This window comes from Pleurodeles waltl, chromosome 11, assembly GCF_031143425.1.
Source record: "Pleurodeles waltl isolate 20211129_DDA chromosome 11, aPleWal1.hap1.20221129, whole genome shotgun sequence".
NCBI classification, from domain to species: domain Eukaryota; kingdom Metazoa; phylum Chordata; class Amphibia; order Caudata; family Salamandridae; genus Pleurodeles; species Pleurodeles waltl.
The window spans coordinates 240,272,048-240,560,405 of NC_090450.1; the positions used below are offsets into that span (position 1 = coordinate 240,272,048).

General features: G+C 45.4%; 1 protein-coding gene across 1 annotated transcript; it reads left to right on the forward strand.

Annotated features, from left to right (window-relative positions):
• Positions 1-22,223: 22,223 nt before the first annotated feature.
• On the forward strand, positions 22,224-212,600 carry LOC138265615 (dehydrogenase/reductase SDR family member 12-like). The gene is made up of 10 exons (XM_069213482.1): positions 22,224-22,380; positions 35,432-35,565; positions 44,883-44,965; positions 52,562-52,657; positions 86,860-86,941; positions 129,219-129,280; positions 131,933-132,037; positions 141,874-141,964; positions 171,079-171,216; positions 212,289-212,600. Exons 1-10 carry the CDS (start codon positions 22,325-22,327, stop codon positions 212,402-212,404), a joined length of 963 nt encoding a protein of 320 aa, XP_069069583.1. The 5' UTR covers positions 22,224-22,324; the 3' UTR covers positions 212,405-212,600.
• The last annotated feature ends 75,758 nt before the right edge of the window (positions 212,601-288,358 follow it).

The window sequence follows — 288,358 nt, forward strand, 5'->3', positions numbered from 1 at the left end:
CCCGCATGTCTGGATCTTCGCCCAGCAGCAAGGGGACAGCCAGCCCACCCCCTGGGAAGAGGAGCAGAAGGCGGAAGGGGCGCCGCAGGAGCCCGCCTTCTACATCCCCCCGGACACCACCCAGAGACAGTCACCAGCCACAGCTCCAAAGGGAGGAAAGGGCCACAGGCCCACGACTAAGGAGGGCAAGGGCAGCAAGTCGGAGAGGTCAGGCAGCAGGCCTGCTGCCCAGGAGGAGCCCACAACCCCCATAGCCGCTGCCCCGGGAGGAACCGGCACAGCTGCCCCGGGAGAGCCCACCACCCCCATAGCCGCTGCCCAGGGAGGACCCAGCCCAGCTGGCCAGGAGGGCCCCACCACCCACAGCCCAGGTGGGCATTGAAGGAGCACCATCCCCGCTGCCCAGGAGGGCACCACCAGGCAATGAGCAGTTGGCCATAGACCGGCCGCCGTCTCCAGAACCGCTGAACTGGGCCCCGCCGTCTCAAGCACCGCTCCGCTGGGCCCCGCCGTCTCAAGAACCGCTCCGCTGGGCCCCGCCGTCTCAAGAACCGCTGAACTGGGCCCCGCCGTCTCAAGCACCGCTCCGCTGGGCCCCGCCGTCTCAAGAACCGCTCCGCTGGGCCCCGCAGTCTCAAGAACCGCTCCGCTGGGCCCCGCCGTCTCAAGAACCGCTCCGCTGGGCCCCGCCGTCTCAAGAACCGCTACGCTGGGCCCCGCCGTCTCAAGAACCGCTGAACTGGGCCCCGCCGTCTCAAGAACCGCTGAACTGGGCCCTTCAAGGCAAGGAGCGCTGAACTGGGCCCCGCCGTCTCAAGAACCGCTGAACTGGGCCCTTCAAGGCAAGGAGCGCTGAACTGGGCCCCGCCGTCTCAAGAACCGCTGAACTGGGCCCCGCCGTCTCAAGCACCGCTCCGCTGGGCCCCGCCGTCTCAAGAACCGCTCCGCTGGGCCCCGCCGTCTCAAGAACCGCTCCGCTGGGCCCCGCCGTCTCAAGAACCGCTCCGCTGGGCCCCGCCGTCTCAAGAACCGCTCCGCTGGGCCCCGCCGTCTCAAGAACCGCTCCGCTGGGCCCCGCCGTCTCAAGAACCGCTCCGCTGGGCCCCGCCGTCTCAAGAACCGCTCCGCTGGGCCCCGCAGTCTCAAGAACCGCTCCGCTGGGCCCCGCCGTCTCAAGAACCGCTACGCTGGGCCCCGCCGTCTCTAGAACCGCTACGCTGGGCCCCGCCGTCTCAAGAACCGCTGAACTGGGCCCTTCAAGGCAAGGAGCGCTGAACTGGGCCCCGCCGTCTCAAGAACCGCTGAACTGGGCCCCGCAGTCTCAAGAACCGCTCCGCTGGGCCCCGCCGTCTCAAGAACCGCTACGCTGGGCCCCGCCGTCTCTAGAACCGCTACGCTGGGCCCCGCCGTCTCAAGAACCGCTGAACTGGGCCCTTCAAGGCAAGGAGCGCTGAACTGGGCCCCGCCGTCTCAAGAACCGCTGAACTGGGCCCTTCAAGGCAAGGAGCGCTGAACTGGGCCCCGCCGTCTCAAGAACCGCTCCGCTGGGCCCCGCCGTCTCAAGCACCGCTCCGCTGGGCCCCGCCGTCTCAAGAACCGCTGAACTGGGCCCTTCAAGGCAAGAACCGCTGGCCCTTTGGCAGACGTGGCAGGGCAGGATCTATCTCGGGCAGGGCTGCAGGATGTCCTCTGGCCAACTTGCCTCCTCCAGTGGCAGTGGGGTCTGTTATGGACTGTATGGACCGTGGCTTTGCACTCCCCAGGATGGCCCAGTGGGCAGGCCACCCACTGTATGGACTGTATGGACAGTGGCTTTGCACTCCCCAGGATGGCCCAGTGGGCAGGCCACCCACTGTATGGACTGTATGGACTGTGGCTTTGCTCTCCCCAGGATGGCCCAGTGGGCAGGCCACCCACTGTATGGACTGTATGGACTGTGGCTTTGCTCTCCCCAGGATGGCCCAGTGGGCAGGCCTCCCACTGTATGGACTGTTTGGACTGTGGCTTTGCTCTCCCCAGGATGGCCCAGTGGGCAGGCCACCCACTGTATGGACTGTTTGGACTGTGGCTTTGCTCTCCCCAGGATGGCCCAGTGGGCAGGCCACCCACTGTATGGACTGTATGGACAGTGGCTTTGCACTCCCCAGGATGGCCCAGTGGGCAGGCCACCCACTGTATGGACTGTTTGGACTGTGGCTTTGCTCTCCCCAGGATGGCCCAGTGGGCAGGCCACCCACTGTATGGACTGTGGCTTTGCACTCCCCAGAATGGCCCAGTGGGCAGGCCACCCACTGTATGGACTGTTTGGACTGTGGCTTAGCACTCCCCAGGATGGCCCAGTGGTCATGGAGTCCCCTCGTGGATCTGGCGTCGTGTACTCAAGTGGCTGAGGTGCCCCCCCTTCCCTTCCCCCTGAGGTGCCTGTCCTATTTTCTTTCTGATGCCCCTGCAGTGTTCTCTCCGTGGAGTTCTTGTCGTGGGACTGGGCCTTGCCCATTTGCACAGGACCCCTGTGATCCACGGACAGTGGTTGGACTACATTTAGTAGCTGTGTATATTTTGTACATAGTTTATTTATTTATTGGGATTACTGGTGTACATATTTCAATATATCTGCCCGTTTATGATCTCTTATTTTGGTCTTTGCATTATTTCGGAGGGGGGTGGTTTGTGGGTTGTGACAGTGATCTGTGGGAATGCATTGATGTGTGTGTTGTAGTGGGTGTGGGTGGGTGGGTGTGTGCCGGTAATCTTTTCCCTCCCCTGTGTCGTAGGTGCAGTACTCACCGATGTCTTCCGCGCCGCCGGGCGTGCTCCTGGTATATGAGCAGGTATAGGAGTGCGGGGATGACCTGCAACTCTGGTTCCATACTGCCGGAATCTCGCGTGGAGTGCGTAGAGGTGAGCGTTTTCCCGTTCGTAGTCTGTTTCCGCCGTGTTCTTATCGGCGGTGCTCCCACCCCGGAAAAGGTGGCGGATTGGTGGGTCGTGATAGGGTGGGCGGTACATTGTCTGCCGCCTGGCTGTTGGCGGGGACCGCCGCGCTGTTTGTTTGTACCGCCGTGGCGGGCGGAGTGTTAATACGGCGGGCTGTGTTGGCGGTTCCCGCCAGGGTCAGAATTGCATATTTTAGACCGCCGGCCTGTTGGCGGCTTGGCCGCCGCTTTATCACCGACCGCCAGGGTCAGAATGAGGGCCATAGTTTGGTAGTAATTCTTTTGCATCTAATATTACTTCTATGTTCATTGATGCGCAGTTTGACAGGTCTAGTAGTCATCCCAATATAGCGTAAATTGCAGGGGCATGTGATCATATAGATTCAGTTTTTGGTATTGCAATTCGTGTGTTTCTTGAGATACCAGGTCCCTATGGGGTTCAGATGTGTCATTTTTAGGCGTCTGGTGAAAGGGCAAACATTACACATACCACAAGGATGATGTCCCTGTACTGGTGGAAGGTCCCATAGCGTTCTTTGGCTGGGTACAGTGTGCAATGGTCGTGGTCTGTTGTGTACTACAATGTTCTTAATGTTAGCTGTACGTTTAAATGCGAAGAGTGGTCTTGGTAATTCACTACCTCCGCATGTAAGTATTGACCAACGTTTATTTATCAATCTTTTGATTGAGTTAGACAGTGGTGTAAAGGTGGAAACGCATGTTAGTCGGGTCTGTGGCGTCTTCCCAATGGTTGTTAGTAAGGCGTCCCTGTTATTATTCCTAGCTCTCTTACGTGCCTAGTACACCATTTTTGGAGGGTAGTGGTGTCTAAAAAGTTTGTTTTCCAGCATAGCCGCCTGATGATCAAATTCTTGGGGCGAACTACAATTCCGTCTTAATCTTAGGAACTGGCCTACTGGTAGATTATCTCGTAAGGATTTAGGATGGTGACTGTCGTATAATAATAGGGAATTCCGGTCTGTAGGTTTATGGTAAATACTGGTAGATAATTTACCATTGTGGATGGTGATCATCAAATCCAAAAAAGGTAAATGAGTGGCCGACACTGTGGCAGTAAATTTCAAAAAGGGGTCAAGGGTGTTGACCCAAGCTATAAATTGATCTGCAATTCCTAGTGGTCCCTGCCATATAATCAAAATGTCGTCAATATAGCGTTGCCACAATTTTATAGAGTTTTGAAAAGGGTTGTTCAACGGTAATATGTACTTTTTTTCAAAATCATACATGTATAAACATGCTAGACTTGGTGCAAAAGTGCTTCCCATCGATGTTCCTCGAATTTGGTGGTAAAATTGGTCCTCAAAGAGGAAGAAGTTCTCAGTGAGTGCAAGTTTAGCACAATGGATAATGAAGGAAACGGGAGCAGATAATGATGATGACACTTCCTGTAGGGCTGGCTCAATAACTTGTAGAGTCGCTGTCTGGGAAATGTTAGTGTAAAATGCCTCAACATCCAAAGTAATGATCCCTTGTACAGTCCCTGAGTCGTTAATGGTTTCTATTAGATTCAAAACATCCTTGGTGTCTTTCAAATAAGTTGAAGAGCGATGTACCAAGGGTTGTAGGAAATGATCGCAGAAGATTGATAGGGTTTCTAAAATAGAACCCAAACCAGATACTATGGGGCGTCCAGGAGGGGGTGTAATACCCTTATGAATTTTCGGTAAGCAGTAGAAGTATGGTGTTCTAGGGTGACTAGTGTCCAGAAATTCGGCCTTTTTAGGTGAAATCCACTGGTTACTTTTGGCCTCTTCAATGAGACTTCTGATTTGAATCTGTAGTCTTCCTGTGGGGTCGCTCATTATTTTGGCATAGTAAGTGGTGTCGCTTAGAAGACGTAGACATTCCTGTCTGTATTTGATAGAGTCCATGATCACAATAGCACCTCCTTTGTCTGCCTGCTTGATGGTGATATCAGGGTCTGAAGCTAAAGATCGTAAGGCCTCCTTTTCTTTAGAGGGTAAATTGATGTAAGAATGCTTCGGAGTTAATTTCCCAATATCTGCTAGGACTGCTTTTTCAAAGGTCAAAATCTCACTAGGCATAGTTGCCAGTGGAGGGACAAAACTAGAAGGTTTTTTAAGACCAGAGTCAGTCGTTTGCGGTGTCATGGATTTGTCTTTAAAGAAAAAGTGTAAACGAATCTTGCGAAAAAATTGGGCAATTTCAATGTGTAGTCGGAATAAATCTTCACCCGGGGTGGGAACAAAACCAAAGCCTTTGTTTAATACATTAGTTTCGTCCTCCGTGAGGTGACGGTCAGATAAATTAACGACTAGGTTCTCACAGGTTTTTTTTTTACTTGGCTTCTGGTAACCATCTGAGGTTGTTCTTCGGACCATTGAATGTGTCTGCCTCTTCCTCTCCTTCTGCCTCTGCCTCTGCCCCGGCCTTGGCCTAAAAAAGGTACGTAGGGCACAAAGGGGCGGGGTTGGAAATAGGGGTAGGGAGGGTGCCATGGTATAGGTTGTTGTACCGGATAAGGAGGATAATTATAGAAGGTCTGGGGCTGATTGTCATCTGTACTCCACCCGTCGGATGAAGATCCACTGTTCTGATTACGTGGCTTTTTAAAGGATGACGCGGATTCGTCTGATGACCGAGACTGATTATCCACATCATAATCGTCCTTGATATAAGGGTATATCTTCTCTTTGCTGAATTTGACGATGTCCTTCTGAAATTTAGTGATCTTTTGTTGAGTCAAAAACTCCTTAGTTTCATTTAACTCAGCAGTGATTTCTGAAAGACGGCTTTTGAAAGCTGTCAAGGTGACAGTGGTCTTTAAAGAATTTTCTATGGCACTAATTTCGATTGTGATGGAATCGGCTATACGTTTGGAAGTGTTGATGATTAAGACAAGCCAATCTCTGGTGCACTTCCAAGCTATCTGTGCCCAATCTTTTCTGAAAGCCAAGTCCTGAAGGAATATCCGCGGGATATTAGATACAAGGAGGCCATTGGGTGCAATATTTGCACGCAGGTATTCCGTCATGATGGTTCCATGCATGACTGTTTTAATCAATTCTCTTTTAAGGGTTGATAACTTGTCCCAATCTGCCTTAAGGCTGCCCGTGGGGGCTGACCCATCACTACTCAAAATGGAGGGTGTCTGCAAAATTGCTAACACCATTTCATCGTCATAACTGAGGCCCTGGAAATCATCCATCTCAGAGGTCAGAAATATTGCTACTAAAGATTGCGAAAGAAGGTCCCACAGCTAGCTGCTGTACATCAATATAGGCAACAAAAAGGGGGGGGGGGGGTAGGAGGGACCTGGAGATTATGTGGTCCAGTGTACAGTCTCCCAACTATAATACGATAAATAAAGGTACACTGTTCCAAAACTGTACTGGCTTCATAGGGGACCTGAACTATCAGGAGCAAGAGCCCTCATGCATCACAATGGATGACAAGCATCATCATCGGGATATGCTCCTCACCAGGCCGGCTCTGCAATGCCTGGTGGGCTCCCCGAAGGGGGCTCTTGTGCCGTACTGCTCTACTAGAGTAAGCGTAATAGTTTACACTAGGAGTAAATTCAAAAATGGAGAGAGCAAAAAGACTGTTAAAAGTGGTTATTCATCATACCAAAACATCAAAAACTTTAATCAGTATAGGGTAGATGAAGACCAAGGTTAAAAAAAGGAGGGTGAGGGTCACATACGAGTGCAATGCTCAAGTGACTCTCAAAACAAAAGTCGAGGGGAACTATAGATTATATAGTGCCTCTACATCTCAAGGCCAACATGTTTCGCGTCCTCAAGGTCCAACCGGATCCATCAACGCTTCATCAGGACCAAAGAAAAAATGTCTTCTCCAAAAAGCAAAATCAGATATAGTTATCAAATATATCTAAGTATCCTAACTTAAAGGTGAAACAGTCACTTACATTGAGGTCACCTAGTCAAGTCAGGTCGCCCTAAAAGACAAAAATGCAAAAACAGCACTATACATCAATGCAAAGTAAACGGTGTACTTAAAAATGTGAAGGGTCACACAACACACATGAAAAGTGAAAAAAGTGAAAAACCAACGGGCAGAAAAAAGGCTTACCATCCCCTGCTTTGAGAATAGGATCCTTAGGACGCACGTACTATGGACTCAAATTAATCTCTGTTCATGGTCACAAAATACAATGAAATAGATCCACAAGATACATGTGATATATTAATCAATAATATTGAGTAAAAAATGCAGTCACTGTCTTAGCCCCAAAAAGTCATCAAAATATAATGCATTAGTATAGTAGTTAGAAGTTCTCATCTATCTACCGCTTTACGTAGTCAAAATCTCATCAAATGTTGTGATAAGCGTATTGTTAAAGATATTAGATCAACATCACAGTTAATAAAAAGCCAAAAAACTGTCATGTCGCAGTTGTAGTTAACTGATAAGTAAAACCTAACCCAAGTAAAAAAGGCAGGGAAAACCAGGCTTACATTGCGATCATTGGTCCTGCATTATGGACCTACCCTCGGTACGGCGTCCCGCATGCTTGTGTGCGAGTGCTGTCCGAGACGTTAAGAAGGTGGCGCGGCGGGCGGGGAGGGAATTCCTTCCGGCTCGCGCGCATCACAAAAAGGTAAAAACAGAAAACGGACATGCGGTTGTCGAAAATTGGTAAAAATAGACAAAGGACTTCATGTATATGCCCGCGAAGCCGAGTGTTACTCGGGATCAGTAACAAAGTGAAGAAACATGAAGAAACAGCAGGTCAAAAGAGCGTCTGGCCCTTAGTCATGGTCAGATGTCTAAAAGTGGTTTATGGGCAAGACGTTTTATTATTTATCTATAGAAAGGTTGATCAAAACGGAATGGTTTCTTGCTAAGACATGAAGTTATTTATCTGGCACAATCTTCCATAGGTCATTAAAAAATGGTAATCTTGACTAATATTCTATGTTTCATGGTCTGGATCAATATTAATGATGGAGGGATGGCAGACATTTTAGAATAATTTGACTTCAGCAGTGAAATTTCACACTGATGCGTAGATGATCAAGAGGAATAAACAATAAGATGTTACTCAATACTATTAGGACAAGGAGGTCCACGGAATGTCGTCGTTCAATCCATTAATATTAGTCCCTAATTTAAAAATCCATCTCTGTTCAATTTTGAAAAGGCCTCCTGGATCATCGAGGCGGATGTGCGGAACGTCTAGTAGTACCCACCACATCTCGTCAGGTGTGTGAGGAGCTTCAAGGAAATGGGCACATAGTTTGGTAGTAATTCTTTTGCATCTAATATTACTTCTATGTTCATTGATGCGCAGTTTGACAGGTCTAGTAGTCATCCCGATATAGCGTAAATTGCAGGGGCATGTGATCATATAGATGCAATTTTTGGTATTGCAATTCGTGTGTTTCTTGAGATACCAGGTCCCTATGGGGTTCAGATGTGTCATTTTTAGGTGTCTGGTGAAAGGGCAAACATTACACATGCCACAAGGATGATGTCCCTGTACTGGTGGAAGGTCCCATAGCGTTCTTTGGCTGGGTACAGTGTGTAATGGTCGTGGTCTGGTGTGTACTACAATGTCCTTAATGTTAGCTGTACGTTTAAATGCGAAGACTGGTCTTGGTAATTCACTACCTCCGCATGTAAGTATTGACCAACGTTTATTTATCAATCTTTTGATTGAGTTAGACAGTGGTGTAAAGGTGGAAACGCATGTTAGTCTGGTCTGTGGCGTCTTCTCAATGGTTGTTAGTAAGGCATCCCTGTCATTATTCCTAGCTCTCTTACGTGCCTGGTACACCATTTTTGGAGGGTAGTGGTGTCTAAAAAGTTTGTCTTCCAGCATAGCCGCCTGATGATCAAATTCTTGGGGCGAACTACAATTCTGTCTTAATCGTAGGAACTGGCCTACTGGTAGATTATCTCGTAAGGATTTAGGATGGTGACTGTCGTATAATAATAGGGAATTCCAGTCTGTAGGTTTATGGTAAATACTGGTAGATAATTTACCATTGTGGGTGGTGATCATCAAATCCAAAAAAGGTAAATGAGTGGCCGACACTGTGGCAGTAAATTTCAAAAAGGGGTCAGGGGTGTTGACCCAAGCTATAAATTGATCTGCAATTCCTAGTGGTCCCTGCCATATAATCAAAATGTCGTCAATATAGCGTCGCCACAATTTTATAGAGTTTTGAAAAGGGTTGTTCGACGGTAATATGTACTTTTTTTCAAAATCATACATGTATAAACATGCTAGACTTGGTGCAAAAGTGCTTCCCATCGATGTTCCTCGAATTTGGTGGTAAAATTGGTCCTCAAAGAGGAAGAAGTTCTCAGTGAGTGCAAGTTTAGCACAATGGATAATGAAGGAAACGGGAGTAGATAATGATGATGACACTTCCTGTAGCGCTGACTCAATAACTTGTAGAGTCGCTGTCTGGGGAATGTTAGTGTAAAGTGCCTCAACATCCAAAGTAATGATCCCTTGTACAGTCCCTGAGTCGTTAATGGTTTCTATTAGATTCAAAACATCCTTGGGGTCTTTCAAATAAGTTGAAGAGCGATGTACCAAGGGTTGTAGGAAATGATCACAGAAGATTGATAGGTTCTAAAATAGAACCCAACCCAGATACTATGGGGTGTCCAGGAGGGGGTGTAATAACCTTATGAATTTTCGGTAAGCAGTAGAAGTATGGTGTTCTAGGGTGACTAGTGTCCAGAAAGTCGGCCTCTTTAGGAGAAATCCACTGGTTACTTTTGGCCTCTTCAATGAGACTTCTGATTTGAATCTGTAGTCTTCCTGTGGGGTCGCTCATTATTTTGGCATAGTAAGTGGTGTTGCTTAGAAGTCGTAGACATTCCTGTCTGTATTTGATAGAGTCCATGATCACAATAGCACCTCCTTTGTCTGCCTGCTTGATGGTGATATCAGGGTCTGAAGCTAAAGATCGTAAGGCCTCCTTTTCTTTAGAGGTTAAATTGATGTAAGAATGCTTCGGAGTTAATTTCCTAATATCTGCTAGGACTGCTTATTCAAAGGTCAAAATCTCACTTGGCATAGTTGCCAGTTGAGGGACAAAACTAGAAGGTTTTTTAAGACCAGAGTCAGTTGTTTGCGGTGTCATGGATTTGTCTTTAAAGAAAAAGTGTAAACTAATCTTTCGAAAAAATTAGGCAATTTCAATGTGTAGTCGGAAAAAATCTTCATCCGGGGTGGGAACAAAACCAAAGCCTTTGTTTAATACATTAGTTTTGTCCTCCGTGAGGTGACGGTCAGATAAATTAACGACTAGGTTCTCACAGGGGGGGGGTTTACTTGGCTTCTGGTAACCATCTGAGGTTGTTCTTCGGACCATTGGATGTGTCTGCCTCTTCCTCTCCTTCTGCCTCTGCCCCGGCCTAAAAAAGGTACATAGGGCACAAAGGGGCGGGGTTGGAAATAGGGGTAGGGAGGGTGCCATGGTATAGGTTGTTGTACCGGGTAAGGAGGATAATTATAGAAGGTCAATTTATAGCTTGGGTCAACACCCTTGACCCCTTTTTGAAATTTACTGCCACAGTGTCGGCCACTCATTTACCTTTTTTGGATTTGATGATCACCATACACAATGGTAAATTATCTACCAGTATTTACCATAAATCTACAGACCGGAATTCCCTATTATTATACGACAGTCACCATCCTAAATCCTTACGAGATAATCTACCAGTAGGCCAGTTCCTACGGTTAAGACGGAATTGTAGTTCGCCCCAAGAATTTGATCATCAGGCGGCTATGCTGGAAGACAAACTTTTTAGACACCACTACCCTCCAAAAATGGTGTACCAGGCACGTAAGAGAGCTAGGAATAATAACAGGGATGCCTTACTAACAACCATTGAGAAGACGCCACAGACCAGACTAACATGCGTTTCCACCTTTACACCACTGTCTAACTCAATCAAAAGATTGATAAATAAACGTTGGTCAATACTTACATGCAGAGGTAGTGAATTACCTAGACCACTCTTCGCATTTAAACGTACAGCTAACATTAAGGACATTGTAGTACACACCAGACCACAACCATTGCACACTGTACCCAGCCAAAGAACGCTATGGGACCTTCCACCAGTACAGGGACATCATCATTGTGGCATGTGTAATGTTTGCCCTTTCACCAGACACCTAAAAATGACACATCTGAACCCCATAGGGACCTGGTATCTCAAGAAACACACGAATTGCAATACAAAAAATTGCATCTATATGATCACATGCCCCTGCAGTTTACGCTATATCGGGATGACTACTAGACCTGTCAAACTGCGCATCAATGAACATAGAAGTAATATTAGATGCAAAAGAATTACTACCAAACTATGTGCCCATTTCCTTGAAGCTCCTCACACACCTGACAAGATGTGGTGGGTAATACTAGACGTTCCGCACATCCGCCTCGATGACCCGGGAGGCCTTTTCAAAACTGAACAGAGATGGATTTTTAAATTAGGGACTAATATTAATGGATTGAACGACGACATTCAGTGGACCTCCTTTTCCTAATAGTATTGAGTAACATCTTATTGTTTATTCCTCTTGATCATCTACGCATCAGTGTGAAATTTCACTGCTGAAGTCAAATTATTCTAACCTGTCTGCCATCCCTCCATCATTAATATTGATCTAGACCATGAAACATAGAATATTAGTCAAGATTACCATTTTTTAATGACCTATGGAATAGTGTGCCTGATAAATAACTTTGTGTCTTAGCAAGAAACCATTCCGTTTTGATCAACCTTTCTATAGATAAATAATAAAACTTCTTGCCCATAAACCACTTTTGGACATCTGACCATGACTAAGGGGCAGACGCTCTTTTGACCTGCTTTTTCTTCTTGTTTCTTCACTTTGTTACCGATCCCGAGTAACACTCTGCTTCGCAGGCATATACATGAAGTCCTTTGTCTATTTTTACCAATTTTCGACAACCGCGTGTCCGTTTTCTGTTTTTACCTTTTTGTGATGCGCGCGAGCCGGAAGGAATTCCCTCCCCGCCCGCCGCGCCACCTTCTTAACGTCTCGGACAGCGCTCGCACACAAGCATGCAGGACGCCGTACCGAGGGTAGGTCCATAATGCAGGACCAATGATCGCAATGTAAGTCTGATTTTCCCTGCCTTTTTTACTTGGGTTAGTTTTTACTTATCAGTTAACTACAACTGCGACATGACAGTTTTTTGGCTTTTTATTAACTGTGATGTTGATCTAATATCTTTAACAATACACTTATCACAACATTTAATGAGATTTTGACTACGTAAAGCGGTAGATAGATGAGAACTTCTAACTACTATACTAATGCATTATATTTTGATGACTTATCGGGGCTAAAACAGTGACTGCATTTTTTACTCAATATTATTGATTAATATATCACATGTATCTTGTGGATCTATTTCATTGTATTTTGTGTCCATGAACAGAGATTAATTTGAGTCCATAGTACGTGCGTCCTAAGGAGCCTATTCTCAAAGCAGGGGATGGTAAGCCTTTTTTCTGCCCGTTGGTTTTTCACTTTTTTCACTTTTCACGTGTGTTGTGTGACCCTTCACATTTTTAAGTACACCGTTTACTTTGCATCGATGTATAGTGCTGTTTTTGCATTTTTGTCTTTTAGGGCGACCTGACTTGACTAGGTGACCTCAATGTAAGTGACTGTTTCACCTTTAAGTTAGGATACTTAGATATATTTGATAACTATATCTGATTTTGCTTTTTGGAGAAGACATTTTTTCTTTGGTCCTGATGAAGCGTCGATGGATCCGGTTGGACCGTGAGGACGCGAAACATGTTGGCCTTGAGATGTAGAGGCACTATATAATATATAGTTCCCCTCGACTTTTGTTTTGAGAGTCACTTGAGCATTGCACTCGTATATGACCCTCACCCTCCTTTTTTAACCTTGGTCTTCATCTACCCTATACTTATTAAAGTTTTTGATGTTTTGGTATGAAGAATAACCAATTTTAACAGTCTTTTTGCTCTCTCCATTTTTTTATTTACTCCTAGTGTAAACTATTACGCTTACTCTAGTAGAGCAGTACGGCACAAGAGCCCCCTTCGGGGAGCCCACCAGGCATTGCAGAGCCGGGCGGGTGAGGAGCATATCCCGATGATGATGCTTGTCATCCATTGTGATGCATGAGGGCTCTTGCTCCTGATAGTTCAGGTCCCCTATGAAGCCAGTACAGTTTTGGAACAGTGTACCTTTATTTATCGTATTATAGTTGGGAGACTGTACACTGGACCACATAATCTCCAGGTCCCTCCAACACCCCCCTTTTTGTTGCCTATACAAATATTGCTAGGACAAGAGAGATTGGTTGTTAGTTTAAGGTGGATTTCTTTGGGTCTATCATCTTTAGGGTTTGTTGCAAATAGATTTGATTACCTCCCATATCAATCCATACTGCTGTGGTTGTTCGATTGTAGATTGGGCCCAGAGGCACAGGTAGTTGGTGCCTTCCTTCAACAATGAGGACCTCTTGGGAGGTATGCTTTTCCCTCTTTCTGAATGATACTCAGAACATTAATTCACACCATGAAGGAAGAAATCACTCTAGTTCTAGACTCACTGATTTGTCTCGCCCAAGTTTGTTATCGATAATCCTTGGAGCTCTTAATAGGTAATACCTTACTACTTCCAATTTTTCCTTCTCTTCTTACGAGCCCTTAGGGTTGTCAGCATGACCAAGGATTGCAGGTCCATCTTTAGTTAAAGGACCAGGAATGATTCCAGGGAATCCTGGAATGCCCCAGTTCTTATGAAATAAGCGATCTCATTCATCAGGGATTCATGGGCACGTTGCACTCAAGCAAATTATGCTTGATAACTCAGGACTGGCTCCTGTGCAAAACAATATGTTGATCCCATGTTTGCACATCCATTGTAGATAGAAAACTTTCTGGTAATTCTTTTTTTAAATGAAAAGCTTACAGGACAGTTAATTGTTATTGACTGGATATCCTGGTGTTGCATTTCTGTTCGAAAGAGAAATGGAAGACATTTTTTCTAGTTCATAGAGCTCTGAAACCCACTTGTATTAAACTTCCACCTCGACTGAGATATTTGGTGTTGTGGGATTTTCAAATTGTTTTAAATGTTATTTTACAGTAGCCAAATAATACAAGTTTCTCTTTAAAACATCTATCTGCTAATTTGACTATCGTGTTATGCTTATTCATTTTTTAGGAGAGAGTCTCAGGTGAGTGATTCTAATGTTCATAATAGATATTTTATTCCTGAAGGGTTACTTTTGATACTACCAGAACGACTAGATGTTTTTCTACTTCTATATTTGATCCTGCTTTCAGTGATTGCTTTACATTATATGTGGTTAGCTGTCTGCATTCTTATGAGACCCAAACTGTAGTAGTCAGACTTTCTACAAAATGTCAACCGTTGGTTTCTTTTTGGCAGCTTTTTAACCCAGTTTCTCCTACATCCTTACTTAGATAGGTTAGGTGGTTAATGTCTGAAGCTAGTATTGATCTGTTTGTTGTGGTGCACATTCCACATGAGGATCCATGGGGAATTTGATTTCAACCGCCTTTGGGCATCTGGAGAATATCACAAAAAACTGCAGATTTGTCTGATAAACCTACACTTAATGCATTTCATTATAAACCCATGGTCCTTGTCACATGTAATCCTATTGACAAGGTTTAAAGTCTCATAATTGAGCCTCTGTCTCTTTTAATAGAATGTAGAATCTCCCTCACTATGTGGCAGAAAACTTAGATTATATTAAATATATGGATCCAATCTTATTGACAAGCTTGAAACTCTCATAATTGAGCCTCTGACTCTTGTAATCGAATGTGGAATCTCCCTCAATTGCGTGACAGGAGGCTTGGATGCTATTAAAGACATGGATGTGAGAGAGAGTCTTTATATGACTAAAAACATTATATTATTAACCTGTGTGAAAGGATTTTGTAGCCTCTAACTAAATACTGCATTTAAACTTGAGTTTTGCATTTGAAGCTTGCACGAGGACATGTACTTAGCCAAGTTACTGACAAGGGCAAATTTCTATTTCTTTTTACCTCATTATTTTCCTCTTTGTTAGTTTTGGCTGTGTCATGGTCATAAGTGTAACATTTTATGAACAATGTTCCACAGTAACAATTTAATGAGTAGAGATAAGGTTAGTGCTTAATTTCATAACCTTGTAACCTATAACAAGAAATGCTGCAATTTTAAAGTTAAAACTGTTTCTTTATGAATAGGCTTTGTGAGAAAGACGTGTTAGAATAGAAATGAAATCATTTTAAAATGTATCTTGCTCACCTATCTATTTTTTCGCCTATAGACATTGACCTATGGAAAAAAAAACTTGAGTGTTTCATTGCTCTTTAGAAAATAGATAAACAAATTGTGTATTTAGAAAGTTCTTTATTAAAACTTGCCATAAGATAGAAGCTACCCTGTTCACATGAAGACTCCAAGAGATAATTGGCTAAAGCCCCAGATTATCAGTGCTCAAATTGTAAATTGTTGTAATGTATATTGTTATTAGAGTTTGTTCCATGGCTAAGCTATTGACAGACTCACCATTTTCACTAAACTGGCATGACTCGCTCTACTGTCTGGGAGCACTCTGACTCGGACACTTTTTGGTCCTATTCTCCTTGCTAATGTGTCTTGGATTCATTCTAAGACAGAGTTTTTCTTGCCTGAATCTATTACTGAGGGATTCTACTGAAAATTCTCAGTGAGGCGCTGTATTGGAAATTATATGCTTTCACATCTGAGACAATAACTCTTTATGGTTTCTATTGAACTTTTGATTTCCTGAATTTAAAGTAGATCAGGGATTAGATTTTATGGGGGACGCTACATGCTCTTTTTTGTTACTTTTATTGAGAATTAAATGATTTGCTGCAGTAAACATCTCTGCTGCAGCATACACGCTCTGTTCTACTTTCTAAAGCCAGTGGGCAAAGTGGCATCTCCTAAACTGCTCCACCAGATGTAATGTTTCTTTTAATAATGATAAAGGCATCCCAGTGCCTGTTTTACACAACGAAAGCACTATGGCTGCCATAGCACTGCCAACCTTTTTCTTCCATAATTGCTGAACATGTATATACCTATCATGCATCATAAAAGCACACCACAAAGAACTTGGCTGGGAAACACTGTTGCTGTGGCCGCAGGAAAGAAGACGATGTGCTTTCTGCGTGCCCTCCTCAACACCTCCAATGGCATGGATGTAACTTTAGCAAGGGGCTTTGGGCAGATCCCTCACGGGTCCTGGCTTACTAGGGTGGTGATATGTTCCCCTGAAGAACTGTGGTGCTCTCCCAAGCCAGTGGGAAACATTGCTTTTTAATTATATTATGGCTTGTACTGTGTTGTATAGTGACCTTTTTAATTTTTTTATCGGTTTCCATGGTAACTTTTTTTCCAGATTATTTCATGTGCCTAACGAGGCAATTCTCCTGCCCTGGGTTTAATTTAACAACCGATTTATAGTTTTAGTCCAGATGCCCACCCTCATAAGCCTTTGGACTAGCTAGTACATTACATTGGTTGTAAAGGAAAATCCAAAAACCTTATTGTGGTGCCCTTGGTGACATCTAGTTTCCTAAACGGCGACTGGCTGTGGGGAGACTCATAGGTAGACCTGGGGCAGGGGTGATCTTGCATAAACTGCCTGCTTCAGCCAGTGCGCCAGCAACAGTACATTCCCATTCTACTCTGCCTCTCATTATTTTTACCACCTTCCCCTAACTGTACCAATTCTGACTCATCTACCCCAGTTGTCCTCTCTTTGTCTGGTCATTACTCTATTTGTCTCTATCTCAGCCTCCTCAGCTTCTCTAAGTGCTTATACCTGCTGTCTTCTCAGTATGTTGGATCATCTCACGCTTATTCTACTGACACAGAAGGAAATAATTTCTGAAGTTAATTTTGTTATGTGATCTTAAGTGCTTTGTTCTACCCATGATAAAGTGTCACACTTAAGGTAATGAAATGTCCTCTTTTGATGCTATAGGTTTTCAGTGAAGCAGAATTCATCATAATATTCGAATCAATGCCTTTAACAGAATCTAAACTTCTAGTTATGGTAGCGATGGAGATTCTACATTAGGCATCATCTATAAGAAAATGACTTCGAGTTCATTGATTAGAGGTTGAATTACAGCTGATGTCCATGGCATAGCTGCCAAGTTTCCAGATTGTGTATGTGTGACATTTTAAAGTTTCAGTGTGCTTATGAGTGACATTCGGACATCTGTGTGACATTTCTCATCAGGAAAAGCAACCAATAAAGTCCATATAAAGCGCTAAAATTCGTAAATGACCACCGTTTGGCCAATGAGAAGTACTGGACTGACTACATGGTCCATTCTAAGCTGGTTAACATCCATCAGAAGTAGCCTGAACCAACCCAGTCCATTCTAACTGGATTAACAGTATCAGAAACAGCTACCCCTACCTAGTGTGTTCGAACCTATACACATCCAGCAGAACTGCCCCTGCCCTTGCCCAACGCACTCTAACCCCCTTTAGATCCATCAGAGCCAGCCCAGCCAGTTCAAAGCCATTCAAGCCCCTCTCACATCCACCAGAACCAGTGTGGCCCTGGCCATTTCATTCTAGCCCCATCAATAACCATCAGAAAGAGCCTGGTCATCCTCAGTCCCATCATGTAGCCCTATTCCAATATTAACTAGCCATCTTGCCCAGTGTATTCAAACACCATAAACATCCATCCAACCCAGCCAGTTCAACTCGTTCTAGCCCTATGTACATCGATCGACCAGAATCAAGCCAATGGTTTTGACACCTGGACGTTTTATACCAGCCTGACCTGTGTTTTAATTTCTGGACAGCACAAAAATGAAAGAAATCACCTAAAACCTGTATTCTTCTTCCTATCAGTGCATTTCTCAAATAGCACACATAAGACGAAATGTCCTTAAAATCAGTTGCAGCCCGCGGAGGTTACTAGGGGCGGGGCGCGGAGGGGCGTGGAGGGGAATATTAATAATAAAAATATAATTTTAAAAATACTTACCTCCGCGTTGCCGCTCCGCCATCCTCTTAAGCAGGCTCCCAGCCTGCTGCTGGGGTGGGTGTGGGAGGAGCCGCCGATGTTTAAAATGTGTTCAAGAGCTGCCTTAATAATCAACTGATATTTAAAGTAAGCGAAGGCAGAAAAGCGGTGATCGGGATGAAATAAAAATCCTGTGTAGGATGTCTGGGCCATTGCTGAATCTTAAAACATAACCAAATGGCCGGTATTATTGTCTGGGAAATGTGGTGACCCTACTACTGGGACATTCCAGTCCATCTTAACCCTATTCACATCCGGGTTCAGCTCACCAGTGCCAAGAGTCACGAGTGGGATGCTCTGCGAGTTTCAAATTGAGTAGCTGGGACTCGGGGCTGACAGCTGGCGTTGTTTACTTTTGGTTAAATAAACATGTTTTGTTTTCTTACGAATTCTCCGATCCTTCCTGGAACGTAATACGTACGTTAAGGTGACCAGAGCAGGTGAATAACATCCCGCCAAATCACATCTGGTGGGCTGGGAAAGTAGCAAGTCACGTAATTCAATTAATTGGCCTGCAGCCCAGTAAGTTATCAGCTTTGGGCCAGAAAGCACGCAGACCCATGTAGCCTGTTTGTTTATGATGCACAGTGCCAATGGAATCCACGTGGTTTTGGACTGGAGTGGCAGGCTCTCAGGGAGGCTGCAGCAAATCATTTTTTGACTGTGAAAATGAAATAATAGCAACACCAAGTTAGCCAGGGCGTCACCATGACAACTATCACCTTTCATGGACGTAATTTAGAGGTCGCAGCTACGACCCATGGCTTGCCCCCATGCGACCCTTGCCACTGCTTTTGCGACCCCTGGCTTCAGAGGTGGCAAAATCAGTGCCCGGGGGACAAAGGCAGTGCCTCCTTACAGATATAGAGAGAGGCTCCTTTCTCGTTGTTTTCTCTCATTTTTTGATTACACTAATAGTAAATAATGTTCAATTATTCTCTATTAGTGTAATAAAAATAGAATTAGCTGGACTGTGGCCCTCCCTGGCAGCTGAAGTAAGTAAAAATGCTTTTAAATACGTGTTGTGTGTGCTTGAGGGTGAGTGTGTGTGAGAGAGTGTGTGAGTGTGAATGTGTGTATGTGTAAGCATGTGTGTGTGAATGAAATTGAAGGTCAAAAAGGGTGTGATGTCACTTTTGCTACCCCTAGCAGTTTGGTGAATTGAGGTTCAGGTCAGCTCTTCATGAACTGAGCCCAGCTATTTTTGCCTGAGACAACAGTGCAGCGAAGCACTACCAGAATAAGGTATGATTACACCAGCACTAAAATGCGTTATTCTGACCCCTGATGCGTGGTACTTGGCAAGACTCTTATGGAGTTTCTGCTTGTTTTTTTGGAGTTAGAGAACAACCTCACTAAAAGGAAGTGGTGTTAGGACCAGACCAGCTGCCTTTGTAACTAGGGAACCAGGTTTAAGTCTCGAGGTTAGCGCGATTATCCTGTAATTCTAGGCAAATCAATTAATCAACCTCTGCCTAAAAAACTATGTCCATGTATCCCCCCTCAAACCCCCCCCCAAAAAAATTGCTCCGCACTTTTATGCTGGGAAGGCAATGAGTTGAAGTAATTCCCTCGTCTCACATGTTGTGTTTTAGTGAAGTTGGCAGATCCGTACTTTGGCCCAGATTTATGGTCACCTAGCGCCATTCCAATGTCACATTAGCGTAATTTTTTTTAATGCTAATGCGGCTTTGGAAGGGCACAAATGCTGCGCCATATTTACAAAGTGGCACAATGCTTGCATTGAGCCACACTGTAAACCCTTGCACCACATTATGCCTGCGCCAGACATAATGTATGCAAGGGGGGGCATTCCGGCGCTAGGGGGGCCGTAAAAATGCCGCAAACTAATCTGAGATTCCTTTGCACCATTTTAATCAGCATTTTCTAACGCCTGCTAAGTGTAGACGTTATAAAGAGGCTCCCATTGTGTTCAATGAGCCTCTGGGTGCTTTGCAGGTTTAGCTTCTAACTTTTTGACTCTAGTCCTGCAAAGCACCAGACTAGCGTAAAAAATTATGATGCTAGTCCCCCTGATTACGGACTTAGTGTGCCGTATTTTAAATACGGCGCACACATGGTGGCGTTAGGGGGGCACTAACAGGTGAGAGAAAAGTGGCACTGCACTAGGTGCAGACCACTTTTCATAAATCTGGGCCTTTATGTCTTTAATTTTTGTCTTTAATAATAACTTTATTTGGTTGTTTCCAACCCCCCCCAAAAAAAATTGCTCCGCACTTTTATGCTGGGAAGGCAATGAGTTTAAGTAATTCCCTCGTCTCACATGTTGTGTTTTAGTGAAGTTGGCAGATTCGTACTTTGGCCCAGATTTATGGTCACCTAGCGCCATTCCAATGTCACATTAGCGTCATTTTTTTTAATGCTAATGCGGCTTTGGAAGGGCACAAATGCTGCGCCATATTTACAAAGTGGCACAATGCTTGCATTGAGCCACACTGTAAACCCTTGCACCACATTATGCCTGCGCCAGACATAATGTATGCAAGGGGGGGCATTCCGGCGCTAGGGGGGCCGTAAAAATGCCGCAAACTAATCTGAGATTCCTTTGCACCATTTTAATCAGCATTTTCTAACGCCTGCTAAGTGTAGACGTTATAAAGAGGCTCCCATTGTGTTCAATGAGCCTCTGGGTGCTTTGCAGGTTTAGCTTCTAACTTTTTGACTCTAGTCCTGCAAAGCACCAGACTAGCGTAAAAAATTATGATGCTAGTCCCCCTGATTACGGACTTGGTGTGCCGTATTTTAAATATGGCGCACACATGGTGGCGTTAGGGGGGCACTAACAGGTGAGAGAAAAGTGGCGCTGCACTAGGTGCAGACCACTTTTCATAAATCTGGGCCTTTATGTCTTTAATTTTTGTCTTTAATAATAACTTTATTTGGTTGTTTCCAACCATAAAGTGATCATTACATAGAAACAAAGACCCGTTTTACCCACCAAACCCTGAAATATTTAATCATAAACAGCTTAAAAATCACAACTATTTCGAAAGCGGTCGCCTTCAACCCTAAAGTGCATTACTTAAACCTAAATAAGATCACAAACACTTTTTGTAGCCCTCTAGAAAGTGCATACACAGAAAACTTAAACAAACTTAAGGTTGCTAATTAAAAACCTTTCAATAAAATCATGGAACTGTCTTAAAATACGTTTATTCAAAATTAACTATTAACTGGGATCATCGAGGGATATATTATGTATGGGTGTGATGAATCGCCAGTCCCAGCTTTTAGTTGCTTGACTTCCTTCTAATTTTGTATTATTAGTAGCTTTGCACATGCTTGTGTAGTATATTGTCCTAGGTGTACTTAAGGTACTTTTTGAAGAAGTGTTTTTATAGTAGTAGCAAATTTTGCTCCTCACCATACCAAAGGGATTGACGTACTTGACAGCCAAGTAATAGTGGCTTGCCTATAAGTACATATATTCAACTCCTGGATGATTGGTTTTTAAAAATGCTTCCTGTAGGCAATAACTCTTGGACATGTGCACATTAAATGACAGAGTGACTATAGCTTATAACCGCATAACCGACAATGTGCTTCTGTCTTCTTGCCCTTCCATGCTGGAGTGAGGTCTTTGAAATCAAATATGCCAAATCGAAAAAGCATGAAACGCTGTTTAGAGACATGATGGAAGTGCATGGCAATTTATGCTTGAGGTTTCCAGCTAGTACAGAAATCCAGCACAGTCCAGGCGTGCAGTCGTTTTACTAGGATATTTTTATCTAAAATTATTGAATTTTTGTGAAGAAAGGTTGCTGCTCCTTGGCAACTGCTGCACTCCGCCTGTTACTCGCCCGTATGTCCTGTAGACGTAGTTCTCTCAGAGCTTCCTCAAGCTAAGCACCCAAAGAGTTGGCTTGCCTTCCCTTCATCAGGGACTTTATCTCCAGAGACCATTCAAAGATCCGCACTTTAATACCAGTCACATGTCACGTGGCCTAACCCTTGGTACTGTTGCCAGTTGCTTGTAACCTTTTTTTTTTTTTTGCATCCGTGAGCAAAAACACGAGTCACGATGCCTTTCCAGTAATGGAAATAAATTAATTTCACACAAATGTATTCGAGTTTCTGGAAACAAACAACTGGTAGCTGCGCTGCAGGGTGTAACGATGCGGAAATGCCAGCAGATGGCGATACAATTTTAATGTTGATGATGTAGCTGCACACTTTTATTAGGCATGCTTGAGAACTAAGCAGCGCTAGAAAAACTAGGAAAAGCTGTTGCTCTGCTTGTCCCAGGCCGCCATAGTTGTACGGGGAATTATGTCGTTGTACAGAAACGCTCTTTTCTTCCTGAAAGGTATCCACGAGTTCACCAGGTAAAACCCGACAGACGTCGCTGCTGGATTCGTTATCGGGTGGGGCGCCCCCAGGGTGGGTGTGCCCGAGTGATGTCAACGTTGCTGCACAGTTATTTTGGGGCGTTTCTGCCACTCCGCTGCTTCTTCTTTGCTGACACCCATGGCTGAGCTTTAGATAATTCTTCGACGTTTCCCATCTAGCGCTACATTTGTTAGACAGGCGCTCTAATTTTTCACCCCAATTTTTTCACGTTTCCCCCGATACTCTGCAGTCCGCTTTATAAGTGGAACAGCCAAACTGCCACTTCTCTGCTTTAGTTTAAACTCTCACAGTGGCCGCAAACATACGTTTACCAGGGGAGTCCCGTCCCATCCCATCAGGAATACCGTGTTCCACTTCTGGGTTTTCATTTTGCTAAAAAAATGACTTCGGGGACATTATTCCTCTTGTTTCATTGAAGTGAATCAAGACTACAGCTCCCGGAATGCATTCGTTGTCAGTGCTTTAAATGGGCCGGTACTGTCCGGTACTGAGTACCGGCACTTTTTTATTTTGAGAGAGAGAGAGTACTGGCACATCTCAAGAAAAACGTAATACTTTGAATTGGAGAGTACCGGCACTTCTCAGAAACAAGCAGGTACTCTGGCACAGAGTACCTGCACTTTATTTTTTCCATTTCAAGCACTGTTCGTTGTAAAAGAAAGTGGCAAGAGTGGAAAACGAATTCCCTGATGACCTGGGACAACTGTCAATTGCACACAAACATATTGAGTGCGTTTAGCTTTTAAAATCTAGTTTTTGTAAGTAGTAAAATAAGCGAGGTTTAGGTACATAGAAATTGGAATTACCTTGGCATGGAACTTCATACCACACAGAGACGCACCAAAGTGTTTTATTGGACGGGCAGCACGTTAGGTAGGATATTCTAGTACTTGGAAAGAAGGGTGTTTTTTGTTTGGGCCTGTGTTGGAAGGTGGTGGGTGTGTGTGTGAGTCACCTACTCGTTCCCTTATCGTGTTGGGTCGCAGCTCTTAGCACTGTGATGGAGGTGAATGCTTTAAATGACTCTCCATGTCCCATGGTGAGTTTCTGGTGCTTACCGACGATTCTTAGCTATATCAATTAGGTCATGGGCCACAGGGGCCAAAAACAGGTTGATCTGTGGTGTGACCGAGACACGCGTTGATGCCAGCATGGGAGGGGTAGGGGTTGTAAGGTGGGTGTAGAGTACGCCAACTATGTATATTGTGAAACCAGAACACCTGGGATCAATCCCGACTTCCAGATTGTGTGATACAGTATGCTTTGATTTATTTCACTTTGTCTCCTTTTTCTCCATTATCACATATAAGAGTACATTGGAATACAAGACTTAAGGATGTGCACTGCTCAAAACCTTCTCTTGTGATTGATGTCCTAAACTATAAGCAAGCCTAATGGAGTTATGTGGTTGTGCGGACATTGCGTTTTTCGAATAATTAGGGATTTGCAACTATCTGCTGCACAGTTTGCAGATTTTAACACAAAAAGTCTCTAGCTGAAAAGGTTCAAAAGTTAGTAAAAATGCAGCAAAATGTGTTGCCGCACAGTGGAATGCCCTTTGCAGACAATGATTGTCCACCTTTCTGTTGCTTATTGCTATATTTGGGTGTTAAACTGGTTCTAAAGAGGTGTAACCTATGCCCAGACTGTGTTAGAAAGTGTAAAAATGACAGAATAGCGAAGTAATACTGTCACACAATGTGCCACTTTATGCTGCATAATTTGCCTTTTCTTGGCATATAATTTAGTCAGCCCTGTCCCATATGTTGGCCCGTCCCTGCTGCATAATTCCAGTGTCCCACTGTGTAAAATTTAAAAGTATATGTCCAACTTTTTATGTACGCTGCCCCTGCCTTATGGACTGTTTATTGCCTACTTTAGGGATGATGTATTAAAAATAAAGGTTTAGGCCTGGCAAAAGTTGTATTTTACTAGATCGAAAAGACAGTTTAAAACTGCACACAGGCCACAGTAGCAGGTCTGAGATTTGTTTTAAAACTCTATTTACATGGGTGAACAATTGGTTCTACATGCCCCCTAGTAGCAGTTCATTTACATAGCTTGGTTATATGTGGTACAATTTACTAGGAACTTATAAGTAAATTCAATGTGCCAATTGGGTGTAAGACAATTTTATCATGTTTGAAGGAGTGAACACAAGCACTCTAGCACTGTTTAGCAGTGGTAAAGTGCACAAGTCTTAAAGTCAACAAACACAAATTTCAGCAAACTGAAGAGGAGAATGCAAAAAGCTTGAAAGAAGAGCAGGGGCATAGCTTGGTCATTAAGATTGGAGGGGTGTGAGCTTCAGATTTTCAGACAATCAGGCTAGCATATAATATTGAAGTACATTATGTGACAAGCCGGGTGCATTAAAGTGGTCTTTGGGGCAGCAGAAAGAAAAAGGAATGTAGTTTGATAGTAGTACTAAGAGAGAACACACAATAGTCTGTAAAATAACCAATATTTTTGAGAACTTTCAAACTGTGTGCGTGTGTGCATGTGCGCCTTTTTGATCTGTGTGTGTGTGTGTTTAAAAATACCAGCTGAAATCCAACTGCATGTCACAATACCTGACTCAAAGCACCTGTACCTAACTATCTATAAGAAGATACATTTATTAGGGGGTGTATCACCCCAAACACCCCCATTAAACTACAACCAAGGTTGTTAGGTCTAACAATAGGGATGGGACATTGTGTGTGTGATTAGGGTTAACTATTTGTACTTCTACAGATAGGCATTGAAACGTAGATAGTTGCTCTTGCAATACATTCCTGCATTTTGTAGAGTTCTTGTGAATATTGACGACCCCATCTAGCCAGATGCAGTATCTGTAAGGTACTAGAGAATCAAGAGCTGGGTGGAGGTTTCAGTGAGCAATGTTTCAGTGAGGCATATCAAGTCCAGGTTGTGCTTATATATTGCTTCTGTTCTCTCACTGCTGTTTCTTGTGGGAGACCTGCACTTGTGCAGTATGCATCTTATTTAGAAGTGGTATGAAATATGCTTGGATTAAGTACTCGCTCTTATTATGGTCAGGTTACATTTTTTAGTGGGGTGAGATGGTGATTTTCTCAATCAGTAGATATGGAAGCACTTTATTGTTATAGGTTGTTGTCAAGTCCTCACTTTATTCTTAAAGACTCTCATTAAGTCCTCACTGTCTCACCTGGCGACAGGGGATGAGGTCCTTCTGACACCAGTATACAGTGTATTTTGCGGTCCCATCTTTATGGTGGATACTACAACTGCTTGTTTGAGCTTCTGAATGGTGACGTTTAATTATGTCATCTAGTTTGGCAAGTTTAGAATGTTTTTTTGTTAGGCTCGACATCAATATATTCATTACCTTAGTAAATGCATCTATCTTAGTGTCAGCAGTGTTAGTGGCATTGAGAGTAGTTATTTAAAAAAACAAATGTGAATTGGAAGTCGTTGAGGGTATTTTGTTAGAATGGGTAGTGCAGGGCTTGACAACAGGAATTCCGGAAGCTGTATCTTTACTGAAGACCACTTGAGGTGGTGTGTTGAAGATAGGTCAGTACAATGGGAGTTAAGAGACGAGGGCCCTGAGTCCAAATTTATCTGAATTAAGGTGCCATTAAATAACAATATCCTCTGGTTTGCTATTTATTGGGTTCAGTGTAAAGTACATATTAATAGTTTGTGGAGAATACCATATGGATCTTGGTGCTTCCCATACATGTGGTGCCTCCCATATGCTTCCCCATTGTTAAATTCCAACAGGTTTGACCTGCCAAAGTTGAAGGAAGAGTAGATATTTAATGCAACCATTAACTACTAGATGCTCTAAGGACGAAGAGTCCTGCGAGAAGGGGAGGTGTACATATGCCTGGGTTTAGGAACTTGGTGGGCAATGTCTGGAAGTGCCTTTACTACTTGTAGACATTTAGAAATTAGGCTGGTGCCTGAGGGGGGTCTATTTATCTGTCTGTGAGGGTATAATGAGATGATTAGGATGCTGAAAGTGGGTGTCCAGGTGGGTGGCCAAAGTTGGGGACTCGCTGGGCATTCTTGTGGAATGTCTGTACCTCTCAAGGGGGGGCTGAGGAGAGAGAACTGAAGTTTCCTACACCTCAGTTTGAGGGGGGATTTGGGGAGCCCTCCTAAATAATTATTTTTAATGTGCCAGAGGCTTTGGAAGTGTGAGTCGGAGGCCATTTAGTATGACTTTGCTGCTCTAATGTATTGAGATTGTAATTTCTGTTCACTTGAAGTTTTAGTCTGTGATGGTTAATTTTCTAGTGCCTGGGATTCGAGACATAAAGTGCTCACAGGAAAAACCTTACTCCATAAGAAAGGAATAAAAGGTCTAGTTTGAATGTTCTGAGTGGCACACAGAGGTACTAGCCTGCAAATTGTGTCCCATTTGTTTTATTATTTTGTATTTGAAGTTTGTATGCCATTCTGAAAAAAGGTTAGGAGGGTATCTGCATGCTCTCCCTGAATTTATCTGTCATAGAGCAGGGATTGAGTTGATTGATAAAGTGCATAGTTAATTACAATTATTACCCGTAAAGAAAACACATTAAAATGACAAAGGTATTTCATTAAAAAATGTGGCCTATCACTACAAAAGTGCTAAATCATAAAGTGCAAGTTTGGTTCTCCCTAAATGCCAGTCAGTTAATCGCTTACTCTATAAAACAAATACATTACATGGATTCTATATTCATAAAAATAATATTCCACTGAGTCATATTCTGATGAAGATGGAAAACACACTATTATAGGCCTTTATTTTTGCCTCAAATAACTGTACAAATTTAACAACCCTGGTGTTAAGTCAGGTGAAAACTGGATTTAGGCCTTGAGTGAGCGCTTGTCTACAAGTTCTTTTGCCGGCTTAAATAAAAAGGCATCTCAGTAGTTTTTTTCTTTCAAAAAGTAACATCAGATACACACACAGAATATGCACCATTGTCTCCTTTCCGTTTTCACAAGGAAGAGACTGGTGCAAAGGTGCTTGGGCCACAAGGCATAATTGCAAAAATGCCAGGATTAAATTAAATGGATACCGTGGTCAAAGTAAGGCTGTGGCTTTAAGAGTTTATAAATGCAAGCAGGAGGCTTTTTTCACCAGGCTTATCTTGTAGAGAGATCTCCATCACCAGGGTATGCCAAGACATAGGTCCCTTGCTCACTGTGCCACTGGATTCAAGTTAGCCTGGCTGATGAGGGGTGATATTCCGAAACTGGTCCCAGTATGCTTATTTCTGGTCCAGGGAGGACCTGGCCTGGCAGTTCCGGCTGGACTGTTCCCATGGGGAATCAGGGTCAAGACTGATTTGCATATAGTTGGGTCCAAACTGGGGTGGCGTGGTAAGCAAAAGAACAATGGATTAAACCCAGATCTGTGAGTGGTTGAAAAGTTTCAGCACTCCGTCTGTCATCCTTTTGTGGTGTACTGTATATTTCCACATGAGTTTAACCACTAAATGTAGTCCCACATATGAATACCGCTAGGGATTTAGTGCTACAGACTACCTTATAAAATACAATCATACACTCACCTGAAAACATTAGATTTGAAGTTCATACACGTGCACATCTGTTAATTAAGCACAATCCAGGCTGCACAACTACCTCTTCATCTGGTAGTCATGAGTGACAGAATTGCAAGGTTTTTTTTTCAACATAAATCTAGAAATTGAAAACAATTAATTCTGTTCGTATTTATGAATGCACATGTAATTCATACCTTAAAGACAATAATTAAATCACTTGAAAATCCTGAAGACTATAAAACTTTGGCTTAAAAAAAACTTTCAACCTTTATTTGCATTCTTTTAGTACTTAACACAGAGATATTTTGAAAAATGGAAATAATAGCCCTTTGTTTTCTCTAAATGGCTGTGAACACACAATATGTAGAGTTTGGTGCTTAATTTGTATAAGTGTCAGAGTGCAAATGTTTGCTCAGAAGCCAAGAGCGAGCACTATTGAAGGTCTGTGTGCTGGATACTAATGCTGCATAGTCTTGATTTCTGCCCATGTTTACTTAATCCACCACCAGACAACCTATGCCTCTTTAACCCACTCTCGAGATTCATCTTTGCGTTCCCCCTTTTGCCACTGCTTTCCCATCATTTTCCTCCTTTCCCCATTAGTGTTTTTTTTCTCTCTCTTTCTTCTCGATCAAAGTCTGTTGAGGAAAAATATGTGACAATCCCCAAAAATGAGTGCAGGTGTGCCCCACCTGCAACCACTGGCTCATATTAAGCACTGCTGCAGTTATTTGAAAACTACATTTGATTCATTGGTTGTGTGTACGTCAATGCAATGGTCATTTTACTATAGCTTAAATCCATTTTCTGAGTGCCTATTTTTCTATGGTCATTCATTCTTTTCTTGTAAAAAGGATTTCACAGTGATGCAATATATTTTGTATTATCTGGTAGCAGTCATGGTGATTTCAATGTCTATTACGCCTCCTGCTCATAGAGGAAACACCAATGTGTTGACAGTTCCAAGCGGGTGTTTTCCATCACTGACATATTGGAGAATAGAGAAGAGATCCTTTTCACTGAACAGGAAGAATCGGTCTTGCTTGCAGGACCACTGGAATTATGAGATCAGGCTGCTGTAAGTTTCTACGTAATTGTAAAATATCCGCAGCTGCCACATAATAGTTTATCTGCTGCATAACCTACAGTTTTTTTAAAACAAAAACGGATCAAAAGGTAATAAAAAAAGTGTTGCTCTGCAGTGGAAGACCTATTGCAAAGGTTGATTGGTCGCCTTTCTGTTGCTGGGTGCTGTAGTTGAATGTCAGACTGGTACTAATGAGGTGATACCTTTGCCCAGAAAGTGTTGAAATGTATACATGACATACTAATGAGATAATACTATCACAAAATTTGGCACATTACTCCACATAATTTGCATTTTCTAGCTGCTTAGTTTAGTAAATCTTGCCTCATAATTTGGTCGTCCCCTACTGCATAATTCCAGTTGCCCTGTTTATTTGTAAATACCCAAGTGAGTGTCAAAAGTAACTGAAATAAAGATTATATTAGGATCCCTAATCGGACATGGTTCTGAATAAAGTCTATTTCCTTGACTACAACAGTTGTGAGAAAGTCAAAGTTTACTAGAAATAAGGTGGTAAACATCCCAACAGTAACATTGTAAATCTAGCAACTCTGAAACCAGTTCACCAGCTGCCCGACAGTGAAAGGGTTGCTGATAAGGAAGATAAGTCAGTTGTTTGTAAGAAAATTAGGTCTTTCAACTGAACTGTAAAGGGGAAAGCGGCTGCAGAAAAAGAAGGGCTGCACCTGAGGGTTAGCAAGTTGAGTTACTTTCCAACAGTATTTGTAGAAGCTGTTGTGAAGCAGACTAAGCTGGACGTGTACAAGGAATCCATGCATTCAGGGGAAATGATTACGTGCTTCGTGGGAATGTTTACACCAGGTATTCCTACCTCATATATGCCGCCTGAGATCATATGGCCTGTGGCATCCTTAAGATTGTTGGTCCTGAGCAATCTAAATGGTGCAGAGGTTTTTTTATGTTGGTTTTGGCTAGCTTTGGTCTCAGACAGGCTGTAGGTATTGATTACTTTTCTTTTCACACCCTGCAACCTTGCTCAGTCTTTAACATTCAGTATTCACACTCACCATTTGGAAAACAAGGTGTCCGTAGATGAGATCAGGCCGAATCTGGGAGCTGGTTATGGCATCTGCTTGTGCCTATGGTGAGGGTTGACTGCTTTTGTTCAAGTGTTTTTTAATCAAAAATGAGGGTAGGATCTTCCAAGATAGTGTCTGATGTCACTTTTCAAGCTTCAGCTTGAGTGTGCACAAGCCTAATTAAAAAAAAAAAATAAGGACCACAAAAGGGCTATTTTAACGTAACATACTGAGACCAATAAAAAAAAGAGAAAAAATAGTATGGCATAGTATAATTTTCCAAATATGAAGCAAATAATGTCCAGGTGCTGTTGGAAGTGAAATGAGCAGCGTCGGTAAACGGTACCTCAGTGTTCGTTTTCATAAGATTCCTTAAATTCGTGCCACCAATCTTAAGTTCTTCCAGTTTTTTAATATTAGGAATAGAGTAATCAAGAAAGTATGTAAAGCCAAGTCCCTTACATTATAACATAAAGTATTATAGCAGAACCTGGTTTAATTGGTATTGTCACACTTTCACTTAATGTTTCGAAGATGGCGATGCAAAATGTTCTTAGTTTAGAACAGGCAGTAAACATATTAATGGTGTCAGCTTGTGGATAGTTGCAGTGTGTGCAATGACTTAATACATTGTACTTTTTACAGCCTTTAAGAAGAGTAATTTAAAAATCATACAATGTATGATAAACCTGGTTTCTGAGAAGTGTGGTGATGATAATTCAACAAAACATTTGAAGTAGGGTCGGTATCCCCTCAAAAGATATTAGTGGTTTCAGCCATTTAGACCACGTGTACTTCCTCATAGTCCTATCATTCAATTTGTTTAGTAATAACTAATTATTGAGGTGCTGTTCTATCCACGCTGCTTGCCTACTCTAGAGGGACAGGGAAGGGACTTGAGCTGCATTCTGTGACGGTTAATTTCCATGGGTTAAGGTGTCGTTATGAATCCAACTATAAGCACAATTTGGTCAAAGCATGTCCTAGACCTGCATAAAGTTGCTGTTGTGCTTTGCTTGGAACAGCAGTAGAAATTATGTTTTTTTTGGAACTTACAGTGTATAAAGAAAAATCTGACATTTGTTTGTGGGAAAAGTTTGTTTTTCTGTGGTACTGGTTGTCAAAATAATGTAATGTATAAACAGACTTATACTTTTGCTTGTTGACGTGAGCATCACGTCAGCGAGCATCTGTTGATGATTATTCTAAGTGTTTATGGTCCAAAGTTCTTTCATCATTGAAAAGGATTCCATTTATTGTTTGGTACCTTGGGCCACTGAGCTGTCTGAGAATAGCAAGCATTCAGCATATTACATTTTGATTTAGAATGTATGATTGAACCACGCATGCTGAAACCACGCATACCTTAACAACGCAGTCAGACCAACAACCCCGTTGTTACCACGCATGCCTTTACTACGCATGCCTTTACAACAATTTTTCGTTGTAAAAGCATGCCTAGTAAAGGCATGTGTGGGAACAACATGCTTGGTTTTATCATAATACCCGCCCGAGGCCCAAAAATACCCCACCTCTTAAAAAAAAAAAAAATAATAATAATAATAATAATTTCGACCCTATCCTAAAATACCACCCCTAAAAAAAAAAAACACCAAAAATTAGCCCAATCCCTTACCCACCCCGAGCCCTTAATTTACCCCCACCCATAAAACCTAAAAAATAAACAGCATGTCCCCCTTACCCTAAAGTGCCCAGCTCCCCACCCACCTCAAACCCTTAATCCACACCACCCGAAAATCTAAAAAAAAAAAGCGCCACCTCCTACCCTAAAATACCCAATCCCCGCCCCTTAAAAAAATAAATTTGCCCAACGCCCCTCCAACCCCAAGCCCTTAATCCACTTCCTACCCATAAAACCTAAAAAAATAATAGCGCAACCCTCCTACCCTAAAATAACCAATGCCCCACCCCTTAAAAAAAAAAAATTGCCCAACGCCCCTCCAACCCCAAGCCTTTAATCCACCTCGTACCCTTAAAACCTAAAAAAATAATAGCGCAACCCTCCTACCCTAAAATACCCAATGCCCCACCCCTTAAAAAAAAGAATTTGCCCAACGCCCCTCCAACCCCAAGCCTTTAATCCACCTCCTATCCATAAAACCTAAAAATAAATAATAGCGCAACCCACACCTTAAAATACCCAACCCCACACCCCTGTCCCCCCAAAAAATGTGCCCAACCCCCCACCCACCTCAAGCCCTTAATCCACCCCACCCCTAAAACCTAAAAAAAAAATAGCACAACCCCACCCTAAAATGCCCAATCCCCCGCTCACCCCTAGCCCTTAATCCACCCCACCCCTAAAAAAATAGTGCGACCCCCCACCCTAAATTACCCAACCCCCAGCTACCCCTAAAAAATAAATTAGCCCAACCTTCACCCAAGCCCTTAATCCACCCCACCCCTTAAACCTAAAATAATAATAGCGTGACCCTCCTATCATAAAATGCCCAACCCCCAACCACCCCAAGCCCTTATTCCACCCCACCCCAAAACCTAAAAGAAAATAGCACGACCCCTACCCTAAAATGCCCAACCCCCTGCCCCTACCAAAGCCCTTAATCCACCCCACCCCTAAAACCTAAAAACAAAATAGCGCAACCCCCTACCCTAATATACCCAAACCCCACACCTAAAAAAATGAATTGGCCCAAGACCTTAATCCACCCCCCATCGATAAAACCTAAAAAAATTATAGCGCGACCTTCCTACCCTAAAATGCCCAGCACCCCACCCAACCCAACCCCTTAATCCATCCTTACCCCTAAAACCTAAAAGAAAATAGCATGAACCCCTCCCCTAAAATACAACCCCCTACACCCGCCACTAAAAAAAATTAGCCGCACCCACCCCAAGCCCTTAATCCACCTCTAAAAATTTTAAAACAAAAATAGCTCAACCCCCCCCCCCCCCCCCACTCTAAACTCTACCCTAAAAAAATATTCCCAAACACCCCCTCCCGGACCATAAAAAAAAAAATACCCCAAATTTCTCCCGCCCACCCGAAACCTACCGCCAACTCTGCCTCCGGCCCACTTACCTCATGGCTTCCTCTCCCGATCCACTCTGCCTTTTTCTGTGCCATAACTAGGCATATGCGTAGTTCAGCACATTTGTGGTTAAGGCACAGAAAAAGGTAGTCGTTCCAGCAAGCGTGGTAATGCTTGCATGGGAAATGTCTGCGTTGTTCCCAACGCGTTGCTTAGGATGTTTCCCTTTGAATTAGGATTAGCATGGGTTACTAGATGTCTGTCATTATGGGAAGCTAGTTAATCTGTTGAAATTGTAATGTGTTTCTCAGATGACCAAGCATAATGAATTGAAGGTGCTCATTAGTTCATATTTTATGTGTTTAGAGGCTCAACGATTGCTTGGAAAAGGTGCAGTAGTAAAGGTTCTGAAGTAAGCACTAGTGTAGAAAAACGATGTTGAAATGTATCCTGTGATGCAGCAAGACATTTGAACGTTTGAGTTGTCAACTACTATTTGCTGGTGGATGACTTTTGCATCTTCAGATATGTGTTGAGGAAAAGAGCTTGGTTAACGTAATTTTAAGCATACAAATCATCTGCAGCTTTAGTAGTGGGTAGAAAACGTGAAGGACTAGAATGGGTTTTGGAATACTTAGGGAGATCCCACCTATGGCAATAGCGTCTACTGTCAGGCTATAAGAGTATGGAACAAGGTGTGGAACTGCAACGATGACTGGGATGTCATCAAAGACAGTCAATGGTTTGCACATAAAATCTTTGGAGTTACTGCTGGGTTCATTTGCATTGAAGGGTTTGGCCAACGATGATATGCTGTGGTGTGTTGAAAATTGAGAATAAACCAGCAGTAAGGGTTGTCAGTTGATTGGTGGTCCCATTTTTGAAGAGCTTAATTAGCTATATTGAGAGACATTCTGTACTTTTCTTTGGGACAGTCGTAACTCTTAAAATGCAGTACACTAGGAATGAGAAATACGTTTACAGGTTGCAGTTCCTAAAATGTTATGGAATTTAGGGATTGGACTTTGATACTTTAGTGTTATGAAGACTCCGGGGACAGAAAGTTACTTAGAAGTACAGGTATTTGCCATCTGACATCATAACTCAGCTTTTATGTTTTTTCCCTTGGCTTTTGAATGCAAAGTCAATGGGTGTGTATAAGTTTGTTCCGGACTGGAAAGGTGTGAATCGTTACGCTTTTCCCTGTTTTGCTTGATTTTATAGGTGTGTTGTTATGGGCTCAAGAGATTATTAACTGCTGCTTAACCGATATTAGAACATTGGAAGTTGGCAGCTCCATTGAAAACAATGGAGTGCTGTGGGCTTTTACTGGCCGGTAAAAGCCCGCAGCTGCAACATTCCAATGTTCGCTTTGTTCACAGCAGCAGCTGTGAACAAAGCCTCACGGAGCCCGAGGGGATTTTAATCCCCTCGGGCTCCGTGAGCAATTTGTTTTTTTAAATAGAACATTTTGCCCTGAGTGGCAGAATGTTCTAATAGCCTTAGAACCCGCCGTAGCGGGCTCTACCGGCTATTAAAGGCCCTTTCCCCTTGTTAAATGCCCTTGCCTTCGGCTTGGGCATTTAACGCGGGAGCGGGCCTTTAATAGCCGGTAGAGCCCGCTACGGCGGGTTTTAAGGCTATATTATTAACTGCTATTGTTACTCACCTTTACGGGACTGTTGGAGTGTGCCCATATAAAGGCTATTGGTCTGATTAAGGGATACTAGCCTCTAAGTGTCTGTGTGTGTGTGTAAAACTGGGTGCTCATTCTTTTCAAAGTTTGGTGGCCATTCAGTTCAAGAAACAATTGCTTCCAATGTGCTTCTGATTCTGATTATGCTGAATTTGGCTGATTGGCCAAATGACTTGTCTTTCAAGAAATTCTACTTACAATCGGTTGAAAGTGCAATGGCGGATTAAAATGTAAGACTTTGAGCATACTTAAAGTTTAACATCCATGCTTTTTTTTTTTTTAGAAAATTGAGATTTTCCGAGGTATGGTGGGTAAAAAAAATTAAAACGTATTAAGGACATGAAGATAGTATAGGCCGTCCTTGGGTGTACATTCAATAGTTGAAGAATATTGTAGAAAAAAATGGGATGGGTGAGTGGTTCTAATGTTTCATAGGTAATCCCGAAATTATCCTTTTGAGAAATCTTCCTTTACTCCACTGCTGCTGTCAAAGAGCAATAAAGCAAGTCCGGCCTAGTGTTAGGCTCCACGCTTTACATAAAATCTCCTTTTTCTACCAACCTCTTGTAGGACATTTACTTTCTCTGTCTTAATAAAAGTTAATGAATGCCACACAGTGCAAGAACAAAAGTAAAGTTTTGTTTTTCAATTGCCTTCTTAGGGAAGGATATGATGTAGCTTCAGCCTCTTTCATGAGCAAGGACCTTGAAGTAAATGTGTCTGGAAAATCTTTTATGATCACAGGAGCCAACAGTGGAATCGGGAAAGCTGCTGCAATAGAGATAGCCAAAAAAGGTAATTAAGAATCTTTCTTTTACAATACATGTATAAACAAATCCATATTTTGGTTTGCAATTTATGACTTTCTTTTAAAACCAAAACCTTTAGGCTACATGGCTTTGTCTACTTTTGCTCTTTATGTTGTTATAAAGAGGATTTAGTGGAATCCCCCAGTAAACAAAATAAGTATTGATGTTCTAAAGTGATCCTGTGTTTATAGGGCAACTGAAACCTGTTTAACCAAGTGGCCCTTATTTATTGTGAAATTGGAGAGTTTGTGTTCAAACAGCTCGAACTACTTTTTGGTAAAATTAGAGGTTTAATCAAGAGCTAGACAGTATTTACTGAACATTATTTGAACCGACCTGTGGCAATGCATCAGAATGGTAATATCATTTTGCATTTTAATTCCTTCATGTATCCCTACTATATTTGCAATCTATACATTGTGCACAGGGTTACATAATGAATCTATGTCACCGGGACACATCTTTTTGGTTGTTCCTTTTGCAAATCGTTATTTTCATATTAGTTAGTTAAGCCAGCTCAGTTGAAATGATCGAAGGCTATATGGTGCAGAATGCACTATTTTGTGAAGTGAAGATCAACACTGTAAAAAAGATGTCCCCGTCTTATTGAATCATCTGTTAAAAAAAATATATATATATTGTTAGCAATGGGGTTTCTGGCTGGCTGTCAGTTTGCACTCTGTCCAAGCAGGGACCCTCATTCTAGTTAGTCAGGGTAAGGGAGGTACACTCCTAAGATAAGCCCTGCTCACCCACTTGGTAGCTTGGTACAAGCAGTCAGGCTTATCCGAAAGGCAATGTGTAAAGTATTTGTACCAACACACACAATAATACAGTGAAAACACTACAAAATGGACACCACACCAGTTTAGAAAAATAGGTATTATTTATCTAAATTAAGCAAGACCAAAATGACAAAAATCTAACATACACAAGTCAAGATATGAATTTTCAAAACAATAAGAGTCTTACTCCATAAGAAACAATGGAAACGTTAATTTTACACAAAGTAACTGGTTTGCATCAAAAATAAAGCCGCACGGGCGAGCATGTGTCTGAAAAGTCAGCGATGCGTCGATTCCTTTTCTGCAAGTGAGGCCGTGCATCGTTTTCTTCTCTGGTCGGGTTGGCGATGCGTCCTTTTTCTCTCCCACAAGAGAGCGATGCGTTGATTTCCGGACGGGCACCTCGGGTCGGCGCAGGCTTGCATTGATTTTTACCGCCCGACTATAATGCGTGAGAAATCCAGTCGCACGGTGTCAGAAAACCTCACTGCGAGAGGTTAGCATCGTTATCAGCAGCCACAAGCGGGTGTTGCGTCGTTTCTTCAGCTGCGATACATCGATCTCCCAGCTGCGATGCAGGTGGAGCGTCGATTTTAGCCGCAAAGCGGCTGGAGTGTCATTTTTCAGCCACGTTGCAGGTGGTGCGTTGAAAATTTCCCCACAGGGCGGTCTGTGTGTGCATTTCTGTCCTTTTCTACCAGCTTCACCTTTCAAGGGCCTAGGGGCTGGATGGGGCACCACTTGGCAGGGCAGGAGTCTCACCAGAGAGTCCTGGTGCTGACACAGGAAGTCTTTGATGGCCCTGAGACTTCAAAACAGGAGGCAAGCTCAGTCCAAGCCCTTGGAGATTCTTCACAAGCATAAATATACCACAAAGTCCAGTCTTTTTCCTCTCTCTCAGGCAGAAGCAGCAACTGCAGGCCAACCCAGCAAAGGACAGTCATGGCAAAGGGGCAGTTCTCCTATCCAGCTCTTCAGGTCTTCTCTTTGGCAGAGGTTCCTCTTGATCCAGAAGCAATCTTAAAATGTGGGGTTTTGGGTCGACTACTTATACCCCTTTCTCACTTTAAAGTTGACAAACTTCAAACGAAAGTCTCTGTTGTTCACAAGATCCTGCCTTGCCCAGGCCTGGCTCCATACTTACACCAGGGGGTTGAAGACTCCATTGCGTGAGGGCAGGCACAGCCTATTCACGTGTAAGTGACCACTCCTTCCTCCACTCTAGCTTAGATGGCGCATCAGTATATGCAGGCTACTTCCCAGCTCCCTTTGTGTCCCTGTCTAGAGGGGATTCACAAACAGCCCAACTCCAAATCCCATAATGCACAGTTCCATGTTAATAACATCCTGAACTGGAGCGCTTAATCTACATATATCTGCAATAGCGTCACAGGCGCTACAGTTCCATTGGATATATGGCTGTTGAAGTCACATGACTGTGTATATAAAAAGCACTGGCTTACTCACACCTGCTCCTACTTATTTGTGAACAAGGCATGTTGTTGCCGAAACGCGTCAGGATTTTCTGTCTTGCTGAACAGAAGTGCTGTTAAATGTTTGGATTTCAACGTGGACTGGTGCAAAGGTATTGGGAGATATTTTTTGTGGGATGCTTTGCCCCAGTAACCCAGGCCGCCCTGCAGGGTCTGTGGCCCCCATACAGAGCAGGAGGTGACAATGAGTGGTATGTGGAAGGGGCCCGACCCGCTCACCTTCATGTAAACAAGGCATTTATCTGGTAATATGATGTAATAGAGGTGAGCAAGGGATAGGAGGGAGGCAGTCTGCCTTTCCTCTTACTTTTCACGTATTCCTTGTAATTGTTGTTATCTTGCTGGGCAGCAATAGTGAAAGCAAGTGGACATTCAAGTAATGGATACCAAATGCACAAAAGAACATTTCCATTGGATCTGTAGCGCCTGTGACGCTATTGCAGATATATGTAGATTAAGCGCTACAGTGAGGATGTTATTAACATGGAACTGTGCGTTATGGTTATTGGAGTTTGGATATTGAAGTCACATGAATGTGTATTTAAAAAGCACTGACATACTCACACCTGCTCCTACTTACATGTGAACAAGGCATGTTGTTCCCGAAAAGCATCAGGATTTTCTATCTTGCTGCCCAGAAGTGCTATTAAATGCTTGGATTTCAATGTGGACTGGTGCCTGGGTATTTCGTGTTTGGGAGATATTTTCTGTGGGATGCCTCGCCCCAGTAACCCTGGCCGCCCTGCAGGGTCTATGGCCCCCGAACAGAGCAGGAGCTGACAATGTGTGTATGTGTGTATATGTATATGTGTATATATATATATATTGGCCTTACCGTGACCAAGACTCCTTGGTGAGTTGAAACACGTTGGTGGTTGTTACTGCAATAAAATACATTCTACTTATACCTCGTGGAGTGCGGTGAAATCCTTTGGTATTATATATATTTTCGAGATTGGTCCTCTCTATCACCGGCAACGGCAGTGTAGTGCGCCGCCCAGCAACTTTTTGACCACTTTGTTCTACAACATATATATATCCACACATACATACATACAAAAACCTGGTGGGGGTTGTCGCTAGGTAGTTATAGTTAGGACCTAGTTTCTATAAAGTGTTTTTTTACTTGCTTATAACTTAGGCACCGCTTGACGAATGTTCATGAAACGTTCCAACAAAAATTTGCCAGTCATGTCAGATGCTGTATGGAAAGATTTGGGGTGATCCATGAGGGGGATGGAGGGGAGAAAAGGGGGTGGGGGGTCCCAAAAACTTTTTCTTGATTCATTTTTCCAATTTTGATCAGCGATACCGCAGACACTACTGGACGGAATTACACCAAATTTGGTAGAAAGCTATAGGCCCTGGTCCAGAAGGAAATCCTTGTTCGTTTTGGTGTCAATCTGTTTAATAGTTTTAGAGAAATTAAGGGGGAAAAAAATTGTATATTTAGGATCGCAAAGGATTCACAACTCCGCCCTGTCTCGTGTTGAGATCTGATTGGCTGTCAACACTTCAACCAGGAAGTGTTGGTAGCCATCTTGTGACTCGGCAGCCGAATCTCAGAAAAAAATGTAAAATAAAATGGGCCAAGGTAGAGTCACCCTTTAGCTTTTGGGGTGGAGTACCAGGGGGACTCTCCCAGGGCTAAAAAGCATTTCTTTTTTCTCGCTGCGATTCCCATTGAATCCAGCGAACATTTAAGAGGAAAAGCCCCTGGGTGGGCCAAGTCCCGGAAGCATTCTTTATATGAGTTTGGGTGGTCTGCCTGGCCCCCCGCAGCTCCAGGAACCACCACCTCCCCGGGGCAATTGCTAAATTGGGTGCGGAGGTGCGCAGCCCCCCGTTTCTCCGGGTATCACCTCCCCTCCCCTGGGCATTTGTCTTCTTCTGTATGGGAGGGATGTGTAGTCCCCCCCCCCCCGAGCCCCAGGATCACCACTTCCCAGGGGCTATAATAAATAAAAAGGGGGGTCCATTTTGGACCCACTTTAGCCCCAGGGATCACCACCACCCTGGGGCTATGGTTGTTGGAGGAGGGCTGTGTGGCCCCCCTCAGGAATCCACCGATGGCACTGGGGACCTCCACCCTACAGAGACGGCTCTTACTGTGTCCCGGGGTGCCACACCCAGGACATAGCTGTTTGTTGAGGCTTGGCTGCAGCACAGGTCCCACTGTCTGAAAGCAGACCTTTAATCTCTGTTCCCTGCATGCATCCATGGAACAGAGATGAAACATTTTCCTCAGCAACCATGGCACTGCTACTAAAATCACCTTCTTGGTTGCAAAAGCAATGGGACTGCGGGAGAGGCTTTGAAGCTTCTCTCGCTGTCCCAGACAGCTCGTAAAGGGCATTTTGTTAAAAATATTAAATAAATAATAATAAACATGTAGGGAGCCCATAAAGGGCTACCAAAAGGATTTTTAAAAAACGAATAGCTCAGTGTGAAGGTCACAGACCTTCACACTGAGCATTGAGAGTTCAAATCCAGCCGGACACGTGTACCTCCTTTATTATTTTTTTTATTTTTTTTTTTACGAAAAATGTTTATGGGTCACATGAAAGGGGATTTAACTTTTAAAAACGACAAGTAAATTTTTCTTTTTATATTGTGCAGAAATATCTCATTCTAACTATATCGTACATCAAAGCCTAAAAAGCTATCTATCTCTCTCCCTCTCACTTTCTTTCTCTTTTTCTCTCTCTCTCTCTCTTTCAATCTCTTTCTCCTACTCAGACACCAACTTAGACACTTACTTACACACTCACAGACCCACTCAGATACTCACGCACCCACTCACAAACCAACTCAGACCCTCGTTTTTGATGTAGGCACTCAGACCCTCATCGCTGATTCACGCACTCACACCCCAGGTCAGACACTCTGACACTCTCACCTCCACATACACCCTTTCACACGAGAGGCCACAGCCAACTCCCGCCACGCACGGCCAAAGGGCCGTGCACATGCAAAAACAACAGATGATGGACGGGATACAGAACAAATCAAACATTCACCCAGAGTCACAGATCTGGGTTTAATCCATCGTTTTTTTTGCTTGCCATGCCACTCCAGTTGGGATCCAGCCATATGCAAATCAATCTTGACCCTGCTCCCCCTGGGAACTTTCCAGCCCAAACAGCCAGGCCAGGACCTTAATGGACCAGAAACAAGCATCGTGGGACTGTTTCGGGGTATCACCCCCTCCTCAGCCAGGCTAGCTTGAATCTGGTGGCAAAGCGAGCACCGGACCAAATCTGTGCATACCCTTCCCACTTAGGGTGACAAATGTAAAAACAGATGTTCGACGGAATGCAAAACAAATCAAACATTCACCCTCAGTCAGTTTTTTTGCTTGCCATGCTATTCCAGTTTGGACCCAGCCATAAGCAAATCGGTCTCGACCCTGCACCTTATGGGAGCAGTCCAGCCAGTACTGCCAGGCCAGGTCCTACCTGGACCAGAAACAAGCATCCTGGGACCTTTTCAGGGTATCACCCCTCATCAGCCAGGCTAGCTTGAATCTGGTGGGATAGCGAGCATGGGACCCCTGTCTGGGAATACCCTTCCCACTTAGCGTGACAAATGCAAAAACTACAGATGTTGGACGGAATGCAGAATAAATCAAACATTCACCCCCAGTCACAGGTCTGGGTTTAATCCACCAGTGTTTTTTGCTTGCCATGCCACTCCAGTTTGGACCCGCCATATGCAAATCAGTCTTGACCCTGCTCCCTATTGAACAGTCCAGCCCGAACTGCCAAGCCAGGGCTTCCCTGGACCAGAAACCAGCATCCTGGGGCTGGTTTCATGGTATCACCCCTCATCAGCCAGGCTAGCTTGAATCTGGGGGGCCGTGCACAGTTTAGGGTTGGGTGGTTATTGGGGTTGAATGTAGGCCAGGTCTTTCAGGCAACCTCCTCTGTTTATGGGTGAAGGTCGTGCACGGTGCAAGGTTGGATGGTTATAGGGAGTTGGCCACAGGGAATGGCGTAGGTAACTATAACTCACGCCCTCTCCATGGACTGCTAATTACCCCACAAATTATGGCACTCATGACATGTTTGATAACATCCTTGATAATTTCAATGTGATATTTGCAGTAAAATTTTGAAGAAAAAATGTGCATGGCGGGGGCAGGAGTTATAGTTACGTTAGCACACGAGTTTTAGTTACTTGAGATAACTATAACTGGTGAATTTCTGTAGTTTGGTATTTTTAAAATGAGAGGCTCATTATAAAGGTCTTGCAACCTTTGTTTTTTATAAGTGAAGTTCTATGTTTTTTTTTAAATTCTGTTTCCTAGCTATAATGTCCCTGTAGCCTTTGGTTTTTAAGTGAATATATCTATATATATATCCATCTAGATAGATAGGTTAAGGAGCAAGTATGAGGACCAGATTTTACCCTTACTGTTGACTAAAGCATCTCTTGTAAATCTGGACCGCTTCATAGTAGTGCATTCTGTCTACAGATACAGGATTCACATATTTCCCATTCAGTGTTATGAATCGTTTTATGTAAAGCATTGATCTTTATGATTCACTGGAATATTTCATGCATGCGGTCTAGATCATCGTTGATCAATAACAACGTTCTGTCTGCATAAGCTTATTGGCTCTTAGTACCTAGCGGTTGTTCTTCTTGCGAGAAATTATACATATAACTACTTTTGACAACCCCCGGGTGAACCACACCATAACATTGTAATAAAGAAGTGCTGGTGATTCTACAAAGAAAGGTACATCCAGCCTAAGTCAGGTGATTCAGTTAAAAGTACTAGCAGTACTGCCTGCTGTTCAGTTAGAAGTACCATCACTGCTGAGTATAGGGAGAATGAATAAACAAGTCTGTTGGTTGAACTGGCCCTAAACTATAGAAAATGGAATGGGATGAGCCATTATTCCCACTGTGCCTGCTTTAGAGCATAAGTAAGAAAAATATATATGGTTGTCAGTGATAACCTTTAAATGTAAATTTACACTAGTAAGTGTATTGAGAAATAAAATAATCTCCTATCTGTATGATTAGCTCAAAACAGTCATATAGCCAACGGCTATAAATCAAAAATCAAAATTCTGACCACGTGGATGTCAGTCTATGGGCCTCGTTTCACCATGCATCCATCTATTGAATGCTTGTTTCATCAAGAGCAGTAAATTGGTAAAAACAATAAAAAGGCAGCCGCTACTTTCCCCTGCTCTTCTTCTTTCCTACTTCATTGTAACCATATGGCCATGGCATCTTCCATCCACTAGTTTATATACAACACTTCTCCACGTAAGCATCTCCCAACCACTACCACTACACAAAGTGGCACCTTAGACCCATTCATATTTGCACCAGACCTGCACCCAGTGGCAGATGCCACCAACTCGCTTGCATCAGTAGGTATCTTAACTTACACCTCCACCTGCACCCCAACATTGACACTTGAGATTAGGAAACATTGACAATTGAGCCCGCTATAAACTAACAAAAGGGACTGGGAAGAGCTAACAATAAGGAATGGGTGGGGGATCGGACGGTGGTTGATGGGGACAAATTAATATTGAACCAGGAAAACACTAACAGCGTGGCTGAAAAGAAACGTACAGTGGAGAAGTGGAGACATTGATACGGAGACAGGGAACAAAATTATACATAGGTAAACATAGAGACTAGAAGCAAGAAGACACTGGCTGCAAGGAATGACTATCTCATGTGAGAGTGCAACATTGACACTGTGGACCCTGGTGATGGGGAGACGGTGGCACTGGCGAACATTACTGAAGCTGGAACGAGATCCCAGCACTGGAGAATGCAGGACAGTGCCATTATGAAATGGGAACCTTTCTGACTTGGAGACACAGTGACATTTAGGACATATCAAACACTGGCACAGGAAGAGCTCACATTGGGAACCACGAGGCACTGGAGGCATGACTGAACCATGCAGGTACATATAGCAGGAATAATTTGGCACACATACTGGGGAGAGGGTGGTCTAGACATCTGGGTGAAATTGAAATGATTCTGGCATAGGGACATTCGGATACCAGGAATTGCGTCTCTTCATTTAAAACAAGCTACTAGGCACTCCCGTTGTGCAAGGTGAAACACCAAAACTGGGCACTGTGAGAACATTCTTAAGGAGCAGACAAAGAGTGTTTGGGCTTAGAGACACCTCACTGACACAATAAAATGCACACCCCGGAAGTGGGACACACTAATACTGAATGACAGAAGCAGACCTCAACACTGGAGATTAGCATACATGGACACCTGAACTAGTAGAAGCAGACTGTAACATTGGCACTCATGACTGGGAAACGCCAGGGCAGGGGACAGCGGTACATCAACAGTAGGGAACAGTCAGACCAAAATACTGCAACAGAAATGCACTAATACTGTTCTGGGTACGGATTTCAACTTATTCCACTGCAAGTGGGAAATGGTCACTAAACACAGACTCCGTTTTAAGGCCATTTTAGCAGGTCCATTTCTCTGACCACCTTCTTGCTGTCAAGTGGTTCGTGTTTCATCAGAACATAATGACTTCTGATCATTGCCAGTGCATTGCAACTCTTCCAGCTTGCTCCTACTGTTGCATTCTTCTCGTGAGCTCCAGCTCCGCTTCAGTCCTGGTCTTACCCAGATCCAAAACATCTTCCTTGCAATAACTGTACTACAGTTGAAACCAGCGACCCTCCAGAATTTTGGTACCCTTAGTATTTTCTTCCTGTAATGTAAGTCACTACTTTCTAAAGCATAAGTACGACTTCCTAAAGGAGTTGCCTTTTCCTCACAGTCCCTTAGGAAAGGGTGAAGGGACAACCCCTATATGCTCAGCTCTTGAAAGTATAAAACTAGTTGTATTGTAATTCAATCTCCCTAATTCTTGGTAAAATTGATTTTCTTATTTTAAGGCATTTGACACAAAACTCTTAGTAGTCCTACACTTCTAATTAAAATATTCGTGGTCTTTCCATTGAAATATCAAATTCTTTAGTCTGAAAATATTTCTATTTTCTGTCATGTAGGAGGTACAATCCATATGGTTTGCAGACATCGGGATCGAGCATTAGAGGCAAAAGATGAGATTGTGAAGCTGAGTGGAAATGAAGTAAGTGAATATTCATCAGGTGTTAAGTGTACAGTCACCCAGTAATCTATCCTCTTGCACATTGCTAGAAACCATTATGTGGAAACATTTCCAAGATGTTCCCACTTACCCATAATATGGAAGTATATCAGTCTACAACTTCATTTGATCCAACCCCCTTAGTAGAGGGCTGTTCAATATGCACTTAATACATACTTGTCTTTAATGGCTTATTAAACTATTTGCGTCATCATCATTTTTGTTTGTGTGGCACAACACACCACAGCAGAACTCAGCACCACAGCACATCAAACCCGCAAAACAATAACCAAATATAAAATAATGATGCAGCAAAAAATGCTCTTATAGAATAATGAACATGTATTCCGTTATTGAGTTATGTCCACGTTGTTGTGTGCGCTTTAAGGTAGTTTGTTGTGTTGGTGTTGCATTGCAGTGTTGTGTTGTGGTGCCACAGTTTTGTAATTTTTTTGCTTAATTGTTTGTTGTTGTTTTGCTTTGTTGCACTTTTTGTTTTTGTGTTTAGTTGCGCTGTTTTATGTTCATATGTTGTGATTTGTTCAGTTTTTATCATGTTAACTATTTCTTCAGGAAGCCATTCAGCATGACTCTAGTGGGTGTATAGGGATATGGTCAGACTGCAGAATTGGGAATTTACAGTCCCCTACACTGGGCTCATTCGTCCACCTGGCCAGCAGTGCCTCATATTTAACTAGTATCTTATTTTTTCAGGGCTCGTGCTTTACTGTTTGCATATGAATTTCAGGCACATCGGAGGAGCTCCCAACCCTTGACTTATTTGGAGAACATGGAGCCTATCCCCATGATCAGCATCCCTAACGCAATGGCTGTATGCAATGAGGCAGACGCCTTTCAGTGTCTTTTCACCATTTGACTTGATCTGCCCAGCTCATGTTCTTTCCCTAGATTTTTCCAACCCTGCTGTATTAATGCATTAATATATACTGTGATTTCTGAGTCCTGAGGAATGGACAAGATGCACCTTTCAGCAAGGTCTTTTGTGTAACCTTATGTTTATGGCCCCATGGTTATTTTAGCTTTTATGATATGTTTTTCACGTGCATGTATGTGTGTATTTATGCATCTCAGGTCATTATCTTGTTGGCTGAATATGTGCTCTTCTCATTGAATAGGAGCGGTGTTGTCAAGTGCAGGGAGTCTGTCTACCTCATGACCTTTCCAAATCTGCTAACTTGTTCCAGTTGCAAGTATTGCTCCTAGTTGCTCTGCTCCCTCCATGTTCATCTGCTTAAATGTAGTGATACTAATGCTGCTTAAATATGTGAGTGGGCACATTACTTTGTTTCTGTCCTTACATTCCCCATGGGTTTAAAAAAAAAGCAAACAAAAAAGACACTGAGGTCTTCTGCTTCTCAAACATGTCTCTGCCTCCCCCCATTTCTAGCCTCAGTGATGTGAAGTGGGTTGTGGCGTACAGATCCTCCCTACCCTGTTGTCACTCTGCTTTCAACAGCCCAGCTGTGGATGTAAGCCTTTTGCCGCTGGGTCATGACTCTTCAATGTTATGTAAGCTTTTCTGTCTCATGCTGCCACCCGTTTTTACAATTCATATTTTCACCAGGGGAAAATGTGGAACAGTGGTCTCTGTCGTCAACAGATGGATGCATAATATGTAACCACCTTACCTCACACTGACCACACGGATAAAACGGCTCTGAATAAAATAGTCCTATAATATTTGATGCTCCTTAACTAATTTGTCTTCAAATGGGTTAAAAGTAAAACAGATTGTCCCAAAGTAACAATAAAGGGCTCTTCACTATAAAACAAATCCTAAGTTACTTTGCAGCTGACTAGGAGGGAAATTAAAATTCAACCCCAAAAATAAATATTTCATCGGCAGAGGGCAAAAACACACCTAAATTACTCACTAGGGGGCTTAATGCATGAAAAGTGTTCATGGAGACCGGAGGGACAGGACCGAATGTAGTTGCATGCCCTGTGTCTATGATAGTGGTTGTAAACAATGGGGGTATTAGTTGAGGGATGTAGGTACCTGCCTTAGGTAATAACCACAATCATTGGCAGGTTAATTCCTTCAAGTCACTAAATTGACTGAACTCAACCACCTAGTGGCATTGCCACAGAGCAGACGGGCGTAATTTAGAAGTAATGTATAAAGTCATCTTGTAGTGCTAAAACAGTAATAAAGTTAAAATGAAAAAATATAAAAATCCCAAAATTAATTTGAAAAATGTAGTAAAATGTAATAATGAAAATATCAAAAAAATTCTATAAGCGGAACCATAGACATGAATTTTAAAGTTTCAACTCAAAATAGCACCAAGAAGCACAAAGTGTCGATGATAGTCAATGGCAGCGGTAGAACAGGACCTACGCAGAATTTGAAGGTTACAACAGTAGAGGGCTGGTTGGATACACTAATCAGATCTGTCCTGGTCAAAGAGTTTACCTTCTGACTTTAGTACTTCAAGTCCCAGTCCATCACAGGAGTACAATTCTAAAGCCCTCCAGGACCTCAGGGGAGGCACGTAGAGACCCACAAGGTGTCAGGCAGAGGCCAACTGAAGAGTCCAGTCCAGGTCCAGTTGCTACTGTCGAGGTGGGCAGTTGTAGGAAAAGGCCTCTTGCAGCTTGTGTGTCCCAGGAGAGAAGACTTATGACCTTGTGTCCCTTGAAGTGCCCTTCTTCGTTCTCGGTACAGGACTGAGGAGGCCCAACCTCCAGGGCTCTTTACCGATTGCAGACAGCAGGTTCAGTCCTCTTATGATCTTCCTCAGGTCCAGTATTGTTTTTACTGAGTCCCTGGAGGTGCCAACTGTATGCCTGGTAGGAGCTAATGGGTGGGAATGGGAACATCCTAACCCAGTGGTTCCCAACCTTTTGACTTCTGTTGACGCCCACTTTATCATTACTGGAACTACGGAAGCCCCTCGGAATCATTATTGCAATCCAGCCCCCCCGAGTCATTACTGAAAGCTGGGGACCTAATCTGTTAATATCATTTTATTTTCTAAGGTTGGGAATCACTGCCCTAAGCAATAGGTTAAAGTTTCCCTGGACTTAACCTACCCACTTTGAGTATTTTCAAGATGGCCAAAGTCTTCAGCCACACTAAGTTTGGGCTTTGGGGGCTGGAAGTGTGCATGGGGAGTGTACTATAGTTATCCCAATCTCCTCCTACATTCAGTTAGGCAGTCCCTGTACCCACAGCAACCTCAGACACAAAAGTCTAGTAAAATCAAAGCTGAACTTGCAGCAATCAGATACACACAAAGTGCTTTGGCATTTAGCTTCCCTGCTTTGAAGTGTGCCCCAAGTGTTATATTTAGATGCAGCAGACCTGTCAAACAGGCAATGACATTGTAATGCCAGAGAGAGTCCCACTGTTATTGACTGGCAGGACAAAAGAAAATGTACAACCAGGTGTGAGCTACAATTTCCTGTGTGAAGGGAGGCCATTTTGAAGGGCAGAATGGGGATGGGCAACAGTCCCCAGGCTATCCTGTTAAGCAAAGGACAATTCCTTCCAAGGCCCATTTTCCCTGTCCTGGGAGCAGTTCACACCCAGTGTCAACCCTCACGAAGTCTTACAATGAAGTGTCTCCCGCTTGCTATTTGCAGACTCCTCTTAGTATTGGATTGTACTGTAGTATTTACAAAGCTCATCCATACCATTGTAGGGCACAAAATTGCTTCTTCCGATGAGTAGCATGCTAAACTATAAGGGAGCACGTGTTGAATTTGTTGAACTCCTGTGAGAGAAGCGTTTTGGTTTGAGTGTGAATGCCGAAGAGATGCTCCTCTCTTGTCTTATGGCATAGTGCTCAGAAGTGTGGTGGAGGTGAGATATAGGCAAAATACATAAATGTAATTTGTTAGCGTTATAATTTACTTGTGCTATGTTTCTAGTTCCTGTTATGCTTGAGGCAGGGGTATCTCTGAGTGGCCTTTGTACATTGATGGTCTACTTGAGGGGCAGAGGGACTAAAATATATAGGCAGTTGTGTGGTACCAACCTGACAAGAGGGTAAGTGGGGAGCTGTATGTGTTTGAGCTATGCATGTGTGTGTCTACACGAAAAAGGGATGGGGCATCAGAAAAGGCCCAATAATTCATGTGACATCATGGCAGAAATTCTGTCAAATTAATAAAATTATGGAAATAAGGAAAACATGGAAGTTGGTGATATGAGGTGTAGTCATGCACCTTACTTGAAAGCAGGGAGTCCGCCTGCTACTGTGCTAATAAACCTCATGAGTGAGGAAAGAACTGGAGGCGCAATCAAGGCTGGTAAGATGGCAGAAATTACACTATCTTTAAAAGGCACAGAATCCACCTACTCCTACTAAGGCAGACGAGGTGAAAATGCTCAGCAGGGGTTCCCTCCCTAAGCTCTTTTCATGTGCTCGACGGGTCCCAAAGAACAAATGTTTGAGCCTTACTCTAGGCAAGGCTCATACTTCAGCCAGACGTGTACCCTAAACATGCAAAGGTGAGAGATGAAGCACTTGGTACGTTGCTGAAAGTACAAAATTGATCCAGTTGGAATTGCCCATTTCTCATCACGCCTCTGCATGAACTCAGCGCTTTCGTTTTTTACATCTGAGAGCCCTTTGCTATTTTTAGTTTACATGAAGAGGCACCCTGAAGTCATTCTAGAATTTCCTCCCAGACATAAGGGATTCACTATTACTGTAAGTGTAAGTCACATCTAAATCTTTGAGGATTGACCCTTTGTCTTGCAGTCCACAAATGTAACTGTTTAATAGAAAGTTGATTTTTGGAGAGACTTACATGTGTGTCTGTCAGTGCTTAATTTGTAAATAAAAACGTGCAGGTGCCTAAAGCCCTCCTCTTAAACACGTGGCTGCTGCATTTAAATGTGCGGACCCGGAATACTGAGACAGCGTAATCCTGAAGCCATCTCTGGCCTCTTTAATCTATTTACAGCCACTCCCTGCCCCTACAGCTCACTCTTGCAGCTTTCTGCTTTCTACCTTTGTGACGCTTTTCGTTTTTATCTTCCTTCGTCTTTCCCATCTGTGTCTTTTGCTCGCAGCAAATGCTTGAGGCAGAAGAATAAGCGCCTGCCCTGAAAAATAAGTGCCGGTGCTCCGCACCGGAAACAACAAGCACAAATTTAAGCACTGGGGTCTGTAAACCTTAAAACTGTGTTTTGCATGGTTTTGAAAATTAACGCAATACAGCCTTAAGCTATGAGGAGAAACGGTACTGCTTCTAAAACATCAGACTTCACCAAACAACTAAGAATAATTTGAGATATACTGGAAAATTACATCACGCTGTTATCTAATTCCTATGGCATTGATTGAATTATTTGTAACATGTTGTTTAGTCAACGGATAGCGATCATTGTTTTTTTACAGCACTTTAGTCTTATCCTCTAACATGCTGTTTTAACTGACCTCCCGGCACTTTATTCACCAACTTTGAATTGTGTTTTAACAATTGATATATTTTCCTTCTTTTACATTTCATGGTTTTTATTAACTATATACAGTAAAATTTGATTTGATTGCATTGGATTAAAAGAAACTGTACACACCTCACCAGACATGGATGGCCCGTTACTAAAACATTCACATTTAGTGTGCATTGGTTATTAATAATTCAGACCTTTCAATGTTGAACTAGTGCTATCTCAGTTGTCAAGCATGCCACATGTTAAAAGGGGCTACCTTGGGAGGGGAAGATATATATATATATATATATATATATATATATATATATATATATATATATATATATATATATATATCAGAGGTATCCACCGGTAGCATGGGAGCTACTGGTAACGCATCAGTATCCTGGAAGTAGCTTCTTGAAGTGCAGCCTACCACAGTACTTATTCATTGGGTCTACTCTAGCCATGGTGAAGGTAACTTTGCATAAAAAAACAAGATTTTCTTTGAGTGTGTCAACCAAAAATGTAAAGGGCATATTTGATGGAAGCCCATATACTTTAAGAAAGTAATATGCTGATGTCTGGAAACAAAATGATTGAAAATCCAAAATATATTTAAACTTCTATTTGCATGATAGTTCATAAAAGAGGTTTGGAGATTTATAGCTTTTAATACTTCATTTTTGCCAGTGTACGCTTACTGCTGTGACTATCATGTCATTATTCATGTGGAGGTATATTCTCCTGACATTGTTGTAAGTAACCCTTTTTATGTGTCAGAGTAATTGGTGTGTTCCTGCAATATAAATATTTAAATATTCTCCAGCAAAATATAGTATCAAGAATATAGACTACCAGAGTATCATCAGGGTGAGTATATAGAATAATTTAGGAGGCCATGGGCTTGTTCAGCAGGACCTAGCAGTTGGCAAAATCCAAAGATTCAAAAAGCACAAATCTAGTGGACTGCCAGGAGGAGATCACATTTCTTAATACACATCTAACGCAAATGGCCATTACCTATGACCTATATGCAGATGTGAAAAACATTGTATATGTTTTTAGTCACGACTGCCTTTCCTCTTTGCCCTCTTCTTTCCCTGCCTGGGTTCACGACTTTACAATCTGTATGGTCAAAATGGGAAGTGCTATTTCTTTTGCTTGACTACGTCGTAGTACATACCAGTGATAAATGCAATAATTAATTCCGTCATTCATATTGTTGTGGATCTGCGTAATCTTTTTTGCAGGTCAAATGTTTAAGAGATTATCAATTGGAGACTAAGAAATTTCACATTACTTTAAAAAATATTTCCTTTTTTAGTTTTATTATGCAAAGAATGACCACACCACGTGTTCATGCAAGAATGCCCTTGACTTAATGCAAATATCAAAAATGAGTCCCCAACTCCCTAGGATGGCTATAAAAGACATTATCATCTGTAGTCAAGCCAGCAGAGAGAGGCATCAATGCTAGACACCTTAAGCTGAGAACACAGTGAACTCGCTACCTCACAACGAAGCCACGAAGGGAAAGACACTAAAACAAAAACAAGCATTTGCAATGCAACGGGTCTCGAGTTTGCTCATGTTAGAGCTGATCGCGTTGTAAACTCCTAACCCGACTTCACCTATCAGGCAAAAGTGCATTTATTTACATAACCCGAAAAAGTGAAATTAACTATGTAAAGCGCTCGACTTCTGCCAAGCGAGATCGCGCTCGTAAATTAGAGAAAAAGAAGTCCACGAGCCCGATCGAAAACAGCGAGTCTCGCATGTTTTCTGTACTTGGTCGATGCGCTTGAGGAGGGCAAACCACCGGAAAAGGCATGACGTATGCATGCCTTCGACTAATGAAAGCAAGCAGATTGTATTAGGCAAGCCCACGAACCAATAAAAAACACTGACGTGAGGTTGACAGGGCTCCGAGCCCTTTTCTAAACACTAAAGCGTCTCGCTGCGATACGCATGTGCGAGCGCATGCAACGCAGGCTCGACCCTAATAAAAATGTAAATTAAATTGCAGTGTAAGACAATGTTAAAATACCAACAGAAGGTTGGATAAGGACGTTTATAAGATGTTAAAAAGTACAGTAAGTCTGCTTCAATACAAGGCATGTTCTTCTGTAACCCACCTGGGTGAATAATGTTTAACTTTTTTCCAGAATATTTTTGTCCACGTGCTTGACATGTCTGAAACCAGCAAAGTTTGGCAATTTGCTGAAAACTTCAAGAAGGACCACACCACGCTAGATGTGCTGGTATGTATTGGCAAGTTTCATATATGCCCCCCTTATGGTATAATACAGCAACTGAAGTTACTTACTAGTTGCATGTGATATATTATGACCGTTAACTAGGGTTAGTTAATATTGTGTTGCAAACACTGTCTTGGAGATGGTATTGTAGAGGTGGAGATTGGAACTTAAAAAAGTGGCTGCTGGTGCTCTGCAGGTTGCAAAACTATAGCTACTGTGGTTTACTTCTCAGCAGGGTGCATGCAATCTCTAAATTGTGAGAAGCTGACATTGGAGAACAGACTTCAGATGAGAAGGGTTGCAATTCTTCTAGAGAAACTGTCATTAGGACTGTCATTATGTAAGCAGAGTTGATAGAAAATGTAATCCGGGATTTAGCTACCAATAGTGCAGCTGGTGTAGTGAAACTAGGGTGGGGGGTTGGGCCTCTGTGCCTCAACTTTAGTTGTCTTTTACTACTCAGCATAGGAGTTGGGTGCCATTTTCCATGCTTGTATTACAACCTATGATATGAAAGCAACAGGAGAAAACCGATAGACCCAGATGAGACCTGGGTCGACAATGATAACACACAAAGTCTCAATAAGTATTACTATAATTATTCAAAAAGAAAAACAAATTGAAATAAGACGAGAGGCTCCAAACTACTAATGATGGAGATTATACTTCATTTTTCTACCTAAGCAAAAAACAGCATCACAGTCTTAATAAATTGTGCAAAATTTCAAAAGGTCACCAAACAGTGCTCATGCAGGGGGGAACGTGAACGGCACATGTGAAGCACTTGAGAAAAAGATAAACAAAACGGAGAAACAGAAAAATAATTTAAGAGGTATTAGGCACGAAAATAAGATGAATGATGTCAAATAATCATTTCCTCAGCCACTGGCCGTACAATCCGCTGAGTTAATGGCATGGGCGTTTCGACCCTAGTAGTTTCAGGTCATCATCATGACAAGGCTGCACAAAAGTAGATGATTGCTGTCGAAAAACAAAGCAGAAGGGGCAATACTTGCAGATTTTCACATATACAATGTGAGATGCCATGTGCCAGGCCCAGAACAACTTTTAAACCCTGTGGCAGGGAGAATGCGGGCAATGCCCAGAAGAACAATCCAGAATGTGTGCCAGTCAGATATAAAGGGAGGGGAGAAAGCTGAAAATCAATTTAGGAAGAAGGAATTAATGTCCAAGTAAATAAATTATATGAAAAGGATTGAAAAGGGGGTGCCCGAGCTTCCATATGGGGGTCCGGGGTGGTTATATAGATCCACACACAGGAGTAAAAAGGAAATTTCACCTAAATAGTCAATTTCATTTGCTTGTCTTATCAGGAGTAAACATAATCATATCTGATTAGTAGAATGCCTGTGTATAATAACTTGCCAAGGTACGCCAATAGTTCGCACTGAGAGCGACCACCGTAAACCTAGAAATTAAGACAAACATAGTTTCTGTTTTAACCAATTTTTACTAATTACATGTAAGATGCTAATCTTTATGCATTCTATGATTGAGTGAACTTCATAGTTCACATTTTTTTCATCACTGTATCCCAATGTGTTGCGGACTCTGTCTCGTCATTAGGGGAAAGTGTTGGTTGTATTTCAGAACAACGCAGGCATTTATCACGCCTGCCTTAACAACGCGTCCTAAACCATGAATGCGTTTCTACAATGCATTCCTTCACCATGCAAGTCATTAAGCCCGACTTGCCTCATGGAAAGCGATGGACTTTGGAATACTATAATTTACTATTCCAGCTCCAGTCCGCGACACAGTAGGGAAAGTGTTGGACTTAAAGTCCAACATCTGTCCAACAACGCTTTCCCTAAGGCATGTCATTGTAATGACTTGCGTGGTTAAGGAATGCATTGTAAAGACGCATTTGTGGTTCAGGCCACGTTGTAAATGCACAGCGTGGTTCGAGCCGCGTTGTTAAGGTTTGCAGAAAGTGTCACTTATCATATACACACTAGAAACAAAAACAAAACATAACCATAAGAAGAGTATCAAGATCTAAGACCCTCGATCTCCCAATAATCAAAAATTTTATAACATTTGTGACCAAGAATTTTCAATTGTACTTAGAACACAGAGGCAAAGATTATGGATTCTTCTCTTTGCTTCATTTTAATAGCAGACATGTAAACAAAAACAGTAACAATAGAGTTGTAGAAGAAAAAAGCACTACAAATCCCAAAGTTCCAACATGAACAAGACATCGCATAACAGAATGTCCGATAGCCAATCAACCCTCATGAAGACCTATAGACAGAATTGACCTCTGTACTATGACATGGGTGGAGTAAAATATCCTCAGTATTTATATACATGACCGCATTAAAGAAATACATCACCAGTACTAAAACATGACAGAAATTGATTCAGTCCAACAATTAGTGGGTGGGATAATCTACACCTCCATGTCCTTAATGGAAATGAAAATTCTTGGTCACAAATGTTTTAAATTTAATGATAAGGTTGGATGCTTCAGATTATGCGTGTTTAAAGCTCAGCAACAATCACTGAGAAGGTACAACTTACAGGCTTATAATAGAATGCATTGAGCATAGAATCCGATGACCAATTTGTTCCCACTGCAAACGGTTTTGAGGCTGTGGGACCTATAACCAAAAGAGCTCCAAAGATGGAGATATCCACCCCAGCTTTTGCTAGAAGTCACTTCACCCACCTTGCTAAGGTAGGACAAGATACAGAGACATGATGTTGGAGCAATAAAATGAACTGTTGACCATTAGGTGTATCTCCTGAGAGGAGCCATGACTTTCTCATACTCCCTAAGACATTGGGCTATTCACAGTGCACAGTTTCAGGGAACACTACTTGTTTGGTTGCTGATTTGGACCTTTTGGTAATAAGAAAAGCCACCCCATCTGAGATAAACAACCTACCTGCCAGGTCAGGGACTCTCACATCTGAAACACTTTTACAGGAAAAAAGAAGTGTTAGCTTAGCAGACAGTTGTTTCCATGATAGAAGGAATTCTCCAGCCAAGATTGCAGAAATGTAAGGACCAAGGAATCTTCCCAAAGGCTGGATTATCTAGGCTGAGGGGGAGCAGAAAATGTAATTCCCCTCAAGGGTTTGGACACCAATAGATGCTCTTTTACAGGTCTGTTCGCTACAGGGGGATGAGCAGCAGACATCACAGATCTATAGAAATTAACCATTCTGTATGAGAGGCCCTCTGTTACAAAAGAAGGTTCAAAATTGGTACTGTAAACATTAGCAGCTGCCACAGAATCCAAACCCTGTTCAAGCATCATCACCATCTGTTCTAAGCTGTTTGATATCTCTTAATAGTGGAGTCTGCCCATGTCTAGTCAATGAGGTTGAGAGCCTGCTCCAAAAGGCCTGGCACTTGCCAACGTCTCTAGAAAGTCTCCAACCTATGTGTCTCAACTGATGAAGCATGACATGACAATGTTCTTGCCCAAGATGTCCCAGGAGGAGATTTGGCAACCATGGGAGCAGGAGTGGACAATCGCAAGACAGCTCCAGGAGAAGTGAGAAGCAAGTCTGGGTTCTCCTTAGGGGAGTAACCAGAAACCAGCTCCCACAACTGTCCCCAGAGTTGAAGGGCTAGTCGCAGGATCATCAAGCTGTTGGGAAAGTGCAATTTGTCGTTTAGTGCAATTTTTTCAGTAAAGAGGCATCTTTTGCTTGTGCTAAAGGATCCAGTCATCAACTGAAGAAGGGTAGTAACTGGTAGGTCATTCGAGGTGCAAAGAGATTCATTTGACATGGACCCTGCACTCGAATGATCTTGAAAAAAATATACGGATCCAGTTTCTACTCGCTGAAGTTCTTGAGATAACAGGAATTCCAGTCGGCAATGGTACTCTGGTTGCCGGAAAGGTGAACTGCTATCACTGAGATCTGATGGTCGAGGCAGTTGTTCTAGAAGTCTATGGCAAGATCCCACGTGATTTATGTACTGTACTGCTGAAAAACTGTCCATCTTGAGTGGTATACAACATTGCTATTAGGGGCAAAAGAAGCGAATCACATTTGAACCCGTGAGAAGCTAAATAATTGAGGTGTAAGGACAGTTCTGATTGAAACATCTGCTGCTAATGGTCAAGTTTTCACAATGAGGCCCTCCACGCATGACGACTGGCATAAAAATCAATCATCATGTCTGGAACGTGGCCAAAAATAGCCTTCCAGTTCCAAGCATCTATAAACCACCATTGAAGTTCCTGACAAACTTTGGATGTCAATTGAATTTGGTCTGAGTAAGAAAGGCCCTTTTGCAAATGAGACATTTTAAGACGTTGGAACACCCGATAATGAAGAGGGCCAGGAAAGATTACTTGAATGGAAGACACCCGTAGTCCACACATCTAACCAGTCTCTCTAGCTAGCATAGGGTCAAAGTCTGTTTCGACAATGTTTTGTGTATTTCCTTCTGGGTTGCTTTGATCTTCTGGACAGGAAGAGTGAGGGCAACTGAGACTGAATATGTGGCACTGCCCAGAAAAAAATCTGTTGGGATGGAATTAAATCTGATTTCCTGTAATTGATGACAAGTCCTAAGCCTTCAAAAGGAAAATTTGTTAGAGCTAAATATTAATTGAGGGTGTCTGGGTTATGTGACACTAACCCCTTGCTTTCCCCCTCAGGTGGCAAGTCTTTTTTTGGCTGTTTAAGGCAGTTCACACTTAGGCCCTCATAACTTTTTGTTCACTTATGCTACCCACGCCAAATTTGCGTCCTTTTTCCCCCAACATCCTAGGGGTTCTAGAGGTACCCAGACTTTGTAGGTTCCCCTGAAGGAGACCAAGAAATAAGCCAAAATACAGCAATTTTATTTTTTTAATGGGAAAAAAGGGCTGCAGAAGAAGGCTTGTGGTTTTTCCCCTGAAAATGGCATCAACAAAGAGTTTGCGGTGCTAAAATCACCAGCTTCCCAGCTTTCAGGAAGAGGCAGACTTGAATCAGAAAACCCAATTTTTCAACATAAATTTGGCATTTTACTGGGACATACCCCATTTTTACTATTGTTTGTGCTTTCAGCCTCCATCCAGTTAGTGACAGAAATGGGTGTGAAACCAATGCTGGATCCCAGAAAGCTAAACATTTCTGAAAAGTAGACAACATTTTGAATTCAGCAAGGGGTAATTTGTGTAGATCCAACAAGGGTTTTCTACAGAAAATAACAGCTGAAATAAAAATAATATTGAAATTGAGGTGAAAAAACCAGCCATTTTTTCCACATTTTACTCTGTAACTTTTTCCTGCGACGTCACATTCTTGAAAGCAATATACCGTTACGTCTGATGGACTCTTCTGGTTGTGGGGATATATAGGGCTTGTAGGTTCATCAAGAACCCTAGGTACACAGAGCCAATAAATGAGATGCACCTTGCAATGGGTTTCCATTCTATACCTGGTATACAGCAATTAATTTGCTGAAATATAAAGAGTGAAAACAGGTATCAAGAAAACCTTTGTATTTCCAAAATGGGCTCAAGATAAGGTGTTGACAAGCATCGCTTATTTGCACATCTCTGAATTCCAGGGTGCCGATACTAGCATGTGAATTACAGGGCATTTCTCAAATAGATGGCTTTTTTACACACTGTCTTACGTTTGGAAGTAAAAAATGTATAAAAAGACAAGAGGCAATAACACTTGTTTTGCTATTATGTGTTCCCCCAAGTCTCCCGATAAAAATGGTACCTCACTTGCATGGGTAGGCCTAATGCTCGTGACAGGACACGCAACATGGACACATCACATTTTTACATTGAAGTCTGACGTGTTTTTTGCAAAGTGCCTAGCTGTAGATTTTGGCCTCTAGCTCAGCCAGCACCTATGGAAACCTAACAAACCTGCACATTTTTTAAAACTAGACACCTAGGGGAATCAAAGATGGGATGACTTGTGAGGCTCTCACCAAGTTCTGTTACCCAGATTCCATTGCAAACCTCAAAATTTTGCCAAAAAAACAGTTTTGTCTCACATTTCGGTGACAGAAAGTTATGGAATCTGAGATGACCCACAAATTTCCTTTTACCCAGCGTTTCCCCAATTCTCCTGATAAAAATGGTACCTCACTTGTGTGGGTAGGCCTAGCGTCCGCGACAGGAAATACCCCAAAACACAACATGGACACATCACATTTTCCCACATAAAACAGAGCTGTTTTTTGCAAAGTGCCTAGCTGTGGATTTTGGCCTCTAGCTAAGCCGGCACCTAGGGAAACCTGCGCATTTTTGAAAACTAGACACCTAGGGAAATCCAAGATGGAGTGTCTTTGTGGGGGTCTCACCAGGTTCTGTTACCCAGAATCCTTTGCAAACCTCAAAATCTGGCCAGAAAAACACTTTTTCCTCACATTTCGGTGACAGAAAGTTCTGGAATCTGAGAGGAGCCACAATTTTCTTCCACCCAGCCTTCCCCCCAAGTCTCCCGATAAAAATGGTACCTCACTTGTGTGGGTAGGCCTAGTACCCGTGAAAGGAAAGGCCCCAAAACATTATCTGGACACATCAAAATTATCAAATACAAAACTACAGTTTTTGCGGGGTGAGCACCTGCGTTTTTGGTCCTGGGCTTCAGCAGCCATCTAGGGAAACCTATCAAACCCAGACGTTTCTGAAAGCTAGACACCCTAAGGAGTCCAGGGAGGTGTGACTTGCGTGGATCTCCCAATGTTTTCTTACCCAGAATCCTCAGCAAACCTCAAATTTAGCTACAAAAAAATCAAATTTTTCCCACATTTCTGTGTGGGATCACTGGCACCGGGACAAATTTCCTACCACCCAACGTTTCCCTCAGTCTCCCGGTAAAAATGATACCTCACTTGAGTAGGTGAGCCAAGTGCTTGTGACAGGGAAGATCCAAAAACATGTCGAAATTGAGGGGGAACCAAAGCGGGCCCAAAAGGGCAGTTTGAAAAAAAACATTTTTAGGTTGACAAGTGCAGCAGAATTTTTATCGGTATAAATGAGACAATGATGGGTGATAGGAATTTTGTGGATTCCTGCACATTCCGAATGGTTCCAACTAAAAAATGTGGGAAAATGGGTGATTTCCAGCAAAGTTGGAGGTTTGCAGGGCATTGTTGGTAGGAAAATGGTGTGGGGTGCATGTGAATCACACCACTCTGGAATCACCCAGATGTTTAGTTTTCAGATTTCTAGGTCTTGTGGATTTTTATGCATGGCAGCGTCCTGAAGTCCAAAAAGTGCAGCCCTCACAATTCCAAGTGGGATGATTTTGAGAGTTAGCCAAGCCCTCATGGCCCAAATGTAAAACCAAAACCTAAAATAATCAAATGTCCTCTTGCTTGCCATGGGAAGATGTTTTAGTGTGCGGGGAGAGCTGAAAGACTGTTACTCCCTTCAGTTGGGGTGGGGACATAGCCAGGCCCATACTAGTTGGTAGCCACCACCCCATTTTGTTTTAATTCCCTAGCATCTAATAGACTTTCTGCCCAAACCCCCCCCTCCCCACCGTATCGATCGGGGGTAATTTTCCCATCTGCCCACTACTGGGAAGAACAACTTTGGCCCCATTTATGTGGGGTGGGGTATGGCCATACCCCCACCCTCTTATTTTGAAAAATAATCTTCCCTGGTCTCTGGTAGGCTTTCTGCCCCCCCCCCCCCTTGGGGTCAGATGGACTTTCCAAAAATAGGCCAATCTGATGATTTGGCCAACAGTAATATGCTCCCATAGGGAGCGACCCTTGCCCAAGGGGCTGCCCCCCCAAACAAAACACACAAACACACACACACCAATCCCTGGTGCCTACGTGGTTTCTTGGGCGCAGATTGACCTAACAAAAATAGGAAAGTAGGTACACTTGCTTTAAGTTTTTAAGGACGTCCACTCTAGAATGCTTGGTTGGCTGTTTAGGACAAGCCACAGCCAGTGCCGAATAGCTTAAAGGTACCTATTAATTGGGGAGCAGGAACCCGGTGAAAAAGGGTTGACATTGGTCAGCCAAAGGCTCAGCAAGGCTGTGTACCTCCTTTGGATATAGTTTTGAAGGGACTGACAAATGGCAGGTCTATTTGAGCCCAACACAAAATCAACCCTGCTTTCAGATGTCAGATTGAGAGGCACATCAGCTGCACTGCAGTTAGACATCTGTGGATAGGCTCAGAATTCAGCAGAATTAATTGAAGTCCCCAGAAATATCACCATAATGTTATTGAAGGGTAGTGCCTGCTTCTGCCATAAATGTAAAATTACGTGGGTTAACCACAGCAAGGCCCAAATAGAGCTGGTTCAGGCAAGTGTATTTAAAATGGAAATAGCATACAGTCAAATGTAATCAGTTTTTGTTGCAGCCCAGCCAATAGGTGTTCAAGAGTTTAAAATAATTACAGACAAGAAAGAAATCACCAGGTGGGGAGACTTAAAGACAAGAAGATAGAAACGCCTCTGAGCGCAGTATGAACGTGCTAAAGGCAGTCTCTCATGGAGAGAGCAACGAGGGCTGCTGCCTGAAATGCCCACCTCGCTTGGCGAGGGGCAGGGACGTTTCTCAGGGAGAGAGTGAGGTGGGCTGATGCATGACAGGAACTCCTCACTGAGCGGAGGGCAGTGTGAAAGGTCAGAGACAGAAGAGAGGAGGCCGCTTCAAGGTGAACAAGGAGGGAAAGTGGATTGGAGATGGGAGCTTTGATCACCATGACCTCCGCTGGAGAACAGTCAATCCTAAAATGTCAGAGGCATAGGAAGCCTGAGAGAAGCCTGAGCAGCAGGAACAAATCAAGTAAGGCTGAAAAACACTGCCAACCAAGTCCGTGCGGCCAAATGACTGTGACATAAACAAAAGGCGATTTGTTTGGCAAAAAAATAATATTATGGAATATCTATGACAAACAATAATATGAAGAAATAGAAGATAAGGTACTTAAAATGGCTGCCTAGCAACAAAGAGGCAGTGCCTATATTGTTCACCCTGTTCATAGGTCTTCATTAGCGATGATTGGCTATCAGACATTCTGGAATGGGATATCGAGTTCATGTTGGAACTCTGGGATTCTTCTACAACTCTATGGTTACTGTGTTTGTTTACATGGCTGCCGTTAACATAAAGCAAAGAGGAGAAAGCATAATCTGAAGCCTCCGGTTCCTCGTAGAATTCATAACTTAAAAATACTATTTACATCCTTCAGGCATTTGTTAAATTTTCGGAGCATGGGTAAGGTAATGGCATCTCCGACTGTTCTCTGGGATCAATATTGCACCCGCATCTAATGTTGCTTATGATGCGACCCGGTCATATGACCGTCATTTCCTTATTTCTCAGAAATCATTGAAAATTAAATATCAAAACCCAATCTGTACAGAAATATATTGAATATTTATTAAAATGGTGTCTGTATTGATCCCCATAGATTAGTCAGAAGTGCTGTCAGCGAGCACCTGTGCTCCAAAAAAGTAACAAATACCTGAAGGTATATAAGTAGTATTTCTAAATTTCTAAATTACCGTTTATTGAGAGAGATCTTGATACTCCTGGTTTTTAAGGTTATATTTTGTTTCTGTTTCTAGTTGTATGTTTTATAAGTCGCACATTCTCCTGATGTCGGGACAGTGAGTCCTGCCTACATTAGGCATGGGTAAAATTGACTGAGATCCCATAAGCAGGCTTCCCCAGGAGAGTCACAGAATAGTGTCCATGGATGGATTCTGCAACGTCAAATATGATAGCACTCATTGATACAATATTTAATTTACAGGACAGCTTTAGAAGCAAATTAATGACATATAGGCCCTCTTTACAACATTGGCGGTAAATCCCGCTTACCGCCGTGCAGAAGACCGCCAACACACCGATGCGGCGGCGGAATTCCGCTACAGCTATTACGACCCACAACTTGGAATCCGCCAAAATTCAGACACCCACACAAGTCCGCCACACCAAAGGTCAGTGATAAACTGGCGATGACAAAACCTCCACCGTCACGCCTACAGGAATACGCCCACAGTATCACGACCCACGAATCCATGCGGCGGACACCACCAGAAACAACACCAGCATCCACAGACACACAACATCATCACTCACACAACATCATCACTCACACAACATCCACGCACCTCAGACAACACACACAAACACATCCCCTCACACATCACAACAGACACCACCCCACACATCACCCACACCACATCATGGCACCTCAACAACACCCCAGGTTCTCTGAGGAGGAGCTCAGTGTCATGGTGGAGGAAATCGTCTGTGTAGAACCACAGCTATTCGGATCACAGGTGCAGCACACCTCCATTGCTAGGAAGATGGAGCTATGGCGCAGAATCGTCAACAGGGTCAACGCAGTGGGACAGCATCCAAGAACACGGGATGACATCAGGAAGAGGTAGAACGACCTACGGGGGAAGATGCATTCCGTGGTCTCAAGACACCAGATTGCAGTACAGAGGCCTGGCGGTTGACCCCCACCTCCTCCCCCAGAACTAACAACATGGGAGGAGCAAGTCTTGGCAATACTGCATCCTGAGGGCCTCGCAGGAGTAGCAGGAAGAATGGACTCTCGTAAGTCAACTCTTAACTATTATATCCCCCCACCTTACCTGCATGCCATCATATACCCCCACCCTCACCCTCACCCCATCACTCCAACACCTCACATATGTCCCAAGATCACAAACCACCCATCCCAACACCAAGCCCTGCGTGCAACACCAAAGCATGGACACCCATCACCAAAGCATGTCCACTACAGATATCCATACAGACCCCAAACCAAATATCACACAAGGACCTAGACAAGAATGCAAGCACTGGAGTACAGGGTCATTCACCCATTGCACACAATGGCACACACAGATGCAATAATCATGCCTTTACACCCCTATAGGATCCCTACCCAACTTCACCGGACAGGAGGTTCCAGACATGTCCACTCCCCCCCCCACAGAAGAGTCCCACAGTGATGACATCAGCTCTGTACAACTGGATCAAGATGACCAGCCCGGCCCATCTGGGACCTCGGGACAGTCGGTTCCACTGGCACAAGCCACCACAGAGCCTCCCCCCTCAGGAAACAGCAGCACAGCACCCACCCAGCGGGTCCATCCCTCTGTCCCCAGGACACGTCAAGCAGCAGTGTGTCCACCACTACAGGGAACCCAGGCAAACTCACCACCCTAAGAAAATCAGGGACCTGTGGGCAGTGGCAGTGGGCACACGGTTCAGGAGACAGAGGCACAGGAAAACAGGGGAATTGAGAGGGCCTCGTGGAGAGTGGGTTCCCTGGGCCTGTCCTCCCTTTGCGACAGGGGGAGGACAGGCCCAGGGAACCCACTCTCCACGAGGCCCTCTTCAACATCATGGGAGCGTATCATCATTCCCAGGAGACAATGGCAGCGGTACTGGCCAACTTTCAGGAGACCCAGCGGCTGCAGGAGGAACACTATCTGGGGATCAGGGAGGAACTGAAGTCCATCAACACCACCCTGGTCACCATTTTAGTGGTGCTGCAGGACCTAGTCAACACCAGGAGGGACACTGTGGCACAACAAGGGGCCCCTGACCCTAGCCTGGATGATGAACAGCCCACCACCTCCGCCGGCGCTAGTGGACAGGAGGCACCGCCACAGGCCCATGACACCAGCACCCCACCCCCTGCAATGGAGAGCCACCCCGCAAACGGTCCCTGAGATCCAGGAACAAGACAGAGAACATTGCCAAGACCCCGCCAGGAAATGAGACCCCCCTGAATGTCATCCTTCTGTCCCACTTCATCACCCTGTCCATCCTTAAATTGCCGTAGCTCCACTTCCTATGCCCTTTTGGACAATGCACCTGTGAAACAAATAGACTGGACTCTGCCATGGACATTCCTCCACCATCACCCCTGACCATTTTACAACCCCCTTCACTTATTTGCACAAAAATAAACACACATCAATCACAAAACAATCTGGAGTCAGTCTGTGCTTTCACAAATGTGTATTTACAATAACTATGGCATATAGCAATGTCAATTTTATTGTCAACCTACCGATGTAACAAAGCTCTAGTCCATGAGGAAATAGCAGAGGTCACACAGTGGTACCCACATCTGTTAAACGGAAAGGCAAAGTGACAAGTCAGGGTCCATTCACGGGGTGAAAGTGACAGACTTATGATAGTTCAAACAATAGTATGAGATGTGTGAGGCAGTGATATCTTCTTACCTGTGTCTCACTGGAAGTATTGCTAGCTAACGTTGTTTCTGTTGTAGATATCCTCTTCTTCTGCCTCCTCTTCTTCACTGTCCACAGGCTCCACAGCTGCCACAAGACCTCCAGCTGGACCATCCTCCTGCAGAAAAGGCACCTGTTGTCGCAAAGCCAGGTTGTGCAGCATACAGCAGGCCACGATGATCTGTCACACTTTCATTGGTGAATAGTAGAGAGAACCACCTGTCATATGGAGGCACCGGAACCTGGCCTTCAGGAGGCCGAAGGTTCTTTCTATAATCCTCCTAGTTCGCCCATGTGCCTCATTGTAGCGTTCCTCTGCCCTTGTCCTGGGATTTCTCACTGGGGTCAGTAGCCATGACAGGTTGGGGTACCCAGAGTCACCTGCAAATGTCGAGGGACAACTGTTAGACACACACTAACCCGTAGGGACAATCCCAGACCCAGACAACTATTCACAAGGTATAGGGTCCTTGTCTTCACCTATTAGCCACACACGGTGCCTCTGGAGTTGCCCCATCACATAAGGGATGCTGCTATTCGTCAGAATGTAAGCGTCATGCACTTAGCCAGGAAACTTGGCATTCACATGGGAGATGTACTGGTCGGCCAAACACACCATCCCATCTGCACATTCATTGAATGGTAGCTCTTACTGTTTCTGTACACCTGTTCACTCTTACGGGGGGTACCAAGGCCACATGTGTCCCATCAATGGCACCTGTGATGTTGGGGATATGTCCCAGGGCTTAGAAGTCACCTTTCACTGTAGGCAAATCCTCCACCTGAGGGAAAACGATGTAGCTGCGCATGTGTTTCAGCAGGGCAGATAACACTCTGGACAATATGTTGGAGAACATTGGCTGGGACATCCCTGATGCAATGGCCACTGTTGTTTGAAAAGACCCACTTGCCAGGAAATGGAGTACTGACAGGACCTGCACTAGAGGGGGGATCCCTGTGGGATGGCAGATAGCTGACATCAGGTCTGGCTCCAACTGGGCACACAGTTCATGGATTGTTGCACGATCAAGTCTGTAGGTGACTATTACATGCCTCTCTTCCATTGTCGACAGGTCCACCTGCGGTCTGTACACCAGAGGATGCCGCCATCTCATCACCTGCCCCAGTGGACGTGCCTTATGGACAAGAACAGCGAGCAGAGAGTCAGCCAACACTGAGGTATCACATGTCTTTAGCACACATTTATTAATCCACAATGTGCCTGTTACTGTGTGTATGCAAGGCCTACATAGGTGTGACGCAGTTACTATTATTGCCATGTGGCCCTCTGAAATGGCGGCTGCCTGACCTGTAAGGTGGGACAAGGGGATATGAGGTAACTGCACTGGCGTTCTACACTGTCGCGGTAGGCGGTCGAAGACCGCGGCGCAATCCTGCATTGGTTAACATTGAACCCTATGGGTCCGAGGAGCCAATGATGGTGTATGCCAGCGGTGCCGGTACGCACCACCGCGTACGTGACTGCCATTTTCTCTCTGTTCACTCACTTGATACCTGACCTTCAACAGGAGAGGACCTACACTGCAAGTGCTGCTGTGACCTCAGTCTGGAAGCGACGATGGCTCATGTGTCTGGGGAAAGGGCCCCTGCCTTCACTTCGGAGGAGTTGAAGAAGTTAGTGGATGGGTTCCTCCCCCAGTACACGCTACTCTATGGTCCTCCAGACAAACAGGTGAGTACACTGTGAGCATGCTGCATGGGCAATGCCTGCTTGGAGTGGTGTGGATGGAAGATACATGGGGGGTTACTGAGCCCTGCATGAGCGGACGGTGAGTGTCTGTGCGTCAGGGCAAGGGTGGGAACGTGGGCCAATGTCTATGACGGTCTGGACGGTGAAAGATTTACCTTTTCCCCTGTACTATTCCTCTAGGTCAGCGCCCACCAAAAGAAGGATATTTGGCGTGCCATCGCCAAGGAAGTCTGTACCCTGGGGGTCCACCACAGACAGAGCACCCACTGCCGGAAAAGATGGGAGGACATTCGCCGCTGGAGCAAGAAGACGGCGGAGGCCCAGCTGGAGATGGCCTCCCAACGTGGGAGGAGTGCCCGTCGCACCAAGACCCCCCCTGATGTTCCGGATCCTGGCGGTGGCATGTCTGGAGTTGGATGGGCACTTAAGGGCATCACAGCAGCCACAAGGGGGTGAGTACAGTCACATTCATCTGACTCTGCGCGCATTTCGAGGTGTCTGGGTGGGGGAGGTGGGCAGTGGGTTCCCCTAGGCCAGGGCGAAGTTGGTAGGCAAGGTCTCTTGTGAGGCAGGCTATGTGGCACCCCACCAGTGGTAAGAGCCATCTACACCTAGTCAGGCTCCTGTGACTTCCATGTTTGCAGCAATCAGGCATAGGCGTTGTACCCCATGGCCCTGTGAAAAATCTAGGAACTGTTAGTGCATGGCGTAGTGCAGAGGGCTGCTGTGCCTGTAGTGTCCGCCAACAGTAGTGGTATTGCATGCACTGAACATGTCTTTCTTCTGTCTCCCACCTCCCCCTTTTTATGGTCTCCCTGTTCTTGTGTGCAATAGCATCATCAGGCGGCGGAGCAGTGGCACCGGAGCAAGAAGGAGCTGCATCCCACTTGGCCCTGGAGGGCCAAACAACGGAGTCTGAAGCCACCAGTGGGACGGAGGGCGAGGGGAGCTCCACGGCGGGGACAGGAGGTGACACCAGCGAATACTCCTCTGATGGGAGCCCCCTTGTGGTGGTGGGCCCCTCTATGACCCCTGCATCCACAGGTACAGCCGCCACCCCCCCTACCAGCACTGCCCTCCCAGCAGCCCCTCAGCGTGTGTCCCGTGCCCGCTCACCTAGGAGGGTGGGCATCTCCTTCGCCCCAGGCACCTCAGGCCCTGCTCCAGTCAGCCCTGGTTCCCTCAGTGAGGAGACTATTGACCTCCTGAGATCCCTCACTGTTGGGCAGTCTACCATTCTGAATGCCAACCAGGTTGTTGAGAGGGATTTGCAACAAACAAATGCATACCTGGAGGGCATTCATTCTGGCCAGGCAGCCCAACAGAGAGCATTTCAGGCTCTGGCCTCAGCACTGATGGCAGCCATTGCCCCTGTGTCCAGCCTCCCCCCTCCAACTTCCTCCACCCAGACCCAATCCCCTGTACCTCAGCCTATCCCAAGCACACCATCAGACCAGCATGCACACACCTCAACACACAAAAGTGGCTCAGGCAAACATAAGAACCACACATCCCACAGGCACTCACACAAGCATCATTCCCATGCAGACATACCAACATCCACTCCCTCCACTTTGTCCCCCTCCTCCACGTCTCCCTCCTCCCTCCCATTCTCGTCTCCAATCACACCTGCATGCACTACATCTTCACCCACCACCCGATCACCAGCACGCCCATCGCCACACACCGCTCATGTGCACTCACCACCCCCACTACCATTCAAACATCCCCTGTGTCCTCTGCCAGTGTGTCTGTGAGCCCTCCTCCCAAAGTACACAAACGCAGGCACACACCCACCCAACAGCCATCCACCTCACAACAGCCTCCAGCCCATGCACCTTCACCCAAATTCAGCAGGCGTACACCTCCTACAACTACTACCTCTTCCTCCACTCCCAAACCCCCTCCATCTACCCGTCCCAGTGTGTCTAAAAAAACTTTCCTGGCTAATATTGAACTCTTCCCTCCACCTACCACCCCCCCGCCTGTCCCATAGGGCCAGGTTTTCCAGGTCCCAACCCAGCTCCTCAGCCACCTCATCACCAGGCACAGTGGTGCCAGCAACTGCGGGCTATTGGAGTGCGCCAACCATCAGGGCTGCCAGTGTGCCTCGGAGCGAGGGCAAGGACATTCCGCCACCTGCAAAACTTAAAAAGTTGCCCACATCCCGGAGGGAGAAGCAGAAAACACCTGCCACCAAGTGCTCAGGGAAAACGAAAGGGGATAGTGGCAAGACAGCTGCACCACCATCCAAGGTGGGGAAGGGCCAGAAACTGAAGGGCAGGTCAGGAGAGGGCATGGTGGCACCGACTGAGGGACCAGTGTCACACCTTCGTTCCACGTCGATGCCAACCTGTACGACGGAGAAGACCGTCACCTGCACCGCCATCTGCACCGCCACAGAGCCCGCCACCAGCACCGCTGTCACTGAGCCCGCCACCAGCACCGCTGTCACTGAGCCCGCCGCCAGCACCGCCGCAACAGAGCCCGCCGCCAGCACCGCTCCCACAGAGCCTGCCACCAGCACCGCTGCCACAGAGCCCGCCACAAGCACCGCCGCGACTGACAGCGCTGCAAGCACCGCCAGCGGCCCCGTGACATCCTGAGCCAGTGGCACCACCACTGACATGGCTGCCATCCCCAGTGGTCAGTCATCCGAGGATGGTGGTGAGTTCCAGGAGCCTGGGCAGCTTCAATGATGCATCACTTTCAGTTGTAGAGATACATCCACTACCTCTGTCCTTGGCAGAATGAAGCACTCTGGGCACCAAGCCCCCTCCGGAACCAGTGGAGAGATACATCCACTACCTCTGTCCTTGGCAGGATGAAGCACTCTGGGCACAAAGCCCCCTCGAGAACCAGTGGAGAGATACATCCACTACCTCCGTCCTTGGCAGGATGACGCACTCTGGGCACCAAGCCCCCTCCAGAACCAGTGGAGAAAGACATCCACTACCTCAGTCCTTGGCATGATGAAGCACTCTGGGCACCAAGCCCCCTCCAGAACCAATGGGGAAAGACATCCACTACCTCAGTCCTTGGCAGGATGAAGCAGTCTGGGCACCAAGCCCCCTCCAGAACCAGAGGAGAAAGACATCCACTACCTTAGTCCTTGGCTGGATAAAGCACTCTGGGCACCAGGCCCCCTCCAAAACCAGTGGAGATTCACATCCACTTGAGAGGCTGTGGCTTTGCACTCCCCAGGATAAAGCAGTGGGCATGGAGACCTCTCGTGGAGCAGTGGCGTTGTGCGTTCATCAGGCTGAGGTGCCCCCCCATCCCCCTGAGGTCCCTGTTTAGTTTACATCTGATGCCCCTCCAGTGTTTTCTCCGTTTGGAGTCGGGTATCGAGTGTGGGCCTCGTCCATGCATTTTTGGCCCAGTGGTCCAGGGACAATGATTGGTGCACTATCCGGACTTGTGTAGTTGGTGTACATAATTGTATATGCTGTATTTAGAGTTTTGACTACTGGAATTTTATTGATTACAATCGTTCAAATCAATTCCTTTTGTCCTTGCGTTATTGAAGGGAGTGGGGGGCTGTATATGTAATGTTGCACCATGTATTTGTGTGTATGGTTTTGTGGGTGAGGGTGGGGGTGGGGTTGTTACGTGTTGCGTTTGTGTGTCACTCTCTTTTCCCTCCCCCCTCCCCTGCGTTGTAGGTGCAGTACTCACCGCGGTCGTCGTCGCCGCCGTCTCTGGAGCTCCTGATAGAAGAGCAGGAAGACGATCGCCAGCAGGATCTGCAGTTCTGGCTCCATGGCGTCCTGGTTCCTCGTGGGGTGTGGAGAAGTGAGTGATTTCCCCTTCTGTGTACTGTTTCTGCCGTGTTTTTGATCACGTTGGTTCCGCCCCGGAAAAGGTGGCGGATTGGCATCTTGTGATAGGGTGGGCGGTACATTGTCTTCCGCTTGTCTGTTGGCGGTTACCGCCACGCTGTTTGTTTGTACCGCCGTGGTGGTCAGAGTGGTAAAGTGGCTGTCTATGTTGGTGGTTTCTGCCGTGGTCGTAATCCCATTTTTTTTTTCCGCCGGCCTGTTGGCGGTATTACCGCCGCTTTAACACCGACCGCCAGGGTTGTAATGAGATCCATAATGCCTTATTACGACCTTGATGGGGGTGAGAGCGGGGGAGGGGTTTCTTCCATCACAAATGTGGTGGATATCCTGTCCGCCATTTTATGATTCCATTATATTCAATGCAGATCATAATACAGCGGATGGGAGATCTGTCAAATTTGTGATGGAGGAAACCCCTCCGTCAAGTTCGTCATAAGGCCTATAATCTTCCTAAACTCAAGTATGCATACAATGAGGATTGCATGTGTAATATGCAGAATTAGAAATACAGGTGTAAATCAGTAATGTGTGTGAGTAAGTGAGTAGCTTGATGTGAATGTGCTGCTTTACATAATCTTAATGTATGCATCTGAAGTGAATGTACATGAATACCGTACTGTTATAAGCTATACACCTGTAGTTGGATATTATGCAAGAAAATGTTCACTTTATCTTGGTGAATTATTCATATGTATTATGTAAATACAAGGGACCCACCCAAACATGCAGGGCTCATCTGCTCAAGAGTGAGCATTGGTTCCACTGTAACACCATGTCTCCTGACTCAAACTGAACACACACACACATTCTCTCACTCACATTCACACACTCCTCCTACACACACACACACACACACACACACCTCACCCTTATTCGACTCTGAAAGGATCAATTTTGGATTCGCTGGGCTATAGAAACCTTACACATAAAAACAAGCTTCCCTAGATTAGTCTCTCTTACATTATGAAAATCAGGCAGCCACCAACACCTGCACACCTTTACCAGAAGTTGTGGGGCTGATGGTACTTGGTATTGCTAGGCCCAGAATGCTTGATAGTCTACAGTTCTGGTGCTGTGCCCCGGGTTTGCAGGGAGGGAGTCCTGAGATGACACTGGCCTATCTGTGAACCTTTAAAGGTTTGACATATTCACTGGCCCATTGCCTTGGGACATGGCAAGAGCCCACGCCAACTCCAAAAGGTTACAACTCATTCTTCGAGCATCTAGGCATTCTGATAAGCTCACCACAGTGCATCACAACCAATCTAATCCTGTGCGACATTGGAGACTGCCTTGGTAAATCTAGTTAGGCTGTCCCAGCAACATCCAGTAGGCGTCCTAATTTATTCATTTATATGTCGAGGGTTGGGGAAGGGTCTGTGGGTAGGAAGAGACTTGAGAAGCTAGGGCTGTAAATCCTGAGTTCCTGGTCCACCACTCCTCTTTCAGCCCATGTCAGTGGGTAAGGGGTTGGCATAGGAAGGTAAATGAAGCTCCAAGAGTCAGCATGGTTTGACAAAAGGAAGGCATTCCTTGGTGGCAGGGGTCTGATTGAGATGTCTATTTTGTACTTTGCCAATAACTTTGGTGTGGTTTGATGATTCGGGAGCTGGGAAAAAGGGGGGTGGATCCCAAAGCGCTTTTTCCCCGTACTATTTCCCAGGAAGAATTTGAACACAGCTACAGCCTGTACCACTGGACGGAATTACACCAAATTTGGCAGAAAGTTTACTCTTGGTCCAGAAAGAGTCCTATTTGTTATTTAGTGTAAATCCGATCAGTAGGTTTCGAGCGATTAAAGTAAAAAGAAACATAGATATCCGGACGGAGCCTAAGCACAGATCTCATGGTGAGATATGATTGGCTGCCAGCACTTCAACTAGGAAGTGCTGGCATCAATCTTGGGGCCAATACACATAATAGCACCTTCTAACTGACCTACAGAGCTGAAAAAGCTTAAATGTAGGTAAAAATGCACTTTAACGATATCATGCTGTGGCAGCTGTTACAGGAATCTGAGACATGAACCCCATTGAAATGCACTGTAATGAATGGCAGGTTTTGAGAGTCCCAAAGGAGAATGTATAAAGGGTGATAACAGGTGGTAACGGATAACTAACTGCATAGAGATCTGCAAACAACTAGTGGGTCTGATTAGATGAATTCATTGAAAATGTGAGAGGCTAGGATTCGTTTTTTAGTGAGTGTGTAATTTGTGAGGAAATAGATTAGTAACAATTGCATTATGAAATGAAACATCTTTTCTCTTCAATTCCACATCAACCATGTGCTGCAGTGAAAAAGGTTTTTGCAGAATGCATTGAGCTTCATTGCAAGCTTTTTGATTACAGTTATTTGTTTTTTTGTTTTTTTAATCTTGCACTAATTTCATATCGAGTGACCTACATTTATTATCGGTAAATGCTAGTGACTCTTCCATGTTAGTTGTAGTGTTTTATCACATGGTGTATATGTTTTGGATATACGTGTGGACAAGATGGCCCGGCTCGTTCAAAGAACTCCCAGTCTTTGACCAAAATGTACAAGAAATAAGAGTGCAAAGATTGGATCCTGTCCTGTGTCAGAGCCAATGCATTACTGGTAAAGCAGATGGTTGGTCTGCTGAGATATATATATATATATATATATATATATGAGAAAAAATTAAGTAAATAAAAATGAAAAGTGAGGTAGGACTCGCATACCATGCTCAATACTCTATTGCGTCAAAACCCGTTGGTGTGGAGCTGTGGCATGGTTAACAAAAATGGAATTGGCTTATAATTGAACCTCCTGGAGTGTGGCACCTTTTTGGAATTTTAAGTACACAGAATGAGGTCGGGCTCCGACATCAGCATGGGCAACAAGGGCGCTGTTTGATCTGATCACATTGGAATGGTGATATATATCACCTACTGGCGGTCACCAGTAGGTAATTATAGTTAGTACTGAGTTTCCATAGGTAAAGCGTTTTTTGTTTTGCCAATAAGTTTAGTGCCGTTGGAGGAATCTTCACAAAATTTTCAAAACTAATATGACAGTCAGTTTAGCTGTTGAATTGAAAGATTCAGAGTGATCCATCAAGCGGGGGCAGAGAAAAAGGGGGGGGTCTCAAAACGTGTTCCCCCCCCCCATGTATTTTTCCATATAGTTTTAGACACCCCTACAGCCCGAACCGCTGGACGGAATTATACCAAATTGTGCTGGAGGCTAGATCCTTGTGTGCAGATCACGCTTTCTGTTATTTGGTGTAAATCTGTTCAGTAGTTTTGGAGCCATTAAATGTTAAAAAATATAGATATGTTGGGACGCGAAGGCTCTGCGGATCCCAGAGATCTCATGCTGAGATCTGATTGGCTGCCAACATTTCAACCAGGGAGCCAACACTTCAACCAGGGAGTGTTGGCAACTATTTTGGGCTGCTGAGTCCAAAAAAAAAAAGCACCAAAAAAGAGAAAAGAAGGAAGGGTACAAATACTCTAACCCCATTGCCTAGTCCTCCCCCAGAACCACCAGGGTAAAAAAAAAAGTATTGGTTTTCTTTTTACTTTTCAGTAAAATCCATGGTAGTTCAGTTTATGCTGAAAATAGTAAAACAAAAAACAAGCTCTACCCTTGCTGTTATATTAGCCCCTGGGTGGGATAGGTCCCAGGGGCATTGTGGCTTATATAAAAAAAAAAAATGGAGGGGATACACAGGGCCCCCCCTTCAAGGGGTTACTAAAGCCCCTGGGAGCACCACCTACTTGGGGCTAAACTTAACATTATGCGGGGGCCGTGCGGACAACCCGGGGCTCAGGGAACCACCACCTCCCAGATATAAACAAAGCCTGTGCTCAAGTTCAAGCTCCACTTCTGTAAATTACTAATCACCCTAATTACTTGTGCAAGGTCAAGGCAAAGAAGGTATTTTTTCTCTCCATTTTCATTTTGAAGAGTTATCTGTAAACACTGATGGAGCTGTTTGCATCCTTGGTTTTTTTTTAGCGCAATATCTCACGTAGTTACTATGAAGAGTGTGTTCTTTCTTATCATTTGCTGCTGAGACCAGAGATCTTGTTTTCCGTTTTAGAACTACATGTATGAATCTTGGCATAGAAGCACCACCCTATCGACCGCACCCCATATATATTAGTGGTATGCAAGATGTTTCTGCCATTTTCCCAGGATGATGGACAAAAGGACCTCCTAAGTGCATTTCCCTCCGATTTTGGAGACATCCTCTTGATGCACAGGAATATGATAACATCTCCACCAAACAAAGAAGCACTTAATGAGTGGAATAGGCTTCAGTGGGTATAGGGGGTAGGTTTCAGGCCCTGTGGCCAACCCCTGCTGCGTACGGCCAATAGCCGTGCATGGTGCAGGGTTGGGTGGTTACAGGGGGTAGGCTGCAGAGCCTGCTGAGGCGATGGTTGGATTAATGCAAAGTTATTAAAATGACTTTGAATAAAAAAAAAACATTGAGATTCACTGAAAGAAACAAAGGTTACAGGGACGTTATAGTTAGGAAATAGAATTAAAAAACCTTAGAAATTCACTTAAAAAAACAAAGTTTACAGAGACATTGTTGCATCCTGAGTCAGGTATAATGGATTCTCTCTCCCTAGTTTTCCTAGTATCTGCTGCTCGCCAGTGTGTGTGATGTCATAGAATGTTTATGTATGCCTTGAGAGATCAGTTGGAGAGAGTGGCTGAGCTCCAGGATGCTTCTCCTAGTGGGACATTGATATAGCATTGATAAATCTCCTTTAACCTGTAATTAAGACTTTAATCTTCAAATAAACTTCATCTTAAAACCTGTGTTGCCTGCCTATTGAGGGTCAGTCTTTGGTTGCAACAATGGCAATGAATTAGAACTAACCTACGTGTGAGAGGAGATTAAAGAGAAAGATGAAGCCTACAGGAAACTAAGAGAAAAGAGAGATGGAAGCCTCTAGAGAAGAGCAGTGCCATGGAAGCCCCACAAGTGTATTTTTCACCAGACAGCCTGCAGTCATCTGTAATCTGAAGTGCTTGACCTGTTGGAGTTTAAAAGTATATCCTGATTTAGTGCAATTGGTACCAACAAGATCTATGTGGCTTATACAGAAGATCATCGCAATGGCAGTACATTTTAATGAGGAGTGAAATGGCAGCGCTGATGAACAAGGTTTTGCAGCGTGTCTGAAATGGGCAGAAGCCTCCTTAACGGTACACAGAAGGAGACCATCCCTGACTAAATGGACCATGGATACGGCACAGTGAAGAAATGGGCTGTACCATATGCAGATTTAATTGTATTTAATTCCTTCAATGAATACGAATGTTGAGTTTAGTGGGCAGTGACAGTTGGGAGCGCATTACTTGAATCTCCTGCACTGTGAGACGGTGACGTTAGCATGACGTGTATGTATACCAAGAAGCTTGAGTGCCATAACCTGAGCATTTTATTCAGACTTATCATGCCCATTTAGTGTGGTGAATATTGTCTCAAGCAGCATTTTGCCAAGTGTACAAATTCTTTAAATGACTTTTTGCACGAGTGGAGAAGCCGGAGGTGCAGATATATGAATGTTAGACTTGGCATCCTTGGCGTGGTCTCCCCTAACTTTTTGCCTCTGTTTCCCAGGTTGTTGATGTATGCTGGACTCTGTTTTTGCTGTTTTTGTCACTCTGGGCACTTTACCACTGCTATCCAGTGCTAAAGTGCAAGTGCTCCTATGTAAAATGTATGTGTAATTGGCTTTCCCTGATTGGCATATTTGATTTACTAGTAAGTCCCTAGTATAGTGCACTAGAGGTGCCCAGGGCCTGTAAATCAAATGCTACTAGTGGGCCTGCAGCACTGGTTGTGCGACCCACAATAGTAGCCCTGTAAACATGGCTCAGACCTGCCACTGAAGTGCTGTGAGTGCAGTTTTAAACTGCCAATTCGACTTGGCAAGTGTACCCACTGGCCAGGCCTAAACCTTCCCTTTTGTTTACATGTAAGGCACCCCTAAGGTAGGCCCTAGGTAGCCCCATGGGCAGGGTGCAGTGTATGTAAAAGGTAGGACATGTACGTATGTGTTTTACGTGTCCTAACAGTGAAATACTGCCAAATTTGGTTTTCATTGTTGCAAGGCTTATCTCTCTCATAGGTTAACATGGGGGCTGCCTTTCAATATTATTAAAGTGCAGATTCCCTTAGGGAGCAGATCGAAATATGGAGTTTAGGGTCTCTGAACTCACAATCGAAATATACATCTTTTAGTGCAGTTGGTTTTTAGATTGTGTTTTTCAAAATGCCACTTTTAGAAAGTAGGCATTGGTTTTGCTTCACTAATGACCAAGCTGAAACACTCATGCACTGACAAAAATCTCTGGAATGCGCTTCTTAGTCCAAAGAAGACATTTATTATTTCACTACGCAAGGTTCCTAAAAGGAGATTAGCATGCTGAAAGCACATGTTCAAAAATGGTCACAGCAATGAAATGAGAGTGTACAAATGATTCTCCACTCAATATAAACAGCAAATATATGTATCTACATTATATTGCAAAGCAAATAATGAATTAAAAAATATGCATCACCATGAGAAAAGGGCATCACTGCTTAATCTCCCTCCTATTCAGCATCAGATCACCAGATCCCAGAATCGATCAAGGAGAGAGAGATCAATTATCCTCACCGGAAGGATGGCACACTCCAGCGTCCTGGATGTGCCTGAGATCTGCAAACGCTCTCTGTCCCTGGTCCATCTGGTCTCGGCCTCTTATACTTTGAACAAACAAGAGGGGAAAAGTCTAGAACCTGCCTCTCCATGCAGAAGTTTATTTATTCAAAAAATGCTGATTGCTTTAGGCCTACGTTGAAAATAACACTTCAAGACTTGGCCACAGTCCCAAGATGCCAATTCAGAACAAGCCGGTTCCCTGCCGTCTGAGTACATTCTGATCAACCTAAGTCCTTGGTGGGAAAGAATACACGAAAACAAGACAGAGTGAAAACATGAGCACATTGTACAATGTGGAAAATCACTTGCAGCTTTTAACATGGCAGTGTCAAATGCTAAAATAAAGTCAATAGGCAAAATGAATTTGGTGGTCACTAATGTGACGGTATGCTGCTAAGCTATGTGCAACATGGAGTCAGTGGTCAAAACTCACATATCATTACATTCCACCCTTTAAACCAATGACTCATACCCCATTGTCCTAAAATCAACTTCTCTTTTTTTCCTAAAAAAAACCATTACAGGCAAATTAGGTATCCATTGTACACAGCAACATAATGAATTGACAAGAACAATCACTATAAAGCAATGGAAGTGGGATTGATATATATTATCAGTTAAACCAGGCACTCCTACAATAAAAAGACTAAAGCTTATATGTTCTGATTGGGATAATAACTGAATGAATAGTGTCTCTAGGATAACGAGCTGGTATAAAGTTAGATGTAAACATCATGAGTCCTAATCATGTAAAGGTACGCGGTCCACTTGTAAGGTTTGCTGTAATGTAAGTAAAAGTGAGGTTCCCATACGAGAATAGTCAGCCAACTGGCAAGTTAAACATGCTTAATGTGACGGGCAGCAGTCATCAGGTGATAACAAACCATGTTGTTTGTTCCATTAGAATTACAATCAAACAGGTTGATAGAATATTCATGGTACTCTGCATTATTCCCATGCAGAACTTTGATCTGTGAAGCACCATTAGCACCAAATTCATCAGTCAGGTTCACGTTGGGGATGCTGGTCCACCCGACCGCACACGCCTGAAGGGAGACCACACAGCATACTCAGGGTCAGAGGCAAGTCCTAGTATGATCTGTAAAAGAAGCAAGTATGATCTTTCTTGTAAATAACATTTGTCAGCTGAAATGTGCTCCCCTTTTCCTTTCCTTGTTTTATAAGCAGCAGAACATTATTAGTGTCCTTGGGTATAATTTCTCCAGGTTCTGGAGGGCCATTTGGGGATTTCATCCACACCTTAGCATCACGGTTTTTGTCAGTTGAACTAAAACCTCCTTTTCCTTGTACTGTCAGAAGGGCTAGGGCAGTCCCCTTCCTCACCAATCCTCCATACACTGGACTTATGACAAGTTGGGCAATTTTGTAGGCATTTAGGTCAAGATCTGCAGATGCTGGTGTGGCTCTGTAAGGAGCTGAAGCTCTAGGTTTTGTTTCCCAGTACACAATGGTGTTAGTGGCCACATGTGGTTGTATCAGGGTTAACATTTGCATCAGGACAGTTACAGCATCTTGTAATGGTCTGTTATTCAGAATCTGGGGGCTTCAGTTAAATGCTCACTCCAGTTTTTCAAAGTCCCATCATATATTATTGTAGTCCAAAACCCCAGGGACACTCCTGTTCTCCTCTGCTTTAGCCACCTGCTCCAGTTTGCATATTGTCCCGGAACAGTTACATGCAACCACGTCTCCTTCCTGCACTGTCCACAAGTCTAAAGCCTGTTGAATTATTTCTTTTGCCAAATCAAAAGCACACTGCTGCACTTCACCCCATTCAAACTCAAGTTTTTTCCTTGACACTTTGTACCGAAGGGTTAAAATTTTACTCAGATGAGGGTCATGCTGTCTCCAAAAATCAAACAATCCCATGAATCGCAGTGTCTTTTGCTTGTTGCAAGAAGTAGCAAATTCCAAAATCTTTTGTTTTACTGGTAACAACATCTTTCTACGTCCTGGCCACATTTTACTCTGCAAAAACTCTGTGAATATATCGTTAACATCCTTAATTTCTTGCTGTGTGTAATCTTTTAAAGAATGCATTTCAACTCCAGCCAAAAACCATGGGCTACTCTGTATTTTTCGTCTAAATATTGGCTGTGCACGAACTACGTTCAGCTCATGTAGCTCACAATGGGCCCCACCTTTTTGAACCTCCTCATTACTGGAATGTGAAAAATCAGCAAGTTGTTCCCTCAGTTCCTGATTTTCATATTCTAACTGTTTACATCTCTCATGCATTTTTCTGTAAGCAGACAAAAGTATCCAAACCCTTCTGTCAATAACAAAAGGGACATCATTCCATTCAAAAAGCACATTTTTCAAACATATACTACAGTTATTAATTCTGTTTTATCCAAGCACCCATTCCAAAGCTTAGTCCTGATTAACAGGAAAACACATTTTCCAAGTCATCTTAAGGCATTTTAATTCCCCATGCATTTTCAGAAACGGTTTGCAGTGCTTCCTTCAACTCTCCGATTAAAAACATATTTTCACTTTTAAATCGTACACTTTCAACTTCCAACCTCCTTTTAGAATGTAGACTGCGCCAAAATGTTTTGCTTCACTAATGACCGAGCTAAAACACTCATGCACTGACAAAAATCTCTGGAATGCGCTTCTTAGTCCAAAGAAGACATTTATTATTTCACTACGCAAGGTTCCTAAAAGGAGATTAGCATGCTGAAAGCACATGTTCAAAAATGGTCACAGCAATGAAATGAAAGAATGTACAAATGATTCTCCACTGAAATCTAAACAGCAAATATATGTATCTATATTATAATGCATAGCAAATAATGAATTAAAAAATATGCATCACCATGAGAAAAGGGCATCACTGCTTCACCCCCCCATCCCCCTATTCAGCATCAGATCACCAGATCCCAGAATCGATCAAAGCGAGAGAGATCAATTATCCTCAGGGGAAGGACGGCACACCTAAGCGTCCTGAATTGCCTGAGACCTGCAAGCACACTCTGTCCCAGGTCCATCTGGCCTCGGCCTCTTATACTTTGAACAAACAAGAGAGGAAGAATCTAGAACCTGCCTCTCCCTGCAGAAGTTTTTTTATTCAAAAACGATGATTGCTTTATGCCTAAATTGGAAATAACACATCAGGATTTGGCTAGAGTCCCAAGCTGCCAATTCAAAACAAGTCTGTTCCCTGTCGTCTGAGTACATTCTTATCAACCTAAGCCCTTGGTGGGAAAGAATACATGATAACAAGACAGAAGGAAAACATGAGCACATTGTACAACGTGGAAAATCACTTGCAACTTTTAACGTGACAGTGTCTAACGCTAAAATAAAGTCAATAGGCAAAAAAGAAGTTGGTGTGGTTAAAACTCACATATCATTACAGCATTTTCTTGCTTAAACCTTTCTGTGACTCTGCCTGTTTATTGATTCCCTGTCTGGGTATGACGGTTGGGCTGTTTGCACCTCTCTCGAGACAGTGACAAAATGGAGCTGGGGTGTAGCCTGCATATCCTGATGAGCCATCAGTGCTAGGAGGGAGGGGAGGAGTGATCACTTACACCTGAAAGGGCTATGCCTGCCCTCACACAATGCAGTATCGGACCCCCTGGTGTCTGTCTGGGGCCTGGACTGGGCAAGGCAGGATCATACAAACAAGAGAGACTTTTCTTTGAAGTAGGCCTACTTCAAAGGCAGAAAGGGGTATAAGAAGAGCCCCCACAACCCCTGAAAATTAGATCACTTTTGGAATCAAGAGGAACCTCTGCCAAAGAGAAGAGCTGAGGAGAAGTGCTGCCCTGCCTGTGACTGTGCATTGTGGAGGTATCCTTCAGTAGCTGCTTCTGCCTGTGAAAGGGGACAAAGAATGGACTTTGTGGTATATTTCTGCCTGAGAAGAATCTCCAAGGGCGTGGACTGAGCTTGCCCCCTGTTCTGAAGTCTCAGGGCCATCAAAGACTTCCACTACCAGCACCTGGACACTCTGCTGAGACTCCTGCCCTGACAAGCGGTGCCCTATCCAGTCCTTGAGCTCTTGAAAGGAGAAGCTGGTGAACATCCAAGAAAACAGACTTCGGACGACTCCGGACCGACGCCGCTGCCGAATCCCGTGACCACACCTGCAACCGACTCCGTGGTCCTCACTGGACTGTGATGACGATCGCAGGCCCGACATTGCTGCAGCCCCGCCGAAGTCAGCGACTCCGTGGAAATCACCACACCCCGTTGTGACCATCGCCATCCGAAGTGCGCGGATTCAAAGCTTTGAACAGACGCCACCCCACCTCCACTGCTTTACAGAAAGGACCCGATGCCTCTTTGTGATTCCTTCGCCCCACAGCACCGGAAATGACGCCACATCAGATCCATTGATGCCGTTATTCTCACAGTTTACTAAGGTACTGTACCTGGGGGTCTGCGTGACTCTGTACCCGGCGCCACTGGTGTTGGGTTGTTGGGAACAACTCTGTCACGACGCCGTGTTAACATCTCATCGAAGCATTTTGTGTCTCTAAGCGCTATTTGTGAGTTTAATCTTTAAAAATTCATAACTTGTCTTGTGTATGCCGGATTTTTGTTGTTTTAGTCTTGTTTTGTTTAGATACATATTGGCAATGTTTCTAAACCTGTGTTGTTATTTTGTAGTGTCTTTACTGAGTTACTGTGTGTGTTGCTACAAATACTTTACACCTGGTGTCTGAAGTTAAGCCTACCTGCACGTGCCAAGTTACCAAAGGGGTGAGCAGGGGTTAACTGAGTGTGATTCTCCTTTACCCTGACTAGAGTAATGGTCCTTGCTTGGATAGGGGGCAACCTGACTGCCAACCAAAGACCCAATTTCTAACAATGATGATGTGTGAGGTCACTCAAAGAATAGCCCTCAAAGACCAGTTCATAAAATGACACCGGGAACTTGAAACACTGCACACCAAAGAAATCGTCAGGAAACATTATCCTGAGTGTGCGCCAACCACTTAATAATGAGCATGCCTGGGAATATGCATGCTTTGTGTTGGTGGCGGGGATCACATTTCGATGAAGGACTTCAAAGCGTAGATATGGGAATTTAACAACCTTGATTAACAGGAGCAGTGGCACTAGAGTAAGATAAGAGCACCCCATCTTGAAATAAAGTAGTGAGCTGAAGGAGTGGATTATCTGTATGACGTGGCACTCACCAGACAGGATAAATTAATGACATCCACTTTAAATCTGAGGAAATGTACTGTGGTATTGTGGTCAGGTGAGAAATCACTCACCAGAGTAGATAGGGTTTGCAAGGTGTTTGGGTGAGGAATTGCTCACTGTGGTTTGGAGGACTTGACTCGCTTTGCAAAAAATTTTGTTATAGTTGTGACTGTCAAGTGATTTGTTATTGGGATATTGAATATTTATCTACTATGTCATGTTATACAAATTCTGGTGCAGGGTTATGGAATGTGTGTTGCCAGAATATTTTTTCATAAGCAGGCAGGTATGTGCTGTTGTGTGTGTGTATAGTACAGGGGTGAGTAGATGCACATTTTTGCAGAAAATAATTGTTAATGTTGTTACTGCCATGCTGTGTTGAATTTTTTTATTAATGCTATGTTGAAATTGCCTATGCAAGAGAGTATGTGTGAGCATGTAGTGTCCCTGGTCCTACGTGGTACATAGTGGAGAGTAAGACGGTACTTTATTTTGGGATGAGGGGTTCTAAGTGCATTTAATATCCTGTGGTACAAGGATGAGCGAAGAATGCCTACTGTTTGAGTGACGGTGAGTGTAAGACACCTGTCAAGTTCAACTTTATGTAGCATCCTGTTATTTGGGATGAGCAAGGTTTGAAGTTAACCTTTGCTTACTTTTGTAGTTTCCTGTGGTGCAATTTTTCCCATAGACAAAGCATTTTGTGTGTTGCTAACTTTGGCGCCGTTTGACGAATCTTCAGGAACTGATCAAAACTAGTACATAAGTTAGTTTAGCTGTTGTCTGGAATGTTTCAGGGTGATTAGTAAAGGGGAGTGTCCCAAAACGCTTTTCCCCCCTGCAATGTCAATGGGGATTTTACAGTTTTTTGATAAGGCTACAGCTCGAAAAAACTGTGCGGAATTGCAACAAATTTGGCAAAAAGCTAGATCTTTGTCTGGAAAGAGCCCTTTTTGTAATTTGGTGTAAATCTGTTCAGTAGTTTCATAGTTATTTAAGGCCAAAATATAGATATCTATGGACCAGGATCCTTTGAGGATTGTACTTGTGGATTTGAGCGAAAAGCAAGTCCTTGATTGACTGGACGCAGCCTGAAAGGGAAGTTGCGGCTGCCATTTTTTTCTTACCTGGGGCCCTGGGGAGAAAACATAAATAAAAAAATACACATAAGGAGTCTGGATAGAGGTATCCTGACCCCATAGGACACATATGGGGGGTCTCTGAGGGAGCCCTCATGGTCAAAAAATTGCCCAATTATTTTTTCTGATCGATCTGCTGATCCACTGTGCTCCTAGAGACTAATGCATATGAGAACAGAATCTTAAAAGTGTACCTGAGCTGCAAATTGGAAAAGCGCAACATTTGCATAAAATGAAAGAAGAACATAGCAGTTACATGAGATTTGTTGTGGCAGCCTAGTTGCTGCCATATTTAGGGAGTTGAACCCCCATGCAACCTCCACCACCAGGGACCAGAATTTTGAAATTGAGGCAGAAGGAAAGTCAATGGATCATTCCAACTGAATTGATCAAAAGATGCATAAACCAAGATGCCTAAATGCATTTCTCGCTCCTATTGAATTCGTGTGATCTGTAGTCAACAGTTGAAAGCGTATATGTTATGTTAAATTGATAAGTGCCATTCTTCAGGCAATGCTTATTCAACAATAATTCTGCATTTGAATTATCAATCAACATGTCCTTTTCTCTTGTTCAAATTCCACTACATAATCTGAATAGATAGAATTACTCTTACGATGGCATTACTAAAGCACGCAAAAAAGTTTGAAAACAATTGTGTATATCACTGTGCATATATGAAGAGGTCTCATGTTTGTTCTCGAAAGAATACATACCTTACTTATTTTGTATTCAGCCTAAAAATATGCTTGGATTAGAAAGTTTATATCGTGATAGATTTCCTATAATTTGTTATCATAGGCATGAAGAATTGTCACCATGATATGAAATACATTTTTCGGCGCACTAATAATCATATATTGTAAAAAGTGTTTATTAACATGCTAGCACAAGTATGGAACCATGGGCATGAACCATATGTTGTGTCAACTTGTATAATATTCCGGTATCACTATTATTAGAAACTATGAGCATGTAATTGTGTGAATCTCCCTGTGTGATTAAGCACAGAGTTTCATGTCGTAAAACCAATGTTCTGAAGAAGCACACTATAATGAAATACATTATCCTTGCTGGCGATCCTTTTTCCCCCTCCAGCCAGTAATATATTATGTCCTCTTAACAATGTGTACTCAGGACTTCAGTTAGTACTCACACTTCACTTAGAGTCCAGGATGCACTCCAGCAGAGGCTTCCGGCACAGTCCAGTCTGGAACCACTTGACACTCCAAAAATAGGCTACTTGCAGTTTTTTTGTGTCCCTGTAACACCATTGATGTCAACCAACCGTAAAGTCAATTTCACAGTCTTGAGTTCAAATTGGAGGAGGTTCAGCCTTTAAGGTCTCCACGCAAGTCACTGAGAGCAGGTCCAGTTCTCTCTTTTTTTTATTTTTTTATTCCACAGGTGTTTTCTGAGGGGTGGGGCTGAACTGTGAGTGGTAGGCGGGGTTGTTGACTCCAGGAAACTCACTGACCAATGGGTAAAATGTTCAAAAGAGCAAACCTTCCCCTTTTTTCAGTACATACTATATTCCTTGCTGCAAACTATCACAAAATGCAGTATTCTTAGTGAAATCCAACATGGCAAACCCTTCTGCCCAAAGTGAGCTTGTGACACCGCCTGGGTGTGGCTAAGCTTATGGCCAGCCCTGTCTCAAATTGGGTCTGGGGTTAGCTCCCCTTCGACTGAAAATGAAGCCTTTGGGAGGGGGTAAAATGTATTCTGGGATCAAAAGAAGCTTCTTCTCCAGCCATCATTTATCACTAAACTATGAAAAAACACACTGGGCTCCCTTGGCCTCTTTTAATTAGGTGAAGTTCCTGGACCCTCCACAACTGCTCTGCTTGGTATATAAGCTTGGTCAAATTCCAAACCCAGGTCATCCTGCATGTCCAAATCACAGCCTTTGCTCTGAGCGCACTTTTTCACAACTCATCAAATGCAGTACTGTCAGATCAGCTGCAGTCAGACTAATGATAATTAGCCTCTTGAAGCTTGCAGCCAGGCAAAGTATGACTTTACACAAGGCAATTTTAATATATATTTATCAATAATCCAACCTTATAATTGAATGAGATTTTTAATATTAAAATGAGTGGTTGAATGGACTTTGTGACTTATTCTAAATCAGAGTTACATAATTAGCATTTAAATTGTACTTTATCTTGTTTTACAGAAATGCCACAGTACATTTGAAGTGAGAGTAGCTTTTAGGGGAAGTCACTGTAAGAGCATGACGATCTTTAATTATTTACATGTTCCATTTTCAAAACTCCCCACCTTGGGGGCTGCCAAGCCTTCTGCTGGGTACTTAGCACTTATAAATAAGTTTCCTTCCTCTCAAAAGGGTTTAGTTGACTGTCTGCAGGATTAAAGATGCAGCGGTCAGGCTCCACATGTAGGTATTAAGCCACTGTTTCCTTATCAGGCTGGTAGATGATACAATATATGCTGCAGTCCATAGGTGGCATTTAACTTCCACGCTCTTGGTATATTTTCTGCACAATATACTAGGAATCTGCTGTAAAGTTAAATGTGCCAATTGGGGATTAGTCAATGTTATTATGTTTTAGGTATCAGAGTACCTGCAGTGGTCCTGAACCGCAGTGTCCCAGTGCACTGTTCATATATTGTTGACATCTGATTGTTCAGGGGCCAATGACATGAATTACAGTCAGACAGGATTAGGCCAGTCTTTTGCTGTATAACCCCTATAGAGTATATCCAGGTATCACTGTAATTTCCCAGTGACATGCCAAACTTTAGAAGGATTCCTACTGGACCACAGGTACTCCATAGATAGCCCAAAAAGCTCCCTCTTTATGGAAGGGCTGTGGTGTCCCTCCCGTGGCTAATACATGCATTTCCCCCGCAACCTGTGGCTGACAGCAGGTAAAAATGCTTACATGGCTCTCCTTTCGCACCCAAGTGCGATTACTTTATGTAATACTTACCCATCCTGGTATTACTGGCAGCTGATAAATTTACTGCTCTAGTAGCTGAGCGGTACATATTGAGAATTGAGGGCTTTTATCTTTAAAGGTGTATGTACTTATTTCACATATTGCTTCTTTGTGGATGATAGCTCGTCATTATCTGCGAATGGAGGAGAGAAAATACTTCTTGCAGCACATAATTGTTTCCTAATTGGGTGTATGTGAATGACCTTGATGGTATATGGAAGACTGATCTGAAATACGTAGAATTCATATGAATCACTGATCACCAACGAATGCAACATACTTTTTTTAATATGAAGGCTTTTCATATGTATACAGCATTACATGAATGAATCTAAAGGCCTTTGTGTAGGACTCTACATATAACAAGATTATGGTCGCCTCAGAGAGTACCTGATGCACAATAACACTGAGAGAATGCTGTCAGGGATGTTGCAATTAACTCTCTGATTATTTTTTTTCAGATAAACAATGCTGGATGCATGGTCCATCCCCGCCAAGTCACGAAAGAGGGATTGGAATTAAACTTTGCAACAAACACTCTAGGTAAGAATATTGGGTTCATTAAGGTTTGGCAAGCCACCCGCCAGAAACCATTCAGTAAGAAAGTGTCAGATCTCATCATGTTATATTTTTTTTAAATTGTATGTTTTTAAACAATCTTTTCATTTGTTCTAATGCATTGGGGTCCTTTTACAGAAATTGTATGTTGCAATGTTACCAGGGAGTAAGTCTCATGGGAGAGATGGAGTAAACAGTTCTGGATGGGGATGCGTGCCTAAGTAGGTAAACCCCCAGAAATTCACTAACAGTGTTAGCACATCAGACCTTAATAAGTCAACTTACAAGGGGAAGCAAATAGGTCGATGAACCTTTTCACTCGCATTTAAGATGTTCCCACCATAGATTTAGCACATGGAGATCAATAATCATTAATTAATCAATAACATCAATAATCAATAGGAGTCAGTAATTATCACACACCATGACCTTTCAGTCATGAATAACCACACCTTTTAATAAAGGTTAGAATATTTATTTCCCTATATTAAGAATGCTAATGTCAAGTAAGATAATCTCAAAATCAAATGATAAACATACAGAGACACCACTGGCCGTCCAAATCTGCGAAAGAAACGTAATCTAATCAAAGCTTGAAAGATTACACACTCTAAGGTTATGGTGCAAAGTAATAACAAGAAAATTGCGCAAACGATATCACATACGTTTAGATTCAGCAAAGGAAAAACATCAACTATTGCACCCTATAGCAGACTTTCATTAGTGAGGATCCTTATCTAACACCAGATTAGCATTAGTATGTTGGGCTTCATGCAAAACAATTTAGTCAACACAAATTTAGTAAACATTTAACTATGGCGCTATCAAAATACTGCGGTTGGTACCTAGAAAGAAAAAGCAAATAGGCAAAACAAAACACATGCGTAGCAGTATACCTCTTCTCATTTGGATTGGCAAGCTAAGATAGCCTTCGTCATCAGGACATCAGTTTGGTCAGCAAGGCATCAGGATTCAGCACCAAAGTTCAGGAAAGCGCATAGTCTCTAAGCATTAAAGTAAAGCACGTCTCCTGTCAAGACGCTTAGTAAAGTAATGGCCTTTTGGAAAGAAATAAAATGGGCAAATGCACTGTCTTCTATCAGTGAAGTCCGGCTAGGTTAGATTTCCTAAAATTACTTCCCAAGTCCCTATTGGTCAAGGGATCACATGTTCGCACTTTGTCAAAAAAAACGAAAATATAAAATCTATAATTTCTACTAGTACTTGGTTCACATGTCGCTGATTGGCTTCTCTTGTAATGTCCTCGTCACCTGGCTCGTCAGGTAAAAATATTTTTGCAGCTTGTACTCCAGTCAGTGTGGTTATTGTTCACCTCCTGAGAAAGTCAGTCTTACACATATCACACTTATAATGTTACATTTTACAAGAACAGCATCTTCTAGCAAGCGATTCTCATGAGAAATACTTGTAGCTACAAGCACATTTGGTCAGCACAGTGGGATATCACAATTTAATTCTCTAAGCAAACATTTTATTAATCGCCTAAAAAATACAGCATGACATGAGGCAGTGCAACTAGGCCAAGATCTCTGCTAAGTTAAGGCCTACAATTAATAAAGCTAAGACATAGTGTAGGAAAGTACCATCTTGCCTGGCATGTTACCCCCATATTTCACTGTATATATGTTGTTTTAGTGTATGTGTCACTGGGACCCTGCCAGCCAGGGCCCCAGTGCTCATAAGTGTGCCCTTTATGTGTTCCCTGTGTGATGACTAACTGTCTCACTGAGGCTCTGCTAACCAGAACCTCAGTGGTTATGCTCTCTCTGCTTTCCAAATTGTCACTAACAGGCTAGTGACCAATTTCACCAATTCACATTGGCATACTGGAACACCCTTATAATTCTCTAGTATATGGTACTGAGGTACCCTGGGTATTGGGGTTCCAGGAGATCCCTGTGGGCTGCAGCATTTCTTTTGCCACCCATAGGGAGCTCTGACAATTCTTAAACAGGCCTGCCACTGCAGCCTGAGTGAAATAACGCACACGTTATTTCACAGCCATTTACCACTGCACTTAAGTAACTTATAAGTCACCTATATGTCTAACCTTTACCTCGTAAAGGTTGGGTGCTAAGTTACTTAGTGTGTGGGCACCCTGGCACTAGCCAAGGTGCCCCCACATCGTTCAGGGCAAATTCCCCGGACTTTGTGAGTGCGGGGACACCATTACACGCGTGCACTGGACATAGGTCACTACCTATGTACAGCGTCACAATGGTAACTCCGAACATGGCCATGTAACATGTCTAAGATCATGGAATTGTCACCCCAATGCCATTCTGGCATTGGGGAGACAATTCCATGATCCCCGAGTCTCTAGCACAGACCCGGGTACTGCCAAACTACCTTTCCTGGGGTTTCACTGCAGCTGCTGCTGCTGCCAACCCCTCAGACAGGTTTCTGCCCTCCTGGGGTCCAGCCAGGCTTGGCCCAGGAAGGCAGAACAAAGGACTTCCTCAGAGAGAGGGTTTTACACTCTCTCCCTTTGGAAAAAGGTGTCAGGGCTGGGGAGGAGTAGCCTCCCCCAGCCTCTGGAAATGCTTTGATGGGCACAGATGGTGCCCATCTCTGCATAAGCCAGTCTACACTGGTTCAGGGATCCCCCAGTCCTGCTCTGGTGCGAAACTGGACAAAGGAAAGGGGAGTGACCACTCCCCTGACCTGTACCTCCCAGGGGAGGTGCCCAGAGCTCCTCCAGTGTGCTCCAGACCTCTGCCATCTTGGAAACAGAGGTGCTGCTGGCACACTGGACTGCTCTGAGTGGCAAGTGCCAGCAGGTGACGTCAGAGACTCCTCTTGATAGGCTCTTACCTGTGTTGCTAGCCTATCCTCCTTCCTAGGTAGCCAAACCTCCTTTTCTGGCTATTTAGGGTCTCTGCTTTGGGGAATTCTTTAGATAACGAATGCAAGAGCTCATCAGAGTTTCTCTGCATCTCTCTCTTCACCTTCTGCCAAAGGATCGACCGCTGACTGCTCAGGACGCCTGCAAAACCGCAACAAAGTAGCAAAGACGACTAATGCAACCTTGTATCGCTGATCCTGCCGCCTTCTCGACTGTTTTCCTGGTGGTGCATGCTCTGGGGGTAGCCTGCCTCCTCTCTGCACTAGGAGCTCTGAAGAAATCTCCGGTGGGTCGACGGAATCTTCCCCTTGCAACCGCAGGCAACAAAAGACTGCATCACCAGTCCTCTGGGTCCCCTCTCAGCACGACGAGCGTGGTCCCTGGAACTCAGCAACTCTGTCCAAGTGACTCCCACAGTCCAGTGACTCTTCAGTCCAAGTTTGGTGGAGGTAAGTCCTTGCCTCCCCACGCTAGACTGCATTGCTGGGTACTGCGTGATTTGCAGCTGCTCCGGCTCCTGTGCACTCTTCCAGGATTTCCTTCATGCACATTCCAGCCTGGGTCCCCGACACTCTAACCTGCAGTGCACAACCTCCTGAGTTGTCCTCCGGCGTCGTGGGACTCCCTTTTGTGTCTTCGGGTGAGTTCCAGTTCACTCCTCTTCTAAGTGCCTGTTCCGGTACTTCTGCGGGTGCTGCCTGCTTCTGTGAGGGCTCCCTGACTTGCTGGGCGCCCCCTCTGTCTCCTCATCCAAGTGGCGACATCCTGGTCCCTCCTGGGCCACAGCAGCACCCAAAAACCCTAACCGCGACCCTTGCAGCTAGCAAGGCTTGTTTGCGGTCTTTCTGCATGGGAACACCCCTGCAAGCTTCTTCACGACGTGGGACATCCACCCTCCAAAGGGGAAGTTTCTAGCCCTCTTCGTTCTTGCAGAATCCACAGCTTCTACCATCCGGTGGCAGCTTCTTTGCACCCTCACCTGGCATTTCCTGGGCATCTGCCCAATCTCGACTTTGTCGCGACTCTTGGACTTGGTCCCCTTGTTCCACAGGTACTCTCGTCTGGAAATCCACTTTGGTTGCATTGCTGGTGTTTGTCTTCCTTGCAGAATTCCCCTATCACGACTTCTGTGCTCTCTGGGGAACATAGGTGCACTTTACACCTACTTTTCAGGGTCTTGGGGTGGGCTATTTTTTCTAACCCTCACTGTTTTCTTACAGTCCCAGCGACCCTCTACAAGCTCACATAGGTTTGGGGTCCATTCGTGGTTCGCATTCCACTTTTGGAGTATATGGTATGTGTTGCCCCTATACCTATGTGCTCCTATTGCAATCTACTGTAACTTTACATTGCTTGCATTACTTCCTTTTGCTATTACTGCATATTTTTGGTATTGTGTACATATATCTTGTGTATATTTGGCATCCTCAAACTGAGGGTACTCACTGAGATACTTTTGGCATATTGTCATAAAAATAAAGTACATTTATTTTTAGTATATCTGTGTATTGTGTTTTCTTATGATATTGTGCATATGACACCAGTGGTATAGTAGGAGCTTTGCATGTCTCCTAGTTCAGCCTAAGCTGCTCTGCTATAGCTACCTTCTATCAGCCTAAGCTGCTAGAAACACCTCTTCTACACTAATAAGGGATAACTGGACCTGGTACAGAGTGTAAGTACCCCTTGGTACCCACTACAAGCCAGGCCAGCCTCCTACACATAATGCATAACCCTTAATATGATGTACTACTACCTTAATCAAACATAAGCTCCATATTTCATATTAATAAGCCATTAATAGGTACACTTTGTGAACATTGGCGGCCCCTCACGTGGACACTTTTTCAAATGCGTGCATTATTTTTCTCTATCATTACATTTTCTACGTGCATCCATTACTCAGAATACATGAATATTCGTTGATATTTTTTATTGAAACACCTGTTCTAGCAAGAGCCGGCATTTTACACTTTGTCATGTTGTCCAGAAGCACCCGTACTATTGGGTCCATTTATGAGTATATACTCCTTAATTTACAATCAGCATGGGCAACGAAGAGTACCAGGAGTTTCCCAAATATGCATTCTGTTGGAGAGTGCCTTGAAGCATGTGTTGAGCTCCTCTTTTATATGCAGCCGAAGGGGTGGAGAAGGACGCGGCTGATAAAATGTGAGTGGTCTCACACTTTGATGGTTGTTGATTACATTAGATGAGTCCACAGCTGTGCTAGCCATTGTACTATCAAGTGCAGGCATAGAAGCATCATTTCATAGCTGCCAATGTATCAGATTGCTTATGTGTGACATTTTCATAATTTCAGTGTGAAAATGAGAGACATTCAATGACTACGAGTGCACTTTTGCGCAAGCAAAATCAAGCAATGAAGATGATGGAAACATATAAATATCAGAAACTACACCCATTTGAGTAGCCAGAAACTCTAAGAAAATCTTTAAACTGATGCAATGCACTCAAAAAGGAAGGGCACTAACCTAGTGCCCTTGTAACCTGATCGTAGTAATAAACAAATGTGTAACCACGATATTAAAAATTTTCAGAGACAGTGCTTTATTAAAGTTCTGTGCACATACGCAGATGCATAGTTACATACCAAAGATAATACTTACTGAATGCAACAGACGTGCACATCATGTGCAGGGACCTCTGCATGTCCACAGTCCCCCCAAAAAACCCTCCCGATATCCATGAACAGGCAGCAGTAGAGCAAGCACAGGAAACATAAAACGTTTTAATCTTTTGGGAAACAGAGGGCACCGAACATAAGCTTCAGTATCAGAAGGGGCGGGTTCTTTTAACCAGACTACTTTCTGTATTCTTTGGTGTTCTCCTGCAGGTTGTGTTCCCACAGAAGCACAGACTTCTGAGCACCAGGCATCGATTCAGGGCAAGCCTCAGTAGTCTGAGGCTGAGGCACGCATAGGTCAGATCCAGGCCTGGATGGCTGTATTATTTCAAAAACACCAAGACTGTTTTTTAGCTCAACCTTATTAACCCTAAAAATCAATAAAGAGATGGCTGAGAGCCAAGAGGTCTTCCTTGGTCAGCGCACCACTACCTGCCCAGCCCTGGCCACAGCAGATGACACAAGCCGCACGGCGCAGGCATCCTGTTACAGAATAGTACAGGGTGGCGCTGCGCTGTAAAGTTGGACCAGCAGTTGGCACCCCAGTGGTGGCGGCTCACCCAACCCAAAACGAGTTAGGGATGACGTCCGACTGTTCCTAATACCCTGAAAACTGTTGGGAAGGCAGCCGTGGCAGCAGATGAAGACTGATCATGACAGTATGCTAAAAAAACAAATTGAATTAAGTATTGGCAGCATGAGCAACTAGGATAGTAACCTTCCTCCAGGCACTTACTTTTTTACAGCGAGCAAGGCAAGCAGCCATTCTGTAAGGTGCCTGGTAGCCGCAAGGACTCGGATTCTCCCAGCCCCGAGGGCATGATTAAACCTGAGGGCTGGTGTGCTCTGGGCTCTAGCTGCACCACGCGAGCTGCACTGCCGTGATTGCCACGAGCAGTCAAAACTCATTATCCTCATGAACAACCGACCTCCCTTTTAAAGTGTGTATCTGACAACTCATGTCCTAACCATGCTGTTTCAGGAGTAGCCATTGGGCACAGTGACTCCTGAAGTAAGTTGTAACAGTAATCCTCACCGCACAATGTCGGATGAATCCAATTATCATTGTTACGTTGTAGCAACAGCTAGAGCTGCGAGCAGCTGATCCAGCCCCAAGCCTTCCAGGAGCAGCTCACACCATGACCGCGCTGCCACTCAGTAATAGTGCATTAGTAGCCCTCCTGCTTTGACAGCTCATGAGGCGCTGTAATGCGTGACTTTGCATTTCATTGCGATGATGCGGACCACCACACTGAAATAGGTTAGTCTAATGGTTGATGCGCGGTACTTGGCAGGACTGTTGTTTATATTTTGAAAAGCTCAGGTCAGTTGGGAGGCTTTCAAACTTCACAAAGTATGCTGGGAACAGGTTACTTAATCTGCATTTAATAAAATGCATTTATAGCAGCTAAATATTCAAATTTCAAACTGCAGCCTATAAAACAACTATAAAACACCATGCCTCTGCTATGTGCAATCGAGAGATCCTCGGACACAGCTGTTGCTTGTATTTTATTATCTGTTATATTGCGCAATCTATTTTCGCATATTTAGTGGTGTGGAAACCTTAGCGCAGTGGAAGAAAGAGACATTCGGATTGTTTTGCATCCACAGGCACTACTTTTGACTCAGACGCCACCATTGTGGGATTTTCTGACTCTTCCACAACAGATTTCTCTGCATTCCCACATGGTTTTATTCTGAGCTAAAATTTCCTTATCCTTGTTTTAAAATTCTACTCATACAGGCATTGACGGAAGAGTGGACTCAATAGGGAGGTTGATTGATCGGAAGCTATCTTTGTCTTTCAGAAAAGAAAAACAATGTGTGCAGTTTGGGAACTAATGTGCTGTTCTTAAGGTTCCATATCTGGAAATATCCAGTCTGAAATGTAATAGTGTCTATAAGTATATATACCCATAGAAATGTACTTGAAACACCCTACTACCCAGGAAATAGCAACACATGGGTATAGATTCCATCATGAACTCATCACAGGCTTCAGGGTCACAAGTGCCTTACGAGCAATCCCTAATTTGTGTGGTTTTATTGGTTAAACTTTCCAAACCAAACTTTTTCCATCAACTATTTTTTAGCACGAAAAAAGCTTTGTGCTATTAGTTAACCTCAGGAACCACTAACTGACATGCATCAAGCGGGACCCACGGGCAGCTCTACCAGGTTGATGTTCAGATGCTTAGAAATGCACCTGCATAAATATTGTGTGCTAGTCAATCAAGTACATAATACTTAAATATAATCCACTGGTCCATTCACCCTGAAAGAACTATCTGGAATAAGATTTAAAAAAATTAATTTTTATTTTAATTGGTATATACCGCAGTGGAATCAAAATCACCATTTTGCATTCAGCACAGGCTGGCTAAGATAGAATATTAAGGTTGTTAATCAATTTATGAAAAGTACAACAAGAGTATTATGAAGTTGACCTGGGGGTCCTTCAAAACTTCATGCTTACACAGGTACAAGGACCTCCTATAGCTCTGGCACCTCCTCTCCGGTTGTAGGTTAATGTTGTACAGAGGCCAATGTCATTTCAAAATTCTGTTTATAAAACATTCCAGTCTCATGACATCACGGATTAAACACAGCACATATTAAACCAATGAATGAGAAACTGGGAGTTAAACGTAACCTCCCAGATCGTAATCTGGCCCTTAATTTCAGTGCTGTACTTGAATATTCTGAATCTCCGAACATTCATTGGCTACATTTAATAGATTCATTTTATGGCTAATATGGCAAATGTAAACCACTCAAATAATCCATCTTGAGTACATGAGATGCAACCAGTGCATCACAATTAACATGAAAGGTTAGTAGAATAAGGAGATACCTTTCCACATCAAACTGGAAAGTGACAGTTGTCTCGCCCCCAGAAATGTCATCACATCTGTTACCGGGACTTCCGGTGCCCATAAGGGCCCGCCCCGGTACTGACATAGGTGTAGGTGGGTCGCGTGTGCTATGACATCATGTGATCACGTGTTAAACACATGCCAGGATCTTAGCTAAGTGGTCGTGGTTATGCGTAACCCTCAGCAAATCAGAGCCCCCAAGGAGAGCAGGTGGCCATGATGTGTTGTAGAGGAGTACGCCCTTTTGAACCATAGAATACCTATAAGGAGCATCCTAAGTGACCTACGCCAAACCCCGCACCCCAGCTGAAATAGATTGCCAGGTCATTATGAAGAGATACAACCCCCTCTCCAAGAAGGCTACCTCCTAAGGGGGCCTGAACCCTATCAATAGATATTATCGTACCCTATCACTGGCTGCAATAGATGAGAATGCACAGCAGGATGCCCCTAAAGATGAGGGTTTCAGCGTTACAGGGTTTCAAGAGGACCTGTACAGGATTTCAAGAGGACCTGTGCCACCGGCTTGAAAAGCTCAGCCTCAGGGATTTACCTCAGCTGATATCCCTGAATAGGGCTGACGGCAGCAGTAGCGAGGCCTCGAACCGTGAAAGAAATGTTGGAATCAACATCATCGACACAGAAGATGATGAAAAATCTATAGCACCTCCAAACTCAGCGGTCTATGAAGATATGGGCTTTCAGGAGGAACCTGCTCCTGAGGCAGTCGTCGTACAGCCTCTGAGTGTAAACTCCAACGCCACTTATCCACTGATGGACCTATGCAACTCTCGAGATTTCAGAACAGCTGCTAAGTGCAGTGAAAAGTACGAGATTAATAAAAACTCTATAGACACAACGCATATAAAAAGATATTTGACTTTTAATGAACAGTTTGTTTTTCTCTTTGTTTGAACCGTAGAGTAGAACCATAGAAAGCACCCGCAAAAAGAAATGCAGAAGAGTGTCTGGCATCAAAGGTCAACAACATAAATGTTTACTGCTTATGCTGTTCCAAACTGTCTGAAAGTATTACAAGCCTGAACAAAAAGCTGTGTAAGAAAGGTTTGGTAAAAAGAGCAAGCTTCACCGCATGGTAGTACAGTTTGACCTCCTAGGCCGTATAAATTCGGACCTTTTCCACCAAGATAAATTACTTGTCAGTTGTGTCCTCTATACCTCAAACCTTTCCATTTCAAGCACTACAACATCAACTACGCAGCATTGGTACACACAGGGGTGGTGATTCCTGCAAAGCCGTACACACCGAATTTTGGAACAGGTAATTTTATCAGGGACATCGTGGGCTGGTGTTGATAACAGGGAAACCTCTGAGGGAGTGGCTACACACTGTTCACTTTCGATCTGATGCCCAACATGGAAGACAGTGATCACTATAATCTGATCACAAACGGAAATCTAAAAGCTGAAATACGCTTTAGTCAACCCCTGGCTACCAATGTGAACATGATTGTATTCTTGGTGTTCTACAGTGTCATCCAGATCAACAATGCCTGCCAGATTATGTTTGACTATCTTTAAAATATTGTAAAATGGACACTGTACAGATACGTGAGTTCTTAAGCCGGCATAAATACCCGAAGAAACACTTATTTAGATGTTTTCCAAAGCGATGGGCTACCTGCAGAAATAGGTGTAGAAAGACCGCCCTCGCTAGTCTTTAACACAGATCCACATTACAAGGGTGGAACACACTGGGTGAGGATGTTTTTGGATATCAACAAGATTACAGTGTTTGACAGTTCAGCGGTGTTCCCAGAGCATAGCATCTGTAAAAAACCTGTATTAAAGTATATAAAAAAGCTGCTGCTAGGGTACAGTATAACAAGATGCGAGTGCAGGAGTCTCTAACAATCACATCTGGGGAGCACTATATATATTTTATTAGTAAAATGTCTGAAGGTATGATGTTTAGAAATGTTCTAAATCTATATACGAATGATCTAGTAAACAACAACCGTATTGTTGTGAAGTATGTAAAGAAAACACCAAGTCTACAGCGAACTGTGTTAAAACAGAATACAGTGTTTGTCAGAAGTGTCAGGCTGTGTAATGCATATATGCGTGTAACCATAAAAGTGTACAATAAAAGAATTTCAACTTGAAATCAGACTATACATTTTCATTCTACCAACTTGACACACATTTTTTTTAAAAGGTTTAAAAAGTGACCGAAACATGTTGAAACAGTTAGTGTTTATTACAAATAGTTTTAGTACAAGCATTAAGCATCCAAGCATACTAAAGAAAATAAATAATGAAAAATCAATCACTCAATACAGTATCCATTGTAATACAATACACACAAATAGTATAATACATAAACATAGGATCAAAAGGCTGAAGAAGAATTACACATTGAACCACGTGTTCCTTTTGGACAATGTCTTTTTAGGTTCCAAAGGCAGAGGCAATGTGTTCTAGGAAGGGGATATCCGGGAGATAAATGGGGGCGTTGGCATCCCAGGGACGGATTTAAAAAAACAGGTGTTGAAGTACTTTGGGGGTTTTAAGTCGGGTTTTTCAAACTTTCAAGCAACCACCTGTGTTCGGCATTACCGACGATCGTAGAAGGAACGTTGAGTTCTGCAGCGGCTTGTAGAGACTGGTCCCAAACTCTAGGCACTTTCTGGAGTGATAGTGTTTTGGGTGTGTGAAACCTTTGAAGAGGTCGTACATATGAGACCCAACAACCGGCGGCCCCTTGTAGAGGAATTCACCCCAATTGTTCCACGAGGTTGGATCATTAAAAACTGCCATTTTACTTAGTAACATTTGCGCTGCCCCTTTGTATATTTTTTTAAAGTTCTTCAACAAAGACGTCTGAGGATGGGGGTGTTGTGGTCAGCGGTTGTGGGGGCTGTTGATCCTGATGCGCTGCATGGGCTGGTGGTGGCGGTTCAGAGTCAGGGGTATATACAGCCAACTTGTTTTTTTCAGAGTACCATTGGTTGTAATATTGTAAAAAGTTTTGATGAGCTCTGGAGTAAAGATCAGCTTTGTTGTAAGGTTTTAAATCAGTTCGGTTCAAAATGTTTTTAATCTCGGCATCTAGACGTAGCATTTCATTTTTTCGTATATCCCAGGCATCGCCCGTAGACGGGACCAAATGTTCTAGCTGTTAGCGCAGCACCAAGTACATCTTTTGGATGTAATCCATCAGTTCCCAGTTAGGAGGTTTGTAATTAAAGGTACCCCTATGTCCAGGAAGGTCCCTATAAAGCCACCTGACTGTTTTGCAAGTTTCTTCAAAGAAATGAGGGGCACCCTTTTATTTCTAAGCTTTTTGATAAGGTCACGCTTCTTCTTCAGCACGTGGAACTGGCTCTCTGATATAGGGACATTGCCTTTTAGCGTATTGAGGGCAATTTCTGAAATGGCAGAAACTAAAGGCGCGCGCACAGGATGGACTTTCTTTGTTGGTGGCTAGCGGTTACTAGCATTTAAGAGAGCTAAATTACATCGTACACACACAGACATGGTCAGTACCCTATATTATAAGGTTTAGAATGTAACTGTTACAAAAGTCTTTTTAACTATTCGTTTTATAGGCCCTGAGTCTGGTTTTAGGTGTGTAAGCTATGGGGAGTTCTGGTGGGAAAATATCGGCCCATAGTCTGTAGTTTTCTAGAGTCTTGGGATTTAAGTCTACCAGCAGGTACCCGTGAGGTTTAGTGGTAGTGTTGTTAAAGCTTCTAAAAAAAACTGAGTGTTTCTGGGGTACATCTGCTTAGCAATTATATATATTTGATGTTTGCCCCAAGGCTTTTTAAGTAAAACAAGGTATGAGGCATTCAGAACGGCTGCTCTTACCCTTGTAAAACAAGTTCTGCACAATGTAGCATATGGTTAGATTACGGTGGTGCGAATATTGGGTAAAAGCTTTTTCTATCTTGGGGTGATCCCCGCCCTTATGCATAAAATCATCTACAGTCACCATGTTTGTACTAGGTGGGTAGGTAACAGTGCATCGTCGTTGAGATTACTAGGTATGCCTTATGTACATTTGATGTAGGGGAAGCTTAGGGGTACTTCCGAATAAAGATCTTGCCAGCATGAATAAAGCTATACAATTCTGTTAGGGGTTTGGGATAAAACATTGGGAGCATTTTCTAACAACTTCTTTATAAAATAACTTGTACTGCAATTTGAGGGACCTGCTAAAAAGCAGGAGGATGCTGCAAACGGGTGTCCTTGTTGTGGGGATTCGGGAGTCTAATGCACCTGTAATAACCATATGGCAGTGTTTTTGTAGTCCTCAGTCAGAACCCTTTTTATCAAGCACTACATGTAAGGTTTTATGTAAAGGTTGGTTTGTGATTTCCCACTGCTTTTTGGACCGCACTATGCTAGGCTGCTGTACAACAATTGTTTTATTATTTTCATGGGCGTTTAACATAGCGTATTTGTTCACCAAATCCTATAGACTGTCAAAATTGATTGTGATTGTATTGCTGATATTTAAGGTGATGCTTTTGACTTTCATACACACAGTATTTTTTGATGTTTTATACAAATACGTTTGAGGCCTGATGAGGTGAACTCCACTATACACTCATCCTTTTGTAGTTCTCTGGTCAAATCTCCTAGATAATCATGTAATGGAGGGTCTTCATCCCCTACTTTACTCATGATACAGACACCTGCCCTGCAGTCTATCCAGCACTCTGTAAAGCTCTAAACTGGTGTGAGCGGTTGTGAAACATGCTATAAAGATGTTTATATTATTACACGTTGTGGGGTAATCTTTTGTGTACTTCCAACACAAAGCTGCGGTCTCATAATTGATAAACTCACAACTGGACACCTCATAACACGGGGCAAAAAGGTACTTAAACAACTTGTCAGGGTCGTGTTTGACAAGTTTGTACCCTGTGTGAATTTCCCCCATAAGGAGTTTAGGCAGAGTTTGGCTAACTGTCGCCGGGCAGGGTTGACCTTGATGAACTTGGGTCTCAATCGTATACCCTTGTGAGCGTAGTAGTCATCGATGTACTATTGCTTAGAGGTCTCATTAACACACCATTCTGGATACCCTGAAGCTTCCTGCTTGTCTCTTAGAAATAGCTTGAGATAGCTAGAAAAGAGTTGCGTTGTTGTCCTTTCAAAGTGCCATATTTGCACTGTTTTACCAAGTCTGTATCCTTTCTTTAGGGCCTTTTATACCTCAATGCTACACCATGTACCGGTCAGCAATCTTTGCTCTTCACTTTGTCTGCACTTGCTAGTCGCTTTACTTTCAGCGCATGTACGACACAGTGGGAACATTAGCTTACCGTCAACTCTGTATGGTAGCACAGGGAAGTAAAGGCAGCGCGGCGGGTGGATTTGGCACTGAATGAGCCCAAAGTATTCGCAGGTGGGTTTAAAGTCCCTGTATATGATGGTGGGGAGGTCTACAAGGTATAACTTCTGCTTGTTCACAAACGGATATAGACTTGTGAAATCGTAACAGTGTATTTTCTCACCCTCGCCCACAGCCCTGTACAACTGTATAACGTTTGTACGACCCCCAAATAATGCGTTGCGGGGGTCCAAAGGCTCGGACATCGAATGTTAGCATATCTAACCATTCATGCTCCCACATGGTTCTCATGACAAAGCCGCAGTTTTCAACATATTGAGCCTTCATCAAAGTATGATGGTGTAAGTGCTCAATCTTGATGCCCAGTAGCCTGTTAACAACAAGGACAACCGTGATAAAAACACCCGTATTCAAAGAGCATTGGCACACCGTTAATTACGGCATAACTTTCAATATAAAAAGGCCCCAAGCATTATTCACCACCCTGTAAGGCATGTTGAATGGAGATGTTTTCCTTGTCAGATATGTACATGAGTCATTGGAAAGAGGGGATTGAAAAATGCTTCTGTTTACCTTTATAGAGGTCGGGCGGTACTAGAGCAATGCTGTATGGTTTCAAAAACATGTTTTTGGAGATAGACATACAAATGGAAGTCAGCGTGATATTTTGGAAAGGGTCATGTATTCTACGGTCTTTGTCTCTGGGGGGTGTTAGACTTTAAAACCTTTACCTGTTTGGTCATCTCCACCACTACGTCTCTGAAAAGGTTGCTGGCTTTTCGTAAGATTATTACATCAGCCTAACAGTCCGCTTTCAAGTCGGTTTGAAAACGAAAGTTATTTTCACGATTTTCACTGTCCCTGTGTAGAAAGCTCTCTTTCTCCGCTGGCATCATATACTCAACACCATAGCTGTCGGACGGAGGCATGAGTCCCTCATAATTCTGATTGGCTCAGGTGTTGAAAAAGTAGGGGAAATAACCTTTACACCCTAGAAATCAAAGGTTTCTGGTAATTTGCTAATGCTCTGTGTGGTCTGGAGGGGCCGTGGTCCCCTAGCGCGAGGCTTGGGACCCCAAGATCCGAGCCTCCCACCCTGGGACCGCAGGCCATAATCCCCGGCATGGTCTGGAGTGTTGAGGGGGGGCTGCGAGCCTTGTGCTTGACAGCCCCCTGCTTGAGAACTGTGACCCAGAGGGCCGGGGGCCACTGAGCGTGAGGCCCATGACCCCACCCCGAAGAGCTGCAATGTCCAGGGCTGCAAGGCCCAGCGGACCTGAGCACGAGGCTCTGGTCCCTGGGCCCACTGAAGTACTTTTTTTAATTAAAAAAGCACTTCAGTGGGCCCGAGGACCCAAGCCTCATGTTCAGGCCCTCTGACCCTAACCATGTAGGGCCAGAGGGCCAGGTCGATCCTCGCGCCGCCGCCCCATGCTGCCTCCACTTCTCCGGTGCATCCTTTTCTTTTCCTTTTAAAAAAAACCCTGCCGCTGCGTCCCAGTGGCCCCTCCTGCCCCCCTTCCCCACCTCCACACACCCCACAACAACACCCTCATGCACCACACCAACACCACCCACCACAACCACCTCAACTGCCTGCTTCTCAACACCCTCTCCCTTCACAAACATGCCATAGAACTCTGGGACCTCGTCACATCACACTCACCTGACATCGCCTTCCTCACGGAAACCTGGACCAACCCCTCCTCGGAACCCGACATAGCCATCGCCACCCCCAAGGGATACAAACTCCAACGCAAGGACCGCCTCAAAGGCCAGGTGGTGGCATCGCCATCCTACGCAGGTACACCATCAAAGTCACCACCAGCTCCCAAGACACTATCGACAACACAGAACACATGCACTTCCTGATCCACATTAACAACAACTCCACCCTCAGAGGTACACTAATCTACAGACCACCAGGACCACGCCCCCCCTTCTGTGACACCATCGCCGACACCATCAGATCACTACAAGACACGCCTTGACAACAACTCCCAAAACAGCAAAGAACTCTTCTCCATCATTAAAGAGCTAGCCAAACCCAAAGCCAGCAACATAGACCCCCCACACACACAGCCCCTATGTGACGCCCTCTCCAACCACTTCCACCACAAAATCCTGGACATCCACAACAGCTTCATACCACACACACCCACCACACACACCCCTCACTCACCCAACTCAACCCCCACTCATGACCCCCCACCACACTCACCGCCTGGGCCCCCACCACACACGAAGAAACCGAAAAAAACATGAACTCCATCCCCTCCGGATCCCCCTCCGACCCCTGTCCTCGTCGCATCTGCAACAAAGCCAGCCCAACCATCGCCCCCTTACTCCGCGACATAATCAACTCTTCTTTCGACTCTGCCACCTACCCAGACCCCTGGAAGCAAGCAGAAATCACTGCTCTCTTCTTAAAAAAAATAAAAAACAAAGCCGACCCGGAGGTCCTCTCCAACTATCGCCCCATCTCCATCCTCCCTTTCCCCGCCAAGGTTGCCGAGAAACTAGTCAACGCCCGCCTATCCCACTTTCTCGAAGAAAACAACACTCTTGACCCCTCACAATCCGGGTTCCGCAAGAACCACAGCACGGAAACCGCCCTCATCGCATGCACTGACGACATCAGGACCAAAGTCGACAAAGGCAAAACCGTCGCACTCATCCTCCTAGACCTCTCCCCAGCCTTTGACACTGTCTGCCACCACACACGCCACACACGCCTCCACAGCACAGGAATTTGCCACAAAGCCTTAGACTGGTTCACCTCCTTCCTCGCCAACCGGACCCAAAGAGTCCGCCTTCCACCTTTCCACTCCACCGCTACCAAGATCATCTGCGGTGTCCCCCAAGGGTCCTCTCTCAGCCCCACGCTCTTCAACATTTACATGATCCCCCTAGCCAACATCCTCCGACCACACGGAATCACTATCCTCTCCTACGCAGACGACACCCAACTCATCCTCTCCCTCACCAGCAACCCCACCACCGCCAAAACCAACCTACAGGCTGCTCTCCTCTACACCGCCAACTGGATGACCACTAACCACCTCAAGCTTAACTCCAACAAAACCGAGATCATCATCTTCGGCCCCAAATAAACCACATTGGACGACTCCTGGTGGCCCACCACCCTAGGCCCCGCACCCACCCCCGCAAACCACGCACGCAACCTCAGCATCATCCTGGACCCCTCCCTCTCCATGACACAGCAAATCAATGCACTAACCTCCTCCTGCTTCCACACACTCCGCACTCTAAAAAAAAAATCCTTCAAATGGATTCCCCCAGAGACCAGGAAGACAGTCACCCATGCACTCATCAGTAGCAGACTAGACTACAGTAACGCCCTCTACGCCGGCACCACACTCAAACTCAAACGCAAACTCCAGAGAATACAGAACTCAGCCGCACGCCTCGTCCTTGGCCTCCCCCGCCACAAACGAATCTCACCACACCTCAAATCCCTTCACTGGCTCCCCATAGACAAGAGAATCACTTTTTCAAGATCCTCATCCACGCACAATCCCTCCACAACACCGGCCCGACCTACCTCAACGAAAGAGTGAACTTCCACACTCCCACCCGCAACCTCCGATCAGCCGACCTCGCACTAGCCACAGTCCCCCACATCCAACGAACCACCACAGGAGGCAGGGCCTTCTCTTACCTCGCCCCCACAACCTGGAACTCCCTCCCCACCAACCTCCGCAAAACCAAAGGCCTCCTACTCTTCAGAAAAACCTCAACACATTGTGTTCGAACAGTAATCCCCCCCCCCCACAAGCACCTTGAGACCCTCACAGGTGAGTAGCGCGCTCTATAATTTTTTTTGATTGATTGATTGTACGCTGTCTGTGGTGGCAGAGGCAGGGGCCACGAGACTCGTGCTCAGCACCCCCAACCGTAGGGACAGAAACCCTTGGGCCTGGGGGTCACAGTGCACGAGGCCCTCAACCCCTGCCCCCGAAGAACTGGCCCCTGTAAAGTACCAGTCATCTGGGGAGGGTGCGCTTGGCTCGTCGCTCCCTCCCAGAGACTTGTAGGTCATCGGGTTTTGGGACATGGCACCCCTATTTTATCAAAAATGTAACACATATTTTACACTGAAGACACTATGGTACACATTACTCTCTGGGTACATAGGTCAAAGGCTGAGGGGGATAACTCTAGGTTGAAACTACAATACACTACATACAAACAGGTCATAGTTACTTATCTTAAGCAGTAGTTGGCTTGCATCACCCGTCTGTGCTCTGCCCTTCATATTTTCCTCCTTGATGGTCCTGTTGTCCTCTACTCACTGCAGGTTTCAAAGATGTACTTCAGAAAAAAAGAGGCCTGTGAATGTGGGGGGCTTTTATACTTGCTACATCATGCTAATTGTGCATAGGCTTTGTGGAGGGGTTGAGCCCAGAAATAGACATCTGTTTTAAGTTTTTTTTCATTTTATGTCCTCTGTTTGTTTCAAACGTTTAATTGCTTGGTCACTTCATAATATGATATATGTTGATCACCTTTGAACCCTGCCCTGGGAGGTCTTGGGGGCAGACATCTGATTTAGGTTTTCATTTCATGTCATCAGTCTGTTTCAGATCTTTTTAATTGTATGACCACTTTATACTTTGGCATCTGCTAATCACCTTTAAGCACCCTTCCTGGGAATTTTGGAGCACACATCTGTTTTAAGTTGCCATTTCATGACCAATGTCTGTTTTACCATTGATTCGGTAGTGCCTTTATACTCTGGCATCTGGTAACCAGCTTTTAACATACTCCTGGGAAGTCCAGAGGGTTTGCATACGTGCTTTAGGTTTTTTCATTTCACAGTCTCTGTTTCAACCATTAATTGTATGGCTCCTTTATACTTTGACCTTTGCTAATCGCCTTTAAGCCCCCTGCCTGGGAATTTCAGAGCAAGCACCTGTTTAATGTTTTAATTTTTAAATTGGCTGGCTGGCTCTAACAAAAGCCACATTTGACCAGCCCCCTTTTTGAATTAGCCAGCAGTGTGGAGGTTTGGCTGTACATTTCCACTGTTCCTCCCTGTGAGGAGACACCCAGCAGCCATCGGGTCCTGACTGTCTGAACATGTCCTCTTAGGTGCAGAAACATGGGGCACACCAGTAGGGCCTCCATTTTATACAACCCACAGGACCCTGACATGTGACTAATACGTGATCACCTGATATCACAACACTTGTGACTCACCTATACCAACTTCAGTTCTGGGGAAGGCTGTTAGGGGCACCGGTAGTCGCAGTAACGGATGTGACGTCATTTCCGGGGGCAGGAGAACTGTCACTTTCCAGTTTGATGAGGAAAGGTATCCCTTTATTGTACTAAGGTTATTTGGGCTGAAGGGTTCTTTAAGGGATTACCTATTGTGAAGATGGTGCCACTGTGTCTAAATTCTTATAAAAAAAACTACAACAGACCTTCACATACCAGCCAATGTGTCATGCTTCATCATAGGGTCGTAGGTTTGGTAGATGGGCTCATTCATATACAGAGAGCACTTTGGTGGTTGTAATGAATTCACCTACTTGCGCGGTGATTGATCCATAGAACTTGTTAAATCCCTTACAGTAAGCGTATCTCATATGATTTATTTCAGGAGTATTACTGTTGGATATTAAAAACAAAATTCAGGGATTCCAGGGGTATTAACAGCTCCCAAATCCCCTAGATCAACATATTTCAGCCTGTGCTGTGGCCCACTAAGTGGTCCGTGGCTTTCTTCAGGATCGAGATTTCTGATTCAGCAACTCGCATACCGGCTTATGCACTTGCATTCATTTATCCCTTTGGCATGTGGTGCTCCCTTGTGGATGTGTCACTTTCAGTTGTAGTTCTTACTCAGAGTCTGGATGGGTTAGGTGCTTCTTGCTGCATTTGCCGTGATAAACTACTGAACAACTGCTTGCTCTTAGATAATCAGTGACAAAGACAGCCTTATTTCAGATCCTCAACAATCAATGGTTGTTTGCTTGTATCCTGAGGAGAACTTGTTGCGCACTGTTGTTGAAGTACGTAAAAAATCTTTGCCATTCTCAGGTGCTCTCACTGCCATTCTAGCTTAAATCAGCATCTCAATAGAGAGAACGTAAAATGGATCACAGCATTTTTGATATGATGAAACCCATCACGAAGTGGGCACACACCTAAGTGCTGGTATATATATTGGATTTGAGGAAAAACAAGCCAGGAAACCTCAAATATACTTAGTACCTCTACCTTGGTATCATGTTAGAGAAACCATGTGTTCCAAAAAACAATCTTGTTCAGCTCTCTGGGTACCTTAATCTGAAGCTTATTTGCACATCTTCACCAGTAAGGATCATGGGGTAAGTAAACAAAACTATGATCAGAGTCCCATCTGTCTGGAATAGCTGGGTCAACGCAGACCTGCACTAACTCATGGAACACATAAGTCACCAGTAACTCTCGTAACAGCACATCAGGCACACACTCATACATCAGACATAGGGGGTGATTCTAACCCTGGCGGTCGGTGTTAAAGCGGCGGCCAACCCGCCAACAGGCTGGCGGTAAAAAAAATGGGATTACAGCCACCTTAACACTCCGACCGCCACGGCGGTACAAACAAACAGCGCGGCGGTCACCGGCAACAGACAGGCGGCAGACAATGTACCGCCCACACTATTCCAACTCACCAATACGCCACCTTTTCCAGGGCGGGAGCACCGCCGATAAAAACACGGCGGAAACAGACTACGGACGGGAAAACGCTCACCACTACGCACTCCAGGAGGAAGGAGGACAGCATGGAACCCGAATTAAACATCCTACCTGCTCTCGTCTACCTTCTCATCTACCACGAGTACGAAGTCCGGCGCAGACGACAACGGTGAGTACTGCACCTACGACACACGGGAGGGGGAGGACGAAAGGTTACGGGCACACACATATGCGACCCCCCCCCCCCCAACTATGTACTCACCAATGCAGAGCACCAAGTCACAGTGACACCACCCAAACACCCCTGAAAAATGCTAGGACATAATCAAATTTTGAATAAATATTTATGTACCAAAAAGCTCCATAAAATTATCGTACAACCATGAAAGATATTCACAACAAAACTAATGACATACACATAAGTGTATAACTGAAGTACCAAGTCCTGCACATCCTACGAATTCAGCATGTCCGTGGGCCAAAGTCTTGAGAAATAAGGGCAAAGCCCACACAGGAGACCTGAGTCCTTTGGAGAGAACACTGCAGGGGCATCAGATGTAAAAACTACAGGCACCTCAGGGGGAAGGGAAGGGGGGGGCACCACAGCCACATGAGTCCACGACGCCAGATCCACGAGGAGCCACCATGCCCACTGGACCATCCTGGGGAGTGCAAAGCCACAGTCTCTCAATGTCTCTACATTGGGTGGGCTGCCCACTGGACCATCCTGGGGAGTGCAAAGCCACAGTCTCTCAATGTCTCTACAGTGGGTGGGCTGCCCACTGGACCATCCTGGGGAGTGCAAAGCCACAGTCCATCAGGTGGATGACAGTCTCCACTGGTCAAGGAGGAGGCATGGTGGGCACAGTGAACCATAAACGGTGCTTGAGACGGCGGTGCCCAGCGGAGCGGGGCTTGAGATGGCGGTGCCCAGCGGAGCGGTGCTTGAGAGGAAGTGCCCAGCGGAGCGGTGCTTGAGACGGCGGTGCCCAGCGGAGCGGTGCTTGAGAGGAAGGGCCCAGCGGAGCGGTGCTTGAGATGGCGGTGCCCAGCGGAGCGGTGCTTGAGAGGAAGGGCCCAGCGGAGCGGTGCCTGAGAGGAAGGGCCCAGCGGAGCGGTGCTTGAGACGGCGGTGCCCAGCGTAGCGGTGCTTGAGAGGAATGGCCCAGCGGAGCGGTGCTTGAGACGGCGGTGCCCAGCGGAGCGGTGCTTGAGAGGAAGGGCCCAGCGGAGCGGTGCTTGAGAGGAAGGGCCCAGCGGAGCAGTGCTTGAGATGAAGGGCCCAGCGGAGCGGTGCTTGAGACGGCGGTGCCCAGCGTAGCGGTGCTTGAGAGGAAGGGCCCAGCGGAGCGGTGCTTGAGATGGCGGGGCCCAGCGGAGCGGTGCTTGAGAGGAAGGGCCCAGCGGAGCGGTGCTTGAGAGGAAGGGCCCAGCGGAGCGGTGCTTGAGATGAAGGGCCCAGCGGAGCGGTGCTTGAGATGGCGGTGCCCAGCGTAGCGGTGCTTGAGAGGAATGGCCCAGCGGAGCGGTGCTTGAGATGGCGGTGCCCAGCGTAGCGGTGCTTGAGAGGAATGGCCCAGCGGAGCGGTGCTTGAGACGGCGGTGCCCAGCGGAGCGGTGCTTGAGAGGAAGGGCCCAGCGGAGCGGTGCTTGAGAGGAAGGGCCCAGCGGAGCAGTGCTTGAGATGAAGGGCCCAGCGGAGCGGTGCTTGAGACGGCGGTGCCCAGCGTAGCGGTGCTTGAGAGGAAGGGCCCAGCGGAGCGGTGCTTGAGATGGCGGGGCCCAGCGGAGCGGTGCTTGAGAGGAAGGGCCCAGCGGAGCGGTGCTTGAGAGGAAGGGCCCAGCGGAGCGGTGCTTGAGATGAAGGGCCCAGCGGAGCGGTGCTTGAGATGGCGGTGCCCAGCGTAGCGGTGCTTGAGAAGAATGGCCCAGCGGAGCGGTGCTTGAGACGGCGGTGCCCAGCGGAGCGGTGCTTGAGAGGAAGGGCCCAGCGGAGCGGTGCTTGAGATGGCGGTGCCCAGCGGAGCGGTGCTTGAGAGGAAGGGCCCAGCGGAGCGGTGCCTGAGAGGAAGGGCCCAGCGGAGCGGTGCTTGAGACGGCGGTGCCCAGCGTAGCGGTGCTTGAGAGGAATGGCCCAGCGGAGCGGTGCTTGAGACGGCGGTGCCCAGCGGAGCGGTGCTTGAGAGGAAGGGCCCAGCGGAGCGGTGCTTGAGACGGCGGTGCCCAGCGGAGCGGTGCTTGAGAGGAAGGGCCCAGCGGAGCGGTGCTTGAGAGGAAGGGCCCAGCGGAGCGGTGCTTGAGATGAAGGGCCCAGCGGAGCGGTGCTTGAGACGGCGGTGCCCAGCGTAGCGGTGCTTGAGAGGAATGGCCCAGCGGAGCGGTGCTTGAGACGGCGGTGCCCAGCGGAGCGGTGCTTGAGAGGAAGGGCCCAGCGGAGCGGTGCTTGAGAGGAATGGCCCAGCGGAGCGGTGCTTGAGAGGAATGGCCCAGCGGAGCGGTGCTTGAGACGGCGGTGCCCAGCGGAGCGGTGCTTGAGAGGAAGGGCCCAGCGGAGCGGTGCTTGAGAGGAAGGGCCCAGCGGAGCAGTGCTTGAGATGAAGGGCCCAGCGGAGCGGTGCTTGAGACGGCGGTGCCCAGCGTAGCGGTGCTTGAGAGGAAGGGCCCAGCGGAGCGGTGCTTGAGATGGCGGGGCCCAGCGGAGCGGTGCTTGAGAGGAAGGGCCCAGCGGAGCGGTGCTTGAGATGGCGGTGCCCAGCGGAGCGGTGCTTGAGATGAAGGGCCCAGCGGAGCGGTGTTTGAGACGGCGGTGCCCTGTTCGGCGGTGCTTGACAGGAAGGGCCCAGCGGAGCGGTGCTTGAGATGGCGGGCCCTGTTCAGCGGTGCTCTTCTCCACGGCGGGGCCCTGTTCAGCGGTGCTCTTCTCCACGGCGGGGCCCTGTTCAGCGGTGCTCTTCTCCACGGCGGGGCCCTATTCAGCGGTGCTCTTCTCCACAGCGGGCCCTGTTCAGCGGTGCTCTTCTGCACCGCGGGCCCTGTTCAGCGGTGCTCTTCTCCACCGCGGGCCCTGTTCAGCGGTGCTCTTCTGCACCGCGGGCCCTGTTCAGCGGTGCTCTTCTTCACCGCGGGCCCTGTTCAGCGGTGCTCTTCTTCACCGCGGGCCCTGTTCAGCGGTGCCTATCTCCACGGCGGGGCCCTGTTCAGCGGTGCTCTTCTGCACCGCGGGCCCTGTTCAGCGGTGCCTATCTCCACGGCGGGCCCTGTTCAGCGGTGCTCTTCTGCACCCCGGGCCCTGTTCAGCGGTGCCTATCTCCACGGCGGGCCCTGTTCAGCGGTGCTCTTCTGCACCGCGGGCCCTGTTCAGCGGTGCTCTACTCCACGGCGGGCCCTGTTCAGCGGTGCTCTTCTGCACCGCGGGCCCTGTTCAGCGGTGCCTATCTCCACGGCGGGCCCTGTTCAGCGGTGCTCTTCTGCACCGCGGGCCCTGTTCAGCAGTGCTCTACTCCACGGCGGGCCCTGTTCAGCGGTGCTCTTCTGCACCGCGGGCCCTGTTCAGCGGTGCTCATCCAGCAGGTCAAGGGAGCCAGACCTGGCCTGGACTCCCTGCTCAGTCGCCCTCAGACCGTGACGTTTCTGGACCCTTCGGGGACGGACTCCTGGCCTCCTTAGTGTCCTCCTTCCCAGCTGGGATGTGGCATGTGGGGTCCACCTTCTCCGCGCTCCTGCTGCCCTTCCGCTCCTTTGATGGGGCTCTCGGGCCCTTGCCTCCCCTAGATGGTGTGGGTGGTGAAGTGGCCGCACATTGCTCCTTGGGGGCAGCCCTGTCGGTCCTCGCACGGCGGCCCTTGTTTTTGCGGGTCCTCTTGCCGGGGGGGGGGGCTGGACGTGTCCTTGCTGCTGATCGATGTGTCACTGCTGGCAAAGGGTGGGCTCCAGAACCCAGGCACAACAGTGACACCCGAAGCTGGGCTGGTGGTGGCTGCGGTGCTCTTGGGACTCTTTGAAGATGGATGGGGGAGCTCATCGGGGGGAAAGAGGTTAAGGTTAGCCAGGAAAAGTTTTTTAGGGCCAAGGTAAAGGGTAGGAGAAGTGGAGATGGAAGTGGAGGTAGAGGAGGTGGTTGTAGGAGAGTCAGGTGTGCTGTCATTGGGTGAAGGTGCTGGTGCTGTAGGCTGTCGTGAGGTGGATGGCTGTTGGGTGGGTGTCTGCCTGCGTTTGTGTGTCTTGGAAGAGGGGGTGACAGACACAGTGGGAGAGGACACAGGGGACGTGTAAATGGCAGTGGGGGTGGTGACTGCACGAGTGTGGACTGTACTGGAGGGTGAGGTGGTGATGGAAGCACTGGCTGATGTTGGGGTGCATGCAGGTGTGAGTGTAGACGTCACAGGGAGGGAGGAGGGAGACGAGGAGGAGGGGGACACAGGGGTGGCAGTGGCTGTTGGCATGTCTGCATCTGGGTGTTGCTTGGGTGAGTGTTTGTGGGATCTGTGGTGCTTGTGTTTGGATGAGCTGCTCTTGGGTGTTGAGGTGTGTGCAGGCTGGTCTGATGGTGTGGATGGGATAGGCTGAGGAACAGGAGACAGAGAAAGGCTGGAGGCAGTAAGAAGAGGGAGGCTGGAAACAGGGACAATGGCTGCCGTCAGTGCTGAGGCCAGAGCAGTGAACGCTCGTTGATGGGCAGCCTGACCCGAATGAATGCCCTCCAGGTACGCATTGCTCTGTTGCACCTCCCTTTGCACACCCTGGATGGCATTCAAAAGGGTCGTCTGCCCAACAATGAGCGTCCTTACCAGGTCAATGAGCTCCGCACTGAGGGCAGCAGGGGCAACAGGGGCAGGGGCTGAGGTGCCTGGGGCGAAGGAGACGCGCGCCTTCCTGGGCGAACCGGCACGGAGCGAAGACTGAGGGGCTGCTGGGAGGGCGGGGCTGGTGCGCTGGGTGGCGGTTGTACCTGTAGAGGCGGGGGGCACGGATGTTGCCGCCACCCCTAGGGAGCTCCCATCCGAGGACGTGTCGCTTTCGCTGCTCTCACCAGCGGTCCCCGTCGTGGTGCTCCCCTCGCCCTCCGGATCACTGGTGCCCTCGGTGTCTGTTCCTGGGCCCACCGGGGCCTTGTGTCCTGCAGCTCCCTCGTGCTCCGATGCCAAATCTCCTCCGCCTGATGATGCTAATGCACACATGCACAAGAAGATGAAGAGAAAGGGTGGGGGGAGAAAAAAGAAGACCAGGTTGAGTGCATGCAATGTCAACACCGTTGGCGGAGAGGACAGACACAGGTGCCTAATGCACTAAGCCGCGCATTCGGGGTACACTACTCAGTACTACTGACTAAGACAACAGGCCAAGAGACGTCAAACGCGCACATGGGAGATGCTGGACCTTCAATGGCTGTACTTGTCACCCTACCGAGGTGGGGGCCGGGGGCACAGGGCCATGCCTAAGGGAGAGGACTACACTACAGAAAGCGCCCTGGCCTAATGTCACCCACAGCCCTCCTCCCCCACCCAACGCCTCCACTGCGCAGAAAGATAGGAGAATGTGCTGATACTCACCCCCTTGTGTCTGCTGTGATGTCTTAAAGCGCCCATCCAATTCAGGGTAGGCCACCGCCAGGATCCGGGACATCAGGGGGGTCATGGTGCGACTGGCACCCCTCCTAGGTTGGGAGGCCATCCCCAGCAGTGTTTCTGCGGTCTTCCTTGTTCCGCGGCGGATGTCCTCCCACCTCTTGCAGCAGTGGGTGCCCCGTCTGTTGTGGACCCCCAAGTTCCGGACTTCCTTGGCGATGGCACGCCAAATCTCGATCTTCTGATGGGCGCTGACCTATTTGACATGTACAGGGTGGAAAGGAGGAAATCATGAATGACCTGCATGTTAGATGTGATTGGCCCCCCCCACCAACTTTGCCATATGGCACATGCTCTCATCTGTCGGGCGTTGCACTCCTCATTCGCCCCCCACCCCACCAACTTACATCCACCCCAATCTACACAGGCATAGCCCATTCCATGTGCACCCGGTGTACTCACTTGTTGGTCTGGAGGACCGTAGAGTAGCGCATATTGGGGGAGGACCCCATCCACGAGCTTCTCCAACTCTTCAGACGTGAAGGCAGGGGCCCTTTCCCCAGTCGCAGCAGCCATTGTATCTTCCAGACCGAGGTCACAGCAGCACTTGCAGTATAGGTCCTCTCCTGTGGATGATCAGGTCTCGAGTGATTAAGCAGATAGAAAATGGCGGTCACGCCCGCGGCGGTGCGTACCGCGGCGGTGCGTACCGCGACCGCCGGCGCACTTCGTCATTGGCTCCTGAAACCCATAGGCTTCAATGTTAACCAATGCGGCTTTGCGCCGCGGTCTTCGACCGCCTACCGCCATGGTGTGCCCCGCCAGCGCATTGACCTCACATCCCATTGTCCCACTGCACAGGTCAGGCAGCCGCCATTTCAAGGGCCTACATGGCTTAATTTTGACTGCGACACACAGGCCTAGGCCTTGCATTGCCACACATACACGCCTTTCAACCCATTGCCATTCTTTAACTGTGCAAGCTGTCTGTACGTACCTGTGGTTTGGCTGACTCTGTGCTCCATGTTGTCCTTCCTAGGCACCGTCCGCTGGGACTTGCGATGAGAAGGAGGAATCCTCGCGTGTACCGACCGATGGTGGACCTGTCGACAATGGAAGAGCGCCATATATTACTTCGATACAGACTTGACCGTGCCACTATCCATGAACTGTGTGCCCAGCTGGAGCCAGCCCTGATGTCCCCCATCCGCCAACCCACAGGGATTCCCCCTCTGGTGCAGGTTTTGTCAGTCCTCCATTTTTTGGCCAGTGGGTCATTCCAGACCACAGTGGCCATGTCATCTGGAATGTCTCAGCCTATGTTTTCTAAGATTTTGAGCAGAGTGTTGTCTGCCCTGATGAAACTCATGCGGAGCTACATCATTTTCCCAGAGGAGGGTGACTTGCCTACAGTGAAGGGTGATTTCTATGCCCTTGGACATATCCCCAACATCATTGGTGCCATTGATGGGACCCATGTGGCTTTGGTACCCCCAAAAGACGATGAGCAGGTGTACCGAAACAGAAAAAGTTATCATTCGATGAATGTCCAGGTGGTCTGTTTGGCTGACCAGTACATCTCCCATGTAAATGCCAAGTTCCCAGGGTCAGTGCATGACGCGTATGTGATGCGAAATAGCAGCATCCCCTATGTGATGGAGCAGCTACAGAGACAACGTGTGTGGCTAATAGGTGACTCTGGTTACCCCAACCTGCCGTGGCTATTGACCCCAGTGAGGAATCCCCGGACAAGGGCAGAGGAACGGTACAATGAGGCCAATGGGCGTACTAGGAGGGTGATTGAGCGAACCTTTGGCCTCCTGAAGGCCAGGTTTAGGTGCCTGCATATGACAGGTGGATCCCTAATGTACTCACCAAAGAAGGTGTGCCATATCATCGTGGCATGCTGTATGCTTCACAACCTGGCTTTGCGACGCCAGGTGCCTTTCCTGCAGGAGGATGGTCCAGATGGTGGTGTTGTAGAAGCCGTGGAGCATGTGGAGAGTGAAGAGGAGGAAGACTCAGAGGACGACACAGACAATAGGGACAGAGTGATACAACAGTATTTCCAGTAACACCCAGGTAAGAATCACCTACGCCATTTCACAATTGGTTCTAGCCTCCTGCATCTGTACTTTCTGTAGTTCCCACCAGATCTTTTTGGGTAATTTTTGTTTTTCCCTTCCCTTCTCAGTGCTGTATGACTCAGTGCCTGACTTCTGCTTGGTTTGCCCATGAACTACAGCGTATTGACATTGGTATGTTGTCATCACTAATTGACAGAACAGATATTGAACAGTAATATGTAATACATTTGCTAATAATACAGCATGACTCCAAACTGATTTGTGTGCAATATGTGATTTATTTACAGGGCTAGATATTGGTACATGTGATTATAAGGGTGATGGGTGGGGGTGGAGTAATGTCCATGGCAGAGTCCAGTTCTCAGTCTCACAGGTGCATTGTCCTTTTGCCTGTGGAAGGATGGAGCAGAGGCAGTTCATGGTTGGGCAGGGTGGCAATGTGGGACAGTGGGAAGAGTTCAGGGGGTATGTCCTGCTGGCGGGGGTCTTGACATCCTACTCTTTTTTTTTTTGGATCTCAGGCTCCTCTTACGGGGTGGTTGTTCTTCAGCAGGAGGTGGGGTTCTGGTGGCCTGCCGTGGTGTTGGGGCCTCCTGTCCACTAGCGCCGGCGGAGGTGGTAGGCTGTTCCTGGTCCGGGCTAGTGACAGGGGCCCTGTGTGGTGCCACATGGTCCCGCAACGCGTCTTCTATCCTGTTGAGGGCCAGGACGATGGTCCCCATTGCGGTCCCGATGATTCTCAGCTCCTCCCTGAACCCCATGTAGCGTTCCTCCTGCTGTGCCTGGATCTCCGTGAACCTGACCAGTACCGTCGCCATCGTCTCTTGGGAGTGGTGGTAGGCCCCCATGATGGTGGTGAGGGCCTCTTGGAGAGTGGGTTCCCTGGGCCTCTCCTCCCCCCCTGTCGCACAGCAGCCCTCCGAGCTGCCCGGTTTCCCCCGGCCTCTGTCTCCTGGACGGTGTGCCCGCTCCCACTGCCCCCAGGTCCCTGTTGTTGTTGGGGTATTGGGTTAGCCTGGGTGCCCTGTAGTGGCAGACACACCACTGATTGACGTGTCCTAGAGACAGAGGCATGGGCCCGCTGGGTGGGAGCTGTACTGGTGTTAGCAGAGGAGGTCGCGTCTGGTGTGGCCTGTGTCTGGGTGAGGGGAACCGACTGCTCAGAGGTCCCCGATGGTCCGGGCTGGTCATCAGGTTCAGTGTCGACAGAGCTGCTGTCCTCACTGTGGGCCTGTTCCGGGGGTGGGATGGACATTTCTGGACCCTCCTGGCTGGTGTTTTGGCGTTCGGGTCCTGCATGGGGTAAGAGAGTTTGGTTATTGTTTCTGTGTGTGCAATAGCGTGCGTGTTATGGGTGCCCTCGTCCCCCAGTGCAGGCATTCCCTTGAGGGAGGTGTTGTGAGGGTAGTTAGTGGGGGGGGGGGGGTAAGTGCAGTGGTCATGCTTGGGTGATGGGTGTCCATGGATTGTGTTGGCATGCATGAGTTGGTGTTGGGATGGGTGGGTTGTGCTGGTGAGACATTGTCAGGGAGGATGTGTGCTGGGGGGTTGGGGGTGAGGGTGGGGGTGTGGGTTGGCATGCTGGTGGGGTGGGGGGGATCTAGTAGTTGAGATTGGACTTACCAGAGTCCATTCCTCCGGCTACTCCTGCGAGGCCCTGAGGATGCAGGATGTTGAAGACCTCTTGCTCCCATGATGTAAATTCGGGAGGGGTGGGTGGGGGTCCGCCGCCAGTCTTCTGGACCGCGATGTTGTGCCTGGAGACCATCGATCGGACCTTCCCCCGTAGGTCGTTCCATCGTTTGCGGATGTCCTCCCTATTCCTGGGATGCTGTCCCACCGCGTTGACCCTGTCCACGATCCGCTGCCATAGCTCTGCCTTCCTAGCTATACTGGTGTGCTGCACCTGTGAGCCGAAGAGCTGGGGTTCCACTCTTAGGATTTCCTCCACCATGACCCGGAGTTCTTGGTCCGAAAAGCGTGGGTGCCTTTGGGGTGCCATGGGGTGGTGTGGGTGAGGTGTGGGGTGGTGTATGTGATGATGAGTATGTTGGTGTGTGGTGCTTTGTGCTACTATGTGGTGTGTGTGATGGTGTAGTGTGCCTCAGTGTGTATTGCTATTGATTGTCTGCTGTGTCTCTCTCTCCTTCTCTCAGTAATTGTGGTCGTAGGGGTTTGTGGGTGATGTGGGGGTGTGTTTTATAGTTGATTGATTGTGTGGGAGTGGGTTGTGTATGTGTATCAGGTGTGTGTATTTGTAATTGTCCAATGTGCCTGTGTTTTGGTGCTGTGTGTGTATTTTGACCGCGGCGGTGTGTACCGCCAATGGAATACCGCGTTGGAAAGCCCGCCGTGTTGATTCGTGGGTCGTAATGGCATGGGCGTTTTTCTGTTGGCGTGACGGTGGAGGTTTGGTCATCTCCAGTTTATCGCTGCCCGCTGATGTGGCGGCCTGCAGTGGAGGTCGGATTTTTGGAGGTTTGGCCGTTGTGGGTCAGAATGACCGTGGCGGCTTTCCGCGGCCGCAGCGGTGTTATGGCGGTCTTCTGACCGGCGGTAAGCGCCTTTTACCGCCGAGGTCAGAATGACCCCCATAGTGCCTGAATTAAGACTTGGCAGATGGAGTACTCTGACACAAACATGACGGATATCCCATATGCCGTATTACAATCACATGGTATCCTATGGGGATTGTAATACGGCGAACAGTATATTCGTCACGTTTGTGATAGAATATTCCATCCACTTGGTCTAAATCAGGCCCCTAGTTACAACCTTCCCTATCTCAGATTGGGCAGTTGCAACTGATTCCTGTCTGTCAGTAAACACCTGTAAGTGCCCTGTACTTACTCTGGTGACATAGACTGTCAGACGTTAGGCAGGAAGCGATCACTTAAGCAGATGTGAGACAATGTAAGTGTACATCTAAACAGGAGGATTACATAGAGTGCTTAATTGTGTAATGTTGAAGTATACAAGAAATGATAGATGGGATGCTTGAATTAATCTCAGCCACTGGTAAATACTGAGACTACATTCCGGTCCATAGTGATTTTGTACACCATGCCACACCAGCTTGGACCCAGTCAGGTAAAAATCAGACAGGTCAGGTCCTATGTGAACTGGAACACAGAAACCCTAGGACTGGTTTCGCTCTGGTTAGAGCTCATCAACAAGGTATAGCTTGGTTCCTGCCACACAGTGTGCACCAAGCATTAGTCATATATTCAGAAGCACACCTAGAAGAATTAAAGCTAATGACAGATTGTGACTATGTGACTCCCTGATCTGACAATGGTAGCAGAAACTAGAGTAGTAACATTGTTTAGTGCAGACCATTCTGATCCACTCTCACCAGTGACCGAGGTCAAGATCAATGTTTTTATGCTGCAGCATTCACCTCCAATGTGTTGCTTTTGAGTTCTGGTCCCCCAGATAAAGGCAAAAATAGCTGGAGAAGCAATTGAGTGGAACTGCAAATAGCAATGAGTTGTTAGCATTCTTTCAACATCCCAGGAAGAATGAATACCCACAGAGAACAGATGTCACACAGCAGTAGTCTGAGTGCATGTCGAAATCCACTGCAGTCTCATGTGGCCAGGCATGCCAGGTAGGTTCTCCCCATGAGAAAGCAATTGCAGTTCATCAGCTTGGGTTATTATAAATATTGCAGTGTATTCATGGTATTATAGGACACAAAGTCAGGTGGAAATCCTCTGGTGAAATATTGCAAGTGGAGCCTCCTGGTAGGATAAGGCAAGAGAACCTTGCCTCCTCCAGATCAGGCAAGGTGGCCATGTTCATCAGATTTCCATCCCTCCATATGATTCTAATTTGGGTATCTCTCTTTATGTTTTATCGAGTCATGCATCATTTAAGGTATTGTCATACATTAAAGTGATGTTTTGTGATTTTTTTAAAGCGATGGAGACCACTTGTTAGTGTTACCTGTATGACAGAATGACGCCTTAGATGATTAACGTTAGATTGGGAATAATGGGTCATTCATCAGTGTATTTCAAGCAGATGTTTAGCGTTTAATTTACATTTTGTCAAGCATTGGAATCTGATCCATTGCCTCATCTAGTGAGTAAACCAGGATGCCATCCATGTTATGTACCTGAGGTAGACTCAGAAAATTGCACGACACATTTACAAATATGAGAGAGCAACTCTAATCAATAAAGACATTATCTCCTCATCCTCTTCCATACTTCAGTCATTACTGTATGGGGCGTGGATGATCCTCTCTAAAGGCACTCCGCTCCATGATTTGCCTTTTAAAAAAAACACAAACTCTTGCTTCACTGTCAACCTTGGGAAGATGCATTGAAGGACCACCTACTAGACATTGAAATGTATCTGTCTTTTAGGTGGGCACCCAGTGGTCTTATGGTAGGAGAGCTTCAGTGTTGGAGGGCTTGTGTATAACCCTTCCTCTACAGCTATCTATGCAGCTTTCCCATTTAGAAGAAGAGATTCTCATCGTAAGAAATGTATCTGATCTCTACTGTACCCTAACTATCTTACACTTATACGCACATTTTTAAATCTTAGATGGAAGTTTAGTCCTGTTTTTTTCCCGAGATTGTCATGGGTATCATTAGGTCATGACAATTCCCGCCCTATTTATTTATGTAGTATATTTAGAACGGACAGCATGTTGTCAGTCAGGTACTTTAGAGTTGCAGGGTACAGTTAGGTTTTAAAGCAAGTGTCACACGCATAAGTCTTGGTAAACTTGTAGCCAACTTATGTGTAAAAGTGCCTTATTTTGGTGTCATGAGGCAAAAGATAGATCCAGTTCTGCTTAGCCCATGCCTTTGTGCTGGGCAAACAGAATATTGTTCTGTTCTGAGGTCTCCAGGCTGTGGACCTTATAAACCATACCAACCATTTCATTTTTGTAGCAACTCTGTTAAGCTAATACTCCCAAAACTCAGTAAAGGCATGTATTTATTAATGTTTTATACATATGGTTTGATGGATATAATATGATGTACCCTTCACTGCCATTAGCTAAATTATATGAATTTGATATGCCATAATGCTGTAAGCCAAGAGCAGGGTTCCCTCTTGTAGATCTTCCCATGATCAGCCATTGGTTCTCACAAATGAGTGTTAGTTATTCCAGCCAGGCCGGTGAACTTTGCAAGTGGTGGGCATCAAGCGTAAAGGCTTGCATCGTTAACCAACCTTACGGCATAACCTAGAGACAGAAGGAAAGAGATTCAAGATAGTCATTCTCCAGCAGTCTGTTGCCTAAAAAGAGAAGTACTACATTGTTAGCTATCCAGCAGCCAATCATCAGTGATATAGAGTAAAGTAAGAAGAATTACAATTGTCAGCCCCTAGAAGTCAGCATTGGCTAGTCAGGGTGATGACATTTTAGTCCTTTCAAAAGGACCATGCGATACTAGTAGACTGACTCAATAGCATGACGTGCACCGAAAAACAGAGGCAAATCAACATGAACTGTGTGTGTTTAAGGCACAAAAGGCCCTCCTATATATTACTGTGATAGCCCTCTGTATGGCTCTTGTCTTCTGTGTGGATTATACTTTTCCTTCTGCTTTGTACAAGATACAGAATCCTCCCATATGACAGAGGGTGTGATGATAACAGAGCAATCAGATAATGCCGGGTATGTCTGACTCGTCTTTAGAATAGATTGAGGAAGCAGGTTTGTAGAGAAACATACCTGTTTTCCCATCCACAGGAGGAGACCGTGATTTTCTACCAAGAGAGAAAATCATCTATAGGTAAGGAATTGTTGAAAATAATTTTCAGGCCTAACAACATAATACTTCCTGGTGCTACAATTTATGACCAAGCAGGAATCCCTCCACGGAGAAAAAAGGACATTTGTTTTGGTGACTGGTCTAAATGGAAGCAGTGCATAGCGGTGTAGGCCTTAATCTGTAGTACCAAATTGGTATATAAATCTGGCATTGTGGGACCTACTTTTCAATGGGGCACCACCAAGCACCTTTGCAAGATACCCAAACACCCAGCATCCTAGGTTTCCTTTGAATGAGAGCCCCATCTATCACAACTGCCCATTCAATAATGAACAGAAACTCCTCTCTGAGATAACCTATCGTAGTTAGTCTATTTTGTGTAATGCGATACTGCACTACATTTTGTTATTTCTTTGTGTTTCATGATTTGCATCACTGGTAGGTTTTGTCTGGGCATGACCAACTTGCTGAAGCAAAATCCTAGGGAACCTTAAGAGGTCTTGCCTTCATCTCTGATTGTAAATAGCCGAACCTATGGTGGTTAATGCTCAGAAAGACAAAATGTTCACTTTTTCACCACTCTACCTTTACCATGCCAGTAACTTTCTCAAGTTTGGTTACTTGAAATCAAGGCTGCACTGCCTTGAGATGAAGGCATAGAATTTGATTTGGATTCATTTTTAAAATCCCCTGGGGGTTACGTGGAGTTCCCATCATGCTCGGTGACTGAGTTTGTGTCCGGGTCAGAGGCAAGATGGCCAATCGGTGAGCTGAAGCGCAGCACTGCCAGGTCCATATGGCGATTCTACGCTGCGAACCGCGCCCGACGGAGGAGGTGATGAAAGCCACGGAGGAGGAAGCGGTCGGCTAAGAGAGCACCAAAATAGTGCGGAGCAGAGCAAGAAATCACAGCACGGCGGTGGTAACGGGTGAGGAGGCAATGGTAGAGGCGGTCGACTAATCTGGGGGTGGGGCCAGAACAGTGCAGAACACACCCACAGCACGAAGCTAGGAACTGGCCCGACTTTCCTTCCACCTTCATGATGCTGGAGTTGCATAGCGGCACAGCTGCAAGTCGGATTTAAGCAGCAGGTAATGGGCAGATGGAGGGTACACCAAGGAGATGGAGGGTGAAGAGGAGGTACCTTTACCACATGCGAGGGGGGGGAGAAAAAATTATCTCAAGAGAGGCACAACTAATTCTGGGTTACAAACCTACAACCCTGGCATATTGGTGCTAAAGGATCGAATTTTTTAGAGCATTGAAGGGCCTCGAAGACCATGTAAAAAATAACTGCAGGATCGTCAGTAAATCAGCAACGGGCAGCAGCAAGCAAAGTAAAAAAAAAAGAAACAATAAAAAAAAGCGACACTGCTCTTTGGTTTTATACTAGTGTCACACATTAGTATATATTAGTTGAAAAATTGATAGGCTACTAGAGGCTTGCGAACTTTCAAACTAACTGCCCCATCGCCTGCCTCCAAGGGCTAAGAGAGGAAAGACAATCTCTAGAGAGGCGCATTCAGCGTCAGATTGCAAATGTATGACTTTGGTATATTGGCACTAAGGATCACACCGCTCAAAGGGAATCAGAGAGCACGCAAGACACTTTAGTCCCTTCAGTAAATCAGTGAGAAATCTCTAGAGAGACACATTTAATGCCCAGCTCCGCCCCCCCTCCAGTGGCAGATCGCACTTTATGACTCCAGCATAGTGGCAGTGAAACAGTAAGTCAGCATGTCAACGATGATATCAGAAGCTTGAAAACTTCTTAACTAGCTGCACTATTGCCTCCCTCCAAGGGCCAAGGGCTAAGGATCAAGGACCATATAGGGGTGTAGCAGCCTCCGGTCCTGCTGTAGGCAGTTCCTGAGGTGGAGTAAGAACCCAGGGCAGGAGCAGAAGCGGTCTGTGTAGCACAGATGCGGCCTGTTACACCTTGGCTTCCTTTCGGCTCCCCCTTTAACACTTATTCTGGGCAGTATGAAACGCGTTACCCGAAATGCTTCAGCTAAAACCCATGCAACCGGCAAATCTCTGAAAGCCAAACGAGTGAAAAGTATGACTCTTTTATTGTCAAGAAATCAGAAACCGGGTTTATAAAAGGACCATACGGACCGTATGGGAAATCCCCAGAATAAGACATACGCCTCTAGGACACTTATGCCACTGCCTCTAGCAAAGTATCCTGCGCAACTCAACAAGAGATAGGGATGACCTGGCTACTGTCAAGTCTGGGTCCACCATCACCCTTTTCAGCTCTAATGAGGGGCAGGAGTCTCCCTTTCTTTCTGTCGACAATGGGATGAAACTTTTCATTACAAATATGGAGAACTCTGCACCTCCTGCTCCATCTCTTGTGGAGGTGCAGCCTATAGGAAAGCCCTCCTATCCCTTGTTTTCAGTATCTAGTAACAAAGGGGACGAAAAAGAGAAGAGTTCCACCGTTGCTGAGAAAGGACTAAATAATCAAACTACCAACAGCTTAGCAGCACCAATCGCATCAGTCTCTTACGATCCTTCTCCCCTGGCATCAGACCTATCATCTGATAGGGATAACAGGAATGACAACAGGGATGACAACTCCGTTCTGATCTCGAATTCTCTACACCTGGCAATATCGGCCACTCCGTCTAGTCCAGCAGTTGAGACCATGCTGAATCATATTTTATGGGAGTTACTTGACCTAAAAGTATCTCATAAAGAGGCCCATAAGAAAAACAATGCTCAGCTAGCCCAACTCAATTCCGATCTATCGCATTTGACGTCAGACATCTCCCTTGTGGAACAGAGGGTCTCTGACCATGAAGATGCTCACCTTGAACGTGCAAAGGTGGCAAGTCAGACCCAGGCTGATCTTGAGGAACTCCAAATTAAACTGGATGATATCAAAAATCGATCTAGACGTTCTAATTTGAGATTCATTGGAATCCCTGAATAGCTAGAAGCTGCATCCTCAGTTGCAAAAGTGATAACAGACTTGATCAATAAGTACATTCTTCCTGACAAGACCACATCCTTTCCAGACCTTACCATTATGCTGGCTCTTAGAGTTCCGTCCATCAGCACGGTCCCAGAATTCCAAATATCCACGTACTATCTTGGTCAATTTTGGTGATTGCAGGATAAAGGAACAGATTATGGGGGTCATTCTGACCCTGGCGGCCGGTGGCCGCCAGGGCCACCGACCACGGGAGCACCGCCAACAGGCTGGCGGTGCTCCCACGAGCATTCTGACCGCGGCGGTTCAGCCGCGGTCAGAAGCGGCAAGTCGGCGGGCTCCCGCCGACTTACCGCTGCTCGGGGGAATCCTTCATGGCGGCGGAGCGCGCTCCGCCGCCATGAGGATTCTGACAGCCCCTACCGCCATCCTGTTCATGGCGGGAAACCCGCCATGAACAGGATGGCGGTAGGGGGTGCCGCGGGGCCCCTGGGGGCCCCTGCCGTGCCCATGCCAATGGTATGGGCACAGCAGGGGCCCCCTTAAGAGGGCCCCGCAAAGTATTTCAGTGTCTGCCTTGCAGACACTGAAATACGCGACGGGTGCAACTGCACCCGTCGCACCCCTGCAACTACGCCGGCTCAATTCTGAGCCGGCGTCCTCGTTGCAGGGGCATTTCCTCTGGGCCGGCGGGCGCTCTTTCGGAGAGCGCCCGCCGGCCCAGAGGAAATGTTTAAATGGCCGCCGCGGTCTTTTGACCGCGGTGCGGTCATTTCACGGCGGTACCTTGGCGGACGGCCTCCGCCGTCCGCCAAGGTTAGAATCACCCCCTATATCTCAAGCTATTAAAACAAAATGTTCAAAGTAGAAAGCGACTTCACCTTACAGGTCTTCTCTGACATGTCTGTATCTACAGCGTGTCAATGCTGTGAAGTACTGCAACTTGCAAAATTGAATGTTTTTCTTAAGGGCAAGGCTCATATTTTTCTTAAGTGTTCTACGGGCAAAAGACTTCCTTGTTTCCCTCTAGAAGTAATATAGGTCCGAGGGAAATTTTAAGAGCAAGGCAAGAAGTTACTAGGTGCTAGGCAAGGGAAGGCTTGTTCTGTGGCTTTAATAGCTCAATTTCCTTCTTTTTCTCTTTTGTTTGTATCTTCATTGTAGTGTCTATTTTGTATATATTCTCACCGGCATACACTTGCTATCTTCTCCAGACACAGACCCAATTGGTGCCATGTCAGTACACTCCTATCAGGGGTTTAGGGGGTATGATACTGGGGGGATTTGGGGACACTGGGAGGACGAGGCTATGATGGGTAGGCCCTGTTTTCGTGGGTGGGTGTGGGAGCACTTGGCGACTGGGTCCCTGCACTAGGGTGGGTGAAAAGAGCAGGTCACAAATACAAGGAAATTGGAAATTCATGGTCTAGAATGATTGTGCTGAGGAAACATGGTATGTTAAGGATAAAAGTTATTAAGGATATGCTTTGTACTGTCATTAATAGGCTGTAAGGTCAGGCCCAGTGCCAACAGGCTCTTAAAAATGCTCATCTTCCTACCAAACGATTGATAGTCAAACCAGTACGTACTCCTCTAGGTTTTTCAAAATTGTTTAATGTAATGTCAATGGGCTGAATAATTCACATAAATTTAGAGCAATATTTCAGTGGTTAAGATCCTCTCAGGCCCAGGTGATTCTACTGCAGGAAACTTATTATAAACAACAGGCAAACTGTCCTATCATATCTAACTTCTTTTCTCATTCCTTTTTTGCCTCTGCTAGCGCAGCCTTTTGTGGGGTGGCAGTTCTGTTCATTCAGTACTTCCAAGGAGAAGTTCTCGAGGTCCATTGTGATCCTCAAGAAAGATAGTAGTTAGCTCAAGATAGGAAGGCAGCTAATGCATATTACAAACTTCTATGGTCCCATAGAAAACAAAATTACCTCTCTGCAAAGCCTCTACGAGCTTTTGATTACACTTTCTGGCCTCTTGGTAGTCAGAGGCGACGTTAATATAATCCAAGACATGAATCCCGATGCCTCCAGCAAAAATCATTCACAAAACATGCCGCAAGCCTAACGATTTTTGACAAAATTTATCCGCGATTTGGCTCTGCAGGATCCCTGGCGGCTGGACCATCCACAAGATCAATGTTATACCTGTTTTTCAAAAAGGTTTAATTTGGCATCATTTTTTTTGTTTGTTTTTTTCTTAGTATCTCATTCTTGGGGCAGATCGGCTCAGACATAATATCTAACCCCTTTTCAGATCACTCCGTTCCACTGGTTCCACTATCTTCCTCTGATCAACATCCAGAAAGGCCCAGGTGGTCTTTAGACAAATTCTTATTTACCAATCAAGGCTGGATCTCTGCTCTGAAAGTATCAGTTGCTGAGTTTCTAACTAGAAATGAAGCAACTACTTCTATCTCTGCTATCTGGGAGTCATGCAAGGCACATATTAGAGAGGAAGCCATAGCTTCAAAAAAAAAAAGTAAACAGCCTCCAACAGGAACTCAATCACTCCATGCGCCTGCATAAGTCACTTAGCGATCACAAGTCATGGATTCGCCTCTATGATGCAAAAATCCAGTTGAATAATTTTTTCTTAGAACAAGAGATTGTTAATCATAATACATGTTTTCATCAATACTACGAAGAGAGTGAGCATGTAGGTACATTTCTGGTGCTCTACATTAAAAAAAATCAGAATGCTTCTTTAATCAAATCCTTTTTTGACGAGTCCCAGGGGCACATGCTGGATCAGGCCAAGGAGATAGGAAATGTGTTTGTAGCTCACTACACAAATCTTTATACTCCAGAGACAGCTACATGCGACAAGCTCATTAACAAATACCTTGAATCAGTTTGGAAGATGGTCCTCCAGTGGAATTGTACAAAATTCTGTCTGAGCAGATTAGAGCGATCCTAGTCGCACTCTTTCATGCAATACTTAATAGATAAAAAGTACCTAGTTCATTTAACCAGGCAGTCATAGTCAGCTTCCTTAAGAAAGACAAGCCTAGTGAAAAAAGGATTCTTATTGCACTATTACCCTTCTTAATAATGACTATAAGATCCTTATGAAAATTTGGACAGCCCGCATTACACCCGTAGCTCAGGGTCTTATCCACCATGGTCAGTGTGGGTTTCTCATGGGAAGATTTATCTCCGCTATCACAAACTTCCTGCTCCAGGCAATTGACTAATAGTCTACGAATAAAATCAAAGCAGCTGTAATAATGCTTGATGCGGAAAACGCTAATAACCCTAATAAAATAGTACATTTTTTCTCAAACCTTTACCAATGGGCGGAGGCCAAAATCTTAGTCAATTCACGAGTAGTCCGTAAGGTTTCGATATGGCGTGGGACCCGGCAGGGATGCCCTTTGTCCCCGGTCCTCTTCACTCTCTTTATTGAACTATTGGCTTCTGATTTGAGGCAGGATAACTCTATAAAACCTCCGATGCCAGGTGCGCCCAAGCTAAAACTTTTTGCGGATGATGCAATTTTGTACCTTGTGGCCGAATCACAGAATATTGAGAAGGCCTTCAGCAAAATCCAAGCGTTTTCCAATTTGGGAGGCTATCAGATTAATAAATCAAAATCTGAGGCATTTCTTTTTAATACTCAAGATACAATCTTGCCAGTCGAGATGCAAATGAATTACTGGACTCCCCACCTTATCAGATATGTTGTCATCTATGTTACTCAAAATATGTCTTTATTCAATGAATTATCTCCCCACTCCTAAGAAACACAGGCTCTTAAGCTCAAATGGCAGAATTCACCTTTAACAATAATTGGCCGCATTACCTTGATCAAAATGATGATACTACCCTTATTTTCATTTATATTTTCTAACGTTATGATCAAGGCTTCCCAAAAGTTTTTTTCAAGGATCTTAATGTAATGCTACGTGAATTTATTTGGTCAAATAAAAAACCTCGTGCTCAGCTGGAGACAGTCCCAGCTGACTATAGAGGACGTAGGCCTAGCTTTACCCCATTAAAAAAAATATTATGGGGCAACCTACATAGGTTCGATTGTAAGAGCTGCTTCTACATACCATGTTGATTCGAACTTCTCTTTGAAACAGATGCTTCTTGAAAATATCATTCAGCTATCTAATTTTCTTAAAAAGCCATGGCTCCTGAAACGTACTAGATATCATATCCCACACCTTCTCTGGTCCAGAGGTGCTGAACTCCAACAAATCTATCACTTTACTCATTACCATCTAACTATCTCCCTAAGAAAAGCTGTTTCATTTGGGCTTCCTCTCGCTACCAAAGCTCTAAACGATTGGGAAAATCTGGGGCTTGGAAAGCTCCAGGATTTTCTAGTAGGGGGTAGTGTCATATCATGGGCGCAACTCCAAATTACCAATCCAGCTATTCCAGCACGCATAAGCTTTTCTTATTTTCAGATACTTCATTTCATACAATCAGTGGGTTCTGTAGGCAAGTATTCAGCCAAATCACTATCTTTCAGAATTACACAAGCCATGTGGGTTCAGAAATGGACAGGAGTCGGTAACTGGGATAGTATTCTTCTAGAAGAATTGCCAGCTAAAGTTCTCCTTCCTGCGCTAAGCAGGATACCAGCTGCAACAGCTTGTGTGATTGATCCCCAGACCTGAACACATTCTAATAATTATTCCTTCAAAGCTTTAAGAGGTGCAAATTTTAAAAGAATGTCATTTTTCGTAAAGTGGTTGCTCTGCTATACTCCTGTGCTACTTAATAAGATGGCTCCATCAATTTCAAGCAACTGCTTCCGATGCCATTGTGATGTTGGGAATTGCCATCATGTCTGTTATCTTTGCCCTGTTATCAATAATTTTTGGGTCCAAATTTTCCAATCAATCAGTATAAGACTTCGGGTATCCTTAACACCAGAACCGATAGGGGCACTTTTTGGCATATCTAACCATCATGGGCTTTCCAAACACTTAAAGCAATACTTCTTTATTGCAATATTGATTGCAAAATCCCTGATGTTACAACAAAGGGAGACACCCCTCCCCACCCCCCCAAACTCCATCATATATGATCTCTGGGAAAAGAAAATGAGAATAGACCAATCTAAAAAACTTGTGTATGCACAAAGAATCGGGGATACTCAGAAGTATCATTCTGTATGGGAAAAGACTTCTCCTTCCTCAGCTTGATCCAAAATTGAATCCAAATCCAAAGTACAATGAATTACCATGACTTCACGAAATATTAGATTATTATTACTATGTAAAAGAAGTGTAACAAAACTCAGCAAAAATTGTTGCACTGTATTGATCTTTATGAATATTTCGTAATCATAATTTGTAATTTCGATACCTTAATTTCATACCTGCTCACATATGCTTAATAAAAATAATTAAAAAAAAAAAAAATCCCTGTTTTTCTCTCATTTAGAGCAGGTCATTTCATGTCTCAGCTCATTTTTCTCATTTTCCTGTGTGCTTAATTTTTCACATGTAATTATTATTTTCTTTAGGTACATATGTTCTCACTACATGCCTGATTACAGTCCTGGAAAAGTCTGAGGAGCCAAGAGTGGTATGTTTGTGTACTGTGCCCTCCTGATATGTACATCATTGGCTAACTTCCTACCCAGTGACGTAAAAAAATACGGCGTGTCATAGTAATGTCACAAAGGATAAGACAAACCAAAGTGTTTGTTAACCTTTTCTGTTCACTTAATTTCTTTAGTTCCCAAAGCTATACATGAGTTAACATTTATCTAAAGGCCGACATGACGTTTTCTATTGGGGTGGATAGGGGTCATTTTGACTGCCTTTCTCCTTTCGGGCCTCTATAATTGGAGGTTATGCGTAAAAATGTTTTCTTCCTCTGGCAAGTAGTAGAGAACTATTATGGTTGATAAATCTCAAAATATCACTGATTCATGGTTATCTATCTGCTGCACTTGTGTGAGCCAACTGAGCATCACAGTCCTCTCAGACGAAAGTGGTCTAAAAAACAAACCGGAACATTATTGAGCTGTAAACCAGCAGAGGCAAAAGCCAACATGCCTGGCAATTTGGTTCCCGAGTTTGCATGCAATGGCACATTACAGTAGAAAATAGTGGCTTTTCCAGTACCTCTTTCTGGTTTGCCACCACTGTCTGCCAAAACATTTCACCATACTGTCCCCTCCTCTTTGTTCCCCTGCCATTGGTCGCGGGGCACTCTTTCCATGATTGGGAGAAATTATTTTCTTTAGAAAGACAGTGATGTAGAGCCTCTATGGGCATACATAGCAAAGCCTGCAAAACAGCCTCTCCCGTACAGTTGACAGTTTGTTATAAAGTGGGATGACGCGGAGGAAAGGGGCCCAAAGATTCGTCCCATGAATGAGACATTCCAAGGCAATCATAAATTTCGACATTAAGGGGGTCATTCTGACCCTGGCGGTCGGTGACCGCCAGGGTCACCGACCACGGGAGCACCGCCAACAGGCTGGCGGTGCTCCTAATGGCATTCTGACCGCGGCGGTTCTGCCGCGGTCAGATGCGGGAAACCGGCGGTCTCCCGCCGGTTTCCCGCTGCCCTGCAGAATCCTCCATGGCGGCGGAGCGCGCTCCGCCGCCATGGGGATTCTGACACCCCCTACCGCCATCCTGTTCCTGGCGGGTCTCCCGCCAGGAACAGGATGGCGGTAGGGGGTGCCGCGGGGCCCCTGGGGGCCCCTGCAGTGCCCATGCCAATGGCATGGGCACTGCAGGGGCCCCCGTAAGAAGGCCCCACTCAGTATTTCAGTGTCTGCTATGCAGACTATGAAATACGCGACGGGTGCAACAGCACCCGTCGCACCTTCCCACTACGCCGGCTCAATTCTGAGCCGGCGTCCTCGTGGGAAGGTTGATTTGCCCTGGGCTGGCGGGCTGCCTTTTGGCGGCCGCCCGCCAGCCCAGGGCAAATCCCAGAATACCCTCCGCGGTCTTTAGACCGCGGAGCGGTATTTTGGTGGGGGAACTTCGGCGGGCGGCCTCCGCCGCCCGTCGAAGTTAGAATGACCCCCTAAATCTTGATTCAGGGTATCCCCAATGCCTCTGTTTATTACTGCTGCATCCAAAAGTATGCTCCTCTGCAAACAAATGACTGGCCAGACTAGGGTAGCGTAAGCCGCAGCTTGGTCTGCTCTTCGTGTTCCCTTCTTGATTCAAGAACCCGTGCATTGCTCCATGATGACTCATGGCAGATGATTAAACCTATCCGCTTCCCCCTTGTGGCATGACTTTTAAAAACGGCGGTGTAGTGCCTGTTGCATACCTAACTACTAAAGGCGCTACTATGCTAGTCTTGGACACAACACCTTTTTGATACAATGGAAAACCTGTTTTATGGGCATGTTTACATAGAAAATTAAGGTTATATTCATTCTGACCTTACAATAGTCAAAGCAAAATTGAAGGCAGTGACCAATGGCTCTAGCCAATCGGAGGCATGAAGATTCTGTTGTGGTTAGAAGTACTTTAATTTTTGCACAGCGACCAGAGCCCAAAAGAAGTCAGACCTAAGCCTTGAACTGCATTGTTGCCCTCACAAACATTAGGGCCAAGTAGAACTTCAAGCGCTCGGCTGGGATATGTGGTGGACACTGATGTTCCCAGCAGAGTAAAAAATACAGTAGCAAAGGCCTTCCATTGGAGTGCACAGACATTTCACAGTTCATGCACCACAATTAAATTATTCCATAAGAAGACAAGTCCAAAATTTGCTTTTGAAAGAAAAATACTCATCTGCGCTGATCTAAAAAGTGGTCATGATAAAAGCATAAGCTGTCTTTAGCCACACCTAAAAATAAGCTGATTGAAAAACGGAGTTGGATATATTTAAAAGCTCATAAATGTATTCAAAGTATGGCTGCTAATAATAAAAATAGCAACTGGCTTTGTAAAGGTACATAGATACTCTACCGTTTGGAAGTGAAGTGCAAGTCAATTGTTTGTTCAGTGAGTTGACACATTTTGGTTCTATATTAAAAATACTATAACCATGTACCTATAAATTTCATTAATCTCACCAGGCATCAAGTGTAGTGCACCTTTCTAATTTATGGTAGTATTTAAAATGTGAATGTTTAATTGCAGTTCATTTTCAAACTGCAAATGAATCCATTAAGTTCACCACCTCTTCACATTTGTCACATCTGTAATAATTTACAGAAAAATACGATAATCAGCATAGCATTTCAATTTTTTATAGATAACTGTCTCTTCTGGAGGAATGCTTGTCCAAAAATTAGAATTGGGCGACCTTCAATCTGAAAAGGGACCCTACGATGCAACCATGGTGTATGCACAGAACAAGGTGTGTATTGTTATAATCTGCTATGCTTGTAATGCATTCTGTGCACACCTCCATTGTTCTCTACTCTGCTCAGCCAGTGTGTGATGTCACGGAATGTTGGTGAGTGACTGGAGGAGTGTGACAGTTAGAGAGAGTGGGCTGAGCAAAGAGGATGCTGCTCCTGGTGGGGTTTCCTTATTATGTAACTTGTAACTTGCTCTGCAATCTTTTAAATGAATCTACAACCTCTATCCTAGCCCAAACTGGCTACCTGACTGCTACTTACAAAGGAAGGATCATTGATTACAACATGAATGAGTGCAACCAAACTAACAAATGAGGTGTGTGCACTTGATTAGCTTTAGTACTATATTCATAAATGTATTTATTGGTGTCCCTCTAAATCTCTGCAATTCTTAAAAAGTTGCAAACTTTTCAAAATTAGAAATCACACACATACACTTTAACATAGGCAAACTCCCCCGTGTGAGGACCAGATGCACACCTTCCGTCAGAGCACTAGGCACAGCTTGTGGTTGTGCTCAGTGGCTCAGGTTACTGATACCTGCTATCACTCTCCTAATATCCTCTGGGGATACCCTGTATCTGTTTCACTTGTCCTTACTGCCAACTGTCCCCTTCATCAGTGTCTGCCGGGCACCCAACATGACTTTTAGGTATACCTGAGACCACTACTCCTGATCCTGTGCTCTCTATAACCAAATCCCCAGTTGGTACAGAGTGTTGGATTTAGCAGTGCCTTGTGCCAGCTACTCCGGCCCCTAGTACCCACCAATAGGATGGTACGCAGCTTTGCCTAGCAGACAGAGCACACTGCCTTTGAACATTGCTTGAATCTGGTATTTGTCTCTCAGTACTCAAAGTACTCAGAAAGCTGTGTTGCTAGGACGGCTTAAGGAGCAGCTTTTGACAATGACATCTGCCTGTTATACCATCCTTCAGTGATTCCCCCTGCAACACAATCCCAGAGGCATGAAACATGGCCTTCTGACAGCACTTCTCACTCTGTCCAGTATGCAAAGCCCTTTTTTAATAGGCTATGCACAGTAGGTTCAGAATGAGAAGTTCTTTGCACCTGTCATGACTAAAGGCCATGCAATGAAGCCAGAGGCCACTCTGCATGACCAAAGATGGTGATCTGGGTTCTGGTGCACAGAGTCTAGGAGTATGAAATGAAAGTTTGTTGTAAATATTCTTCTAAAAAGCCTGAAGGAACCTCGAACTCGATGTATCCAGTGAGGTTACTCATTCTGTTTCTAAAGGCCCTCATATGTAGGATGGAAAACCTAAAAAAAGCACTGAAAGTTGCAGATTATGGTGAGTGGAGCACATATGTGCTGTTATGAGCAGTCCAGTGCACTGCTCATAACAGCACATTGCAGATGTTAGCACTTCATTACAGGGAAGTTTTAGAGACCATGAAGTGCTATAGTGGATCCAACGCAGAGTCTGAAGTGCCCCCTCAGTTAATGTTGCGTTGCCTACGGTGAGAGAAGTGGGGTCAGTCGCCCTTGGCAGTCTTGGCATCCCTGCAATGGGAGCCACTTTGCCCAAAGCCTTCCCTGTGGTTGTAGCTTGATAAGGCCCAGCTAGATGACCCGAATATGGCCGGTGGGAGCGCCTCAGGGGGCAGTGCCTGGGCCGCAATGGGCATAACAGACTGAGATCACATGCTGGTGCCACCCCGCTCCAAGAGACAGAGCACAGAGACATTCCTCCAGGGCCCGAGCCACAAGCAAGCCCCCAGGCAACAGATGGGTCTCCCTGTGATGAACAGAATACAAAGTAGGGTGCTCTGGGCACTTCCTTTTAATTTCCAGGCCCCAAATCTCTAGTAAGATGGCAGTGTTCTAGTTCTTGGGTGCAGAGGCGAATTGCGTTTGCCCTGCGTTTCCCACATGCCAAGTCAAATACTGCACCATGGATGAGTAGGGCTAACCCAGGACCTACAGCAGTGAGCAAAACAAGTCTAGTGAGGATGGAGGGGGCTCCAGGTGCAAATGCCTCTCTTGCCCTGGTACCCTTAGTCAGCGACGCGGTCCCAGGGGTTGATGCTAAGGTCTGGATACACGGCCACTGTTGGGCGATGCAGCATACAGCGCATTGCTGCCTAAAGCAACTGGGGGACATCCTCCGGTGAGTGCCATAATCAAGCCCTTATTCTCTCCCAGACCTCGTTTTCCTCTTCTGCGTCACTCTCAAAGTCGCCCACTCCACCACCACACTGAGGCCGCCAGACCAGGCTTCCCTGGTAGTGGGAAAGCTGCTGCGAGAAGTTGGTCCTTGCTTTAAACCTGCCACTCACTGTAGGCATGAATGGCCCTCTCTTGCCTCACCTCTGACTCTGCGCCCTCATGTTGCTCCTGCAACCGCAGCACCATGACTGGGCCGCCTCCAAGAAGATGCACTGTGCAAATGTCACTCCTGTGGTAGATTGGCGGTGTACAGCCACATCACCAGGCCACCACCAATCATTCGGGGGCCCCCACTTGACAGTGTGCAGATTTGGGGGCACTTGGTGTGCTGCTTCCACCCACGCTAAAGTTAGTCTGGCGAAGCTCCGACACAACATGTCTAAGCGGCCGCCATATTGGACACGCTCCTCGTAATGCTGATTTTAAAAATGCCTGCTCTGGAAGTGGACATGTGGTCCCTGTTTTTGATACAGAAGGTGTGTCTTATATACACTATGCAGTGTGCAGTGAGAAGCAGTGTGCTGACTGTCAAAGAATCTGTGCATGCTGGTCAACATTAACCTTCCACTGAGTAAAAGTCCACTGTGGCTCACCACACACTAGTAATGTATTATGCCCACTGAGCATCTGGCATGTGATTAGAGCAAGACATAGTAAAAGACCACTTGTAGTGAAAAGCATCCATGTTTCACCTTGCCAAATCGTGTACTGTGGCTAATTCAACTACACTCTTGAATTAGCCACAGTCTGTACTCTGTGGTCTGATGTTTAATTAAACAGACTGCCAAAGCCTTTTCCACCCTTTGTAGTCCGATACAATAAACAATGGATTGGTATGTTTACACCATATGGAATAAATATATAAATAAAAGGTTGAATCAAAGAAGAGTATAGCAAAGTTGTACGCTGGGCCAAACAGATCTTTATGTTAAATGCTATGTTTTCAATAACCAAATAAAAGAGTAAGACTGTCCATTTGCAAACCATCTGGAAAAGCACTTGGACTTACTTTATGCCACAGATTCTCATTATTATAGATCATCCTGGAGAAAGTTGGGTTTATTGCGTTTCAGCCAACCAAGACATGCATCTGTATTTTCAGTTGGTTTACTGGACGAGGTCCTCACCATTTTTAGTTATTGTTGTCAGTGATTGTGACTAAGTAAGACATTATTTGTACTACAAACCCTGTTTTAATGAGTGTGTTTGTTAGTGATAGGCACAGGTGAGAATGTTTTTTTTTATCTGTGTATCGAATTGTATATTATTTGTGTATCAAACAAGTGGAAAAGTAAAGATTTTGCAGAATACGTATATTATATATGGCTCTATACTGGGAATCATAGCCACCCACTTCTTCCAAACCCCACTTTGATCAGCTTGGCTTCATAAACTTCTGCCTCGCCTATAACTTTCAGTTTTTTGACTAGGTTGTACAAAGAGCAGCATCACTACACCACAATCCTTAAGTAGCCTAATAATCAGGTGTTTCCTCTACTATATACTAGAAGCTGTAGCAATACAGGATGTCTCTGAAGTGCAGCAAAGGTGGCTTTCTTTTCTAACCGCCACCATGACGGAGAGGAACAAGAGGCTTCCACTGACTCTTCTCCTTTCAAACCCCATACGAAGACTTTAACCAGAGCTATGAGTGTGTTCACCACCCAAACGCTCACCTGACCACCCAAACGCTTCGAGTGGAGACTGAGTACTGCACCTGAGGGGTTCCAGGGTGAACCCTTCCACAAAGACTCAGTCTTCTAGGCATTGCCCACCTTTGGGCTCTGGTCGACACTGACCTAAGGCCTTAGGGCCAACAATGCTCCAACTCGCAGGCACCGACCTCTCTGGAACATCGAGCCCAAAGATACTTCATAAGCCTCAGGTCCCCTAAAAGCCAAGAGCCCTTCAGTTTCAGCTCTGAAACCAGCCTTGGCCCAGAACCCAACATTGGTGCCAAAAATACAGTTGGACCCAAGAACTCCATGCACCCTGAAAACACACCCAGCACTGAAGACACCTTCCACAACAGGCTTCAACAACTCAGATTAACCCATCCTTCAGCAGCTCCAGGGTGTGTTGGTTGCAAGACAGAGGCATCTATTTATACATCCTCAGACTGGAAAGCTTTCCATGCTGCCTCCTAATCCCAAAGAGACATTTACTCAGAAGAGAAAATCAACTTTCGAGGTATAGCTGGCTTTGAAACCCCCCCACCCACCTCTCAAGTATGAAAGATACAAAGACCTCTCCATGTGCATCTCCTCCTCCTTCTCCTTCCCTCCCCTCACCACTACGTCCTCAGCCATCACCACCTCCACATTTAGTAGAGGGTTCCCCTCACTTCTGTAGTAGGGAAGGCAGACCTTTCCACCCTACCACTGTTTATGATGTACCATTCGATACGGTACCCACTGATGACTTGTGAGACAACTATGTTGGCGATCCCTTGGGAGATCCTGATTGAATCACTATCTGGTTAGAGAATTGCTCCCAAATGAGACCACAGCATATCATGAGGTGATGCAAAGGTCGGGAACATTTAATAAGGTGAATATGCAAGTCCCTCACAAGGAAGATGATTTTTTGTTGCAGGCACTCTTCAAGTCCCAAAGAACAGTCCAGTTCCTCTCCATGTTGAAGGAAATGTTAAAGTCCACCTTGAACACCTTCAAAGAAAAAGTCAAGGCAAGGGTAATAACTCCCCGTGTGGAAAAGAATATATAAACACTCCTCCAGTTAGCCACATTGCATCATTGTTAACGTCCCTCTTGATTCCGTCGTGGGCCATCTATCGGCCTGCTCTCCCAACACCATAGAGCTCCTTCTGATGAAATGTGGGAGCTTATTAAACATGTAAGAAAGGGGGGAGTGGTTACTGGCAGATGGAAAGACCATCTCCAACACCACCATTCACTGCACCCTAGACGTGGCTGACTCCATGTCCCCAGGTGTTAATACTAGTGCTCTTATTAGACAAAATGCATGGCTCTGATTCTTGGGTTTTAGACCTGAGGTCCAGCAGCATCATCTCAACCTGCCCTTCAATGGCAAATACCTCTTTGGTCACAGGTTGACTAGATGCTGGAAAAATAAAGAAGGACACAGCCACCCCTAAAGCCATGGTTGCCCTCCAGACCTCAACCACTAGTGGCTCTTTCCAGAGACACCAGTATATGGCAGGCTGTAAAGCCATCATCCTAGGCCCTACTCACTGCTACCAGAGGCAGCAGCAGGCCTATCAACAGCAGTCATGACAAGGATCACCAGAGATGCCTACAGAGGCAAAAACAACAGAAGCAGGTGCAAGGGAGGTTCTGGTAAAGGGGCATTTATCTCCAAACTGTGACTCTGCTCACCTTCCTTCTGATAACATAGCACTTGTTAGGGCAGGCTACAAGATTTCCTTCCCTGCTGACAGTTAAGCACTTCAGACGAGTGGCTCTGTGCAGGGTCCGCCATGGCTCCTGCTCTGTTGAACTCATTAAAGATGTGCCTTTTGGGCTCACAAGACAAGTGTAGCACTAGTGACAATTCTTCCATGCCCTCTGGTGAGTCTACAACAAAGTCAACTAAACCAGCGAAGAAGTTATGCTATGTGGGTGGCAGAGCGTTATCCCATTTTTTATGTCAAATTGCATCACACATCCGGGCCACCACAGGATGTCCAAAATCAAAGCCAGATTGAAAAAAAAAATCTGGTTCCGAGGCATGGGCAGTTGTCACAGAAAATGAATGCAGAGTCCTCCTGGAAGGAGATTAGTGTTGACTTGTTGTTTTATTCGATGGGAAATACCTGCTGGTTCTTATTAACTCATGCACCAAAGTCAAAGCCATCCAAATTGCACCGTCGACTGCTCAAAGTCTTCACTACATTAAGGCTCCTCACCAATACAAACACTGACAAGGTACCTCCTTTCCAATAACCTGAATTTCAGCAGCTCCTTAATTCTCGACAAATCAAGCACAGTAAGATCTTATCCTTCAAGCCACTAGCCAAAGAAAAAGTTCAAACTTTACCAAACATGAAGCAAAGTGCTAAAAACCTTCATAGAGAAAGACGATAACCGCATGGTCCATTCATAATCCATTTCTTTCTTGAAACAATCCACACAAGTCAGCAAGATCCTGTGGCCCTATTATTTCGGTGACCACTCATGTACCAAACCCTATCAACACGCTGCTGGAGGCCCTCAAAACCCAACTACCCTATGAGCCAACATCTTTGAACAAGCATTGGCAGCGCCAATAGATCTTGCCTCTGTGAGCTCTATTGGCTTTGCCAGCATTTTGTAGCCATGTTGCAAATGGCTGAAAGTAAAGATAAAAAGCTTTATGACACAGCCATCATTGACTGTTTTATAGCTTTTCTTTTAGATCTATAGTCTGGGGGCCACAAGTGCACTCTTGACCTTTGCATGCGCCCCCCTCTTCAAATTGGGCAAGCATTTATTTACAAGTTAATTGACGTGAAAGAAAGCAAGTAACTAAGGTGCCTTGCACAGATAACTTTTGTGCCACCTCCATTTTAAAGGCATTCTGCAACAAACATGTAAAATATGAAAAAATATCTTCAAAAATTCCAAAAATTTGTTTTATTCACATCCAGATCTGTTTCATCTTAATAGTAATAGTACATCACACTAAGTCAGTGCAAGTATTTTTTTTCAAGAAAAAGTTTTCAAACATGAATTTTGAAACATTCATACTTACACCAGCCATGACAATGATAATAGTTAACTTAGAGGCAAGTCAGTTATGTGCACTCTTTGGATGGCCTAGATTGCTATTCTACACGAACAACATTTTAGTAAAGTCAAATGTTGGAGAAATTTTTGTACAGCCAACACCATGAAGATATGTATTTTAGGATCATATTATATCTAATAATAAAGACCAATCATTGGCAAAGCCAGTAGGTTTTGTCTATGCGAAATCTTTGTCTTTGTCAATGTTTTGTTGTACATGTTGGAGATGACTGTAATAAAGATGTGATGTAATGGAAATTGCTGCCAGCTTGGGGAGCTGGGTTTGAGTCTCTGTTTTGGCTCAACATCCTGAGATCCTGGTGAAATCATGTAATATCCCTAGTGCCATAAAAAAGTATTGTTGTGCAACCTTACTGTTGCTATTATAAAGCGCTGAAATACTTTATAGAACTTTTAAGTGCTTTTTATAAAAGCTTCCCGTACTGTGAAAAAAGGTGATCTGTACACTTTTAAGATGTACCAATGTCCTGGGTGAGGAGAAGAGGAAGCCCATGACGGGAGAGCTCAGGGGTCAGAAAGCGAGGCGGCCGCAGTGGCGGAGGCGGCGCTTGCACTGCACCACAGGGAGCACTGGGATGGCAGACAGTCTCTAAGGAACGGGGTGATATCAGCCATAGCTGGTTTTGTGTTGGGGGTAGTAGTATCATATAGCAGTAGTCCGTGTTCAGTGGGTTTCTTAGAGCTTTTGGCCGCTGTGCCAATGCACCTGCTGCACCATTCAAATCATGACCTTAGTGCCTGCAAGGTTACTGCATTCATGACTGCTTGTTTCATAGTAAAATATAGCATATTCAGGGTTCAGTGGGCTTCCTAGAGTTTTTTGGCCCCTGTGCAACTGCACCTGCTTCACCATTCTAATCATGACCCTAGTGTCTGCATGGACAAATGAGGAAATCATTTATATCCAGTAATATATGTATTCTGAAAAGGCACAGTTGCAGACGGAATATATAATTATTGTGTAGCAAAACATAAACACAAAAAAGCTTTCATTAAAAGTGCCTTTAAACTTCTCCAACTCTCCAAAGCAAGTGGCCACATATATCATAAATTAAGTATATGCTTTACACATCAAAGTAAAAACCAAGCATTGTTAAATTGTGTTACAATGTGGCTGGCTCTTTCCTGTGGAAATATTTTATCCCGTGCTTGACAGAGGATGGGCCATAAGCAGTGTATATTGCTCGAGATCACCATATGTTAGGCTGAATCTGAGAATGAAATGTGGTTTTGTACATTGTCCCTAAAAAGGCAGTTTCGCAAACTAAATGTACTCACCAAAGAAGAGGAATTTTGCAAAAAACGTGTTACATATGAAAAAGTAACTGCAAAAATTCCAGAAAAGTATTTCATGTGGAACTGTTTTATCTTATTGGTACTATCACATCAGACCAAATCAGTACATTTGTTTTTGTAAATAATAGTTTTCAAACATGATTTTACAAACTTTCATGCTTCCCCCCCACCCTGACATTGCCGCTAGCGAACTTCCTATCCCACAAATGAAAGGCAAATGTTTTGTGCAGCTTAAGAACTGAATACCTTTTGAGAATGCTTTGTCTAAAATATAATAAAGGGCACAAGCAGGCTCCATGGAGAAAGTATCCTGCATTTCTCTTTCCTGTAAACAATCCCACTTTGAAGTCAGCCGAAAGCAAATAAACACCAGGCTCCTTCGAAGGCACAGCTTGACATTTGACCTTGGGCTTTGAATGGCTAGCAAATTTGATAAGAACAATATGGAAGAATACTGTAAACACAGCTTTGGCATGGGGAGGCACAAACTCAAGCTGGGGACTAGAGCAAATAAAGCCAGCAAATGGAAAGCCAAAAAACGTGAGGTACAGTCCACATAGCCAATGGCAAGCAACAGGCAGAATGCATTCCCAGTTCAACTTTCCGAAAGTCCACAAGATGTCTTTTGCATACCTTCAGCTATGCTGTCTGGTAGGCTGCGACCTAAAAAGGAACAATAGTGCAGCCATCAGGGGAGGCTGGCAAAACTCTGAGACATCCAAGTTGGTGATGACATGTCGGTGCAAAATTGTCACCTACAGAGCAGTGTCAAATTGTTGTTTAAATGTGAATCTCTGGGAAGTGATGGAGTGAAAGGCATCATGATTATGGCAAGGCACCAGAATAAAACAGTGAATTGTAACATATCCTGGTTCAAGAAATGGCAAGGTGTAGACATTCAAGAAAGCCCTTTCAGAGACATGAAGTGTGAATTCCCAATAGCTGGGTGGGGTGACTGGCCAACCCAGTCAACACCCTTTCAGTATCTCTTATGACTGACTCCTGAAGTGCCTGCTGCTTTGAACAAAACTGTGCCCCCGTTAGAGACCAGGAAAATACTAATCAACTTGAACAAGGGTTGATCCATCCTGAGGTCAAACTCTACCTCGTCCCAATGACTGAGAATCTTTTCAAAGTGAACAATTGACACGGACCCTCCAGGCAATGACAATCATGACCTTTCTTGTTTAATTTCAGATTATGTTGAGGATGGATGAGTAAACCATCCAACACCGTTGTGGTGACATCACCAACTCATGCACCCAGACTTTAAGCGCAGCATCAGGTTATAAGTAGAGGTGGCGCACGTTCACAACACTGCTACTGTTACCTTTTGTAGTGCCTCGGCGGCAGTAACTACAAGCCCCTCTGTGTTTGAAGAGTATAAAGGGGCGCATGTAAAAGTTGTTATGGGGTGCTACAGCAGGACCTTATACCTACTTTAAAAAAATGAACCACTGATGTGAATTAGTTTGTGGTGCAGCTGGAATTATATTGTTGGCGTCAGTAAATCTCAGAGTATTATCTGACTTTATCATACGTTCAGTAACATTTTCTTTTTCCTTTATTTTAATAGAGACAACAAGTTGTCATGACTGAGCAGTGGGCTAAAATGAAAACTAATATTCATTTCTCTGTGATGCATCCAGGCTGGGCTGACACTCCAGGTAATAATAACGATTCCAAGATCTGCAAATTAGTTAGGGCTTGGTTGCCCCAAACATCGTAGCATAATAGAAATGTACCAATAATGATGAGGGTAAAAAGGGTTTATGGGTGCATTGTAATTGTATTTTCACGCAAACCCCCAATTTTCAAAACAAAAATTCGTTTGTATCTTCACCTTTTTGTAATTTAGGACAACCTAACCAGTTTTACCATAAACTCTTTTGAATAGCATTCATTCGAGGTGATGAAATTACCAGCGATCTCATTCAGAATTATTAATCCCAAATTATGTGTGGTATCGGTAAATCAAGAGTCAATTGGAGATCAAAACATTTGGAATGGTATAAGCAGATATCCCGGGCGATGCCAGCTTACTGAAAAGTACCCAAATTGGCTGTTACCAAGTATGGGGAGAGCTCCATCGGGCAAAATTCTATTTTACCTTGGTTATGGAAATCCCTTCATTGTTGCTGGGTGTAATTTCTGCCATAAATCATTTCGTGAATCTATGCAATTGTTCAAAGGTGTGTGACCGCCTCTAGTAGATCTAATTGGGAATTATAGAATCCAGTGACACCAGAGCGTTAATGGCACTGTGATGTTTTGTGCACCGGCGTCGCGCGCTGTAAATAAAACGCGGTACACCAGTGTAATATTTGTTGCTGTGCAGGTACGGAGAGAGCCGTCTCCGTCGCAGCCTTCATTCCCCCCGGCTCTCAGTCGTCACTGCCAACACTTTATTAATCCCTAGCTCACGTGAGCTAGGGCGTAACCAAAATACACACACTCGTAGGGGTTGCCATGGCAACACCCCTACAGTACTGCTGCAGTTGGTCGCGCCCGCAGTCCCGTTCTTCCACGGGCGCGATACTACATCCCTCCCAAAATTTAACAACAAACAAACAAATCAACCATAACACAAATGACAGTAGAACAATGTTAATTAGCAACTTAGCTCCATTGACTTATACTAGGAAGTCACGCAGCATCGTAGAGGGCGCAGGATTACTTCTTAGGTGATATCTCGAATGGAGATCTCTCCCGTCTAGTGAAACGGGGTCTTTTGGATTAGTGCCAGAGTCCTGGTCTTGTCTGTCACACACACGTTCAGTATTCTCAGGAGCAGGATCACTCAACCGGTGCTCTAGTTCTTCCTCCTCTTCAGTCTCATCCGTTTCGGTTGGTGAAGGGCCATGTCCTGGATTGGCACTGGGGACTTCAGATGGAGCATGGAATCTCTTAAACCAGGATACATTTCGCGCCACCTGCTCAGGGCCTCGCTTTGCCACAATCATCGATCCTTGACGGCTGGTGACTGTCCACAGCTTGTCTTCGAACGGGAGATGAAACTTGCTTCCAGGGAATCGGTCCTTTATGAGCACGGCGTCTCCTTGTATGTCCGAATGACGCGCTCTCCTGCGCCTGCTGGTTCCATCATTTGAGTTTTTTCTCTTGGCATATTCTTTTCTTTCATTTATGGGGCTGGGCTTCCAGGACTCATGATGGGGTATGACATCAGTCACTATTCGCCCCATCGATAGATGGCCAGGAGCTGCTCCAGTGGTAGAGTGTGGCGTCAGACGGTAATCACGGAGGAAGGAATAAATAGCTCTCTCTATTGCTTCATTCTTAGCTATCGCAATCCGAACCACTTTATTTAGTGTCCTCATAAACCTTTCTACTTCCCCGTTAGCTTGAGGCCAGCGAGGAGTTATCTTTCTGTGCTTAATGCCCAGGGACCGTAGGTATTCTCCGAACTCACTCCCACGAAATGGTGGTCCATTGTCAGTCTTGACCACTTGCACTAGTCCATGGGATGCAAATATTTTTTCCATCTTTGATATGATTTCAGACGCTGTCAGGGTTCTAACTATTTCTACCTCAGGGTACCGAGAGTAATCATCAATCATGACCATCAGATGATCTCCATTGGGCAAGCTCCCAAAATCAAGGCTCGTTGACACCCACGGTTTGTGGGGTCGTTCCTCAGTCTCAATAGGGACTGGGGTGTTGGGAGTTCCAGTCGTTTGGCACCAATGGCTCGACTGTATCAACTCCTCTACCCTTTCGTCCATCTGTGGGAACCACACCTTGGGTCTCAATCTGTTCTTCGTCTTCACCATCCCTTGGTGACCAGCATGTGCTAGCTGAACGACTCTACTCGTGAGGCTGGATGGGATCACGAGTCGGTGATCTCGGAGGAGACATCCGTCCTCACTGACCGTTAGTTCTTGCCTCACCCGGTGTAATCCTTCCATAACCATCCTCGATTCCGGGATTAGGGACTGCCACTGTTTCTGTCCAGTGTGCCATTTATTGTCTTGTATCAGCTGAATGGCTCTTTGGATGTTGTCATCTGATTCCGTGGCTTGTCTTATCGTGTCCATTGTGATAGGTAGTGGTTGTGATCTCTCGGCTACACATTTGACGTATTCTTCGGTCTCATGAGCTTCGCGTTTTTCTCGCTGAGTGGTGGGTCTGGAGCGCCTTGAGAGGTAGTCTACTGGGTTATTTGATCCTGGACGATACTCCACTTTACAATTGTATTCCTGCAATTGAAGCATCCACTTCTCAATGCGTGGAGGTGGCTTGGATGCTGTGCCTTGGAAGAGGGGTATTAAGGGTTTGTGATCTGTGGTGACAGTGAATGGGTGTCCATAAACATATAGGTGGAAGTGTTTACATCCCCAATGGATTGCAATTGCCTCTCGCTCAATCTGAGAATATCTTCTCTGTGTCTCAGTTAGTGATCGGCTCGCATATGCCACCGGGGCCCAATCTTCCTCATTGACTTTCTGAAGGAGGACAGCTCCTAGCCCTGTTGGGCTGGCATCCACTGTGATGGATGTTTCTCGCCAGGGATCAAAATATCGCAGGATGGTGTCGTCTGACAACGCTTCTTTTGTTGCTTGGAAAGCAAGTTCATGTTCAGGACCAATGTTCTCTGTAAGGTGCGAGCGCACCTTTCCTTCCCCCATCGCGCAGGCCCCTTTGGTAAGGGCGCACGTTGTGCTGTTATCAAATGTTCCACCATTCCTATACTTTGTGGTAGTTTATATGCGTTATCACTTTCTAAGCTTAAATAAGCCTTTTTGAGCGATATACGTGCTCCCCTAAGGCAGATAATGCTTATATTTGAATCTGGATTAAAGTCAATGAAAACAGCTTTTAAATACCGCGGGGAGTGTTTTAAACATCATTTGGCGTACTTTAGCATACAAGCGAGCAAGTGATATTTGTCTTGGAAATGTATGGTTAATGAGCTAGGAAATGCTTCAGAACAGTAGAAAATGTGCTGTTATCAAATGTTCCACCATTCCTATACTTTGTGGTAGTTTATATGCGTTATCACTTTCTAAGCTTAAATAAGCCTTTTTGAGCGATATACGTGCTCCCCTAATGCAGATAATGCTTATATTTGAATCTGGATTAAAGTCAATGAAAACAGCTTTTAAATACCGCGGGAGTGTTTTAAACATCATTTGGCGTGCTTTAGCATACAAGCGGGCAAGTGATATTTGTCTTGAAAATCAATGGTTCATGAGCTAGGAAATGCTTCAGAACAGTAGAAAATGTGCTGTTATCAAATGTTCCACCATTCCTATACTTTGTGGTAGTTTATATGTGTTATCACTTTCTAAGCTAATAAGCCTTTTTGAGCTATATACGTGCTCCCCTAACAGGTCATGTCTTTGGGGTGTGCAACCAGGTCACAAAACTGCCTTGATGCCCTATTGCATGGAGCAATGAAATCCCTTTTTTGGTTTAGTGGTATGGAGAGGCTAATGCCGAAGATCTTGGCTAGTTATGCGCTGCGCGCGTGTGAATGGTCAATTTCTTGGCGCACGTATCCTTGGCTGCAGCGCACAGAGACCGCACACAGTGGAAAAAAATGAGAGGGAACATTGTTCAGGACCCCAGGACCATGTTGATGCCGTTTTAGTGAGATCTCTCAACGGTTGAGTCAGTGACGTGAGGTTCTTTATGAAACGGCCACAGGAGTTCACCATGCCTAGAAAACTTCGGACTCCAGCTACGGTCGTAGGGGGTTTGGCATTTTTGATGTCTATCACCTTTTCCGGGTCAGGGGCAACGCCTCGTGACGATAAGGTGTATCCAAAGAATTGTATTGTTTCTTTGAGAAATTCACATTTTTCTCTATGGAGGGTAAGTCCCGACTCATGGATCCGCTGGTGCACTCTTTTGAGAATGTCATGGTGTTTCTGGATGGTTTTTGCAAATATGAGAATGTCATCACTGACATTTATAACACCTTTCAAGTCCATTAGCAACTCTCTTATTGTGTTTTGGAAAACTTCAGCTGCACTTGAAATTCCGAAGTTTAGCCTCTTGTAGCGGCGGAGTCCAATATGGGTAGAGAATGTTGTGATATACCTGGACTCTTCTGCTAGGACTAGTTGGTGGTACCCTGATCTAAGGTCCAGCTTCGAGAACCATCTGGCTTCACTGAGTTCTCCTATTAGGTCATCGATGGTTGGTGTAATGTGCCGTTCTCTTTTTATGGCTACATTTGGCAGTCTCATATCAACACAAATTCTGACCTCTCCAGGTTGTTTGGGTTTTTTGGCTACTACAATCGGAGATACCCATGGTGTCGGGCCCTCCACTTTCTCTATGACTCCTGCCGATTCTAACTTGTATAGTTCCTTCTCCACTAGGGGACGTAAGTGAAACGCTATCCTTCTGTGTCTTAACACTATGGTTTGAACTGACTTGTCGATGTGTAGAGTGATTTCTTTGTTTCTTAGACACCCTATGCCTTCGAAAACATGAGCATAGGACTCTAATATGTCACTCAGGGACTCCATATATAACTCAAAAGTGAAAGTAACGATGCCTAGGGCTTCTGCGGTGTGGCATCCTAGTAGCGTTCACTGTCCTTCCTCTGCTACATAGATGTAGGCTTCGATTTCTTGAGACCCATGAGATACCATAGTACGAAACTTTCCCTTCATCGTCAGCGGTCGCACTTGGCCATATGCAAATACTCTGACCTGTGTTGGTATGAGGGGTGGAATTGGGTTTAGCTTCTGGTACGTCGCTTGTGCCATAATGTTAATGGACGCTCCAGTGTCTATTATGACAGGCACTGGGCATCCAGCCACTTGTATTTGACACTTGGGCAGTTTCCTCTGCCAACTTGTGGCCGTACTAATGGTGAAGATTGAGTGGACTATTTGTACTCCTTCCTCATCGTCATCCATGTCACTGCCTCTGGGTTGTGTCTCTACAGCTGTGTTTACTGTGGTTTGAGTATTTGTACCCCTCGTCGTTCTACATACTTTGACAAAATGATTAAATTTTCTGCACCTTACACACTTCTTTCCTTTAGCAGGGCAGTTGATAAGGGGGTGGTTTGTCCCTCCGCACCTTCCACATGTTTTGGTCGACGGTAGTGTCTTTTGTGTCTTTGGCCTGGAGGACGTTCCTATTACTGCTGCTACCTGCTCCATCTTGATTGGGTTCTGAAGAGCTGCTTCTATGTGGGATGCTCTTGCCTTTGATAGCTCTTTGGTTCTCCCCATTGTGAGAATATCTTGTAAGGGTCGCCCTGACTCTTCAAGAATCCGTTCTCTTAATTTGGAGGACGCACATCCCTGTATGATTTGACCTCTAATTTCATCATTCTCACTGTGGAATGCGCATCTGGCCGCAAGTTCTTTCAGTCTCAAATAGAACATATCAATGGACTCATCAGCAGACTGTCGAGCTTGTCGAAAGATGAATCTTTCATAGTCTACATTGACCATGGGTGCAAAGTGCGTTCGGAGTGCTGTAATAAGTGTGAGATGCGTCTTTGGTTCTGCTTCATTTATTGTCTTCGCTATGCAGTATATGTCTTTCCCTCCTAGGTGTACCACCATTGCTCGTTTTTGCTCATTGTCTGTTTTTGTGGCTTCGAAATAGAACATGAGACGTTCCACCCATTCATTCCACCGTGCCGCCTGTGTGGATGGGGCACCTTCCACTATGAATGGCTCAATGGGGGGTACTGTATTCATTTTTTTTTTTTTAGTATTTGTCTTATTTTACTTTGACAGTCTCTCTCCTTAGGTTGTGGTGAGTACAGCTGAAACTATGTTTGCTGCGTCTTGTTTTTTTTTTTTTTTTTAACTACTTTACTGTCTCTTCATTTTCTGTGCCTTTAAATACTGCTTTTGGGTGAGGCACATACAGCTTTGCCCTTCATTGTGTGGTTTATTTGCTCATTTTTTTGGGGGGGCGTGGCCTGATTCTGGGGGCCGGCGATCTTACCGGCAGGTGTGTTTTGTGAATGTTGAGGTCTTCTTTTGCTGGGGTGTCCGATTGGTGTCTTGTTTCTCTGCACGGCCGCCTCACCACGTGGGTGTGGTCGAGGCACGAGCACCGTGCTTAACCTCTTAGCACAGGTGGGCGGCGCCCGTTTTCGTCGCCAGTGTGATGTTTTGTGCACCGGCGTTGCCCGCTGTAAATAACATACGGCACACCTGTGTAATATTTGTTGCTGTGCAGGTACGTAAAGAGCCGTCTCCGTCGCAGCCTTCGTTCCCCCCGGCTCTCAGTCGTACCTGCCAACACTTTATTAATCCCTAGCTCACGTGAGCTAGGGCGTAACCAAAATACACACACTCGTAGGGGTTGCCGTGGCAACACCCCTACAGTACTGCTGCAGTAGGTCGCGCCCGCAGTCCCGTTCTTCCGCGGGCACGATACTACAGGCACTTACATCCATGTTACTAAAAATAACAATAGAAACCAACCAACCAATATTAACTAACAAAAAAACTAATGCTATGATTACGGAATTTAATGATACTCAAGTTCAGTGGCCATGAAAGGATTAAAGTTTGAATGGCCCCCGTTTTACCCACGAAGTCTTCTTACCTACATGATTGTTTATTAGGGGTGTGCACATTTTGCGTGATTTGTTTTGTCCTAAATATAAGAAACTTTGGAAAAATTACGCAGAATTAAATGTAATTATTCGATACGCAGAACCGGCATTTCGTGCTATATTTTAATGTCAATTTTGGATGTGAGAATGCACGGTCTCTCGAGTTCTGATCGTTCACGTTGATCGTGTACACTTCTGTAAAAAAAAATCCCGCAAAATTGCGTGCCCTGGCTTAATAGTGTACGTTTGGGGATTTCCTGAAGCAAGGGTAGCGGGAGGCATTGCCCACATTATGGAAATCTCGGCGGGGCCTGAATATTACGATGCTGGTGAACTATTCCAATTTCTTAGTCATTCTAGGGCGAGAGGAAAAGGTGATGACATTAGGACTGTACCGCAATGATTTGGTGATTTGGCGATCCAAATTGCATGCAAAGCCAAGGCAGAGATAGTTGAATATCCTCCGATATATGTAAATAGTTTATTATCTATTTGAAGTGCCCAACTTAATGTTGCAGTCTCATCAGGCAAGAATTTATTGTCACTGTTTGGAGCATGGTTTTGGTCTCTCCAAGGTCTCAGACCTGTATTTACATTTATCGGTTTCTCTCTTCGAGTGAAAACCAAATGGCCTCTTATCAAATTTCTTAACCGAGGAAACTTGTATTTAAACATAATAGGGAAGAACTTTTGCAGAGTACATTAACTGGTGTTAATTACCTACCATGCATTTACGGCCTAGGGCTGAGAAGAGCAGTGGATAACGACATGCAGGGCTGGGTAATAAACAGCAATTATCACCTGACAGCATATGGGAAATGAGCCTATTATCACCTACCCTCTTTAAACTCACTCAGGAGAGACAATTAAACACCGCCTCTCTCTCTAGCTTGTTTGTGCCAATGCCACCTAACCTAGAATGCTGGAAGTCAACCAGAGTCAATGCCTGTGATCTAAGTGAACTGATTGGTGGGCCAATCTAAGCATTCTGTGCAGGTTTCTATTCAAACTGGTGCCTTTCGCTGGTGTTAAAGTTAAAAGTGATGACAGAAATGAGAATGCACAGGGGAACGCTAAGGAGGTGAACATTGAAATTTGAGATTAAAATCTGAGGACAAAGAAGGACGCATGAAAAATTCTCCAAATCTAAAATACGTAATAAGCAGTTGATAAATACAGGTAGAAAAGTAGTTACATTCTAAAAAAAAAAGTAATGTACGTAATTCTTAATGACTTATGTCTCTGCCAGAGGGCAGTGGTGAGTTCATTTCAAAGGTGGTGAATTCATTTCAAAGATAAGTACAGGTTAAAGCTTTGGGAGTTTCTGGTTCGGTGGACACTGGGTGAAAAACAGTAAGAAAGCATCCTTCAGTATCTTAAGTCACTCTTCATGATCACTAATTACATTACTGTCATAAACCAGCAGTGGCTTCCCATTGCATTATTCAACAAAACAGTATGACTTTTGTCTGGGCCTGGGCGCAACTACGCCTGAGTATTCTGAGTAGTTTCAATCATTTTCTATTAGTCTTTGGGAATCCCCATCCATCCCAGGACGTCTTGTATCTGGGAAGTAGGGAGCAACTCCAGAAATTAGTTCTGTGCTCGTATAATGTACAGACAACATTAAAAGGATTTAACAAAGCAGTAGATCTGGCTTTTAATGCACTAATACATGCCAAACCTATTGACTTTGCCATTGTTTTTTTACATTTGTTTGCATTGCAAGCGAAGAAGGTGAACAAGAGATTCAGGTCCAGTGGCAGCAGAATCAAAGTAAAATAAAAATAAAAATGTTAGCGACCATCTTTGAATGCTATTTGAATAGTTTAGCATTCCGTTAAAAAAGGACCAGAATCTAAGCAGCTGTTGTTTGGAGCAGTAGTGTTTTTAGTCTATTTTTTAACGCAAATTGTGTCATCGCATCAAAAATGAACATGGGGTGCATATAGTGCTAAATTATGGATTTGTATTTCATCTTATTTTTGCCTAATTGTCCTGAAGTTTAATGTAATTAAAAAGCACATTTCACCTACCTCTACTTTCATTCTAGCAAGATTGTCAAACTGGTAGAAGAAAGAGATCTTTTTGAATTGCATAGCAGGAAAAACATGCATATAGAACTAAAGTCACCCTCTACATGTACAGGGAGTGCAGAATTATTAGGCAAATGAGTATTTTGACCACATCATCCTCTTTATGCATGTTGTCTTACTCCAAGCTGTATAGGCTCGAAAGCCTACCACCAATTAAGCATATTAGGTGATGTGCATCTCTGTAATGAGAAGGGGTGTGGTCTAATGACATCAACACCCTATATCAGGTGTGCATAATTATTAGGCAACTTCCTTTCCTTTGGCAAAATGGGTCAAAAGAAGGACTTGACAGGCTCAGAAAAGTCAAAAATAGTGAGATATCTTGCAGAGGGATGCAGCACTCTTAAAATTGCAAAGCTTCTGAAGCGTGATCATCGAACAATCAAGCGTTTCATTCAAAATAGTCAACAGGGTCGCAAGAAGCGTGTGGAAAAACCAAGGCGCAAAATAACTGCCCATGAACTGAGAAAAGTCAAGCGTGCAGCTGCCACGATGCCACTTGCCACCAGTTTGGCCATATTTCAGAGCTGCAACATCACTGGAGTGCCCAAAAGCACAAGGTGTGCAATACTCAGAGACATGGCCAAGGTAAGAAAGGCTGAAAGACGACCACCACTGAACAAGACACACAAGCTGAAACGTCAAGACTGGGCCGAGAAATATCTCAAGACTGATTTTTCTAAGGTTTTATGGACTGATGAAATGAGAGTGAGTCTTGATGGGCCAGATGGATGGGCCCGTGGCTGGATTGGTAAAGGGCAGAGAGCTCCAGTCCGACTCAGACGCCAACAAGGTGGAGGTGGAGTACTGGTTTGGGCTGGTATCATCAAAGATGAGCTAGTGGGGCCTTTTCGGGTTGAGGATGGAGTCAAGCTCAACTCCCAGTCCTACTGCCAGTTCCTGGAAGACACCTTCTTCAAGCAGTGGTACAGGAAGAAGTCTGCATCCTTCAAGAAAAACATGATTTTCATGCAGGACAATGCTCCATCACACGCGTCCAAGTACTCCACAGCGTGGCTGGCAAGAAAGGGTATAAAAGAAGGAAATCTAATGACATGGCCTCCTTGTTCACCTGATCCGAACCCCATTGAGAACCTGTGGTCCATCATCAAATGTGAGATTTACAAGGAGGGAAAACAGTACACCTCTCTGAACAGTGTCTGGGAGGCTGTGGTTGCTGCTGCACGCAATGTTGATGGTGAACAGATCAAAACACTGACAGAATCCATGGATGGCAGGCTTTTGAGTGTCCTTGCAAAGAAAGGTGGCTATATTGGTCACTGATTTGTTTTTGTTTTGTTTTTGAATGTCAGAAATGTATATTTGTGAATGTTGAGATGTTATATTGGTTTCACTGGTAATAATAAATAATTGAAATGGGTATATATTTTTTTTTGTTAAGTTGCCTAATAATTATGCACAGTAATAGTCACCTGCACACACAGATATCCCCCTAACATAGCTAAAACTAAAAACAAACTAAAAACTACTTCCAAATATATTCAGCTTTGATATTAATGAGTTTTTTGGGTTCATTGAGAACATGGTTGTTGTTCAATAATAAAATTAATCCTCAAAAATACAACTTGCCTAATAATTCTGCACTCCCTGTAGAACACAGTGCATTCTTTTTTCAAAAATGTATATTCCTACTAGGTTTCGGACTGTTGAGATTTCCATCTCATGGTGTGTGACATATCGTGCATTGTGCTCATTGGGACTGCTTATAAATTTGGCAGAGTGGTATTCCTTGGTGGGATACCGCTCTGTCCAATTATAACTCCCCCAGTAATCCTGCACCTATATTTCTTGGACATGGAAGCACCGGACCTTATTTTATTGGTCAGAAAATTAGGATGGTGAAATCACATGAAGCTCAGGCATCAAGTGTAGCCTGACCCTCCAGTATGGCATGAGGGAGTACCTAATGCTTCCCCTGCAAACCCACTGCCTCTGCTGTCCCCTGCTGCCTCGAGAACCTATGTCCTCCATGTGCTCCACTGCTTTAATTTGCTGTCTGCTAAAAGCAAGTTGTACAACAAGCAGATATGTCTCCTGGATGATGATCCAGTTTGTGAAATTGGACAGATTATTTCCAGAATTGCATGTTATTCTCTATCCAAGTGGCAAATACCTGTAAAAAACAGTTTTATTGGAATTGGTACTCATTGGAAATGTTGTTTCCAGCCACCTGGTCTTTTGGAACATAAATCTGGCTACCGTGTAATCTGAGGCAATATTGTTTTTCTTGAGCCACATATTATATTGATAGACTTGTAACTGTTCCTGTTTTGTTAACTACATGAGCCCATTATATTAGCGAGATTGACTTGTCTTACCTTTTTTGATTTAAACTAAGAAAAAGCTGTGGCTGTTCACAATAGTGAGTAGTTTTTGTGGTATTACGTCTCATATAGATTTCTTTGACCAATATGTTACCATTGTGTAGGATACCCAAAATGTTTCCTATGTACAAATGCACAGTGTCAATAGGTAGTCCTCAGTACAATTCTCCACAGGGTGAATAATGAGTGTAGGAAAGTCCTCCTTTTTTGCTTGATCACCCCCACTCTTTTTGGATAGGTACTGGTGGTTACTGACTCTTGGCTGTGCCCTGGGTACTGCTAACCAGTCCCAGGGCCTGTGCTCTGTGTAAAATGGATATGCAAATTAGGCTAATTATAATTGGCTAAGTTAACCTACCTATAAGTCCCTAGTATATGGTAGGGCATGTAGGTTTAGGGACCACAGCATAGGTGGAGCACACCTAGGTGCACTGCTGAGGTGCCCAGTGTCATTTTAAAAGCAAGCCTGCCTTGCTGGCTGCTTTTAAATTAAAGTTATATGCAAATTCGACTTTGGAATTAAAGGTACTTCCAAAGTCTTAAACTACCTTATTTTTACATATAAGTCACCCCTAAGGTGTGCCCTATGTGCCCCTAGGGCTGGGTGCCATGTAACTATAAGCAGGGACTTTATAAAAATAGATTTATAAGCCCTGGTGAGGTCAAAACAGCCAAATTCGTTTTTCCCTCATTGAAGTAAATGGCCTTCATAGGCTAGAATGGGCAGACTTTAATTTAAATTTTAAAGTCTCCTTAAATGTTACATACCAAGAATTTGGTATCAAATTAATTGTTGTAATAAATCCCACAACTTCCAGTTGTTGGATTTAATATAACTTGTTCAGGTAAAAAGTTTAGACTTTACCTAAAAAGTTGCCAATTTCAGCTCTGCATTGTTTTTGCTGCTGTGCTCTGATTGGCCAGCCTGCAGCAGCTTCTGCCAGGCTGCCTTGATGAGGTGTGAAGTGGCCTGGCTTCACACAAAGGAATGTGCTTGGGGGAGAGAATCTCCCCTCAGCAGATGGTGAGGCAGGAAGGGGGAGGGCTGCCAAACTGGTCTTCAAAGGCAGAGAAGGACATTTGCAGCACCCAGCAACACCCCCACATCCTGCAACCCCAGACAATTAGGTGCCCCCTTGATTAGATTAGGAGAGGGCAGGAGAGGGGGGTGTTTATGATTTTTAGCCACACCAGTGGGTGGGCTCAGCCAGATGTAACCTCCAAAAATCAGATTCATCCATGTTGGATTTTTAGAGACTGTTGCCTTCTGGGATGGATTTTTGCCACACTTCCCAGGAAGTGGTCATCACAGGGGGAAGACCCTGTCCCTGATTGGAGAACCAGGGCCCCCCTGCTTTTCACCCAGGAGCAAGGATAAAACTGGCAGACCTGCACCCACACCTCAGATCCCCACCAAATTTCAAGAAGAAGGAACTAAAGGAGAAGAAGGACTGCCCTGCTGGACCCCTGGCCTGCACCTGGAACCTGCACTCAGAAGGACTGCACCAGCTGCACACTTGGGCTTCACCACAAGAAGGACTTTGCCTGGCTTCAACTGGTTCAAGGAGGGACTCCCTGTTTGCTACAGGTGAAAAATTGCTATCCAGAGTCCCCCTGCACCAACTCCTGAAAAGTGACCAGCTGACCACTGTCCAGTGGCCAAAAAGGAGTTTGCGCCAGGTGCATTCTGGGAGTTGAAGTCCGCACCCCCCAAGGACCATCACAGAACTTCTGGACCCTTGGGGTGAGCTGTGGACCCCAAAAGAACCTTAAAAGAACATCTGGGTGAAGCCCCAGAAGTTTGGAAAAGATTTGAGAATTTTTGAAAAAAAGCTCCAGAGAGGGACCGACCCGCCGCGGAAATTCTAGCCGGCTTGCCTCAACCGCGACCCGGCCTGACTTGGTGGTTCGTCCCGGTAAAGAAAAACCTCCGAAAAAGAGACTAAGTCCGAAGGTAAAAAGTTGACCGGGACCTCCCAGCCATCGTATCCGAGAAGGGCTCCACGGACGTCGGATCAAGATCCAGGTTTACCCCGGTCGAAGGATTTTCATCTCGAAAAAACGACTAAGTCCGAAGGTAAAAATCTCCACCGAGGAAACCCACATCGCATATCCGGACAAGGGCTCCAGGAGGTCGGATTCAACTGGCAGGTTCGTCCCGGTGAAGAAAAACTTCAAAATAAAGACTAAGTCAGAAGGTAACTTTTTAACCGAGGCCTCCCGCGACTTGTAGCCGAGCAGGGCTCCATCGTGGTCGGCCTGAAACTTTGTCTTTGCCCCGGTCCTGGTGCAACCAGATGACCCGATTGGCGCTTTTTGTTTCTAAGCGCTAGAAAAATAATAATTCTTTAAAAATTCATATCTCCGGTTCCCCTGAACCGATTTTAATCGTTTTTGTGTCATTTTAAAGATAAAAATATAAACTATTTTTATAAATTGGTTTTGGATTTTTAACCCCTTCGCTGCCAGGCCTTTTCCCCCTCCTGTGCCGGGCCTTTTTTTGCCTATTTGGGGCAGTTTGCGCTTAGGCCCTCATAACTTTTTGTCCACATAAGCTAACCAAGCCAAATTTGCGTCCTTTTTTCCCAACATCCTAGGGATTCTAGAGGTACCCAGACTTTGTGGGTTCCCTTGAAGGAGGCCAAGAAATTGGCCAAAATACAGTGAAAATTTCGTTTTTTTCAAAAAAATTGGAAAAAGTGGCTGCAGAAGAAGGCTTGTGGTTTTTCCCCTGAAAATGGCATCAACAAAGGGTTTGCGGTGCTAAACTCAGCAGCTTCCCAGCTTTCAGGAACAGGCAGACTTGAATCAGAAAACCCAATTTTTCAACACAATTTTGGCATTTTACTGGGGCATACCCCATTTGTGCAATTTTTTGTGCTTTCAGCCTCCTTCCAGTCAGTGACAGGAATGGTCATGAAACCAATGCTGGATCCCAGAAACCTAAACATTTCTGAGAAGTAGACAAAATTCTGAATTCAGCAAGGGGTCATTTGTGTAGATCCTACAAGGGTTTCCTACAGAAAATAACAGCTGAAAAAGAAAAATATTGAAATTGAGGTGAAAAAACCATAAATTTTTCTCTACGTTTTACTCTGTAACTTTTCCCTGCAATGTCAGATTATCGAAAGCAATATACCGTTACGTCTGCTGGACTCCTCTGGTTGCGGGGATATATAGGGCTTGTAGGTTCATCAAGAACCCGAGGAACCCAGAGCCAATAAATGAGCTGCACCCTGCAGTGCGTTTTCATTCTATACCGGGTATACAGCAATTCATTTGCTGAAATATAAGGAGTAAAAAATTGCTATCAAGAAAACCTTTGAATTTCCAAAAAGGGCACAAGATAAGGTGTTGAGGAGCAGTGGTTATTTGCACATCTATGAATTCCGGGGTGACCATAGTAGCACGTGAATTACAGGGAATTTCTCAAATAGATGTCTTTTTTACACACACTCCTATATTTGGAAGGAAAAAATGGAGAGAAAGACAAGGGGCAATAGTACTTGTTTTGCTAATCTATGTTCCCCCAAGTCTCCCGATAAAAATGGTACCTCACTTGTGCGGGTAGGCCTAGCACCCGCGACAGGATATGCCCCAAAACACAACATGGACACATCACAGAAAACAGAGCTGTTTTTAGCAAAGTGACTACCTGTAGATTTTGGCCTCTAGCTCAGCCGCCACCTAGGGAAACCTACCAAACCTGTGCATTTCTGAAAACTAGAGACCTAGGGGAATCCAAGGAGGGGTGACTTGTGTGGCTCAGACCAGGTTCTGTTACCCAGAATCCTTTGCAAACCTCAAAATTTGGCTAAAAAAACACATGTTCCTCACATTTCTGTGGCAGAAAGTTATGGAATCTGAGAGGAGCCACAAATTTCCTTCCACCCAGCGTTCCCCCATGTCTCCCGATAAAAATGATACCTCACTTGTGTGGGTAGGCCTAGCACCCGCGACAGGATATGCCCCAAAACACAACGTGGACACATCACAGAAAACAGAGCTGTTTTTAGCAAAGTGACTACCTGTAGATTTTGGCCTCTAGCTCAGCCGCCACCTAGGGAAACCTACCAAACCTGTGCATTTCTGAAAACTAGAGACCTAGGGGAATCCAAGGAGGGGTGACTTGTGTGGCTCGGACCAGGTTCTGTTACCCAGAATCCTTTGCAAACCTCAAAATTTGGCTAAAAAAACACATGTTCCTCACATTTCTGTGGCAGAAAGTTCTGGAATCTGAGAGGAGCCACAAATTTCCTTCCACCCAGCGTTCCCCCACGTCTCCCGATAAAAATGATACCTCACTTGTGTGGGTAGGCCTAGCGCCCGCGACAGGATATACCCCAAAACACAACGTGGACATATCACAGAAAACAGAGCTGTTTTTAGCAAAGTGACTACCTGTAGATTTTGGCCTCTAGCTCAGCCGCCACCTAGGGAAACCTACCAAACCTGTGCATTTCTGAAAACTAGAGACCTAGGGGAATCCAAGGAGGGGTGACTTGCGGGGCTCGGACCAGGTTCTGTTACCCAGAATCCTTTGCAAACCTCAAAATTTCGCTAAAAAAACACATGTTCCTCACATTTCTGTGGCAGAAAGTTCTGGAATCTGAGAGGAGCCACAAATTTCCTTCCACCCAGCGTTCCCCCACGTCTCCCGATAAAAATGATACCTCACTTGTGTGGGTAGGCCTAGCGCCCGCGACAGGATATGCCCCAAAACACAACGTGGACATATCACAGAAAACAGAGCTGTTTTTAGCAAAGTGACTACCTGTAGATTTTGGCCTCTAGCTCAGCCGCCACCTAGGGAAACCTACCAAACCTGTGCATTTCTGAAAACTAGAGACCTAGGGGAAGCCAAGGAGGGGTGACTTGCGGGGCTCGGACCAGGTTCTGTTACCCAGAATCCTTTGCAAACCTCAAAATTTGGCTAAAAAAACACATGTTCCTCACATTTCTGTGGCAGAAAGTTCTGGAATCTGAGAGGAGCCACAAGTTTCCTTCCACCCAGCGTTCCCCCATGTCTCCCGATAAAAATGATACCTCACTTGTGTGGGTAGGCCTAGCGCCCGCGACAGGATAAGCCCCAAAACACAACGTGGACATATCACAGAAAACAGAGCTGTTTTTAGCAAAGTGACTACCTGTAGATTTTGGCCTCTAGCTCAGCCGCCACCTAGGGAAACCTACCAAACCTGTGCATTTCTGAAAACTAGAGACCTAGGGGAATCCAAGGAGGGGTGACTTGCGGGGCTCGGACCAGGTTCTGTTACCCAGAATCCTTTGCAAATCTCAAAATTTGGCTAAAAAAACACATGTTCCTCACATTTCTGTGGCAGAAAGTTCTGGAATCTGAGAGGAGCCACAAATTTCCTTCCACCCAGCGTTCCCCCACGTCTCCCGATAAAAATGATACCTCACTTGTGTGGGTAGGCCTAGCGCCCGCGACAGGATATGCCCCAAAACACAACGTGGACATATCACAGAAAACAGAGCTGTTTTTAGCAAAGTGACTACCTGTAGATTTTGGCCTCTAGCTCAGCCGGCACCTAGGGAAACCTACCAAACCTGTACATTTCTGAAAACTAGAGACCTAGGGGAATCCAAGGAGGGGTGACTTGTGTGGCTCGGACCAGGTTCTGTTACCCAGAATCCTTTGCAAACCTCAAAATTTGGCTAAAAAAACACATGTTCCTCACATTTCTGTGGCAGAAAGTTCTGGAATCTGAGAGGAGCCACAACTTTCCTTCCACCCAGCGTTCCCCCACGTCTCCCGATAAAAATGATACCTCACTTGTGTGGGTAGGCCTAGCGCCCGCGACAGGATATGCCCCAAAACACAACGTGGACATATCACAGAAAACAGAGCTGTTTTTAGCAAAGTGACTACCTGTAGATTTTGGCCTCTAGCTCAGCCGGCACCTAGGGAAACCTACCAAACCTGTACATTTCTGAAAACTAGAGACCTAGGGGAATCCAAGGAGGGGTGACTTGTGTGGCTCGGACCAGGTTCTGTTACCCAGAATCCTTTGCAAACCTCAAAATTTGGCTAAAAAAACACATGTTCCTCACATTTCTGTGGCAGAAAGTTCTGGAATCAGAGAGGAGCCACAAATTTCCTTCCACCCAGCGTTCCCCCACGTCTCCCGATAAAAATGATACCTCACTTGTGTGGGTAGGCCTAGCGCCCGCGACAGGATATGCCCCAAAACACAACGTGGACACATCACAGAAAACAGAGCTGTTTTTAGCAAAGTGACTACCTGGAGATTTTGGCCTCTAGCTCAGCCGCCACCTAGGGAAACCTACCAAACCTGTACATTTCTGAAAACTAGAGAACTAGGGGAATCCAAGGAGGGGTGACTTGTGTGGCTCGGACCAGGTTCTGTTACCCAGAATCCTTTGCAAACCTCAAAATTTGGCTAAAAAAACACATGTCCCTCACATTTCTGTGGCAGAAAGTTCTGGAATCTGAGAGGAGCTACCAATTTCCTTCCACCCAGCGTTCCCCCAAGTCTCCCGATAAAAATGATACCTCACTTGCGTGGGTAGGCCTAGCGCCGGCGACAGGAAACACCCCAAAGCGCAACGTGGACACATCCTAAATTTTGGAAAAAAACAGAGGTGTTTTTTGCAAAGTGCCTACCTGTAGATTTTGGCCTCTAGCTCAGCCGGCACCTAGGGAAACCTACCAAACCTGTGCATTTCTGAAAACTAGAGACCTAGGGGAATCCAAGGAGGGGTGACTTGCGGGGCTCGGACCAGGTTCTGTTACCCAGAATCCTTTGCAAACCTCAAAATTTGGCTAAAAAAACACATGTCCCTCACATTTCTGTGGCAGAAAGTTCTGGAATCTGAGAGGAGCTACAAATTTCCTTCCACCCAGCGTTCCCCCAAGTCTCCCGATAAAAATGATACCTCACTTGCGTGGGTAGGCCTAGCGCCGGCGACAGGAAACACCCCAAAGCGCAACGTGGACACATCCTAAATTTTGGAAAAAAACAGAGGTGTTTTTTGCGAAGTGCCTACCTGTAGATTTTGGCCTCTAGCTCAGCCGGCACCTAGGGAAACCTACCAAACCTGTGCATTTCTGAAAACTAGAGACCTAGGGGAATCCAAGGAGGGGTGACTTGCGGGGCTCGGACCAGGTTCTGTTACCCAGAATCCTTTGCAAACCTCAAAATTTGGCTAAAAATACACGTTACTCACATTTCTGTGGCAGAAAGTTCTGGAATCTGAGAGGAGCCACAAATTTCCTTCTACCCAGCGTTCCCCCAAGTCTCCCGATAAAAATGATACCTCACTTGTGTGGGTAGGACTAGCGCCCACGAAAGGAAAGGGCCCAAAACACAACGTGGACACATCACATTTTTTTATAAAAAGCAGTGCCTACCTGTGGATTTTGGCCTGTAGCTCAGCCGACACCTGAGGAAACCTAGCAAACCAGTGCATTTTTGAAAACTAGAAACCCAGGGGAATCCAAGATGGGGTGACTTGCGGGGCTCTGACCAGGTTATGTTACCCAGAATCCTTTGCAAACATCAAAATTTGGCCCAAAAAACACTTTTTCCTCTCATTTCGGTGACAGAAAGTTCTGGAATCTGAGAGGAGCCACAAATTTCCTTCCACCCAGCGTTCCCCTAAGTCTCTCGATAAAAATGGTACATCACTTCTGTGGGTAGGCCTAGCGCCCACAAAAGGAAATGGCCCAAAACACAACGTGGACACAACATATTTTTTCACAGAAAACAGAGGTGTTTTTTGCAAGGTGCCTACCTGTGGTGTTTGGCCTGTAGCTCAGCCGGCCCCAGGGGGGAGGGGAGGGGGGCAGAAATGCCCTAAAATAAATTTGCCCCCCCAATCCCCACCCTCCCCCGCCGGGAGCGACCCTTGCCTACGGGGTCGCTCCCCCTGCGTGACATTGGCACCAAAAAACAAATCCCCGGTGCCTAGTGGTTTCTGCCCCCTTGGGGGCAGGTTGACCTAAACTCAGCCAATCTGCCCCCAAGGGGGGCAGAAATGGCCTAAATACAATTTGTCCCCCAGGGGAGCGACTTTTGCCTGATGGGTCGCTCCCCATCTCTAAAAAAAAAAAAACAAAGAAAAAAAAGAAAAATTCCCCTGGCGCCTAGAGGTTTCTGCCCCCCCCCCCCCCCCGGGGGCAGTTCGGCCTAGTAATAGGCCGATCTGTCCCCCGGGGGGGCAGAAATGGCCTAAAATAAATTTGCCCCCCCAACCCCCACCACCCCCCCGGGAGCGACCCTTGCCTACGGGGTCGCGACCCTTGCCTACGGGGTCGCTCCCCCTGCGTGACATTGGCGCCAAAAAACAAATCCCCGGTGCCTAGTGGTTTCTGCCCCCTTGGGGGCAGATTGACCTAAAATTTGCCAATCTGCCCCCAGGGGGGCAGAAATGGTCTAAATACAATTTGCCCCCCCAGGGGAGCGACCCTTGCCTGATGGGTCGCTCCCCATCTCTAAAAAAAGAAACAACAAAAAAAAAAAAACACAAAAAAAAAATTGCCCTGGTGCCTAGAGTGTTCTGCCCCCCCCCCCAGGGGCAGTTCGGCCTAATAATAGGCCGATCTGTCCCCCGGGGGGGCAGAAATGGCCTAAAATAAATTTGCCCCCCAACCCCCATCCCCCCCCCGGGAGCGACCCTTGCCTACGGGGTCGCTCCCCCTGCGTGACATTGGCGCCAAAAAACAAATCCCCGGTGCCTAGTGGTTTCTGCCCCCTTGGGGGCAGATTGACCTAAAATTGGCCAATCTGCCCCCAGGGGGGCAGAAATGGTCTAAATACAATTTGCCCCCCCAGGGGAGCGACCCTTGCCTGATGGGTCTCTCCCCATCTCTAAAAAAAGAAACAACAAAAAAAAAAACACACAAAAAAAAAATTGCCCTGGTGCCTAGAGTGTTCAGCCCCCCCCCGGGGGGCAGTTCGGCCTAATAATAGGGGTCGCTCCCTTTTGCCAATTTCAAGAAAAAAAAAAAATCCCTGGTGTCTAGTGGGGTTTCAAAAGCCGGATTGCAAGCAATCCAGCTTTTGAAACCTGTGAGAGACTTCAAAGGGAAGGAAATACATTTCCTTCCCTTTGAAGCCTCTCGGGGCCTCCCCCATGGGATTGAAAAAGAAATGCAAAAGCATTTCTTTTTCAATCGCGCTGGAAGCTCTGCTTCCAGCGCGATGGGGGAGACCCTGTGACTAATCAGCGCGCGCTCGCGCGCTGACGTCACAGGGGGGGTTGGGGGGGTCGGGGGTGGGAGGGGAAGGGCTTCCCCTTCCATCCCTGACTTGGGGGGGTGGGGGGGAACCCCACAGAGGGAGCGAGAGCGCTCCCTCTGGGCTGTGTGCCGAGGACGTAGTGGTTACGTCCTCGGCACAGCAGCACTGTGCCGCGGGACGTAACCACTACGTCCGCGGCACAGAAGGGGTTAAACTGTTTCCTGTGTTTTATTTGATTACTGTTTTGTGATATTTGAATGCTTTACACACTGTCTCTTAAGTTAAGCCTTGACGCTCGTTGCCAAGCTACCAAGGGTTGAGCTGGGACTAATTTACTGAGACCTAACTGTACCTAGGTGGAGGTTAGTGGCTTGTTGCTAGGTGTAGGTACCTACCTGCCCTTACCAATAACCCATTTTCCAACATTTTTGGTGGCAGCGGTGGGATCCTGTACTTGTGTTCAGTATCACGTTACAGTTTTAAGTAAAACAAATTAAAAATCCTTTAAATTGCTTAGTGCACATTTTTTTTTTTTTTTATTATTATTAATTTGGATTAATTTCAATTATTGAATTTTTGTAATTTTTCTAAATTATTGTTTCCAATTTTTGCAAAAAGTTTTTGTTGACACAAAACTAGGGAACCATGGAGCTTGATCTGGCTAGCCTACCCACACTGACAGTAGTCCAGCTTAGGGGGTTGTGTATCGAAAGAGGGTTGCCTGCAACCACTGATCTCAGGAAGCAAATCCTGATCAAATCCCTGACAGCATGGGCTGAGGCCCAAGAGGTAGAGTCAGAAGAAGCTCCAGAGGAGGGAGAAAGAAGGGAGGATGCTAGCTCTAACCACTCAGGGGAGGGAAGGCATCTGAGCCTAAGTGAGGATGAGGAAGAACGGTCCTCAGTAGATACAGTCACTAGGGGCAGACCCAAAGCTAGTGGTAGGAAGGGGGTCCCTTCAGGAGGAGAGAACCCATCCATCAGAGAAAGAGAGCTGGAGGCCCAGCTAGCATACATAGCTTTGGAAGCAGAGAAGCTGGCCCTAGAAAAGAAAAAGTGGGCAAGCAAAGAGAAAAGAGATGGTGGCAGCGATAAAGAGGCTGAGGTGTCCCTGGGTGGGGGTTTTGCCCCCAGATTACCCAAAGAGGTGGTTCCTGACTATGTAGAAGGGGATGACATAGATAAGTGGCTGGGGGCCTTTGAGAGGGCCCTCCAGATGAGGAAAGTCAAGCCTCAGTACTGGGGTTCACTTCTTTGGGAGTTAGTTCCCAACTCTGGGAGGGATAGGCTCCTAACCATGAGTGGGGAGGATGCAGACTCATACCCCAGTATGAAGAGTTGCTTGACTAAAAAGTTTGGTCTGACCCCAGAGCAGTATAGGCTCAAGTTTAGGGACACCCAAAAGACAAGCACCCAGTCCTGGGTGGACTTTGTGGACATTTCAGTAAAGGCACTGGAGGGCTGGATACAGGGCAACAGGGTAAGTACCTTTGAGGGGCTGTACAATTTGATTATGAGGGAGCACCTTCTAACTAATTGTGTCCAAGAGAGGCTCCGCCAGTATCTAGTAGACTCTAGGTTGACCAACCCCAGAGAGCTGGGGGAGGCAGCAGATGACTGGTTAAGAACTAGGGTTAACCAGAAACCCCCAGGGGGTGATCAGAAAAAGGGAGGACATGGTTCTTCTCAGGGGAAGAACCAGGGGAAAGATGATAAAAAGCCCAAAGAGTCCTCACAAGAGTCCCCAAAAACTTCTCAGGGAGGGGGAGCCCCGAGCCAATTCACTTTTAAAGGGAAAGGGTATCAGGGAAAGAATTATGATCCTGCTAAAGCAGGAAGGTTTCAGGAGCTTGCTAAGGCCGGCAAGTGTTTTGATTGTCATCAACCTGGACATAAAAGAGGAGATGCTATCTGCTCCAAGAAGCCCCCCACTGGTGGGCAATCCCAGGGGATTGCTAGTGTAGGGTTGGGGGTGGAAGTTGGCCCAGGGGTGGAATCAGGGTACACAGAGGTCACCTTAGTATCCGTGGGTGGGGTGGACATTGCAACTATGGCCACCTTACCTCCCATCATGGAGAGGTATAGGCAAGAGGCCTAAAGTCAATGGGACTGAAGTGGAAGCTCTGAGAGATACAGGAGCCAGTGTGACAATGGTCACAGAAAAGCTGGTTTCTCCAGAGCAGGTCTTACCTGGTGTCTTCCACCAGGTGACTTATGCAGATAGCAGAACCAAACTCCATCCCATGGCTATGGTGAGTCTGGAATGGGGAGGTGTGACTGGCCCTAAAAAGGTAGCTGTAGCTCCTGCCCTCCCAGTAGAGTGTCTGCTGGGAAATGATCTTGAAGCATCTGAATGGTCAGAAGTGGAGAGAAGGGTCCATGCACAGATGCTGGACCTCCCTGAATGGGTGTGTGCTGTGACCAGGTCACAGGCAGCACAACAGGGAAATGCTGGACACTTGGACCCTGGAACAATGGGCCAAGCCTCCAAGAAAAAGAGAAAGGGCACTGGGTCTGGATTGCCAGCCCCAACAAATACAGAGGGTCCGGAAGAATCCAACCCTGAGGGGGAGGATCTGAACTCTGAGGGAGGGACACTTTCCCTGCAAACTCTGCCTGATTTGGCAGAACTGCAAGGGGCAGGTGGGCCCACCAGAGAAGATTTGTGCCAGGGACAAAGAGAGTGTCCCACTCTTGAGGGCCTGAGGCAGACTGCTACCAGGCAAGAACAAGGGGATACCAGTGGGACCCACAAGGTTTACTGGGAGGATGGAGTTCTCTACACTGAGGCAAGGGCCCTCAAACCAGGGGCTACTAGGAGAGTAGTGGTCCCCCAGAAGTATAGAGAATTCCTCCTTACCTTAAGCCATGATATCCCCTTAGCTGGTCATTTGGGACAGACCAAGACCTGGAACAGGCTGGTCAACCATTTTTATTGGCCCCAAATGTCAGAAAAAGTCAGGGAGTTTTGCAGCTCCTGTGTCACCTGTCAAGCCAGTGGCAAGACAGGAGGCAAACCAAAGGCTCCCCTGATACCACTGCCAGTGGTTGGGACTCCCTTTGAGCGGGTGGGGATTGACATTGTTGGTCCCCTAGACCCACCAACTGCTTCAGGTAACAGGTACATTGTGGTGGTAGTGGACCATGCCACCAGGTACCCTGAGGCAATACCCCTCCGGACAGTCACTGCTCCCACAGTGGCTAGGGCCCTACTTGGTGTGTTCACCAGAGTGGGATTCCCAAAGGAGGTGGTCTCAGATAGGGGCACAAACTTTATGTCAGCCTATCTGAAAGCCATGTGGGATGAGTGTGGTGTTACTTATAAGTTCACCACCCCCTACCACCCACAGACCAATGGTCTCGTGGAAAGATTTAATAAGACCCTGAAGGGCATGATCATGGGTTTGTCTGACAAACTCAGGAGGAGATGGGATGTCCTCCTCCCATGCCTGCTGTTTGCCTACAGAGAGGTGCCACAGAAGGGGGATGGATTCAGCCCCTTTGAGTTACTGTTTGGGCACCCTGTAAGAGGCCCATTGTGCTTGGTGAGAGAGTCTTGGGAAAAGCCTCTCAAAGAATCCAAGGAGAATGCGCTAGATTATGTACTGGGCCTGCGGTCACGCATGGCTGAGTATATGAAGAAGGCAAGCAGAAACCTGGAGGCCAGCCAGGAGCTCATGAAGCTCTGGCATGATCAAAAGGCTACCATGCCTGAGCATCACCCAGGACAGCTGGTGTGGGTTTTGGAGCCCATGGCTCCTAGGGCACTACAGGCCAAATGGACTGGGCCCTATCCAATTCTGGAGAAAAAATGTGAGGTCACCTACTTGGTGGACCTTGGCACCCCCAGGAATCCTCACAGGATCCTGCATGTAAACAGGATGAAACCCCACCAGGACAGGGCAGACATGACCATGCTAATGGTCACTGATGAAGGGAAGAAGGAGGAGGGTGAACCTCTGCCAGACCTCCTGTCCTCAAAGGCAAAAGATGGGTCAGTAGAGGGAGTGGTACTCTCTCCCAAATTGACAGATCAGCAACAAAAAGACTGTAAGCAAGTTTTGGGACAGTTTGCTAGTCTGTTCTCCCTGACCCCAGGACTCACCAATTGGTGTGTCCATGACGTTGACACTGGTGACAGCTTGCCTGTCAAGAACAAGCTGTACAGGCTGTCTGACCAGGTCAAGGCCAACATCAAAGCTGAAGTGGCTAAGATGTTGGACCTCAAGGTAATTGAGCCCTCTGATAGTCCTTGGTCCAGTCCAGTGGTACTGGTGCCCAAAGCTAATCCCCAAGGTGGGAAGAAAGAATTGAGATTCTGTGTGGACTACAGAGGTCTAAACGCAGTCACTAGGACTGATGCTCACCCCATACCTAGAGCTGATGAGCTCATTGACAGGTTGGGGGCTGCCAAATTCCTGAGCACATTTGATCTGACCTCAGGATATTGGCAGATTGCCTTAAGTCCAAGAGCTAAGGAGAGGTCAGCATTTTCCACACCAGAGGGCCACTTTCAGTTCAAGGTGATGCCCTTTGGCATGAAAAATGCTCCTGCCACCTTCCAACGGTTGGTGAACAGAGTCCTATCTGGGTTGGAATCTTTCAGTGCAGCTTATCTGGATGATATAGCTGTATTTAGTTCCACCTGGAAGGACCACCTGGTCCACCTGAAGGAAGTGCTTCAGGCCCTGCTTCAAGCAGGCCTGACTATCAAGGCAAGCAAGTGCCAGATAGGGCAAAGCTCTGTTGTGTACCTGGGCCACCTTGTTGGTGGAGGCCATGTACAACCTCTCCAGCCCAAGATCCAGACTATCCTGGATTGGGAGGCTCCAAAAACCCAGACTCAGGTCAGGGCCTTTCTTGGCCTGACTGGGTACTACAGGAGGTTTGTTCAGAATTTTGGGACCATAGTGGCCCCTCTGACTGAGCTTACCTCCAAGAAACAGCCCAAGAAGGTCATTTGAACCCCAGAGTGTCAGAAAGCTTTTGACACCCTAAAGCAGGCTATGTGTTCAGCACCAGTGTTACTGGCCCCTGACTATAGCAAGGAGTTTGTAGTACAAACAGATGCTTCAGAGGAAGGGATTGGGGAAGTGTTAGCACAAGTTAATGAAGAGGGCCATGATCACCCAGTTGCCTTCATCAGCAGACGACTACTCCCTAGAGAGAAAAAATGGAGTGCCATTGAGAGGGAGGCCTTTGCTGTGGTCTGGTCCCTGAAGAAGTTGAGGCCTTACTTGTTTGGCACTCACTTCCGTGTACAAACTGACCACAGACCTCTCAGATGGTTGATGCAGATGAGGAGGGAAAACCCAAAACTGTTAAGGTGGTCCATTTCCCTACAGGGGATGGACTTCACAGTGGAGCACAGACCTGGGACTGCCCATGCCAATGCAGATGGCCTTTCCAGGTTTTTCCACTTAGCTGATGAGGACTACCAGGGTGTAGGTTAGTACCCATCACCTTTCATCTGGGGGGGGCAGTGTAGGAAAGTCCTCCTTTTTTGCTTGATCACCCCCACTCTTTTTGGATAGGTACTGGTGGTTACTGACTCTTGGCTGTGCCCTGGGTACTGCTAACCAGTCCCAGGGCCTGTGCTCTGTGTAAAATGGATATGCAAATTAGGCTAATTATAATTGGCTAAGTTAACCTACCTATAAGTCCCTAGTATATGGTAGGGCATGTAGGTTTAGGGACCACAGCATAGGTGGTGCACACCTAGGTGCACTGCTGAGGTGCCCAGTGTCATTTTAAAAGCAAGCCTGCCTTGCTGGCTGCTTTTAAATTAAAGTTATATGCAAATTCGACTTTGGAATTAAAGGTACTTCCAAAGTCTTAAACTACCTTATTTTTACATATAAGTCACCCCTAAGGTGTGCCCTATGTGCCCATAGGGCTGGTTGCCATGTAACTATAAGCAGGGACTTTATATAAATAGATTTATAAGCCCTGATGAGGTCAAAACAGCCAAATTCGTGTTTCCCTCATTGAAGTAAATGGCCTTCATAGGCTAGAATGGGCAGACTTTAATTTAAATTTTAAAGTCTCCTTAAATGTTACATACCAAGAATTTGGTATCAAATTAATTGTTGTAATAAATCCCACAACTTCCAGTTGTTGGATTTAATATAACTTGTTCAGGTAAAAAGTTTAGACTTTACCTAAAAAGTTGCCAATTTCAGCTCTGCATTGTTTTTGCTGCTGTGCTCTGATTGGCCAGCCTGCAGCAGCTTCTGCCAGGCTGCCTTGATGAGGTGTGAAGTGGCCTGGCTTCACACAAAGGAATGTGCTTGGGGGAGAGAATCTCCCCTCGGCAGATGGTGAGGCAGGAAGGGGGAGGGCTGCCAAACTGGTCTTCAAAGGCAGAGAAGGACATTTGCAGCACCCAGCAACACCCCCACATCCTGCAACCCCAGACAATTAGGTGCCCCCTTGATTAGATTAGGAGAGGGCAGGAGAGGGGGGTGTTTATGATTTTTAGCCACACCAGTGGGTGGGCTCAGCCAGATGTAACCTCCAAAAATCAGATTCATCCATGTTGGATTTTTAGAGACTGTTGCCTTCTGGGATGGATTTTTGCCACACTTCCCAGGAAGTGGTCATCACAGGGGGACGACCCTGTCCCTGATTGGAGAACCAGGCCCCCCCTGCTTTTCACCCAGGAGCAAGGATAAAACTGGCAGACCTGCACCCACACCTCAGATCCCCACCAAATTTCAAGAAGAAGGAACTAAAGGAGAAGAAGGACTGCCCTGCTGGACCCCTGGCCTGCACCTGGAACCTGCACTCAGAGGGACTGCACCAGCTGCACACTTGGGCTTCACCACAAGAAGGACTTTGCCTGGCTTCAACTGGTTCAAGGAGGGACTCCCTGTTTGCTACAGGTGAAAAATTGCTATCCAGAGTCCCCCTGCACCAACTCCTGAAAAGTGACCAGCTGACCACTGTCCAGTGGCCAAAAAGGAGTTTGCGCCAGGTGCATTCTGGGAGTTGAAGTCCGCACCCCCCAAGGACCATCACAGAACTTCTGGACCCTTGGGGTGAGCTGTGGACCCCAAAAGAACCTTAAAAGAACATCTGGGTGAAGCCCCAGAAGTTTGGAAAAGATTTGAGAATTTTAGAAAAAAAGCTCCAGAGAGGGACCGACCCGCCGCGGAAATTCTAGCCGGCTTGCCTCAACCGCGACCCGGCCTGACTTGGTGGTTCGTCCCGGTAAAGAAAAACCTCCGAAAAAGAGACTAAGTCCGAAGGTAAAAAGTTGACCGGGACCTCCCAGCCATCGTATCCGAGAAGGGCTCCACGGACGTCGGATCAAGATCCAGGTTTACCCCGGTCGAAGGATTTTCATCTCGAAAAAACGACTAAGTCCGAAGGTAAAAATCTCCACCGAGGAAACCCACATCGCATATCCGGACAAGGGCTCCAGGAGGTCGGATTCAACTGGCAGGTTCGTCCCGGTGAAGAAAAACTTCAAAATAAAGACTAAGTCAGAAGGTAACTTTTTAACCGAGGCCTCCCGCGACTTGTAGCCGAGCAGGGCTCCATCGTGGTCGGCCTGAAACTTTGTCTTTGCCCCGGTCCTGGTGCAACCAGATGACCCGATTGGCGCTTTTTGTTTCTAAGCGCTAGAAAAATAATAATTCTTTAAAAATTCATATCTCCGGTTCCCCTGAACCGATTTTAATCGTTTTTGTGTCATTTTAAAGATAAAAATATAAACTATTTTTATAAATTGGTTTTGGATTTTTAACCTGTTTCCTGTGTTTTATTTGATTACTGTTTTGTGATGTTTGAATGCTTTACACACTGTCTCCTAAGTTAAGCCTTGACGCTCGTTGCCAAGCTACCAAGGGTTGAGCTGGGACTAATTTACTGAGACCTAACTGTACCTAGGTGGAGGTTAGTGGCTTGTTGCTAGGTGTAGGTACCTACCTGCCCTTACCAATAACCCATTTTCCAACAATGAGACATTATTCTTAAATGCTACTCATCTGCCCTCTTTTCATGACCCCAGTGCTAGCAACGTGGATCCTTTGTGTAGATTGAACACAATATATTGTATTGTGTTGTAAATCATTTCCATGGCTCTTTCCTACCTCTTTTCGAAGTCCCAAAGCTGCTTGTGGCTCATGGCCAGTGATTGTGAGTCTGAGTTTCATGGATTTCAAAGGGTGTCTGTTGTGGTGTCACCTATATAGGTTGAATATTGGTGTTGTCAGTGATGCCTGTATAGTCTGCTGCATAACCGATGCAGCAGTGCGAGAGTACCTATTATGCAGAAGGTGGAAAGCAAAGAAGTGCAGGAATACGTTTGATATCTGCTCTACTTTGTGGGACAAGCCAGCAGTTGGCTCCCCTAAATTGCAAACCATTGTTGATAAATCATATTTGACGGTAGATCGCGGGCAATGTTTGATGCAGAGGGCTTTGAAGGATACTCTTCTGGCCAAGGCTAACCTGTGCGTAGTAGTATTGAATATTGTTTGTAGTTTGCCAAACTAATAACTTATCAGTTGAAAGATTGCTTATTTTTATTTTTGCTTTCATTTAGCTGTTCGTATGGCAATGCCTGAATTTTACAGATTCATGAAGGCAAAACTAAGGAGCCCAGAGCAAGGAGCAGACACCATAGTCTGGTTGGCAGTTTCTAAAGCAGCTATAAGTCATCCAAGTGGGCTGTTTTTTCAGGGTAAGTACATATACTTTGTAATCCGTCACTGCCTTTTTGGGATATTTTTCATGAGATAAAATGACATTTAGGTAAATTACAAACTCCATTCACTTTTGTCTCCTGTCTCTCCCTGCATGGAAATCTTACATTATGTGGTTTCACTTTGAGGTGATCACCACGATAACTTCAGTCACAGCGTACCATATTCTGAAAAAGGCCTGAAGATAAAACTAGCTGGAAAATGTTCTTATATAGGCATGCTCCTATATCGTGAGAACAATTATAACTTTTTGATAATAGTCAAAGAACTTCAATAGTACTCCTGGGAAGCTGCAACTGGTGTAAATGAACCTGGTAATTAGTAGATTTTTAAAGTTCACTTTAACCCAATGGTGACCTGTGGGTCAGACACAAGGCACAACTTATATAGAGAAAAGGTCAGTTTTTAGTAATTTCTGTAACCGACATGTAACCTGTAATATGATAGATAGCAGTAGGGCAGAGAATCATATCCTTGCTGCTAAAGGAGTGTCCACTCATTAACATTTCCATCCAAATCATTTTACGCACGTCACAGCTCATTCATTGGACCCCCAATTATAAACATTAAACACTCACTGCCTCCACGTGGACATACAGAGAGTTCTTTCCACTTACCAACAGAGCCCTTTTAAATGATAGATGGCATTTGTTACTCATGACAGACTTAAGCAAAGGGACTGCATTTACACAGTAAATGTAGTCCCTTTGCATAAATGTGCTTTAATTAACATATTTCTTCCACGCATGTGACGGGCACTGTGATGGCCCTCCAGTTATCATATAGACAGTGAGTAGTAGATTTACATGGGTAGGGGAAGCTGTCTGGGCCTCACTAATGGATGTCGGGTGCTTGACTGCATAGCCCCATCAGAACATCAGATGTTACACGTAATATTCTTTTTGGGCTGTTATAATAAAAGTACATGCATGTATAGCAAGGCTCCTGAAGGTGTCTTTCTTCTGTCTTTACCCTCCCACAGATGACGGGGAGTGAATTTACTTTCACTGCTCCTGGTACACTACACCTCTAATGATAGGGTTGCAAATATTGTCTACATCATGATCGGAGCACCTCGATTGCAACAGAGTAAAAGTGTAATTGAATTAGTGAGTGCCTTCCTTTTGGCCTTTGCTGTATTTGAGTTTTCTTTTTTCATGGCCTTTGTGCACAGTCACAAAATGGTGTTAATTCAGTGAGGTTGTTTGGAAGTATTCATAACTGAATAGGCAATGAAACAGTGGTAATCAAAATTTGTAAAGCCTTCTTTTTTACGTCGAGCGTGCAAGCACTTTGACTTGTTATAAGTAATGTGGGCTTTTAACCACGCCCACCGCACGCCCATCACTTTTTCTCCTTTGTAGGCTTGCCTTTCAAAAATCCTTTGGTATAATTGGTAAATGCTTTACGATTGTCCCTCCTTGGGGCGCTTTTGTTACCGCCTTGAACACCGACCCTGTTACGTGGATAATTGCGCTTTTGCCAAAACATTTGACTGCAAGCAGACTTCTTTTTCCTTTTGAGTCTCTCCTTCACACTCATGCTCATGGTGGCCGTGGAGCTTTGAATCGGCTAGCTTATGTCAATTGTTTTACTTTTCATTTTCAATTTATGTGAAAAGTCCAGTTAGGAATTTACAACACCAATAGCTTTAACTCAAGCAAACGCAAGACCCATTGCATTGCAAATGCTTGATAGTTTTGTTATTTTAATGTAAGTTTCCAGGAGACATGACATTCAGTACCTTGTCTTCAAACATGTGTGAAGCGCACCTGATTACCTTGTCAAAGACAATCTTGCAACTTCCTGACAATGAACGATCATTTTCTGCAGCTTATTTTAGGTAAAAAATCATGGCCCTGCAGGTTTCCTACAGTTATAAATGATTACCTATGACTTTTGGCTCAGAACATGGTGCCTACTTTCAAGTTCCTCCTTTAATTTATTTGGAGGTATTCTCACTCCCAGACCGCTTTATGTTGACAATGTCACAATATCGACCCAAGACAATATCGTGAATACAAATGTACTGGGTAAAAAAATATTGTGATACAAAAATATTGACTTTGTATGCTACTTCCCATGCAATTATATAGATAATGAGTTCAACATTATCAACAGTATACGCATAATAAATATAAAAATGTTGAAATCCAAAATAGTACAAAGATACAGTATATCTAAACAAATTCACTTAACCATAATTTTGATTTAAATAAAATAGTATACAAAGAAATCCCCAAAAAATGAATTGAATATACATTAAATTACGTGTATGTTTTACATTCTTTTTTAAACATAAAACATTTGAAATAATATGAAAATATGTAAAACAACCTGTGCTTTTAAATAGAATGTAATTCTTTAATTCTATAAAATTATTAATAATATATATATATATATATATATATATATATGATTTTTTTTTAAATATGTACATTATGAATACATATTTGTTTATTTAGAACACAATTTATAATGTGAAAATATACATTAAAAACTGTATGCATTGATTAAAATAATAGAAATGATCACATTTGTGGAAAGTGAGTGCACCTAAAGGGGTCAGAGTTACTATTCTAAATGCACTTCCTCAAACATTAGGGGATACCATAAAAAGCAGGAGTCAGATTTACTACTCTAACACGTCTTCCACAGACATTAGGGAACATGCATAAATGAGGAGGGTCAAATTTAATATTTTAACTCCAGGCCCCCAAAGAGTGCACAAATAAGGGGGGGCATTCCAGTCACACAGCATTGGAGGGAACAGCATAAATGCGCTAGGTCAAATTTGTTATTCTAATTCCAGTCTCAAATATTAGTAAAATGCATAAATACAGGGGGTCAGATTTACTATTTAAACACCAGCCTCTAAACATTGGAAAAGTGCCTAAATAAAAATGGAGATATGTCCTATTCTATGCCAGTCTCACAAATATTAGGGAAAGGGCCAACATTTCTTGGGCATGAATCTTACAATTCTAACTCCACTAAAATGAAAACAAAACCAAGAATTGGAAGGAAACTCCACAAAAATTATTTTAAGATAATCTAGCATTACAACACTAACTTTCTGATACCAAAAATACATTTTTACCCCCTTATTATAAGCAATAACATTTATATTGTACAAAAATGCATACACCTTACAATTGAACTCACATTTTATATCTATAAGTAATCTAAGTATAAAATAAAAAAACCTAAATATAATAAATTAATACTAATTAATAATTCAAATACTACCCACCCAAAGAAAAAACACTAAGATGTAAGCATATTCTTCTGAATTAAAATAAATACCATAATTATAATCCAAAAGAATTTGATAAAAAACTACCCAACTAATTCCCCAATAATCCCCACTACGAATGTTAGTTAAATGAATTAAAAATTATACCCTACAAAATAAATTAACCCTAAAATATTACCAGCAAAATCAATCACACTATTATATTTTATTAAAAAAATAAAATTACATTCAATTCCGTATTTCTGTATTAAATTTCATTAAAACCTTTTACCTACTCGAACTCTCAAAGCGTCACACAGCCCTTCATAAAATATTAATAACAACCAAAGAAATTAACATAGCAAAAGAACACATAACAAATATTTTTTCAATCCAATATGTTCGTAAAGAAACATGTAACTATCATATAACTCTTTTAAATACTACAATAGTTTATTAAATGGTATTGGTATATGGTAATGGTATTAAGATGGATGCAATTAAAGAACACTAAAAAACGATATATTTGCCTGCAGTATTATATCCCACAATATGTTTGTGGTCACTTCATTTTTACATCAGTTTTATTGACCAATGATATTACAAACTTGGTATTCATTTACCAAGTCCTTATGCCACTAATGAGTACAAAATATCCTATGGTTTAATCTGGAGATATGACGATATAAGAGAAAGTACTGATGTTATTTTCTTTTATTAATGTGGTAGTGTCCCATCCAACCTTTTCATCCATCAGCACTTCGTATGCAGCAATCTGTAGTTATCATGTATAATGGTGAAACCAGAGCTACAAGCCGCAGAACACAGTTGTTCCTGAATTAAATGTCTGCCTAACTGAATGAGTCGCTACTGTGATGGCAATTAGCATTCTTTTGATGTCTCTGTGTGACTCAGTTTGTCAATTTCAACATGTATTGAAACAAAATGTTACGAAATACATTCCTAAATTTGTAGAATTCTGGCACATAACTGGTAACCATTAAAGTTGGAGCCAAAGTCACAGGCTGCGTAGCCATAGGTTGTGACTTTTGCAATGTTTCCACAGAAACTGAAGATCAAACACAGTGACAGAACATGTTTTCCTGAAGCCATGCTGCACTTCACATATGTCTCTTTGAAATGCTGTAATTCAAGGAGCAAACTCTTTGGGGGCTCCATGAATTCTTTGTTTTGCTAATTATTTAACTGTAGTCGTTGAGTATCTGCCAAATGTTTTCAAAAAACGTCTGAGTCCATCATTATGAGTTGCTTATACTCTTCAATGGGTGTGGTAACCAGAGTTTTTTATAGCCTCTTAAGATTATGAGTAATTTGGAAAACCCACAGGCTCACACAAATTCCTCCTCAGACTCCAACTGCTGAAAGCAGCCAATAATCTCTAGGTGAAAATTTGTCAGGGAATGAGGAATAACATAGGAATCTGATGTGTTATTCCCCTTATTAAATTGACTCTGAGAGTACAACCGGTAATAGGCTATTTTTTCGAACCCCTGTGGATAACATTTCAGCTCATATTGTTATTTCTGGAGGCTAGACTTACCAGACCCATTAACAGGCCACTATTAATGAGAGCATTTTAATTTGTATCAATGCTTCCTCTCTTAAAGGTTCATGAAATTAGTTATCTTTATTTCACAGTATCTAAAAGCCAGACTTGTAGACCAGATATATCTATGTGGCTGTCTGTTGTGATAGGGGTTTATAGAAATCAGAGGAGTATCACACAGTATATTCAAATGTATCCACTTCCATTTTGCATATATGCCTATTTAGGTAAGTTCAATAATGGTTTGTTTTTACACCGTCAACACTTAGAAAAGAAGTGGTATGACTCCAGGAGGGACAAGGTCTCCATTCTTATCAAAACAAGATATATGACAAGCAGGTGTCTTTCTAAGTATTTCACGCTTGTTGTGTAAGGAGAGGCTTAGCCTTACCTCTGCATAAGGTTTTTCCATTTTAAGGGAGAGCTAAAATATCAAACAAAAACAGTGGATAGTTTTTCATCAAGACTGCACAGTAATGGTGATAAACCCACTACAGACTTTATTGCTGAATAATATCTATTCCGTGTGGAGACCTAAAATATCCCTACACCAGAAATGTACACATTTAGGAGTCTGAGATTATATTTCTCGTACATCCACAATGTGTGTATTAGTTATTAGGAACACACTGATTACGTTGTTTTACTCTTTTATGCTCACAGATGGGTGCATGGCTTGGCAACATCCCTGTTTCAAACCAAGTTTGCTAAGTTGTTCATAACATCGAAGGAAAAGAGATGAAAGGAAACAAAACTAATTTCCCATATTTTTATGGGCCAACTGAATGTGTTTCCGGTCAATGATGATATTGAAGAAAATGCTCCCCTAAATCTGAGAAGGGTAGGTTGAATTAAAACAGTCTGCAAGCAAGGTCATAAAAGTCAAGACATTGAGATCGAACCGTAAAATAACTACAATAAACATAATGCTTCCTTGGGGGATTCTCCTCCTTTCGGGCAAAGGACTGAGGATGGAAGGTAGTCAGGAAATACCACTTACCAGATTCGAAACTCATACAAAAAACATACACCAAGCATACATTAATGTTAAAATAGCAATAAAACCTGAAACTACTGCTCTTTCCCTGGGACTTCCTCATTCACATGATGCAAAACACAAGCTCTACAATCTAGAATGCAACCTAACCCACTTAGGCACTTAAGAGGAACTTCACTGAGGAGGAGATAGATCTTGTAGCTAACTTTATTTCTGATCAGTGCAGGGAACCACATGGTCTTTCTTCATGTTACTTTGGTGGAGTACATATGTTGCAGTGGCTTTCAGGTACTGATGAGAGTGAGAGATCCTGCCTGTTAAATCCCTTCCAACTTGCAGTAACGGGTGTGCTGAATGTATATGAAGTGAAGTTTAAATATGTGGGATACATCAGTTCTACATATTTTTTTAATTGATTTCTTGCGATATATTTAAATTTTAATAAAACAATATATTTTTTTAATGTTTTACATCACCCATTTCAATAACAATAATAATAAATAAAATGTATTTGACATAAAATAACATTTTTTAAAGGAAAAATGGCCAAAAATAATTATATATTTGACATTAAAAAAATTATGAGAATGTCCCTTTTAAATATTTTATATTATGTGTAGTATTAGTTTTATTTCCAGCCTCCATTACTTTCTATGAGTGTGTTGAAGAGCCAGGAAGTGGCTATGTGTAGTGTTTAAATACTCTACAGCTTGGTTGGAATAAATATGAGCCTCTTTTGTCACTCGTATTACCGTAGTAGATGTTGGTGTAACTTTTGTGATTTGGGGTTGTCTTACTCATTTGTGGGTGTGTTTTTTTTGTTTGTCCCTCCCTAACACCCTTCTTAGGCTTCCCTTCACCTCTTTGGTTTAGTAATAAATACCCTTTTATTGCCCAGTCACTTCCCTTTTCTTCGCCCACATTTACTACTGAGACAGAGACCTCCATGTGTGCAGATCTGTACATTTGTGGCAAAGATCTACACACATAGGAGAGGTGGAGGCAATCCTCTATAACCACCTAACCTGCGGCTGGGTTGGGTCTCAGCACCAGTAGACAAGTAAGAACCCACTTGTCACAGTCACTACATGAGATATTGCTCTCAAAAAAGGCAAGGCGCAAACACCTTCTCTAGGATTACAGATAACTTTACAGTGTGGAACTGCATAGAAAACACAATTGCTTTGCCTTGGCCATAAAGTTAGGATGATTAGTACTTTATGGAAGTGGAGCTTCAGCGTGGACACCTCGTTTGTTTATATGTTTAATTGCTTCCTGTTGAGGTTTAATTTCTGTGCGATGAGCATTGTGCCAGAATGAATCCTGCCCTGAGTATTTATCCATCAGAGGACACACTTTTTGTGCAAATTTTGTACCCAACTGGAGTACTTTCTACTGACTAATTGGTAAGTGCTATCTCACTGGGTAAATGTACAGTGCATCTCCTACTCTACAGCTGCATAAAGGATGTGAAGGAAATGTCTCCAGTGAACTTGTGTCTCTGTAAGATTGCCAATGTGATTGTTACTCCAGCGTCTTCATCTGATCATGTTCAAGGTAGAACTGCAGTTTCCACCTTGAAATTAGTTTTTTATTTTTATTTTGGGGGACTGCGGGGGTGGGGGGGGGACCTCAAGGCCCCCATGTTCCCAGCCAGCTCCCTGCTGTTGGACAGCTCCCGCTTGCTGAAAGCTGAATTATGTTAGCTTTTGCTTGGTGGGACTGCCAGCTTCCACGAAGCAAAAGAAAACAGCTAGGTGGTGGTCCCATGGATGCAGGGGTCTGTGCAGCCCCCCACACACTTTGTTTATAGCCCCGGGCAGGTTTGGTCACCAGAGCCCAGGGGGTCTATAGGACCCCCCCACTTTTACTTATTTACAACTTTGCCCCGGGGAGGTGGTGGTCCCAGTGGTGCAGGGTGGGCCATGAGGCTCCCCGCTGTCTTTATATGCGAAGCCCCTGGGAGGTGGCAGTCCCTGGGTCTTCAGTACGCTCCAGCGGGGTGGCCCCATTCCCCCACTCCTTAAAATAATATGCCCCAGGTCCTGGCCCACCTTGGGACGGAAGTAAAATCAAGCCCTTGAGACTGCGCGTGCATTTTTTTTTAGAAACAAAAAGGTGAAATTTGTGAATTTTTGCGATTTTCAATGTGACTTTTATTTTTTAAAGAAAATGCTTTTTAGCCCTGGGGAGGGGTCTCTGGGGACCCCTGCACCAAGGATACAGTGGTAGAATAACAGTACCTTGCCTCCATTTCCTTTTTTTTTTTTTTTGACTCGGCTGAAGTAGAGTGTCAATGGCTGTCAGCACTTCCTGGCTGAAGTGTTGGCAGCCAATCAGATCTCTGCGAGAGATTGTTAGTATTTCAAATTTTTTGCAAACCTAGATATACAAATCTGGTTTTCTTTTATTATTTAAAAAACTACCGAACTGATTTATACCAACAACAAAAAACACTCTTTCTGAACCAAGAGCCACCTTCCTGCCAAATCTGGTGTAATTCCGTCTAGCAGTTCTGGCTGCTGTAGTGTCTAAAATCTCTATGGTAATTAATATGGGAAACACACTTTTTTGACCCCCATCCCTTTTTCTCCGCCCCTGCTTGACGGATCACCCTGAAACTTTCAATGCAAAACAAGATTCTAGGGTGCACTTTTTTGGATAATTTTGTGAAGATTTGTCAAACTGAGGCAAAGATATAGGCAAGTCAAATAGCTGTTTTTCTATGGAAACTAGGTCCTAACTATAACTGCTTACTTGCAATTGCCAGTAGATTTTTTTATATATATATATATATATATATATATATATATATATATATATATATATATATATATATATATATATATATATTGCAATGTCATTCACCACTGTAGTTATAGAGCTATAGAAATATAGTTAGGAACACGCTACCTTATAAATTGAGTTTTTAGTTTTGCTACTAACTTTTGCGCAAGGTTTCACAAAGCTTTCCAGAAAAAAAGCTCCTTCCTGGAAAGTTTTGGGGTGATTTGTCAAACTGGCGCCGAGAATAATTGTTAGTTGCTTTAAGTTATGGAGTGGTGCTCATGGGCCTCACACACTAATCCTGCATCATCCTATTGGTGAAGGTCGCAATTTTTTCTGAAGATAGGACTGTAGTTTGCAACCACTCAAATACTACCCATGTCAGGCTACTGTGAGGTTAGTCAGTGCACAGAAACTACAAAGTCAGGTCTACGTGTACCATTTGGGTACTGCTACGTGGACTAGAGAATATAAGCAAAAGTGTTCAGAGCAGAGCATCAGGCAATCAACAGTGTATTTCCAAGATGAGACAATAAGTGACATCACTAGGGAGGGTATTAAGAGTGCTGTGGTGTTAGAGAGGAAAAAGACAGTGGTTCATTATTAACAATCTTAGTGATGGCAACTGTAGAGTGGAGGCAATACCTCAAGTGGCCCTTTCATCCTCTGTGTCTCTTTCCTGGTTTTTCAGCATGCTCCTCTGTTCCTCCCATACTGCCGGTCACCACAAACAAGGAGGGTGGGAGGGACATAAGGAGTCTAAGGGGTTGTTAGAGTGAAAGGGAACCGAAGACAACAAGGAAAAGCAGGCCAGGTTCTGAAAAGAGAGGGAAGTGGGCACCCAGTCCACCAAAGGGAGAGTGGTGTTCGTGGTAGAGGTGGCTAATATTACTAAAGCTGAGTATTGTGCTGGTCTACACATGCCTCGGGTCGTAACTCCTGTACCTCTCATTTGCCAGCTCCCTCAAAATGCAGCCAGTACACCTGCCAGTTCATATTTGCAGGAGCTCACAAAGGTGTTGATCTCCTTCCTTAGCTGTTCTCCCCTGCAGCGGTGGCTGAAAAATGACTGCAGCAAATCATCTACTGCATTGGCCCAGCGGCTTCCAACACCACCACAATTTACCAAGACACCATGCGAGGTGAAGAAGTGCAGACAGGAGGAAGCAAGGCACAAGGTTACCAGGAGAAGAACAGAGACTGATTGATACAAGCAAAGAGAAGAGAGAGGTGTAGGAAACAAAGTCTTCAAGAGGGTAGCACTTTGTGAAGCTGGGCATGAGGGTCTCAATACAAGAGGATCCCCAAGACCTGGCTTTTCGACTATACTGCTGCTACCCTCCCCCCCCCCTTAGCGCCTCAAAACCCTTATGGGAGATTAGCTGCACCTTGCAAGAACCTGATTGACAACATGAAGCTGCACAAAGATCCTACTGAGCAGGTCTTCCTGTTTGACACTCTAGTGACCACTCACAAAGAGACATAGTACCTCCCCATGCTCCCTGGCATGCTTTGCCATGCTGAAGATATCTTTAAGGAGCCTGTTGCTTCTGGTTAATCGCATCACATGTGGACAAAAAGTACAAAGCGGCCCCCTCTGGCCCACTTAACATCAGGGAACAGGTACAATGCAATTCCATTATGGCAATGATGGCCCGTAAGTGGGATAATAGTCTCCCCTAGAGAAAGAAAGTAAACAAATTTATGCAGCTGGGAAGTGTATTGCGTCCCAGGCCGCAAACCATTGCAGAATAGCCATCTCTCAAGCCCTTTTGGCCCGGTACGACCGGCCCATTGGGATGAGATGGAGGACCTCTTACAGTTCCTTCCTGAGGAGTTTTCCAAAAGGGCCCAACAGATTGTTTCGGAGGGTCAGACTATCTCCAACAACAACTCTATCAGGTGCACCCTTGATGCCTCAGACACAGCAGTTTGTGGCATAAATACTAGCATCTTTTTAAGACAGCATTCTTCGGTTGCATTGCTAAGGTTTTAAACCTGAGGTCCAGCAAGCAGTCCTCAACATGCCCTTTGACAAAGAGCACCTGTTTGGGCTGCAGGTAGGCAACACATTTGAGAAGCTCAAAAAGGACACTGACACTGCTAAGGGCATGGGTGCCCATCAGACCACTACACAAAGGGGCTCCTTTCGCCGCCCTGGGTGCAAGAGGTCATATATGTCATCCACCTCAGAAGCGCCTACCTCACACCTTAGACAGCCTCAGTCCACCTACACCAGAGGCTTCTACTGAGGCTCACATGGAGTCTACCAATAAAGGGAGATGGAAAACTACCACTACACACGTATCCTCCTCTACTGCCAAGCAGTGAATACTTCCACCTTCGCCCCAATCTTCCAACACCTCCCTGGGAAGACCTCAATAATTTTACTCTACCTGCTACACCATCATCATGGACCAATGGGTCCTTGCCATTAACCAACATGGTTATTGTCTAGCGCTCATCACCACTCCTCCGATATTCCCCTTTGCACTCACAGGCTTTCTCGGGAACACGTGACCCTTTTCAAACAAGAGGTCGGGACTCTGCTTCTCAAAGGGGCCATAGAGCCTGTTCCTCCACAATATCAAGTTTCAGTAATATATTCCCTGTATTTCCTTAGCCCCAAAAAGGACGGCGCTCTCAGATCCAATCTGGACCTCATGCCTCTAAAAAAAATACATCCTTTCAGACCACTTCCATATGGTCATCCTTCAGGATGCCATCCCTCTTCTACAGCAAGAAGACTTTATAACAGCTCTAGATCTAAAGGACACCTATTTTCACATACCAATTCACCCTGCACATCAACAGTATTCAAGTTCTTCATTGCAGGCAAACATTATCAATTCAAGACCCTTCCCTTCGTATTCACTACTGTTCCCAGGGTATTCACAAAGTACTTGGCAGTAGTCCCAGCACAACTCAGAAGGCAGAATGTTCACATCATTCTCTACCTTGACGACTGACTCCTCAAAGCCAGCACATTACAACAGTGCCAACATCACACTCAGTTTACAGTGGATCTTCTTCACAGTCAGGGCTCCACTCTCAACATTCCCAAATCTCAACTTCAGCCTCGGCAGATTCAGCCTTATTTATGGGCCATTTTGAATGCAGAGTTAGGGGTGGCATATCCCAACCCAGCTTGTGTCCTGAATTTCCACACCCTTCTCCCTCAGTTTCAGGAAAACCGTTTCTACACAGTAAGGAGCATCATTCATCTGTTAGGCTTGATGACTTCTTGCATCGCCATAGTTCCCTATTCCAAACTTCACATGCGTCCCCTGCAGCAATGTCTGTCTCGTCAATGGACTAAGTCACAGGGTCACCTGGAAGAAATTGGGCCTCATTTGCAAGGCCCTATCGGCACTGGAGCATCACTTTTTGCAACACTCTGGGGGCACTGTGCAGTGCACCATGTCTACAAGGCGGTGTTAAGCCACTTTTCCTGGCTTAACGCGGCCTTGTAGATATGGGCCACTCGATGCAGTTTTCTGCGGCTAAGGGGCATGCAGTGGGTGTTGCTATGGGTGTACCCATGCAACACCAATGCTTTTGACACTGTCTCAGATTTACAAGAAATCTAAAACGTGAGGCAGCACCATAAACTAACCCCCCCACCCATGGGGAGGCGTTAGAGTGAGGCATCGAGGAGAAATACTTTTATTTTTTTACACACACTGAAGGAGCAAATTGCCATTAAAGAGTGTTCCTTCCTGCACAAAAACAATCTCCCCCGCAACATAGTAATCCTTCCATTATGGCAGAAGGGTGGCTGTGTTGGCCCTAAGCAGCTAATTTAGCACCATTGAGTGGGAAACACAGGGGATGTGCCGTATTCTTTTAATTAGGGTGCATCCCTGCATTTTGGAAAGGATACAGCTCGGCGTAGTAAGATTGCTTGCAGCACCGCGCTGCACCATTTCCTTGAGGCCCTTAGGGTTGTTAGACCGACAGACTCACTGTTCTCGACAGAGGTGGAACAACCTTTAGAAAGGGTGGCCTTTTCTAACTCTGTGCCTCAAGTTACACTGACCACAGATGCGTCACGGATGGGCTGGGGTGCTCACCTTCAAGGCCTGACAGTGCAGGATCTCTGGGATGCCAATCACCAGTCCCTACACATCAACTACCTGGAGCGTCAAGCGGTATTCCTAGCACTGAAAGGTTTCCTTCCTCACCTGTCTCGCAAGGTTTGCACGGATAACATGACAGCCATGTATTATTTACAGAAACAGGGGTGACACGGTCTTCTCAACTCTCACAACTCTCTCAAACTATATGGAAATGGGCCCTTCACCACCACGTTTACCTCTTAGAGGATCATATGCCCGGAATTGACAACAACTTTGCAGACCTGCTCGGCAGGATGAACCACAAGTGGGAGATCTACCCACAAGTCCTTCACTCATACTTCAAAAGGTGGAAGACTCCCCACATAGACCTTTTCACCACAGCAGAAAACGCAGAATGCCCAAACTTCGGCTCCAGGTATCAACATCCTGTATCCAAGGACAACGCTGTATGGATGAGTTGGTCAGGGATATTTGCCTATGCTTTTCCACCTCTCCCTCTCATTCCCTTCCTGGTTTGGAGAATCAAGCAAACATCTCTCACCATGATTCTTGTGGCTTCCACTTGGGCACGCCAGCCTTGGTTCACCACAATCCTGGATCTCTATGTAGTCTCACATGAGAAGCTCCCCAACAGGCCAGACCTTCTCACTCAAAATCAAGGACAAATCAGGCATCCAGACCTCAGATCACTCGACCTTGTGATATGGCTCTTGAGGTCATAGAGTTTGGCTACCTAGCCTTGGCCTGTAGAATGTATGGACATTCTCAAGGAAGCCCGTAGACCTATTACTAGAGCCTGTTATGCTGCAAAATGGAAACATTTTGTTTGCTACTGCCAACCTAAATGCACTGACCCTTCCAAGCTACAGTACAAGGAATCATCTATTATTTGCTCCACTTATAGAAAGCAAATCTAGCCTACACTTCCATTCGCCTACATCTTGCAGCTATAGCTGCATATTTACAGAACTGGCAACATATTTCCTTGTTCAGAATCCAGATTATTAAGGTTTTCATGGAAGGTCTTAAATGTGTAATTCCACCCAGGAAACCCCCTGCACAATCGTGGAACCTTAACATTGTGCTCACCAGACTCATGGATCACCCTTTTGAAATAGTCCATTCATGTCCGCTTTAATTCCTCTTGTGAAAAGTGGCTGTCTTAGTCGCCATTAGATCACTCAGACATGTTAGAGAGCTCCAGGCATTAACCTTTCTTCCAAATTCATAGGGATAAAGTAGTCCTTCACACTAACCCTACATTTCTACCTAAAGTGGTTTCTCCGTTTTATTTTAACCACTCCATTGAACTACCAGTCTTCTTTACACAACCTGACTCTGTTGCGGAAAGAGCCCTTCATATTCTAGATGTTAAAAGAGCACTCATGTTCTTCATTGATAGAACTAAAGACTTCAGGGAAACCAAGCAACTCTTTGTAGTGTTTTCTCAACCTCACAAGGGCAAACCAATATCCACATCAAGCATAGCTAGATGGATGGGCAAATGCATACAGAATTGCTATGCTAAGACCAAGAGACATTTGCCTTTTTCCCCAGAGCTCATTCTACTAGAAACAAGGATGTTACTATGGCTTTTCTAGGTAACATTCCCATAGCTGACATCAGGAAGGCAGCTTCTTGGTCTAGGCCTCACACATTCTCAAAACACTACTGTGTGGATGTTCTAGCATACCAACAAGCTAACGTATGTCAAGCAGTGCTACATACACTTTTCCAGTCTACTGCAACTCCTACAGGCTAGTCACTGCTTTATGAAGGGACTGCTTTGCAGTCCATGCAGATCATGTGTATCGACAGCCACACATGCCATTGAACAGAATATGTTACTTATCCTGTAAGCATTTGTTGGTGGCATGTAGTGCTGTAGATTCACATGCCCCTTCCCTCCTCCCCGGACGCCTGTGGCCATTGCAGTTACTTCATCCTTGTATATATTTGTAGATATATATTTATACATTGCATGGACATCTTTTTCCCTATACTTTTTCTTCCTTTCACTCCTTTTTCACTTGCCTGCTGGAAAACAATCTAACAAAGGATTTGATGCCCATGCACAATTTCACTCAGTGGAGTCATCACTCCATCTTGTGATTCGGATGTGCAGAACACTTCTTTGAAGAAAAACAACTTCCACCACTCCAGACCCAACCCTAGATGGCAGCAGTATGCACAGCATGTGAATCTACAGCACAACATGCACAAACAGAAGCTTACAGGGTAAGTAACATAATCCTTTCTTTTCCTTCACAAGCTTTTCCATTTGACCATATGTCTACTAGCTCTGCAAAGAGTTCAGAAATTGAATCAGCACATGTTTGAACACATTTATGGCAAAGCGAAAGCCTTTACTTTTGCAGTATACACGCTATAAGAATGGCATGTTGCATAATAAAAACGAAAGAAACGTCTGGGTAAATTATAATTGGTGCTTGAATAAGCATTGCTCTGTATGCTCTGCAGATGATGCATTTTGAAAAAAACACATAGTTTTCAGCCTCAAGTTCAGCACAGTCAATCATGCCCCACCACAAAAATCCATCCACACTCTGTACTTACCCACACACTTAAAAGCTTGCAGTATGTCGTACAAGACTCGGATGTTGCATGAAATAAGCTACAAAACCACATCTGATAAATTAAAATTGCCACTTAAGTAACCATCTGTCCAGTGAGTCCAAGGAGTAATGAGCATGTAATCTTAACAACTTTATGACAGTAACAGGGGGGAAACTCACATGGCTCTCAATTTCAGCTTCAGCTCTAGAGCTCGTAATCATGCCCTACAGTAAGCACTCTACAAGACTCCAATTTTGCAGGCAAATCCAAGCTACAGAAAAACATTCAGAGAAATTAAATACTCCTGGGAAATACCAACATATTTTTGCAGTTTTTTTTTTTTGCGTAGGGTGAATTTGAAGTTATTTTAAGTGTTTTGTCCAGAATCACAGGATGTTATTTTTTACATAGGGTAAACTCAAAGTTCACTATGTGCTTTGCCCAGAATCACATGATGTATTATTTTTTGTGCAGGATGATCTCAAAGTTACTTTAAGCACTGTGCCCAAAATCACAGGTTGCTAGGCCGACACCTTGAACTGAACTGAACCGTGTTCCCCATTAGGTCCTAAGGGCCTGATTTATAGAATTGGAATAGAGAGTACACCGTTGCAAAGGCAATGAAGTTCCCTCCCTGCCAGTATAGTGGTCTGCCCGTCAAATATAATTGAAGACGGGCCTTAAGTTTCGCCACTGCAGAGATTACTCTGTCTACGTCATGCCGAAACTACTCTGACGGCCCTGGAGAGTAAGGGCCATTGGAGAAATGGCCTCATATACAACCACCCAATTTAGATGGGCGGACATGTAGTTAATTTTTTACTGTTATGGCAGTAAGAAAAAGGTAATCCATTCTAATTCCCCCAACCACCCCCCCACCCACACCCACACCCTCACCATAGGAGAAGCATTCCATGGTGAGTGGAGCAAAAAGAAAAAAAGAATGCTGTTTACGGCAGGGCTGCATCCTTCTGAAACAACCCTGAAGCAAACGGTAAAATGCATCGACAGGCACCGCCATGACAGCATTTCCTGCCAATTACTTCATACATGACTACCAGCTTGGTGGTCAAAACAAACCCCTTGATAAAAAGCTCCCGTTGCACTAGGCAGAGTTCCACCAGCAAGCAGAGTTCCTTATAGTGCCCATTTGCACTGTGTTTTTTTGTCAAAAGCAACACGAAGTACGTACATGTATTCAAAATCAAGTGAGATTTGGCACCACGCGGTTCACAAAGGCATGGTCCATCTTGTTTTTCACTCTGTTTATGGTGCTGGACCTGTTTTTTCATCCTTCAATTATATTTGCAGTCCCCCACCGTCTCAATTAATCTACCCCTCATTTTAATTAATTCTAGTTGTGTATCTCTTTTATCATTTTTTTGTGCTTTTTGTGACATCTTGTATTTTTATTTATTTCCCCTTTACTTAGTGTTTTCTTCCTTCCTTATCCTCCTGTTTCGTTTCTTCTTCACCCCACTACCAAGCACCATGGCAGAGCAGGGGGGGGTACCGGAGACAAGGGGAGCAGTAGCGCCAGGCCCTCCTGAACAGCCAGCAGCAGCCTCTTACGTTGTGGGCAGCAGTGCTGCCAAGTGATGCAGCCTTGGCCCATCTTTAGTGAGGAGGAGGTGGCAGCATTGCTTTTTTATGTGCAGCGCCACCTCCCATCCTTGATCGCAGCAACGTGGCAGGCCTGGGAGCGGTTACCCCCAAGGGAACATCAGCTGTATAGGGTGCACCACTGTGTCTGACATACCACCTGGGTCCATCGCAGCACTCAGGAGCTGATGCACCGTTGGGCGAACATCGATCGTGAGCAGGACCTGCGCGACCTGCTACGCATTGAGATTCCGGGCTCGGTGAGCATTAATTATATAATTTGTTGTGTTTGTCTTCTACAATACAAAGTTTTTTCTGAATAGCATGCTGCTTACTGTCAGAGGTAAATTACATTTAGTTTACGTTAAGATTATTATTATGTGATCCAGTTTGAGCTAGGCAGGTGCTTGGTGCTGCCTAAGAGTACTCGTTGGTGCTCACTTTGGCTGAATATTTAAGTAGCCATTGCAAAGCATACTTCTGTCTTCCAGTCACCATAGTGATATTAGTGAGTCAGTGTTCTCTGTAACTTTATCTGTACGAATCAGAGCAATGGACAGTGATGTGTAGTATTAATATGCATCTATGCATTGCAAAAAAGGGAGACTGAGTTGGTCCACCAAGGGAGGTGTGAAATGAGAATAAAAATCAGAGATTAATCATCGCAATGCATTAGTTCCAAATGTAGTTTTTGGTCAGGAAATTTGGAAGAGGGATTTTAAGAATATAGCCAACTCAACGATAGTCGATCATACTAGTACAATAGGCGATCTGATTTAGATAAGTACAGTGTTACTGCATTTGCCTGTTATAATAATTTTGTGGATATTAACTGTGCCACTAATCAATTTTTTTCATCTTTTTTATTTCTTACATCAGTACCCAAGAGTAAGAAGAGGGGCAGTGCCGAGGCAGGTGCAGCAAGAGCTGGGGAGGCACCGACCACCATTGCCAATGCTCCGTGCGGGCTCTGCTCATTCCAGTAAGTCCTACAATTTATTATTATTATTTTCCTAACTTTTACCTCTGCCCACTAATATACAAGTTTTTATTTTGCCTTGTTTGCTTTTTTTGTGTTGTCTCCTTTTTTCCAGTTCCCCTTTACAATTTTTGTTTAATTCCTGTTATCCCTGCGTTAACTTTTTTATATCTTTTATTGACCATTATTATTCCACCCCTTCGTTGCACTTCAATGATTCTGAGTCATCATCACCAAAGGCTATAGCTCTGCCCCTCCATTATGCAAAGTTTTTGGTTGGCTTGACTACGTGGCATATTGAACCAACAAAATGCCCAGAGTGATATTTTTGATAGAAGATGCTGCAGTGCTAACCGAACTGTAACAAAGTATTGCAGTTGCATTCTTTTGATTAAAAACAATTAAGGGGAGATGTATCTCGCATCTAAAAACTGTATAAAGCCACACCTACAACCAGTGGAGCCAGCTCAAGTACTGCAGCAGGACTAGATGAAGCATGGGGAGAAGCAGCGGCAGGGACGTGAGGTGGTAAGTCAGATTACTTGCTTATTGTCAATTACTACTCACTAGCTACATGGGCATCATCATGATCGTAAACCCCCCTGCATTACAACCACAGAGGTGGTTGGGTTACTTATGGCCTCTTCTATCTGCAACTCAGCAAAAGCACACATAATGCAAGCTAAAAATGATGAGTTGATGGAAACGGGAAAGAAGAACAGAAGGTTAAAAGAAAGATGGGTGAAATGAGCAAAAGGGAAGGCTGCATGGGTGGGTGAAAGCTGAAGGGGTGCGTGGGTGAGTATTGGGTAAATGGATGAATGGGTGAAAGGATCATTGAAAGAAAAAGTGGATAGTGGATACTGAATGGATGGATAATGGATTGTGCATTTTAGTGAGAGACTGGATGAAAAAAGTAAAGCTTGAATCATGGTGGCTATGGGTGAATATAGTAGGAAAAATGAAAGAATGATTAAATAATTGCTTGGATGGTAAAACAAGCGAGCTCTTCTGTAGAGGTGCATGCTGCTCACCTACTTCTATTACTTTGCATTTTATGGTTATCAAAGTATTGGTTCAAAGTGCAGGTTATTTTAATTTGTGTTCTATCCCTTGACTCACTGCATTTGTTAAACAAAGCAGATATGTATCATACCCATCATCATCATTCATCGACCCCCTCCCTGCCCAAGGCATTTTGCCACCCATGCCCTAAAAAGTGCAGTATGGTTCAATTTGTGCTTGCAGTGTTGGCCATCCAATATGCGTCTGCTTCAGTTAATCCAGCATTTACTAAGTTTTCAATGAATTGCACACCAAACACACAAAGTGTGTTGTTTTCCCTTCGACCACTCAGTCACCTAGTCCTTCACTACTTTATTCTTCCTTAGTTCTTATGTCCCAGCCTACCAAACAAATTGAAAAATCCATTCATGGCATGTACCACATTTTTATGGCTATCTGAAGTGTTTCCAATATATATTTCATGGTTTCCCATAACAGATTTATTTTACTACTGTTCCAATCTTTCCCTTTACACTTTTGTTTACAAAGAGGCTGAATAAGCCAAAGCTTAAGTACATAATGAATCAGTGATCGTTGACACCCCTCTATTCTATAGCAAAAGCTCTACCTACCCGCCTAATCACTCTGCCTTACTCTGCACTAGAGTAAGTCAAGTTTCCTTTCAGCCCAGCGAATGAACTGTGAACTCTGTGACGAAAGTGCCAAATACAATCTATATAGCCGTTCCTTTCTGTGTAGTGCAGTGCATCGTTTTCCCCACCTTCTATTTAGATCAGATACGACAAATAATATATCCTTATTTTAGACAAGGCATGTGTAAGGTATCCTCTTTATTTTTGCCTCTTTGGAGTTTGGATAGAAACTTAGTGAAAGGCCTTTGTGTAAGAGCAGGGCCTTTGGAGTTAAAGATACATCATTGTCAACTACAGCTTCCTTAGCTGCAGACAGTAGCAACGTACTTGAAGTGCTAGCTACAATGCCTCCATTAATTTGGCACAAAAACTTGTACACCATAGAGCATAATACCTTTCTCATAAATGAGAGGTAATTCATTTTTATTTTTTCACCCTAAAGTGCTTGTTTAGTTACTAGAAAACAAAAGCCTTTAAATAAAATAAAAAATCAGTTTTTTTTAAATCTGGTATTATTCTGCCTTAATTCTTTTCTACCAAACAGTCAATACTTTTTACGTGAGACGTGTGTGGGTTAACAAATAAAATTGGCCCTGTGACTCTCCTTAATCATAAGCAGATCAAATTCTTATGTCTCTAGGGTACCAGCAATGTAGTGATACTGTGGCACCCACTACCTAACTTTGAAGAAGTGTTTGTTCAGAGCATTGCTTACAATTTGTGCATTTTATTTGTGTTTTTTGTGATATAGCTACTCCTTCTGGACGACCACCAACCAGGTAGGAGATAGTGGCCTATCTGTGGTGGCAGAGGCTAGAAAACATCCAGGCCAAAAACCGGTGGCTGATGGTCCTAGAGGGGAAAGAGGCTGAAATAGCTGTCTCAGACCCAGGGCCCAGCCCAGCAGCATGCCAGCACCAGCCTCCCAACGATTACATCGTTACACCACCGCCAGCGGTCAGGGTCCCTGACTGCCATTGCTGCCATCCTCACATGCTCGGACAGGCTATTCCGGGTCTGTGTCCTGCAGCGGCTCGGCTGCATAGAAAGCCGGTTTGGGAGCATAGGGCAGAGCCTGGACCAGCTCCAGTCCCATATGGACAATGCCCTCTTTGAAGCCCTTTTTTAATTTCTTTTTGTTTTGGTGGAAGAGACTTCTTGTGAGTGGAGAGGGTGAGGTGGGAATTGGGACCGGGCTTCACCTTGAACTTTATTTGGATTTATCAGGTTTTCAGGGACAAGGTTGTTTGTTTGGGTAGAGGGGTGGACCTGTTGTGGCTGGAAATGGTGGGTTTTTGTATTTGTTAGAAATAAAAGGGGATAATTTATTTTACTTGATTTATGCCTCAAATGCTTTTTTTGGTGTTTTAGTTTGCACCGCTGTCTTTTAGTGTGTCCTGGTTTCTAAATCTGCTAAAACAGTTATTTGTACCCTTGCACTACTGCCCTCTGCAGCTATACTGACCATTAGGGTGATTGCCATTGCCTATTTTGCTTACAAAAGCCTAGATACATACACATATTCAGTAGGAGCTTAATTGCTAACTAAACAGGTTAACTTTATACCATAATTCTTCTTGTATCTGAATAGATGAAGCAAGGGAGTCTTGTTACTGCAGGTTTTTTTCCAAGGTGACATCTTAAGGGGGTGATAGATAATAGTAGTAGGCTAGCACGCTAACAGGGAAGAAAGAAGGTGCCACTCTCACCTAGTTGCACTCCAACTGCAGGATTAATCAAAGGTTTAGCCATCACTGTCAACTAGAATGAAAGAAAACAGAGAGTTAGTGGGTCATATTATAGCAACAATTTGAGTCTGGATTACCACAATGACAGTATTTGACACACAACAAAGAAGACCTGATATGATAATAAATACTAACAATATCAACTTCTTATGAGTCATGGAAATCATGGAGTCAGGAGAAGTTGGCTCAGAGTCCAGAGTGGGTTGACAAGGTTAAGCGTTTACACAACAGGGCTTAATGATGATGTTGATGGGGTCTGTGTGGAATATTGCTTAGGTAATAGAAGGCCATGCTTTGAGATGGTGTCGCTTTCACCACATCTGCCCCAGCAAGTGTGTGGTCCATTTGTGGTGTAAATGAAGTCACAACTCAGTACATCGCACAGCCCGGGGGAACAGGGTTTGGGGTCTCAATGAATGGATGGAAAAGTAGATTTGGAGAAAGGTGTGACAAAGACAAACACTACACAAAAGAAACCATAACAATATTCATCCTTGCGCAGAGCAGCACACCTTCATCAATCTGTTGTGGAAGGAAACGATGAAGGAATAAGAATGACACAGTTCAGTTAAATGCATTGCAAATAGACCTTCTGCCCTAAAGAGACCTAGAGTAGTAAGTATATCTCTAAATGTTATGTCTTCTAGGTTTAAAAAATACAAATTATGGGGGATTTAAATAAGTTGACCCACCCAGTTCTAAACATTATGATTGTTAGAAAGGAGAATGATACTGTATTGCCAAATTGTATGGTGCTTCTCCATTCTTCTTAGAATGTCATTCACTCTTGGGTGTCTGGCTGAACCTGTCTAGTAGGTAAGCTGGAGCCTTGAGTTATCACCAATTTTTGTTCGTGGAGGACTAGGAAAAGACATGCATATTGAATTTTTTTTTTTACTGTATTATTGAGTAAAGGAGAGGGACAAAAGGATTTGAAGCAAGGTAAGCTTCACGAGGAGTCAGGAGTGTACCAAGAAGACTCTGAGGCAGAGCAAGAACATAATGAGGAGTTTCACGTTTTGAGCCAGCAATGCAGCAAACACACACTTAGCGGCATTTCCCAAATCAATGCATCTCTTTCCAGTCCACAGAGCAGAGTGAGTACTAGGTCTCTGAGTCTTTGCCATCATCTTGGGTTGTCTTTGAAGTTGATAACTTTCTCCTTCTAGCTGTTGAGGTAGTCATACCCTGAGTCCTTCCATCCTCCTCCTCCTGATTCTGAGGTACTCCATCCCTGTCCCACACTGAGTGAGGTACACTGCTGTAGAAGAACGAACAGAGAAACAGAACTGGAGTATTGTGTGTAGATTTGAATTTGGTAACTAAATTGACTGGTCTGGTCTGAGAACCAGAAAAAAGGAGTGGACCCTGCTGCAGGTAAATTTCACTGAACTTGAAAGACCAATCACTTTCAGGAAAAAATGCTCACTCATGAGTTCCCAAACATTGCAAATCATCAGAAACAAGTTTACAAATTTGTTGAACTCCCTCCCTCATTGTCAGACAGCTGCCACATACATCATCAGTCATCACTCAATATATCACTACTCATTGGTGCAAGTATTAGTAGTTACCTCTTCCAATCCAAGCATGTTAGTTTAACAAAATATCTCCTTTTTGATGGTAAAACTGTCGCACTTGTATAGCGCACTCCTCACCCGTTAGGGTCTCAAGGTGCTGTACACATACTGCTGTGGAACCCCTCCTGGCTTTTCCCTGTGAGACACCCACTCCTAGGCAACCCCCAGGGTGAAGCCAGGCATCCAAGCTCTGTCAGGGCCGTTGTGAAGATTATGCAAGCTATTGCCCAGAGTCACAGAGTGGGACCCATTAATTAGATTAGGCACCGAGGCGAGAATTATCTGGTCCAAGGGAATTGAGCCCAAGACCCGCTGAGGCAGGAATTGAACCCTGGTCCCAGGCCAGATCTCTGCATCAGGGTCTGCCGCTCTAACCATTGTGCCACACTTCCCCACAATGGCACCATCAACGCATTGGAATTTGGCATTGGCACTGGCAGTCTTTTAGTCAGTGATCTTCTAGGGCAGCCCTGCTAAATGATTTAAAAAAATAGGATAGGCAATAGCATGTGAAGGAGGCAGGCATCGTCTCCAGTGTTCTGAAGGGTATGTAGGGGCGTTTTCACTGCACATGGGTCCAACTCCTATCCGGGCTCATATATGACTATAAAATGGTGGGGAAGTATAAATCCAACACAAACATAGTGTTCTACTAGCATTTTATTTCTTCAAATAAAAAAAGAAGTTCAACAAGATTAAAATGTTTTATGGTGGCACTGGCATACTCAGTTGGGGGAGAAAGGGTTTATCTTCAAACTCCGATGGTTCACCCAGACGTTGATCAGCTAACACACTTGATTCTGACCAGTCATCCTCTTCCTCCTGTGATGTTTTGGGAACTGTGTAATCACGTGGTATAAAATGCTGGTTCATTTTGATCACGGTTAATCTCTTCACGTTTTAAGGCAGGAGACTGGCCCTTCTCATTGTAAAAACTGCACCAGCTGCGCTGAACAAACGTTCAGCAGACACCCTGGCTACAGGACAAGCCAGAAATGTTATTGCGACCCTGCTGAGCTCTGGCCATTGGCAAATCTTTCCATACCAGTACACTAATTGGTTTTGATCCACATACACCTCTTTTGGGTTATCCAGATCCTCCTAGAACATACTCTGAATGATCATTGGTACTGCCACTTGCTTGACCTCTTTTGCCTTGGCCTCTGCACTGGATGTAAGGCCCGCAACTTGAAGCCTAGCTAATACAGAGGTTGGGTTGGATGCTTCTGTTGCTGTTGTCGCAGGAGTTCTTATTGCTGGTGTTAGCTGTTGTGAGACAAGACTGCCCTCTCTGGAAGTTGAAGGCAGCACCCCAGAAGTGCAGAATGGGACTGTAAGTTCCAGCCGTTCTTCTTCCAGAATGAAAGAGGAAAGATTTTTTTTGTACTGTGGAGCAAGTACGGTGGCACAGATGTACTCTTTGGAGAAGATAAAGTCATTTTGCAGCCTTGCATTACAAGCCAAGCAATAGTTTAGGCTTTCAACCAAGGAATGTGCATCTGGATTTTCATTTGCACCCCCTGCACGCGGACCTTTCAGACACCTTTTTTAGCTGCTGCTATAGCAGATGCAATAAAGGGATAGCTTGGCCTGTTGTATTGTCCTCCTTGCTAACTTCCCGCGTAAAAACATGAAAAGGGAGCAGCATCTGTGTGAGGCATTTGACTAGGCCTCATTTGTCCGCATCAATGGTCATAACTTTTGCAATTGCATCCTCTGCTCTTTGAATGACATAGTCATTGATCTGTTTGTACTGCTCAAGCAGACATTGCAACATATAATAGGTTGAGTTCCAATGTGTTGGCACCTCCTGTACCAGGGCTTTAACTGGTACTCTGTTACCACTCTGAATAATCCACAATTGTTTCTGAGCTTTAAGAGAATGGCTGAAATGAGTGCAGATGCATCTGCTGGTGGTCAGTATGTTGCTGACTTTGTCTTCTTTTTTTAAGAACGCCTTGCACAACCAGGTTAATGCAGTGCACCAAACGTAGGACCCTGAAATAGCCACTGTCTGCCATGGCTTTGACTGTATTACTGCCATTGTCCATGGCTACAAATCCAATTTGAAGACCTATGGGTTGAGCCATTCAGACACCTTGCTATTAAATTCCTTCAAGATGTTTGCAACTGTTTGTGATTTCTCAATGGTGAACATGGCTACTGTTGAATTCTACCGAACGCTCTTAAAAATGTTTTCAGGGCCAAGACCTGTGGATAGATTTTGCTTTACCCCCACAAAAGAGATCCAGTGTGCAGTGATTCATATGTAATCAGACACCTGACAACTGGTCCTCATGTCTTTCGTCAGGTGGATAGTGTGGATAACACTTTGCTGCAAAGCTTGTCCAACCAATTGCAACACTTTGTGAGGCAGCGCTGGAAAAGCAACTCTGGCTAAATAGGTCTGTCTTGGAACTTTCCATTTCAGGCAGATGGCTGCCACAAACTATAAGAATCCCACTCCTTTCATAAAAGAAAAAAGGAAGAGATCCAGCGCTAACATTTTTGCCGCTTCCCATTGTACAAACGTGCCATTGGGTGGTTGCTGCCATAGGGCCCCCCTGCCTAAACATGCCTGTAAAAGTACCCTGGATTTTCTTCTTTTCTCGGGCCACTGACACAGGGACATTTGTGAAGTAGTAAGTAGTGTCAGACAATGTACGTTTTGGGGCAGTTACTACATTCGGTCTCCATCTGACTCCGAGTCTTCTTGTGCCATTGTGAGGTCGCTGAGATGAGTAATTCTGGCCTGAGACAGGGCTTCTCTGTGTGAGGATTACGTCACCCTCTTCTTTCTCACCTTCAACCAAGATTTGGCCAGTTGTAACTGATGTTTCCCAGCTATCCTCACCTTCACCATTGCAACCACGTTCAGCCAATTTTTTAAAGGTGCTCCTCCCACCTGATTGTGTAATGTTTTTTCATATAGATCATCTAGCCTCCATTAACATGATGTGAAGCAGGCTTACCTTAACAAACACATGCGTGGCAAATGGAGCTTATCACAATGTTCTCCTCGTTAAGGCTAATAGTAAAAAAAGTCCCAAACTGGGGAGGAGTACTTTCTTATTGGGCCACTGCCAATGCCTGATGAAGAACTAGAGGTAGATGGGTATGTCGATTGCCTCTCTGCAGTGCATATTTCTACTGAGGTATGAGTTGGTGCAGGCAGCTGCTGGGGCCTTACAAATATGGATGCTGGTGGTGCTGCCTGTGCCACTTCCCTCGGAGCATGTTGAATAGTAATGTCAGACTCCTCTGTGCCAGCTTCCACAATGACTGGCTCATCATCGTCTTCCTCCTCATCATCCCCTTCTGTCACAATGGCCTTTCCTCAGGATCTGCACGTTGCTGAACAAAAGGCCCACCTCCCGGCGTCACCAACTCAGAAAGCTATTATAGCACAGAGTTATGATGAAGCCAGGCGGGGGGAAGGAAATTAGGGTAGGGAACTGCAGGGAGAGAGATCTGAAAAGAAAAGGTTAGAACAGATATGCATATACTCATTCATAGCAGTATAAATCATCAATAGACTCTTGACTACAGACATCTCCGTGATATCAGATTGAGACCCCTTTTGAATTGATGGTGAAGCCCCTTCTTTGAATCATGGAATAAGAACAAACTACAACCTCAGAACCAAGAGATGGCATGAGCTTTGGACTATGGTCATACTCTGAATATCAAACCTGTAACAACTATGCATTCATAACATAAACGTTTGATCACAGCCTAGAAATTCTCAAAGACTTATATATGCTTTTCACATATAATGCTTTCCAAAAAACTATGAAACTATACTTTGCTAATCTACAAAAATGCTTTCACATTTACAACTATAGGCCTGTAAGTTTTACTCATTGAATTTAAAATGCTTTATTCGTTGGGCAGAAGCGCCTTGTTGATTGTTCATGAAGTGCTTTGATTATTATACATGAAGCGCTTTGTTCCTTATGCCAAAAAGCGCTTTCAATTGTCTTATATGAAGCGCTATGCTCGTTATGCTAAGGGGTGCTTTACTCATGTGGCCTAATTTACTTTGATTGTTGCGCCAAGGGCATTTTACGCATGTGGACTGAAGCGCTTTGATTGCTGTGCCAAGGACGCTTTCCTCATGTGGATTGAACTTCTTTGATTGCTGCGCTGCGGGCGCTTTACTCATGTGGACTGAAGCGCTTTGATTGCCGTACCAAGGGCGCTTTACTCATGTGGACTGAAGCGATTTGATTGCCGTACCCCGGGCTCTTTACTCGTGGACTGAAGCCCTTTGATTGCTGCGCCAAGGGCGCTTTACTCATGTGGACTGAAGCGCTTTGATTGCTGTGCCAGGGCGCTTTACTCATGCAGACTGAAGCGCTTTGATTGCCGTGCCAAGGACGCTTTACTCATGTGGACTGAAGCGCTTTTATTGCCGTGCCAAGGACGCTTTCCTCATGTGCACTGAAGGAAGCGCTTTGATTGTCGTCCCAAGGGCGCTTTACTTATGTGGACTGAAGCGCTTTGATGGCCGTGCCAAGGGCGCTTTACTCATGCGGACTGAAGCGATTTGATTGCCGTGCCAAGGTCGCTTTCCTCATATGGACAGAAGCGCTTTGATTGTGTGCCAAGGGCGCTTTACTTATGTGGACTGAAGCGCTTTGATTGCCTTGCCAAGGGCGCTTTACTCTGAAAACTGAAAACACTTTGCTCGTTGTGCTTAGGGGCGCTTTACCTTTTGGAAGTAACAACTCCCTTCAAGCTTGGGCTTATCAAGACCTTACCGCTACGAGTACGACCTACTCGTATCTGAATTCACCATGGAAACAAGGATACTCCGATTTGCCGTCCATCTGCCATGCAGGAAATCTGCTGTTCTTCAGAGGAACCCCCACGAGGTCTGACTGCATCTAAGTCTTCAAAATAGTGAGCAACGTGCTTGGGTGTGGCTGGGCTTTATAGGCCTGCCACACCCCAAGATGGCTGCTGCCTCTAAAACATGGGAATTGTAGTCCCTTCATAGAATAACACTGATAAGTGCACCTTGTCCACCAAGGCCCTGACCCTGCAGCTACATGAGCTTTCCCACAGGGCAGACGACGCTGATGGCAACTTTCGGACCAAGAGGGGATAACAAGTGGTGCGCATAAAGCGCCGCAAAACCGCGCAGCGGAGTTTTGGGCGGGACCTGGACCGCTCACAGCCTTATTCCTGACACCTTCCCTAACTCTAAGGCTTTCAGGAATTTTTATTTTCCCTTGCCTCTCCTGGCATCTCCCAGACTCCACTACATGTCCCTAACATTATTATCAGAGGTGGTGCTTGGAGAAGATGGTAGAATAGTACCCTTCTTTTTTGGGAGCCCTTACTTCTAAAAGAGGAGATTCTTGCTCAACAGCAATCTCATGCTCCTGTTCTGCTCCAACTTTGGGAAGATCTACTATTGCTGCCTGCGGCTGCTGTCCACTTTGCTCTTTTTCCTGAAATGATTGGGTACTACTTTGCAAAAGGGACAAATCCAATTTTACATCCCTGCTTGTCGGCATCGCCCTGATTGCAGTGGCTGCCTCACTGACAGACATGGTCTTGGGCTTAGGTTGGGGTGGTGCTGTGGATGATGGAGTGCTGCTTCCAGATTAACAGCACATGTCTCATGAAAAAGGTTTCAGTTGGCACACCACTGGTGGAAAGCTGCTTCTTCTCACTGGCCACTTTCTTGGGAGCACATTTTTTTGGGGCCATCTTAAGCTCTAGGTTGGCAGTGGCACTACGATGCACAAGGAAAAGAGTTTGGGGGACCAAAGTCATTTTTAGGCCTTCTCTTTGGCTTTACTGCGGATGATGTTGGGTCTGGTATGCACCTAAAAACAACCAAGCAAGAAAAACATGTAGTTAGTGAAACGTGGCATTGTTGCAGGTTGAAATAGTACAGGTAAATGCAATCTTAGTGTGGTTGGTTACTTATCTAATACATGTTTAATCAAACATTGTAAAGTCAAACCACACCACCACAACATAAAACATTACATTTCAAGTCAGACAACACTTTATGCAGATCTAGCTCTTTGCTTTATCTCCATCTGTTTTAAAGGAGACACCTGGGGTAGTCAGATAGAGGTGCATGGGTAACTGGAATAATCCTTTAAAAAAATCTATGGTGGCAAGGTGGTCCAGGGGGAATGGACTCATCATTAACAAAATGAATTATGCTGTTCTGGACGAAACAGAATTGCACCTAAAGAAACCGATTACTGTATTGCAGCTGTACGTCTTTGGTCGATGGATGGATGGATGAATGGATGGATGGTGGAATGGATGGATGGAGGAATGGAGGGATGGAGGTGGAAGGATAAAGGCAAGATGCAGAATTAAATAAAAATTAAAATAAAATATAAAAAATTATTTAAAAAATAAAAGCTAAAATATAAAAATTTAAAGAAAGTAAAAAAAACAATTTAAAAGAAAAAAATGAAAATAAAAACATTAAAAAACATAAAAATAAAAATAAATGAAATAAAAATGAAATACAAAAATTAAAATAGAAACTTACAAAACAAATTATCAAAAATGTGCAATATTTGAATGTAAGCGTATGGCAAAGACACACTGGCTGCATGAACTAAATGGCTGCCAACCACATGGTCAACAACAACAACAAGGAGCACGGAGGAATGGAAAACAAAGGACATATGCAAGCCTATGGTGAAGGGACACTGACTGGATGGTCAAAATGGCCACCAGCCACATAGTCAAGCAACAACAAGGAGCAAGGAGGCATGGCAAACAAAGGACACATGCAAGCCTAATGTAAAGACACTATGGCTACATGTACAAAACGTCTGCCAGCCAGCCACATGGTCAAAAAATAAGGAAGAAGGAGGTATGGCAAACAAAGAAGACATGAAATCCTATGGTAATGGGACACTGGCTGGATGGACAAAATGGCCGCAAGCCACATGGCCAAACAACAGCAGCATGGAGCAAGGAGGCATGGCAAACAAAGGACACATGCAAGCCTATGACAAAGGGACAGTGCTGGATCGAGAAAATGGCCTCCAGCCACATGGTCAAACAACAGCAAGGAGCAAGGAAGCAGGACAAACATAGGACATGTGCAAGCCTATGGCAAAGACACACTGACTTGATGCACAAAATGGCTGTCAGCCAGCCACATGGTCATACGACAACAAGGAAAGAGGAGGCATGGAAAATAAAGAACACATGAAAGCCTATGGTAAAGGGACACTGGCTGGATGGGCAAAATGGCTGCCAGCCACATCGTCACACAACAACTAGGAACAAGGAAGCATAGGGAACACAGAACACATGTAAGCTTGTGGCAAAGGGACAGTGGCTGGATGGAGAAAATGGCCTCCAGCCACATGGTCAAACAACAACAAGGAGCAAGGAGGCATGGCAAACAAAGGACACATGCAAGCCTATGATAAAGACACACTGGCTGCATGCGCAAAATGGCTGCCAGCCAGCCACATGGTCAAACAACAACAAGGCGAGAGGAGGCATGGAAAACAAAGAACACATGCAAGCCTATGGAAAAGGGACACTGACTGGATGGACAAACTGGCCACCAGCCACATGGTAAAAAAAAAAAATACGAGCAAGGACGCATAGGAAACAAAGAACACATGCAAGCCTATGGCAAAGGGACGCTGGCTGGAGAAAGAAAATGGTCTCTAGCCACATGGTCCAACAACAACTGCGAACAAGGAGACTTGGAGAACAAAGAACACATGCAAGCCTTTGGACAGAAAATGGACCCTGGCCACACTGCATGGAGAACAAAGAGAAATGGTGGACAATAACAAACACACACACCATCACCCCACACACACACCCACACACAAACTGGCCATAAAGAGGCATGGTGGTGGTAACATTGAAGAAAGGCAACCAACATTAATTCAACAATGCAAAACATGAAAATTAACTGACCTATAAAACTTTCACAACAACATACGTCGTCCAATGCCATAAAATATTATCCTGAGACATATACACTTTTTACAACAAAAAAAACATGAAATGCAAACAGTAGCCAACATTTTTTATTTATTCATTGCCATTCTTCCCATAAATAAAGTTCTAAAAACATATACCACTGAAACATTTATTTCATACACTGATGAGTAGTAGTGTTGGGTCCTCCTGGCTAGATGGCCCTTTGGAAATCTAGGTCACATACTAAAATAATATCGCAAATGTTACAAACATCTAGAAAAGGTACTGAGCTGTACAACAATCTTCCTTTCCAAAAGGTGAAAAATCAATGAAATGCAAAATAAATAAAAACTACGCCTATACTAAACCTCAAGGACACCCACCACTATAAAATGTAAAAATCGAATTAAACTACTGGTGCATGTTCAAGCAAACAAACAACACCCGTATACAGTATTTTTTTTAACTTACTTGCGTGATTCAACAAAAACGAAGTCCTTAATTCTAAAGTTATATGTAGGATACAAAGACAGTGATCCTTTCACCTCGAAATCCAAGTGAAAAGTGACTAGGAGATGGACAAAGAAATGGGAAGAGCCTGCTGCACTGGAACAGGAGTTTGAATCTCTGACACACTTCCTTTCTGTTTGACAAAAAAAGGCTTCTCAATCTGAAAAGGAAATTGCAGGTTCCATTGGAGAAGAATATCTAGTCAAAATCTCTTTGTGACTAGATTTAGTACTTCAGAAGGGAGACTCGCGAGCAGCACTGTTTTGGCTGCCATCATGGCCAGAAGCAGCAAGAGTGAACGCCAAGTCTTGCGTGTGCTTGCTAGCGGCCTGGGAGAGAATTGTCACGCTCGCAAGAGAGTGCAAAAACCCAGTCTCACAAGTACGAACAAACTCTGCTCCACACCAGAGTGCTGAATTTGGGAACTCCGTGCTACTGTGCGTAGTGCAAATTCTCCGAATTCAGTAAACTCTATCGGAAGAGCGGAGTTCTACACCCAGGCCTATTGCAAATGCTTCTTCTCCGAGCATAACCACCTAAAATACGTAGCTGTCTAGTTGATTACTAGTCTCAGAGCAGTTTTGCAGGAAATGACACTTGTTCCATGATGGTGGCACATGACGTATGTACGCTCCGACGTCATTGGATCTAAGAAGCAAGAGAAGACAAACTTCAGTCCACTGAGGAAATACCATAAGAGGTAACTTGTGCATGAAAGGTAAATTTCCTCTTCTCATGCGTCAGCACCAGCACCCAAAAGTACATTCCTCAAGGTGCATGCTGTATCCACTGCATCTCGATACTGATAACTTCACGGACTAATGCAGTACTCACACCGCACCATCTTCCCCGCACGCCGCTTCTTGTGCAATTATCGGAGAAGAGACCCTTCCATTGTAAAAATGTTTCCTTGGTACACACAGGGCCACCCGCCAACATCCGACAGCACTGAGTACAATAATTAGATTATCTGTTGCCCCAGACAGATTTACAAAGCCAGCAAGACCATACCAACAGTATAAAGATGCTGCTTCTAAATCACAATATTGCGATGAAACTACCTTAATAATTTTCCCTCAGTATAGAAATGCACATTCCTTTAAAAAATGGCACGCATGAATAGAAGGAAGCTTCAAAGATGTTTGTTAGTTCAAGACATTCACCCCAGCCATCCACTCCTCTGCCAGCTCTCCTTTTTCACCAATAAATTTTTTCCTCAATCACTCAGCCTCCGGCATTCCAACAACCTCACAGCATTTGCATGGATGTCACAGAAACCTAAAGTGCTACAGTCACCACACCAGCTGTGGCAAAAATGCTCAAACCAGCTCATCTCACCTTGTCTCCTCACACTGTCTTTCCATTCATCCTTCCATTCTCTTGCTCTACTCTTCTCTCTCTCTCTGATCCCTTTCCCACTATCTCCCCCTTTCATTCTCTCCTTCTACCTTGTAGTCTCCCTGTGCCTAGTAATGTTAATCTCGGGGACCTGGGGAATGTGACTAGGGCACTAGGAGCAGCCGTGGGATTTCAAAACAGATCTCCAGCGGCTCCAGCCTACCCAGGAAATGCCAGGTAGAATAAAAGGCCAGTTTGGGCCTGAGCACAGTAAAAAGCCCAGAGCATGCATTGACTATAGCATCCATCTAAGAATTACAGAGGTGCTGCCCCTGGTAAGACATTTGTTTCAAGCATCGAGGATAAGTACTCTATACAGTCTATCCAGGAGCAACAGAGGAGTATCATACAGCATGCCCTAGTTGCAGGCACACAGAATAAATGCCCTATAGACTCAACACAGGAATAACAATAGAGCAGCCTCCAGCAAGACTGGTGTAAGGCAGCCATGGTAAGTGCTTTATGGAGTCAATATGTGAAGCAACAATATGATGAGTGTCTGGTACTCCTGGGACAAACTGAGGTGGTAATTGCTGTGAAGAGACATAATTGGGTTAAGTACATTGCAGGAGACAGGTGTTTTGAGTTGGATAGGGGTGAGAGGAAGTTTATACTCACCAGGGAAATGGCAGGTAGAATAAAAGGACAGTCTGGCCTTGAGCACCCTTAAGAAGCCCAGAGTATGCATTGATTACAAGCAGCCATGATACCAGTTATATTTCAGCGAGCTAAAACTATTTGCACCATAGCCAGGTACTGCTTATGAAATTACATATTACATAATTCACGACATGTTCAGTGGCATCATTGATATAGCTGATGACATCATCCAGTCAATGGGATAGTTTGCTAAACATTATACTTGCAGGTATTTAGTGAACAATATCTTGACCATATTTTCGATAGCTTCTGTACTTCTAATGAATGTTTTGCAACATGCTTGTTGTCATAATTGGGTCTTGGGTGTCTGAAAGGACTAAGCTGTCCATGAATAGTTGTGCACAGGGTGAAACTGTGCAGCTGGGAACTGCCAACCTGTGCCTGGCTGATTGCCCACAAGAGGTTGGCTCCCTGTAAAGGGTAAGACACACGGCAAGGTAGGGGGTGGTTCACTGCTATGAATAGATAGGTACTTTCAGGCATCGCTCAGCGTGGTTTAAATACTTCTAATGGGAGAGTACCAACACTTCTCTTTAGGAAACAGGTACTCTGTTTATTGAGTATGTGCAGTTTTATATTTCTATTTTAAGCACCGCAGCTGCTTTGGAAAAATAGTAACATTCAAATCCTAGAACTATTCATTCACATTGATAAATACGAAGCACAACCAATTGGCACTCGTGCACATAAAGATTGAATATGGCACTAAACAAACTTCATAAATATTTCACTCGGGCACACTCTTAAACATGCACACCCCCAAGGCACAATCTCACAAAAATACAAATAGGCAATCCATACACACTGTTTTTCACAAATGCAGCCCCTCTCTCATCCCCGCTAACTCTCCCACACACAAATCAACCACCCATGTACCGGGCTTGTCAAACACACAGACAGACCCACGTACTGGCATTCACTTTCACAACCCATTCACCCAGCTGCGCGAACATAGTTATCACAAATAAGCTCCCTTCCATAGGCTCCTGCAATCTAAACACCTTTACAGACAATGGTTGTCATAGATACAGCACACTTATAACCTACGCAAATACGCACTGTTTGCTTCCTCAGATTCTTAATTCAGCTATAGAAATATTCCACTGTGCTACAGCAATATACACACTCTTCAAACAAAAAGACATGTTACAGCTATGTGACACAACCTAACAACTTCCACTCACAGGGCCAGTCATGCACACGCGCAGAGACCGTATATGTATTTTGCGATATGTTGATAAGAGAGATGCTAATTGCCCTCTAGTGGCTTTTAGAGATTTATATTTTATCATTTGGAAAACATAGACAAAAATGCTTAAATTTTTTATAAATTTAAAATTTTCCTATTATTGCTCCTAAATGTCGTTCTTTCAAATGTATGTTATGGCACCAAAAGTTGTCTTTCAAAATGGAAGCGTGAGACAAATGTATGGGGTTCACGAACTAGCATACATAATTCAAAAACCTAAGGGTGTGAGGTGAGTGGAATATGTGTAGAGAGCTGCGTAATGAGCGTGGGTGGAATCAGAATGCAGGTTATTGTGGGTTTTTGAATTTGTAAGCAAACGAAGCTAGGCTAATTTTCACTTCAGTATATGCACAGTCATGCATTGACCTTATCAGGTATCTGTTAACCCCTTGAGAGCCCTTTTGCCATTACACAGTGGCATTCAACATTATGTACTTATAGTTAGGTCAGAGTTCCCATATGAAGAGTGCCTATAAGAACCTAAGCACCATTTGACAAATCTTCACAAATCTTTGCAAAAAAATTAATTCAGCCTCCTCAGCTCGTTCATGGAAAGTTTTGCACCGATCCATCAAGGAGGGCCCAAGCAAAAAGGTGGTTGCTATAATGTTGATTTCCCTTCTAATGCCCATAAGAAAATTGAGAAAGCAATACAGAAACAAGCATTTGCAATGCAACGGGTCTTGCGTTTGCTCATGTTAGAGCTGATCGCGTTGTAAACTCCTAACCCGACTTTTCAGCTATCGGGCAAAAGTGCTTTTATGTACATAACCCGAAAAAGTGAAATTAACTATGTAAAGCGCTCGACTTCTGCCAAGTGAGAGCACGCTTGTAAATTATAGAAAAATAAGTCCACGAGCCCGATGGAAAACAGCGAGCCTCGCATGTTTTCTGTACTCGGTCGCTGTGCTCGAGCAGGGCTAGCCACCGGAAAAGGCATGACGTGTGCATGCCTTCAACTAATGAAAGCAAGCAGATTTTATTAGGCAAGCCCACGAACCAATAAAAAACACTGACGTGACATTGACAGGGCTCCGAGCCTTTTTCTAAACACTAAAGCGTCTCGCTGCGATGCGCATGCGCGAGCGCATGCAACGCAGGCTCGACCCTAAAAATGGTTGAATTATTCCAAATTTAGCAGAAAGTTAGAACTTTACTAAGAGAGTGTGATTTTCGATAATTAATGTAAATCTATTTGGCTGTTTTTGAGAAATTCATTTTTAAAGAGGTGCTTCTGGTGGTCACAAAGGTGTTAAAAAGTTAATAATATCTGGGTTGTTGGTCCTGTGTGAGTCCCATGGGACTGTGATTACGAAAAAATGGGGCCTTTTGATTGGCCTAGGTTTTTTTTGTGCCTTGGACTTTTTAAGTATCGCAGGTCTAAGAACGGTCCGTGGTTCTGAAGGATTTGATTAATTGTTCGCTACTACAAATAAAATATTGTAGCCACCATTACATGACTCTGGGACTAAGTTTACAAGTCCCGCATTCTTTTTTTTTTATTAAAACAAAAACCCAAAGAGGCATGGTGAGAGGATGAGGGACACCAGGCAGAGAGGAGGGGCGGATGAAGCAGCAGAGGGCAGTGGCAGCAGAATGGTCCATTGTGGGAGGGATCAGAGAAATATACCTGGGGAGTGAGCCAGAGGGAACACTGGCAGAAATCGAAGGCAGGGTCAGCACAGTGGCACTGGCGGCGTATCAAGCCAGGTGGAGGGGACATAAGCACCCACACTGGGATCAAGGGACAATGAGGGTAGGGGCAGCAACGTAGGGCAGTGGCAGCACAACAGACCAGGGAGAGAGGAGAGAGGTGATGAGGGGAGCAGAGGGCAGGGGTGCCAAAAGAGGGAATGGCAGCACAACAGACCAGAGAGGGACGTTGCAAGGAGATGCACAGGGAGAATGAGGGGCTATGGCAGAGGCAGCAGCTATGGCAGCACAGGTAGGGGTAGCACAATGGACCAGGGATGGAGGAGTACAAGGGCTTGCAGATGGAGAATTGAGGGCAGGGGAGCAGGGGCCGCTGTGGAGCGTCACTGGCAACACATGGTTAGTGCTAGTATAATCGTTCAGCGATGGAGGGGGCAGAGGCATGCTCACAGAGAAGGGGGGGAGGAAGACAGGCATCAGACAGCAAAGGAATGCACTGTCAACCTGGGGGCAGCTGACCAGGCAAGAGGGTCAGGAGCACACACATAAAGAATAACAGGGTGAGGGAGGGGACAGGGGCATCATCAGATGTCTGTGGCAGCACAATCAACTGGGAAGGGAGAAGACAGGGCAGGCACATGCATTACAAAGTGGCAGAGGTGAGGGAGACAGCAACGGAGGGCAGTGGCATGACAACAGACCCCGTGTGGGATGGGGGCATGCACAAGCAAACCAGGGCAAAGGGTGGCAGATGCAGCAGTGTCAGTACAAAGGACTAGTTGTTAGAGATGCACATGGAGAGCAGGGTGGGTGGGGTAAGAAGGCAGCAACTGTGCACAGTGGCAGCCGAGGGACACAGACAGCAGAACACACAAGGAAGGGAGGGGGCAAAGGCACTCACAGGGAACATGGATGGATGGATGGATAGGGCAGGGTGGAGGACAGAGGCAGCACAGGGGCTCTGGCAGTACAGCAGATCAGGAGGGAGTAGCAGTGGTATGCACATATAGAACATGGGCAGTGGGCTGCAACAGAAGGCAAGGTCAAATCAAGGTAGTGGCAGCATGACAAGCGAGGGTGGAGGCTAGGGCATGCACAGGGTTAACTAGGGGGAGGGGTCAGGGTCCGCAATGAAAGGCAGTGGCAGCACAACGGAGCAGGGAGAGAAGGTTCGAGAACATGCACACTAAGAACAGGGGAAGCAGGAGGAAAATAGGGCAGCAATGGAGGGCATTGGCACAATGGATCAGGAGGAGGGGGCATGGGCATGCACACAGAAACCGAAGGGCAAGGGGCAGTGGCAGTAATGGAGGATATTGACAGCAAAAAAGCAGTGGCAGCACAACAGGCCAGGGAGGGAGGGAGCAGGGGCGCACACATGGAGATCATGAGTCAGTGGGGTTGGCCGGGACAGCAGCTAGTGGTATGCAGGTCCTGGCATGGCAACACACCAGACCTGGGTGGGAATGATCAGTATAGGGAAAGGTGCGGAAGACATTGTGACGCGAAGGGTTAATTAGCTTGAACAGTGTAGATGAGCGTGATGCCTGCTGAAGCGAGAGCAACGTGGCAAAAATTCACGATGTTCGCTTTCAAGCTTGTTTTTTTTTTTTACATTCCGTAGATAAACTTATTCGCAGCTGCATGTGTGAGAAACAGGATGTGAAGGAGATTCAGTCTCAACCTTGAGAACGAGACCACAGTAAAAGATGGAATGAAAACAATGGCCAGGGAATGGCAAGGCAGCCAAGAGACATGTGCTGATAACATAGCTAGAAAATACTGGAAGGGGATAGAATCCAAGCTTCAGGTTACTTAAACACTGAAAGGCGGGTGAGGGAATTGAAGCTCGCAGATGGAGTTGTGAAAACTGTCATCTTCAGACCCAGAGCTGCCTCCCTGTTGTGCTGTTCAGAGACTGTGACGCTCGAGGGGGTGAGAGGTCCAAGCGGGCAGTAGAGGGCTTCCCAGCATTTCGTGGACTAAGTTAAGTTCCACCCAGGGATGAAAGGCCTTTGTTTCTCTGCTCTATTATTATGGTAGATTATTATGCTTGCACTGTGTTTATAATCTGAAGTAGACAGCTCGTTTATATTTTGCTTTCTAAACATCGTAGTGTGAGCCTGCTACAGTAATTGAAACATACATTTTGGTATGCAGTTAAGCAAAGCTAATCTGAAGAATTCAGCTTGTTTATATTTTGCTTACTGAACATCGTAGTGTGAGCCTGCTGCAGTAATTGAAACATGCATTTTGGTGTGCAGTAAATCAAAGCTTATCTGAAGTATTCAACTCGTTTATATTTTACCTCCTGAACATCGTAGTGTAACACATTTTGGTATACAGTTATTCCAAGCTTATATCTGTCAATGAACTCTTTGCTCATATATATACATAGATGCTCTTTGTGGTGTACTTATATATAAATAGATGCTTTTCATTGCTATTCTTATTCCACTATTGTTAATGTGCTAAATGCCTAAATTTACCTGAAATTCTAGTAAAGCTAAATTGTATTCATAATTGGCATGCGGTCCTTCATTGAGCGTCCTTATTGACTTATACCGAACAGTTGTCAACCAGTCACCTGGAGAAGACAAGGAAGAATGAGGAGCATGCAGATGTAGAACAGGGAGCATGTGGGAGTTGTTAGTGACAGGGGCAGCAACAGAACTCAGCTGCAGCTTTGGGGTAGTGACTGCACATCAGACCAGGAAGGAAGGCGCAAGGACACGTACATGGAGAACAGGGGCAGCAATGAAGGACAATGGTACTACAACAGACCATAAAGGAAGGGGCACTTACACAGATGTTGGAGGACAGGGTCGGCAACAGAAAGCAGTGGTAGCGCTGTGGCAGCACAATGAACCAGGAAAGGAGGTGACAGGGGTACGCACACTGAGACAATGGGCAGCAGGGGGTCGGACGAGCCATAGCTCAGAAATGAAATGGTAGTGGAGGCACAGGGGCAAGTAAAGCACAACAGACCAGCAAGGGAGGGATCAGGTCATGCACTCAGAAAACAGGGAGCAAAGGGAGGGCCAGCACCAGAGGACAGTGGTAGTAAAGAGGCAGTGGCAGCACAGCGGATCAGGAAGGGAGTGGGCTAAGTCACACACACAGAATACGGAGGGCAGGGGCATCTCCAGAGGGCAATGGCAGCACAAGGGTAGTGGTATCACAGGGAGAAAACAAGTGCATTCTCAAAGAGAGAGGGGAGTGGCAGCACGGTGGACTGGCAACGGAGTGGACACACATACACAGGGTGGGCAGGGTGGAGATGCAGAGACAGCAATAGAGGGAAGTGGCAGCAAAACTGACCAAGGGTGGAAGGGGCAGAGGCATACACATGGCTGAGGCAATAGTGCTTTATCCCTGTAGGAGTGGGTTAAGGAATGGAAAGCGTCAAAGATAGTATTCATCAGTTTGGTTTGCTACAGATGTATAATATTGTCTTCTAATTCAATTCCAGATGATTCTCTTATGTCTCGAGGAAAGACATCAAAATAGTATTTTTTTTAAGGGTTTAGACTTTCTTTTCCCTACACCTTCCACACATATTAATTAATCCCCAGTGTTTTGTTAAGTCTAAATAAACTGTACTTTGCCCATTCCTGAACATGTGGACAGAATATGATTTGTTTAAGGTACATTGAACAACAACAGTTGTAGCTCCTGAATTTCCTGTCTGAATTTTCATCCCATAAGAACTTAATGGGGCATGGATGGACTCCAAGTTAGAATATCTGATCAAATACCCCACAGTCAATGCATTTAAACGCCACGTTCCCAAGGCAAAAGCCTACAAAACTCCTGGCCTGTTGGAAATTAACTAACCTTTCATTCAGTTAAACCGGAATAATTTCTCCAGAAAACAGCGTAGAAGCACAGAATTCGTTTTTTTGCTATATAGAATTGGAGGGATAGTCCATCTTCGGTCATGGTGTCTGCATGGATTTTCATCTTAGAGGACCAGTACACTACCTCTGCCTTACTGTGCCCTATAACAATATACCTGTCCTATTCTCAGCAGTAGGTGCATTGTGGTCTGATTGTGGTAGTGGGCAGTGTACTGGGCAGCAGTGGTGCTACACCACTTTGGAGACAAACTAAAGAATTGTTTTTTCCTCCTTTACACCCACGATAGAAACATAAACCATTAATACTGGTTTTGGTTTATCCATGGTCATTTTAGACTATTGCTCAGGATGGCAGCAGCAAGGAGGCACCAAATTGTTTTTTGGAAATAGCAAAGGTTGCCCTATTTCCATTGTTAAGAAGAGACATAATGGTAGCAATAAAACTTGCACAAGACTTGAGCCTGGCTGCAAGAACTGGCGGGGCTTCTTTAAAATGTAATACACATTGATACTGTTTATCCAAAATGGGAAATTTCAGACTGTTCACATCTGTCAACATATGCATAACTAGGGCTTTCACTAAGCAGATGTGATAGTTATAAAACTAGTAACAAAGGGCCTGGTTTAACTTTTGGCGGATGGGTTACTCCATCACAAATGTGACAGCTATCTCGTCAGCTTTATTAGAAGTGCCATCGCATATAATATATTTGCAATAAGGCAGATAAGATAGCTTTCATGTTTATGATGGAGTAAGCCGTCATCAAACTCTAAATCAGATATATAGGGCCTGATTACATGACGGATGGGATATCCCGTCTGTCCTATTACAAGTTCCAGTATGGAACTTGTAAAACAGTGGGCGGGATATCCCATCCGCCAAGGTCGTAATCAGGTCCTCAGTATGCTGAAATTTGTGTTTCTGCGCTTTATAAAAGTAAAAAAAATGTAACAGCCCTTTTATCTCTTTCAGATCGAACAGCTGTATCTGCGCATTTGCCTTTAGCTTGGACAAGGTTGCTCCCTGGTGAGGGTGAAGCATTTATGGAAACATTGCAGCTACTTATAAATCATTGCACAGTGCTATAATAAACTTAAGTTTCGCTTTATGAAGTCAATTCACACATAAACTACTTATTGCTCAATTTACCTGAAAGGTATTTTTTGTTAACAAATAATATTGTATAATGTAAAAGTGTTATTTCCAAATCTCCGTAATGATGTTTTTTCATATTATAAAGGAAATGCACAGGTATGTTGGGGATAAAGAATAAGAAAAACTGTCCATTTGTTGTGGTGGTTTGTATTGCTTTTTTGACAAATTGAGTAATTGCATGGAAAACCAAACTACTTAACCCTTGACCTAGGCATTGCAAAATAAATGAAATTGTGATTTAGAAAATATGATGTTAAACATGCAGTAATCACATTTTCTATGAATATGGTTAATCTACAATCCTTGTGATTGGACTGTGTCCACAATGATTCGATGAGCCTGATATTGTCAGACTCTTATTGCTGAAGGAACAAAATAGTGCAAATGTATTGGATCTCTTTTTTTTGCACAAGTTGCATGCTGGGAGTTCTCCTAAAATTTCAGTCAAATATTAATGATTGCAAACAAAACATTTATTCGAAACAGCTTGAGTCGGATTCCTGATCTGCTCTAATTAAGCTACATGCAAATGCATGTGCATCTGGTTAGAAGGGCTGACATGAGCAAAAGGACTTTTATATTTTGAAAACCTATTGCCAAGGGCAACTGTATGTCACTAATGTTTTTTCCAATGTTGCTCCACATAGTCCCTCATTGTTGATATTTGAATGGTAAACTTTTAATCTTTGTGTCAAATGGAGTCATACAAAATAGCTGACAATTGAAACGGGAAACATGGAAGCCAGTCAGGAGTAACCAACCGCAATCTTCCGACCTCAGGTGATGACTGAGGCCCACCCACATGAGTGTGTTGTAGTTTTCCTTTCATGATTCTGGGCCGTTGTTGCAGATGTCTCCTTTGAACAGTGGTCTAGGAGAGATTTTGGGGGATAGGATGGCTTCGAGCACCAGGCTGGTCTGGTTCCACGCACCAGAGGGTTTGAACAGAGGCCGCTGGGCGGTGCTAAACACAGCATTCTGGGGAGGAGCAGGCACAGTCATCACAGGCTCTGCATTGCCGCCTGAGATACGGTCTTCTGCTGAGGAAGTGAAAGAAAGATGCTGACAGAGAGAAGAGTGATTTTGATCACTGGCGGTACTCCCTAAAGTTCAGAAAGTTCTTCCTTTGTTCTGAAAAGATTTTGGAGATTCATAAAAGGACTGAAGAGTGTTTTTAAATGGAACATAGTGGAATCAAATTAATGTGGGATGCTTATAAAACCTACTTAAGGGGGGTATGGCAAAGTTCAGTGGCCTCCTCAAATAGAAGTGAAAGAAAGGAGATGATCCAACTAGAAAAAGAGATAGCTAAACTGGAGAGCTGGTTGAAATGAGTATTCATGGAGGAGAGGGGCAGAGAGAATGCAGAACAGGAGCTTTATCAGCGTCTAGTAGAATTTAGAGCAAGAATAGCAATGGTAAGTGAGTAAAGTAAAACATCAATGGGAAGTGAGTAAAATGAAGAACTTTGAGCATCAGGAAAGGTGAAGGACGCTGTTGGCATGAATGGTTAAAAAGGACTGAAGTAGAAACTACATCAAGGACATAGTAAATGACAAAATGAAAACATTGCTAGAGGGTAACCTAGAGGTTGAAGGGGCATTTATGGATTTTATCTAAGAGTTATATTCAGAAGCCTCTACTCTGGATTTAGTGTTAGTAAGAGATTGGCTGGAAGCTAAGGGGTTGCCTTCAATCCCTCCAGTGCAGCTGACTTTTTAAAATCAAGAAGTAAGTGGGTTGGGGGTACTAGCAGCAATCAAGAAATAAAAGAAAGGGACACCAGCTCGGCCAGATGGGATCCCAAATGAAATTTATACTATCCAAGCTGGCACCCTGAGCCCTTAAGGTTAACCCTGTTTAATTTGATACTATATAGTGCTCTCCACTGCAAAAAGAATAGAAGATGAACTGCCGTTGGGGGTTGGACTGTTCCCATGAGGAGCAGGGCCACGGCTGATCTTCATATGGCTGGGTCCAAACTGGAATTGCGTGGCGCACAAAAAAATCTTTGGTTTAGGCCCAGATCTGTGACTGGCGGGTGAATGTTTGACATTGTTCAGCATTCCGTCCATAATCTGTCTTTTTTGCATTTGTCACCCTATGTGGGAAGGGTATGCCCAGACGTGGGTCTCGTGCTCTCTATACCACTGGATTCAAGCTAGCCTGCCTGCTGCGAGGTGATACCCTGAAACTGGTCATAGGCTGCTTGTTTCTGTTCTAGGGAGGACTCAGCCTGGCAGTTCGGGCTGGACTGTTCCCATGAGGAGCAGAATCAAGACTTATATGCATGTACCTGGGTCCAAACTGGAATGCCGCGGTGTCCCAAAAAAAATTGTTGTAGGTCCAGATCTGTGACTAGTGGTGAATATTTGACATTGTTCAGCATACCATCCATCATCTGTTCTTTTTGCATTTGTCCCCCTAATTGGGAAGGGTATGCCCAGACGTGGGTCTTGTTCTTGCATTCCTCTGTATTCCAGCTAGCCTGACTGATGGGGGGGTGAAACCCCAAAACCGGTCCCAAGATGCCTGTTTCCAGTCCAGGGAGGACCTGGCCTGGCAGTTCTGGCTGTACTGTTTCCATGAGGGGCAATTAGTTTAGGCCCAGATCTGGGAATGGGGGTGAATGTGTGAAATTGTTCAGCATTCTATCCTTCACCTGTTCTTTTTGCATAGGTCTCCCCATTACCACCATCTTGGGGTGACGCAACCATTTCCCTGACTTTAAAGCCAGGTAAAAACGCTTGTGAATGTCAATCATACCATTCAGTTTCCTTTTTAAACTGCAATTATAACCTTTTTTGTGAATATACTAGCTAGCTGACTGAGTGAAGTGGTGGGTAGTGTGATACATCAGAACCAAAAGGGTGTTTTTTATCTGGAAGAAACTTAAGGGAAGTAACACATAGTTTGATTGGGACTATAGACGTAGCAACTACACATTCCCCTCCTCTGGCTATTTTCACTTTCCACACATCCAAAGCTTTTGAACGGGCTAACTGGTAATACCTCATGCTGGGTTTGGAGGCATATTTTGTGATGTACGTCTGACGTATTTTTCCAGTGGTAAGGGTACTGGTCGATGGGGCCCTATCTCCAGTGGTTACAATCATAAGAGGCACTAAGCAGGGCTGCTCCTCTATCTTTGTTACTGTTTGGCCTATATTTTGAACCTGTGGCCCAAAGCCTACGGTTGAATACAGGTATGACCCCGGTTTTTATATGGAGAAACAAATAGAAAGGTTGTGCTTTATGCAGATGACCTAGTGATATATACTTGCATATTACACAATCTCTCCCCTATATAAACCATTAGTTGGCCTCTTTTTGGATTTTTTGGGCTAAAGGTTAATGGGTCAAAGGCGAAAGTTATTTTATGGAACTCTTAATGAGAAGGGGGAGCCAGCAAGAGGCCATAAGATATCTGGGGATAACAATAGTTCAAGATTGGGATAGACTTGCTTAAGGAAATTTGGAAAGGGTGGGCAAGGAAGTAGATAAGCTTATGAGAAAGTGAAAGACTCCACCTTTGTCAATCTACAGTTGAGTCAGTCTTGTGGAGATGACAATTTTGCCCTAAGTCACCTACTTATTTGATAACATCCCTTTTACCTTTGAGAAGAAAATCTATGCGACGATCCAAAGGAGGATACCCTTGTTTAAATGGGCTTCTGAAGGTATCTGGTTATCTTGGAAGAAGCTTAGGAGAGACTAGTTAAGGGTGGCATAGCTATTCCTGATATTCAGCTCCATTGTTAGGCATTTCAGATGAAGAACTGGAGGATGCTGTTTTCTCACCCTGGCTAGACCTTTGGGGATAATATAGGAAACCATGTTAGAAAGCCAACTGAAAGAGGGTTTTCTTCATAAGTTTGGGGCTCCTACATTCTTCAAAAAAGTAAGATTGAAATGCCTAAAGTCTGCTGCCACTTTATGGTTTAACATTAGGGTACCACTAAGAATAGCATATATAATGAAATGTCACCAATCTGGGATTCCTCAAGAACTCCTGAGTATTTGAAGGATTGCTTAGCGGGCCCATTGAGAGACACCAGGATTGTGAGATGGGAGCAACAAATAGAGGGGTACAGGTGACTGTCCTGGGACGACTGGAAAGGGCTAGTAAAAACTACCATGTCAAGATTTATACTACCATCACTCCTCCTGGCTTAAGACTCAAGTCTGGACGAACTGTGAGCCTAACCTCATGGAAATCCTTTAACTTGTTATACTCCACAGTTATATCTGTGCCATTTAGAAGAAATCACCTGTTCACTCTTCACAGAGACTATGGGACCCCCGCCCCCCCCCCCCACGAAGCTTCCGAAGCTGAGCGAAGGCAGGGACTCCAGGTGTAAGTAATGTGATCTCCAGGATGCAGATGGCATCCATTTTTGTCAGTTGTCCAAAACTGACTAATTTCTGGCAACAATGAGGTAAGATGATCTCTGACATTCTGGGACATGCAGTAGTGGTAAGCCCAACATTGATATATTTTGGGACGCTGGGGGAAGCAACTGAATAGGGCCCTAAACATCTGGAACTGGAGAGGAGACTGTTCTATTTGATCCACTTGGCAAGAAGGAGATATGTAGAAGGTGGTCCCAGCGGGAACCTCCTACGTGAATTGACTGGTGGAGATCAGTAATATATGTACACGAGGTGGATAAAAAGTCAGAGCGTGATAGAGGTTACCCTTGTAGACTCTTCATCTGGGTCCCTGTTGTAAATATGCTTAAGGAAAAGAATGTCCAATGATTAAACCTCCATTTCTGAAGACAGTGCAATGGTTCTTGGCTAAACTGTGAGCATTCGAGAGTGTAAGAGCTTGGGTATATCACTCAAGGTGATATGAGGATAAAAAAATGAAAAAAATAGCTGACAATTTGAACAACCTGTTCTCTTCTTGCTTCAAGCAATTTGTGATCGAATTGCGACATATACGAAACAAAGGTTCAAAATTGGTTTCATTTCAAAGAGAGACATTTTGCCTAGTCGAACCAGACTGTAGAATATAATTTCAGGTACCAGTGGATCATAAACAAAGATCATTTTTTCTGATGTTTACCATAAACAGTTCTAATTCAATAGGTATTGGAGAGAGCCCGTGGGACTATACCAGAGGCAACAGACAGAGAAGCTGCAAGCTTCTGACAGTTTTGATGATGCTTGAGGGCATTATGTTATAGTTGAAAGGAAATTTCTGTTGTGAGGGAACACCAAAATATTTAGCAACCATTTTCAAAGTTATTCCCAATTTGAAAATCTATGTTAGGCTCTGGTTATTTTGCATTCTTGTGCACACAGCCAGTTAATTCTTCAAGTTAAATCACCCATGCAGCACACTTGGTGCTGCACTGTTAAATGTTCCTCAGTAGGTCAGCATGGCTCACTAATTCATGAATGTATTTATTGTTTGCACTATCACCAAGAGGCATCATTGTGCAAGGTAAATTTGACTATAATTAGCAAATGTAGATGGGCCTTGTTCAGAAACGTAATCCTAGGAATCTATTCTTATTTGTTGATGGAAAGGAGCTCTAGGAGTAACAGCACCTGCTGTTCTGATTTTAAACTAAGGTGCCCAGTCATGAACTGAAACTCTAGATGGAATAAAATGGTTACTTTGGGGGTAATTAAAACAAAATTCAGAATCAGAGGTAATATCAGTGTAATGCCAGTCAGCAAACGGTAGGATAAAAGTTACTTAACTGTAACTCTTGGTTCTCCAGCACTGGTATCAGATCAGTTGGAAGTAGAGCATTATAAGTGGCTGAAGTTTGGGTATATAAAGATGATGACGGGCTGCAAACAGTGGTGTGTTATAAGTTGAGTATGTGCTGATGGTATGTTATATTTGCTGCTAATAAAAACCGGGGTTCCAATTCAGAAGAAGGGGAATTATTCTAGCATGTTAAACTATAAACGATCCAATGTTGGAGACAAAAGCGTATTTATTGCTTTCAAGTTTAGTTTTGAAACACTAACCATACTCCCTGATAGTGACAAGTGAGGTAGTAAAATAATATGAAGTCCGAATTATTTTATAGCATATGTATGTGTCAAACAAGTAGCACATAATTTGAACGTACAGCTGTGTTACTGTGGCATAGCAGAGTGAAGGCGCTGTGGTCTTGTGACAAAAAGTGCATATGGTTGATACAACCACAGCAAAAACCATAAACACAATGGGGTTTTTCGTAAGAAAGTAGTTAGCCAGACTTCTAGGAATAATCAAGGCAGGTATCTCTCGTTAGCTAAAGAAACGTTGAGAATAGTCCGAAACTGAATTGTAGCATTTACAAACGTTTTGGCTGTCATGGAGGAACATTCATTTAGGCCTGATAATGCACAATTTGAGCTCTGAGCTCAAGTATTACTGTGAACTGAGCAGGGCTGTACAGCTTTATGCAGCTAAACTCGGAATGGTTTGACAGGAAAGGATGAACTCTGGTTTCTTGTGATGGTGAGGCAGCATGGGACTTTAACCTGATTGTCTTTGGTTCTGGTGAGTGTCTAGAGATGAATAAAAGGGCTGGCTGGCAAAACAGAAGGTTGATGAAAGTGAATTGTTTAGCTTGCAGTTATCTATTAGTGAGGAGCAAAGAAACAACACCAGTCTGAAAAGTTAGTGAATTTCTACAATTCCTTGATGTGTAAACAGCAGCCTGTGGTAGGTTAAGTGACCTTCCCCCTGTATATATGATGAGTATAGGTATTGCTGTATAATGTATACAGTTCATGCATTGTATGCAGAATGTTCTTGTAGGGCAGCATACTCAATTGCGCACACTAAATGGGGCAAAATTGTGAAATCTGTGTTTCAACAGCTGAAGGGAGGGCTGTGGAATGCCCCATACTAGACTACCTTATGTTCTGTTTCTTCCAAGGCATACTTCAGACTTTGTTATATGCAGCACCAGTTAGGCCTCTAAGCATAGAGGGAAACAGCTCTGAATCAGACCGACTTCATTCACACTGTCGCTAGGACGCCGGGAACTTCCTCAATTAACCACTGGTCAGCTCCAAAATTCTGGGAAAGTAATTTCAGGAATTAGGGGCACATTTTGTCTCCAATTTGTATCATTGAAAAATATATACAACTCTCTGTAATAATGAGCTCTCAGAAGACCAGATCATCAAGCTACTACCATCTCTGGGAACACCTGTTATTTCTTGTTTTTAGAATCTCTGAGATCAAATATTCTGCTGCCTCTCTCTGGCCGTCTATGATGGGCTCTTAAGGAGCCAAACCATCAGGCTGTCACTATCTCTGTACCGGGCTTCTATGATGGGCTCTTAAGGTTACTAACATGTACCGCGCATCTAGGATGGGCTCTTAAGGAGACAAACCATCAATCTCTGCTACCACCTCTGTTGGCGCGGAGACGTGAATAGGTCGATGAACGTTTTGATTCACATTTAAGATGTTCCCATCACATATCCAGTACATGCAGATCAATAATCAATAACCAATCAGTAACATCAATAATCAATGATAATCAATAGCATTAGTAATCAGTTGGAGTCAGTAATTATCACACACTATGACCTTTCAGTCCTGAACAACCACACCCTTTAGTAAAAGTTAGAATGCTAATGTCACATAAGATAATCTCATAATCAAATGGTAAACATACAGAAACAACACTGGCTGTCCAAGGCAACAAAAGACGCGTAATCTAATCAAAGCTTGAGCCACTACACATTCTAAAGTTACAGTGAAAAATAATAACAAGAAACATTGCGCAAACAATATCACATAGATTTAGGGGCATATTTATACTTGTTTTGCACCAAATTTGCGTCATTTGTTTTAAGCTAATTCTGGGCAAAACTAACTCCATATTTATACTTTGGTGCTAGACCCATCCAGCGCTAAAGGTATGGAGTTAAAGTCATTTTTGGATGTGGAAACCTAGTTTGTGTCAATGAGATGGAAAGTAGGCGTTCCCGTGCAAAAAATGACTCTATGGCCTTAGTATCGTATTTATCCCCCGTGCTAAAATCACGCAAGGGGGAGGAGGGGTCAAATAATGGTACAAAGCTTGCTTTGCACCATTGTTTAACGTCTGGGTCAGGGCAGGCGTTAGGGGACCTGTGGGCCTATTTCCATGATGGCACCCATGGAATGAGCCCACAGGTGCCCTCCCCAGGCCCCAGGGTAACCCCAACACACACCAGAGGGACAGCGGAGAATGGGGGACCCCATCCCAGGTAAGTATACGTAAGTACAGGTACCTTTTTTCTTTTTTTTAAAGTGCCATTTGGGGCACTGAAATAGGCCCCTCTACATGGTGCTGGCCACTGGGGTGGTGGGCATGACTCCTGTTTTTTCTAAGACAGGAGTCATGTGGTATGGATGGTTTTGCATCAAAAAATGATGCTAGGCTGGTTAGAGTTTTTTTTTTTTACTCTAACCTGCCTAATGTCATTTTTTGGTGCAAAACCCCCTTCTTCCATACCGCCAGCCCCACCTGGCTATCGTCATGTTTTTTTAATGCTAGCCTACCCTTTGCACTGGCTTGCACTATTCCATAAATATGGTGGCCAGCTGGTGCTCAGAAATGGTGCATGCCAGTGCTAAACCTTTTGGTGCAAAACTGGGTTAGTGCAGTTTTGCACCAAAAAGTATAAATAGCTCCTTAGAGTCAGGAAAGAAAAGACATTGATTGTTATACCATATAGCAAACTTTCGTTAGTGAGAATTTTAACTAACACCAGATCAGCATGAGCATGTTTGGGCTTCATGCAAATCAATTTAATCAACACAAATTTGGAAAAACATCTAACTATGGCTCTAACAAAATAGCGCAGTTGGTACCTAGAAACAAAAGCAAATAGACATAGCAAACAATCTCATGGTTCGTTTACCTATACTTAGTTTGGATCAGCAAGCTGTGACAATCTTCATCATCAGGACATCAGTTCAGTCAGCAAGACATAAGGATTCAGCATCAAAGTTAAAAAAAGGCAAAGTCTTTAAGCAGTAAAGTTAAGCATGTCTCTTGTCAAGATGCTCAAGAAAGTAATGGCCTTTCAGCAAGCCAGGAAAGGTGCAAATGTGTAGGCAAAAGGCAAATGTGCAATGGCAGTTTCTTCTCCGTGCAGTCTAGCTAAGTTTGATGTCCTAAAACTACTTCCCAAGTCCCTATTGGTCAAGGGATCGCATGTCCACACTTTGTCCAATAAAACTAAAACTTCAAATCTACATTTCTACTAGTACACGGTTCAAATGTCGATGATTGGCTCCTCTTGTCCCGTCCTCATCATGCGGCTCGACAGGTAACAATATTGTTGCAGCTTATACTCCAGTCAGTATGGTCATTGTTCTCTCCTGAGAAAGTCAGTCTTGCACACGTTACATTTACAATGTTACATTTAGCAAGAACAGCATCTTCTAGCGAGCAGTTCTCATGAGAAAGACTTTAAGCTTGACATGAGGCCATGCAACTAGGCCAAGACCTCTGCCAAATTAAGGCCTACAATTAATAAAGCTAAGACATAATGCAAAACCCTTAATATGACATATTACTATTTTACTCAAACAAAAGCTCCATATTTCATATTAATAAGTACACTTTGTGAGCAGCGGCGGCCACTCACGTGGACACATTTTCAGATGTGTGCATTATTTTTGTCTAAATACATTTTCTACGCAAATCTATTACTCAGAATACATTAATATTCATTAATAACCTGCCCTAGCAGTCTTTACCCCAGGGAGTGCTCTTTTCCCCAAAGTGGAGTTTTATCACTAGTTCTAGGGAAGGCAGATATCAGGTGTCAATCATCATCTCTTTTTGTGTCATATACTGTTAAATATTCCCCTCAAATTACTGGCATGCTCATTAACTTGTTTACACATCATTGTAGAATGGAGAAAAAATTCACATGACTGGTCCGGTGCTTCCCCAGCTCAGGCCATAGAAATGATGACACCATTTATTCAAATGTGAGAGAGATGAGACTGCAGTTCATGAGATATGTGTGGCAGGATCTGATGCACCTTCCCATGCACACTTACAGGGCGATAGAGGGAGTACTCAGAGATGCTACATATGTTGTGAAATTCACTTACAAATTGCCGCTGAGAAAGAGGTTCTTTTGAAAAACATTTTTGAAGAAGTTGAAGGTAAAGCCATGATCATACAACAAAACACGTGGCTTTTAATTTAGTAAAATATAGGGCGCAACAATTGTACTTAATATTAATAATAGAACAACTTTGGTAAAATATCTTGATTTAAAGATGATTTCCAAGTTTCCTGCAGTAAATCTCTCACTTGCATTTGAAGATCTGCAGAATGCAACATTTGAGACAATTAACAAGACATACTTAGAGAGATATGAACGTATATTTAGATTTTTTCTGTTCCTGCACAACTTAAACAAATGTAATCAAACCACTGATACTGAGTCAAGCCATTGCCTAATTAGTAGACTATACCATTTGTAACATGTTACAAAGAGAAATGATACGATACACAAAAGGTGATGGGAGGAATGCTTGCAATCACTTTTAACCACTTGCAATCTCTTGGGGTAGCAGTGCAATCCATTATTCTTTTGTCCACCATGCCACCTCAGTTTGGAGCCAGCCGTATTGACTATAAAACATTATGGTGGTCATTACAACCCTGGCGGTTGGTGTTAAAGCGGCGGTAATACTGCAAACAGGCCGGCGGAACAAAACAGGGAATTATGACTGTGGCGGAAACCGCCAACATAGACAGCCACTTTAACACTCCGACCGCCACGGCGGTACAGACAAGCAGCACGGCGGTCACCGCCAACAGACAGGCGGGAGACAAAGTACCGCCCTCAGTATTACAACAGGCCAATCCGCCACCTTTTCCGGGGCGGATTCTCCGTGGATAAAAACACGGAGGAAACAGCTTTTGCAATGGGAAAACGCTCACCTGAACACACTCCACGAGGAAGGAGGGCACCATGGAGCCGGAACTCCAAATACTCCCTGCAATTGTGTTCCTGCTCCTCTACGAACATCAGCAACACCGGCGCCGAAGACATAGGGAAGGGGGGAGGCAAAAGTCAGGGACACACACACACGCAACACCCCCACCCCCACCCCGACCCTCGCACACTTCAACACACACACCAATGCATTACCAAACATCCCAGGAACAACCCCCCCGGAAGAATGCAAAGACAAAAGGAAATGAAGTACAACCATTGTAATGTATCAAAACACAGTAAGCACATATATACATAAATATATACACATTCCAAATATATACATCACAATTAGTAGTGCAGGTATGCACATTTCAATGTCCGTGGACCACTGGGCCCAAAATGCATGGGCGAGGCCCACACACGATACCTGTCCAGAAACGGAGAGAACACTGCTGGGGCATCAGATAGAAATACAACTGGCACCTCAGGGGGAAGGGAAGTGGGGGCACCTCAACCGGATGACAGCACCACGCTAGATCCACGACGGGGCTCCATGCCCATTGATGTATCCTGGGGAGTGCAAAGCCACAGTCTCACAAGTCTTTGCAGTTGGTGGGTTGCCCACTGGTTTATCCTGGGGAGTGCAAAGCCACAGTCTCACAAGTCTTTGCAGTGGGTGGGTTGCCCACTGGTTTATCCTGGGGAGTGCAAAGCCACAGTCTCACAAGTCTTTGCAGTGGGTGGGTTGCCCACTGGTTTATCCTGGGGAGTGCAAAGCCACAGTCTCACAAGTCTTTGCAGTGGGTGGGTTGCCCACTGGTTTATCCTGGGGAGTGCAAAGCCACAGTCTCACAAGTGGATAATAGTCTACATTGGTTTTGGAGGGGGACTGGTGCCCAGAGTGCTTCATCCTGTTAAGGACAGATGGAGTGGATGCTGTTCTCCACTGGTTCTGGAGGGGGACTGGTGCCCACAGTGCTTCATCCTGTTAAGGACAGACGGAGTGGATGCTGTTCTCCACTGGTTCTGGAGGGGGACTGGTGCCCACAGTGCTTCATCCTGTTAAGGACAGACGGAGTGGATGCTATTCTCCACTGGTTCTGGAGGGGGACTGGTGCCCACAGTGCATCACGCTCCCCGTGACGGTCCCAGTTCCGTCACTGCCCCTGCCGCACATGGGCTTACGATGCTTGAGTTGGCGATGCTTGCCATGTTCAGCGGTGCTTGCCATGGCGGTCTTTGCCCTGTTCAGCGGTGCTTGGCCTGTTCAGCGGTTCTTGAGTTTGTTGACTCTGACCTGTGCAGCAGTGTGTGCCATGGCGGTCCCTCATTGCCCAGCGGGGCTGTGGCTGCCGGGGCCCTCCTGGGCACTGACTCTGGCAGTGGTCTCCTGACCAGTGACGAGTGTGCTGCCGTCCTGGGCACTGACTCTGACGGTGGGCTCTGGACGAGTGACGAGTGTGCTGCCCTCCTGGGCCCTGACTCTGGCGGTGGTCTCCGGACCAGTGACAAGTGTGCTGCCCTCCTGGGCACTGACTCTGGCGTTGTTCTCCGGACCAGTGACGATGTTGCTGCACTCCCGGGCACTGACTCTGGCGGTGGTCTCCGGACCAGTGACAATGTTGCTGCCCTCCTGGGCACTGACTCTGGCGGTGGTCTCCGGACCAGTGACGATGGGGCTGGCGGTGGTGTCCTGGGCAGCGGGGAGGATGGCGGCCTTCTCCGCCGTGCTGCTCTTCCCTGACTTTGGAGACTTCTTCTGCCCCTTCCCCAGCTTGGGAGGAGGCACAGCTGACTCGACACTCCCCCCGGGACCCTTGTGAGCGGCTTTGCCTGCAGGAGTCTTCACCCTCTCCCGTCGGGCACTGTCCAATTTCTGGTGCTTCACAGGGGGTGGACTGGCAGTGCTTTGGCTCTGTGTCACACTGGCTGCCCTGGTGCCCGGTGCACTCCACATACCTCTAACAGCCACCACTGGTACCGGACATTTTTTGGCTGAGGTGCTACTACGGGACCTATGAATGGGGGGGTGTGGTGGGACAGAGGTCAAGGTTGCTCAGGAAAAGTTTCTGACGAACACTGGGACGGGTAGCTGGAGGGGGTCTGGGAGTGGAGGAAGAGGAGGTGGTTGTAGGAGGTGTAACTTTTGATGATTTGGGTGCAGGTGCATGTTCTGGAGGCTGTCGTGAGGTGGATGGATGTTGGGTGTGTGTGTGCCCGCGTTTGTGTACTTTGGGAGGGGGCGTCACAGACACACTGGGCGTGGACACAGGGGACGTGTAAATGGTAGTGGGGGTCGTGAGTGCAGGTGAGCGGGGTGTGGTGCTGGGTGTTCTGGTGCGAGTCCTAGTGGCTGTAGTTGTAGTGCATTCAGGTGAGAGTGTAGACGATGCTGGGAGGGAGGAGGGAGACGGCGAGGAGGGGGGGGCACAGTGGAGGCAGTGGATGTTGCTGTGTCTGTATGTGGGTGATGCTTGTGTGAGTGCCTGTGGGATGTGTGGTGCTTATGTTTGCCTGAGCTGCCCTTGTGTGTTGAGGTGTGTGCAGGCTGGTCTGATGGTGTGCTTGGGATAGGCTGAGGTACAGGGGATTGGGTCTGGGTGGAGGAAGTTGGAGGGGGGAGGCTAGAGACAGGGACAATGGCTGTCATCAGTGCTGAGGCCAGAGATTGCAGGGTTCGATGAAGTGCAGCCTGACCAGAATGAATGCCCTCCAGGAATGCATTACTGTGTTGCAACTCCCTTTCTACACCCTGGATGGCATTCATAATGGTAGACTGCCCAACAGTGAGTGACCTGAGGAAGTCAATGGCCTCCTCACTGAGGGCAGCAGGGGTGACAGGGGCAGGGGCTGAGGTGCCTGGGGCGAAGGTGATGCCCACCCTCCTGGGTGAGCAGGCACGGGGTGAACGCTGAGGGGCTGCTGGGAGGGCGGTGCTGGTAGGGGGGGTGGCGGCTGTACCTGTAGAAGTGGGGGGCACAGATTTTGCCACCACCACAAGGGAGCTCCAATCGGAGGACGAGTCTGTGTCGCTGTTTGCTGATCCAGTGACCGCCGTGGTGCTCCCCTCACCCTCCGTCCCACTGGTGCATTCAGAGTCCGTGGTGTGGCCCTCCTTGGCCATGTGGGATGCAGCCCCTTCGTGCTCCGGTGCCCCTGTACCTCTGCCTGATGATGCTGATGCACAAGAGAACAGGGAGAGCACAAAAAGGGGGGGGGGGGAACAGAAGAAAGACAGGTTGAGTGCATGGCTTACAGCTACCGTTGGTGGACAATACAGACACAACAGCCCCCTGCACTACGCCGCGCACTTGGGCTCTACAGATGCAGTTCCTGGGATATGGCCTACATGGCTATGGTGGACATCTGCACACATAGATGACACAGGGGCATGTAGACCTGTACTTGGCACTCTACAGAGGTGGGGTGGAGTGCCACATGGCCCGCATTACGGAGGGGCCTAGCCTACGGAACTCACCCTGGCCTAGGGAAACCCACAGCCCTCCTCCCCCACCAAGACCCCTCCACTGCGCGCAAAGTCATGAGAATGTGAGTGTACTCACCCCCTTGTGTCTGCTGTGATACCCTCATGCGCCCATCCAACTCAGGGTAGGCCACCGCCAGGATCCGGAACATCAGGGGGGTCATGGTGCGACGGGCACCCCTCCCACGTTGGGAGGCCATCCCCAGCTGAGCCTCCGCCGTCTTCTTGCTCCAGCGGCGAATGTCCTCCCATCTTTTACGGCAGTGGGTGCTCCGTCTCTGGTGGACCCCCAGGGTCCGGATGTCCTTGGCGATGGTACACCAAATATCCTTCTTCTGGTGGGCGCTGACCTACATGACATGTACAGGGGAAGAAGAGAAGTCATTAACAACTGCACCGTCGAAGTGAGTGGCCCACATCCCTGCCCTTGCCATTTGGCACATACATTCACACTCCTTCATGCTCGCTGAACTCTGCCCCCTTCCTACTTACATCCAGCCCTCTCCACCCAGGCATAGCCCATACAACTTCCACCATATGTACTCACCTGTTGTTCTGGAGGACCGTAGAGTAGCGTGTACTGGGGGAGGACCCAGACACACGTGCCATTGTCTCTTTCAGACCGAGGTCACAGCAGCACTTGCAGTGTAGGTCCTCTCCTGTCGAAGATCAGGTATCAAGTGATTGAATAGATAGAAAATGGCGGTCACGTCCGCGGTGGTGCGTATCATCACCGCCGGCGCACTTGGTCATTGGCTCCTGGGACCCATAGGGTCCTATGTTAACCAATGCAGCATTGCGCCGCGGTCTACGACCGCCTACCGCGACGGTGTACAACGCCAGCACAGTTACCTCACATCCCACTGTCCCACTTTAGAGGTCAGGCATCCGACATTTCAGGGGCCCACATGGATTCATTTGCAACTGCATCACACATACCTAGGCCTACTCTCAACACACATACAGAAACTATTTTGTATTTTGTGTCGTGTTCTGTGTAGCTGTGGGTACATACCTCTGAATTGGTTGACTCTGTGGTCGCTGTTGTCCTTCCTAGGCACCGTCAGCTGGGACATGTGAGGAGATGGCGGAATCCTCCGGTGTACCGACCGCCGGTGGACCTGTTGACAATGGAGGAGCGACATTTAATCATCACCTACAGGTTTGACCGTGCCATAATCCAGGAACTGTGTACCCAGTTGGAGCCAGACCTGATGTCACCAATCCGCCATCCCACAGGAATCCCCCCTCAAGTGCAGGTGCTATCAGTGCTCCATTTCCTAGCAAGTGGGGCATTTCAAACAACAGTGGCCATGGCATCAGGGATGTCCCAGCGTATGTTTTCCAAAGTGTTGTCCAGAGTGTTGTCTGCCCTGCTGAAACACATGAGGAGCTACATCGTTTTCCCTCTGGTGGAGGATTTGGCTACTGTTAAAGGTGACATCTATGCCCTTGGACATATCCCCAACATCATAGGTGCCATTGATGGGACCCATGTAGCTCTGGTCCCCCCCGCAGGAGTGAACAGGTGTACAGGAACCGGAAGAGTTATCATTCGATGAAAGTACAGATGGTATGTTTGGCAGACCAGTACATCTCGCAGGTAAATGCTATGTTCCCTGGCTCTGTGCATGACGCCTACATCCTGCGGAATAGCAGCATCCCTTATGTGATGGGTCAACTCCAGAGGCACCGGGTGTGGCTATTAAGGGACTCTGGTTACCCCAACCTGTCATGGCTACTGACCTCAGTGAGGAATCCCAGGACCAGGGCAGAGGAACGCTACAATGAGGCCCATGGGCGGACTAAGAGAGTCATCGAACACACCTTCGGCCTCCTGAAGGCCAGGTCCAGGTGCCTGCATATGACAGGTGGTTCCCTATTCTACTCACCAAGGAAGGTGTGCCAGATCATCATCGCCTGCTCTATGCTTCACAATCTTGCTTTGCGACGCCAAGTGCGTTTTCTGCAGGAGGATGGTCCAGATGACAGTGTTGTGGCAGCTGTGGAGCCTGTGGACAGTGATGAGGAGGAAGCTGAGGAAGAAGACATTGACAACAGGGACTCTGTCATACAGCAATATTTCCTGTGACACACAGGTGAGAACAATTTCTTTACTAGTACATTTACTTTCATACTTCTACCTCTATCCTGTCTGTCAATTTGAAGCAGTATTTGGTAACTGAATTGTACACTTCCATTACGGTTTCACAGGTCTGGTTACCAACGTGTGTCATCTGCTTGCATCCTTCATGGACTTGTGATGTGTGACATAGGTATGTTTACATTACAATCTTCGAAAGGATTTTGTCATTGTCATAGATAATACAACTTTTAAAAATCACAGACTTTCTCCAGATTGTTTTGTGGTTCAAGGGTGTTTATTGACGTGCTAATTATTGGAGGGGTGGCAAAATGGTGAGGGGGGGTGGTGGAGGAATGTTCATGGCAGAGTCCAGTCTATTAGTCTCACAGGTGCACTGCCCATATGGGCATAGGAAGTGGAGCTGGGGCAGTTCGAATTTGGACCGGGTAACAAAGTGGGACAGTGGGATGACAATCAGGGTGGTCTTATTTCTTGGCGGGGGTCTTGCCATCGTGCTCTGTCCTGTTCCTGAATCTCAGGGACCGCTTGCGGGGTGGTTCTCCGTCTGCAGGGTGTGGGGTGCTGGTGTGGTGGTCCTGTGGCGGAGCGTCCTGTCCACTAGCGCCGGTGGAGGTGGTGGGCAGTTCATCGTCCATGCTAGTGTCAGGGGCCCCTTGGAGTGCCACGGTGTCCCTCATGGTGTTCTGTATGTCCTTCAGCACCCCTACGATGGTGCCCAGGGCGGAGCTGTTGCTTCTGAGCTCCTCCCTGAAGCCCAAATACTGTTCCTCCTGTATGCGCTGGGTCTCCTGAAACTTGGCCAGGACCGTAACCATCGTCTCCTGGGAGTGGTGGTATGCTCCCATGATGGAGGAGAGGGCCTCGTGGAGAGTGGGTTCCCTTGGCCTGTCCTCCCCCTGTCGCACAGCAGCCCTCCCAGTTCCCCTGTGTTCCAGTGCCTCCGTCCCCTGGACCGTGTGCCCACTACCACTGCCCCCAGTTCCCTGTTGTCGTTGGGGTGGTGGGTTATCCTGGGTTCCCTGTAGTGGTGGACACACAGCTGATTGACTTGTCCTAGGGACGGAGGTATGGGCCCGCTGGCTGGGTGCTGTGCTGGTGTTACCAGAGGGTGGAAGGTCTGTGTTGGGCTGTGCCTGTGCGAGGGGAACCGCCTGTCCCGAGGCCCTCGATGGTCCGGGCTGGTCATCTGGATCCAGTTGGCCATAGATGCTGTTGTCACTGTGGGCCTCTTCTGTTGGGAGGGGTGGAGATGTCTGGACCCTCCTGTCTGGTGACGTTAGGCAGTGGTCCTGCAGGGGTGTAAAAGCATGATTATTGCATCTGTGTGTGTCATGGTGTGCAGTGGGTGGGTGAGCGTGTACCCCAGTGCTAGCATTCCTGTGTGGGGGCTTGTGTGATGATGGTTAGGGGATGTTATGAGTATGTGCAGTGGGCATGCTTTAGTGATGGGTGTCCATGCTTTGTTGTGTCATGCAGGGCTTGGTGTTGGGGTGTGTGGTTTGTGTTATTAGTACATTATTGAGGAGTTGGAGTGATAGGTGAGGGGGTGAGGGTGGGGGTGTGTGATAGCATGCAGGTAGGGTGGGGGATATGATAGTTAAGATTTGACTTACCAGTGTCCATTCCTCCACCGACTCCTCCGAGGCCCTCAGGATGCATGATTGTCAAGACTTGCTCCTCCCATGTTGTTAGTTGTGGGGGAGGAGGTGGGGGGTCCACCGCCAGTCCTCTGAACCGCGATGTTGTGCCTGGAGACCACGGAACGCACCTTCCCCCGTAGGTCGTTCCACCTCTTCCTGATGTCCTCCCGATTTCTTGGGTGCTGTCCCACTGCGTTGACCAGGTCGACGATTCTTCGCCATAGCTCCATCTTCCTAGCTATAGAGGTGTGCTGCACCTGTGATCCAAATAGCTGTGGCTCTACCTGTACGATTTCCTCCACCATAACCCTGAGCTCCTCTTCCGAAAACCTGGGGTGTCTTTGGCGTGCCATGGGGTGGTGTAGGTGATGGGTGGGGTGGTGTATGTGGTGATATGTAGTTGTGTGTGGTGTTTTGTGCGTGGATGTTGTGTGGGTGATGGTGTTGTGTGCCTCTGTGTGGTGGGGTTGTCTATTGCTGTGCTCTTCGTCTGTCGCCTTCATCTCTGATTTTTGGTCGTAGGGGTTTGTGGGTGATGTGGGTGTGTGTTTTATATTGTATTGGGTGTGTGGGAGTGGTGTGTGTATGTGTATCAGGTGTGTGTATTTGGAATTGTCCAATGTGGCGGTGTTTTGGAGATGTATGTGTATTTTGAGCGCAGCGGTTTGTACCGCCAATGGAATACCGCGGTTGAAAGACCGCCGCGTGGATTCGTGGGTCGTGATAGCATGGGCGTGTTTCTGTTCGCGTGATGGTGGAGGTTTTGTTTTCGCCAGTTTATCACTGACCTTTGGTGTGGCGGACTTGTGTGGGTGTCTGAATTTCGGCGGATTCCGAGATGTGGGTCATAATAGCTGTGGCGGTTTGCCGCGGCGGTGTGTTGGCGGACTTCTGCACGGCGGTAAGCGGCTTTTACCGCCAATGTTGTAATGACCCCCAATGATTTTTATCATCAAATGATGGGATAGAGAACAAGATATCTTTTCAGGCAGCTTTTTTGGAGTTGGTATATATTTAAATAAAGGTTTGGTTTAATGTGCTTTTCATGAATATCCTCTATTTGCTGTTGTTTTATATTTATGTGCCCTAGGCTATTTTACAAAAGCATGATTCATCTACTTGAACACTATCATGATAAAAAAGTTTAGTCTACATTTGACACTTTTCTTTGGATGGATAGAAAGTATTCATGTATGTATTTAGGAACATGTGTAACCTTTCAGCCACTCCAGGGTGCAAAAGGAGACATTGTAAATGTGGTGAAAGAAGGCACAGCTTACTTATCCCACTTTTGGCCTCTATATTTTGGGAGTGTCATAGTTCCTCCTGTGATAGACCCTCAAGGCCCACAGATTATCCCTTTCAAATGCCTTCCTGCCCCTGGACCTGATAGTATGGCAGCGTCCACATACGAAGTGTGAAACTCAGAGCTTCACTGGGCCATTATGCTAATGAATTTGGTGGTGTGCTTTATGGGAGCCGGTAACCTTCCGGGTGGCTCTGTAAATCAGGATATACTCTCAGAACAGGAGTTGATGTGGTGGTGAGAGGTGGGAGAGATGGCTCTCACTTAGAAGAGGGGGGACGCGCTGGTCCTGAGCCTAGAAGGCCCCTCCCCAGTGGATGCTGATGCCTGGTTTACTTGGAGCACCTAGAAAGTCCATGGAGGTACAGTGCCCAGTGAAACCAAAAGATGACATTTTCACCTGAAAGTTCATGCTTAAAAGGGAGGCATAGAGGAAGACATGGATCCCCCTAAGAGTTCAGGGGTTCACAGAGGGTGGAATCCCTGATAATTAACATATAGAGTGACTTTCAGACAATGTCCTGAAGGAATGAGGAGAAAGGTTTTTTTCAATGGAAAATCAGTTGAGAATATCCAGAGGTGTGTATGAATTACAGAGAGGTAAGTAACCGTGCAGATCAGAGAATGGCTGTTATTGTAGAGGTCAAGAATGACCGTAAGGAATCTGCAAAGAAATGCCACAGGTTTGAGAGTTGTTTATTCATCTCCATATTCAATTTGGATAATAAAAGAGAATCCCTGGAAAATGATGCCAAGGCTAGGGTTGAAGGGTCTTGGAGACTTGGAAGTTAACATACTACTCTTTCTACACATTTAGCTTTCTGGTGGTGGATAGAAGTATCCAGTGCAAGTGCAGCTGGCAATGAGTGTCCATGAGAAGAGCATTTGAATGAGCAGTGAGAGGGGGCACACTGTTAGTAAAGATAGACCCAACACAGCATGAAAGAGTGATGAGGGCAGCTGGCCAAGAAAGGGTGACCGAAGAAATGCTTGCAGTTTGCCTGACCACTGGAACAGAGCCACACCTGACTGAAGAGCCCCAATCAGAGCAAAACTGATCTAGGTTTACAGAGTACATGGCCTGGCAGTTCAGGCTGGACTATTCCTATTGGAGCAGGGATAAGACTGAGTTGTATATGGCTGGCTATAACTCGTGCCCTAAGTTAACTATAACTCGCGCCCTCACCATGCACTCCTAATTACCCCACAAATGACAGCACGCATGACATCTTTGATAACATCATTGATATAATCAATGTAATTTGTGCAGCAACATCTTTGATTTAAAAATCGTGCATGGTGGGGGCTCGAGCTATAGTTACCTTGGGGCACGAGTTACTTGAGATAACTATCACTATAATTTGTGAATTTCTATGGTTTTATACGTTTAAAATGTGAGCCTAACTAGAACGTCCTTGTAGTCTTTGTTTTTTTAAGTGAAGGTGTGTATGTGTATATATATATATATATATATATATATATATATATATATTTATTATAGTAAGGGCCTTGTTTTTTTAGGAAAAGTGTTTTTTGTTTTGCCAACAACTTTGGCGCCGTTTGACGAATCTTAACAAAATCAAAACTAACAAAACAGTCAGTTCAGCTTCTATGTTGAAAGTTTTGGGGTGATCTCTCAAGCGGGCCTGAGAAAAAAGGGAGGGGTCCCAAAACGCCTTTTCCCATGTATTTTCCCATAGGGTCTTTGAACACAACTACAGCCAGAACCGCCGAACGGAATTACACAAGATTTGGCAGGAAGCTAGATCTTGTTGTGCAGCTAGTGCTTTTTGTTATTTGGTGTAAATATGTTTAGTAGTTTTGGAGTTATTAAATGAAAAATAAATGTAGATATCTGGCTGAGCCTAAGCACAGATCTCATGGTGAGATCTGATTGGCTGTCAGCACTTCAACCAGGAAGTGTTCACAGCCATCTTGGGACCAATATACATTTTCGCACTCCAGTGAAATGCATTGTAGTGATTGGCAGGTTTTGAGGGTCACAAAAAGCAGAACATATAAAAGGGGATAACAGATTTTATTTACAATATAAATAATTTGTTGATGGTACCATACTCATTTCAGGAATTGTGGTGTCCTCTAAGGTGATTTTACCCTGTGAAAAAGCCTTCTTTTGGGATTTCATAAATCATGTTGAGAGAAAACTGTTTTCTCATGATTTTCCCATAGAGGTTATGAAAATGAGAGCATATCTACTGTAAATCCCCACTGTCTTTCTCAGCGATGTGAGAATTAACTCTGACATTCTCAGTAAAACATGTACTTCAAACAGGAGCAGCCTGTCAATTGATTCCCTTGTGTTCTACTGTAGTGTTCTAAAGAGCGCTAATATTCTTGCTTATGACAAAGGTGTGGCACACATGAAGCCATCTTGATTGAATCAAATTCAAACTGGTAAAACTTAAAACATTTAGGGGCAGATTTATGAAAAGTGGTGCTGCACATAGTTTCTTTCACCCCTTGGCACCCCCCCAACGCCACCATGTGTGTGCCATATTTAAAATACGGCGGACCACGGCGGTAGTCAGGGGGACCAGTGTCATAATGTTTTATGCTAGTCCAGCGCTTTGCAGGATTTGCATAAAAAATGATGACGCTAATCCTGAAAAGCATCTGGAGGCCCATTCAGCACAACGGGAGACTCTTTTTAACGCTTGCTCTTAGAAGGCAATAAAAAATGTCGATACAAATGATGCAAAGAAATCTCATAGATTCCTTTGCGCCATTTTTTCAGCCCCCTTAACACCTGAAGGCCTCCTTGCAAACATTATGCCTGGCACAGGCATAATGTGGCGCAGGGGGTTACAGAGTGGCGTGGCATTTTTCCCCTTCCAACGCCACGTTAGCCTCAGAAAAATTACGCTAATGTGGCGTTGGAACGGCGCAAGTCCAGCATTAATCTGGCCCTTAATTTAGAAAAGAACAACATGAGGGGGTTCATTTTGTCATGGAAATTATGGGTAGTGCTGTAGAAAGAAAAATTAGGAAACATTTTAAGTGAGTTCTCAAATATCTTCCTCTTCTATTTCATTAAAACATTCTAACATGCAGACTGAAACATGCACTTTCAACACTAACAGCAGACTACCAGTTAACTCCCTGGTGATCAACTGCTTTACTACAATGTTCTAATGAGCATCTAGAGTGCTAACATTCTGAATTTATGTTAAAAGTGTGACACATCTAAACGCCATCTTGATGGAATTAAAGTTGAAAACTGATAGCATTTTCTACTGATGATACAGCAGTAAATAAATAAATTAGGGAGCTCCAGAACAAATGAGTCTCCCAAAATGGCCACCTGAGAAAAAAAGGGCCCAAATGTATCCCAAGTATAGCCAATGACCGAAGTTTGCAAAATACTTAATTTATTTGATTTTTTGCAGTTTTATATAACACAGACTTGACCCGAAGGTATTGGTGTGCTTTACATGGGCATCAGTTGCATTACACAAGGACACATTCATTTTGGTTTTAGGCCCAATGACAAAAGTGTGCAAAACACTAACTGCCTGATTTAGAACTCGACGGACAGGTTACTCTGACACAACGCTGATGGATATTCTGGCCATCAAAACCTAATCATATTCTTTCCTATGGAATTTAGTGTTGGGCAGATGGGATATCCATCACCTTTGTGATGGAGTAACCCATCCACGAGTTCTAAACCAGGCCCTTAATTATTTTGTCATTTTGCAGTTTTATATAGGGCAGACCCGACCCAAAGGTATCGGAGTGCTTTACACGGGCATCAGTTACATAACACAAAGACGCATTCATTTGGGTTTTAAGCATGGGGAGATTATTTGCCCAGAATCACAAGATGTCCAGCTGATGCCAAAACTCAAAATTGGTTCCCCAGTTGCAAAGTCTGCTGCTCTGGCCGTAACACCACATGCTCTCCCCTGAGTGTAACATATAATTAAGTGAGCAACTGAATAAAAAAACATAAAGCTAGCAAATAATGTAAGTGCTTTGGCGTTATTTGAGAACTCAAAATATGTCCTCATTTTTGTTTTTTAGAGCACCAAACATAATCTTTATTGGAATAAAACCCTCTCATTTTCATAATTTCTAAAGGAAATGCTTTAGGTATTACAGTTTGGCTTACATTAAGATGACATCAGCCGTGCCACACTTTTGTAACAAATACAGAATGTTAGCAGTGTAGTTGTTCATTAGAATACTGTGAGGAGTTAGAGGTCAAGGGAGCGCACTCAGACAATTAGGGCAGGGAGGAGGGTGCAGAAGCAACATGTAGAACTGGGTAGGCGGGAGGGGCCTTGGCCTCACAATGGACCATCGAGGGTGTGGGAAAGGGGGGCAGGGGCAACAAACCAACCATGCAGGACAGGCCGTGTGAATATAACAGGCCAGGAAAGCAGAAGGAAGAGGCAGTGGCTGTACAATCATACATGCAACAGACCCGATTCAGTCAGGAGATTCCCAACGTTTTAAGCCCCAAAGGCTATATTTTATCTATCTCCTGCCTAAAATCTCCTCTTTTTCAATGTAAGTCAAAAGGGAATATCAATTCCCCAGGTTTTGTTTTCAAATTTTCCCTCTTACCAAGTTCAGAATGTTGGCAAGTATGGTACATTGAATCACGGAGGGCAGGAGGAGTGGGGTAGGGACATGGACTTGGATAACAGAGGGCAGGAGGGAGATGGGCAAAGCATCAAACTGACATTCCAGGGCAAGCTTCAACGGTTGCAGCAGCACAGTACACCACACAAGGAAAGCGGGACAGCAGTGCAGCACAACGGACCATGGAAAGCAACAGTTAGGGGACAGTGCCATGCACATGGACAATAGGGAGCAGAGTGGAAAGAGGCAAGGGCAGCAAGCTGGAAATACCAGATAAACAGGAGGGACAGTTGCAGCTGAACGGACCACAAAGGGCAGGAGGGAGATTTGCTGGGGCACGTCAACGAACAAGCCAAGGCAGGAGGGAGGGGATAGGGGTCTGCACATGGAAAACGAAGGGCAGGGACAACGGGGCAGGGCAGGAGCAGCAAGCTAACCACGGAAGGCAGACGGGATGGGTACTGGAAGCACAACACACCACGGAGGGCAGCAGTAAGACTGTAGTGCATAGAAGGGAAGGTGGGAGGGGGTCAGGGGCAGCAAGATGACCACACAGGGCAGGGGGGAAGGGCTGTGGCAGCACAGAAGACCATTTCCTCGATGCAAACAACACTCTTGACCCCTCACAATCCGGGTTCCGCAAGAACCACAGCACGGAAACCGCCCTCATCGCATGCACTGACGACATCAGGACCAAAGTCGACAAAGGCGAGACCGTCGCACTCATCCTCCTAGACTTCTCCGCAGCCTTTGACACCGTCTGCCACAACACACTCCGCACACGCCTCCACAACATAGGAATTCACCACAAAGCCTTAGACTGGCTCACCTCCTTCCTCACCGACCGGACCCAGAGACTCCGCCTTCCACCTTTCCACTCCACCACTACCAAGATCATCTGCGGAGTCCTCCCTCAGCCCCACACTCTTCAACATCTACATGATCCCCCTAGCCAACATCCTCCGAGCACACGGAATAACTATCCTCTCCTACGCAGATGACACCCAACTCATCCTCTCCCTCACCCGCAACCCCACCACCGCCAAAACCAACCTACATGCTGCTCTCCTCGACACCGCCAACTGGATGACCACTAACCACCTCAAGCTTAACTCCGACAAAACCAAGATCAAAATCTTCGGCCCCAACAAAACCACATGGGACGACTCCTGGTGGCCCACCACCCTAGGCCCCGCACCCACCCCCGCAAACCACGAACGCAACCTCGGCATCATCCTGGACCCCTCCCTCTCCATGACACAGCAAATCAATGCCATAACCTCCTCCTCCTTCCACACACTCCGCACTCTGAAGACATCCTTCAAATGGATTCCCCCAGAGACCAGGAAGACAGTCACCCATGCACTCATCAGCAGCAGACTAGACTACGGTAACGCCCTCTACGCCGGCACCACACTCAAACTCAAACGCAAACTCCAGAGAATCCAAAACGCAGCCGCACGCCTCGTCCTTGGCCTCCCTGCCACGAACGAATCTCACCACACCTCAAATCCCTTCACTGGCTCCCCATAGACAAGAGAATCACATTCAAAATCCTCATCCACGCTCACAAATCCCTCCACAACACCGGCCCAACCTACCTCAACGAAAGAGTGAACTTCCACATTTCCACACGCAACCTCCGATCAGCCGACCTCGCCCTGGGCACAGTCCCCCGCATCCAACGCACCACCACAGGAGGCAGGTCCTTCTCCTACCTCGCCCCCAAAACCTGGAACTCCCTCCCCACCAACCTTCGCAAAACCAAAGACCTGCTCTTCAGAAAGAACCTCATTGATTCTTCCCCCCCCCTCCCAGCGCCCTGAGACCCTCACGGGTGAGTAGCGCTCTCTATAAATTTTTTTGATTCATTGATTGATTGATTGCATGGCAAGCAGGAGGGTTAGTGGCAGCACAACAGCCATGGTGGGCACAAGGGAGAGGGGGCACACACAAAGGACTATGGAGGATAGAAGGGAGCGGTAGAGGCTGGACATAGGCAAGCAACTGCAGGGGAAGGAGCATCACAAATTACCTTTTAGATGCAGGCAGGAGGAGCAGTTGCAGCACAGCAGAGCATGGAGGGCAGAAGGGAGTGGCAGCAAATTGGACCATGGAGGAGGGGATATGGGCAAGGAACTTGGACAGGCAGGGTGGAAATGGCATGGACAGGCTGTAGCCATTTGACGTGCTAGACAGGTGGGAGGGGCAGTGGCAGCTTAACAGAACACTCAGAGTAACATTTTTGAAGAAGTTGAAGGTAAAGCCATGATCATACAACAAAACACGTGGCTTTTAATTTAGTAAAATATAGGGCGCAACAATTGTACTTAATATTAATAATAGAACAACTTTGGTAAAATATCTTGACTTAAAGATGATTTCCAAGTTTCCTGCAGTAAATCTCTCACTTGCATTTGAAGATCTGCAGAATGCAACATTTGAGGCAATTAACAAGACATACTTAGAGAGATATGAACGTATATTTAGATTTTTTCTGTTCCTGCACAACTTAAACAAATGTAATCAAACCACTGATACTGAGTCAAGCCATTGCCTAATTAGTAGACTATACCATTTGTAACATGTTACAAAGAGAAATGATAGGATACACAAAAGGTGATGGGAGGAATGCTTGCAATCACTTTTAACCACTTGCAATCTCTTGGGGTAGCAGTGCAATCCATTATTCTTTTGTCCACCATGCCACCTCAGTTTGGAGCCAGCCGTATTGACTATAAAACATTATGGTGGTCATTACAACCCTGGCGGTTGGTGTTAAAGCGGCGGTAATACTGCAAACAGGCCGGCGGAACAAAACAGGGAATTATGACTGTGGCGGAAACCGCCAACATAGACAGCCACTTTAACACTCCGACCGCCACGGCGGTACAGACAAGCAGCACGGCGGTCACCGCCAACAGACAGGCGGGAGACAAAGTACCGCCCCCAGTATTACAACAGGCCAATCCGCCACCTTTTCCGGGGCGGATTCTCCGTGGATAAAAACACGGAGGAAACAGCTTTTGCAATGGGAAAACGCTCACCTGAACACACTCCACGAGGAAGGAGGGCACCATGGAGCCGGAACTCCAAATACTCCCTGCAATTGTGTTCCTGCTCCTCTACGAACATCAGCAACACCGGCGCCGAAGACAACGGTGAGTACTGCACCTACGACATAGGGAAGGGGGAGGCAAAAGTCAGGGACACACACACGCAACACCCCCACCCCCACCCCGAACCTCGCAGACTACAACACACACACCAATGCATTACCAAACATCCCAGGAACAACCCCCCCGGAAGAATGCAAAGACAAAAGGAAATGAAGTACAACCATTGTAATGTATCAAAACACAGTAAGCACATATATACATAAATATATACACATTCCAAATATATACATCACAATTAGTAGTGCAGGTATGCACATTTCAATGTCCGTGGACCACTGGGCCCAAAATGCATGGGCGAGGCCCACACACGATACCTGTCCAGAAACGGAGAGAACACTGCTGGGGCATCAGATAGAAATACAACAGGCACCTCAGGGGGAAGGGAAGTGGGGGCACCTCAGCCGGATGACAGCACCACGCTAGATCCACGACGGGGCTCCATGCCCATTGATGTATCCTGGGGAGTGCAAAGCCACAGTCTCACAAGTCTTTGCAGTTGGTGGGTTGCCCACTGGTTTATCCTGGGGAGTGCAAAGCCACAGTCTCACAAGTCTTTGCAGTGGGTGGGTTGCCCACTGGTTTATCCTGGGGAGTGCAAAGCCACAGTCTCACAAGTCTTTGCAGTGGGTGGGTTGCCCACTGGTTTATCCTGGGGAGTGCAAAGCCACAGTCTCACAAGTCTTTGCAGTGGGTGGGTTGCCCACTGGTTTATCCTGGGGAGTGCAAAGCCACAGTCTCACAAGTGGATAATAGTCTACATTGGTTTTGGAGGGGGACTGGTGCCCAGAGTGCTTCATCCTGTTAAGGACAGACGGAGTGGATGCTGTTCTCCACTGGTTCTGGAGGGGGACTGGTGCCCACAGTGCTTCATCCTGTTAAGGACAGACGGAGTGGATGCTGTTCTCCACTGGTTCTGGAGAGGGACTGGTGCCCACAGTGCTTCATCCTGTTAAGGACAGACGGAGTGGATGCTGTTCTCCACTGGTTCTGGAGGGGGACTGGTGCCCACAGTGCATCACGCTCCCCGTGACGGTCCCAGTTCCGTCACTGCCCCTGCCGCACATGGGCTTACGATGCTTGAGTTGGCGATGCTTGCCATGTTCAGCGGTGCTTGCCATGGCGGTCTTTGCCCTGTTCAGCGGTGCTTGGCCTGTTCAGCGGTGCTTGAGTTTGTTGACTCTGACCTGTGCAGCGGTGCGTGCCATGGCGGTCCCTCATTGCCCAGCGGGGCTGTGGCTGCCGGGGCCCTCCTGGGCACTGACTCTGGCAGTGGTCTCCTGACCAGTGACGAGTGTGCTGCCGTCCTGGGCACTGACTCTGGCGGTGGGTTCTGGACGAGTGACGAGTGTGCTGCCCTCCTGGGCCCTGACTCTGGCGGTGGTCTCCGGACCAGTGACAAGTGTGCTGCCCTCCTGGGCACTGACTCTGGCGGTGGTCTCCGGACCAGTGACGATGTTGCTGCACTCCCGGGCACTGACTCTGGCGGTGGTCTCCGGACCAGTGACAATGTTGCTGCCCTCCTGGGCACTGACTCTGGCGGTGGTCTCCGGACCAGTGACGATGGGGCTGGCGGTGGTGTCCTGGGCAGCGGGGAGGATGGCGGCCTTCTCCGCCGTGCTGCTCTTCCCTGACTTTGGAGACTTCTTCTGCCCCTTCCCCAGCTTGGGAGGAGTCACAGCTGACTCGACACTCCCCCCGGGACCCTTGTGAGCGGCTTTGCCTGCAGGAGTCTTCACCCTCTCCCGTCGGGCACTGTCCAATTTCTGGTGCTTCACAGGGGGTGGACTGGCAGTGCTTTGGCTCCGTGTCACACTGGCTGCCCTGGTGCCCGGTGCACTCCACATACCTCTAACAGCCACCACTGGTACCGGACATTTTTTGGCTGAGGTGCTACTACGGGACCTATGAATGGGGGGGGGTGGTGGGACAGAGGTCAAGGTTGCTCAGGAAAAGTTTCTGACGAACACTGGGACGGGTAGCTGGAGGGGGTCTGGGAGTGGAGGAAGAGGAGGTGGTTGTAGGAGGTGTAACTTTTGATGATTTGGGTGCAGGTGCATGTTCTGGAGGCTGTCGTGAGGTGGATGGATGTTGGGTGTGTGTGTGCCCGCGTTTGTGTACTTTGGGAGGGGGCGTCACAGACACACTGGGCGAGGACACAGGGGACGTGTAAATGGTAGTGGGGGTCGTGAGTGCAGGTGAGCGGGGTGTGGTGCTGGGTGTTCTGGTGCGAGTCCTAGTGGCTGTAGTTGTAGTGCATTCAGGTGAGAGTGTAGACGACGCTGGGAGGGAGGAGGGAGACGGCGAGGAGGGGGGGGCACAGTGGAGGCAGTGGATGTTGCTGTGTCTGTATGTGGGTGATGCTTGTGTGAGTGCCTGTGGGATGTGTGGTGCTTATGTTTGCCTGAGCTGCCCTTGTGTGTTGAGGTGTGTGCAGGCTGGTCTGATGGTGTGCTTGGGATAGGCTGGGGTACAGGGGATTGGGTCTGGGTGGAGGAAGTTGGAGGGGGGAGGCTAGAGACAGGGACAATGGCTGTCATCAGTGCTGAGGCCAGAGATTGCAGGGTTCGATGAAGGGCAGCCTGACCAGAATGAATGCCCTCCAGGAATGCATTACTGTGTTGCAACTCCCTTTCTACACCCTGGATGGCATTCATAATGGTAGACTGCCCAACAGTGAGTGACCTGAGGAAGTCAATGGCCTCCTCACTGAGGGCAGCAGGGGTGACAGGGGCAGGGGCTGAGGTGCCTGGGGCGAAGGTGATGCCCACCCTCCTGGGTGAGCAGGCACGGGGTGAACGCTGAGGGGCTGCTGGGAGGGCGGTGCTGGTAGGGGGGGTGGCGGCTGTACCTGTAGAAGTGGGGGGCACAGATTTTGCCGCCACCACAAGGGAGCTCCAATCGGAGGACGAGTCTGTGTCGCTGTTTGCTGATCCAGTGACCGCCGTGGTGCTCCCCTCGCCCTCCGTCCCACTGGTGCATTCATAGTCCGTGGTGTGGCCCTCCTTGGCCATGTGGGATGCAGCCCCTTCGTGCTCCGGTGCCCCTGTACCTCCGACTGATGATGCTGATGCACAAGAGAACAGGGAGAGCACAAAAAGGGGGGGGGGAACAGAAGAAAGACAGGTTGAGTGCATGGCTTACAGCTACCGTTGGTGGACAATACAGACACAACAGCCCCCTGCACTACGCCGCGCACTTGGGCTCTACAGATGCAGTTCCTGGGATATGGCCTACATGGCTATGGTGGACATCTGCACACATAGATGACACAGGGGCATGTAGACCTGTACTTGGCACTCTACAGAGGTGGGGTGGAGTGCCACATGGCCCGCATTACGGAGGGGCCTAGCCTACGGAACTCACCCTGGCCTAGGGAAACCCACAGCCCTCCTCCCCCACCAAGACCCCTCCACTGCGCGCAAAGTCATGAGAATGTGAGTGTACTCACCCCCTTGTGTCTGCTGTGATGCCCTCATGCGCCCATCCAACTCAGGGTAGGCCACCGCCAGGATCCGGAACATCAGAGGGGTCATGGTGCGATGGGCACCCCTCCCACGTTGGGAGGCCATCCCCAGCTGAGCCTCCGCCGTCTTCTTGCTCCAGCGGCGAATGTCCTCCCATCTTTTACGGCAGTGGGTGCTCTGTCTCTGGTGGACCCCCAGGGTCCGGATGTCCTTGGCGATGGTACGCCAAATATCCTTCTTCTGGTGGGCGCTGACCTACATGACATGTACAGGGGAAGAAGAGAAGTCATTAACAACTGCACCGTCGAAGTGAGTGGCCCACATCCCTGCCCTTGCCATGTGGCACATACATTCACACTCCTTCATGCTCGCTGAACTCTGCCCCCTTCCTACTTACATCCAGCCCTCTCCACCCAGGCATAGCCCATACAACTTGCACCATATGTACTCACCTGTTGTTCTGGAGGACCGTAGAGTAGCGTGTACTGGGGGAGGACCCAGACACACGTGCCATTGTCTCTTTCAGACCGAGGTCACAGCAGCACTTGCAGTGTAGGTCCTCTCCTGTCGAAGATCAGGTATCAAGTGATTGAATAGATAGAAAATGGCGGTCACGTCCGCGGTGGTGCGTATCATCACCGCCGGCGCACTTGGTCATTGGCTCCTGGGACCCATAGGGTCCTATGTTAACCAATGCAGCATTGCGCCGCGGTCTACGACCGCCTACCGCGACGGTGTACAACGCCAGCACAGTTACCTCACATCCCACTGTCCCACTTTAGAGGTCAGGCATCCGACATTTCAGGGGCCCACATGGATTCATTTGCAACTGCATCACACATACCTAGGCCTACTCTCAACACACATACAGAAACTATTTTGTATTTTGTGTCGTGTTCTGTGTAGCTGTGGGTACATACCTCTGAATTGGTTGACTCTGTGGTCGCTGTTGTCCTTCCTAGGCACCGTCAGCTGGGACATGTGAGGAGATGGCGGAATCCTCCGGTGTACCGACCGCCGGTGGACCTGTTGACAATGGAGGAGCGACATTTAATCATCACCTACAGGTTTGACCGTGCCATAATCCAGGAACTGTGTACCCAGTTGGAGCCAGACCTGATGTCACCAATCCGCCATCCCACAGGAATCCCCCCTCAAGTGCAGGTGCTATCAGTGCTCCATTTCCTAGCAAGTGGGGCATTTCAAACAACAGTGGCCATGGCATCAGGGATGTCCCAGCGTATGTTTTCCAAAGTGTTGTCCAGAGTGTTGTCTGCCCTGCTGAAACACATGAGGAGCTACATCGTTTTCCCTCTGGTGGAGGATTTGGCTACTGTTAAAGGTGACATCTATGCCCTTGGACATATCCCCAACATCATAGGTGCCATTGATGGGACCCATGTAGCTCTGGTCCCCCCCGCAGGAGTGAACAGGTGTACAGGAACCGGAAGAGTTATCATTCGATGAAAGTACAGATGGTATGTTTGGCAGACCAGTACATCTCGCAGGTAAATGCTATGTTCCCTGGCTCTGTGCATGACGCCTACATCCTGTGGAATAGCAGCATCCCTTATGTGATGGGTCAACTCCAGAGGCACCGGGTGTGGCTATTAAGGGACTCTGGTTACCCCAACCTGTCATGGCTACTGACCTCAGTGAGGAATCCCAGGACCAGGGCAGAGGAACGCTACAATGAGGCCCATGGGCGGACTAAGAGAGTGATCGAACGCACCTTCGGCCTCCTGAAGGCCAGGTCCAGGTGCCTGCATATGACAGGTGGTTCCCTATTCTACTCACCAAGGAAGGTGTGCCAGATCATCATCGCCTGCTCTATGCTTCACAATCTTGCTTCGCGACGCCAAGTGCGTTTTCTGCAGGAGGATGGTCCAGATGACAGTGTTGTGGCAGCTGTGGAGCCTGTGGACAGTGATGAGGAGGAAGCTGAGGAAGAAGACATTGACAACAGGGACTCTGTCATACAGCAATATTTCCTGTGACACACAGGTGAGAACAATTTCTTTACTAGTACATTTACTTTCATACTTCTACCTCTATCCTGTCTGTCAATTTGAAGCAGTATTTGGTAACTGAATTGTACACTTCCATTACGGTTTCACAGGTGTGGTTACCAACGTGTGTCATCTGCTTGCATCCTTCATGGACTTGTGATGTGTGACATAGGTATGTTTACATTACAATCTTCGAAAGGATTTTGTCATTGTCATAGATAATACAACTTTTAAAAATCACAGACTTTCTCCAGATTGTTTTGTGGTTCAAGGGTGTTTATTGACGTGCTAATTATTGGAGGGGGTGGCAAAATGGTGAGGGGGGGTGGTGGAGGAATGTTCATGGCAGAGTCCAGTCTATTAGTCTCACAGGTGCACTGCCCATATGGGCATAGGAAGTGGAGCTGGGGCAGTTCGAATTTGGACCGGGTAACAAAGTGGGACAGTGGGATGACAATCAGGGTGGTCTTATTTCTTGGCGGGGGTCTTGCCATCGTGCTCTGTCCTGTTCCTGAATCTCAGGGACCGCTTGCGGGGTGGTTCTCCGTCTGCAGGGTGTGGGGTGCTGGTGTGGTGGTCCTGTGGCGGAGCGTCCTGTCCACTAGCGCCGGCGGAGGTGGTGGGCAGTTCATCGTCCATGCTAGTGTCAGGGGCCCCTTGGAGTGCCACGGTGTCCCTCATGGTGTTCTGTATGTCCTTCAGCACCCCTACGATGGTGCCCAGGACGGAGCTGTTGCTTCTGAGCTCCTCCCTGAAGCCCAAATACTGTTCCTCCTGCATGCGCTGGGTCTCCTGAAACTTGGCCAGGACCGTAACCATCGTCTCCTGGGAGGGGTGGTATGCTCCCATGATGGAGGAGAGGGCCTCGTGGAGAGTGGGTTCCCTTGGCCTGTCCTCCCCCTGTCGCACAGCAGCCCTCCCAGTTCCCCTGTGTTCCAGTGCCTCCGTCCCCTGGACCGTGTGCCCACTACCACTGCCCCCAGGTCCCTGTTGTCGTTGGGGTGGTGGGTTATCCTGGGTTCCCTGTAGTGGTGGACACACAGCTGATTGACTTGTCCTAGGGACGGAGGTATGGGCCCGCTGGCTGGGTGCTGTGCTGGTGTTACCAGAGGGTGGAAGGTCTGTGTTGGGCTGTGCCTGTGCGAGGGGAACCGCCTGTCCCGAGGCCCTCGATGGTCCGGGCTGGTCATCTGGATCCAGTTGGCCATAGATGCTGTTGTCACTGTGGGCCTCTTCTGTTGGGGGGGGTGGAGATGTCTGGACCCTCCTGTCTGGTGACGTTAGGCAGTGGTCCTGCAGGGGTGTAAAAGCATGATTATTGCATCTGTGTGTGTCATGGTGTGCAGTGGGTGGGTGAGCGTGTACCCCAGTGCTAGCATTCCTGTGTGGGGGCTTGTGTGATGATGGTTAGGGGATGTTATGAGTATGTGCAGTGGGCATGCTTTAGTGATGGGTGTCCATGCTTTGTTGTGTCATGCAGGGCTTGGTGTTGGGATGTGTGGTTTGTGTTATTAGTACATTATTGAGGAGTTGGAGTGATAGGGGAGGGGGTGAGGGTGGGGGTGTGTGATAGCATGCAGGTAGGGTGGGGGATATGATAGTTAAGATTTGACTTACCAGTGTCCATTCCTCCACCGACTCCTCCGAGGCCCTCAGGATGCATGATTGTCAAGACTTGCTCCTCCCATGTTGTTAGTTGTGGGGGAGGAGGTGGGGGGTCCACCGCCAGTCCTCTGAACCGCGATGTTGTGCCTGGAGACCACGGAACGCACCTTCCCCCGTAGGTCGTTCCACCTCTTCCTGATGTCCTCCCGATTTCTTGGGTGCTGTCCCACTGCGTTGACCAGGTCGACGATTCTTCGCCATAGCTCCATCTTCCTAGCTATAGAGGTGTGCTGCACCTGTGATCCAAATAGCTGTGGCTCTACCTGTACGATTTCCTCCACCATAACCCTGAGCTCCTCTTCCGAAAACCTGGGGTGTCTTTGGCGTGCCATGGGGTGGTGTAGGTGATGTGTGGGGTGGTGTATGTGGTGATATGTAGTTGTGTGTGGTGTTTTGTGCGTGGATGTTGTGTGGGTGATGGTGTTGTGTGCCTCTGTGTGGTGGGGTTGTCTATTGCTGTGCTCTTCGTCTGTCGCCTTCATCTCTGATTTTTGGTCGTAGGGGTTTGTGGGTGATGTGGGTGTGTGTTTTATATTGTATTGGGTGTGTGGGAGTGGTGTGTGTATGTGTATCAGGTGTGTGTATTTGGAATTGTCCAATGTGGCGGTGTTTTGGAGATGTATGTGTATTTTGAGCGCAGCGGTTTGTACCGCCAATGGAATACCGCGGTTGAAAGACCGCCGCGTGGATTCGTGGGTCGTGATAGCATGGGCGTGTTTCTGTTCGCGTGATGGTGGAGGTTTTGTTTTCGCCAGTTTATCACTGACCTTTGGTGTGGCGGACTTGTGTGGGTGTCTGAATTTCGGCGGATTCCGAGATGTGGGTCATAATAGCTGTGGCGGTTTGCCGCGGCGGTGTGTTGGCGGACTTCTGCACGGCGGTAAGCGGCTTTTACCGCCAATGTTGTAATGACCCCCAATGATTTTTAGCATCAAATGATGGGATAGAGAACAAGATATCTTTTCAGGCAGCTTTTTTGGAGTTGGTATATATTTAAATAAAGGTTTGGTTTAATGTGCTTTTCATGAATATCCTCTATTTGCTGTTGTTTTATATTTATGTGCCCTAGGCTATTTTACAAAAGCATGATTCATCTACTTGAACACTATCATGATAAAAAAGACAAGTTTAGTCTACATTTGACACTTTTCTTTGGATGGATAGAAAGTATTCATGTATGTATTTAGGAACATGTGTAACCTTTCAGCCACTCCAGGGTGCAAAAGGAGACATTGTAAATGTGGTGAAAGAAGGCACAGCTTACTTATCCCACTTTTGGCCTCTATATTTTGGGAGTGTCATAGTTCCTCCTGTGATAGACCCTCAATGCCCACAGATTATCCCTTTCAAATGCCTTCCTGCCCCTGGACCTGATAGTATGGCAGCGTCCACATACGAAGTGTGAAACTCAGAGCTTCACTGGGCCATTATGCTAATGAATTTGGTGGTGTGCTTTATGGGAGCCGGTAACCTTCCGGGTGGCTCTGTAAATCAGGATATACTCTCAGAACAGGAGTTGATGTGGTGGTGAGAGGTGGGAGAGATGGCTCTCACTTAGAAGAGGGGGGACGCGCTGGTCCTGAGCCTAGAAGGCCCCTCCCCAGTGGATGCTGATGCCTGGTTTACTTGGAGCACCTAGAAAGTCGATGGAGGTACAGTGCCCAGTGAAACCAAAAGATGACATTTTCACCTGAAAGTTCATGCTTAAAAGGGAGGCATAGAGGAAGACATGGATCCCCCTAAGAGTTCAGGGGTTCACAGAGGGTGGAATCCCTGATAATTAACATATAGAGTGACTTTCAGACAATGTCCTGAAGGAATGAGGAGAAAGGTTTTTTTCAATGGAAAATCAGTTGAGAATATCCAGAGGTGTGTATGAATTACAGAGAGGTAAGTAACCGTGCAGATCAGAGAATGGCTGTTATTGTAGAGGTCAAGAATGACCCTAAGGAATCTGCAAAGAAATGCCACAGGTTTGAGAGTTGTTTATTCATCTCCATATTCAATTTGGATAATAAAAGAGAATCCCTGGAAAATGATGCCAAGGCTAGGGTTGAAGGGTCTTGGAGACTTGGAAGTTAACATACTACTCTTTCTACACATTTAGCTTTCTGGTGGTGGATAGAAGTATCCAGTGCAAGTGCAGCTGGCAATGAGTGTCCATGAGAAGAGCATTTGAATGAGCAGTGAGAGGGGGCACACTGTTAGTAAAGATAGACCCAACACAGCATGAAAGAGGGATGAGGGCAGCTGGCCAAGAAAGGGTGACCGAAGAAATGCTTGCAGTTTGCCTGACCACTGGAACAGAGCCACACCTGACTGAAGAGCCCCAATCAGAGCAAAACTGATCTAGGTTTACAGAGTACATGGCCTGGCAGTTCAGGCTGGACTATTCCTATTGGAGCAGGGATAAGACTGAGTTGTATATGGCTGGCTATAACTCGTGCCCTAAGTTAACTATAACTCGCGCCCTCACCATGCACTCCTAATTACCCCACAAATGACAGCACGCATGACATCTTTGATGACATCATTGATATAATCAATGTAATTTGTGCAGCAACATCTTTGATTTAAAAATCGTGCATGGTGGGGGCTCGAGCTATAGTTACCTTGGGGCACGAGTTACTTGAGATAACTATCACTATAATTTGTGAATTTCTATGGTTTTATACGTTTAAAATGTGAGCCTAACTAGAACGTCCTTGTAGTCTTTGTTTTTTTAAGTGAAGGTGTGTATGTGTATATATATATATATATATATATATTTATATATATATATTTATTATAGTAAGGGCCTTGTTTTTATAGGAAAAGTGTTTTTTGTTTTGCCAACAACTTTGGCGCCGTTTGACGAATCTTAACAAAATCAAAACTAACAAAACAGTCAGTTCAGCTTCTATGTTGAAAGTTTTGGGGTGATCTCTCAAGCGGGCCTGAGAAAAAAGGGAGGGGTCCCAAAACGCCTTTTCCCATGTATTTTCCCATAGGGTCTTTGAACACAACTACAGCCAGAACCGCCGAACGGAATTACACAAGATTTGGCAGGAAGCTAGATCTTGTTGTGCAGCTAGTGCTTTTTGTTATTTGGTGTAAATATGTTAAGTAGTTTTGGAGTTATTAAAGGAAAAATAAATGTAGATATCTGGCTGAGCCTAAGCACAGATCTCATGGTGAGATCTGATTGGCTGTCAGCACTTCAACCAGGAAGTGTTCACAGCCATCTTGGGACCAATATACATTTTCGCACTCCACTGAAATGCATTGTAGTGATTGGCAGGTTTTGAGGGTCACAAAAAGCAGAACATATAAAAGGGGATAACAGATTTTATTTACAATATAAATAATTTGTTGATGGTACCATACTCATTTCAGGAATTGTGGTGTCCTCTAAGGTGATTTTACCCTGTGAAAAAGCCTTCTTTTGGGATTTCATAAATCATGTTGAGAGAAAACTGTTTTCTCATGATTTTCCCATAGTGGTTATGAAAATGAGAGCATATCTACTGTAAATCCCCACCGTCTTTCTCAGCGATGTGAGAATTAACTCTGACATTCTCAGTAAAACATGTACTTCAAACAGGAGCAGCCTGTCAATTGATTCCCTTGTGTTCTACTGTAGTGTTCTAAAGAGCGCTAATATTCTTGCTTATGACAAAGGTGTGGCACACATGAAGCCATCTTGATTGAATCAAATTCAAACTGGTAAAACTTAAAACATTTAGGGGCAGATTTATGAAAAGTGGTGCTGCACATAGTTTCTTTCACCCCTTGGCACCCCCCCAACGCCACCATGTGTGTGCCATATTTAAAATACGGCGGACCACGGCGGTAGTCAGGGGGACCAGTGTCATAATGTTTTATGCTAGTCCAGCGCTTTGCAGGATTTGCATAAAAAATTATGACGCTAATCCTGAAAAGCATCTGGAGGCCCATTCAGCACAATGGGAGACTCTTTTTAACGCTTGCTCTTAGAAGGCAATAAAAAATGTCGATACAAATGATGCAAATAAATCTCATAGATTCCTTTGTGCCATTTTTTCAGCCCCCTTAACACCTGAAGGCCTCCTTGCAAACATTATGCCTGGCACAGGCATAATGTGGCGCAGGGGGTTACAGAGTGGCGTGGCATTTTTCCCCTTCCAACGCCACGTTAGCCTCAGAAAAATTACGCTAATGTGGCGTTGGAACGGCGCAAGGCCAGCATTAATCTGGCCCTTAATTTAGAAAAGAACAACATGAGGGGGTTCATTTTGTCATGGAAATTATGGGTAGTGCTGTAGAAAGAAAAATTAGGAAACATTTTAAGTGAGTTCTCAAATATCTTCCTCTTCTATTTCATTAAAACATTCTAACATGCAGACTGAAACATGCACTTTCAACACTAACAGCAGACTACCAGTTAACTCCCTGGTGATCAACTGCTTTACTACAATGTTCTAATGAGCATCTAGAGTGCTAACATTCTGAATTTATGTTAAAAGTGTGACACATCTAAACGCCATCTTGATGGAATTAAAGTTGAAAACTGATAGCATTTTCTACTGATGATACAGCAGTAAATAAATAAATTAGGGAGCTCCAAAACAAATGAGTCTCCCAAAATGGCCACCTGAGAAAAAAAGGGCCCAAATGTATCCCAAGTATAGCCAATGACCGAAGTTTGCAAAATACTTAATTTATTTGATTTTTTGCAGTTTTATATAACACAGACTTGACCCGAAGGTATTGGTGTGCTTTACATGGGCATCAGTTGCATTACACAAGGACACATTCATTTTGGTTTTAGGCCCAATGACAAAAGTGTGCAAAACACTAACTGCCTGATTTAGAACTCGACGGACAGGTTACTCTGACACAACGCTGATGGATATTCTGGCCATCAAAACCTAATCATATTCTTTCCTATGGAATTTAGTGTTGGGCAGATGGGATATCCATCACCTTTGTGATGGAGTAACCCATCCACGAGTTCTAAACCAGGCCCTTAATTATTTTGTCATTTTGCAGTTTTATATAGGGCAGACCCGACCCAAAGGTATCGGAGTGCTTTACACGGGCATCAGTTACATAACACAAAGACGCATTCATTTGGGTTTTAAGCATGGGGAGATTATTTGCCCAGAATCACAAGATGTCCAGCTGATGCCGAAACTCAAAATTGGTTCCCCAGTTGCAAAGTCTGCTGCTCTGGCCGTAACACCACATGCTCTCCCCTGAGTGTAACATATAATTAAGTGAGCAACTGAATAAAAAAACATAAAGCTAGCAAATAATGTAAGTGCTTTGGCGCTATTTGAGAACTCAAAATATGTCCTCATTTTTGTTTTTTAGAGCACCAAACATAATTTTTATTGGAATAAAACCCTCTCATTTTCATAATTTCTAAAGGAAATGCTTTAGGTATTACAGTTTGGCTTACATTAAGATGACATCAGCCGTGCCACACTTTTGTAACAAATACAGAATGTTAGCAGTGTAGTTGTTCATTAGAATACTGTGAGGAGTTAGAGGTCAAGGGAGCGCACTCAGACAATTAGGGCAGGGAGGAGGGTGCAGAAGCAACATGTAGAACTGGGTAGGCGGGAGGGGCCGTGGCCTCACAATGGACCATTGAGGGTGTGGGAAAGGGGGGCAGGGGCAACAAACCAACCATGCAGGACAGGCCGTGTGAATATAACAGGCCAGGAAAGCAGAAGGAAGAGGCAGTGGCTGTACAATCATACATGCAACAGACCCGATTCAGTCAGGAGATTCCCAACGTTTTAAGCCCCAAAGGCTATATTTTATCTATCTCCTGCCTAAAATCTCCTCTTTTTCAATGTAAGTCAAAAGGGAATATCAATTCCCCAGGTTTTGTTTTCAAATTTTCCCTCTTACCAAGTTCAGAATGTTGGCAAGTATGGTACATTGAATCACGGAGGGCAGGAGGAGTGGGGTAGGGACATGGACTTGGATAACAGAGGGCAGGAGGGAGATGGGCAAAGCATCAAACTGACATTCCAGGGCAAGCTTCAACGGTTGCAGCAGCACAGTACACCACACAAGGAAAGCGGGGCAGCAGTGCAGCACAACGGACCATGGAAAGCAACAGTTAGGGGACAGTGCCATGCACATGGACAATAGGGAGCAGAGTGGAAAGAGGCAAGGGCAGCAAGCTGGAAATACCAGATAAACAGGAGGGACAGTTGCAGCTGAACGGACCACAAAGGGCAGGAGGGAGATTTGCTGGGGCACGTCAACGAACAAGCCAAGGCAGGAGGGAGGGGATAGGGGTCTGCACATGGAAAACGAAGGGCAGGGACAACGGGGCAGGGCAGGAGCAGCAAGCTAACCACGGAAGGCAGACGGGATGGGTACTGGAAGCACAACACACCATGGAGGGCAGCAGTAAGACTATAGTGCATAGAAGGGAAGGTGGTAGGGGGTCAGGGGCAGCAAGATGACCACACAGGGCAGGGGGGAAGGGCTGTGGCAGCACAGAAGACCATTTCCTCGATGCAAACAACACTCTTGACCCCTCACAATCCGGGTTCCGCAAGAACCACAGCACGGAAACCGCCCTCATCGCATGCACTGACGACATCAGGACCAAAGTCGACAAAGGCGAGACCGTCGCACTCATCCTCCTAGACTTCTCCGCAGCCTTTGACACCGTCTGCCACAACACACTCCGCACACGCCTCCACAACATAGGAATTCACCACAAAGCCTTAGACTGGCTCACCTCCTTCCTCACCGACCGGACCCAGAGACTCCGCCTTCCACCTTTCCACTCCACCACTACCAAGATCATCTGCGGAGTCCTCCCTCAGCCCCACACTCTTCAACATCTACATGATCCCCCTAGCCAACATCCTCCGAGCACACGGAATCACTATCCTCTCCTACGCAGATGACACCCAACCTACATGCTGCTCTCCTCGACACCGCCAACTGGATGACCACTAACCACCTCAAGCTTAACTCCGACAAAACCAAGATCAAAATCTTCGGCCCCAACAAAACCACATGGGACGACTCCTGGTGGCCCACCACCCTAGGCCCCGCACCCACCCCCGCAAACCACGAACGCAACCTCGGCATCATCCTGGACCCCTCCCTCTCCATGACACAGCAAATCAATGCCATAACCTCCTCCTCCTTCCACACACTCCGCACTCTGAAGACATCCTTCAAATGGATTCCCCCAGAGACCAGGAAGACAGTCACCCATGCACTCATCAGCAGCAGACTAGACTACGGTAACGCCCTCTACGCCGGCACCACACTCAAACTCAAACGCAAACTCCAGAGAATCCAAAACGCAGCTGCACGCCTCGTCCTTGGCCTCCCTGCCACGAACGAATCTCACCACACCTCAAATCCCTTCACTGGCTCCCCATAGACAAGAGAATCACATTCAAAATCCTCATCCACGCTCACAAATCCCTCCACAACACCGGCCCAACCTACCTCAACGAAAGAGTGAACTTCCACATTTCCACACGCAACCTCCGATCAGCCGACCTCGCCCTGGGCACAGTCCCCCGCATCCAACGCACCACCACAGGAGGCAGGTCCTTCTCCTACCTCGCCCCCAAAACCTGGAACTCCCTCCCCACCAACCTTCGCAAAACCAAAGACCTGCTCTTCAGAAAGAACCTCATTGATTCTTCCCCCCCCTCCCAGCGCCCTGAGACCCTCACGGGTGAGTAGCGCTCTCTATAAAAAAAATTGATTGATTGATTGATTGATTGCATGGCAAGCAGGAGGGTTAGTGGCAGCACAACAGCCATGGTGGGCACAAGGGAGAGGGGGCACACACAAAGGACTATGGAGGATAGAAGGGAGCGGTAGAGGCTGGACATAGGCAAGCAACTGCAGGGGAAGGAGCATCACAAATTACCTTTTAGATGCAGGCAGGAGGAGCAGTTGCAGCACAGCAGAGCATGGAGGGCAGAAGGGAGTGGCAGCAAATTGGACCATGGAGGAGGGGATATGGGCAAGGAACTTGGACAGGCAGGGTGGAAATGGCATGGACAGGCTGTAGCCATTTGACGTGCTAGACAGGTGGGAGGGGCAGTGGCAGCTTAACAGAACACTCAGAGTAGATAGCAGGGGCAGTGGCAGGTCCTTGGAACATGGTGGGCAAAAAGGAGAGAGCAGGGCCATGCACACAGGCATCGGAGGGCAGGGGGAAGGAGGATAGGGGCATCAAGCTAAGCACAGAGGATAAGCAGAAGGGCAAAGATGGGTCATAGAACTGGGCAACGGAGGGCAAGAGGAGTGGGTAGGGTTATCAGGCTAAATGGAGTGCCGTGGCAGTCCATCAGACCGTGCAGGGCAGGAGGGAGTGGGATGGTGCATGAACTCAGACAACAGAGGGTAGGGAGGAGGTGGATGGGGCAGCAAGCTAACTGTTCAGGGCAGGAAGGGAAGGGCAGTAACAGAACAACCGCCACACAGGACTATAATGAATGAGCAGGGTCATGGACTTAGACAATTGATGGCAAGGAGGAAGGGTGGCAGGAGCTGCAATCGTGGGCGGGGGGGCAGCATAATGCCAGGCCAGGCCATGCATTCATCCCACCCCCCTACTGCGCACTAAAATAGGAATCTTACTTAACATAAAAAAAAAATGGAAATTCACTGAAAAAAAACAAAGGTTACAGAAACGTTATAGTTAAGAAATTGAATTTTAAAAAAAACCTTAGAAATTCACTAAAAAACAAAAGGTTACAGGGACATTTTAGTTAGGTTCAGATTTTACACAAACAAAACCATATAAATTCAGCTGTTATAGAGTTAAATCAAGTAACTATAACTCATGCCCTACAGTAATGAGAAAAACATCGAGCCCTTTGATTGGCTAAGGGAGCATTTACACCTGTTGGCCTTTTCTGTATTGCGGGACCAGTACCTGTCTGATAGTACTAATCAATTTAATTGGCTGGAATGCAACCTAGAATTTTTTTTTACAGCTGCTATTGCAGGATACAGGCTTCGGTACCAGTGTCCTCAATGTGTTTCAAAAAAGTAGTATAAAGGGGCCGGGTAGGTACGCCCTGACACTCTGGCAAATGTTGGGTGAACCCAGAGGCACACCCAAGTTGGCAAAAAAATAAAAAAATAAAAACTTTTCTTTCAACATTTTGAGATATTCTAAATATTCCCAAAGGAAATTGAAAGTATTTCAAGAGATACATTTCTTTGAGCAGTATACCAGTGTGTGTAAAGATAATATCATCATAGGTCACATTATGAAGAAAAAGGGCAAAAGAAATCAAATCAGGAATCCCAAATACCGCAAGTTGGTTCTATGCCTCAGCCTATGAGTTGAGATGAGAGGCTCTTTTGGGGATTAGTCCTGACACCATGTCTCTTTAACACACAGGAGTTCTCTGGCAGATTTACTCCATAAATATAGGACCCACTTTTACAAGAATGCATATGACTCTTATTTTATCTTTAATATGTCAAAAGGAGCTGAGTGTTTACTGAATGATACTTTGTCCCCAGGCTACATCTGCTTAAATGAGCTAAGCATGTAGTGGTATGAACATAGGAACACTCTGCAGCCCACTAATCATTTTCTTCTATGTGTTCCACTCATATGAGTGGTAAGAATGCTGAGGAATGTACTAACTTTCTACCTGGTCATTACAGTTTGGTCTGGGTGTGCTTAATTGATTCCGTATTGGACAAGTACAATTTTTCCTTCTGAGCTCATTGGACAGATGTAATGTATGATATTGGAGTCCTTAATATGACTTAGATGTTTGGTGAAAAGAGTTTTTTTTTAAGGATAATCAGTTCAAGAATGTAAAGTACGGTGGGAAATATTATTTGGTAATGGTAAATAAGGGAAACCAACATATGGTATTCCCTTGGGTCATAGAAAGACCCTGCTAAGTTCAGAAGCCCCACCCTTTTGATAATCAAAGATATACAGGAAGGCCGAGACCATTAGTTTGCACCAGGAGAAAACAATCAATGGCAGATAATGAAGTGCATACAGAATGGGTTCACAGAGGATTTTGATGCTTACGTGTGTGTTTGCATTAATCTGCATTTTCAATTATAAAGAAAAAGAATATATCAATACTTTCATACATCCAAAACATATCTGAGATCCTAAGCAAAGGGAAATGTGATAATTATTCCACAGCTCTACACTCTATGGTAACTTTACAGTAATGTCTTCTTAGTGACAGAACATTTTTGTAACCAATGGTGGAAATGCATCATACTTATTGGCACATTAGCAGAGGCAGTGTTTATTGTTGGCTCTCCCACGAGTGCGTTGCTGGTTGTGTTTTTCTGATTTTCTGGACACTGTTTAATCTGCTTCAGGAAAACTGTGATTGACAATGTATTCCTTTTAAGCTTTCGTTTTTTTGCCCCTGGCCATCTACAGAGATCTGTAAAATGCCAAGTAGTAAAATATTATTGTCAGAATCCATACTGTACTTACCACATATTTCCTACCCAGAGGTTTTGATCATATGAAGATTAGGTGATTACATTTGAGATATCTGATGATTTTTCATCAAGTTCTGTTGTTTCAAAAGTCTGCGACAGAACATTTCAAATTACTTAAAAATTGCTGCACTTCATCATAGCTCAACAAACATCTCTGCGGATGCACATGCAGGATTTGACAGAACACGCCTGTATTCCTCATTATGCTCTAAAAGCATTTTAGGGAATACAACTGAGGCTAGAAACACTTTTTGAATGAAAGATAGGTATTCCTGAAGTGCTATATTTTGCGGTTGAATAAGGTAGAGTGCAGGACGTTACAGAAACCTCCAAGGATTCCTGATAGGCAATCTTCGGCTTGCTTTGCAAAACAGTAACAATATGATGAGCCAGTCAAAACATTAATTTACCAGTTGGAATGGTGGTCATGCATTTAAAAAGATAAATTCATACTGCCAATAGTTGGAATTCCTAGCTGTATTGTTGAATTACTAGCCCTTCATGTAAATCCGTAGAAATGGGAATGAATATTGAAATAGGCTGAAAACGCTCAATGTACTGCTTAATCCCTAGTTAAGAGACATGTTTCTCAACAAATCTACTGTGTCATTGAAGCTAATGACATGATATGCCATAATATCAGTGCAAAAGACATCACAGATTACATTTTATGTGTAGTTATAGATCTATAATCCACCTTTTGATCTGGAGAATTGTGTAATTTGGAGAAAAAAAACATCACTTTCAGGGTCCAGTTCGAGTGATGGGTGAATGTCTTTGGCTTACTCGAACCAGAATTGGAAAAAATTGTGAGAAACAGCCAAACTCAATGTTCTTGTAATTTATTGTGTGTTTAGTTGCGCAGTCATGCTCACCTCTGGGTCCTGACACATTTGGTAAATCTAGGGGTGTAGGTCCAATTTACTTCCTCGCATTAGTTGTATTTATGCAGACAGATTCAGGTTCTCATCGCTGAGTTACACAAATTGATACAACTCCAAATCATTGTTTTTCCACACTAGGAGAAGACTTTTCATATACACTGCTTTTCAACGCGTTTCCTATTACCACACACTCCTGAGTTTTTTTTCAGATTTTTACCATCAATGTCTGATGGCTAAAGTGTATTTATTGGATTTTGTGTTTGTGGTTGCAAACTATTTCATGTATTTGCCGGGGAACTCCTTGTATTCTAACGTTGTTCTATTCCACCTTGCTTGGGAGGTACGTGTGTTCTAACTCGGTCCTGTTCCACCTGTGTGCCACCAATCATCTTTTTCTTTATACATTGAACTCAAGTAAATGCGCAACACAAAACAAGAGACACAGGCCCATATTTATACTTTTTGACGCTAAACTGCGCTAACGCAGTTTAGCGTCAAAAAATTTTGCGCCGTCTAACGCCATTCTGAAGCGCCATGCGGGCGCCGTATTTATGGAATGGCGTTAGACGGCGCAATCAGACCGGCGCTGCCTGGTGTGCGTGGAAAAAAACCACGTAGACCAGGCAGCTCCGGCGTTGGGAAAAAATGACGTTAGGGCGTCTTAAAATGGCGCAAGTCCGGTTGACGCTAAAAAATCGTCTTAACCCGACTTGCGCCATTTTTTTTCGACGCCCATCCCCCATCAACATGACTCCTATCATTGTAAAGATAGGAGTCATGCCCCCTTGCCCAATGGCCATGCCCAGGGGACTTCTGTCCCCTGGGCATGGTCATTGGGCATAGTGGCATGTAGGGGGGCACAAATCAGGCCCCCCTATGCCAAAAAAAATAATAAAAAAAAAAAAAAAATACTTACCTGAACTTACCTGAATGTCCCTGGGGTGGGTCCCTCCAGCCTTGGGTGTCCTCCTGGGGTGGGCAAGGGTGGCAGGGGGGGTCCCTGGGGGCAGGGGAGGGCACTCTGGGCTCATTTTGAGCCCACTTGTCCCTTAACGCCATGCCTGACCCAGGCGTTAAAAAGCGGCGCAAATGCGCCGTTTTTAGCCACGCCCACTCCCGGGCGTCTCTTTTGCCCGGGAGTATAAATACCACGTAAAGGCCTGGGAGTCATTTTTTAAGACGGGAACGCCTCCCTTGCATATCATTAACGCAAGGAAGGGGTTCACGCTAAAAAATGACGCACACTCCGGGCACTTTGGCGACCGAACCGTCTAACGCCATAGTATAAATATGGCGTTAGTTGGCGTTAGTTTAGCGTCGAATTTGCGTCGAAAAAAACGACGCAAATTCGGCGCAACCAGAGTATAAATACGGCCCACAGTTACCTCAGATTGATGTTTATGCCGCGCAAAGGGTACACATCTCAACAGCATACCGATTGAGCAGCCATACATTACGCATGCCATTTGCCTCGTTACCCCTCATGATACAGGAGCATAACATTTGTGCCATCGGAGGTAATATGTAGTGCACCATTTACTATAGATACCATGATTGCTTTAACAACGTCTTAACATGGTAGCTCCTTAAAAAGGTACAATGAGAAGGAAAGTTTGGGGGAGGGCCCAGATATCCATAGGTCCGAAGGTTGGGGGGAGCATTGGTGCATAGAGATCAACCTCGTCATTGCAATATATCGGTGGCTCAGTCCAGCTCATATACTTTGGTGATCTGCCTCGCCCCTAGCAACATGCCACCAACCTCTTTGCTTGCAGTAGCGCTATGGCTGTATATCATCAGTGTGGCACCAGGATTTCCCAAACCTACCTAGCACTGCAACCCTCGGGTCCCGGGGAACCTCCTAGCCAATTACTGAGGATAGTGCTGTAAGCAATGTGCCCCAATAGGATTGAATTGCAGGAGATGACCATGCTAGGTGTATAAAATTTGCTCATAGATGACTATATCTGGCGCAACTGGAGTTCTCAAAGAGACCAAAACTATGCAGTGTCAGAGTTGTATATTATACGCACTGTAGAATCTTTAGTAAATTATGAGGATTCTACCACTGGAGTACACCATACCTCTGTATGTTCAGCAAAAAAAAACACATTGCCTCTGATATTTCCAGTCCTATCTCCTCCTACTTAGACAGCTCAGTGTGCCCCAGCATTGGGTTAACCTCTAATGAAGAGCGGTAGAGCTTGAAAATTAGCTGCTTCTTAGATGTGGCCAGGAGAAGGGTCTCCAATGCCTCACAAACCATCTTCTCCATCTGGAAATCTGGGTTGATTGCTACCAGGACACCCCTCAGTCAATAATAAAGATATGTGTCAACGGGGGTACGTGATATGGTTCCTTTGAAATTACCTAATGACAGGAATTGTTTTATAACATATAGATCTTCCCATTTTACTAGCCCTCCTTGAGACATTTGTGCTTACCTGGCTGGCATCAGTGACTTCTGGTGAAGTGGAAGGTAAGGGAAGCAGAGGATCCTCAGAGCCGCTCAACCATCCAGGTCACTCCATGCCCTAGACGGACATGCACCTGTTGCCATGTTTAAGGTATAGCCTGGGACTGAGGCCCCAATCATGGCTCTCAGTGACAGCGCCACATGTGGGACATAAGGGCCATGATGGAAACAGTAGTGTGGGAAATGGGTCTGCTGGGCACAAAGATCATCGATCTCAGAGTCCGGGGCCTCAAACCCTCTATGGTGAAACGGCACTATAAGGGTTTCTCATTCAATTTTAGGTTGCTTATTAGCCGCCCATGCTAATTTTAAAAAGTGAGTGTGGATCAGGTTAAAAAGGGATTGGTTGAGCTGCAAAGGAATATTCAACAAATACAGCAGTTAGGGAAGTAGTGCTGTGTTTATAAGGTCTATTCTTCTCGTGATGGAGAGTGGAAGGGATATCCTGCGCAATACCTGGTCAGCCATTTACATAGTTTCTGTCAGTAGTTCTCCCTAATGACTATATCCATATCTCAGTTCACTCAGACACCCAGCTATTTCACGGACCCATCTCATCATTCCAGAAGAAATTCTCACATTGGGTGTCAAAGAAAACACCGGCGATTTACTCCAATTAATAGTGATTCCTGACAAGGCCCCAAACTGCAGATATTCCCTGTGTATTTAATTCAGACATGTGCCAGGAGCTATATGAAAAAGGGTCATGTCATCAGCATAGGATGGTATGAGTAAGTGCAGAGTAGTATGGCTGAGGGTGTAGTCCACATAATGTTATTGTAAATGACGAGGCAATGCTGCCCCTTATCCTGGTTTGGTTTGCTTTTGTTTTGGATCCCCTAATGGTTAAATTACAATTTGTAATTTAGCCGCTAGAGTAGCCCCAATACTTTGAAATGTCACCAGCCACCACTGGCCGGGAATACTTTTAAAAATCACATGAAGAATCCCCCACGAGATACAGTATTCGAGGGTCAGCGCTGTAGTCAAATTCTAAAGAATTCACTTTCTCACATGGTCCGAGAACTCATGTGAAAGCTCCAAGCTTCGGGCTACGTTCTACCCTTGTTTAGACAAACAATCAACCTGTATGAAACCTTAAGCTAGTACATTGTATTGGAGATTTCTGTAATCAGAAAGTCACACTTCACACCTCCCCAAAACTATTTCCTAAACCCCAAAAATCAGGGCACTACGCAGTCATGTGTCGGAGACCAAACGTTGATCAAGTAACCTCACGGGTTGTGCTGTTTTGCCCATGGTGTGGATACCCACATCTGTGTTACACTTTGGCAAGCTGTAAAATGACCCCAATATTTAATTCATGCAGAATCGTGCAACAATTCTGATGAGTTTCACATAAAAGCAATGGGTCTCTTTTATTAGGAAATGGTGCAGCGCTGTGCCGCAAGCAATATTGCTGCACCAAGCTGGGTCATTTTCAAAATGCAGGAATGCACCTTATGTTCAAGAATACGGCACATCACTGTGTTTGCCCCTACGCCGGTGCTAAATCAGCTGCCTAGCGCCAACGCAGGCACCCTTGCACCATGGAGCAAGGTTTCCTGTGTTGCAGGGGTGATTGTTTATGTGCAGGAAGGGACACCTTCCTGCACATAAACAATCATTAATGGTGATTTGCTCCTTTTATGTGTGCTGCAGAGTGCATTTGTTTTCATAAATTCTGACATGGGGAGGTATAAAATCATGATCATTATCTGCAGTAAAACAACAAGGGGTGAAATGCTTCCAAAAGGCTAAGCCACTGGGAATCCAGTCTGCATTATGGTCTTTTCTTGATCCCCACTGGGCCACTCCAGACATGGAGTGGTAAAGATTTGCAAATCATCCTTGGTGTTGCTCCATCGGGAACAGTCCAGCCTGTACATGTCCCTTCAAAATGGGGATGAAAATAGCCTCTAACATTTTTCAGCCTGAATTAGTATTTCACAGGAAATAAATATATTGCATTGTTGTAAATTTTGTATGAGTTGAGTACACAACAAAAACTCCCATGAGCATTCATATAAAAATAACAGTTTAACCCACCTATTTTGGTTCATACTTAACTTCCTGAACCTGTGAAACACAGGGAAGATTAAATAACCAGGTTCAGAATAATTTGAGCTGTTAATCCCAATTCAGGTGCAAACTCCTGTGACGTTAAGACACAGAAAATGAGGCTTGTTAAATATTTGGCAGACACCCTACAAGCCCACCAAACCAGCAGAGGCCCTGGCTTCTCCTGTTCCCATAAAGGACTGCCCACCATATTTAGAGAGACAGGCACCTCCTCTAGCTTTTCCAGTCTAGTGGGGATGTGTATGTCTTGCAGTGACTCCGTCTGTGTGGCAGATGTATTGAAGGTACAGATGACTGTAGATCTGCCGCCATGTTAGATATGCTTGTTTGTCATTCCTTTTTTGCTTTTCTGAAACATATTCACAAAGAACTTTTCCTTAAAAAAAAAAAGAAAATGTCCTTGAGGAAGTGTTGTTTGTTTTGCCTGCCCTGATCCCGATACTTGCACGATAGACTCAGGCAAGGAAAATCAGCGGTAGAGCGTCATCCTAAGTAGGTTAAGAGAATGCCGCTATGACCCTGTGGCCTTGCAGTGGTCAAGTCACAAGGTCAAGGCTTCCCAGGCATTAAATCCCGAGCCAAGCATTTGCCTAACTCTAAAAGACGCTGAGGAAGCACAACTATGACGGATCAGATTTGCCAATATAGGCGTGGCTCTCATTCTGCCATAATCCAAACAAGTATTGGAATAACCAATAGGTCTCGCCTTTGGGACCTTCTAAGTGTTTAGCCATGCAGCAAATTATCCTTTATGTTACATTAGCCATTAAAAGCATCAAAGTTTGTGGTAAATTAAAGGCAGGACACACAATTAATATGCTGTCAAAACAAAAGCCAGCAAATAAATGAATATGTAAGCACATTAGTAATAATTATTGTTTTGCCAGAAATTGATTGATACCTTGATTAATTGCCACAAGGCATCGGGCCAGGTGTTAAGAATGTGCAGATTTGCTTTAGTGTTCTGTCAACCTCATGCTGCATGGAAGGCACAGGCATGCCCATTTATAACCAATTACTCGCCTGCTGGACTTCTAAGCATTGCCAGAACATCTACAGCACACAGAAGCAGCCTCTACAGCACTTTGCAGAGCACTTACATTCCATGCCTTTTGCAGCCTAGAGGTCGGACAAATTCATTTGAATAATGGGCGGAGTTGGTTGACCTTTCTGTGTACAGGAGGTCCCACTGCCTTTTTTTTAAATAAACTTGTCTATATAGCAGGTTTGTGCATTTTCTTGGCTTTGTAGTGCTGTGAACTAAAGATGTATTACTGAACTGAGGTAATTGGCTATTGCTATGAGAGTGAGATGTTTGTGTGTTGTATTGTGGACAGATAGTGGAGGTGTGATCACTGGAGATTCAGCCACGTGCTGCAAAAATGTAAAATGGACAGGTTGCTGGTTAGGTATCTGTGACATACACTGGAATAACTAGGAGTGTTGAAAAGCACAAGTGTTTCCTGAGCTTCCAGATGAGTGAGTCGAGATATCCATCTCCACATATAGCACTTTATAGCAGTTTATAAATGTTGCCATTTTTTGGCAGACAAAGCAACTTTGGTATACGTGCATTATTTGATGCACCCAAGATCGCATGGCAAAACTTGGCAGTGTGGATAAGAAGCAGGGTTTATTTATTTCACAGTTGACTAGTCATTGGGTCATATATTTTTAATATCTGGGCTATTGAAGATTAAACAACTGTGAGATCCCCCACTAAGCTTGTGCGGCTCAACGCCTTGAGGCGCTGTCTTTTGTTCTCGTCATCCATACTCATTGCCACAATGCTTTATAAACGGTTGGTTTATGCTTTTGGTGTGTGTGCCTGGAAGCATGGCTGAACAAAGAGGGGAAGTTACTGTAGTCTGAATGCCTTGTATGTGGTGCCTTTTTGCATGTGTTGTTTAAGGTATAGTTGTTTATCACTATCATGTGCTCGGGCATAGCCAAGGATATTTACAGAAACTACGGCATCCAGCTTGCATCAGTCAGGGTGATTGTAAGAAAGGAGCACATATGCTCGTATCGCCCATCAGTGGTTCCAACACTATTAATGGAGAGAAGAACCATCACTATGCCATTACATATTTGTGGTCTATTGACATTAATGGACACGACCTGAAGAACAAAAATGAAACTAAAGTTAGACCGAGCTAACAGCCTTGCATGGCGTGATCTATGTGTGAGCCTTAATGATACAATACCTCCGAATCAAGGCAATACGGAATCAAACAAAGGTAGCAACCATGCAATATAAACCAAAACGACTCCTGTATTAATCAACTTGCCACAAGCCATGGCACCCGCAGTGGTCAAAACAGCTGTGCCTAATTAAGGTGGAAGCTGCGGAATAAACAAAGATGCCAAGTTAAACCTCTGGAAAATTATGGTTCCAAAGTTGAAAGAGGCATGCTGTCGTATAGCGGATTCATTACCTTGCATGTCAATGTGAAGATTACAACATTACACAACTTGCCGCGAGCGGCAGCACCCATATGAATTAAATAGCCGTGACCAAAGAAGTGGTGACTGAAAAAAAAAACTCCAGTTAAGGTGAGACTGGTGCTGCAATATATTTCGGAAACTGCAAAAACGTGCACTTGTGGTGCGAGTGAAAGTAATTACCCTAGGAGTAAATGTGACGCCTTCACAAACCCTCCGAACCACCAACGAGAGTGTCAGTGCCCGATTGCCAAAACCACAGGAATTTTAAACTAGCGCATTCACATGATCTAACGCAAGAGGTATAATAGAAGTGTAGACAGAGCCAAACACCAACAAGACCCAGAGTTAAAAAGCACTGCACAAAGAAGGTCATCTGCGTGAAAGGGTCTAGGCAGAAATCAAGGACAGAGGAAACTAGGCATGAAGTCTGTTACAACCAATGAACAACTGAGGAGAAACGTCTCATCCATTCCCAACCATGATGCAGTCTTTATCGCCCATAGCCTGTAAACAAAGAACAAGTTAGCAGTCTGGGAGGACGTGGCGTAACATACAGCGCTGCCACCTGCGCTGCTGCTCCTATGGCTCGGGCTGCACTGGTTGCTATGTGTGGGCTTTGGGCAATGATAACGGGTCGTGGACGGGGTTGGACAATGTGGAAGAGGGAACGAAAACATGACACTGTTGCTGAGTGTGGAAAAGGCCGCTTTATTGGAAACAGGTGCACTTCCAAATAACAAACCTTGGCCTTCGCCTTACAAAACTAAAACCTCACTAAACATCAACATCACCTATCCAAAGTCCTACCCCCCCAACCTTCTCCCCCCCTCCCCTATCCTTTTCTCCTTGCCCAGATGTATTTGTCCATGCTTGCTTTCTTTGTCAAAACCGTTTGTTGACCTTATCCATTCTTTAATGCAACCTGACAATCGTCCCTGCCCAGTGTCATAACTGTTAATGTCAGTCTACCTTCCTGTCCATCTAGTCTGTCTGTTGTCCCCCCTTTCAATAACTCATTAACTGCTAGGGTCCTGTCTGATTCGCTATCCGTACGTATTTCGTTTTGTCATGTAAGTCTCACTGTCGCGCCAGCACCTGCTTCCAGCAACAACATACATCCGTTACCCCATGCACCCCCCCTCCCCCCGGCCAAAACCCCACCTGCTCTTCAGAACATTAAGACCAAACAACTAAAAAGGGGGAAGAAAAAAGGCGGGGGGAATTTTTCCACACCTGCACCTACCACTACCGGCCACTGTGTCACCCACTGATAAAATGGTGGGCGGTACAAAATGGCCCCCTATATGTATCCCCTCCCGACGCCCACCTAAAAGCCCAAAAAATAGCCCACGCTGCCATGGGCTGTACCACCTTATCCAAACAATCCCGGGGGGAGACCTCGCTCCGCTCGGCAGTCCTCCCCAGGGTCTCATTAGGGAAGAGGAAACAAAAACATGACACCGTTGCTGAGTGTGGAAAAGGCCGCTTTATTGGAAACAGGTGCACTTACAAATAACAAACCTTGGCCTTCGCCTTACAAAACTAAAACCTCACTAAACATCATCATCACCTATCCAAAGTCCTCCCCCCTCCCCTACCCTGCCCTCCTCTCCTTTCCTTTTGTCCTTGCCCAGATGTATTGGTCCATTCCTGCTTTCTTTGTCAGACCCGTTTGTTGACCTTATCCATTCTTTAATGTAACTGGACAATCGTCCATGCCCAGTGTCATAACTGTTAATGTTAGTCTACCTTCCTGTCAGTCTAGTCCGTCTGTTGTCCCCCCTTTTCAATAACTCCATAACTGCTAGGGTCCTGTCAGATGCACTATCCGTACGTATTTCGTTTTGTCATGTAAGTCTCACTGTCGCCACCAGAAAAGCTAGCTAGCCTGGCTTTTCTGCCCCCCCACCCCGGGACAGCCACCTCAAATTTTGCGAAGCATTGCTTTCAAAGTCTCCTTTATATGTAGTAAGTAAAGTTCCATCCCCATGAAAGACAAATGTACTCTGTCACCCCTGAAGAATTCTACGTCCTCAAACCGTAAATCCTTGTGCTCTATGAAAGTGAGACCCCGATCCGCACAGAAACTCCTCATCTCTTTATTTAACTTCCTCCTTGCCCTCTCAATGGGGCTGGGCTTCTTTGCCCCCCGCCACACCCGACGCGTTACGAAACCTGTAAGGACCACATGGCACCCCGCCACTTACTACAAATCTCTTCTAAGTCCCTCTTTATGCTTTTCATTAAATCCAGTTCTGTTTTTTCAACTAGATCATTCTCCCCCGCATGCACAAGCAAAATGTCTGGACAAAACCCCTGCACCGCTAAATTGTGCAGACGAGGTAATAACTCGCTCTATCTTAAGCCTCCTTTCCCATCCCATCACACATGGTAGCGGTTCCTGTCCAAACCTAGGTTCTCTACAATGACAGTTCTGCACCCTTGTCTGTGTGCCCATTTTTTATAAAAGAATGTCCCACCACCCAAATTGAAATAAAAGCTACTTCTGGACCAGATACCACACCTGTAAGGAAAAAACACAAGTATTATATTTCTTAAAAACAATCTGCCCTAACCTCACATATCTTTTAAAACTGTCTGACCTCCAACTCCCCAACCCCATGAGATTTGCCCTACCCCACCCCCTTCTTCCTACTTCCGTAGCCACCCCAATCCTAAAAGAATGGGTACCAAATTGCTCCTCGTCCTGTCCCAACATAGCCAAACCTTTCCTTATGACCGCTAAAAGCTGATATGCTGTGACTATCCTGCCATTCTTATGGCGAAAAACTGCTCCTACCAGAGACGTATTGTGCTGATGCCACTTCTTAACCAGTCCTAAAGGGCAAATGGCAGACACCCGGGAGCTATGCAACCTAACATCTAGCCCTCTCCCCACTTGATCTGTTTTTGAATACTGCAGCCTAATCGTGACACCTGCCCTATCTAAGGAAACATTCCCCCATGAAATGCCAGCTTTGTGCCCCGTGCCCAATAATTCAGAAACACGAAAGGCCCCAAAAAACATCAACGACATGAGTGTCTTGAACAACGAAGCCTCTCGCTCGCTCACACACACCACACTCATGCTCCTCAACAAACCCTTTTACAAACTCACCGACAGAGGCTGTCTCACTCTCTCCCTCTTACCCCTCTCTTTTGCCCAACCCTCAAGTATTCTCTGCCCCAATTCCCCTGCCGATGGGTGATATCCCCATAAGAGCTTACCCATAAACCCCAGCGCCGCCTTCCTACCGCTATAGTCACCCTTGACTGTCCCCGGGCAATTAATTCCATTATGAACGAACCACATCCTCCACCCTGTCAGAATGCACAACCCTCCTCCTAGCTCCCGATCTCAAAAACTCCTGCCATGCGCCCATGTAGGTATGTCGCGTGGAGGGCGCTAATGAATTCGGCACCAATCGAAGCATCCAGTCGTTCCTATGCTCCACATCCCGTCTGGCATTCTTGTTCTGCTCAGAGACACGTCCGAGACTAACCCATGGACTCTCTCCCACTGTGAACGAGACAAAGCATCTGCAATGTCATTGTCCACACCAGACCCATGTCGTGCCCTAAACAGAATATCCTGCCGCAAATACTGCAAGACAAACACTCGAAGCAGCTGCAAAACCTGAGCTTCCCTGGCCGACGGCCTGTTAATCATTTGCACCACCGCCAGATTATCCACCCCAAACGGTACCCGTTTGTGCTGCAGCACATGCCCCCACAAACATACCACCACCACCAGAGGAAACAACTCGAGGAACCCTATACTGCGCCCTCCATTCAGCCAAGCTGCAGGCCAATGTTCTGCGCACAAAAGTCTCTGCCAATACAGTCCAAAGCCATGAGCTCCTGCGGCATCCGAAAAAATCTGCACATCCCACTCATACTCGCGCCACGCTTGCAATGGAATGCCGTTGAAAGACTCCAGAAAGAGACACCACATGCTCAAATCTTCCCATACACCTGCCTTGAGCCTATAGTGATGATAAGGAAGGGAAAGCCCCGCTAAAGACAGCCCCAGCCGTCTGCAAAATGTCCGTCCAGCTCTCACCACCCTACAGGTGAAATTGAGATGACCCATCAACACATGCACTTCCCTCACTGTCACCTTACTCTTTCCCAACATAGCGTAAATGGTCTGCAACATCCAAACCTTTTTCTCATCAGAGAGTCGTGCCGTCTTGCTCACCATATCTAGCTCAATCCCCAAAAATGTCAAAGCAGGGCCCAATGGTCTTCTTGGGGGCCAAGGGCACACCTAGGTCCCCCATCACCGCTTTGAATTGCTGTACAATCTCTGCGCACCTCGGAGAATCCCACAGTGCCACAAAGGAAAAATCATCGAGGTAATGCGTCACGTGTCTGTGCCCGTGACCCTCGTAAAAATCCATTACAGGCAAGTACTGAGACATTCAAAGAGAGAGCAGGAGATAGAACACCCCATCGGGAGCACCTTATCTACATACCACTGCCCTTCAAACTGAATACCAAGCAACTCAAAGTCAAGGCAGTGGACCGGCAACAAGCGGAAGGCAGATTTGATGTCCGTCTTAGCCATCAATGTGCAAGGCCCCATAGATTCCACCATGTCAACAGCCACATCAACAGACGCATAGGAGACTCTTGTCAGTTCCACCGGTATAAAATCATTCACAGAGGAGCCTTCAGGCCAGGATAGATGTTGGATTAACCGAAATTCACCTGTTTCCTTTTTGGGGACAACACCAATCGGAGGGACAATCAAGTTCTTCATCGGCCAAACTGTGAAAGAGCCAGCCATATGACCTTCCGCTACTTCCTTGTCCAGCTTTTCCTTCACCACTGCTTCTCTACCTCTTACGGATCTGAGGTTGTCTGCCCACCTGTGCTCTCTCGGTCCTGTGTACCCCAAACAGAAACCATGCGTAAAACCTTGAATCAGCCTGTCAATGTCTTGTCGTCTGTCATATCCTTGTAACCAAAAACTCAAGCGATCAACCTTAACTGGAGTACATGCTTTTTCCTGCAAAGCCCTGTCTAAAGCGCTGTCCTCCAGAGCCAGTGGGCTGTCCCTCCGCGTTGGCCTGTCCCTGCTTTGCTCCACCCCAAGTGGTTAGGCTGCCCGTAACAGTGCACAAGGGCATGGCGTCCCGCACACTTAAAACACTAATTTCGGAACCTGCAATATTCCCGAGTGCACGCTCCTTTATTGTAGTCCCAACACACTCCAACGCGAGTGCTGGTAGTTTGACCTGACGCCCCCATCCCTTGGGTGGGGCGCTCTCGAAAGGGCCGATAAGTGATGGGAAGTCCACTAGCCGTAAATATGGTCATCCCAAATTTTGCTGGACCCCACGGTATGTTGCCACAGATCTGCATCTATCTCACCCCACTGTACCTCCGGGGCCACCGCCTTTCTTGCCCTAATTTCCTCATCATATTGAAGCCACGCGTACCCTCCGTAATTAATCTGCGCTTTCTGGATCACATCCATGTACTTAAAAAGCACTACTGACCTATCAGGGTGGCGCTCGCAATACACACTTGCAAAAATTAAAAAGGCATCCGTCCAGTTCTCTATATTCACGGGTACCTTAGGCCTCTTAGCTAACTCATATTCTTCTTCCTTCAATCCCTCCTTTGATGGGACCTCGCAGTGTAATAGCTTCAAAATCTCTACATATTCACCTTTCCAAACCTTTTCTTTCGTAGTCTGCATCAAATGAGCCCCCAACGGCTTGGTCGTGCCCATGTAGGGCAATTTTGTCCCGTGGCAACCCACTGCTCTGACTTATTGTCAACCTTAGCCGACGTCACTGATGCCTCACTATCTGTTGACGCTCCCGCATCCACAACATACACCCCTTTCACCAAGCGCCTCTCGTTCTCACTAACTTCGTCTTTTGCTTCAATCGCTACCGAAACCATTTTCATTTTGGCATCGCATGAGCCCTTACCTGGCGCCAAGGTCGGTGGCCGCTCCTGTGCCTTCTGTCTAGCCAGTTGGGCTCCTTCCTTTATGTCTCCTCTGTCAGGACGGGCCGCTTGCAATGACTGATCAACAGGATTAGGAAGCCCCCCCGACCGCCCCACTGCGCTTGTTCCTCTTCCTCCCCATCTGAGATCTCTCCCTCCTCCAAACTCCCGTCATTAAAGTTCAAGTTGTCATTGATTCCCTCGGGCCTCATTCTCCTGGCCCCTCACTTACCATGAACTCACCAACCTCATACCGTGTTGATGGGGCCGCCCGCCGCACCCTGCCACCTGCTGATGCGCCAAGATGCTGCTCCCCAAGAAAGGCAGCGCCGATGGACACACAGCCCATATCATCCCACCTTCCCCGAGGAGCGCCTTTGACCGCGTTCACCAAAATCCAGTCCTCCGGTGACTCCATCCAGCTGCCCACTCTGGGGCCCGCCTTCTCTTCTGCCCAGCGCCGCGCAACTGCAAACTGCCCGCCTGGGTAGCCGCAACTCGTCCCTGCCTCTTCCTGCCAGAAAAGGTCTGATGTTCTGGGTTGAGAACTAACTCCTAAACTGTGCGAAACTATCCTACTTGAAATGCCCCCTCCCCCACAGCACACTCCCTCACCCGCCTTCTGATATCCTACTCAGTGTTTAGCCACTCTTGCCCCCCAAAAAACTGCTCCTGCTGACCATAAACACGCCCTGGCGGCTTTACTTCATAGGCGGCAACACACATCCCAAACAAGCACCTTCGTCGACCTCGTCCCCCATCCCACCCTCACTGTCAGACCCACTCATACTAGCATCGTAGGCCACTTCCGGCAAACCGGTACACGACCGTCCTCACCTTCCCCTTGAGCAGACCCTTCTTCTATACTACCTTCCCCTGTCCCTCCCGACTCTCCACAACGCAAATCAACAATGTGGCAACCCTGATACCCTTGCTTCCCTTCCCACTTTGGTGATCCCTTAAAGGAAGAGTCTATGAGTTGTCATGCATTCCCTGCAGCATGACGTGCAGGGCTGCCCCCGGTGACGTCTCCAATTCATTTCTTACCACCCCCCTTCCCTCCCCAGCACCCTGCGAGCCTGCCCACGCGAAAGGACTCTCTTTTTGGGCCCTCCAGGCCCTCCCTTCCCTTCTTTCCATTCTTATAGGGCTGCGCTCGGAACTCCCAACTGAGCACCGCCCACTGACTTGACCAGTCATGCGCCAGAGGGCGTGCGTGACACCCTATCTCGGGCGCCGCCCTTCTTAGCCGGCCCCACATCTCCTGCGAGCCGCCACACCTTCATAGGTGATCCAACAGGCTTCGCAGCACCCTCCCACCCTACCCGCATGAAATGTTCCGTTCCTGCCACCACCCCCCACCCACCCTTCCTCACCTGTGAAACACGGACCTTATCCGGGCATGGGGGCGAACACGCCCATACCGCCGCTGCAACGCCGTCTACAGATTTTAAAGCCGGGCGCATCTGGGACATGCCCTCCGATCATACGAGGTCCATGTCTCCTCCTTCAACAACAGCGCCTGCCGAACTTTGTCATCTGCCACGATACTGCTGGCCGACTGCACCGTATGAAGAGCGCAATGTAGCAAAGTAAGACTCCCGAGCTCTGTCAGGAACAGCACCAACAAACCTATTCTCTGCCGAAACTTTTTTAAAGTTTTTTTTCAAAAGAAGGTATAACGATCAAGAAAACACTATGGAACAAATCTCTACACCTGCAGAACTCTCTCAGCAAAAAATCTCTCCACCCAAAATTTTCTACACCTGCACCTACCACTACCGGCCACCGTGTCACCTACTGACAAAATGGTGGCTGGTACAAAATGGCTCCCTATTATTTATATATCCCCTCCCGTTGCCCACCTAAAAGCCCAAAATATAGCCCTCGCTGCCCTGGACCGTACCACCTTCCCCAAACAATCCCGGGGGGGAGACCTCGCTCTGCTCGGCAGTCCCCCCAGGGCCTTGTTGGCTTGTATTTATTGTTAGTAAAACAAACGTGAATGGTGTGTACTGTATGTTTGAAAGAAAATAATGCCGTCAGTGGACCGCGACAATGATAGTATTTACTGTGTTTCTTAAATAAATAAAAATGTGTATGCCGTTTGTGTTGAAAAACAAATCCAGCTAGCTGAGCGCTGCAATCAAATTAACCAGTCTGTTTCTGAAATAAAAAAAAAATTGGGGGTTGAAAACATCAGCTGCGCGCGTTTGCATTGTGATACGCGCAGGTTTTTGATCCATGCCCTTTCGAGCTGGTCTGATGAGTGTGAAGCATTTTTGTGCTGTGGATCGCAAAATGCCAAAAGTCAGGTGAGTCCTTAGTGTCTCATTTTGTTGATGCGCTTTTGTATGTATGTTTGCGAGCTGGTTGGGATAATTAGAGGTTAGGGGTACACAGGAAAAGAGATTCAAGAAAGAGAAGGGATTTGAAGACTGCATTGTTTTTGGGCGTTTCCAACAGAGCCAACATGGATTGAAACCTGCTAACCCTCTGCTGTGCAACAAAGCAATGTAAACATTCACCCTCAGTCATTTTTCTTAACTCTGATGCCCAAGTTTTTTGTTGGGTCTCCCAGTGTAGAAAAAGCAACGGCAAAGGAAAAGAGACGGCCTCGTCATGACGTAAATGACGTCATCGCGCATGACATGCGGCGGCTATTTTGAATTGGGGAAATTTACTTGAAATATTTTAAAGGTAGCAATTTTCTCTACACATCAGCAGTGTGTAAGAAAATTGATTGTCTTTGCAGCGGGGAGGCAGGGGGCAGAAATAGTCGCCCTCATAAAACAGCTGCTAACATCTGACCTCGGTTTTAAATGCACAGCAAATTTAACCAGAGAAGAACATGATATAGAGCCCTGTTAACAAAAAACAGACTGGAGCCACTGGAAACATCCAGCGCTCTGGTCAAATGCTATTAGCCTCAGAAAAAGTAGTCCCCAAGCACATGCTACGTTGGCACAAGTGGAAGAGTACAAGTACTGGGGCCATGCTCCAGAGGTGTACAACTGTGGAAAAGGTGGGACAAAGAGCAAGGATTGACCACTAGCAAGCAAGGATTTTTTAAGGACACTGAAACAAACCAGTGATAAAGCAGACAGCCCACAAAGAAGTATATACTAAAGAATGTACAAGAGGACTCGATTGCTCAACCTAATAAAGTATATACAAGAAGTCTCGAATGCTCGACCTAATGAGTTTGTTATTTTCCAATCGGGAGGGAAAAAAAGAAGAGATTGCATTGCTTGACCAGATTTAACCTATAAGGAAGAAAGAAGGAAATGAAAAGTAAGGCAAGATATTACAAACTAATGTGAGTCATAGTGTAAAAAGGTACAAAGATACTACAGTGGTATGTAGTTTTAAGTCCAAATACCGACTGGCAAAAGTATTTAAAGGACGCAGGAATGTATTATACTAAAACTTGTCAATGTGATAAATTTGACACAAACTGTACTCTGTGAATTATGAATATCACCCTAATGTGCAGAGATAAAATGGTACTTCACAAGATGAACAGTGTACATTGACATTGCATCTTATCGATGTTCTTGGAGATAAAAAATTTCTATTAAAAATATGAGGGTCGGTATCTTGCTTTAAATCACGTTACGACTTAGGAATCATATATTTGTAATGGCCCATACATCAAAGCTTTGCATGCTAATTTCGAGCACCATGATCAAGGATATGTTGTCATAGGTTAGTATTTGTGCATATCATAAATTGGAGTGATTGCAATGTATGATTTTAAGAAAGCTCTGCACATCGGAAAATATAAATTGAATTTTTTCTAATGAATCTGATCACACTGCAGAATTACACTGTTTTGTTTCTGTTTTTGCTGTAATTCTTGGGAACAAACTACACAGTCTATGGCACCACCTCCCAGCATATGAGATGAGGACCTGCCACACAACTTTAAATCCATTTCCATTTGCAGCTACATGCTTAAGTTCAATATTTTGCTTCACAATTGTCAAAGTACTTGCCCAAAATTCTGCCAAATGGGGAGGGCAAAACACATAGGGGCAGATTTAAGAAAAGTGGTACTGCACCTAGTGCAGCACCACTTTCCTTGCATCTCTTAGTGCCCCCCAACCACCACCATGTTTGCGCTGTATTTAAAATATGGCGCACCATGGGTAGGGGGCAATAGTATCATTTTTTTAATGCTATTGATGTACTCTACAGGATTAGCACCAAAATGTTGGTGCTACTCCTGCAGAGTACATAGGGGCCCATTATAAATTATGGAAGCCCCCTTTTAACGCCTGCTCTGAGCGGATGTTAAAGGTGTTGAAAAAAATGGTGCAAGGAAATCTCTTAGATTTCCTTGCACCATTTTTTCAGCCCCCCTAACGGGGGAACGCCCCCCTTGCATGCATTAAGCTTGGCACAGGCCTAATGTGGTGCAAGGATTTACAAATTGGCGTAATGCATGCATTGCGCCACTTTGTAAATATGGTGTGGGGAAAATGCCACTTTAGCACGCCTTAGCCTCATAAAAATGACACTATGACGGTGCTAAGTTGGCACTAGGGGCTCTTAAATCTGCCCCAAAGTGCTACCTATTGTCCGAACAAAGCTAAATAATTTTATTTTAGGAGGATTGTGCAGTGCAGTAAAGGGAAGGTAGGAAAGAAGTGCTATATGGCAAGGTGTTATAAACAAAATGTGCTCCAGCCAATTTTCCAGGAGCCTGATTCAGAAAGATTTTGATGTGACTTAAACTCCTATCCAGAAGATAGACATATAAGTCAGGAGTAGTCCTAGTTTACTCTTACAGGAGAAAGCTTGTATTACCACAATAATAAGCCACACTGACTCGTAGAATTCTCTTTATGAATTAGGACCCAGGAGTTCAATGATGTAATGGGTGTAGTAGGGCTAAGTCAGGAGCTCCAAATTATTCACGGTGGAAAGTCCACAGAGAAGGACAGTTGTGAGGTCACAAATCACTGCTTCATGTACGCAAACTGATTATCAGTAAAGAAGTGACAGTTAAAAGGTATACATATTGCATCCTGCTAACGAGCCCAGGTAGACTCTGTGCACTACCATTTCACAGCACAAGGCTTGTGTAATTAGGACCAAGGAATAAACTGTGGCTTGCAAATGATAAATGTAAGATGGGCAAGATGCGTATGCCCTTTAATTTCAAACAGCACCATGACACGTTCTGCTACTAAATGCCAGCAGACTCAAAAACTGATAAGATATAAAATATAGTATATTCTGAAGGAGCTGCATTTCAAGTACTCATAGTAGGATCCCACTTTCTGAGAATTAGGAGGCTTCACGCTAAAGCGGGTTGCTCATAAAGATTAACACCCATACAGTGTTCCCATTTATTATAATTGAAGGCAATACATTTTTAGGAATAGTTTTCTATCATCTGAATCATATAATGCTCCCTGAAAAAACAGAACATTACCAAATACTAACCTGGGGTGTCATGATCAAGGATCTCTCCCAGCATCGCTGGTACTAGGTTTACATATGGTACAGGATGGATCCTCACTTGTATTTTCCGGAGATGGCAATATCTGCCCAATAAAAAAGAAAACTGATGGCTGTCAGAAGAATCCTGCCACCCTGAGAAGTTTACATGCTTTATGTACTGAAGAGTATGCAAACAAACTACACTGTCTTGTACTTACAGAGACGATGAATTTTGCCACGAGCTACTTTATCATGATCATCATCTGCATTTAAATGGGAAAAGATGATGGATGGAATGTTTGCAAAAGTCTTGTCCAGTGGCAATTGCTCCCGTCCATTTTATAAACATTTATTTTGACTGCTGCACCACTCCAGCAGGAAGTGCAAACGTGCAAATCATTCCTGGTACTGCTCCAATAGCAACAGTCCAGCCTTACATGTCTGGCCACATCCTACCACCTAGCAGACCCCCCCAAATGCAACACAGCCAACCTCCTGGAGGACATGACAAACGTCAAACTCACCTAGTGAGTGGAAGGACCCACCCGCGCTTTCGATACCTAATGGATCCAACTTCAGCAACCTCATCAAAATCACAGAGGACAAGCTCACATTTCTCTCCTGGACCAACCATGTCCTTGTCTATTTCATCATACCCATCACTGGCCACTGCAGAAATGCCATCACAATGGGACTGGAAGTAGTTTTATGAAGAACCCTGGACCTCAGAGCTCCTACACCACCGGCTGCAACAGCTTAATGACCTCCATGGATCCATCTCCAACTTTAATGCTTAGATCATCTCCTGCGCAGACACCATGCCACCACTTCAGTGTACCACTGCCACCAGACCACACGTAAGTTGGTAGACAGAAGAGCTCAAACTTTCCAGGCACTATTACAAGCAGCTAGAATGCAGATGAAGACAAAGCCAGGATCACACCAAAATGAGCAACTGCATATCAGCCCTTAGGCAATACCACAAACAAATAAAAGACACCAAGGGCTCTGTCCCTACGGTGTGCATAGAAAGCAGCACTAACGGCACCAAGAAAATCTCCACCATGCTGAAAGATTTCACCTCTCCAGCGGCAAGCTCCATCAGTGTCACTCCCTCGCTAGAGCTCTGTACCCAGCTTTCCTTCCACTTCAGCAGCAAGATCTTTAGCATCTTTGAGCTGTTACCAGCACTCTCCACTTTCACAGTCACCCGACTGTCTCCTACAATGCCCATAAGACCACTCTGACCACCTTGCCCTTTATCACCATTCAAAAAATTGTGCTGACCAGGCGCTTCATACATTTCGCAGCACCATCGGACCCCTGCCCTAATCAGGTGTTCACTAAAACACCAGATCTAATGTGCTTAGCCACTCACTATGATCTGAATGACTTGAATAATACAGCTGCTTTCCCGAATGCCTGGAAAGAAGCCATCATTCTCCATCTGTTAAAGAAACCATTAGCGAACCCTAAAATACTAGCCAACTATGGGCCTACATCCCTGTTACCATTCCCAAACAAGGTAATGGAGAACATAATGAACAAACATGGAGCTGCTAGCCTCCACAACAAGCTCCATGACACCATCCAATCCAACTTCAGACCCAAACATAGGACTGAAACTTTCCTCGTTGCCACTCTAAGCGACATCTGACTGATCCTGGACTGAGAGGACATTGCTGCGCTCATCCATCTGGATATACCCGATGCCTTTGATTCCCTTGTCTAACCCATCATCATTCAACACCTAATTGATACTGGTATTCATATACTGGTGCTTCGCATAATCTGTTCTTTCCTCACAGGCCACACCCAGTTGGTCAGTCTGACTCCTTTCACCTGAGCCACTGCCAAACTCATCTGCAAAGTAACACAAAGATCCGTGCCCAGTGCAACAGTGTTAACACTTACATGACCCCACTTGCCAGCATCATTCGTGACCAATTAATCTATGATATATCACACGAAGATGACACGCAGCTATTCCCCTCCCTTTCTGACAAAACACTAAACATCGGGACTAACTTCTCCGCCTGCATTTCTGAAGTCTCCAGATGAATAAAAACCAATAGCCTCAAGCTCAACAAAGACAAGACAGATGTAGTCATCTTCAGCAGATGTAGTCATCTTCACCTTGCTATGCGACTCCATGTTGTGGTCTCTTGATCTCAGCCCCCCATTCAACCCAAACCCCTTATGAGGAGCCTCAGAAGAGTAGTCCACAACCAGTCCACCGAGTGAATGCAATCTATGCCTCCTGTTTCCACACACTCAAGATGCTGAAGACAATTTTAAAGAGGCTTCCAATCAACACCTGCAGAACCCTCACACAGGCCCTCATCACCAGCAAGAAAGACTATTGCAACACACTCTTTGTAGGAGTCAACACACAAATGACCATAAGACTCCAGATTATACAGAACTCAGTTGTCAGACTCAGATTCCCCACCCGTACTCAGATCATCCTGCACCTCAAAGACCTCCACTGGTGCCTCATCCACAAATGGGCAATCTTCAAACTCCCCATTCATGCAAAGCATGGCACAACATCAGCTCCACTGACCTCAACAATAGCATGAACTTTTACATACCGACCCAACACATCCACTGAGCTGAACTCCTACTAGAATATATTCCCCGCATATGCAGATCCAAAATCGTAGGCCATGCCTTCTACATAATTCCCAAAGAATGAAATTACCTACCTCTGTACATCAGAGCTGACTCCTCAATTTTGGACTTTCTCAAGAAACTGAAGACATCGCTATTCCCCTAGCCTTGGTCCATGATGCCCCTGCTTTTTAGTGCCAGGATACCCTTTAGGGTGAGTTATGTGCTGTACAAAAACTCACAACAATATATTATAATCCCCATACACAAGACAGGGCCAAGTTCAAACCAAGGAAATCGAAGCCCCACGTGTCCCACCATCTTAGACTGAACCAGAAGGAACAGGAAAAAGAGAAATGCATCAAAAGGGACCAAAAAAGCAGACAAAGGCCAGGACCTATGCAAGACCCAGTACTACACACATCCAGTGCCCAGAAGGGAGGTAGGAGCACAGAAGAGGATCCTAGACAGTACATACATCCCGCAGATCTGAACTTGGAAAAGCCATAGGTCCATACTCCCCATTGGGCAAAGAACATGAGGCATGTAAACTCTGCAGTGGGAATTAATGTTCAAAACAGCACAGACAACTAAACGAGAAGAACAAGTTATTTACCTTCGGTAATGCTCTATCTGGTGGAGACTATATCTAGCTGCAGATTCCTTACCTTGAATTTCACTAGCCGTCCGACTAGATCCGGAAACTTTTGTTTGAGCAAAACCCCTGCACGTGCCGTCGGGTGGCTCCATTCTGTTCTGCGTGGTGTCAGTGTCATTTGCACCGGATGTAATGTTGCACCACCAAGGTGCGCCGTCAGGTACTTTTTTCACATTGCAATCACCGTATATAGGCACCACCAGCCGCGCCAACATCAGTTACTTTTTTCACAACTTTCCACACCAGGTTCATATAGACACAAAATGAACTGATGCTTGTGTGTCCAATCTAGAGCCCTGAAAGGGATCAACCTAACCCTAGGGAATGAGTCTGCAGAGTGAAGAGGCATGAGTGGGTGTAAGGAATATACAGCTAGATATAGGGGGTCATTATAAACACCGCCGTGTTCATGCTGGTTGTCTTTCCATAAACCGCCAGCCCCCTGAGACCCTGCCGGCCATATAAGAACATTCTGCTGGGCCAGCGGGCAGAAACATTGTTTTTCCGCCGCCTGCATGGCGGTCTGAAGAGAGCACGCAATGTCAGCTGTAACTTCCTGTTGGAGTATAGACATATGATCCTCCACCAGCCCGATCAAATGTTGGTAGTATTGGGGAAGAAAATGATTGAAAAGCAGGGCATAGCCCTTCCAAATGATCTGCAGACCCAGGGATCAGATGTAATGGACTACCAGTGGAGGAGATTATGTTGAAGTCTCTCTCTAACTGGGCAAACATGTTTCTGCAGAATCAAACTGTCAAAGGGCATGTCCATAAGGTTTGCCTGGACATCCCCCGAAAAGCCGGATGTTCTCAACCAGGCACCTCATCATAAGGCCACTGTCGACAAAAGTGCTCTACCCAGTGAGTCAGTCGTATCCAGGCCACACCTAATGGTGAAATTTGCTGGGTCTCTCCCTTCTTTAACTACCTGGGAGAGGATGGCCCGGGTCTCCTCTGAGATCTGTGACAGCACTTGCGCACCCATATCCCATAAGGTATGCAAGAAATGGCCCAATAAGCATGAGGTGTTTGCCAACCTCAATGCCAGACTGGTGGATGAAAATATCTTCTTCCCAAGTTAGTCCGGCTTCTTGGATTTCCTGTCCGGGGGAGTGGAAGGGAACATGCCATAGGAAGTCAAAGCTTGACTATCAAGCTCTCAGGTGTGGGGTGGTGGCTGAGCAAACTATGCAGGGCAATGGTGGTGGGCAACCATCCTTTTCACAGGAGGCCCTGTGTTGAACTTGGACCAATTTCCCAGTAGGACATCAGTAAGTGCTTTAATAAAGGGCAGGAGGGGTTCAGAAGTGGAAGCCCCAGGATGAAGCACTTTGGTAAAAATGTTTGTCTTTACAGCCACTGAGGGCAGTTTGAGGTTGAGGACCTCCGCTGCCCTTTGCATAAGATATGCTACCTCATCTGTAGCTACAGTGGGGAGAGAGAGCAAGAAAGTATTTGGAGAAGTGTCTAGTCCACAGGCCTCTCCTAGCTCCTCATACCAGTTCATAAACCTCTTTAACTGGTGTTCTCAAGGGTCCAGGAGCCCCTCCCCATCCTCTTTCATGCTTGGCCGATTAAAATAATGATCAGGCAATGATCTGCCACCTGTGGGCACCATTGGTGCTGGAATCTGCATCCTGCAATGCCGTTCCAGATCATCTGGAATCAGAATGGGGCTGGCGCCGCCAGTGGGTACCGGTGGTGTCAGGAGCATCGGCATCATGATCAGCGCCAGAGCAGGTTGCGTGGGTATGACTGGTGCCGGTCTGGATTCAGATCCATGAGACCCCATCAGAGCTGATGCGAAAGCCACCAGCGTGAAACCTGATGCAGCCTCTTCTGACCCTGTGGGGTAAGAAGGCGCTCCAGAGGGGTCAAACAGCTCCAATATGCGACGCCTGGCCTCGTAAAAGTCTTTTACCTGAGCGGTGGTCGCTCCTGCTCCTGGAAATGGAGGGAGGCACGAAGTCGGACCCAACATCAATTCCCTGGAACCATGCCTGAAACGCTGATGTTCCAAACTCATTGTGTTGGCCGACAGACAAGGCAAAGTCAAAGTCCGTTTAGACTTCTTCTTCTTGTACTTCTTTCCCAAGTGCCCCAAGCACCTCAGATGGGAAGAAGAGGACCTGGGGCTCCTGGAGCAGTCCAGTGACCTTCTCCTTGCTCAGGACTGTTACCTCTTAGGAGTCACACCGGTTGGCGTCAACTGCCTGGCCGCAAGCAGCTTCAGGGACCACTTCCTCAAAGCCTTCGATGCCATGGCCCAGCAGTCCAAGCATGACTGAGTTAGGTTGCGCTTGAGACACCATAGGCATAAAAGGTGAGGGTCCGTCACTGATATGACGCCATGACAGGAATCAAACAACTTGAAACCTACCTTCCTAGATGTCAACTCGAAACACTTTACAAAAATACTCAAAAAAACAACAAAAAATGACAGTGAGGTAGCTGTCGCTGGATCTGCACCAACTGGCATAGAAAGAAAATAACTGACATCACCTGGGTGGCGCCTATATAGGAGACTGCGGTGTCACATCTGGCGTCAACTACGCCGCGTTGAACTGAACAGAGCCACCCAATGGCACACGCAGGGGTATCGCTCAAGCAAAAGTTTCCAGATCAAGTCTGACACCTGGGGAAATTCAAAGGTGAGGAATCTGCAGCTATAAGTCTATCAGATAGAAGATATACAGCCAGCAACAAGTGCAGAAGGAAGGAAGGGGCACATGGCAGCAAACCCTAATCAGGAAGCCCAAGATAACAGGCACAGTCAAGCCCAATAGGAAGCAAGAGAAACTGAGCCCTAGCAGAAAAAAAAACAAAGACAAACAACCCCAGCAGGTAGGAAAGGGTATATGACAAGCACACAAGGGGGAATAAGAATTATTAGGGTTTACAGCCCAGAAGCCTCAAGTCATTCAAGGAGTACAGAATGACAACAATGTAACAGTTCCAGAAGCAATACTTAGACATGGAAAGCTAAAATACATAATGGAAGCCATTTTAAATCAACATTTCTGTATGGATAAAAGTAGAGAGTTTCTGTACTTGGATGTTTAGCAGCTGTATTAATTGGACAAGAAGATGATTTCCAACGTACATTTCAAGTGACTAAGACCACAGATTGAAGTCCTGCACAACAGAGATATGTTTAACCCTGAGTTCGTGTATTTCCTGCTAAACAGTTCAAAGAACACACTGTTATTATTTCTTTCTACTTTGACAAGTCAGTGGAACAATATAAGGCAGGTTAATTTGATATTACCTAATCAGTGATCTGAATACATCTCATTTAATATCTGGCTTCAAATGTGAATGCACATTGATCTCAAAGGTCAGACAATATATGTTGTATCAATTTTGTAACTGAATAATTTCAGATGAGGCATACGAAAAACTGATGGATGAGATGCTTGAATTAATCTGGTAATTACTCAGGGCTGTATCTCAGTTCATTGTGTGTTTTGCTCACCATGCCACCTCAGCCAAAAGCAAATCAGCCTAGGTACTGCTCCAATAGGAACGGTCCAACTCGAACTGTCACACCAAGTCCTTTCTGAACCAGAACACAAGCAACACAAGACCAGTTTCACCCTAGTTGGGGCTCATCAGTTGGGTGAAACTTGGTTCCAATGGCAAACTGAGCACGAGACCCAGGTCAGGGCAAGCACATTGCTTTTATGGTGATGCAATAAAGTAAGAAGCAAGCAATAGGTGGGCTGCTTTGATTAATCTCAGCTACTGTGCATCTCAGTCCATTGTTATTTCCCCACAGTGCCACCTCAGATTGAAATGTGCAGCCATATGTCAATCAGCCATCATCCTGCTCAAATAGGAACAGTCCTTCCCGAACTGTTAATCCAGGTCCTGAGTAATTACCAGTGGTTCAGATTAATTCAACCATACCACCCATCACTTTTTTGTAATTTGAGATGAGACAATCATAGGGGTACCTACACAAAGGAATGCCAAATATATTTCTCTATTAATATGTATACATGAGTTTATAATACATATTTCAACTCAGAAACGGGAGGCAAATGTTTCAGAGACATGCCCAACTTGAGAAAACTATTGTAAAATGATTTCTTAATGTTTTACTTTGTTAATAATTTTTTTTAATAATTTATAAAACAAAGTAGAGAAAATGACACCCTTCTTCTCTTTACTAAGATGTCTCTGTCACAAGGCTCGGATCAAAGACTTGAGGAGTAGGACATTTTGAATTTAGGGCCTCATTCTCAAATACCAAACTGTTTAAGTGGTGTATCACTGAGAGAAGAGATTGAATTGTCACATCACCAACAAATTTACTAAGATATTGAATTTGAACTAAAACATTTAAAATTGTTTTAATTTGCGAAAATCTAACCTCTGAGTGCATTTTCTTGTAATTTTTTTGCTTTGAAAGTACCGTCTACATATTGTGATAAAATGGTCTGGAACTGAGGGTTATAGAAGTACATTTATATTTTTCATGCTATCCAAAAGAGGTCTTTAAACTTTGTTGTTTTGGAATCCTTGTGTCTAAGGTTCCACATCCTTGAATATGGTCTACTAGATCCACGTTCAAGTGGCTTTTCATCAGTTCTACGGGGGCTCTTTTGGATAGCTAGAGCATGCTATCACTGAAGAAGACACCATTGCTGCTCATTAAACAAACCAAATAGGAAAGCTTCATCTGTAAATTTTCTCTCTTGGCAAAGGTGTGCAGGAACCTTTTATTCTTGTGACAACATTGAAACTCAAACACTCTTGAGGAATTATTAAAAAAGGACAATGATTTTTAAATCATCTGAATATAATATGTTCACAGAATTGCACACCATTTGGCAAATTGCTAATTATTTTTAAAAAATAAATAAATATGCAGGTGTGGCCTTTGTTTGGTGTGATCTACACAGTCAGCACTGCACCAGTCAAGCAAAATGTACTCATGTAGAAGACATTTTAAATGAACTTCTTACTCTGCCTGATAACAGATTGTGTACCTTCATAGTTCGTGTGCGCGGGCTCGGTCTTTCCTACCTCTCATGTTCGGTGTTTCAATTAGCACTTTTTTGTAGCTTTTTAGGTCAAGCGTAAGCGTACAACCTCTGGTATATTTTTAAGAATACTTCCTCTGTGGGCTTCCAGCTATTTCATTTGTTAGTTTCAGTTTCATTTAAAAATCCTTGCTTGCAAGTGGTCACTCATGCCTCTTTGACCCTCCATCTGTGTGGGAGAAGTGACCAACCACTGTATATTTACGCTTTGTCCTGTTTATCTGCTCTGTAGGGGACTTTTTTTATTTTGTTTCCTGCTCCTGTCCATGGAAGCCTCTCTGCACCCTCTCTCAGCTGCCTGGCTCTTGCCCTTCCTTGGCTTGGATTTTTTTTACCAAGTGGGCCTGCCTGTGTGCTGAAAGCAAGGGTGGAGGATGGCTTGCAATTGCTTATAGCCTAGGCACCCAGCTCTACCAGGGATCTGCAATCCTTAAGAGACAGTGCCCACTTCTGCTCCATACTGGGATCCCACTTTTAGCTCCATCAGTGCACCTCAGTTCACACACTCCAAGCCCTCAGCCGTGCCAGTGCCAGGAATCCCACACACGCTCTCTGCCAGAGCACCTCGGTTCTTGCAGTCAGTGCACTCTGCTGCTCCAGTACTGGGACCTCAAGTGCAGCTTCATTAGTGCACCTCAATTCACACACTCCAAGTCCTCAGACATGCCAGTGCCAGGAACCCCACACACCCTGTCTGCCAGAGCACCTCAGTTCTTGCAGTCACTACACTCTGCTTCTCCAGTACTGGGACCTTGGATGCAACTCCATCAGTGCACCTCAGTTAACACACTCCAAGCCTTCAGCCCTGCCAGTGCCAAGAACCTCACACACACTGTCTGCCAAAGCACCTCAGTTCTTGCAGTCAGTACACTCTGCTGCTCCAGTATTGGGACATCAGGTGCAGCTCCATCAGTGCACTGCAGTTCACACACTCCAAGCCCTCAGCCATGCCAGTGCCTGGAACCCCACACATGCTGTCTGCCAGAGCATCTCAGTTCTTGCAGTCAATACACTCTGCTGCTCCAGTATTGGGACCTCGGGCGCAGTTCCATCAGTGCACATCAGTTCACACACTCCAAGCCCTCAGCTGTGCCCATGACAGAACCCCACACACGCTGTCTGCCAGAGCACCTCAGTTCTTACAGGCAGTACACTCTGCTGTTCCAGTACTAGGACCTCGGGGACAGCTCCATCAGTGCATCTCAGTTCTACCTCCACAAGGTCACTTCCTTTCCTATATTGGGACCCTGCTCACATACAGTTCCATTACAGCAGCTCAATTCTAATATTCAGTCCCATTGCCAAGCCAATACTGGACCCAAAAAAGCAATACACAGCTCAGCCAGTGCACCTCAAGTCTAACATCCAATGCCACTGTTGATGGGAACTACCACAGCTCTGCCAGAATCCATCAACTGTAACATTCAGTGCACATTTCTTCTCAGTACTAAGTCTCACACACACGCCCTTCAGGACTCCTCACTTCTTTGGTTCCATACTGGGTCCCAAACGCAGCTTCACTAGAGCACCTCCAGGCTAACACTTGGCAACACCGGCACGCCAATACTAGGTTCCATACATAGCTCCATTAACATACCTTACTTCTGACCTTGTGTGCCCGTTACTATCCCAGTTCTGCAGCCCACATACAACTCTGTCAGTGCACCTCAACCCTAACCTGCAGCGCCTCATTATTCCAATACTAGGAATTACATAGTGCTCCGTTTCTCATTCCTCACCTGCTGCCTTTCTGTTATTCCAGCAGTGGGCCAGGACACAGCTCTGTCTGTACCCCCAAGCCTGATCTGAAAGTATTGCTTCACTGGAGTTCACATGTAACTCTTATGCACCTCCTGCTGTTCTGCAGAACTCCCTGCTGTTCCACACTCTGACTTCTGTTTGAGGACGTGGGGGAGCAAATTAAATCTATTCTTAGCTGTCATGTTTATTTGGGAGGGTCTGTTTCTCTAATCTCACTCCGTTCCTTCCTTTACTCTGTTTAATCTCATTGTTTTCTTTCTCCCCAGTTTTCTCTTTCCAGCTCTTAAAATCCACAAATTAACAATTTCACTCTTTCTTTCAACTGCTTTTTCTTCTCCTCTCCCTTTTTTTATTTTCCTCTTCCTCTTGCTACCTCCTCTTTCAAACTCGCAAAACCTTGGCTATTTCTTTCCTTGTTTCATTCCTCTCTTTTTTCTTCATCAGGCGTTCATTCTTTCACTATTTTTTTCTGTTCCCTTCATTCTTTCTTTGTTTTTTTATTTGCCCTTTCCTTTGACTCAGTATGCATCCTTTCACTTTTTTTTTTAGATCCTCCTTACTTCCTTTTTCTGGAGTTTTTTTACTATAAATCCCTCTTTTTACAAACAGTATGTGGAGGCCACAAGTTTTTTTTCAGGACCCAAAGTGTCAAACTGGTTTTCCAATCTGTGTCTTAGCGAAATGTGTCAGTACATACTTCCCCTGGTTCTTTCCCTGCTTGTTTCTCTCACCATCTCTCTTTTTTTCCTCTGATGTTCATTTTTCTCATTCTTTTCACACTTCTTTCATTATTCTTTTCTCTTTATCTTTCGTTCGCTAGTTTCCTTCCCTTTTTTCTTTTGACGCACGTTTGCTCTATTCCTTCTATTAGTTGTGTTTTCATTTTCTAGTTCGTTCTTTCCCTTCTTTCTTTTATTTCTTTGCAACCACTTCTCTTTCTTCCTTTTGTCTGTTGAATTCCTTTCACTTCTGTTTTTCTGCCCCATCTGCTTTCTCTCCTGAGGCCTCGTTATCAATTTAGCGACAGGCGCAGTGCCACCGGGGCACAGAGACCTATGGACCTCACTCAATTCTAATTACTGCTGTATTGTCTTACAACAATTGCAGTCAACCATTTTCCTTTCTTACTCCAGGGCCATTGACACCATTACTACGCCACTTGTCCTCTCCGTCTTCAGTCCCTCTGCCCTTTCCCCTCCAATTCGTTCCAAATTATATTTGTGTTATGGTGTGGTGAGCATTACACTCTAATGCCAAAAGTTTATATCTGATAAAGGTTTATATGATAATTGTATATGTTTTAATATAGAGGAAGAAGGTAAATGGAAGTGCTTTAGTTTATTGCTGGGCCACTGGAATTATATGGCGGGAAAAGACGAAACTATGAGGTAGAGTCCAGTTATTAATTTACAGTGCTAATAGCTCTAATGCAATCCACACAGGAATCCACAAAATTCCTACCACCTAACATTGTCTCATCTATACCGATAAAAATTCTGCTGCACTTGTCAGCCTAAAAATGTTTCTTTTCCAAACTGCCCTTTAGGACCCGCTTTGGTTCCCGCTCAATTTCTACATGTTTTTGGCTCTTCTCTGTCACAGGCACTTGGCCCAAATACACAAGTGAGGTATCATTTTTACAGGGAGA

Coding starts and splice junctions, on each gene's coding strand:
- LOC138265615 (XM_069213482.1), top strand. CDS start 22,325: ATGTCGTTGTACAGAAACGCTCTTTTCTTCCTGAAAGGTATCCACGAG. Junction 22,381..35,431: donor GGTATCCACGAGTTCACCAG/GTAAAACCCGAC, acceptor TTGCCTTCTTAG/GGAAGGATATGATGTAGCTT. Junction 44,966..52,561: donor TGAAGCTGAGTGGAAATGAA/GTAAGTGAATAT, acceptor ACTTTTTTCCAG/AATATTTTTGTCCACGTGCT.